At 33.3% G+C, this 276,388-nt stretch overlaps 3 protein-coding genes and 2 long non-coding RNA genes across 22 annotated transcripts; 3 read left to right on the top strand and 2 right to left on the bottom strand.

Moving 5' to 3' along the window:
- The first annotated feature begins 3,550 nt into the window (after nt 1-3,550).
- Nucleotides 3,551-15,262, top strand: LOC143233474 (uncharacterized). Its single transcript, XM_076469744.1, has 4 exons — nt 3,551-3,908; nt 9,856-10,108; nt 14,023-14,152; nt 14,823-15,262. Exons 1-4 carry the CDS (start codon nt 3,806-3,808, stop codon nt 14,964-14,966), a joined length of 630 nt encoding a protein of 209 aa, XP_076325859.1. The 5' UTR covers nt 3,551-3,805; the 3' UTR covers nt 14,967-15,262.
- Nucleotides 15,263-17,018: 1,756 nt separating this feature from the next.
- Nucleotides 17,019-151,588, bottom strand: LOC143233469 (cell adhesion molecule Dscam1-like). 9 transcript variants are annotated; one of them, XM_076469729.1, is made up of 26 exons: nt 151,445-151,588; nt 137,215-137,532; nt 106,375-106,536; nt 97,121-97,276; nt 81,358-81,651; nt 78,597-78,866; nt 74,414-74,821; nt 70,120-70,281; nt 68,933-69,217; nt 68,487-68,606; nt 67,086-67,259; nt 65,213-65,360; nt 62,835-62,983; nt 60,672-60,797; nt 56,757-56,927; nt 56,504-56,574; nt 49,416-49,644; nt 47,729-47,827; nt 46,976-47,164; nt 45,713-46,006; nt 44,856-45,020; nt 36,732-36,958; nt 35,554-35,629; nt 33,188-33,311; nt 32,575-32,699; nt 17,019-19,349 (listed from the first exon to the last, which is right to left on the bottom strand). In XM_076469729.1, exons 1-26 carry the CDS (start codon nt 151,506-151,508, stop codon nt 19,345-19,347), a joined length of 4,611 nt encoding a protein of 1,536 aa, XP_076325844.1. In that variant the 5' UTR covers nt 151,509-151,588; the 3' UTR covers nt 17,019-19,344. The 9 variants fall into 9 exon arrangements, 8 of the variants coding, with proteins under 8 accessions (XP_076325844.1, XP_076325842.1, XP_076325841.1 ...); XM_076469727.1 differs by lacking the exon at nt 17,019-19,349 and adding an exon at nt 24,605-27,641 and having other exon boundaries at nt 46,982-47,164; XM_076469726.1 differs by lacking the exon at nt 17,019-19,349 and adding an exon at nt 24,605-27,641.
- LOC143233476 (uncharacterized) lies at nt 46,982-56,905 on the top strand. Its single transcript, XR_013018186.1, has 3 exons — nt 46,982-47,087; nt 48,042-48,164; nt 56,775-56,905. It is a non-coding gene; the product is annotated as an uncharacterized LOC143233476 (long non-coding RNA).
- Nucleotides 151,589-198,303: 46,715 nt separating the features above from the next.
- LOC143233471 (sodium-dependent phosphate transporter 1-B-like) lies at nt 198,304-252,993 on the top strand. 10 transcript variants are annotated; one of them, XM_076469736.1, is made up of 14 exons: nt 198,304-198,357; nt 198,687-198,842; nt 211,947-212,181; nt 214,316-214,417; nt 229,221-229,361; nt 231,672-231,757; nt 232,184-232,280; nt 233,937-234,056; nt 242,542-242,693; nt 244,783-244,849; nt 250,826-250,899; nt 251,106-251,227; nt 251,724-251,909; nt 252,043-252,993. In XM_076469736.1, the coding sequence occupies exons 3-14, from the start codon at nt 211,986-211,988 to the stop codon at nt 252,284-252,286; spliced, it is 1,587 nt and encodes a 528-aa protein (XP_076325851.1). In that variant the 5' UTR covers nt 198,304-198,357; nt 198,687-198,842; nt 211,947-211,985; the 3' UTR covers nt 252,287-252,993. The 10 variants fall into 10 exon arrangements, with proteins under 10 accessions (XP_076325851.1, XP_076325853.1, XP_076325850.1 ...); XM_076469738.1 differs by lacking the exon at nt 198,304-198,357 and having other exon boundaries at nt 198,487-198,765; XM_076469735.1 differs by lacking the exon at nt 198,304-198,357 and having other exon boundaries at nt 198,495-198,842.
- On the bottom strand, nt 215,726-227,982 carry LOC143233475 (uncharacterized). The gene is made up of 2 exons (XR_013018185.1): nt 227,660-227,982; nt 215,726-217,048 (listed from the first exon to the last, which is right to left on the bottom strand). It is a non-coding gene; the product is annotated as an uncharacterized LOC143233475 (long non-coding RNA).
- Nucleotides 252,994-276,388: the final 23,395 nt, after the last annotated feature.

A 276,388-nucleotide genomic window follows, 5' to 3' on the forward strand; every position in this document is an offset into this window, starting at 1 on the left:
TTTCCCAATTGTTTATGCCTAAAGTAAAAGGAAAAGACCTATTTTTATCTTCAAACTTTGCATTTGTGACCTGGAAGCGTATAACGAAAACATGATGGATTACAGTCGCAAATCGCGAAAAACTACTTACTTCTAAACATTTTTGTTCATTTTTGTAGAACTTTAGTATAAATACATGTAAATCTTGATTCACATGTTGTTTTATTCAGACCTTATGTAAATGCAAATGTGCAATTTGCCCGTTTTTACATAGAAAATAGGTTAATTTCTAAATTTCATTAACCAGGTCACAAAAGCAAAGTTTGAAGAGAATAATGGCCATTTTCACTACTTTTACAACGTAAGCAATTAAGAAATAACACACACAATCCAGGAACTAAATTTGTGCTACATAGTGTTATTTGTTTGTTTCTTGTATCAAATACACACAATGAGCTATCCATGGTGTACCCATACTGCCTTCGATACCTAATTTTTAGAGTTACAAGACCCAGCAAAATTAACGCTGAGTCACTGGAGCTATATATAAAAGCACGACTATACTAAAGCTTTCATAAAATATGAAGTCAACGTTAAAGACGTGTATATATATACAGCGAAGATTTACGCAGTTCGTCGTCCATTCTTTGGCTACACGAAATGTTTTCAACCTTTATACAGCAATACCATGTAATGTATATTGCACCATGAATTTACCAACACGAGAGGATGAAGCAAGATAATTCGCGTGATTCATTAAACTTTGGCACAAGATGTGCGTGTGTAACAACGTGCCAAGTTTTCCGTTGCTTTATTCGCTTTTTTTTTTTTTAATAGAATATTTTTGGCCAAGAAGAGTTTTCGCTAGTGTATATTTTAAAGTTTCAGGTGGAACTTTATATGATTTGGTTCAATAACAACAATTATAGTACTGTATAAATATATTTGAGAATTTAGTTTAAAACAAAATATTTTATGGGTGATTTTAAGAGAGTAAAACATTCATAAATGCGAAATAAACAGAAAAATAATCTTAATTCATTATATTATATTTCTTTCTCCTGTTTTTGAATACCATTGGAAATATTCTTTAGTTTTTCCATCTATATTGTTAAACGAGAAAGTGAAAACCAAAACAATCTGTGGTTTTATTAAGAGTGAATATATTGGCTATTTGGTTGTTGTTTTAATTTCGCACAAAGCTACACGAGGGCTATCTGCGCTAACCGTCCCTAATTTAGCAGTGTAAGACGATAGGGAAGGCAGTTAGTCATCACCATCCACCGCCAACTCTTGAGCTACTCTTTTACCAAGGAATAGTGGGATTGACCGCACATTATACCACCTCCCTACGACTGAAAGAGCGAGTATGTTTGGTGTGACGGGGATTCGAAGCCATTAACCTCAGATTAGGAGTCGAGTTCCTTAACCACCTGGCTATGCCGAGTCTGTTTGAAGTGAGGTAATTATTATTTTAACGTGAAAGTTTTAAAGCCTATTTCTTTCCTAAAATATAGTTAAAGGTACTTGTTACCCCTGCTTCTTGTAAAAGCACTCAGTGATTTTAATCTCTGACTCGTTCTATTGCATGAGATGATTATAGGATTTGGTTGGTTCTCCGTATTGAATTATAAATGTATCTGAATCTATTCGACTATCCCTATTATATGACACAGCTTACAGGCTATAGTCAGGTCTTTTTATTACCAAATGGGGAAAAATCTCTTGTAACTGGTGTTTTGTCTGTACTCTTGTATAGCAAGGATGATGGTTTATATCTGTTTTTTTCTACTGAATCATAGAAATTAGTCTCCAATTTTCTTTTTAGTGGTAGAGATTACAGTCTCCAATTACTATTTTCTGTTGAATGGCGCAAAAGTCCCTAGTATTTTTTTTTTCTCTTTTTGATGGCTGCTATTATATTCCTAAATCGGTTCCATCTATTGAATGGATAAACATGAGAGTCCCTAAGCGATTCTTTTTTGTTAATTCGTTATGTCTACTATGATTCCTTCCTTCGCATTTCGGTTGTTAGATGGTTGTTTCAGTTATGTTCTATTATAATCCCTTTTTGGCCACCATACCAGCCTATGGATTATAGGGTCTATGGTTCGAGTTCTGTTTAAAAAGAAATCGCTCTTCATACTTCGAGACTGTGAGTGTGTTATAAAAGTGACGACTAAATACCACTATTCAATGAGAATAGCTCAAGAGTTGACAGTGAGCATTTTTAACTAGCAGACTTCTCTCGAGTCTATCAGTTCAAAATTAGGCACGGCTGACGCAGATAGCCCTTGTGTAGGTTTGCAAGAAAATCCCAAATAAACCAAACTCTATTTGGTTTTTGCTTGGGTATAGCGTAAACTACGATATAGAGATATAATATTTCTAAAACCAACAAACTAAGTCGAGAAATAATAGGTTTTAACCGCTACAATTACAAGGAACTAAATATAACGACAAAAGTATCTAATCGGATTATTAAAAAAAACAGGTTCTCATATAAGTATTTAGTTGTGTATTTTATTTGATATCATTGACTTCCTCTTAGTCGATACTTTGTGACTTGACAATTTAAACATATAAGTGTAATAGTAATAGGTAAGCTGTAACGAGATATAAACAGAATGTGTCTCATGTAATTGGTTGATGAATTGATTTCTCCAATAACCTTGCTACAACTATCAAAAACTTATGAATTTATAATTGAGCTTATATATTCTCAACTGCAGCTCCATTCTAGGTAGGTAGACAAACCAAAGGGGCGGTTTGTGTTCAAGACCTCTCTAGGTTGCTTCGTAAGATATGCAGTGTTATAGAACTCACTGGTTGAAAGCACTCGTATATTGTCCTTATATACATACATAACTGGTACAAAGAGCCATTGTATAGTTTTACACAAATATTCGTAGTACACAAGGAAGCTTAATATATATATGTATACAAGTAATATATTTTCGTTTCTTTTTAATGACAAGCTAAAAAAAAGGCTTAAAATTCAATATTTATTAACGTTGGCCCTTCATTTCATCTATTCTTAACATTTACTTAAGTTCTGGGCCTATTGTTGCAACTTTTTATTCTATTTACTTAAATCTTATTCGTTCCTCTTTTCCGAAGGTAGGTACAGGGTGGCCCGTAAGTCCCTACCCATCCATATGTTGTGTCTAAACCACGTTATAATACTAATGATGAGTTGAAGGCAGCTGTTACCACGGCATTTGCTATGTTGAGGAAAATGTCTCACAGAACATGGCGTCGCATAATATTATACAGCGAGAATGAGGGACAGCACACAGATACACTGGATACAAAAAAAAAAAAATATATATGGATGGGTAGGGACTTACGAGCCATCCTGTACAATGGTACTGAAAGATTAGTTGTTTTTAAGTTTTTCGGTTGTTTTTGTGTTTAAGTTCCTGAGGCTTGGCAATTTACAATATTCTCACAGTGACGTTATATATTGGCTAAGCCTTCCTGTCGTCATAAGATTAGATGCCAGAATAAACAACCAAGTGACGACTTATATTGTTGTATATCTTTTATGTTTACTGTCTTGAATTCACCAACATTTTTTTAACGTGAACACTAAACAGCAGCTTTCGATGTGCCAGTTTTATCTTTTTATATTTCACAACTGTTTTTGCGTAACTTATTAAACCATCTATAACGTAAAAGCTCGTAATATCATACTATCCACAATCCTGTTTATTGAGCCAATGATGTTTCTTGCAACATATGCTGTGCTGATGACGTAGTTTGGAAATGAACGTGTTGAGCATAATATAAATAAGAACGATATTCAAAGAAAGGCATTTCAGTTATGGCAGTAGATAACAAAACAACATCGAGTATACAGATTGAAAAACCATCATCAAATAAGAGACGATGGAGAAAACTTTGTGATAAACTGGCTTCATTTTTAGGTAAGAGGATTGTAGTATCTGAAAATACAAGTTTTATTTTATTACTAGAAATTCAAATAAATCATGTAATTTTCATCATAATTCTTATTTTTTGAAGCCATATAACGTACCGACTTAATAGTCCTTTAAGAGGTTTATTAAAAACACGTTGTTGTAAGGATCTTTTAGATGTTTGTTTTGAATTTCGCCCAAAGCTACTCAAGGGCTATCTGCGCTAACTGCCCCTAATTTAGTAGTGTAAGACTAGGGGCAAGGCAGCTAGTCATCACCACGCACTGCCAACTTTTGGGCTACTCTCTTACCAACGAATAGTGGGATTGACCGCACATTATAACGCCCCCACGGCTGAAAGGGCGAGCATGTTTGGTGCGACGGGGATTCGAACGCCTTAACCAACCTAGCCATGGCGGGCCTAAACAAGAAGTGTCAAGAGAGATATTCAGCTGAACACAAATCAGTTTAATAGGCATGTTAAAGTAATGTCATGCATATATATAAATTTAACAACAACAAATACACAGTCAAACACATAACTACTTTCAATTTCATTCACGTTTATATATTCCAAATATTTATATCAATCATTCGGTCTTTTACTTTTTTTCTTTCATGAAAACACAACAAGAAAAAGAAACTTTTTTTTTTCTAATAAGTTTTTTTTTTAATAATTTACATTCCGCAGACAGGGATGGATACAGAGGGGGGATGCATCCACTCACTAGCCATACCAAAATTGAGTAGGTTAATGGGAAATCAGAAATATAAAGTACTGATCATCTCAATTAGAAAATTTTTCCTGTATGTTTACTTGTAATATGTTACTTAGGAATATATGAAAGTTCATTGTCACATGCACTATGTTGTGTGATTCAGTATACTGCTGTACGATTACTCGTAACTTGATATTTTAGAATAAAATCAATAAATGAGAGTTCATTGTTATATATGTTTCTTTTCTTTGTTTCTAAATTAATTCCATGAAATAGCAGTAACAAGGAAAAGTTTAGTTGGGGTCGGGTTTATGTCATTGTTACTTAGTCGATCATCCCCCCCCCCCACCAAAATATCCTGTATCCACCACTGTCCGCAGACCCGAATATTACATCTGTTTTACATTACTGGCCAGCTCAAAATCTCGTGGGCGCCACGTTTGAATCTGTGTTGATGCCCAAATACAAAGAAGCGACAACAATCGCGACACTCGTACAAGGATACCACAGACAGGTGTAATAATGCTTTATTTCTCGGGTACGGAACCTCTTAGAGCAGTTCTAACGACATTAGAACTCATGTAAATCACGAGCCTTCTTCCCAACCATGCAATTGAAAAGTTGCCTGAATGTTAATGCATTTCTAGTTGTGTTTCCATAGTGTAACAGTTAAAAATAACTTGTTTACTGAATCATTTTGTTTCATGTTATCGAATGAATAAAGTACAAGGTCAGGGGTAGCAAGTTGTCGTTACAATTTAGCTGCTGTTACAGTCAGCTAATTCTTTCATAATTTCTTGTTGAAGGCGAAAGATTAATACGTCACATATTAATTATTACCATATCTATGTATTACTGCTGCCTTGAAAAACGTTTTGTTTTTCGTTTTTAGTTTTAGTTTTGTTTTTTTAATACATACTTGTTTAATTTTACCAGATATCCACGATAAAGATTTTTTTAATTATCTGGTAGAGATGGGTTATATGTGTATTAATTTTTTTTATTTAAAACACAAATCAAGTAATATTTCGATCTCTTTAGGTCATCATAAGCTCAATAATGACTTGTGGCCCGGCATGGCCAAGCGTGTTAAGGCGTGCGACTCGTAATCTGAGGGTCGCGGGTTCGCATCCCCGTCGCGCCAAACATGCTCGCCCTTTCAGCCGTGGTGGCGTGTTATAATGTGACGGTCAATCCTAATATTCGTTGGTAAAAGAGTAGCCCAAGAGTTGGCGGTGGGTGGTGATGACTAGCTGCCTTCCCTCTAGTCTTACACTGCTAAATTAGGGACGGCTAGCACAGATAGCCCTCGAGTAGCTTTGTGCGAATTTCAAAAACAAAACAAAACAAAAACAATAATGACTTCAAACGTTTTAGTAATCTCTATAAACACACTTCGTTGGGTGCATTTTATTACACATAGAACCAGGTTGACGTCACTGTTTCAGTTGGTTAATGATGCCAACCCTAGTTCAGAGACTAAACTACAAAATATAAGCTTCTATCTTCCTAAAGTAATGAACACGTTATATAAAAACGAATTTGAGGACAGGATGCTCAGAAGTTCCCACCTTGATTTTGTTTTAAGGATAGTGGCTTTAAAGTTTCGTGAGTGTCTATGCATGAAAGAACTTAGAATATGAAATTATTATCTCACTCTTAGCCTAATAGAAACTAGTAAATAGTGAAATTTTACAACTTATCTGCTTCTGCACATGTAACCGTGAAATTCATGGTTCTTGTATACACTAGCCTGGTCAGTTGATAACTCAAAGTATCAGTAAATGTTACGTCATATAAGAACTTTGTTTCCGGCGTCGCTTCTTTGAGATTGGTTATGACACCGTATCGCCAAAAATCGCACATGTAATTTACTTCGTGTAGAACGTTATAGTGTGAGAGTATTACATCGAACCTCTCAGAAATGCATACAGTACACGGGTGAATTTGAATTATTACTTTTTATGAATATTCTCTACATGTGTACAACTTACAAATACTAAAAATATAGTGAGAGATTAAGAAATTAAAATAGGAAAGTAGAGAAAAAAATGTGTGGTATTGGAATAACAGGATAAGCAAATTTTGAAAAACATAAGACACTGAAAATGAGAACTGAGACGGGAGAACAGGAAATACAACAACAGAAAAGAGACACTGTGATAACAGAGATAAAAGTGTTTAGAAGAAATACGTTAACAGAAAAGTGTAGGAAGACTGAGCAAAACACTTATGGAGAACAAAGAGTAGATAGCTATAAAAACAGAAATAATGAATAAATTAATAAAAATTGTAGAATAAAAAAATACAGAAACATAAAGGAAAGAACATAGATGGAAACCAGTGGTATATGGAGAAAGGTTATGATTTTATCGACGTCAAAACGACATATCTTTGTTATGTAAAATCTATTGTAACTTGCCAACATGATAGTAAACTATTGTTTTATTGAACTATTCTAATCTAGAATTCATTAGCATACAAACAAACGCGGTGTGAACACCAGAAATGTTTGTAGTTATTACCATTCATCTACCTGTATGTTATCATAGAACGTTCTTAAACATCATTTAATATAAGTTTAATAGATATTTCACCCATTACATCTTTCATAGGTAATGTGAATTTATTATATAAGTTTTTGTTTTTTGATAAAAAAATAATATTTTATGTAATATATTGAATGAATGTTTTCTTTGAAATCACTAAGTTCATGTTCTGTCAATGGATTACAATTCATCTGTTAGATAGATCTGTAGCAGCCATTGTTCAAGTGCTCATTATTTATATCTATATTTTTAGCTTCATTTCTATCTGCTTATCTATTTGTTTTGAAAGTTATTAATCCTTCTGTCTGTTTATCCATCTATCATTCTACGTGTTTAGCGAATGTATGGTCTTTATTTATTCCTTTATCTTTATACATTTGTATATAACTTTATTTAGTCTTTATTTTTATTAATCTAATGTTCTAACAGTCCAAAATAACACGCCGCTACAACCAGGGTTCAACAACAAAAAACAATTAATTAAAGTATAACAACACTTGTAATAAAATTTAGCACTTACCAAAAGAAATTACTAAAAACGTACCTGGCCAGAACGTGATACTAATGTTAATTATATATATTGTATTATTATATAATAATTATATATATATATTAGTTTGTTTGTTTGTTTTGAATTTCGCACAAAGCTACTCGAGGGCTATCTGTCCCTAATTCAGCATTGTAAGACTAGAGGGAAGGCAGCTAGTTATCACCACCCACCGCCAACTCTTGGGCTACTCCTTTACCAACGAATAGTGGGATTGACCGTCACATTATAACACGCCCCCACGGCTGAAAGGGCGAGCATATTTGGCGCGACGGGGATGTGAACCCGCGACCCTCAGATTACGAGTCGCACGCCATAACGCGCTTGGCCATGCCGGGCCAATACCATATATAATATATTTCGTACTCTTATATATATATATATATTATATAGTAAGTTAAAAGTGTTGTTGTTGGGCTAAGGCTTCCTCCATAGTAAGTGTTTATGCCTTGATGGCAGTGAACTCGAAAAATAAACGATCAGCATTCACTTCACTAGAGAAAGGAAGAAGTCAATGAACCCGATCCTCTCGGGTTTTTATACTGAAATCCCAACAAGGGAGAGAGTGAACTTCACTGGCTTTCAAAACAATATATATGTTTGGAACTGGTTAAACGTCGGCCCGGCAGGGCCAAGTGTGTTAAGGCAATCAATCAAGAAACAATCAAGAGTTGGTGGTGGGTGGTGATGACTAGCTGGTGATGGTTTTACACTGCTAAATTAGGAACGCCTAGCACAGATACCCCTCGTGTAGCTTTGCGCGAAATTCAAAAACAAACAAACAATAACTCACTAACTATCTCGTGATTTAGTTTGTGGAGCTAATGACAGAATATTTATTCAATGCTTACGTCACGAATACAGCTCATGTGATCATAGGCTTACGTAATATTTTGCTACATTAATAATATCTGTATGTCACCGTTAGTGAAGCAAGTGTCACCTTTTTATTACTTAAATGTGATCCGCTAGAAAATTAGTTTGCGTTTTAATGTAACTAAAATTTAATAGATAAACTAAACAATAGGAATAATAAATGCATAACAACAATAAAATAATTCATTATCTCACAATGTTTCGCGAACTTCATTTCTCTTCGTCTGATTATTATAATATTTATATTTAAAGCAACAGGCAGGGAACTTCATTTTAACAGTATGTAGTATATGTATTTCCGTATACATCTATGAAAAATATTTTGTGCCCACAAGCACACACACAGATCTAATCTCAGTATAGAATATGAGTTACTACCTTCATTGTTTTGGAATTTTGCACAAAGCTACTCGAGGGCTATCTGTGCTAGCCGTCCCTCATTTAGCAGTGTAACACCAGAGGGAAGACAGCTAATCATCTCCACCCACCGCCAACTCTCTGGCTACTCTTTTACTAACGAATAGTGAACTTGACCGTCACATTATAACGCCCTCACGACTGAAAGGGCGAGCATGTTTGGTGCGACGGGGATTCGAACCCGCGACCCTCAGATTACGAGTCGAAGCCTTAACTCACCTGGCCGTGCCGGGCGTACATATGTCAACAAGTTACGAAGTGAGAAGGTAATGATGACACTATCAGTGCTGTGTTTACTATTTAGTTATCAGTCTTTTGTACTTAACAGTACTTGAGTTTTAGTATATTTAAGAATATGTTAAGATTAGTTTATCTTGAAATGTTTATATATTTGTTAACAACACGAAAATGCATGTTTTTAGAGATATTCTAATAATATTCAAACATACCATTCTCTACTAAGGAGGTCACCAAATTCATCAAGTGTGAAACAGCTGTATTTCTGCAAATTAAAATTTTATATCTCTGCGATTTCTATTACGTAATACTAGCATTAATGCAGTAAATATTGTTTCCTCATCACTCGAGAGTAGAAAAACCGTTTTATATTATTAAAGTACGTATATGCACATGATATTCAGAAAACGCTAGTTAAATTCAACAGTCTTTTCTTTAATTTTAGAAAGAACACATTCGAAAAGCGCTTTCCTTTGGGGGCAGACGTCTTTTCATGACGCCTTGCCCAGTCGGTTCGTGAGATATTTACGCTAGTTAATCCACCTTTGAACGGATACTGACTGCACGTGTTTTAAGAATATTGCTTGATAAATCTCACTTTATATTTCCAGGTTTTCATATTCCTCAATCAAATTTGGACCCCATACTTCGGTCTAGAACAAAACATACGCTTTGTAAAAACAGCGACGTTTACACCGACAGCTTTCAAAACGCAGATATAATGCCAAGTTGGAGTCAACAAATGATGCTTTGGAATAGTGATCTTTGTCACAGTGTGGATGACCTGTTAATCATCCAGTCTCACTGCGATGACAGAATGCTAACAATAGAGGGACTTCGTTGTCATTACAGTTGTTGTTTCTCGTAAGTGTTTCACATAAACTTTTGAATATCTTTTTTTTTTTGTGATGATAAATAATTCTAGTGCAGCTACTTATGGTATTTAACATTTTACACGTAGTAAAGTTTCTTCTGATGAAGCTTTAACAGTTTGTGGCTGGAAACAGTCACATGACTCCAGATACTGTGATATTAGCATACTGATTCTGTATCGCACAATACGTATTGGTTTTTTATCTGAAAATAGAACCCTCTTTCCCACATTACGTGGTCGGGTCTGATAATATATATTTTTCGTTTGTTAGGATACAGAATAATTATAAAATGGAATAAAACCACAAAAGGTACTGAACTTTAGTATCTAAATTTTTAAAAGAGTCATAGAATTGTGATTCTATTCCCATATGTGTATTTTAAAATATTGTAATACAGATGGCGTTGTTGTTTTAGATTTTAATAAACGCAAAGCTACTCAAAGGCAGTTCATTGTGTTGTTATTCTTTTATTAAATGTTAAAAGATATCATTATGATTTAGTGTGCATAACACACTCGATATCATGTTTTATTATCTTTTGTCTCAAGGATTAAATAACTAAACAAATCGGTGTGACAAAAGAAATATACTCTTACTTTCACTTTTAAATATTAATGTACAGATGGTGCTTGTGGTTAGTAAACAGCTAGTTTTGTTTGTAATTAAGCACAAAGCTAAACTATGGGCTATCTGTTCTCTGCCCACCACGGGTATTGAAACCTGGATTATAGCGTTATAAGTCCGCAGACATATCGACGTGCCACTTGGGGTACAACAACTGGTTACTAATAGAAGAGTACTGTGTTACTTTTCTATAATAACAAAAAAGAACTCTGATATCTGTGGTTTAATTAGATTAAACATCGTTTTAATCTCTTTAGATGATCTCTGTAACATACTTATTATCATTTTTTTTCTTTTTGAGAAACAAACAAATTTGATTTCACAAGTAGTTTATGAAGACAGATAAGCAACTTATGACGGGCTTTCTGGCTTTGATTGCGAAGAAAAATAACGTAATCATAAACACGATAGAAACTTAACTGTTTTCTATTCCGTTGTGTTTCTCAATCGTTCCTTATGTTCCGAAACACTAATCCTGAAGAATTGTGTGTAAGTGATTAATAGCTGTTTGTTTGTGACATCAACGATATATTTGTACTGATTTTATTGTGGTTGACATTATAGGTTGATGGCCTACATATGATAATCTAACTGTTAATCACTGATTACTTCTTTCTGTAGTACCAACTATTGGTTGCTTTTATGCTTTTATATAAATACATGTGAATATTATGCTGTTATTGTTTGCTCTTTGCGGAAAGTATACAAATAATATCTGCGCTAGCCGTCCCTAATTTAGCAGTGAAAAACTAGAGAGAGAAGGCAGTTAGTCATCACCACCCAGTGCCAACTCTTGGGCTACTCGTTGATCATCGAATAATGAGATTGACCGTACATAATAACGCCCCACAGCTGAAAGAGCTATCATTTTTAGTGGGAAGAGGGATTCGTATCCGCGACCTTCAGAATGCAAGTAGAACGCCCTAACCATCTGGCCGTATTATAGCTATCATGTTTAATTAACTTTAGGTCTAATATCCTTAAGTACATTTCAACTTTTGAGGCCTAATGACGAGTTATATTATTCAAATACTGAGATTATTACACAATTGTTGTTCTCTACTTCATACATAGAGTAAAACAACTATAATTTTCAGATGTTAAAACGCATAAAGTGGCGTACAGTCTTATTAAGGTTATCTAAGTTAAATAATGGACTAATGCACGCTTTTGACTTATTAGTACAACTACAACGAACTCTTCGTTACCAATGCTTAGCAAAACAAAAACGCAACAGTCTTGAGTTTAAATCAGTTTCTCTCAATTGTATGTGTGCAAAGTGCATAGTTAGAAAAACATCAAACATCGTATAAGTATTATAAATAAATGTATTCATTACTCTCTAAATGAACTAAAATAGAAGAGTTGATGTCGTTCGGAAGTGCAAATATCGTAGTTACACTTTATTTGCCCCCCAGTGGCACAGTGGTATGTCTGCGGACTTACACACTAAAAACCGGGTTTCGATACTCGTGGTGGGCAGAGCACAGATAACTCATTGAGTAGCTTTGTGCTTAATTCTAAACAAACAAAATACACTTTATTTGGTTTGACGACTCAGACCCACCCGAAAATCTGTTATAACTGCTTATTAAAATTGCTCATTTTAAGTTCGGTAATATTTTTGTGGTTCCAGACGGTGTACATAAAACCATAGCTCAGGTAGTCTTAATGTTGTATGGTAAATTTGTGGAAATGAAGAGCTTCTTCCACGTGTTTTGAATTTCTTTCAATGGTATGAAAAAAGATGTTAACTTGCTGAAAATGATTTACAGATAATAAATAGCATGAGTGTGAAGAAAGTTATTCGCCAGTGCAGGTTCTATCACAAATAAATGCAATATGTATGACAATAGAAATGTGTAAGAACATCGAATTTTCATGACAGATCAGCATCTAGAAATACGATAATATTAGACAAAGTAACAACGCTTTAAGTCATATATTATCATATGTTAAGCCATTATTAAAAATAAATCAACTAGAAACTGTTAAGTAAGTGATAATACAACTTAAATCAAATTATTAGGACGGAAATATGTAAAAATATCTAAGAGTTATTCAATGAGTAAAACAACTACAATTTTATTGGCGTTAGCAATTACACATAGTTTGATACAATAAATTTATAATGCCAGTTTATATATCTGGGATTAAGTCGCTACAGATATATTAAAACTAATCTAAATTGAAATGCAAGCAGTAAAAACTATTATTTGTACTAATTTGTGATCAATGGAGTTTAGTAATAGAGATAATTATAAAATTCATCTTCGTGAAGCTTACTGAACCTACAAAAATAAAACACACAAGGAATATTATTTATATGACCATTACGTCATTTTAATGAATTATGCGTGTTTGATTGACCACTTTGTCGTTCTTTACACGACTGAAATTACATTTAGTGCCCCGCCCCCACCCCAGTGGCATAATGGTATGTCTGCGGACCAATACTTTTAAAATCAGGTTTCGATATCAGTGGTGGACAGAGCACAGATAGATTTTTGTGTAGCTTTGTCCATAATAAGAAAACAAACCATTTAGTGGCATTATTTGTCAGCGAACTGACTAACTTGTAAAAGTTCGAAATTAATATTTTTAGGTGGCCATGAGTTGTTTACACAGAGTAAATATTTTTGAGAATGAATAGTGAGAGAGAGAAAGAAAAAGTTATTTACAACTTTATGCAACTATTATGGAAAAAAAAAAAACAATTTCTGGTCACCCTTCCTAAATTTCACTTTTTTAGCCCCTTAGTGACAAAACGGTATGCCTGCGGACACACATCGCTAGAAACTGGGCTGCGATATGCGTGATGGGCAGAGCACAGATAGTCCGTTGTGTAGATTTGTGCTTACTTCCGAAGAATGCCTTCCAGTGGCTCAGCGGCATGTCTGCGGACTTACAACGCTAAAAACCGGGTTTTGATTCAAGTCGTGGGCAGAACACAGATAGCCTATTGTATAGCTTTGTGCTTAATTCAAAACAACAACAACTTCCGAAGGAAAAAATACAATTTTTTGTGATTTAGTGCACCACCTAACGATTCAAGATTTGATTTATTATATGAGATAAAAACCTTGAGATATATTTTTATTTGTTATGAATATTTCGTAAGAGAAAAACAAGTGCACTGACTAAAGGTATTATTTTTTATTAATAATATTCATACAAAACAAATAAATTGCACAGAAAAAAATTGTACATAAACCGTGGCAGTAACAAACTGTTCTTTTTTGAATAAAATTTAATATATATTGTGTTCTATGTGAGCAGGTGTGGGGTGAATTGGGCTGACAGTCACGTATCTTTAGATTGTTTTGAGTGTGGTGGGTACGCTATGCAACGTCCCTGTCTCGTGTGTGATGGCAAGTGCAAAAGTGTCTGGAGCAGAAATGTGACTGCAGTAAGTATATCAAGAGTTGTGTTTCTGGAAAATCCTGCCCTCTAGTTGTATTTATATAATAATTTATTTTCTATTATAAAATAATAGTATAGTTGATATTTTGAATTTTGTAGTAAGCGTTTTCCGTTATTCATAATGGTGTATAAAATATTTGAGTTACGAAAAAACGTTACTTATGTTCTGTTTATAATTTAAAATGTCAACACAAAACTCTCATTATGAAATAAGAAAAAATTCCACATATTCCAAGTTGGCTTAAAACTATTAAGCATTGTAAATATTAGACCAATCACAAAAAATAAATAATAATAAATTTCCCGTCAGAATTAGCCAATCTTGTATTCATGAACAGAAACGAAAATCTCTAAAACAATATGTTAACCTTAAATTTCGCATAACGAAAATATATGATATAAAATAATTCAGAGTATCACTATTTAACACTATTCAAAGCCTATTCCTCAGTAAACCTGTTTTACTATCGTGATATTATTTTTTTTAATCATGTATATATTCATATACCAGTCAATGGAGAAGTATAATCATGAGGATAAATCGTTTGACTTAAGTTAATTTAACAAGAAAGTTTATCATAGTTTGTGTATGTACATACATAAGGGTTAGACCCAATACTTATTCAATATTCTTACAGTTGGTTTTTCTGTTTCAGTCTCATGACAGTAGGCAGGCCAAGTGGGAAGGCCGTTGTTACAGATCATCTGGAAAGCTACAAGATCTCCGCAAAGGTTTTAAACAGGACGATAATTGCGAGTTCTTGACGAAAGATTGGAAAGAACTGAGGCAAAATTTATAATCAAAAATAAGAGTATAAAATACAACAACAAACAGGAACTTTTCACGTGTAAATATATCGCTTTCACGTTTGTGTACATATTACATGACATGTAACTCTTTTTGTACGTAATACGTCTACGGTGAAGGGCTATTGATGTTAGTTTAGGAAGAAACATCTTTATTAAAGAACATCTGATATACGTCTTTTGAAGATTTACAAAATATTACGTTATCTTCCGTGGGAAACCCATGGTACGAATCATGTATTTCAACCATTTTTATTTTCATTCATAATAAAATACGTAGAAAAATTTATTATGAAATGTTAATAAATACTGAATGAAAGCAGTTGGTTAACTGTAATTACCATGACAACTAGATAATGTTATCAAAGAACAGACAACGAAGCAAACAAAATTATTACTTGGTCAGAATTATTACAGGTAAAGTATTAATTGATGCCTAACTGCAGTGAAAAAAAACTTAACACGTTCTTGTTTCTTCTATGACACTGCGACACGATGCCTGGCTGTTTATTAATATACCGCTACCCCCTTCCCCAAGTGACACAGCGGTATGTCTGCGATTTTACAACGCTAAAATATGGATTTTGATATCCGTGGTAGTTTTGTGCTCAACTTAAAAACAAATAAAGAAATATACCTCAAATCAAAATACCAGATGTATACTCTAAAAAGTTTATTCGTTTACTCGGCCATGCGTAAAGTTATATCAGACAGCAACAACCAAAATGTTTATTGAAGTTATTTGGCCTTGGACACAAACGAAGGCCTTATAATGTTACATACTAATACGTAAGCCAAATAACACTGCTGTCTTTCCTGTTAAATATACTTGGGACCACAAATGTTCTAAACGGTGATATATAGCAGTAATCAAGACATTTATTTATATTTGTTTAGAATTAAGCACAAAACCACACCACGGGTATCGAAACCCGGTTTTTAGCCGTGTGAATCTGCAGACATACCGTTGCTTACGAAACTTATATAATTGTATCTAATGGTAAAGGCCCGGCATGGCTAGGTGGTTAAGGCACTTGACGCGTAATCCGACGGTCGCGTGTTCGAATCTCCGTCACACCAAACATGTTCGCCCTTTCAGCCGCGGGGCGTTATAATATGATGGTCAATCCCACTATTCATTAGTAAAAAAGTAGCTCAAAAGTTGGCAGTGGGTGGTGGTGGCTAGCTGCCTTCCCTCTAGTCTTACACTGCAAAATTAGGGACAGTTAGCGCAGATAGACCTTGTGTACTTTGCGCGAAATTCAAAACAAAACAAACTAATGATAAAAATATTATTTAGTAAGTTTCAATTAAAGCAACTGATAATGATATCTGGCTTCTAACAGTAAGAAAAGTGGTGATGAATAAGAACAAAACATTTATTTAGCCACAGGTAAAATATCGATGTCGCTGAATGATTACAACAAAACTACTTGTTATTATTTATTTCTCCTAACAAAGGCCTTTGAGTCCAGTGAATGACTACTTAGCTTAATTAAAAAAACAACAACTTGTTATGATTTATTAGCTGTACTATATAAAATACTTTGGAACTCTATGGAGCACACAACATCGATATTTGGACAGAGCCTAAAAACAAACACTAGTTTGTTTGTTTTGTTCTTTTACAAAAGAGTAACTTAATGTCTTCTAACTTTCATTTGAATTTGAAACATAGCAGTTACAGAAAGTTAACGAAAGTAGAGAAACATTATTCTACGCAGACTAATCACGTGTTTAATATATCTTAATATGTTAAGCGTGTGCTAAAAAACTCTGCACAAATAAAATATAAAGTCAAGTGGCTAAGTGGCAAGTCTGAGACATTGTCATGCTGTTTATTGTGTTTCTATATCCGCGTTGAACAGAGCACAGCTAGCCCATTGTGTATTGTTGAGTTTATCAGCAAACAAATAATATTTCTTAGATGAGTATCTGGAGAAATTTGCCGCAAGAAGAATTACGTTTCTATGGTAACACGAAGAAATGAAAGATCAACACAAAAGTATTCGCCCAAAATGCTTATCATTATTATTTTGTGATTAAAAAAACATACCATATTCTATGCAGGTATTTAACAGTTTTAAACTTCATTAAACACCAAAGAACTTAACATAATCGTATCGAAAATGAAATTCAGAAGTAACTATTCTATTAGTGTATTTCTTTTTTAAGTATAATGCTTGTTATATTCCACACTCACTACAAAAGTACTAATAACGGCTATTTTTTAGTACAAATAGCAGCTTATGGGATTTGTTAAAGAGCATTGCAGCAGCTCAGCAGTATGTCTGTGGACTTACATCGCTAAAGACCGGGTTTCGATACCCGTGGGAGGCAGAGCACAGATAACCCATCGAGTAGCTTTGTGCTTAATTCACAACAACAAATTTGTTAAAATTATATTTTCCATTAAAGATATTTTGTCAACTAATTCCGTTTTCAAAAAAACTAATGATTAACATGAAAAAAATGACTTGAAACCGTTCTCTAATTTATAATATTTATCAAATGTCATTTTTAGAACCTATAAAATAAAAAGGTGATACAATAAAAATATAAAACCTACGTGTCTGTTTGTTTGACCTTTATTTAAATTCTGGGCCAATCTCAATCAAAAGTTGTGGAATGTCATTGAGCATTTATTATCTTAGATTTAATTTAACTTTAATTAGATCCATAGATGGCGCCACATCCTGATGTAGATATTGCGTTAGTATTATGTATGAAGAAGACCAATGAAATAAATGGCCTCCACTATTTCGATAACACATAAACTTAGATGAGGTTTATGCGACAACAGCCACAATAAGGCTAATAAGAAGAGCCGTTTCATGAGTTTATATACAGATTCTATTTTGACTGGTGAGATAACAACTTCGGTCCATAACACAGTTCTGCAGCCAATGACTGTTAATTAATTAATAGCGTGAGACTATGAGGAAGGAACATTAATAGCTGGGTGTTGAATGCGGGTAATAGAATGTCACTATATTATCAGCTACGCTACGTATTATAATTTATCTTGTTTGTTTCTGTTTTGAATTTCACCCAAAGCTAATCGAGAGCTATCTGCGTTAGCCATCCATAATTTAACAGTGTAAGATTAGAGGGAAGACAGCTAGTCATCACTACACACCGCCAACTATTGGGCTACTCTTTTACCAACGAATAGTAGGATTAACGGTTACATTATAACGCCTCCACGGCTGAAAGGGCAAGCACGTTTGGTATGATGGGAATTCGAACCCGCGACTCAGATTACCAGTCGAACTCCTTAACGCGCTTGGTCATGCCGGGCCATAATTTATCTTGGACGAGTCTCCGATTTGTTATTCCACGTACGTTACGTATTACAGTTTCAAATAACGGAAATTTTAATTTTAGAAGTTAATTAAATATTAATATGTATCAGATTTATATTTACCAACAAGATTGATGTACACAATTTGCTTTCTTAACACAAATATATTTTTATTAAAACATACAATTTATAGTAACAGTTATAACAAATAATGGTTTACATACAAGAGTTTTTCAAACTTAAAAACTATCTTGTCTAGAACTGAATGTTTTATAGAGGGTCCAGGTCCACGGTAAGTTAATGATGAATACTGTAATAATATATTATGTTATAAACAAATCGTGTGAAAGTTACGAATTTTTAGTTATTTATCACAGCATCAATCCCTATGTTTTCTTAAGTTCATAACCCGTCCAAAGGACGGGTACCTCTGTTTGTATTTTGGACTCTTTAAAAGTCAGTTGTTAGGACATGAAATTAAAACAATATTCGTTTGAAAAACGTAGAGTGCCAAAAATTGAATATTAATACACACGTTTTAGTTTTGTTGTGTATTTTTTACATAATTTGATGTTTTATTTTTCTTACAGTTATTTGTGCTTCTTATGTAATTTAAGATTGTATATTCTACTGGTTTGCAACTTATTTAATAAATATTTTTAAACAACAAAATATTGTTCAGGAATGTACTGTGACAAAACTGTGGTAGAATCATGTATTGTGACGAAACTGTGGTATAATCATGTATTGTGACGAAACTGTGGTATAATCATGTATTGTGACGAAACTGTGGTATAATCATGTATTGTGACGAAATTGTGGTATACTCATGTACTGTGACGAAACTGTGGTATAATCATGTATTGTGACGAAACTGTGGTATAATCATGTATTGTGACGAAACTGTGGTATAATCATGTATTGTGACGAAACTGTGATATAATCATGTATTGTGACAAAACTGTGGTATAATCTACTGAAACTTGATTTACTTTAGAAAACAAGTTTATTTGGTATCTTCGATGTTCAAATTCCTGTCATTTAACATGTAGTTGGCGATAAGAGCATCAACCTGAAAGTAAAAATTCTTTGTTCACAAAAATATCAGCCGACCTCAACACCAGTTGGCATTAAGGTCGTAAAAAAAATAAACTGTAAAGTTCTAAATGCTCTTTTACTAATTTACGACAGCATACATTTTATACATTCGTTTTGTTCACAAACAAGCACGTTAGAGCTGTACTGTTGGATAAATAAAACGACTCTTAATTTCTGAGAAAAATACTAATTATATTATATGCAACATTTAAGAGTGCTTTTAAGTATATGAAAGTAGCTGAGTTTGTGGATTTTTTTAAACGTATATATTTACATGCTCTACATTTCACATACCTTAAACAAACTTATAAGAGACTGCTTTAGACTTCTGTTTAAGTTACGTTGTGAATCTGTGGTAACTGTGGTCCTATAACGTTCTTTCATCATGAAACAAATAGTTCCTGACAGAATTAAACCAAAAAAATATTTTCACATAAAATTCTCATCATTTAGAATTCGTACCCTTGTTATTACAACTGAATATCGGTTTACACTCAAAGAAAACACAATTGCTGTTGAATCGCTATACTTTCAACATATATGTAGTTAGTACCAGATAGCTTGATCCAGAACAGTTTTGCCATTCAGCTGGATCAAAGAAGTGATTTTCTCGAAACATCTTGAAATATTTTGCATCATAACATTTCACCTGTGGCTTGGAAAGCAAGGGCTGTAATTCCCTTCTATTTGGTGTTTTAACCACGCGACTTTCACAGTTTATGCAGTAAAACAAACAGTGATCGTTCTGTACCTGGTAGTTATCTCCTATAGTGATGAACATTTACATATGTAGTTTCGGCTTTTTCCTTCCCAGTAGCCTCAGACGGCATTTTTGTCGTGTGCGAACTCATCAATTTCAGTGTCAGTTTTCTAGTCCAGCTAGTGCACTAAATGTTTTCCTGTATCATAGACACAACGTATAAATGTTCTTCACAGGCTTCCTGTCAGCTGCAAGTAATATATCATTAGACGAACCTTCTACAGTATTAGTTAATGTCCAACTACATTCATGTTGTTTTCATGATACTGTCAGGTACCAAAGTTAAACCTAGTATTTACACTATTACATCCATTCCTTTATCATCTTGCCATAACACTTCTTATGACAAGTGACCTTTCCAAGTTGTTGGTAGGAAAGTAACTTGGATTGGCATATGCAAATCTTAACCACTTTAAATATTTTCGAGGATAGTGTTGGACATCTACTTTAGGGCAAAGACCATAATACACTATGCCACTAGAAGGCGGGCTTTTCCACCCATGTGAGTACGTTTAGCAAACAGCTTGTAGACCTTTGCTCTTCTCTGTGTGCTACTATAAGAAATGGTATGTTCTTTCTATCATACAAGTAATGACATTAGTATTTAACGTAAATTATAGTTTAAATTAGTAATTTTTCACCTTACAATATCTGTGTTTAGGAATCATGAGTGCACTTTTGGTATATACAGTTGCACATTCCGTTGTAAGACATCTTGCTTGATCATATCTTGAGACTGCAGATTTGATCATGAATCAAATCAGCAAAACATTCTTGATGGAGATCAAGCATCTTTGCATTGCATCCCTTCAGTGTAATCTCCATTAACTTCTTGCAAGTGGCAGACAAACGATACACAGGCAGAATGATATGATAAACTATCTTTCATATAAAAGCAGTCTCAAGTGTGCTTTCATTACGAAACTCCACTTACAGTGTCTAGATACTAAAGTTAAAGTGTTTAATCAACAGAAACCCGTCAATATATTCAGACGTTCATTGTCTTACAATAAAAAGGCTCGAGGTGTCTCATTTAGTCGTATAAAATGAACGCAGTATCCTGATATAGCTTCTTTCTTCCTGGCAATTACTATTGGCGATGATAAAGTAGTCTATAAAGTTTGTATAAATTTTCCTACAAAATATAGTGCACCTTAGTGCTCGCCGTGTCCCCAGTGCTCCAGGAAAGCTACTGTAGTGGACGATTTATTGCACGTGCACTGCTACGTTAATATTGTGACATGTCACTGTCGCATGAGCTAATTAGCCATGTGATTCTACAAATATAATAAATATAATCAACAAGCTACAGAGTTGCTGTTTCTGTTTGGATCTATATATCTGCACAGTCCTCAACCCAAAATCGCAGATATGTAGCCACGTTCATGCTTTTAACCACAGTCTAACAGATCTAAGCTGAATGCTACTGCTAGCCTTAGTGACTTATTGTATCTTTAAATATTCCTGCATGCAACTGAATAACCAATTATCCACAATAACAAAATAAAACTAGAACTTTACCTGTGTAGTAAACTATGGAACATCACCTTATTATAAGGAGGCACTGTTATTCTCTCCTCTATATACACTCTTGCAGTCCACTGCTCTTCGGCTCTGTTTGGCCAATATTACATCAGTTCTTCAGTGGTACAGGCAAAATTGATTGTAATCTTTTGCAGTACCTCCGTCTCAAGAACATCAGTGCCAAATTAGAGGTTATTAATGTCATTCTTTAAATGACATTTCATAAACACGGCTTGAGATTTACATTTATTTCTCGTTCATTGTCATTCACCAGAATTTAAGTATCTAATGACAAGAGTAGTGGTCTGACATAGTGAGCCTGATATTCTTCAAGAACTACCAGTGTTCTGGTTGCTCCTATATGAATCAGAAACTCAGTCTCTCGCTCCTATATCCTACCAAGCTCCACATAGCTTACTGAGTCATCAGTCAGTCTTTTTTACTTTGCTTTTCATTAGTATGAGCTGTACTGGTTCTCTGATACTTCATGAATCATCAGTTAGAACAAATAGCCTTACCACATTTGTTGCTTGCCGAAGTATGTCCAATTTTCTTGCTGAAAGCCCACATTGTATCACAAGTAAGACAGAGACCTCACTCCTCTTATGATATCATTGGTGGAGGTATCATCAACATTGGTCTGTAAAAGTACGAGATGACTGAAAGAGCCCTGCCTCACAGCACTAGGATGTGTGGCTTGACGGTTAATCCTTAGTATGATTTGAAACAGTGTGGTGGAGGTATCTGAACAAAATGACCTGTCTGAGGTGTAGAAACAGGTGGTGCTGCAGGATTCTTCCTGTCCTTCAAAACTGTTTAAAAGTGTCTTTGTCAAGATGAAGGTCTCCCTCACATCCACGTGGTGCTCATTATTTCACCTGGAAATTTCTCGATGAATTTATCTACAAATATGCCTTTGGGGTCCATTGAACTAACCAAAAGGTCAGCTTTAGTATACAGATCATCACTATAATGAACCAAACTCATAGTGACACGTCTGTTCTCAACCTTAACCTTGGCCATTTGATTGACTTGATTATTCATCCCAATTTAGCTATGACTGTCTTGTTTGAATCCTCTTTTGTACGTTGTCCAACTGCTTGTTAAAATCCACGGCTGGATTGTTTAAACTTAGGTTCAGGCATTGGTTTACCTGTTCTTGAGTTAAGTCATTCCAAGAATGTTTGAGAGTCTTCAGAATATACAAGGTCTGTTCAAAAATACGCGGACTGACGTTATAAAACAAAATGTACTTTATTTAGAAGTTACAGGTTCGGGACCCCTTCAAAGTACTCTCCTCCCCAACGCACACACTTATCCCAACGGTGTTTCCACTTGTTGAAACAGTCCTGGTACGCTTCTTTTGTAATGTCCTCCAGCTCCTTCGTCGCATTTGCCTTAATCTCGGGAATCGTCTCAAATCTTCTTCCTTTCAAGGGTCTTTGAGTTTGAGGAACAAGAAAAAATCCAAGGAGCAAGGTCAGGTGAGTAGGGGGTGGGTGGGGAAGAACAGTGATCGAGTGTTTGGCCAAAAACTCACGAGTTCTGAGGGCTGAATTTCGCAGCAACGCGGTGCATCTTCAATTTTTCGGTCAAAATCTCGTAACAAGATCCAACTGATATCCCACACTCTTCAGCAAGCTCCCTGACAGTCAGACGTCGATTTGCCCGCACCAAGGTGTTGATTTTGTCGACGTGTGGATCGTCAGTTGACGTGGAAGGACGTCCAGGACGCTCATCATCTGTCGATGGACTGTCGACCATCCTTAAAACGTTCATGCCACTTGAAACATACCGTACGCTTCATAGCAACATCACCGTAAGCCGTGTTAAGCATAGCAAAAGTTTCAGTCGCAGATTTTCCAAGTTTAACACAAAATTTCACGGCAAGTCGTTGCTCCTTCAGGTCATTCATTCTGAAATCCGCCAAACGAAAAAATCGCACTTCACTTAAAACTGCGTAGCTAATACACAAATGAAGATATATGCAATCGGGAAATGGCGTCGTAATCAGCTGATTTGTGCGAACCTAGCGACACCAAGCGGATTCCCCTGGAACCAACTGGAGCCGCGCAATTCAAGCAGTCCGCGTATTTTTTGAACAGCCCTCGTATTGCACAACTTCTTTTGTCACACTTTTGAAAGTTGTAGACTAAATCTGCTTGACTTCACACATATAGACCAATGGTCTTAGACAGAGCCTCCTATATACTAGTTTTAAATCTAACTTTTCCTCTTGAATGGAAAATATCGGATTTTCCCATTGCGTTACCCACGTGAGCGGTTATTGTCATTTAACATATAAAATGTCAGAACTTTAAGATACAATATAGCTTACTAATAAAGGATACTGTTGTCACTTACGTTATTTGCAAGGCACTGCAGTTTAAAGTGTGTATTTCCATAGGCAGAACAGGTATTGTTTCCAGGAAACATTAAAAGAGCAAAGACAATTAGATCATAAGGAACTTAATGGTTTTCTGGACCACGTGTAATGTAAAATCTTCTTTGACAAAGGATAAATGAAACATTTTAATAGTAACTACATTACAATAAGAATGTAAGAAATGCATATGTGTGCATATCATTTTATGCCAGGTTAACTATATCTCATCATTAACTATTATTATTCTATTTCTATGTTTCGCTTTCATCTTATTACTAACTTCTCTATGACAATATTGTAATTACTGACGAGAATGAAAACCTACAAGTAGCTAACAAATTCATTTTTTTTCAAATGCGAACAACTTATTATTATTTTTGTCTTGCCACATTTTTGAACTTGTTATGAAGTTAGAGGCATATCTTAAGAATGTATCGAAACGCATCTGAGGATTTAAACACAATGTATATATTATAAATGATTACTGTAAGTAGTAACTTATCTTTGAATCAAAATATAATAATCAACTAAGATTTTCTATGTTGTAACTCAGCTACCTTGATAAACTCTGGTATTGTCCAAAGACCTTTTCAGCATCAGCATGCAACAGACAATGTATGGTCGAAATGGAAATTTGAAAATGCTGTGATTTATACTGTTATTGTTTTCTGGATTTTCACACCTCATTTAGAAGAATAAATTTATATTATGAATGCTATATATTTTTCAAATCTTATATAAATATAGGTTCATAATAGTGAGCAAAATATAACTGAAATCAACATACAAATAATACACATAATAGGAAATGTTTATAGTGCTTAAAAATTTGTATTTTTTAACCTTTTTTTAAATTTAAATTTTGTTACTTATAATAATTGGAATTTTATCTATTATTTTACTAATATCTTAATTCGGTATATTCAGTATTAATAAACGCAGTGCCACCAGTAAGATGACATGTTATTTGTCTGTATACTTGCAAACTTACGATGCTAGAAACCTGATTTTGATACCCGTGATGGACAGTGCACAGATAGTCAGCCATTGTGAGCTTTGTGCTTAAATTCAAACAAAGAAATAAATTAGATATAGTAAGAATAACGTCACTGAAAATGTCTAAAATACTGCATATATTAAAAACAAATACAACATTAATGCTTCGCGGTTTTTCCATATTTACACCATTTTATCATTATATTTTGTTTGTTTATCTGATCAAAACTCTATGTATACGATGAACTAAACGGTGAGACCAGAGAATCAAATAACTAAGGCATAATGTTTAAATGAAGACCAAAGAGAATGCAACCAGTCGGCATCACCCGCCACCTACTGCTACACTTAACTCAACAGATGGACTGTCTGTGACTTTAATAACGCACCCACAATTAAAAGTGCACATCGTGTTTGGTAACACCTTATCTTCATCCTGTTATCTTCGGATCCACAGTGGATAGTTAGTCAACAAGCTGCGTTCGAATCTCGTCACAAATATTGAAACTGATTTGTGCTACAAAACGTTACTGTTGTTAGACGATAATTAATTAATGCACTTTTGTCCAAGAAAAACACATCCTTAACTGTATTTAAGTGCAGTTAATAGAATATTTGATGTTTTTAATTTGGATTTTTTTCTTATACTGTGGGTAACTTAGAGACTAGTTATTTTAAAGCTATAAATAAATTTCCTTAGTTATATTCTATTATTTGTTTCATGTTAGTCTCAATAACAGAATATATTAAAATGTTTAGCATGTCTATGTTTTTATTGTGATATTTGTATTGTATAGGTTATTTTTTACTGGTAAGTTGGATTATGGGTTTATAGCTAATTCAAACATCCCAAACTGGTCAAACATAGTGAAATATAATTAGCTGAAAATATCGTTAATAACATGAGCACATAACTAATGAAACAATGCATTCTAATCTTATAAGAACAAATATTTAACCATTTATATTCATCGACAGGTTGATTTTCAATTTTGGTTTGAAAAGTCAGTTTGCTCTGAAGTTCATTAATTAGAATTTTAGTGGTTGTCAGTAGTGATGTACCCACAGCAGTTAATACATAAAATTTAAAATTTTTGCCCGATATTTAATTTCAATATTTATATTACCTTCCTTTTAACAAACTGTATTAATTGTTCGTTTAAATCGTTCCAGGAAAGTATTTGTTTGTTTTGAATTTCGCGCACAGCTACATGAGGGCTATCTGCGCTAGCCGTCCCTAATTTTGCAGTGTAAGACTAGAGGGAAGGCAGCTAGTCACTACCACCCACCGCCAACTCTCGGGCTACTCTTTTACCAACGAATAGTGGGATTGACTATCACATTATAACGTCCCCACAGCTGAAAGGGCGAGCATGTTTGGTGAGATGGGAATTCGAACCCGCGACCCTCAGATTACGAGTCGACTGCCTTAACCCACCTGGCCATGCTGGGCACCAGGAAAGTAAATGGTGAAAGAGAGAATTTTTTTAATTACATTACCTTGAACAAAAAGTTGATATATTTTATTATCATGACATATAAAAGTAATATAAACATAATCTGAAAAACAGTGCTGGTGACAATAACGATACAATTTACAGAGTGAAGTTCCTGAGAAACAAACTATTTTAAATACAACAAATGCATAACAGCAATAATTTTTAAATAGTCCAGACTTGTATTAAAGAACATTATTATTCTAACTAGAACATTGTCTAGGATATTTTTAATATTGGCATTTGCAAAATTAATAAATTCAGAAATGAGTCACTGTATTTAAATTATATCTGTAATAAAGTTTGTGAATTTTACATTTAATAGTTTGAAAATACGATTGTGCATCTAATATATAGAAGCTACATCTGTATAAACATTTGGTCTTGAAATTATTTTATAATAAAAAATAATACATATTTGCAGTTGTAATTAAAATGAAAAAAATCACTAGAACTTTGTTTTTTGCGCAAAGCTACACAAGGGCTATCTGCGCTAGCCGTCCCTAATTTTGCAGTGTAAGACTAGAGGGAAGGCAGCTAGTCATTACCACCCATCGCCAACTATCGGGCTACTCTTTTACCAACGAATAGTGGGATTGACCATCACATTATAACGCTCCTTGGCTGAAAGGGCGAGCATGTTTGGTGTGACGGGGATTCGAACCCGCGACCCTCAGATTGGGAGTCGAACGCCTTAACCCACCTGGCCATACTGTAGCTTTTGAAGAAACAAATTTATTGTGATCTCCTATACATTTTAATTAATCTTTAACTAAGCATATTTTCAAGACTTAAAATATAAAACAAAAAGAGTCGGCTACAACAAACGCAAAAATGTAGAACATGTTATAAACGTATTACAAGTTTTGTAATGATTGTTGTACAGTCATAAAAAACTAAAAAAAAAAACAATATTTTTTTAAGTTACATAAAATGTGAAGTATCATAAGTTTAGTAATATTATCACAGAACATAAATAAACATTTATTAAATAAGCCTCAAATTTCAGATGGAACTAATGAGACAAAAATTACGTATGCTGTCACCTACAGAAGAGATCTTGCTGGTGTGGGGAGCTTTGAGAGTTGGCGTTTTGTTTCTTCACTATGGAAGAAGACAAAATTAACATAATTATAACTAGTTCAAAATACTAACAACTAAAAATATAATAACTTTATTAAGTTATGCATAGTCTTTAAGTTATAGTAAACATTACAAATAAAACTCGAATGTTGTTAGAACAAAAATTAATTAGAACAATCACTTGAGACGACACAGATAATTAAAACACTTGTTTAATCTATTCAAAATTTGTTTAGACTTGAATAACACTATGTAAAAAATTTTTTACTTTTTCTTGTTCCTGGGCAGAAAGTGTTATTTCCCAATTGCTTATGCCTAAAGTAAATGGAAAAGACATATTTTTCTCTTCAAACTTTGCTTTTGTGACGTGGGCGCGTATAACAAAACATGATGGGAGACTATATTTGGGAGCTGATTCGTGAAAGTGATTTACATTACAGTCGCAAATGTCGAAAAATTACTTACTTCTAAACATTTTTGTATAACTTTAGTATAAATATATGTAAATCTTGATTCATATGTTGTTTTATTCAAACCATATGTAAATGAAAATGTGCAAATTTTCCAATTTTTACATAGAAAATAAGTTAATTTCTAAATTTCATTATCCAGGTCACAAAAGCAAAGTTTGAAGAGAATAGTGATCATTCTCTGTACTTTTACAACATAATCAATTAAGAAATAACACATACTGTCCAGGAACAAATCTGTGTTACATAATGTAATCAGTCCTTTTTATTTTAAATATTCATAATCCGTGATGACGAGAAAACCCACTTGTAGTGAAAAATATATATGTAAAAACGGCTGGTATGGGTAGAGAAAGCACTATGCAGAGGAGCGAACAACGTTTAAACCTTCTTTGGTCATTGTCAGGTTTTTTTTTGTGAACCTGACGATGACTGAAGAAGGTCGAAACGTTGTTCTCTCCTCTACATAGTGCTTTCTCTATCCATACCAGCCGTTTTTACATACACATTTAAATACTCATAGTTCTAAAATACTGGTATACAATTTATTCATTGAGATCAAATATCTAAACAAGATTTCTTGGCTTAAAAAAGTGTAAAGCAATCAACTTATGCTTCAGGTGTCTTATCGTATTACTTAAGCATAAAATGTAGTAACACATCACCAGATAAAGTTCTCAAAATAAAACCACTAAACTTTATAACAAAAGAAAATTTTAAATTACTTTAAGGCCATAACAGACCTAGTTAAGTTGATGAGTTCTGGTGTTGAACAAAAGGCTTCCTGTACACCAATTTCTATTTAACGCAATACACGAACAGCAAATAACCACTTACTTCTTCAAGTCTGTTCCTACACATCCACACTTGAAGAAGAATACAAATTAAAACTACTCTTTATTTTTCAAGAAATGATCGATTTCTCTTTTAACCTATTATCAAGTGCTGGAGTTTACTACTGTCAATGGCTACTCTTTCCATTAGCCAATAAGTCAATCACCCGGTTAGAAAAAACAAAAGTTTCTTTGTTTAAAGTTATGCACAAAACTACACAACTGGCTATCTGTGCTCTGCCCAGCACGAATACCGAAACCATGCTCCTGGACTTGTCTGTCCGTAGGCGTACCGCTGTGTCAATGGGAGGCAAAACAAAGAAAAACTGTCTAAACTGAAGCTTCACCAGTATTTTGCCCCACTGTCTTCAGATTATAGCAGAAAGAATCAGATTAACAAATAATCTTGTAAACCTCAAAAAGATCATCTCTTACTAAATAAAGACCAAAGAGAATGCAACCAGTCGGCATCACCCGCCACCTACTGCTTCACTTAACTCAACAAAGAGACTGTCTGTGACTTTAATAACGCACCCAATTAGTTGTTTATAAAATGTCCACTTGTGTCTTTGACACAACTTAAAACTGGGTGGCTTACATACTCAGTAATTTATTGATAACATAGTAACAGTAACAGGTTCACCACTGGACTGAATGGTTCGTTCACAAACAAACTACCTCACTCACTTTTGGTTGTTTTTTTTAATAAAGTCTAGTTTTCTTTATACTCCGCAAAAATTAAATATATTGCGTTATTCATTATGACGAGAAACCCACTTGAAGTAAAAATGTATTCTCAAGACGGTTGGCAAGGGTATTAAAGTAAAGTAAAGTACAGAACAACGTTTCGACCTTCTTAGGTCATCTTTAAGTTAACCTCAGCCATCTTATAGAATTAAAAAAAAATCTACCAGGTATGTTATTAAAACATCACCAGAAAGACGTTTCTCATAGCCTATTTAGGAATTTCTAATTTTATTTTAAGCAAAATCCGTAATTTTCTATAGTTCTGTAAATTCTCCATCTTATCTATCGATTTTAAACCACATACATGTATGATATTTATCCTTGATTTTTTAATTCATGTCTTTAGTAAGCCACCTAGGTTTAACCTTCCTTATTACACTTTTTTCTTTTTAAGGACACACATATTTTGAATTAAAACCATCTTATAAAAAAATCGAAAACTTTTAATTCTTTATTCATGCTAATTAATGAAATACCTTATTTCGTGGCCTCAGATTTGGTTTTATTAAAATATGGAATTAAAGTTTAATTCATCTTTACTTCAACGTAATAAAAAAACAAACCAATTTATGCAATGATCACTCTTCCCCAATATGTTCCAACTTTAATTCTTATAATCACATCGTAATTAATGTAGCCTAGCATGGCCTGGTGGCTAAGGTGCTGGAATCACCATTTGAAGGTTGCGGATTTGAATCCCTGCCACTAAAAATGCTTGCACTTTCAGCTAAGGGGCATTATAATGTGACAGTGAATCCTATTGGATTGGTAACAAAAGTAGCCAGCAGGTGGTTATGGGATGTATTGAGTAGCTGCTTTCCCTCTAGGCATACACTGCTAAATTAGAGAAAACTAACGCAGATAGCCCTCGTGTAGCTTTGTCAGAAACTCAAAATAAATCAAAATTATTGCAACATCTCTAGTTGGCTTTCCCATCATTTGGTATAGGAAACCACACTGAATTACTTCAAGCTTCCCATTGGCTCAGTGGTATGTCTGCAGGCTCGTAGAGCTAAACACCGGGTTTCAATGTTGTGATGGGAATGGCACAGATATCACTTTTGTATACTTTTGTACTTAGCTATAAACAAACAATCACTTCAAGAACCTCAAAATACGCCTTTCACTAGGTGACTCATATAGTTCTTTTAAGATTTCATATTCATTTTAGAGTAATCAAACATATATAAAAAACTAATATAAGGAATAAAGAAAAAATAAATTCATTTCAGCAACAGGATAACAAATAACACCTCAGGGTAAACTTGTTTGTTGTAAATCACAAAGATACACAATAGGCTGTCAGTGCTCTGTCCACCAGGGGTATCGAAATCGGTTTCTAGCAGACATAACTGCTGTGCCACTAGGGGATCCAGACCACAAGATATATAGTAGAAAACTACAAATATATATATATATATATTACTTTGGAAGTTAGCTCCATAATTACGACCCACATAGTAGTGGTAATACATTGTCCACCAAACCTGATCACTAAAATTAGGGGTTCGATTCCCCTCGGCAGACTCAGCAAATAGCTTGATGTGGCTTTGCTATAAGAAAACACATACGCCTAATCACTCTTCTCTTATTTCGTGCTTTCAATATGGCGTATTATGTTAACCCTTTCTTCTTTTCATTGTTTAGTACTAACTTCAGTTGATTAGCTGCTTTGCAACTATCACTATAAAGTATACCTAGCATAATAGAACCGTTATTATAGTAGTTGTTTAGTTGGCAAGGAAAGGTATATTTATATCAGTGTTACTTAATGATATCTATACAATATTCTACTTCAATAAGAGACCATAACATAAATTACGTGTCTAACAAGATTTTCTTTCATATAACTATCTTAATTCACTGCAGCTTATATATTGAGAATATATTATAGTTATAGGAATAAATACATTTATTGTTATGCAAGTGTATTAAATTATAATTACGCATCTTACTGTTTTATGAATTTTTTGAAGTGTTGTTTTATGGTTGATGTTAGGATAATTTGCTATTACGCACTAGATACTGACTCATTTTTCGAGAAAGGCTGATTACTGCTTGTAAACATATCTGGAAGCTTTCTTTGTAGCGAAGAAATTCGTCAGAAACACAAGGCTGTAAACAAGAATCTGCTGTATGATATAGCTATTCAGCAAGTCAAATAGCCAGCTTACTTCACTTAATGTGCTACCGTGGAACAAATAATGGGTGCAAGGCAAACAGAACTGACCAACTGTCGTGATGCATAAGAACTCTCAGACAGTAAATCTTATTGTCCCTTGTTCTCTGCCAACACATCAATATCTATTAATATTTAATTGTAAAAGTTCAGTAATTTATGAATTTAAACATGATTGTAGTTTGAATTTTCGATCTGAACAGTACTCTATATACGCGCGAGCCATTGTTAGAGGCCCCCAAAATTCAAATACAGTTGTCTCTCATTTTGAACTAATAATCAGAGAAAATACAGCTATACAGTGGCACTCACTACTATAAAGGTTTTGGCCAGCTAGTTGAACTAAATAACAGGATTGGCTGTTACTTTTATAAAGTGTCAACAGTTGAAAGTTTCAAAACGTATTCAGCAGCATAAGGTATCTCGATATTCAGTGTGTTCGATTCGCAGCCCGAGATGCTAACCACTGCATCACGCCTGGTACGAACTAAAACAGCTCACTTGAGTCACAACAAACAAAAATATTTTATGTCAACTACAGAGTTTAAAGCAATAAGTAATTCCCCTGTACTTATGTGATTAAAAACTAAAATATTCTTTACACGAAACAATTCCCCATTTTGTTATTGGATTAAATCTTCTAAAATATGTGAAATATATTGTTTGAATACTATCTTTAGCTTCTTACTTTAAAGTCTAGAATGTTCTTACGATTGAACATTTACCTAATCCCTTGTTCACTGTTAAGTCTCTGTCACATTCCGTGTCCGAGGGTTCCAGAGAGTCATGAACAACCGAGGACGATACTACATGTACAGGACTATATATATAGTCATGGGTGTAATCACTCCTACAAAATAAATCCATTATTTATTCATATGGATCATATGGCATATCCGTAAACTATATTTAATAAAACACTTAAAATGTAATTGAAATAACAACTATTTTCACAGCTTTCAGTTCATAATTTATAAACCTTGAAAGTAATGTATTTAATAAATGATCCATCACATGGAAATTATCTTATTTCTGTGAAGTACTTTATTTTTAATAAATGTTATGTGTGTATCATACAAATTTATACAGTTAAAAATAAACATATTAAGAAATTTGCTGCCTCATAATAAATTATGCAAACTCATATGATACAAGATAATCTGATTTTGAAACGTAATTGTCTGTGACCTACCGGTGTGTCACGCGATCCATAACATATGTAGCACATATCAGCTAACATGTTAAGTACGTAGAATTTAAATACTAAAAGCTATAGTAATTTTAGGTACAAATAATTTGTATGAAATATGAATACTACTAACATAACTCTTCCATTACCTTACTTCATAACTTGACGTTGATCCTTCAAAAAAACTGTTGGGATATATACAGTGATCCTGGATTTTGGGTCTGATGGATTTTCGTGGTTGCTCATAGCCATCAAGATGATTGGTGATGCTTTCTATTGACCAGTACATAAAACAGTGCTAATGCACTTCAGTTTATTACAAAATAAGCGTTAAACTACGTATTAATTTCTATAATTAAGATATTTACAAGTGATGCAGCCAAAAAAACAAACAATAAAAGAACCATAATGCTGAAATATAAAAGTCATTGTTAAGTTATGTCTCTCAGTGGCTCAACTGTAAATCTGAATCCTTATAACATTAAAAACTGGGTTTTCGTATAGCATAGATAGCCAACTGTGTAGGTTTGTGTCTCGCGGAGGCAAACCAAATATAATAAGAAAAATAATTCGGGTTAAAATTACTAAATATATATAAACATAACGTACAGTTTTAAAATGGGCAAAAATAGAACAGCATCTTTCAAAATTAACATTCTTCAAATACGCATGTGTCTTATAACATCTTTATTAGATGGTACAACTGTTGTTAAGCTATCACAGCATTTGTATTCGGTTTTTTTTTATCTAAGTAGAAGCAGTGCAGAAAAAATGCTATTCTTTGCTTTATCATTTTATCATGTTCGACTTGTTTTAATGCAAGTTGGAGGATTTTGGAGGTGTAAATGTGTTTGAACAATATCTTCATGAGCACATACAAAACTTATAACAATCTTACATTCAAAGGTATTCTAGTATCTTGTTCAATGATCCATTCGTAGTTTTATGTTTTATTTATAATGTCGTTGATATTATGTCGAATTTTCAGCTTCTGGGTTTGAAATAGTCTTTTCTGCTTTATGTGTAATGGATTTACCTGTATACATTTATTTTAATATCAACGTTTGTTTCAGTTTAATGCATGTGATGTATAATGTTAAATTAAATTGTTCTAGTCCTACCCGTTATCTAAATTTGTAGAAGATTCTCGAGAGTAAGAATCGGCAATGTACGATGTTTGTAAAACGCTAGAGGCTGCCAGTGTTATTGCCAGTTGCATTTTCGAGAAACGTGCCTATAGATTATAAATCGACGCCCCATGAGACAGTAAGATTATTGCTGGTTTGCTACAGTCATTATACTATAAATTATTAACTGTTTAACTGGAAAACTAAAGATATTTGATTAGGAACGTTTATAGATTTCGAACATTACGAGATATTCAACTTCAGGAGAATTAACTCCAGACGTTAGTATTTCTTCGAAAGTATCGCATAACTTCAGCAGAACGAGCGAGTGAAGAACAGATTTAGCTACTATTCCAGTCTAGTGAAGTGTATCTGTGTATCAATATAAAAGTAAGTTGTGCCTCGTGGACCTCGATCGTTGATAAAATATTCAGTTCCAGACCAAATATAAGACTAAGTATTGTTTGTGGGTTTATATATTTTTGTATATAAATCATTATTTGTAATAACCTTTATTATAAATTGTATTGTTGTTTGTATATTAAAATACATTTGTGTTAAAAACGAAAACTGTGTGTGTCAATCTTATCGATAAATATTATAAAATTGATATACATTGACATTCAATAAACTTCTAAATTAAAATGTCCAGTTATTTGAAATAGTAATACATAATTTACAGCACATAATAAATCAGAGACTAGTCCGAAATAAATTATAATACGTAACACCTAGAATTGCATTTCGTTTTAAATTTTTCACAGTAATTCTTAATAAGTGTATTTTCATCTCTGAGCACCGAATATTTTCCGAACACAAAATGCAAAATTATTATACTCCTGTTAGAATACACAAGTTAATATGAAATGAACCTCAGACGTCTTTTTCAAAAGACTATAAAGTCTCGTACCAATGACCACAGATTTAAGTTTCTGCCTTTTTAAATACAGTGCCATAACAGTAAAAAAAAGTTTGGAAAAATTACAAATGTTTTTTTTTAAATCCTATTAGTTACTTAACGAAATTCATTAAACTCTCATTTAAAATCTTTAATGAACTGATAATGAAGATTGTGAGAAATAAGATGAATATGTATATTACAGTGACGTTCTGTAAGTTTTCTCGTTTCGTCACCTTAAGAGTTTAATTTTGCATTAGAACCTTTAACAAGCTTGCTTTTAGTTATCATTATCTGTATGTTAAATGTCCACAGTAGGGATATATACACTTTTGTAGCAGCTTTAATGTTCGCACCTGTTCCACCAACACAACAAACTAAAACTACAGTTAGATACAGACGAAACAAGTAATTCTTTCTCTCCTTTATAACGTGCAGATTTGGATAGTCTGAGCTATGTAGTTATAACGTCACAAGCTGAACGACTTACCACAATCTGAACTCACGCCACTTCCTTCTCTGGGTTCTGAGGTTTGGTCAAGTAAAGCTTTGCATCTAGTTCTTCTCTAAAATATACGTAAAAGTAGGTAAAATGCTGAAATATGCTGAAACGTTTGAGATTATCAAAATATACATTTCATGTGAATAGTTAGAGCAGCTGTTCTGAGTCATGCCGCCAAACGTGGATCGACCTCAGGAAATGGGGTCGGGGTACAGACAATAAAAGGAACCACAAGGTGCAGAAAACTTAGGGATGAGTGATATCATAAGTAGATAGATACCAGAGGGCATGTTATGATAGGCAGATAGTGTTACTAAGGTTTATAGACGGATGGCTTTATTAAGGTTCTATAGATGGACAATGTTACCTGAGTTCTGGAATACTGTTATTATAGTGGAATGTTGTTACTAGTGTTTCTATAAGCATTACTAGGTTATTATATACGTTTAGCAAAGATGGATAGTCTTGTATAGTGGGATAGAGATTTATACTTACGTTTATGTATTTATTACATAGGTTTTACAAAGGCACATGTGTTTCTGTAAGTGAATAGTCTCACAAGGCATAATACTTGCGTTTCCGTTTCCCTTCATAAGTAAAACATTAAACACATTTTACAAAGGCAGACAACATTATTAAAGTCAGTGTTTGTGTATATGTTTCACAAAGGTGGACTGTATTACTAAAGAAAGTACTTGTATAAATGGATGGCCCCTGGGACCGACCTCGTAACAATTTTGTGCTTGTCATAGTTTTCGTGTTGTGACTGTTCAATTGGTAAGCGCATGTTTACGACATTTGACAGATAATCAGTATCAGAATGCTCTCATACTCAGTTTTTATCAGTACGTCTTAACGTGTGTTAAGTAATCTTAACCAACTTATTGACATATAATAGTTCAACAAAATTTTCCTTGCTAGTCAACAAATGCAATGACATAGCTTTTGACACATAACAATATATTGATTTTATAACCTTAAATAAATCGCTGAGCAGTTTATCAGAAAATGGTATCACGTTACTTACATTATGTTTTCCATATAGGATTTCTGTGCGTTACATTGTTTAATAAACTCAATTATACAACAAAGAGAAGATTGTATTTTATCTTATCTTGAAAAAGTATACATTGCATGAAGCAATAAATAACAAATTAGAACTCTACCGGTTGTGGAACATCGTAGTTATTTTCATGCCCTCTGGTGGAAGATCGAACAAGACTACGAGATCCTGGGGCACCCTCTCGTGGCATTATTTCACGAGGAAAGACTGGAACGCGAGTTGTGGCGTATGGAGAAGGAAAGTAAGCTGACTCACTTGTATCACCGTACTGTTTTTCAAGATCTGCCATTGCAATTATATCACCCTTGGTGTCTTCTAAGCTCCGACGACCTTAATTGAAGTAGTGGAAAAAAACATGGTTGTAACAGTAAAAAATATATAAATGCAGAGGTTAAATATGTTATATTAAAACCATTTCGAGTCCTCACCACGTGCACTCGTGCTCTGTCTGATAACAGTACGTTTTAGTGACAGCCCTGCAGCATAATTTCCATTACAATAGAATATGTTGTAAGGTTGTCATAACAAAAGTACGTTTCTGTGTTTTCTTTTGGCAAAGCCACATCGGTAAAACCGATCGGAAACAAAACTCTGATTTTAGCATTGTAAATCTGTAGACTTACCGCAATACCGGCAGGGAACGTGTGACAACATAAATATTTGGAATTTCAGATTGTAGGCAATGATTAAAAAAGTTCATAGTCTGGAAATTTTACAGTGGATATAGCATAAGTAAAGAATAGTTATACATCAAGCATTTGTTTTAGATAACAATCTCTTTACTGTGTGTTCCTTAATGTGTCATTTTTATGAAATTACAAGATTTGAAAGAGTTGTTTAATCGTAAGAAATAAGCATTTTTACTGACACCAGAAAAGTAATCCAATTTTGATTATAGAGACTACAGTTTCTCATCATAAATTATGTATTAAAGTATCACAATTTACTATGTAACTGTAAACAGCCCCCCGCTAGTACAGTGGTATGTCTCCAAATTTACAACGCTAAAATCAGGGGTTCGATTCTCCTCGGTGGGCTCAGCAGATAGCCCGATGTGGTTTTGCTATAAGAAAAACACACACAAGTAACTGTAAATAATCTCAAATTTTTCCAGAATAACTTATTGTTGACAGTTGATTGATTGATTTAGTGTTTTATGGCACAAAGCAGCGAGGCTATCTGCGCCAGACATTCGGTAAAAATGTAAAAAAAAAAATAAATGTAGTAATAGACATAAATGGAAATGAAGGTAAAACAAAAAAGTATAAAACCAATGTTGACACCTAGTCTACAATGTTAAGATAGAAGGCAGAGTATAAGAAGTTGTAAGGTATTTACTCTAGCAAAAAGGTAATGATCATAACCCGCCAGGAAGACTAACAGGTAAGTTCAAGAACCACCGTCAATCACCTGAAGTTGTCCTTTCCAGTCCTGGTTACGGGTTATGTGTCATAGCAGCTATTATCAAAATGTAAAAGAATAAAAGTTTTAAAAGACACTCCGCAAAATCGTAATAATGAGTAGCCAAATGTCCAGTAAAAAGATAAAAGGCAAGTAAATGGAGTAAAATTTGTAAAAGTAATTGAAGATAAAAGCAAAACGGCAATTAAAACAAAAAATGGCGTAAAAAACCAATGTTGACATCTAGTCAACAAAGTTGTAAAGAACTACCTGTAGCAGAATGGTAATGATCATAACCCGCCAGGAAGACTAACAGGTAAGTATAAAAACCACCGTCAGTCACCTGAAGTTGGTCTTTCCAGTCCTGGTTCCGGGTTTATGAGTCAATATGGCTAGTACTAAAAAGTAGTAAAAGTGTGAAATGATATGCAGCAAAAGTATAATAACAACTCGCCAGGACGACTAACGAGTAGTTCAAACGGATAGTTCAAACAGTAGCGTTAGTCACCTGAAGTTGGCCTTTCCAGTCCTGGTGTCGAGTTATTTAATGTTCTGGCCATTGTCCAATGTCAAATTGAAGGAGAGAGATTAAAACTGTAAAAAAGGAACCACAATTAAAAAGGTGTAATGAATAAATATGCAACACTTAAATGAGATTAAAAGATTAATGGCCATTAAAAAATTAAAAACATTATCAAGGTGGACAGAGTCACCATCACCAATAACTCTGTCCAATGTTACAGACTGACCCTGGGAAAAAAATATGTATAAAAATATTGCCGTCGTTGAGAATTGTAACGATGGCCAGAAAGCAAAACGTGGCTGATAGTGATTTGAGTGTTACACAAACTACACATTGGTGCATCAGTTCCAGATAAAAGAAAATGATGAGTTAAAAAACTGTGACCAATGCGTAGCCTAGTGAGAACAACTTCCTCCTTCCGAACTTTACGGAAGCTAGATGGCCAAAGTCCAATTTTGGGTTCGATTTGAAAAAGTTTGTTGTCACGTTGCTCACTCCAAGTGGACTGCCAGCTGGCACGGAGCCGAGTTTTGAAGACAACACCATAGTCCATGTACGGAATAGGCATAGGAGTGATGGTGCTGAAGCAGACATATTTAGCTGCCATGTCTGCAAGCTCGTTCCCGCGAATACCAACATGGCCTGGTATCCAGAAAAACTGGATTGAAGTAGCTGCTAATGAGAAATGGGCCAGTCGGTTTCGAATATCAGCGAAAATAGTATGTGAGCTAACGTGTAGCGATTCCAAGGCAAGTATAGAACTAAGCGAATCAGTATAAATAGAACAGTTGGAGTACTGCTCAGCTGCAATATGATCCAGGGCAAGAGATATGGCATACAGTTCAGCAGTGAACACAGAAGCTGTAGAAGGGATTCTGCACGCAACTACTGACCCATAGCAAACCATAGCAGAGCCCACTGAATTACCTGATTTGGAACCATCTGAATAAATGGGAACTGAATGATTGTTTGAAAGATATTCATTGAATAAAAGACGGTACTTCCAATCTGGAGTATCTGCCTTTTTTTAGGTGACTGAAAAAAAGGTCACATTTGGGGACTGTAATAAGCCATGGTGGGATGGGCCAACCTGTGGAATCTGCAATGTTATCCAAGGACAGACCCAATTCATCCAATTGCGCCCGGATGCAAAGGCCAAACGGAACAATGACAGATCGTCTGTTCTGAAAAAGTACTGCCCACCGAGGAAGAAAAACACATTTCCAGGTGGGATGCTTTGGTAAGGAATGAAGTTTCGAAGTATATTGTAAAGATAGTTGCAAACGGCGAAGGTGTAGAGAAGGTTCATGAGATTCAATGTATATACTTTGAACTGGAGAGGTACGGAAAGCCCTAGTGCAGAGTCGAAGTCCTTGGTGATGAATGGGGTCCAGCATCTTTAAGGTCGAGGGTCTGGCAGAGCCATAGACCATTGATCCATAATCGAGTTTCGATCTAATAAGAGCACGATATACCTTTAACATTGAACAGCGATCTGCCCCCAACTGGTAGAAGAGAGAACACGGAGGATGTTCAGTGCTCTTGTGCATTTGACCCGAAGCTGCTTTAAGTGTGGTATAAAGGTCAGTTTACGATCAAAGATAAGCCCCAAGAACTTGGTCTCCGGGACCACTGGCAGCAAAACTTCACCGATATGAAGTTCAGGATCATGGTGAATACCCCGTCGACGGCAAAAGTGCATGCATACAGTTTTGGAGAGAGAGAAATTAAAGCCGTTCGCCAGAGTCCACTTCCGTACACAATTGAGGGCGGTTTGTAGTTGCCGCTCAATATATCTCATGTTTGACGACTGACATGAGATGTGAAAGTCGTCGACATACAGCCCATTCGCAACAGTGAGAGGGAGTTGTTCAGTGATGGCATTTATCTTTATACTGAAGAGTGTAACACTCAATACACAGCCTTGAGGGACTCCAAGTTCCTGTACAAAAGAATGGGAAAGTGTCGAACCCACACGAACTTGGAATCTCCTGTCCATTAAAATTTTTTTAATAAACATGGGTAGATGGCCACGTAACCCATATGTATGGAGATCTCGCGAAACGCCATACCTCCATGTTGTGTCGTAAGCCTTCTCTATGTCAAAGAATATTGATACAAGATGTTGGCGGTTGAGAAAGGCTTCTCTGATAGATGTTTCAAGACGAATTAGGTGGTCTGTGGTGGAGTGCTGTCAACGGAACCCACAATGGGTGGGCGAGAGGAGGTTGTTTGATTCAAGGAACTAAACAAAACGAGCATTAACCATCCTTTCTAATGTCTTACAGAGACAGCTCGTCAAAGCAATTGGACGGTAGTTTGAAGGAATCTTGGGATCTTTCCCTGGCTTAGAGAAAGGTAAAATAATAGCTTGGCGCCAGGCATCAGGAGAAACATTCTCCTGCCAGATCCGGTTGAAAACAATCAGAAGAACATCAAGAGAAGCAGGAGATAGATGGTGCAGCATGTCATAATGAATATCATCAGGTCCAACAGACGTACTGGCAGACCGATGAAGGGCCATTTTTTAGTTCCACCAGGGTAAAGGGACAATTATAGTCAAAGAAACAGTCAGTTCGAAAGGAAAGAGGTGATCGCTCTGCCCGAGTCTTGATGGCCAGGAAGGTGGAGGAACAAACAGAAGTGCTAGATACCCGGCAAAAGCTTTCACCTAGAGTGTTAGCGATGTTCCAAACATCAGTCACCTCCTGACCATCAGAGAGTAAGATCGAGAGGGGGAATAGAATTGTAGTGTCCACTAACCTTTCGAATCCTGTCCCATATGATCTTGGAACTGGTGGTAGAAGATATGCTGGTTGTGAACTTAATCCAAGATTCCTTCTAGCTTTGACGTCTTACCCACCTAGCATGTGCACGGGCCCGTTGGAAAGCAACCCGGTTTGAAAGTGTGGGATATCTACGAAAAGTATCCCAGGCCCGCTTTTGAGCCTTCCGTGCTAAGTGGCAAGCAGGATTCCACCACGGACGAGAATATCGTGGAAAACGTGTCGAGGTTTTAGAAATACACTGAGCAGCTGCATGTGTAATACAGTCAGTTACCGCTGCTACACAGTCGTCTATTGATGGCTGATTTACGATGACAGGATCAAGTTCTGCGAGAGCAGTGAAAGTGAACCAGTCTGCCTGATCCAGCTTCCGCCGGGGCACGCGGGTAGGGTGGCATCGACCACGGCCAGTCTCTCTCAAAAGGATCGAAAAATGATCACTGCCTAGTGGATTACTGTCAACCCTCCATGAAAAATGGGAGAATAATGAAGGGGAGCAAACTGAGAGATCAATAGCGGTAAAGGACTGACTGGGTGCATGAAAGTAAGTGGAAGAACCAGTATTGAAAAGAGAAAGATTGTGATCAGAGAGCATCCGCTCTACAGATCGGCCCCTCCCATCAATAATAGCACTTCCCCAGAGGGGATGATGTCCATTATAATCCCGTAGGATTAGAAATGGAGATGACAATTGTTCAACGAGAGCATCAAGATTTGATTGATCATATGTCTCTCCAGGGGACAGGTACAGAGAACAAACAGTGATGGTATGACCCAAGGAAACACGGATGGCTTCAGCCTCCAAGGGTGTGTTGAGTGACAAAGACAGGGTGGGCACGTGTTGATCAACCAACAGTGCCACCCCTCCATGTACTCGACCATCACACAACCTGTCATTTCTGTACAGAGAAAACTGCCGAATGGAGACAGTATCAGCATTTTGAGAAATGTTTCTTGTAAAGAAAGACAAACAGGATGGTAGGAAGCAATCAGCGTTTTGATATCATCCAGATTAGAACGTAAACCTCGACAGTTCCATTGTATCAAGGTGGCCATTTTTAAGACGGGTAGGTGAAGTGGCTGGAGAACCCTTCGGTTTACGACCACGTCTTTTTTCTTTACTGTCTTTAGTCGGAAGAGGTCTATCAACCTCCATGGATCCTGCTCTGGGTCGGGTGGGCAGGTTTTGTTATTGGAAGGGAATCCAGTGACTGAGGACGCGAACGAATAATTGTTTTGTCTCTTGTGGTGGGAGAAAAAGATGTATCAGAAGAAATGCCTGTATTTGAAACTGAAGGACGTGGATCTTGAGGTTTGTTGGAAGGTATGGGAGGAACAAAGATGGGTGTGGAAGTCGATTCATCAACCTTTTTAACCACGGAGGTCAAAAGGCTTTTCATTTGTTTTGAAAACGATTCTCTTGGAGGCACAGAGAGATCTGTCTGCACTCCCACTGTAGTTGTGGAATGAAGTGCAGCAGCATATGTCCGAGATGGAGTTGTGGACAGCAATTACCGAGCCTCAGGATAACTAATGATATGTGTCGTTTTCAAACGCTGCACCTCTTTTTTCCTCCAACCATTTTGGGCAAGAATGAAAGTAAGAGGGGTGAGAACCATTGCAGTTTACGCAATGTGGGTTCATGTCACAATCATAGGCATCGTGGTCCTTGCCTCCACAACAAGCACATGTCAGGGAACCACGACAAGATGTTTTTGAGTGGCCGAATCTCTGACATTGGAAACATCGAAGAGGGTTTGGTACGTATGGCCGAACCCTGCAAATGAGATAACCTGCCTTGATGGTGGCAGGTGCACGTGGTGAAGTAAATGTTAAAACGAGGGTATTTGTTGGCAGTGTAATTCCATCTTTGCGAGTGGAGATGCGCCTCACTGCAGAAACTCCTTGAGTGGAGAGACCAGCGAGAATCTCTGACTCGGGAACGTTCTTCAAATCCCTTTCAACAATAACTCCTCGTGAAGAATTCAAGGTAGCATGGGGCGTAACCTCAATAGGTATATCCCCAACTGCCTTTGAATTCAAGAGGAGTTCACTGTGTTGGGATGTGGATGTTTCAACCAATATGTCACCAGATCGAAGTTTCTTTACTGATTTTGGAGAGCCAGCAAGTCCCTCTAGTCCCTTTTGAATAAAAAAAGGGGACATTTGCCCTAAAGGTTTTTCCGAAAGAAAATGTAATATAAGAAAATGAGGTACGTGTGTTACTGATGTTGAAGATTGCTTGAGTATTCAAGACGTGGTCGCTTACCCATTGACTGTTTTTTTACAATTTTATTTAAATTTTTTAGAGAATCCATAGGAAAAAGAAAAAATTTCGGTACCCACTGACCCCACCCACCATGGAGCCCTACAAGGGGACGCACTACAAAGTCACGCAAGGACAATGCAGCAACGCCAGGGTTTCGTGAGCACTATACCCAAACACCAGCATCAGGCACAATGTCCACAACACCTGTTGAGAACTTCCAACACTGGTACTTGGTTGACTCTAGCCCAAGTGGACCAGCCGATTGATCCAAGGGGGGGGGCACCCAAAGGCCGCCCATCTACAGGAATTCGAGGCCAAAGTGGTGTGTTAGGGTTGGACCCCTCAACCACCAGGATCCTCTCCTCCCCTTCACAGGTCGCCACGCACGGCAAACACGTGGGTGGATGTTTAGATCCCAGAGAAGGTAACCAGATAGAACAAAACCTTCCCTGGGAGGTCCCCTCACCACGTACAGGAATCCACACCGAGGGGTATTGTTGACAGATTAAAGTTCTTCCAACTACAGTTAGCTATAAAAAGCTATTCAAATTTTTATGGATTATTTAGAAGTGTTATATTAAGGTATATAATGTGACCACTGCAAATGAAAATTGGATTACTTTAAATGCAGTTCGCTATATTTTTTGTTTGTTTGTGGGTGCCTTTGAACTTTTATGTTATAGCAAAGGAGTTTCTGCTGCCAGAATGGCTTTATTAAGCTCTTTGAATAGAATATTAACTACCACTACTAACACTATCTTATAAAAATTACACTGACAATCTTAACTATTATCGTACTAATTCAGCCTATGACTAGCAGGACCAAACTTGGCAAACATAATCGTGGTTGTCCGAGAGATGTCTTGATCTATATGGCTTATCCCATCGACCCCTACCATCACAGGCTTATAAATGGAGCCAAATGCTCAAGGAAGGTAACCAAAGCATGATAAGTGGCCTAATAGTTGGTTTACAGGGTCACTGAGCCAGAACCTGGTATTAGATTTTGTCTCACTGCTTCCGTCGAGATCTGGGGTATCATTATAAGGTTTGTGTGTATGACTGTGTCTTTAAGCAGATAAGCCATCACATGGTTTTGAGGGTAAAAGGGCCAAAATTAGACGATAGACTTGGAGAGACGCAGAAAATTTGCTTATCAATACTGATTAGCGCCCTTGCAACGAAGATAATCAAGAAAGGCTAAAACGCACAAGAACGATTTGAGAAATATAAGATATTAAAATATACCCTCGTAGACGTTGGAAGATGTTGAAGTTCGACGACGACAGACAACAAAGAAAACGGCTAGAGTTGTAGCGATTAGAACAACAGCAGCACAGCATACTGGAACAATTATATATAGGCTTCGGTACCTGCTCCTTGGACTAGAATCGCCTGGGGGAACCACAGTAGCTGTGAAAAGATATAAGAATGAAGAGTTTAGATCAAGTGAAATCTAGTTTAGAGCAGAAATTATATATTTAATACAATTTATACTATGGCAGATAACTTACAGATTTTGTAAATATACAAAGCACTAATATTTTCGAAAAAAAACTCTGTAGCCATTGTTTCATTCTTGTTTTGTGAACTGTAGTTTGATAGTTAAAGTATTAGATATTGGAAAAAAATAGTTTGATAGTTAACTTTAAAACTTTTAACAATTTTCGTTCTTTAAATACACGTTACAGGACGATTTTTTTTTCCTCCGGCGAAAGTAATAAGCATGCCTTTACAAGATGTGTTCGAACATAACAAAACGTTCGTTACGTTTGAAAGAAACCTGTCCAGTCGATAATATTGTGTCAAGTACGAACAGGATGAAAACTGTTTAGAGTTGCTTTGTGTTGGGTTCCGTGTTAGGACACAATCACAGTTTATTTACGCAAGTTCGTACTTACGGACACAAACGTAATCTATATAGGCAAGGTTGTATCTAAAGGCATAAACACAACTTCTTTATGCCAGGTTATAATTTAGAGCACACACACAATTAACAGAGTTCAAAAGACGAGTCAGTTCGGTATCATTACAGAAAAACTGAAGGATTCAAATGCAAACGAAATAAAATTATAGACAAATGATTTAAAAATGTTTTAGCTTACCACCAGATAGCGTCAGAGTCGCTACCCTATATTCCTTTTCTACAACGCTTACGCTATTAACGGCACTCATTAGAACAGAATACCACGTTCCAGGTTTCAGGTCAGTGATAGCCACTATCTGCTGCTCAGGATAGAGCTTTGTACCTATCACTGTCCATTCTCTTTGACCTTGAATCTTATATTGAAGCTGAAAGTATTGTATTGGGCAACCGCCGTCTCTCCAACTGTCCAAGTTAAACGTAATAGTTGTGGAATTAAAAGAGATGAGGTCGTACTGTGATGGCGCCACAGGAGCTATAAAAATTCGAAGGTGTATTACAAATTTATTTTGGTGTGGAGAGTAGAACTTATTTAAAATTTAAATTGAAAATCACAATGAAAAGCATGTTCCCATTAAACCTGAAGTTAAAACTATAAAATTGTAAATGATTAGTAGATGGTCATGGTTACAAACGACATACGCACACATACACAGCGTAATATCATACAAAGTTTTGAGTACACACGAACCTTATATCAATTCATTACCCACAAGTAAATTCTATTTTTGATTTAGGCGACACAGAAAAATTTTAAGAGAGTAGTTTTGTGACAGAAGAAGCAGAAAAGTATGCAATATTGTTATAATATAGATTCATTGCTTTCTGAAAGTTAAATCATCAGCTTTATTATAAATACAAATCGTTTTAATTTTCTCCTGCAAAATATTCAGTACTACCTATAAATGACCCACCTGTCTTTGTAACTTTTACTTACCACTTTTCTTAAAATAGAGCTTAAAAATTATTTTTTTTAATGATGGTTCGTATAACGATTATGATTAAACTTGAGGAAAAATGTCTAATCTAGTGAAGTGGGAAAAATCTCTATACTAAAAAACGTCATAAAATACAACGATTGACTGCAAATATTAACTTATTTTTTCTGCTTAGACGTTTACCATTTAGACTCAAGTCTTACTGCTTTATATAAATAACAATTCAAATATTTCTTACTACTAAAGGGTCAGCCAAGCTGAAATATTCTATCATTAAATAAAAATTTCTTGATAGTGGTTTGTAACAAAAAAGAAGAAAAATCAAAACTGTTCTATCGTAAATCTGTAATTTGAAATCAACAATAAGTTATAAGCACTGAAGTCAATATTTAACTTTACTGTTCATCATATTTATTACTATTAAAAACATTTATTTTTAATCATGAAAAACACAAGTTAGGGTAGCTATGAAACGTTCGTGCATAGTATTTTAATTGCTCCCCTACCTGTACCTTCGGTTGTAGTTGACACGGTATCACTAGGAGCTCCTTTCCCCATTGTGTTGAAAGCAGTTACATAAAACTGATAGGTTTTTCCACATTGTAAATCTGTTACCGAGTAAGTATTTTTATCCCCAGACACCTGACTTTCAAACCACGCAGTCTCACCTTGAGATCGGTAGTGGATCACATAACCTGTGAAGATTAGAAATAGGGTTAGGTAATGTTATTTATAAAGCTGGTATAGCAATTGTTGCATTGCCGACTAGGATAAAACTATGAGAGACGAAAAAGAATTATAACTTAAACATACGTGCAATTTGCTCTTTGCATGATAAAAATAGACAAGAGGATAAAATTTTAATTAAAAATGTTTATAACTTAAACATACGTGCAATTTGCTCTTTGCATGATAAAAATAGACAAAAGGATAAAATTTTAATTAAAAATGTTTAAAATACGTATAAATTACAGTGGAGTCTTAATGTATAGAAAATTATTTAGTAACTATATGCATAATAATAAACACTAGAAAGAAGCCAAATAGTTGAATATTAACATAAAAACATGTAGTAACTATTGTGACCGTTTATGGAATTTTTTTCCTCTCATTATATATATATATATAGAAAGTTGATTACAAATTTCAATGCATTTATGAATATCATTGATATTGCATTTAACACATTAAGTGACAGTGACAAATAGTAGGATTCTTAATATTTTGAGTATTAGTAATCAAACATATCGAGCACTGACCAGTCACAGGCTGGGTATCATGTCTTGCTCTTGTCCATTGAAGCTGAACCGACGATGACGTAGTTGACATTACAGTAGCAATTACAGCGTTTGGTGGGTCTAGGGTATTTTAATTACACTTTATAAACTATTTTTATTGAGAATTAAAACGCTAATAGTAAAAATGATAAATAAAAACAAAAACTAAATGAATAAATCATATAACTTAGGTTAACCTTCAACATCACGTGAGTTACTTATTTGAAGTTATTGTTATTTTAATAAATATGAAGTATATTATATTTCATTAACCACATATTACTGAATTATACAGATTTCAGGGAATTTCACCCCTCGTCAGTAATCCTGGACAAGGAAAAATCGAAAGAATAAGACTATGCTTCATATAGTGATAAAGTTTATTTTTCAAACCCTACATAAATACAGGTAAACTGAGGTGAGTGAAAGACAACTCGTTTGTCATACGTCTAAATCTAGTCACGTGACTTGACTGTTTAACATTTTGAAAGTTTAACAATTCACTGCAAAAAGTATAATCCATATTCACTTGAACACATCTTTTACCTTTAATTGAAACCTTTAGAAACTAACTGTATTTATTTTATTTAGAAGAAAAGCTAGAGTCAGACGAATGCCTTTATGATAAAATATTAACTAATTTTTTAAAGATACTGGGTTGTTTGTTTTGAATTTCTCGCAAAACTACTCGAGGGCTATCTGCGCTAATCGTTCATAATTTAGCAGTGTAAGACTAGAGGAAAGGCAGCTGGTTATCACCATCCACTGCCAACTCTTGGGTTACTCTTTTACTAACGAATAGTGGGATTGACCGTCACATTATAACACACCCATGACTGAAAGGGCGAGTATATTTGGTGCGACGGGGATTCGAACCTGCGATCCTCAGATTACGAGTCGAATGCCTTAACCCACCTGGCCATGCCGGGCTGTTCTTAAAAGGTACTAGTATTAACTTATATTAGTTTCAAAATTAATAGATATTCTAGTTTTACAATGCAACTCTTCAAACGTAATCTGTTATTTGGATTGTTCAATGTTACTTTAAGAGTGAAGTTTGAGTAAGCTATCTAAATCATTTTGCATTCTTTAGTTACATCTATAAAGATTTGAAGAGATACCAGCTGCATCAAATTTTGTCAAGATTGTTTTATGCAGCTGAAATTATTCCAGTGGTTACTTGTTGTATGTTTTTATACATTAGTTTTAACATAAGTGTGTGTTTTTCTTATAGCAAAGCCACATCAGGCTATCTGCTGAGCCCACCAAGGGGAATCGAACCCTTGATTTTAGTGTTGTAAATCCGTAGACTTACCGCTGTACTAGTGGGGAGGGTTTGCATAAGTAAAATAATTTTAAAAAATTACATTTGAATATTGACAGTAGAAAAAAAAGTTGGTTCAGAATGCCATCAACATATGTATTACCAGATAACAAATTAACACAAGTTACATAATGTAAACCGTATTAAACAAGTTGATTTAACATGTCCTCTATAATCAGTCCTGTTATGCTTAAGTACTAGCAACCATATATCAGTTTCTCTAGAAGCAGTACACAGCGTTTAGTATTCACTTACAATTGCAGCGTTATTTCAACTGATTCTTAAAATGCAAAATGCGTCAGCTAAAAGATGCTACAAAGTTGTGAGTTGTGTCGCTATACTTACCAAACTCAAACGTCTGTGCGAGGACCTCCTTACTCATAGGGCCAGCTCCTTTTGCATTAAAAGCCTGAACAACAACTTCATATGTTCTGCCTGGAAGTAGTCCATCCAATTCCTCTTTGTTATTCTCTTGCCCCACAGTCTTGTAGATGAAGGAGTCATCAGAGCCGTACAGACGATATCCGATATAATAGCCTTTGATTCTTTGCTGCTCATCTTCTAAAGCAGAATTCTGTTATAGAAAGTAGAGAAGTTGAAAAAACATAGAAGTGAGCTGCAGTTTCAATTATTTAATGCTTCTGCTTGCAGTGTTTCATTACACTGATGAACAAACAGATAAGTTTAAAGTACCCAGGAAATGTGCTACAGAAAATAGTTTCATACTTGGATAGTAAACTCAAGAAACAAACACAAATGAAGAAAGAAACAAAATCTCTATCCACATTCAAAGTGTGTCATCTGTTTACCAGCTTGGCCAGCCTCTTTGTTCTTTAATGACAATAATGGCTGCTAGGGTTGAGAGGAGTCTTTGATACTCAGGTCTGCATAGGGAAGTTGCTAGAATGGTGCCTATGATGGTGGGGTTGTCATATGAGAAAAAGTTAAGATCTCTGGAATTATTTTATTTAGAAAAATAGTTAGAAGGGATGTGTATGAGGTGTTTAATGTCTTTTTTTTCATATGTAATGGTGAGAATGATAGGAGTATGGGACACAAATATAAACTTTAGCAAGGTAAGAATAATCTTCAGCTGTGGCAATTTTATTTTTCTGACAGTGTGGATGCTCTTTGGAATATGTTGCCTTTGAATTCTGTAGAAGCAGTAAATTTAAGGAAGTTTAAGAGAAAGCATGATAACTATATGAATTATAAGGGTTGAATTTGAGGTTTTGTTCTTATTTAATAGTTTTAGTTTAGTTCAGAGGATGGACTAATATGTTATATGTTATACAGATGTAGATGACACATGGCAAATTAAACCACCATTCATGTACGCTTCTCTAGTGCACTAGAAATCTAGTCATTACTAAGATACAGTGAATGTTAAAAGATGAAAGGGTATAGCCTTTACGGAATATGTAACTGTAATGAAGGAGGACATGCCAAGGCTGTGGGTGGATTTCAGACAGGTGAACATGTTAATTTGTGTTGATGCCATTCTAACAGATAGGTGAATATTTGGACACATTAGAAGATTCCTGATGGTTCCATATTTTAAATTTAACATCTGATTATTGAAAAGTTGAACTGGATGACAAGAGTAGACACAGTATTGCATTCAATACTGGAGACAGTTTGTACAAGTTTTCATCATGCTATTTGGCTATTTAATGTGCCTGCCATTTTATAGAAGCTAATGGATCATAACACTAAAGGTACTGTATTGGAAAAGATCTTTAGCCTATGCCAGTATTTTTCTGTTTTTTTTTCATAATTTCATGCAAAGTTACTCAAGGCTATCTGCTCTAGACATCCCTCATTTAGCCATCACCACCCACTGCCAACTCTTGGGCTACTCTTTTACCAATGAATAGTGGGATTTACCATGACATTATAATGCCCCCATGGCTGACATGGTGAGAATATTTGGTGTGATGGGGATTTGAACCTACGACCCTCAGATTACGAGTTGACCGCCTTAACCCACCTGGCCATGCTGGACCTCTATGTCAGTGATGTCATACTTGAGACTGCTACTGAAAACCTGAGAATGGTACTACAGTGATACAAAAAGTAGGATTGAAGTTGAAATCAGGGAAATGCACACTTATTTTCACACAGATGGAATTTTTTTCAGTAATATGAGACTGGTCTCAACCTGTGAATAAAGAGAGTTCACAGTTTTCTTGGTTTTGCATCTTATTCCACCCATTTTGTGATTAACTTATTTCAGATTGACAAGCCATCATCTCCTCTCACTAAACCTGATGGACTGAATGCACATAATACAGGACAAAGGACAAAATAGTTGCAGTCTTTGTAGAATACTTCCAACACTTCCTGTATGATAGAAATATTACCATTCGGGTACATTATATATCATTTAAGTGACTTATAAACTTTAAGAATCTGGATCAGGTTGGATCACAACATTATTGGAATAGGTCTTTCTTGTACTACACTGTCTTGGCTAACATCATGAAAATGATGATGGAATGTTTTGCTACATAAAAGACACTTCCATTTCACTGAATATGCCATTTTTGGTAGTTTATAATAGAGGTCATGTCTGCTGAAACAATATCAAGTAATTTGTTGAGAGATTCCACTAGTGAATGAATACCACAAATAATACTTCAGGAACCCTGAGAAGAGTAGTTGATTGACACAGAACTATTGTGGGTGTACCATGTCATCAAGGAAGATGAAATATCAGTGTGAATATTTTTTGATGTGCACTACCTAGAAGAAAAACTGGCATGAGCAATGTAATTTATAACACAAAACTGTTGTTTCTGTTTTACAGAGAGTGACCATGGATATCACTGGTACTAAACTTAAACAAGGTAATCAATACAGGAATACTGCATTAAGAGGTCTGAGGCTTATCCAGTGTTTGATATTTCAGCACATCCTATCACTCACTTTGGTGTACCTGAAGAAATGCAGATTGATCAGTGAGCTAATTTCAATACCTTGATACTCCCTGTAAGTGTTGGGATGGTGAAGACATGTCCTTACCCCTATCAATCTGAGTCTTGTGGGTTAGCAATCAGTTGAAGAAAGTTTCAAGCAAATGCCAGCAAAACTACTGGAATGAGCACTTGCCGCACATCATGACTACATAGCATACAAATTGAACAGAGATCAAGTGGTCACTTACTGAATATGCCCATGTTTGGTTGGGAATTTCTACACTATGTAGAAGAGATATATATTCCAAATCCTATAATATGTGTTCCACAGTGTTTACAAGAATATGTGGAATGTTATGGTCTGTATTTGTTGATGTGCATCAGTGTGTACACCAACAGCTCAGACTCTGAGCATATGAAAGGAGAGATGTAATGAAAAGACAGTTTGGGAATTTACGTGCCAACAACATGTTCTTATACTGTATTCTTACAAAATGTGTCATTGACATATGGGTTACACCAGTCACATGGAATATGTTGACAAGCTAAATCCATATGTTACTGATGAAAATCTTAAGAATTATCTAGACTAGAAATAATAGATTGAGACTGCTAAGTCAGGGAGAGATGAAAGTATTGTTCTGTATTATCTTGACTCACCCAATAAGAAGGAAATGAAAGATTCTAAAACTGCTTCTCTAGCTGTAAAAAGTGAGTGCCATGAGAAGGTTGCTAGCAGAGAGGTACAAATATCTCTGATAGTTCAGTTGAGGTATTGGTGGTAACCTCCTGACAGTTACAGCTGGGATAAATCACCAGATGAGCAGCTGAGAAAGACAATGACTAAAGGCTGAAAAGAATGCCATTCTTTGCCTTTTAGGGTATTAAGTGGTATTTCACTGTAAATTGTATGCAACCATATGATTGTTACTTGATTATTACAAAGTGAGGTTGATTTGTGATTGTAAGATTAATAGCACCAAAAGTGTTTTGAGACTTTTATTTTCTATACATTTGAATGCAGTTTCACCAAATGATATCCACAGGATATGATAGTTGATCGATTATTGTACACTTAGAATGGATGGTGACAATTGATATAAAGCCTAGAACATAAACGGTTTGTACAAATAAATAGGAGTTTGAAACTCAGCTAAAGGAGTGTTGTAACCCTTATTTTCTAAGCTAATGAGTAATTTTCTATTTTGAAATTTTTTTCAAACATTTAATGAAAATCACTCATCCTGTGAAGGTGACCAATCGTAGAGTTTCTGCAAAGCAAACTGTGCAGTACTTACTAGGCTCTCCCATAATACATTTAAGAGTGCACGTATAATTTTTGTATGTTCAATGAGGGAGTTGTGATTTTATCAGCAGAGAATATAAATCAGGTTGTTATGAATTTGAGTCAAATACTGTTTGTTTTACTGGATTGTCTTGTATTTAATTTTCAATGATGAATCAATTCACTTGTGATAATACAATACTTTGATAGTTTGGATTCTAGTGTTGGTGGCCTTCTAGGGCAATATATGTGTTTATTGTGCACTGTTGTGTTTAGTATAGGTTGGTCTGAGTGTGTATTGAAATTTGCTGAAAACACTTAGTTTGGCTCATTTCTGCTTGTAATTGGTTATTTCTTGATGCCCAGAAATCGTGATGGATTTATTGGCTCATAGATGGCAGCACAATGGAAATATAGGTAGTGAAAGTTGCTTGTATATGTTACTATAGTAACAGTGTATAAGCCAGAGTAGCTGTGTAAGGCAATAAGTATATGTGCTGATGTGTGGTATTAGATATATATGGCAACATATGTACGATTAAATATATGTGTGTGTGTGTGGTATTTCACATATATATGGATGTTAAACAATGTCTCATTAGTGTTGTATAGCATGAATGAATAAATTACAATGTAAACACAACTGTCAAGTAATATTAGAATGGAAATATAGGATTTTATCTGTATGCTAGGGCTCTGAGATATGAAGTAAGTCATGATTACTAACGTTTAGAAAACTATTTGAAGACTCAGTGTATCTGGTGAGAAAACGTCTCAATTTTATACTGAAATATTTGACAGGCAGCAGATTTTTGTAGAAAGGAATAAAGCAACAGCTAGGCTCACACCACAATGCAGTTTCACCTGGTATTTTCTATACCATTATAGAATGATATTTTTATTATATCAAACTGAAATATTTGTTAGTAGAATAAATCATATGTAGCAAATTAAATTCACAAATAGTAGCTAATGTAAAATGCCAACTGTAAGCTTAGCATATTCATTGTTTTTTTGGCTGTGCTTTAATATTTTCAATTCTGGAAAATTTGAATATTTTGTAAACTCACTAATTAAAACATTAATCAAGATTTCTAACTGAACTTCTTACCAATCAGAGTTTGGTTGAAGTTAGATTTTAAATCCTGACTTTTTTCTACTTAAGATCAAGTCCTTGACCCTTCTGACCATCTCAATTTGACTTACTAATAGGTAAAAAATATCCACTTTCAATGAGAACATTTTTTTTAGCAACTTCAAAGATGGAGAACTACTCTTAAGCTCTAAAGACACCAGGGGTTAACCTAACCTTTATCTCACCAAATTCCATGTGTTAATATGTATTGCTGCATGATGCATGTAAATTGAGGCATCTGACAAAGACCACCAAGCGACTGTCTCCGAAGGTTGTTGAACCAAGGTGATCAGTCAGTTACCTTCAAGCAAATGCAGAACACCTGCACATAAATTTAGAAAAGTTAAAGAAATATACCTGACCAAAGATATATTGTAAACTAGTTATGGAATGGTGAAATAATACATGACTACTTCTGGCATTACTTATATTGTTTGCTATAGGGCTCACAGCATAGTATCTATTTGTATGTTGTGCTGTAGAACCTATGGTATATACTAACCCTTTCCTTTAAGTGATTATTGAATACATTGTGTAGATTATATGACAAAGTCATATCACTTCGAAAACATTTTAAGCAGGATAATGTGCTTTCACGGAAGTTTTGTAACAAGTTCTCCGATGACCATGTATGTTCATAATCAGCTATAAGTAATTAGAAAAAAGGGTTCACTGGGCTTTCACTTGTATAACAGACTTCCCTAAGTATCATCCTCAAAATATTCAAGCAACAAATGTAAGAAAAGCTACCAGTGCACTGCAAGTAAGTTTTGAATAAAGGATGCACATAAAGAGTACTAAATTAGGATAAAGTTGGTAACTGAGAGCAGTAGGCTTAAAAAAAACAAACTTTTACATGTGGTTTTTGAGTGATGCAGAAAAAGAAATGAATTTGGCTTCAAAAAATAGGAAGTTCTGCCCTTAAATCTTAAATATCCTGTTATAATGGTTGTGAAACTATGTAACAAATACTGGAAAAATATAACATTAACAAAAAAGATTTGTACAGGGAATATATTCTACTGCCACAGTGAAGAGATTAAAGATATTAATCACATAATAGAAACATACAGTGAAAATTTTAAAAATTAGATAAGGTGAATACCAAAAACATACTATTTGATTTTATTTTACAAAGTACTGTATTTCCTTAGGTATGATTACACTATTACTTAAGTTGTTTGATAAAATAATCTCAATGACATGAACAAGTAATCCAACCCAGTGCAAAATGTGTTCCGCAGCAAGATTTTTGTTTAAATCTATTATTGAAAACAGTTATAATCAGTTGCATGCTGGTCATGCTAATACTTTTAGATATCTTGTTGATGACATGACATGTATTAAGTAATTTCAATTAATGTCAACTTAGATGAGATTTTATTACTTCTGGTTTTCATTCTCTCTGTTTTGAAATGAGTGTATGTGTGTTTGTATTTCACTAGTAATGTAAAATAACTTTACACACCACCGGTGACAAGTTTATCCTTACTAATATGATATTATTAAGATACAGTTACCATCTTTTTACATGATCTAACAGATTTACATGACTGTAAATCATTAGATGCACATGCACAATAATTACATATAACACTTCTATTACTTAGTATTTGTTTGTACAAATTAGACCAAAATAGAAGACTCATTTCTAGATTTCTAGTTTGTCCAAGACACAAAATAGGTGCTATAACATTTTTAATTGTTTACTTTTGCACAGTTTTTGATCTTAGCTAATGTTATGACTAACTGCCTATTAGATAATCTATAAAAGATTCACTGACATTTTTTTAGTAGGTGCAGCACATCAAAGCACTGTGAATTGGAAGTGACAATTGTATGTTGATTTAGCAATAATGTTAGATATAATCTGCACTGAATACTTCTTGAGGTACTATAGAAATTAATAGGAGCATGAGCTACAGGTCAAAACAGGTGTCAATAAGTAACATACTTTTATGTAGAGCAATAAATGTTTTAATATATATATATAACTTGCAATGAAATGCCAATATTACAAGCAAAGATAAACTTTATTTTTAAAGGGCATGTTATAAGCAATTAATGATATTTGATGAATCATTATATTTATTACCTTCCATGACATCCGTAGACTATGGGAACTTGTTGCTACAGCTTCAACATTTCTTGGTGGATCTTTTGGTGCTGAAAAATGTCAATTTTTTTCAAACAACCCTGTTGTTAGTCAATTAAAATAAAGTTAATTTACATCGGCATATCATGCTGTTGTCACAATATTTATGCTTTTTCAATGTTATTATTAAGGCCTAAAATGGAAGTAATTAGAAATAAAGTGAGCGTTTTGTGGCTTAAATCATTTATTATACCCTCTTCCTCTGTTGTAGTGGATAAAACTTCACTTGGTTGACTCCTTCCAAGATCATTCTCAGCAAATAAAATGAAGTGATAGCGAGTCATTGGTTGCAAGTCCCGGATTGCAACTTCTTTTTGGTCTGACTCAAGAACTAGTTCTTCCATTTGATTCTCAATGCCATTCTCTAAGATTCAAAGAAAAAGACAATTATAAAAATGACTGTCTAAATATCTTTTATGTACTGATAATATATTAACAGTATAGTTTAGTATAGCATAGCCATATGATTTACATATCACTTTGTCATGTAAACTGCAATAAAAGTTTTCACAGTTAGAATATCAAACTAATTTAAACCTAACTCCAAGCACCATGTACACCCACACTCAATAATGATTTGGGTATTGAAGAAATCCTGTTGACCATTATGAAACCTAGACAAATCACTCAATGTTATGTTTAACAATACAAAATTGAGTTATGTAATGAAACAGATTCTTATTAAAACACATAAGTTGGTGGACCCTCTTTACAATAAAGTTGATAATATTATTTTATTTGTCTATTCTTGAGGTGGCAATAATGTAGAATCACAAGGTTCAGCAAAATTTTGGATCTTAAAGTATTTTATAATGCTAGCAATTTACAAAGGTTAAAATATAGCACAGACATTTAGAAGTTTATACATGGGCTTATGGTGCCAAGTATCACAGTGTTTGTCATAAATCTTGAAGTACACCTGTAATACATTGGTAGCTGTCAAAAATAATCTAGATGAACCATTCCTGTATGATATTATGTTCCTTGTAATTGTAGAGCACAAGGAAGAAAATGAAGTATATACTTAAGTGCTGTTTTTGGTAGGCTATAAAATAAATGTATACAGGAATTGAAGTAAAATAATGAGAAAGAAGTAACATCAAAACATTTAAATCTTGATTTCTTTTAATTATTATCGATCTACATATCCAACTCACAGTTGAAACATATTACTGAACTTTGATGAAACTTGAATTTTGTATAAAGTTCTCAAGGGAAGGCTTTGCAAGCAGTTCATAATTTAGACTAGAGAGAAGGCAGATAACCAACACCACTCATTACTAGCTATTACTTTTTACCAAGGAATAATGAGATTAACTGTCATATTATAATGTCTTCTCAACAGAATGGGAGAGCTTTTTTAGCAACGTGATTCGATCTCATGACTGATGAATTGTGAATCGAGGGCCATAATGCCCAACCATGCCAGGCCCATATTAATAGAGCTAAAAAGTGCATTATCTTTTGTTGGCTATGTATATTGTATGTTACAGCCCATGAAATCTGTGAGAGAATTACCAGTTATGTGGTAAAGAAACCATGGTATCTTGCATAAGTACAGAACTTAATTTATTACAATTTTACTTGATTTTTCTTTGTGATTAGTTTAGCAAATTTTCATTTTGTGAGAAAGACAGCTAACATTCTATTTCATGATCCAGTACAGGTGTTTGTTCTCTTGTCTATGCATGTACACACACAGTTTCTTTCATGTGTGAATGAATAAATATTGTTTTCACTGTATACCAAACATGTCCAATGTGCTTATTTCTTATGCAACTTAAAACTCAATTGAGTCATCAGATTCAGGTTACTCTAAAATAATTCTATTATTAAACAGAAATACCTGGTAATACCAGGATTAAAATATAATGGGGAATTTGCTGCTCCCATGAATCATTTTGAGTCGAAAGAAACAATCCATTATCTAATGTAAAGGTACGTGTACTACATGCAGCATTAAATACAACTTTTAATCAAAAGTGGTTCAATCAGTTTCTCAGAACAGCAGAACAGAAAGATAAACAACACTTCCTTTTACAAATATAAAACAGAGATACCATCCCATTTATGACTAAAAAACACATCCCTTATTAATTATTAACAAACAAGAAATGCATAAGTTTTTAGATACTTATAAAGTTATTTGCCTTATTTTACTTATTCATAAGGAAGAAACATATAACACTTTAATTAACTATGAATGGTTTATTTATTTATTAAGAAGCTTGTTATATTTGCAACAAGCTACAACCGAAGGGTAAACATGAGCTATCTGTGTTAATTTCCAATTTTGAACCAAGTAAGACTAAAGGAAAGACAGCTTGTAAGCAACATCTTTGGCACTTATTGTGCTTTTCTCGTTGAATAGTGGATTTAACCATTAATCTTATAATATACTTATGCCACAAAGTGCACAGAGTGATTTTGCAGCAACTAAGTTTTTATTTATGGCTTTTCAAATAAGAAGAGTAATACACATTGTGTGGTTGAAGTATTGTTATACACTCTCTTTAAGAAGAGAACAAATAAAAAATGTAGCAATAAAAAAATATTAAGCCTAATACTATTCTTTTATAATGTGTACAGTTTATTGTAATCATGTTTTTTTTTCCAGTTTAAGAAAGGCATTTACAATCTTTTTAAACAAAAATTGTTTTTGCAGAAACAAGATAAATTTTTTCTTCCTTTTCCCTTCACTTTTCTGTATTTTTTTTTTTTTTTTGAAGTGGCCCGTCATGATAGATTTAATGCAGGATTCAATGAATAAAATTTCTATTTTTTCTACAACTGAGGATTTTGTTGTTTTCAAAATTTCAGCTGTTATAAGTGGCTTATTGATAAACTGTAGTTAAGTAATATTTTAAAAAACGGCACTATTATCAGCATTTATAATGTGACGGTCAATCCCACTATTCGTTGGTAAAAGAGTAGCCCAAGAGTTGGCGGTGATGACTAGCTGCTTTCCCTATAGTCTTACACTGCTAAATTAGGGACGGCTAGCACAGATAGCCCTCGAGTAGCTTTGTGCGAAATTCAAAACAAACAAACAAATTCGCTACTCGATTAAACATCAGTTTAATTCAATAAAGTGAAACTAGATGTCTCTCCTCGGGGTCCCTGAAACTATCCTTTTTCAAGTGTAACTATCATAAAACCAAAATTAAGAGTAGCACATATTTTTATTTTTTACTTTTGAAGTTCATATGTCATGCTGTGTTGTAGCCTACAGAGTACATAATCCTTCTCGTGATTCATAGCATGCACACATTTTACTAATGACACAACAGTACAAAATGCAACGTTAAGCATCTTAAGTGATGTCATTTCAGCGCCTACTGACTGACAACACACCACTGAGTAAAACACCTGACACTTCCAACCTTCCAAGTAACCTTGGGCCCTCTTTCGGGAAATTAACTATAAATAAAAACCCGAGGAAGAGCATGTTTGAAACATCGTTAGATAAGATAAATTTGTTTCTATGTCAAAGTCATGTTTCAAATTTATTTTATTTTATTACATTAATTTCCCAACGTTACGTAGTTTCCAATTCTTCTAAAGTCTGTTTAAATTGGAAAGTAATTATAAAAGATAAAATAAAGTCACATTTTAGATGAAAGTTCAGAGAATGGAGTTAATCATTCTAGCAGTAGTTTTTAGAAAACTCCAAGCATAATTTAAGATTTTGAGTTAAATTTGGAAGTTTTACAAATTACGATGCTAATAATAAAACTCAAAACATTTCGATAAAAGTGTCTCCAGGATCATTCACAAAACATGTTTTGCAAGTTTTGGTGATTATAGTCGCAACTAATTTTGCTTATTACCATATCTATCTATCTATCTATCTATATATATATATAGAGAGAGAGAGAGACTCAACTTTAAAATGTAACAACATATGCGCGATAATGACTTGCTTTGTTCATATTGAACTTCAACGTCAATCACGAGAACTGAGTTTATCTGATAAAGAAGAATACAAATACGGATAGTAATTTGGCTTCTTCTCAGAAAAGACCTCGCATTATTTTTAATTATCTAAAATTCTGTGGACAAGAATAACTTGTGTGAAAGAGACAATATATTCACAGATAAGGCTCACCTTTTCTATAATGAACAATATATTTACGGATAGGCCTATTCCCATCAAAAGGCTCAGACCAAGCTAATGTAACACTTCTTGCTTCAGTTTTCTTCATTTGTATTTTCCGAGGTGAATCAGGAATTCCTAAAATTTCAATAATCATCCAATATAATAACATTTAAAACCAACCCTCCAATAATTAAGCTTAACTCGAGGTATGCTTGTATTATCTCATACAGTTGTTCCCAGCCTTTTTACATTGAGGTTCATCACTTAATTACTGATGCTTGCTCTAGGCCTGTTGCATAAACCTAGTAGTTTTACAAGAAAAGGCCCGGCATGGCCAAGCGTGTTAAAGGCGTTCGACTCGTAATCCGAGGGTCGCGGGTTCGAATCACGGTCGCGCCAAATATGCTTGTCTTTTCAGCCGTGGGGGCGTTATAATGTTACGGACAATTCCACTATTCGTTGGTAAAAAGAGTAGCCCAAGAGTTGGCGGTGGGTGGTGATGACTAGCTGCTTTTCCTCTAGTCTTACACTGCTAAATTAGGGACGGCTAGGGCAGATAGCCCTCGAGTAGCTTTGCGCGAAATTTAAAACAAACAAACAAATTTACAAGAAAAAGAGAAAGATCTTGGTTATGGGAAAAAAATATATTATTTACAATAACATGATAAAATAATATAAGGTTGTGAGGAACTTGTCCTTGTTTGACGTTTCAAAATTTTCTACACCGAAAATTGATTTATTACCACTTTTAACCAACTGGTGTCATCTTATTTCCTCCTTTCTATTAGACTACATTTAAAAATACATCACATTTCCTCGCAAATATTTATCATGTCACTTGTTAAAGAACTTATTCAAGAACCTGAGTATTTTCTGAAGCAGTTTGTTTGTTTGTTTTTTGAATTACGCGCAAAGCTACACGAGGGCTATCTGCCTTAGCCGTCCCTAATTTTGCAGTGTGAGATTCGAGGGAAGGCAGCTAGTCATAACCACCCACCTCCAACTCTTGGGCTACTCTTTTACCAATGAATAGTGAGATTGACCCTCACTTACAACGCCCCCACGGCTGAAAGGGGCGAGCATGTTTGTTGCGCCGGGAATTCGAACCCACGACTCTCAGATTACGAGTCGAATGCCTTAACTCACCTGACCATGCTGGGCCTCATTCTGACGCAGTATCTCGCGATCAACACAAAATATAAATACTTCCCTCTCTTTAATATGAATATTGATTACAAAAGTTAAATCTAACATGCAGATAAATTTACAGCTACTGAAAACATGGCATATTATACAAGCTCATCCATTTGTATTGTAATTAAAGTTATATTGATTCTGCCACTAAAATGTTGGTTTTAAAGATGCCACAAAATACTTATCTGTAAAAGCAATACAGGATACAGGTAAAACGTACGCAAGTTTTATAATTAGCACAGTTCTGTAAAGGAAAAATCTCAGTAACAAACAATTTTGGGCTGCAGTCACCCGGCTCAGCTGTAAATGTGTAGAATTATAAACATATGATCTAAATTATAAATAGGTTTATACTTGAGTATCGCACTTATTTCTCACTTTTATTTATTTAATATTTGATAAAGTATTTAAATACTTCCAATGAAATATATGTTTCCCCACAACACGAGTCCAGCCCTAACATGACACGAGTCAGTAGTTATCGCCACAACACGACATGAGGCAGTAGTTTTACAGCAAAAGAAAATAACAACAACCAAAACACAGTTCAATACATTGTTTAAGTAGATCGATGTTGTCAAAAAACTTGAGATTAGTTAAATTCCACTATTGCCTGTTTTTTCTTTTACAGTCACGTTCAATGTCTGCTGAAGTAACGTTATTCGGCTGAATATAACCTTAAAACAGAAAAGGCAGACGATGCATGCAACGCCTAAAATATTTTGTTCTTTTTCTTTCAAATATTTGAACTGTAAGTATACATATTTAAAAACAGTAGGTTCCTCTAGTTTTTCATATTTTTGTGTATCGTACATTTACGTTTTTAGATAAGGAATCTGTTAATTACATACTAGAGATAAAGGGGGTTCTAATTTGACTCTCTGTGTCACTCCAGTGCCACAGTGATTTGGTGTTCAAGTGCATCGAATACCAACTACCATGTAGCTTTGAACCAAGAGTTATTTCAGATGAAATTACCGAGGACTTGTAATTGAAGACTTCGGTCATCGCTGCCCCAGATATTCTTGGCTTCACACCTGTAGTTTCCAGAGTCAGCTCTGTTTGCTGAGAAGATAGTAAGCTCGGATTTTGTAATTTCCCCACTAGATGTTGTGTCCAGCACAAATCTAATATAGAAAATTATTAACTTGTTTTATGGAGCTCAATATTTCTTGCTATAATTTTTTTTTGTTTTTTTTTTACATTAGAGTGTTCATGCAATTAAAAAATAGACTTTAGATTAAAATTAAAGAGTATCTACTAGTTTATATTATCCATGTTACAAAAATAACAAGTAATTCAACCTTAATTTTGAGAAAATAACATCTGACTATATATTTTCGATACAATTTTTTACGTTATTATCATTTTTGTGATAAATCAATGTCAATAGTTGACGTTAATATCAGTTAATAAAAATTGTCGATTTTTAATTTTCCAGTCTTAAATTCTCAACATTCAAACTTACAGTAAAACCTGTCTAAGGCGGAATTGCACGGGACCAAGTAAAATTTCCGGCGTAGATAATGAACATGCATTTCCTCAATTATATATAATCTTTGAGCGGAACGTTATACTTGCTTGACTCAAGGAAAGTAAGACGTTTGTGAAGAAGGTTATTATACTGTTTATGCTATATTTATTAAAATAAGAACAAATATAGACATTCAAAATAAACATAAGTACACAAAATCTTAATCAAATTTGAATAAAATGTTCAATTTCAACTGTTTCTTTTCTTTTAATGGACTTTCTCATGCAGTTAAAAGAGAACGCCAATTCTACGGCATTTTCATGAAGTTCATTTTCCCCCTTCATTTTTGCATACAGTTTAATAGCGTTAATATAACTTAACACTTGCGATGAAGTAGGAATTTCTATTTCTTCACTATCTTTTTCATTTTGTTCATCTTCTAAATCTCTCACACTGTTACCATCCTGCGATTCTATTATAGATTTTAATTCAGTTTTATCAGTTTCTGTTAAAACATTCTTGTCAACGTTTACAAAACTTTTCACGTTCACAGAATCATCTGCATCAATCTTCTCAATTAGAGTTTGTATTTCACTAGAATCGTTATTACAAACAACCTTTCCAAATATCAACCATTATCAAGAGTAAATCCACAGTTTCGAAAGCACTTTATTACGCAATCATCTTTTACGCATTTGATTCTATGACTTAAAAATGCAACTGCATCTAACATGTTAGTTTTCATAGTCATTTCAGATGCTCTCTTAAAGTTGTCTATGTATGCAATAATATGATGAAGCATCAGTTTTCTGTATTTCATTTTTATACACTGTATAATTCCATTATCTGTTAGCTGTAGAACTGATGTTGTACGTGAAGGTAGAAAGACTAAACGAACATTTAAAAGTTGAACATTTGGGTGACAAGTTTCATTATAATGGAAAAGTAGAATATTCCTATTTTGTTGTTCCATCCTTTTGTTTAAGTTGTTTAAAAATTCCTCGAATATAGAACTTGTCATCCACACTTTATTATTCGCTTTTCATTCCACAGGAAGCTGATTCTTCCTTAAATTTTTGAAACAGCGCGGATTTTCACTTTTACCTATTACCCATGGTTTCTCTAGTTTTCCATCAGCAAATGCGACCAAAAGTACAGTCAATTGTTCTTTCGAATAGCGACCTCCGGAATGATGACGGCAGATAAAAAAAAAACAACAGAATATATTCAACCAATACTTATTGTAACAAAATGTCCGATAATTTATTAATATTTAAACAAAGTATTAACTAAACAAGAATTTATTCATATTTAAAGAAATTATTAATTAAATAAAAAATTAATATTTAATCAAAAACATTTTTCCTCCTTACTCAGGTTCTAATTCTACTTGTTGATAGATGAGGTAGGTGAAAGAAGTTCCCCGCTAGTACAGAGGTAAATCTACGGATTTACAACGCTAAAATCAGGCGTTCGATTCCTCTTGGTGGACTCAGCAGATAGCCCGAGGTGGCATTTGCTAAATGAAAACACACACACACACACTAAGTGAAAGATAGTTTTCCGTTCGCGTTACGCAGGTTCCGCTATATAGAGAGCCTTGTATAAGAGAAATCTAAAGATAATGCTACAAAATTTTGATATTTCCGGCTTGTACAGGTTTCCCCCTGTGCAGTTTCGGGCGTAGACAGGTTTTACTGTCTGTGTGTACAGTATCCCATGGCTAAGAGCTAAAACCATAACTTAAAATTTAAGTTATGGAATATATTTTTGACGCTTTTAACTTATATTTTTTTAAAGGATGCTCTAAAATTATGTAGAATAATTCTCTTACTTTGGTGCTTAAAATAAAGTTTTAATTTTTTGATAATTCACAACCTACCTTTGTTGACGTTCTATTTGGATTTGTTGGTGATTTTTAAACCAAGTAAATAATATTGGTCTATCACCATGAGAGTCGCAAGTAAGACTAACGTCGCTTCCTTCTTTCACTGCGAGTGATGAGAACTTAACGTGAAAGTTAGGTGGCGCTGCAAAGAAACAAATAACCAAAGATTGTTTGTCATTGAGCACAAAGCTACACAAATGGGCTATCTATACTGTGTCCATTGAAGGTTTTAAACTATATTTTTATCATAAATATTAAAAACACGGTATTACAAAAAATATCTTTAATACGGACTTTTCGGAATTTCCTCAAGTTCCATTATCATCGTTAATGTGCCCCCCCCCCCAAGTGGCTCAGCGGTATGTCTGCGGACTTACAACGTTACAAACCGGGTTTCGACACCCGTGGTGGGCAGAGCACTGATAGCCGATTGTGTAGCTTTGTGCTTAATTCAAAACAACAAAAATAACAATAATCGTTAATGTGTCATGAAAGTTAGTTCATAATATTCGAACTACAAAAAAAAAACAATAACAGTGAGCGAGTTTTTGTATTCAATCGAAAGTTTAGAAGGAATAAATTTAAATTGTAGTAATACAATGAAATGTACGACAAAATCTGCGGAATACACATGTTTGGTAAATAATATTGTTAAGAGAAACTACTACAAAGAAAGACTGAAATATATGTATAAACTTTATATCTTTAAAATAATAATATACATCAAATATAAATACTGAGAATCCGGAATTTATTACATTAATAACAACTAGGAACAAATGATGTTATTAGTGTTGAGTGGTTATTGAAAATGTAGAGTTTCCTTTGACAAAGAGTTTTAAGTTTGCGGTTCCGGAGTCGAGAATTTTCTTTTTTTTTCCAGAAACTTGGGGTAATTGTTATTCTAACTGTGCGACCGGATACAAGACTCGGGTGGATTAGTTAGCTTATATTCGCTTTTTGCTGAAATTTCTATGTGCGCCTGTAGGTGACGTGTAGTTTTATCAATATATAGGACTCATGAGCACATAAGAATGAGTGGAGTGTCTTTGGTTTTAAACTTATTGTATATTCTAAATGTTGACGTAAATACTAAACGCAGCTAAATTTGTTTCATTATCTTTTGAATTTGATATCTTAGTTTAAAACTTTGCTGATGAAAGTACTGATAAAAACTAGTGGATTATTTTTGTTTTGTTTTTTAATTTCGCCCTAAGCTACTCGAGGGCTATCTGCGGTAACCGTCCCTAATTTTGCAGTGTAAGAATGGAGGAAAGGCAGCCAGTCATCACCACCAACAGCCAACTCTTGGGCTACTCTTTTACCAACAAATAACGGGATTGACCGTTACTTTATAACGCCCCCACGGGTGAAAGGACGAGCATGTTTGGTGCGATGAGGATTCGAACCTTCGACCCTCGGAGTACGATTCGAACGCCTTAACCCACCTGGCCCTGTTGGGTCTTAGTGGATTATTGAGACAGTTTGTGTGACCTTTTAGTGGACTTTATTTGTTAAAACTCTTCGTGATAAACTGTAAGATATTAATTCTTTAAATTTCTGAGGGAAGATAGAAATAGTCAGAACAGATATTACACCCTATTTGAAGGAGTCTGGTATGAAACATGAGTATATAAGCCAGCGAATGTTTTATTATGGTAAATAGATGCGGGAACGATATTGTTTATTTTGTTTATATGTATGGCAAAAAAACGTAAGTTATTGTTTTCTTCCACCTCACATGTAAATTTTATATATGAATGTTGTGAGTTTAGATATTATAAAAACTTCTTGGTGCGATCAGTGCTGTGAAGGTGTTTAAAAGTGTCACCTACATACTGGTTTGTAATAAATGAGGCAAACTTACTGTGAACTTTAATTTCAAAGATTGCGCTTATTGAAGAACCCACACCATTGCTGGCCTCGCACATATATTTGCCTTGGTCCTCTTTCGCTACTTGATGAATGACTAAGGAACCGTTGACTAAAGTCTGGATTCTGGCGCCGCTAATAATAGTATTATATTGGACTGACAGCTGACCTAGTTTAAGAGACGTGTCGAAGAAACATGAAACACAAACATTTATAAAACGTGTTTTGTTAGAATTAGTATAGGCATTGCAACTTGAACCAGTCAATACAAATTAACAGTAAATACGTACAGATACCAACAATTATATTTCGAAGTCCAAGTCATCGACACTCAAGTTTATTGCACAGAGAAGTTTCCGAATAAAAGATGTTGTATTTATACCCAATATTAACCATAAAAAGTTATTTTTGGAGCAAAACAGACTCAATAATCGCTATTTAATATTCTTAACTATATAACGACATATATATGTGTAAAAACGGCTGGTATGAATTCAGAAAATTCTATGTAGAGGAACGAACAATATTTCGAACTTTGGTCATCGTCAGGTTCACAAAGAAAGAAAGAGGTAACTGACCGATAGCTGACCATATGTTTGAAGGGGGTTGTGTAATTGAGTGTAGGAATGTAGAGGTCGTGCTTAGATATTTGATTATATTTATTGATATAGGTATAAAGGTGTTCCTTTGTATTGGTTTATTTTGGGCTTAAGTTGTTGTATAAGTTTAACTGGTCCTACAAATGTTTAATTTGGTTAGCAATAAAAGTTTGGGATGACATTGTTATGGTTTTTATCATCAGCTCATTTCTTCTCCTTCAAATAATTCTTTTTCAGAAGAGAAGTTCACCAGTCTTCTGTCGAAACATTTAGAATTCCTCCAAAGTAAAACCACATCATTTTGCGTATAAGTCGTTATCTGTGAATTTACTGTTATGCTCGCACAGTATGATTCATTACACAAGTAGGGAAGTGTGTTTCCAATTATTATCCTGCTGAAATGTAAAAAGCCATAAATACTTTAATAGTTCCCTCCTTTTTTATAATACCACCAATATTTGACAATGACACCATTTCTGGAGAAGAAAAAATATATTTTAGAAATATGTCCATGAGAAGATTAAACGAACTGTCTGAACAAAATCCTACATTTAGAACTTAGCATTTAGAATTGCAAAAAACTTGATAATTTACAATTAACAAAATAATAAAACTGGACTGAGTTGAAAAGCTCATCAGGAGTAATTGGTGAAGGAAGGTTTGCCTTTCTTACATCTTTTTGCATTATGATTTCAGTTTTTTTTTACTTAGAAGGTAACCATAAAACACAAGAAAAATACTTTCTGAAAGCTCAAATTTATAATATTCAAACAGTATTTTCTTTGCCTGATACTAACCTGTTGATTTTTTCCATATCATACGAGGTTCCGGTTTTCCTTCTGCCTGACAATGCAAAATAACTGAGTTTCCGATGACAACAGATGTGTCTTTTGGTTCAATTTTCCAACGAGGGGGTGCTGTACAAAATTATTATTTTAATATATTTTGTAGAAATACTAAACTAAATATAAACAATACATAAAATACTCGAATTTCACATATGATAAACGTAGACCATTAGCACACTATTGCCTTTCTTATTAGTTAACAAATGATTGAAATAAATTTCAAATGTAGAGAAAATTATTTTCTTGTTATATTTTGTAATGACAGTGTCAAGAGTTTCCTTGCATTATGTACGGTTTTATTCTGGAAGAATTGATTTTTTTTTTCAATGTAACCTAAAAGTATAATTTCGTCTATTGGGAGAGATGAATCATTTGCTATGAAAACTGAAACATACAATTCACGATCAAGGACGCGGAGTGATTCACAGCTGTTGCTTCGTTTGATGCTACGCATGTGTACTTAGCGCTGTATTCTGGCTTTAGCTTTTCGAAGACTAAAGAAGACATAAACATATTCGTGTGTTCCACTGAAAGGTTTCCGTCAGCTTCAAGAGCTGCTCCATTCTTTAACCAAGTGAGTTCAATCGGCGGGTCACCTTCTTGAACAATGCACGTCACACTAGCTCGAATTCCCTCTCGTGGCGCATCAGGGAAGGAGAATGGTGTTATTACGGGTGGCACTGGGAAACAACGAAAAAAACAATAAAAATGAAATATAGAAATTAATACTTCGTTTCAATTAAGTTTCGAAGCCTTGTTTGCAAGTTAAAAATAACTAATAATTACATTTATAATTTACATTGATCACCTTACATTCTTAGGAAGCACATCATAAGAAAGGATATGAAAAGAGTAATACCGGAATATAATTTTAATGATTAGAATTACCCGATATTACTTCTGTGAGTTTCTTTTCCATTTCTGTTCATGTTCAAAATTCGATAATTATCTATTTTTTATACATTCTTGTCAAATGTTTGTCTCTAGTGTAATACTAAATGGTATTTTATTTCATATAAAGCTGAAAACATTTAACAAAATAGTTGCACTTGTATCTGCGACAAATACCTTGGTTCGCATACATACATAAAATAAGTTTTTGTACATAATAAAACAATTTTAATTTAATTCAGTGTAAGAAAAGAAGAAACTTTGTTAACACTTTGTGTATAATGGTATACAGTATTAGTGACTTTTTTAATAAAAGGTGTTGAATAAGAATAATATTAATGTTTCAAGTAAGAATAGACACTATGGTTGAAGAAAATATTAATTTATAACCAAGAATAATTGGTGTTTTAATTAACCAATGGTCAAATAAGATTACGAAACTTCATAAAATCCTAAATTATAGAAAAGTTCCAGTGTTAGTTAGACCAAAACCACCTAAGTTATCTGATACTGGGGTAAGAATTAAAATCCAGTAATTCAACCAATATTCGTAAAAAAAAAAGTTTAAAAACTTTAGGGATCTGGATCTACTGCGATTTTGGAATTTAAAATACATTTACATAAAATTTTGGTCAAATTTTTGACAGTTTTTATCCAGTCTTAAAGAAGAGGTCTAATTAACATTACACACCCAAAACTTTCAAATAAAATTCTTGTTTCGCTATTGTTCCATCTTTTCCTTCAGCTTTACATAAGTAATTCCCCTGATCTTCTAGTCGTCCTATGTTGCTGATCATCAGTGTTCCGTTAGGAAACAAACGGTGTCTCCTACCTAGCGGCAGTTCTCTGGTATCTAGGTAATAGCAGTTATTATATCAGCTTTGGTAATAAAGTAATGGCTTAGTTATTGAAGTTTTAAGCGCAAAATATGAAAATCCAGACGGCCAAAAATGTCACCACAGATATTCTGTTCTCTTTACAAGAGTTTAAAAAGCAACTTAATATCTGTGAAAACAGTGATCATTACGTTTGAACAAGATCTTATGAAAAATAAACTCCATAAAAATACTATAAATATCTTTGTATAGAAAGAAAAATATAAAAAAAATATGTTACAAACAAAAGTATAACTTCAAAAGTACACATTTTGGAAGACTTTCCTACAAGAGTGTAAATCTACAAACTCTATAGTAACCATAATGTTCTGTTTTATGGTTTTATGTATTTACAATTAATAGCTTCACGTGGTGAGGTTCCAATGTTCAATACGTTTCTTTTTTGTCCTGTCAAAACTATTATTTTGAAAACAAACACTGACTAGGTAATATACAAGTAGGTTAACCTAATGGAACAAAGGTTACCTGTTTTATTTACTGCTCAAAAAATTTGTGAATAAGAAAAAAGAACAAGTGCTTCAAATGTGCTTTCACATGTAAAGCTACAAAACACACCAGTGTTGAATAACTGAATCGTTTGTATTCATTATTCACCTTTACTTATTTTTCTATAGTGATTTCTTCAAAAACGTTGGTAGAAAGTATCGTAGATATCAATCAATACAGGATGTACATGTATACGTTTTCGAAGTTTAGACTCCAAAAAATGTTTTTCAATCCGATTACATACTTACACGTGGTACTGACAAAACTACCAGAAACTTTTCTTAACGATTATATATGTCCCAAACTCTATAGTTCTGAATGTTGAATGATATGAGCAGGAAAGTTATTGATTTGAAACCCAACATACAGTAAGAATTCTTATGCAATATTAACATAGTGTAATAACTCACAGGGTAGACTGTTTCATGGAAATGGTATTTCTACTCTGCATGCTTCAAAATGGATATCGAATCTGAAAACAGATATTCTGAGGTAAACTTCTGTATATAAATATACATGTTTTCTTTTCAGGTTTCAGTTCTTTCTCAAGCATCACGTCTGTGTAAATATGAAGAGGTCTATTTATGTTCTAGATGTGGTCTGAGAGTTACAAATATTGATTTCAACAATACAAGAAAAAAGGTAGACTACTTTCTAAACACCATACCGATCCTTAGGGTAAGAAAGTAGAAAAAATAACATTTAAATATACATGAAATTGTATAATTACATTGCAAAGTTTAGGGATTACTTGGAGTGTATCTTTCTTACATTTTTGTTCAATACATATGTGTATACTGGCCAAACCTTCCAGTGTTTTCGAAATATGGTATAAAAGAAGATATTTTCATCCACTTTTATATACAATGTCAGTAAGGGTGTATATTTATAAAAATACTTATATTTCTAGCATACTATTTAAAATGATTCATTTTTGCTACTCGTAAAGCTAAAACGCTAGCATTATTTGTTATGTTTTCAGTTATGTTTGTAGGGATGTGTTCATGATACTTGTCTTCTCACGCTTTTTAAAAGGTTGCGGGAATATGGTAACAGGAATAGTAAAGATTGGCCGCAAAATGAAAATGATAAGATTTAAGGTAAAACTTTACGTTAACTTTATTATATTTTGATAGAGATTTTTTGTATTAATGAAAAGAGTAAATAATACTAGTGTAACAGGAGTTTAACTTTTAAACTTTAGTGATATTGTATGAGCTGTGGGGCCCGGCATGGCCTGGTGGGTTAAGGCGTGCGACTCGTAATCTGAAGGTCGCGGGTTCGCATCCCCGTCGCGCCAAACATGCTCGCCCTTTCAACCGTGAGGGCGTTATAATGTGACGGTCAATCCCACTATTCGTTGGTAAAAGAGTAGCCCAAGAGATGGCTGTGGGTGGTGATGACTAGCTGCCTTCCCTCTAGTCTTACACTGCTAACTTATGGATGGCTAGCGCAGATAGCCCTCGAGTAGCTTTGCGCGAAATTCAAAAAACAAACAAACATTTTATGAGCACGTTGATCAAACTAGTAAATTAGATATTTCTAAGATTCAGGTAAAGCTGTCCATGATTTGGAACTGTTTATGAGGGCTTTTTACGTCTCTTTGAACCAAATATCGGGGACGATTGTCGTTCTTAAAACGTGACCGCACTTGGAAATGCGGAACGTGTTCAAAAATGTTAGTCTCGAATCTTGGACTATTCAATTTACAACACAATATATTAGCCATTACGCCACACCCAGCTCTAGTGCAATAATAAAAGTAAATATCATTAAGCTTTTTAAAATTCAATCAGTGCTTAAAAACTGATCCTTTAAAGTTAATTATTATTATAGTTATAATACCCACTATTCGTTGGTAAAAAGAGTAGTCCAAGAGTTGGCGGTGGGCAGTGATGACTAGCTACCTTCCCTTTAGTCTTACACTGCTAAATTAGGGACGGCTAGCTCAAATAGCCCTTGTGTAGCTTTGCGCGAAATTCCAAAAACAAACAATAGTTACAATACTATTGAATATCATTTCGCCTAAAATAATTTTTTTGTAAAAACGCATTTTCCGTAGATTACAGTATCGTGCATACAAAATAACATATAAACTTAATTTTTAAGGAGTGCTTTCTTATTAAGAAATAATCTCTAACAATAACAAAACAGAAGAGAATTGACATGATATGCAAATTTTCCTTTTGGATATAGATGGACTAATTATTAAAAATTCTAAGTATTTTGCAATACTGATTACTGATATATTTGTTTATATATTTGAAAGTAGCTATTACTTATAATTTGTTAAACGATATGCTATTTTCAATTATATTAAAAACAAATTTGGAGTTGGTTTATTTTTTAATTTTTATAATTTCGGTAAGGAAAAAAAAATCGAAAGATTTAGTGGTCGCAATGTGAAGGTATGCTAGGACTACACTCACTGCCATCATTGTGCTAATAACCTTTTGATAATAGACAAGATGTAACATCCGCCATTTTACATGAAGTGGAAGTATGCACTTCAAAGTGTAGGTGTAAATTAGTTCACAACATTTTAGCAAAATATGAATGCGGATTTATTCATTACATTAGTTTTGCTTAAGTCAAGATTAAAAAGTCTACACCATTCCCATTAAGATAATTGTTGTTTACAGTTTTGAATATTAAACATTCATTACATGTAAATATTCTGAATAAATTGGGCAGGGTGAGACATAGAGATTATCCTACTCTGGGTATGAAGCCGATGGTTTACGGTTCACAGTACATTGCCGTAAAAGCGAGCTAAGCACTTTAGGTGCAATACGAAAAAGATATCCAAATATCAATGTTTGATCAAACAAGAGTAGCTCAATAGTTGGCTATTTGCTATGAGTACTGTTGGTTCAATACTTCCCTTCAGTCTATCAGATAACAATTAAGAACAGCTATGCGCAGATGTATTTTATATATATTTATACAAATATTCGGAAGTAAATTGTTAGTTTACAAATGGAAAGAAAAAGAAAATTTAGACAAACAGTTTGATACTTTCTACATAATAAAAGTCGATACTTACTCTGCAGGCAGGGCTAGGTGCTTAGGGCGCTTGATACTATGAGGGTCCGGAGCTCGAATCATCATCACACCAAACATGCTCGTTCTTTCAGCCATGAAGACGTTATAATGTATGATCAATCCCACTATTCGTTGGCAAAAGAGTAGCCCCATAGTTGACGATGGGTGATGATGACTAAGCTGCCTTCCCTCTAGTCTTACACTGACAAATGAGGAACGAATAGCGCAAATAGCCCCCGTGTAGCTTTGCACGAAATTCGAAAACCAAACAAACAAACACTCCATACGTTTTCATATTACCTTCCATTCACCATAAAGTTTAATGATTTTGTTTCTATATTGTTCATATTGCAGCTATTGTTTTTCTTTAACTCTTTTTATCGAAATGCTCTCCTCAATTTTCCGATAACAGTTTATGGTTTCACATAATGTAGTTTTGTAATCTGTTCTCCGTGCTTGTGTTTTTATATAGGGATTTATGCTGATATTTAATGACTGTTTTTTAAAATAAAGTACAAATATTCTCGTTAATTAATAACGTAAACACAGGAAATTTACCTTTTTCCCACGTAATCTGTTTGATAGGGTACCCTCCAACAGGACAGTTGATCATTACAGTGTTTCCTCCAACCACGGTTTTATTCTTCATTTGACGAATCACAGGAGGGCCAAAAACACTGACTTGGGCTTGATGATTTTCAATACCATTATTATTAGTCGCTGTACACTGGTAAACACCGCCATCAATAGCTTCAATTCTAGTAAAGTTTACAAAGCTGATAACGGCTCCGTCTCTGCTAACGTAATCTCCAACCCTGATTCTGTTACTATCCTGAATTGGCTCGTGATAAGTAGACCATGTTACCTGGGGTAAAGGGTTTCCTACTGCTTTGCAGCTCAAAGAAACTTGGGATCCAGGATCTACAACCATACTGGAGAAATGTGATTTCAACCTAGGAGGTTGAGCTAAAAAAATCAAATACCTCTTTTTTAGTTTTACTGTTTGCAGGATTTTACGTAACATACAGTAACTGTGATTAGGTAATATACAGTAACTGTTATGCAATGTGAAGAGGGAAAATAACTTTATATGTTCCAATAAAGGTTAGATAAAATCACTGTACCTACATCTGTTACTTAAAGGTAAAACCGAAGCTTTAACTTAACTCTGTTAAATTGCATTCTTTGTACTAATAAATAATTACAATCAAAAACTAAATAAGACATAATATACGATTTCCAAAGCGACCACAGTCTTTTCTAGTACGCATAAACATTAAGGTATGCTAAATTGAAAGTCTAGATAGTTTTGAAAAATGTTGAAGATCAAGATAAAATATTGACTTATATCTGTGAGCAATTGGAAAGACAAATAACTTCGTACACAGCAAATATATTGGAACGAAGAAAAACACAGCGAACGAGAAAAATAAACATGTATACACAGAGCGAGCGTTAATAATGAAATATCTTGGTATTTAGATATCTTAATAACTTTCCTTAACGAAATTTAATGATACGTATCACAGCATGACATAAAAAACAAATAACATAGTTCGATGAAACAGACAAAATCTACCAAATCAATGTACTTGGAAAAACAATTTCAGCGCCTTTTAAAATAAATATTTTCATCTGAATTAAAATAAAATATTCTAAAGAATAAACCTCAAGTGTCATAACATCTTTCCATTTTACTATCTTCAGAAGTCTAATGACGTTCAATTGAAATCGAAGCATGTATTATTTTTGTTATTACTTATCCACAATTGTGGTTAGTATTTACTAACAACATGAAACTATTATCTGATAGATATAGGATAGAAAAATTGTAGCCTATCAGATTCAGGTTGGGTTTTTATTCGTGGTAGATGGAAACAGCTTGAAAGGCTGTTAGAGGTATGGGGCGAGTTCGGTCAGGTAAAGTCCTTTCAACCAACATTAATATTTATACATCATTACTAAACTTCTAAGTTCTCTGTAGGACTTGAGAAATGAGTTCATTTACAACGAATTACCTTAACAAGTACCAGTCAATTTTAAACAACTACAAGTAATGACAAAAGGAATTGAACTCTACTGTAAAGTGCGCTCTTGTACAGGTAAACCAATTACAATTGAACAATGTTCTTTACAGAATTTTAAGAACTTAGGACAAATAAAGAGATTCATGTTACTGATGTTACTCTTTTTAACCACAAGAGTGTTTTTAAATGACGTATCTTATGTGGATGAGTTTAAGGTTTCAGAAGATTCGCCTTAAAGAGTATTCGAATTTCGTAAAGTAAAATAAACTAAAATAACCTTCAATTAAGGAAATAAGACAAACAGAAGAAGCTGATAATTATTTAATAGATATGTGACATAAAAACAACTCAACACCAGGACTGGTTAGATCAGCGGGGTTATGACATGTTATCTATATAGAGTGTACGACAAACAACTCAACACCAGCACTGATTAGATCAGCGGGGTTATGACATGCTATCTATATAAAAGGTACGACAAACAACTCAACACCAGCACTTATTAGATCAGCGGGGTTATGACATGCTATCTATATAGAGGGTACGACAAACAACTCAACACCAGCACTGATTAAATCAGCGGGGTTATGACATGCTATCTATATAAAGGGTACGACAAACAACTCAACACCAGCACTGATTAGATCAGCGGGGTTATGACATGCTATCTATATAAAGGGTACGACAAACAACTCAACACCAGGACTGGTTAGATCAGCGGGGTTATGACATGTTATCTATATAAAGGGTACGACAAACAACTCAACACCAGCACTGATTAAATCAGCGGGGTTATGACATGCTATCTATATAAAGGGTACGACAAACAACTCAACACCAGCACTTATTAGATCAGCGGGGTTATGACATGCTATCTATATAAAGGGTACGACAAACAACTTATTTTATGTATAATTAAGAACAGGACATGAATTGATATTAAACTGTTTTGTAAGAATAAGGAGTCATTTCAAAAGTTCAGTTTTAATAACATACTTAAGTAAGTAAAAAAGTGTACAACTGTCACTAATTGGTTTTAAAATTACTAAAAGTCTGAAATAAAGAACAACTTATTCATTAAAATTATCCAATTTAAATTAGGTAAAATATAACCAGTAAAATATATCACAAATTTTATTTGTAAGAATAAGTATAACACGTGTTTTAAGAGCATAAGTTTGAAAGTGATAGAAAAAGTAAAGTGGCTGCAACCATTCTCAGCTCAATTCTGTTTTACAGTTTTGTGTATCTTTTTTTTTAGTTGGAAATAACCATTCTAATGCACACGGCTCAGTTTACTTATTTCATTTTGTGAAAACTGTATTAACTGGTCTTCATAAAAAGTAAATTTATAAGAGTAATTTCCGACTAGATATAGAAACTAGTATAGAATAATATATATGTATAAATGTTTTACATATTTCATTTATCGATAAATAATTATAAAGGAATTCAGGAAATGATTCAATTATTATTCACTAATGAAATTACTTAGTTTTTCTCACCAAGTAAGCAAGTATATAGAAAAACGTTAAGCTTGAAGTAGTTCCTCTGTTTCAGCTGGTAATCGATAATATATGTAACAAAACAAGTGTTGGTCGGTCAGTCATTCGATCTCGTTCGATTTCTCCGAATTTTTTGAGTTACACGAACTTAATTCATCTTTTTCTCCCATGATACTCCTATAATCGCCTGATTCCGTTTTAATTTAATTTAGTTGTTAACATAGGCGTAAATATCTCCTATGTTTCGGAACTCTTCCTGCTGCATGAAAGTTGTTCAAAAAGGGAGATCCTAGGAACATGTCTGTTTGTTTTTTGAATTTCGCGCAAAGCTACTCGAGAGCTATCTGTGCTAGCCGTCCCTAATTTAGCAGTGTAAGACTAGAGGGAAGGCAGCTACTCATCACCACCCACCGCCAACTCTTGGGCTACTCTTTTACCAACGAATAGTGGGATTGACCGTAACATTATAACGACCCCCACGGCTGAAAGGGCGAGCATGTTTGGTGCGACCGGGATTCGAAACCGCGACCCTCAGATTAGGAGTCGAACGCCTTAACACGTTTGGCCATGCCGGACCTCTTAGGAACATATCATGCCTGATATTGTGAACGTGACACTACATCATCTACGTCATTATGACGTCGAGTTAGGTAGAGTCCGGATAAGAAAGCCGGAAGATTCTCGTAAAAAATAAGTAAAAAATTGGTGCAAATCTATACTTTGAAATTATAATGAAAAAAACCTCTATTAAAACAGAGTGACTGTACCTGTTACATGTAGGAAAAAAGGACGACTTTTACTCAGGAGAAGGAAAAGACGTCTGTACAATCACATGGTCATCGTATGTTGTAATGTGTAGCACGTTAGCACTCTTTTGGCAAAGGAAATATTGGTCATGATAGGCTTTGGTTTCCTTAAGCTGGAAGGCCCTTTACTTTTTTTATGGTTGTTTAAGGGCAATAAAGCTGCAAAGGTATATTAAAGTATTCATGTTTGTTAGGCTTTGGTATTCCATCATTTCTTATGGGTTTTTACACTGATTTATAATACTACGAAACCTGCAGATGCAATGAATACTCTGAGGTGATAAAAGATACCTCTTTACTTGAAATATTTTATACGTCATCTAGTTGATAATCATAGAACAAAATACTACACTTTAAACAATAAAACAGTACAAAGAAAAGTCATAACATCTAATATACCCACCCGAAATGATAAGTCTTGCGGTACCTTGAACTGACTCTTCATTGTTTTTTACAATGCACTGGTACATACCACCGTCTTCCCGTCTCGTTGGATGGATGTATAGGCTCTCTGGACTCGGAAACATAATTCTTCCATCAGCCTTTAGAGGGCGTTTGTCTTTCCACCAGCTTACCGAGTGTATAGGGTATCCCTGTGCAGAGCAGTTTATCACAGCTGGATTCCCTGAATTGACTTTTTGATATATAGGATGTACAGCTACTTTGAGTGCCACTAGGGGATGAAGAATAATTTGTTAAATACATGTTATGGTAATCCTGAGAGCTTTTGTTTAATTGCTGGTTTCAGGCAGGGCTATTTGCGCCAGCCGTTCCTAATTTTGAATTGACAAACTAGAAAGTGGGAAACTAGTCAACAGTATCAAACGCCAACTCCTGAGCTATTGTTATCAGAACGAATAGTTAGATTTGACCATCATTGTTATTACGCACTCACAGCTCCAAGTTCCGGAAGGCGATTTTTTTTCAACGTTAATGGACTGTGAACCATGGAACTTCAAACCCACAATTCTAAATGTTGAACTAAGGATCACGTTTATAGTTTAGATGATCTTCATACAATAGAGGAGGGGAGAATCCCCTGATATTTACACATTTTGTTCACTTTTTCCTTAATTATTTAATGATATGAGAAATATCTTCAAGGCCAAGAGATTCCGTTATATTATGTACTAGGTGCTGGTATGTAATTACATATATGTATTACATTATGTACTAGATGCTGGTATGTAGTTACATATATGTATTATATTATGTACTAGGTGCTGGTATGTAATTACATATATGTATTACATTATGTACTAGATGCTGGTATGTAGTTACATATATGTATTATATTATGTACTAGATGCTGGTATGTAGTTACATATATGTATTATATTATGTACTAGATGCTGGTATGTAGTTACATATATGTATTATATTATGTACTAGGTGCTGGTATGTAGTTACATATATGTATTATATTATGTACTAGGTGCTGGTATGTAGTTACATATATGTATTATATTATGTACTAGGTGCTGGTATGTAGTTACATATATGTATTATATTATGTACTAGGTGCTGGTATGTAGTTACATATATGTATTATATTATGTACAAGGTGCTGGTATGTAGTTACCTATATGTATTATATTATGTACTAGGTTTTGGTATGTAGTTACATATATGTATTATATTATGTACTAGGTTTTGGTATGTAGTTACATATATGTATTATATTATGTACTAGGTTTTGGTATGTAGTTACATATATGTATTATATTACGTACTAGGTGCTGGTATGTAGTTACATATATGCATGTGTGTGTGTGTAATCATATGATAAGACAATGAGATTAAGCACTTGGAACTGTAAAGGCTGGACAAGAAGAGGGCTTCAACCTATCTATCTAGTACACGTTAATTACGAATAGCGATATCTTCAACCATTGGTACTAACCCTAACCTGTGTACATATTCATTTATATAAGAAGCGAGGATATAAAATAAATAACAGAAACTTGTTTCACAAACCTTTGCACCAAAAGTTAGAATTAATGAAAAATTTGTTTTTGAATTTCGCACAAAGCTACACGAGGACTATCTGCGCTAGCCGTCTCTAATTTAGCAGTGTAAGACAAGAGGGAAAGCAGCTACTCATCACCACGCACCGCTAACTCTTGGGCTACTCTTTTACCAACGAATAGTGGGATTGACCGTCACATTATAACGCCCCCACGGCTGAAAGGGCGAGCATGTTCGGTGCGACGTGGATTCGAACCCGCGACCCGCAGATTACGAGTGGAACGCCTTAACCCAGTTGACAGTGCTGGGCCGTTAAGGAAGAGAGTTGAAAATAATTTCAAATGATTAGTAATTTATACTAAGAAAATAAATCAATGAACAAGAAACCAATACAGAAAGTGAGCTCAGTTGTACGGCCACAAAGAAGCGACTCCATTAAGGGTAATGTGGTTTATAGTTTTCTTTTCTTCAAAGTGATAGAATTAAAATCTCATGTTTTATTTCAAATATTTGTAAAATGAAGATCATACACATGCATAACTCATGAACATATTAATAATTATGTGTTTCTATGACCTACAATACATAACTTATATATTGTAACATCGTATTTGATTAATAATTTATTGCTTTTCGAACAAATTATGTTTATGAAATTATGTACAAAAATATATTTGTCTAAATCAATAATAAATAACTAAAATCCTTCAGAAACGTACCAGAGCCTAAAAAAGTAAACAAACACGGACTATCTGTGCTCTGTCCACCACGGGTATCGAAACCTGGTTTTTGCGTTGTAAGTCCGCAGGCATACCGCTGAGTCACTGAATGGCTTTACCAATACTTATATAATTGTTTGAAAAGAAAAGAACAACAACACACGTCCCAAGAAGTTGTCAATATTCATCTTTGAATATAGAACAGTTAAGCTGCTACATGTTGTTGTGCAATTTGTTCACATTTTAATTTTGATGTTCATGGATATTAAAATTTACGATAATTAAGCTAGGAAGACAAAAACTTGGAAGCCTTATAGTTTTATTTATATAATTTATTGTCGCATGATATTAAAAATAAATTTTAAAACTATATAGAATTAATTAAAACTTTTAAAGGCGTTTCAAAATTTAATATTCCTTAACAATATACGTTATTTGTTGCAAATTTATAAAGTATTTTGTTTATCTTCAACATACCTATAACATCCAGTCTAATTTCGCCTCTTTCTTGACCAACGTCATTACTGACCATACAAAAATAAGTACCAGCATCTCTAATGGTCACTCGTTGAATAATCAGTGATCCATCAAGTTGGACGATGCGTTTATCACTGTAAACAACAGTCATTCGACCATCTTTCGAAAAGTACCATGCATAACGAGGTGTTGGGTAGCCTTGGGCCAGGCAAGATAGGTGGACAGTTGACTTCTCTTTTGTTTGAATATTTTTAAGAAAATGGACAAACCGTGGAGCTTGACTGGTTTCAGGCTCTGTGAATGAGAAGACAAATGTGTTTTCATATGTTGACATTAAAAGCTAGAGTATTTGTAACAGCAACTGTTATGGTTCAACAAAATTAAAATGCTATAATATTTGGAAGACGATTTTTAAAATTAAATAGCTGAGTTGCAAATCACACATGTAACCATATTTTATTTTTTGCTTTGTGTTTCTACATTTCCCAACTGAATATGTTTTTATCCATACGTGGGAGTCTCAACAATCACAACATAAAATCGACAGTAATCTCAGTTTAAACAGTGAACCAATCACTACAGGACAATTTATTGATATAGAACTAGTCAGACACACAGTGTTCTATTTAGGTCCTTTGTATAAAAATCAAAACAAACAACCTATATTGACAAAGAAATATATTTGTGGTGAATAGAAAGTATTACTATTAAACTGTGGAACCTTATTTTGAAAACTTTAGACAAACTAATTTTGTAATTCGATACAATAGAAAACCTTTTCTTCAGGAGCACAAAAGAAGGAAATTGTCAGGCTCCTTGAGTGAGACAGGAAAATAAAATCTTTTGTTGCATTAAAAACAGTTTTAATCTAAATCAAAGCATATCTTAGTGTCTCGTCCTCATTTCACTTTACTGGAACTCTCAGAGATATTATTACAATAAAACATTTTAACAGCGTGTGATGTAGACAAGAGTGTGTTTCTTAAAGTCTATTTTTTCGCTAATGTAGCTGCGAACAGTAGCGAAGCCAGCGTCACCTGCGATACATTATTTGTTTTGAATTTCGCGCAAAGCTACTTGAGAGCTATCTGTGCTAACCGTCCCTAATTTATTAGTGTAAGACTAGAGGGTAGGCAGCTAGTCATCACCACCCACCGCCAACTCTTGGGCTACTCTTTTACCAACGAATAGTCGGATGATCGTCACATTATAACGCCCCTACGGCTGAAAGTTCGAGCACGTTTGGTGCGACCGGGATTTGAACCCGCGACCCTCGGATTATGAGTCGGGCCATTATTTGTTAACATTATGTGCAGCATGTATAACAATTTTTCGATGATGTGAAATGAAACATCTTGAAGAAATGTCTTGCCTCTAGTGGCGTTACACACAGAAAGACTAAAGATGGAATGAGAAAGCAAAATCAAAACAATTTATGTTAGCAGAAGTAGCAGCTAGAATAAAATCTGAAAAGGCAGTTATATTAATGAAAACTGTGTACATAATAAAACATTAAGTGCTAATAATTTGAAAACACAACTGAAAGTGAAAAATTAATAATTATTTTCGCTTAGTGTTGCCAATACTGACTGAAAGAAAAGTAAGTTACCGTTTCAAAAGCGAATGTGAAATTCAATGTTTTTATGGGTAACAAATGTCTCATAACAAGAAGGCTGTCTTCTTGTTCGTTTGTTTGTCTTTATACAAAGTTCGTGAGAAAGGATGGAATCCATCAAAATTGATGGCCAACATGAAGATTATATTTTTCATCAGCTTTACTTGAATAAAATATGTATGATACTTCTTGAAAAAACGCAAGACAGGTGACAGTTGATAATTTAAAATAAATCAGCCTGAAGGTGCTCTTACTATTTAAAAAATAATCTACCAACTTTCCTGTCTTCCTATATATCTATCAACTGATTAATATTATAAGTTAAATCATTTTCTTTATCACGACCAACGTTCGCATTCGTTGTCTGTACATTATTTGTATATGTCACTATTTAATATCATCAGATATTCCAATGTAAACGATTCACATTTCAAATAAACTTACTCTGCATGTTTACAAGATTACTTATCCCTGGTTTATTCAATACACAATTTTACTGTGTTTTTCAGTCTTCTTCAGCTGTCTTTATTACACAAGGTACTTACCAAAGCATCAGGCAACTTTCACACAGGTAAATATAACCTAGTGGTCAAGATGATATCAGTATGGAGGAGGGAATATTATCTATTGATAAAATATTATAGATATAATAATTTTAACTTATGAACTCTAAATAATAAAATAGTTTTATAAATAATGCAGTAGCAATTTCAGACAAACTACAAATGTAGAAAAGTGACTGAGTCATGTGGCTGTATGACTTAATATCTAATCAAAGGTGATGTTTTGCACTCTCCTGCTTATGTTTATAATAGAAGGTTTGAAATACTGTAAGTCTTGCTCATTCTGGATACAAATAACAACTTTTAGGTGTTTATAGCTACGCTGAAGAGGTTCCTCAATGTGTTTAACAGTACATAGAAAATTCGAATACATTTGAACATGCAATATTTCGTATAAGTCTTTTATTATATAAACGTTTATATTTCGTGTATCAAAACATGCAAGTTCATACAAAAATCCACGTAGTTGTATACGGATATTGTATACTGTTCGAAAGAATTTTATATTATGTTTATGGTAGCCCTGTAATACATGTTATTTGCTGCAAGAAAACTTGGTTCTTTGTTACGCGTGCTAGGCACGAGAAAAGAATATTACCGTCATGTGTGCGGATCGGCACAGTGTTCTTGGATGAAATTTGAACAATTCTCGCGTGTTTTACTAGTATAAGCACGTGTATGGTACGTGTAATGTATATTGCTTCCAGTTGCAGGAAACTCATCAATTGTAGTAGACGAATCAGTGTTACTAGGGTCTTGTATTTTTACCAGGGAGAAAATATCGTGCACTGTGATCAAACTAGAGAATAATATAGTTGTTTTGTGTATCATCTCTTCAGCGTATGTTGTTTATACATAAATTTATATTTACATTAATCACATGTAAATCATACTAGATCGAAATAATAGCAGTAAGTACATACAGTTGTACAAGTGGGAATATGTAAATCTGCTACACGCAAACCAGGGAAATGATTGTTAATAAATAAAAGTTTGTAAACCAGAATAATTGAAGTGATATTAAATATTATTTTAACAGATGTTTCTTTGATGGTTGAAGAAAATTTACCTGCATGATGCTCACAAGTATACAAATCTCTGTAGACTTGTATCTCACTTATTAATTAACAGATAGATAGATATATAACATAGGCCTACATTTTAGCCTAAAGCATTTGAACCAAGTCGGTTCGGAGTCTTGTGACCTGTAACAGCTAAAAATATAGGAAATTTATTATTTATAGTATGTTTTTTGAAAAGTATATTAGCTGAACACTTAATGGAATTTATTTCAAGTTAAAACTTTGTTTTCAATTTTTTTTCTTACATTCTACAGTATTGTTAAAAATAATTACTAAAATTAAAAATACAGTGAAGCATACGACTTTTAGCTTGTATAAAGGTTTGACTTACTGACTTAACAAAAAGGTTTTTACATTTTCACAGCCGAAGTTCAAGCACTGCATCCTTGAGAAGTTGATTTATAAGTACAATATTTTAGTTATTTTAACAGCTACAATTCGTTGTGAGAAAGGTTTACATTTAACATTAGAACTGTCGAGATTGACAATAGTAACTATTCACAAGTGTTCACAAACTTGAAATTAGATATTTTTAAGTAAGTAAATGTTAATAGAAAAATGATAATCTAATGCTTGTTAAATAGTGATATCTGTATATTATGGTTATTATACCGTTCTAGCTTTTGCATTTTCTTATTTTAGAAAGCAAGCAAGTTTTAAAAATGTTAATATATCTAAACAGAAATTGCAAACAAGGTTTAATTACAAAATTATTTATTTCTTCCGAAACGTTTAGAGTTTTTATGACACACACGTGTTCTTTGTTTCCATATTTATTTCGAAACCACTTAATATGAAATCGCAGCCTTTAATAAACTAATTTACCAGGAGAGAAATATGTTCAATATCACTACTTTATCGGATCAAAAATACTTTAACCCCATATTCTGTTAATATAATATAAAATATCTGGATGAAAATAATTCACTATTAGCATGTTTTATGTTTATTATAATATTATATGTGTTGTATTTACCTACACCACTAAGACTAGAACATACAGTTCACGAACATAAGGTAAATTCAAACAGAAAGTTATCATGTGAATTACTTCTAGCCTGATGCATTACGCACTCGTGACGATAAATTATCTATTAATACTTTCAATTAATACTAGTAATACTTTGATATTTTATACATACGTTGTACACTTAGTTATGGGTTTATTTAAATTCCTTACTTTAACTGCGACAATAATTTTCAGTAAGTATGTTTTTTTTCCATGTATCTCTTCTGAGTTTAGCTATGTTTCAATTAATATTCCTTCTACAAAAAACAGTTACAATATTTGTAAAAAAAGCACGTCCTTTAGGCACAAAATATAATATGTTTTGTATAGGCAGCTTCATTTTCCTACTAACAAGATCACTGTGCTTTGATACAATTGAGTGTAGTAGTTTAAAACTTAATATTCATTTAAATTTGCGGAATACTGTGTTTCAGATTTATAAAAATAATACCACCACTTTCAAAAATATATATATAAATATATGTCAACAAAAAAGTCCTATTGTTGGTCTATAAAGATTACTTGCATAATGTTTTATATTCTATTCAAAATATTGAGTTAATTGCTATATATATATAGATTCAGAAATAATAATAATATATATATATATATATCCACGTCTATTTACATGTATGTTACGAAAAGTTTAAAGGCGTCCTACTAATCTTAAGTGTTCTGATCTTGCACCTTTGAGGTAAGCGAACCGGTTTGTTTTTATTACAGACTGAAGCTACATGTTCGGGAAAGCAGACAAAGTCATCTAGAGATATTTGTTTAGAGAATTTTAGAGCATTTAACAAAGACTTATTCACTAACCTAAATCAATATAAAGCAACTAACGTATTCTAATCTCTGGAGGAACAGTTCATTGAAGAGATTTAGTGTTGATTGGGTAAAGTTTGCTTGCTATGTTAGATACCGTGTAAATAGATGGATGAAATGATTTAAATAAATATTTATATCAAGATAAACAAACATATATACATATATACAAGATAGAAAATAATCCATACAAATAGACTGTAATGCATATTCTGCTAGCTATAGACACACACAGTGAGAGAGACACTCAAAATGAAGTTTAATAGATAAAACTGTGTTCCTATTTCTTCAAAAATATAAGTATAAATTAGTAAAAGTGTTACTAAGAGTTAATTCCAAGAATTATATTTTCTTTCAGTGGTCGCAGTTAACATACCATAAGTAAATAAGGTATAATAATCTTTTTATGCAGACATTATGAAATTTCCCAAATGATTCTATAAATTATCTTCTAATAAACAAGAACTAAATCACTGACAACTTTCAGTTGTAAAAGAGGTGAATTCAAACGAAAGTTTGCTCGATAATACACAATCTTGTAGTGTGTTTAAGGTAATAACTGAGATAATACACAATCTTGTAGTGTGTTTAAGGTAATGACTGAGATAATACACAATCTTGAAGTGTGTTTAACGTAATGACTGATATAATACACAATCTTGTAGTGTGTTTAAGGTAATGACTGAGATAATACACAATCTTGTAGTGTGTTTAAGGTAATGACTGATATAATACACAATCTTGTAGTGTGTTTAAGGTAATGACTGAGATAATACACAATCTTGTGGTGTGTTTAACGTAATAACTGAGATAATACACAATCTTGTAGTGTGTTTAAGGTAATTACTGAGATAATACACAATCTTGTAGTGTGTTTAAGGTAATGACTGATATCATACAGAATCTTGTAGTGTGTTTAACGTAATGACTGAGATAATACACAATCTTGTAGTGTGTTTAAGGTAATGACTGATATAATACACAATCTTGTAGTGTGTTTAACGTAATAACTGAGATAATACACAATCTTGTAGTGTGTTTAAGGTAATTACTGAGATAATACACAATCTTGTAGTGTGTTTAAGGTAATGACTGATATAATACAGAATCTTGTAGTGTGTTTAACGTAATGACTGAGATAATACACAATCTTGTAGTGTGTTTAAGGTAATGACTGAGATAATACACAATCTTGTAGTGTGTTTAAGGTAATGACTGATATAATACACAATCTTGTAGTGTGTTTAAGGTAATGACTGAGATAATACACAATCTTGTAGTGTGTTTAAGGTAATGACTGATATAATACAGAATCTTGTAGTGTGTTTAACGTAATGACTGAGATAATACACAATCTTGTAGTGTGTTTAAGGTAATGACTGAGATAATACACAATCTTGTAGTGTGTTTAAGGTAATGACTGATATAATACACAATCTTGTAGTGTGTTTAAGGTAATGACTGAGATAATACACAATCTTGTAGTGTGTTTAAGGTAATGACTGAGATAATACACAATCTTGTAGTGTGTTTAAGGTAATGACTGATATAATACACAATCTTGTAGTGTGTTTAACGTAATGATAGAGATAATGGGCAATAAATCTTTTATTAAATAAACAGACAATTTGTCATGTTAAGTGTGGGACAGATATCACTCCTACTAGTTCCATTATATTTTTAAGATCGAATATACGCCTTGAGGGAACATCCCTGGATTAAGATACATGGTTAAAACTTCAAGCAGCTTGATTGGGGGTTGGGGGTAAGTTTGAATGGTTTAACCTACTACAAGCAAACTTACTTATGTTTCCTTTCTTACCAAATGTTCACAGCTGAGTGAACTAGCTTCCCTATTGATCGGTTTTCTTATGCGTGCAGCAACCACAAGGTTTCGGAGAAAAAAACTGAAACCAATGGTCAAAATTGGACAACTTAGCAAAGGTCTCTTTAAAACACCATGGAACAGGGATATAAGAATGGCTAAAGTTAACTGAAAAATCTTTATGCACGTAATGAATAGAGTTTCGTACATATGCAATCCCACAATATGTGGACAAATTAAATCTAGTAATATTAAAAAAAATTTGCACATGCATTATTAAAAATGCTCCATTTTAAAGGAAAGTCTTACCCAGCAAGATTAAAATAGTGGGAGTATAAAACAACAAAGTTTGCAATTAGTATTTCATTAACCACATTCAAGACTTATAGATAAAACTTCAGTTAATAAAACATATATCATGTTCAGACTTCAGGTCTGATGCATTTTAGATTTATTGAAGTTGTGGAATTATTACTGGATAGGAATAATAGCACCAGTAGCTATAGAAGTCTGTAAATAACTAAGAGTTTGTAAAATTCAGTTAGTAAGAATAAACTGGGAGGTATAAGTGACAAAATTAAAATATTAAGCTAGGATGTATAATACGTTTGTTTTTTTTGTTGTTTTTTTTAATTTCGCGCAAAGCTACACAAGGGCTATCAGCGCTAGCCGTCCTTAATTTAGCAGTGTAAAACCAAGGGGAAGGCAGCTTGTCATCACAGCCTACCGCCAATTTTTGGGCTACTCTTTTACCAATAAATAGTAGGATTGACCGAACATTATAACTCCTACATGGCTAAAAGAGCGAGCATGTTTGGTGCGACAGGGATGTGTAAAACACAATTATTCATTGAATGTTACATATTATAATTTATCTCGGACGAGTTTCCAATTTATTATGCTACGTATTACAATCTGGATTTTGAAATTAATTAAACGTCAGTATGTATCAGATTTATGATATTTGTCAGTAAGATTGTTATACACAGCTTTTTTCTTAACACAAATATATTTTAATATACAAACAACAATACAATATATAATAACGGCCATTACAAATAGGTGTCATAAATAATGATATATATACAAGAGTTTTACAAAATTACAAACGATACCGAGTTTTCAGTTTTATCTTAAACAAAATATTTTATCGACAGTTCACGATGAGTGGATTAATTCTATGTTGAAACATAGGTACACTACACTTGACGGAGAACTAGCTAGCTTCTTCACACACGAGTGTTTTTCAATAACGAAAATATCTAATGTCCTCGTAGAAATATTAACATCCGAAGTTAATTAGTCGAAGTTAAACAGTTTGTAACGTTCGAAATCTATAAACGTTTCTAGCCAAACATCTGTAGTTTTCTGATTGATAAGCGGTTATCACAGTTACATCTTCCGAGGTTTATACTAATTGTATATTACCTACAATACAAAGCTGTCTCTTGGTGCGTCGATTCATAAACTTTTAGGGTGAGGTTCTCAAAAGTTCAGTTGGTAACAATATTGGAAGATATATATTGTTGATTCTTACACTCGAGAATCTTTTACAAATTTAGAAAATAGTTGAGATATTCGCAATACACATTTAACAATATAAGTTATATGTATTTCGAAATATATATTAAACTAAAACAAACACAGATATTAAAATAAATATAGATTAGCAAATCTGTTACATACAAATTTAACACTACGTGAGACAAAGTTAATTAATATAAGGTATTATTTTATGAAGCTTACCTAAAGTGATAAACCACAGGAAAATAACATAGTTCAATATGATGTATAAAGAGACAAAATTAATGCAAAAAACTGCATACTGGGCTAGCTTCATCTTATGAATAAGATAGGGCACTACAAAAAATAGTCGCTACTTGACAAGTTTCCAGAGTCAATCACTGAAAGGCCCGGCATGGTCAGGTGATTAAGGCACTCGACACTTCATTTCACATCAGCGAAAAATTGTCATACATGCTGCACATAATGTTAACAAATAATGTAACTCGGCATGGCCAAGCGTGTTAAGGCGTTCGACTCGTAATCTGAAGGTCGCGGGTTCGAATTCCGGTCGCATCAAACATGCTCGCCATTTCATCAGTGGGAGCGTTATAATGTGATGGTCAATCCCACTATTTGTTGGTAAAAGAGTACCCCAAGAGTTGGCGGTGAGTGGTGGTGACTAGCTGCCTTCCCTCTAGTCTTAAAGTGCTAAATTAGGGATGGCTAACGCAGATTGCTCTCGTGTTTTACCAAACCTGGGGTTTTATCATGACTCTTTGAAACACTAGAATGTTTTACCAAACCTGGAGTTTTATCATGACTCTTTGAAACACTAGAATGTTTTACCAAACCTGGGGTTTAATCATGACTCTTTGAAACACTAGAATGTTTTACCAAACCTGGGGTTTTATCATGACTCTTTGAAACACTAGAATGTTTTACCAAACCTGGGGTTTTATCATGACTCTTTGAAACACCAGAATGTTTTATCAAATCTGGGGTTTTATCATGACTCTTTGAAACACTAGAATGTTGATCAGATGTTACTTTTCATCATTTTAAAAGAGTGTTAGTTTTAGACTAATAGAAATAAGCAGTTAGAAACCGTAAAAATATTTTCTACTTCTTCTAAAAGCAAAACATTATATAGTAAACTAGCCAGGTAGGCACGAAACAAAATTACATTAGCAAATATGAATAGTTATTAGTGTATGTGTTTCTTATAGCAAAGCCACATCGGACTATCTGCTAATCCCATCAAGAGGAAGCGAACGCCTGGTTTTAGCGTTGTAAATCTGTAGACTTTCCGCTGTACTAGCGGGAGGCAGTTATTAGTGTTAATAATTGTTGTACGTATATTAATTTTTGTATGTATATTAGCGACGAGCTTAAAACTATTGACTTTAGGGCATAGTGGCACATTACAAGAGTACAATAAGATGAAATAGCATTGTTACGATGTTTCATCTGAAATCATTGTTTCATTTGACATCTAAAGTTCGAAGTCCACTTCGGATGGAATATTATTTTAAATTAGTTTTAAAATAATAATTAGAACAGAAAAAAGCGAAATGATATTAAACCGTTTAAAGTGTACAAAAACAAACAAAATAGAATAAAGGGGTCACTTTAGGTCCGTCATATAAACATGCGAAAAAAAATTCAGGTTATATGAAACGGTAAACTCTGCAATGATGTTATGTAAACGTAAGCAAGTTAAACAATAAAAATTTGAATTTCTTTGTATATTCATTTTGCAACTTACTTGTTCCAGTTACAGTAAAAATAAGACCAAGAATCCACAAGAGTTTTTATTGTTGTTTTGTTTAACTTATCCAATTTTATGTTATACCTATAAGGGATTTGGCTTTTCATATAACTTGGGTCTTTGTTTTGTATCACATCTTTATACGGCTGATTCGTTCATTCTTACTTGGTTGATGTTTTTAAAAAGTAAAATGTTTTATTCAGCTAATAGAACATAAGGCAATCCCTTCCTTGCGATGCATATACTATTCTCGACCTCTTGTGTACCAAACGCGTGCTGTGCCACATGAGCCAAAACCCGAGAAATATGTTCACATACGCAACACTATTAAGAGGAATGCTCTATATACACTGCTGGCCAAAAGCTTAAGGCCAATGAACATAAAGAAAAAATATGCATTTTGCGTTGTTAGACTCAACCACTTATTTAAGCAGAGCTTCGAAAGATGAAAATAAGAAAAGGGAAAATAAAAATTAAAACTGTTTTTAGCATTTAATAGGGAAACTGTGATCACTATGAAATTAGCCTAAATACTAGTTTGTCAAAAGTTTAAGACCATACCAAAAAGAAGTCCTAAACAGGGCAGGAAATGACCAACAAGAGGTCTCAGTAGTGAGTTGCGCGGCCGTCATTGCGAATAACTGCAAACATTTGCTTTGACATGGTCGATATAAGCGTTTGCAGAAGGCTGACTGGAATGTTATTCCAAGTGGTGTAGATGGCTTCACGAAGATCATGTACTGTTTGGAATTGACGTCTATTTCTATAGACTTTCCTTACCATCCACCCCCAAACATTTTCAATGGGGTTCAGTTCGGGCGAACACGCTGGATGGTACAAAAGAATCACGTTATTCGCCATGTAAAAGTCCTTTATTCTGCGGACATTATGGATTGCAGCGTTGTCTTGCTGAAAGATCCAGTCATTTCCACACAAGCGAGGGCCTTCAGTCAATAAGGATGCTCTCTCCAACATGCCAATGTAGCCAGCTGCTGTTTGACGTCCCTGTATAACCTGAAGCTCCATTGTTCCATGGAAGGAGAAAGCACCCAAGATCATGATGGAACGTCCTTCACTGTGTCGTGTAGAAAATGTCTTCGGTGGGATATCCTTATCGTGCCAGTAACGTTGGAAGCCATCTCGACCATCCAGGTTAATGTTTTTCTCATCAGAAAACAAAACCTCCTTCCACTTTTCTTCGTCCCATGTTTGGTGCTTCTTAGCAAAGTTTAACCGAGCTGTTTCGTGGTGTGGAAGGAGGCTTGGCCTTTGAAGACGTTTACAGAATTTAAAGTTTTTTTCTCGTAGATACCGTCTTATTGTTCTTGAGCCGCATTCTGCATCCGTAAGGGCCTTAATCTGGTTCGACGATCGGTTGGTGTCTTGCCGGACAACCCGTAGAATCGTTCTGCTCAACGCCGGCGAAATTTTCTTGGGCCGACCACATGAAATCCTCGTTCCGTATCCCTCGGGGTTTTTTAAGAAATTTGCAACAGCAGTTTTACTACGCCCAATCTCACTAACAATGGCACGCTGAGAGAGACCTTGCGTTTGCAGCTCAACAATTATGCCACATTCAAACTCTGTCAACTTTTTAGCCTTTGCCATGTTTTTACCCAATGTAGCATAGGAGATGTTAGTGGGAGATGTAGAGAACGCTAATGCTTGAACACAAATGACTAAATTTTGTTACGTGTTTACTGATTAACGCTTTGTTTCAGTATGGTCTTAAACTTTTTGACCAGCTAGTATTTAGACTAATTTCATAATGTACACATTTCCCCTATTAAATACTAAAATTTTTTTTTTTTTATTTTCCATTTTCTTATTTTTACTTTTCGAAACTCTACTCAAATAAGTGGTTGAGTCTAACAACGCAAAATGCATATTTTTTCTTTATGTTCATTGGCCTTAAGATTTTGTCCAGCAGTGTATGTGAGAAGGGTATATCGTTCAAATAGATATATTCTTTAAATAATACGGTCGTTGTATTATATAGTTCAAAATGAATGAAACAAAAATATACTAAATGAAGCATAAAGTTTTGTATTTAGATTTAAATTAAAGTGTAAACATGGAGGGACCATCTTTCTGGATAATCGCCATCTTTGACTAATATTTTGAGATTTTTTCTTGATCAAAGTCTTGATAAAGCAACGTTATAAGATAGTGGTAATTTAAAAGTGTACAAAGTGACTGCCGTCGATTGTCTCTATTTCATTTTTTTCCCTTCCATAAGGGTATCAATTTTTTTTACTCTCTCCTAAAGTATAAACAAAATGGCGGGCCACGACACTTGATATTCTTTTTCCCTGGTTGGTAAACTCATTCTTTACGTACGAAGCGTAATTTTACTTTAGGCGTAATTGTTGACTTTTCTGAGTCTGTTGGAACTCATATTGAGGTGTAACGGTACTGCGTTTTTCATTAGCCATGAAAAGCTTGATTGAATAGTTGAAATTAAACACAAACCTACACAATGGGCTCTCTGCACTCTACCTCTCACGGGTATCAAAATCTAGTTTCTAGCTGTGTAACTTTGTAGACATACCGCTGTACCACTGGGAAGCACCAGAGAAAGATAAAGAATTAACATATTTTCTTGTGTGTTTTTTATGTTACTGGAATAATGTTATTTAAAATTAATGTTACAGAATTCGTAGTTTTACAATCGTATAGAACAATGCTCTCGTGTAAATGTAAGTTATCATTGAATAATTAGCTTGTAGGTATATAGATTTTCCGTATGAGCTAGCATGCATATATCCATATTTTACAGAATTTATACTAAAATTACGTTTTTTCCATTCTTTATACATTATTTTAATTCACGCTTTATCTACTACTGACTTTCAAATTCGGTGACATTATAGCCAACGTAATAATGTTTTCTTTCTTAACATCCCAGATTTTCCATTATTTCAAAACAAAATTCAATTTTCTTTTATTTTTAAATTTTGTGATATTTTTAGCTAACAGTCTGTTTTTGCTTAGGTTTTGTCGAACGACTTAACAACTTAAATACTTAACCAGTATTTTTAAATAAATTTGTATATAAATGATTTCATACTGTCATAATAACGTGTAAATATTAAAATTTACGAGAAAAAATTTGAAATATAAAAATACTTAGTTTTTAAACACATGAATTGATTTAGAGAGCAATACTGGTATGTAATAAAAAGGAAGAAGATGCTATACACATTTAATATTCAGTAAACGATAAGAAGATTTTTTATAGGCTACTGAAAATACGAATATCCAATCAATGTAAGTACAAGGCACGTGACAACATGCACGTACTCGTTTGGTCACGTATTGCCAAGCATTGTATAAAACTTATTACGTTTTATTTTCTTTTTCATTCATCATACTACAAGTTAACATGTCATGAACGTTTTATATACTGGGTAATAAAGCAAACTGCTTTCAGATATTTCTACCAGAAAGTAATAAATAATTTAGAAATGTAGTGTATTGATTACCGTAAGGCTGGTGGCTCATGTTGAAAACAATATGGAGAATGCAGGTGAAATTATATTTATAATCAAAATAACTATAGCAGAATAAGATTAATACGAAGTGTAAACTTTGAAGACATTTTATTTACGTTTATTAAAAATTTATGATATTCGAACAATGGCTAAAGTTTGGTTTTCACACTCCAAAGCCAGAATTATCATCAAAGAATAAATTTGCACCACTAACGGTAGAACCTCTTCCTTACAATATAGAACAATGTCCTATTCATGTCTAATATAGTAGGGTTAGAACATTACTTTTCACACAAAGAACATGAGAAATAAACCGAATCTGCGGTTTATGTTAACCTACGCAAAAGTTTGTGCTCAACTAGACTAACTCCCGCCTGTCAGTTTCGTAGTGAAGGCTTATTAGAATTATTGTATTTTTTTTCACAAAAACACACACACCAGTATGCTATGTAATTGAACAAAAGACAAATACATTACGTTTATTAACACTGATGCAATGATTAGATTCAGTTCCACCATAAGAAAAGCATGTGGCACATGTATACATATATAACTTAGGTTTATATTGTTATATACCTAAATACCTCTAAGTAAGGCCCGACATGGTCAGGTGGTTTGGACACTTGACTTCTAATGCCCGTGACACCAAACATGCCTGCACTTTCAGCCGCGGGGGCGTTATAAGGCTATAGTCAATCCCTCTATTCGTTGGTAAAAGAAAAGCCCAATACTTGACGGTTGGTGGTGATAACTAGCTGCCTTCCCTCTAGTCTTACACTGTTAATTAGAGACGGCTAGCCAGATAGTTCTCGTGTAGCTTTGGGCGAAAATAAAAAAAACAACAAATAAACAATACTTCTAAGTGTTAATCTAAAGGTTATCAGTTTTAGTAAAATATGTTCTTCATTATATAATGTAATATAACATAATATAATGCAATATAATATGAATTGTTGAGTTATGTAACAAATTACAATATTCATATATGTATTTACTTTCCTGTTTAGACTAACGTGAGTGAGTGATTAATAAATAATCACTGAATTACCAAACAGACAAGAGTATTGTATAGTACGTTTTCCTATTGATTCGAATTGGAAAACGAGTTTAATGTAGTTGCGTGAATCTCACGAATGTTTAACGTGTTTCCTTTCATAAGGAAATGTAACTACCAACACAGCTGCTGGAGAAAGTGTTACTGCTCGATAATAGACTTCTTATTAATCATTGTGTGTGAGTTTTCTGTTAACTATTTAAAGCGTTTGATTTTTAGATGTTCCTAATAATTGGTACTTTAATAACCAGTTATTTGTTGATCCATGAACCTATGATTGGTTGGTCCCTGAACATTTTAATTTGTGCTTGATTGGTCCATGCACTTTATAAGTTGTAAATGGTTGGCCCTTGCACCTTATAACTTGTACTCGATTGACCCATGTCATTTATAACTTGTAAGTGATTTGAATCAGATATTTCAAGAGAAGGATGCTCTATGTTTAAAAACACATTTACGTCGAAATATAAGTTAAAAATTAGCAAATCCCTTGTTGTGTGTGTGTGTATATATATATATATATGTATTGTTTGTGGCATTACCTGCTGTACAGTATTGCTATAGTATCACATCAGTGTGTGTACTGTATATTATTTGTAGATATTAATTGTGAATTATTTTTTGTATTTGGGTCGCTTTGGTGTGTTTCTGTTAAACGATATTAATACGGGTTTGTTGCCAACTTACATGAAACATACACTGCATACCCTTTAACATCTAAAGTCTTCTGTAATGTGTGTTAAAAAAAAAGTCATTAATTTCAAGTTTCGTTACTGGTGTAAATTAAATGGCTTTGAGCAAATTTGGTTGGAAAGTATTTATTGGATTATTGATTTCTGGAAGAAAGAGAACAGCACTTTTAAGTTAGTTCAATGCACACACATAAATGCAGCTTGGTGCGTTGATTGAGAACAAGCTGAACAATTCAGCAGTGTAGCGCCAGGTCTATTCATTAATCATTGTACCAAATACAGGGAAACATCTTAAACCTAAACATACTATGTATATTCATACATCGCCTGTACCTCTTACAATCAATCTACCCGAGGTGGCGCTGCTAATGCTGCGATGTGTTAGACGGTCTGTCACGTGACACTTGTAGTTTTTATCAGAGTCCGATTTTTGAGCGTTTCGAATGTGGAGCTCACCGCTAGAAAAGAGCACGTACTTAGAATCCGGATCTGGAATAAAGAAATATATGTTTATAGAATTGTTCCAGTTCATTTTAATAACATATATTTCTATAAATAGATAAACTGGAAAAGTATAATGTTTATTGAAATACGTCATTTCGATAGTGTTTCCAAATTATCATCAGATTAAAAAATTAATAGAATTTTTTATAAACATAAAATAAAAGTTAATTTTGAAAGAAAAAACATTAAAATTGTAATCAATCTAAATTACTTGTTTCATGTCATTAAAAGTAAAGAACGGAATTTAATACATGAGTTTGTTTAACAGAAATACGAAACTGAGGTAAATACTTGATCAAACTTGTTAGGAATTCAAAAGTAGCATAGATGATCGGTTTAATTTGGTATAAATATAAAACTAATGTAAATAGTTGATTAAGTTTTATAAAAATACAAAATTGAGGCGAGTGCTTGGTTCAGTTTGTTGAAAGTACGAAACAAAATGTTGTTGATGTACAACGAAAGATTTCACAATCATGAGTTGTTCTTTGATACAATTATTGTTATTCTTGTAAAACAGTGGAAATGTTATGAATGTATCCTTTACCACTAAGTGATTTTTGTATTCGTCGAATTGAGGTGATATTTTTCAAGTGCATGAGAAATATGTTGCCTTTTGTAGCCCATGGTGACACTGCGCACTTGTTCATAAAACTGTCTTTAAAAACGAAATGTGTTAACAAACATATAAAAAGTTGCAGTGTTGCAATAGATAATAGATTTTCCCCTGTAAGTTGTCGTCTTCTATTGGTCGTTTTAGGATAATCTCTATATCTTTATCTGTTAGCATGACTGTATATAGAGATAGAACCTCAAGACTAATAAAGGTTTCCTTATGTTAAGAAAAGTGTATTTTATTTTTGAAAACAATTTCTCAGTAATACTGAATTTATGCACTGGAATACTTAAGTGTAGGTTAGAACGACTACCAAATACTTTAAAAGCTGATAAGTTGACGTGTCAACTCACTAGCGATCTGATTGGACAAACAAGTTAATGAATCTTTAGCAGATGGTAGACTGTAGTGCAATTCTAGTCATTGTTGTTGGAACTTATTTATTTGTTTGGAGTTTTTTCTTTCTTTTTTCTTGAATAATCTAGTTGGGTTTTAACAACTTTTTAGTTGAATTAGGATCCAGTTATTACAAGCATCCATATTTAAATGGCTCTTCATTCTATTTATGAAATCGCCCTTTTCCGTCATCAATGTGTAACTTACTTCCTCAGCTGGAAGCCTACTGTTGTGTATAACGATGTTATAAACATAGGTCATAATAATAATAATTAGCATCCATTTTTACTAAGCTCATGATAAGAGTGAAAATTTATTATGTACATTTGTAGTAACTTGTTTGAATTGCACATATATAAATACAGATGGTGGAATAAGATATATTAAAATGACTTTGAATGTGCAAATCAGTAAGTCACATAGCAACTACTGCCGATATATAGCCGTTTGACTAGGCGTGTTTTTAAACTAAAATTTGACCCTCTTTGGCGGTGCAAAAGTAATGTGATGCCAACAAAAATTGATTATATTTGAGAAGGGTACGTAACAGTTCTTTCAGATGCACTCGTATCATAACGATATGTTTCAGTTGTGAGATTTAGAAGTCTTAAGACAGGTATATCCCTCGCTATTAATGACTTTAAAAAACAAAGTAATGTAGATCAGTCTGGGGCCTCAGGAACATTCAAAAACCAACGTGCAATAAGTAATACCGCTTATGGTAAGTGCAATATCTTATAAAGATGAGAATCCCTGAAGGCAAAAGCCGAGTATTAATCCCGAGCAAGAATATTTAAAATAATCAAGAAAATTTCATCAATATAAATTACAAATGCCATGTATCCACTAATGACATCCATAATATATCTAAAGAAAGAAGATCAACTGTAGAAAAAATTATATTAACCTTATTTAGCCAGGGAAAAATATGAGCATTTGGTGATATTAGAGAAAGCATATACGTACCTTAGTGACTGTTACAAAACTTGTACCATTTTAAACTAGCAAGTTGACGAAAATTTAGATATATCTCAAAACTATTTTGAAAATATTCATTATTATTAGACGATTTCTGTTTAACTGGAATGTCCAAGCAGAGGGCTGTGAAAATGTCATTATATTACACTAGATAAATTATGGAAACCATGTATGGAGGGATGGTTTGCTTTGGACCTGGGAGCCTTACGAAGTATCTTTTTTGCAATGGAAACTGCCCATCTGGTCAAGATAAGTGGTCAGGGCCAAACGTGGTGACATGGTTTGTAACACATGGTGAGGCTCCAAAATTGTTTTTTATATAACATATTCAATCCTCTGTATAAAGATACTCACTCTTGATAGATCCAAATCATTGGTGATTGGAAATGTTTAATACATTTATTTTATCTGGTGTAAATTTTCTACTCATTGATAAGTGGAAATATCTCCATCTTTAACTACAACCATAAAACTTAGATCTAACAACTATCTATCCAATGAAAAGAATACTAGCATAACCAAGACCTGGTGCTGAATCCTTCTGTTGATGCAACGTGGAAAACTGTTTTCCGCTAATAAATTATTCCACTGTTGGAATTTATGCTATTGCAGTTGTGGTTAATTAAAAAAATAGTAGAGTGGCACTGTCATAAATGCTCAGGATAAATTATAAAAAAACTTCCAAAGATGTTTTAGTGTCGTTAGTAAATACGTTCATCAATCTTAGGCTTCACAAGACACTACCAGAATATGTTTCTATTCTATTTGTGGTAACTTCAATTAGTAAATTTCTTCAAGTAAGATTTTGGTGGATGTAAGAACAAAAGAAAATTTAAACTTGCTATTAAGGTCATACCAAGACAGTTCACAACATTCTTCACAGCATCTAGAGAATTATTATTGAGATGTCCGTTACACCCACCTACTCTTGAACAAAATCAAAAGTCCAAAAGTTAGAGCACCAGAAACCACAAACAGGTTTATCTTGCAAAATCTAACATAATAGATATCATCATACGTCATTTGTTCGTTCCTTTGTTTGGAAGTGAGCACAAAGCAACACAATGGACTATCTGTGCTCGAAGCCCAGTTTTTAGTGGTGTGAGTCCGCAGATATGCCGCTGTGCCCCTATAGTGGTCATAGGTCATAATAAGATGCATTGCTACGATGGGACTGAGAATTAAAACAGCATGCAATAAAATTCTTGGAAACTGATCAAGGTTGTTGTTGTTGTTTTGAATTAAGCACAAAGCTACATAATGGGCTATCTGTGCACTGCCCACCACGGGTATCAAAACCCGGTTTTTATCGTTGTAAGTCCGCAAACTTACTGCTGAGCCACTGGAGGGCAACCGATAAAGAAAAAAAAATAATATTAAGAATGTGAAAGAACAGTAGGAAAAAAAAACATAAGCCAATGAGCAGCGCCAATTACGTCATGCCGATTAATGATTAATGTTCCTGTTCAGTGATTCCATGTTTTAAAGAAGGTGATGACAATAACGACCTGAAGAAACTTAGACCTCGAGACTTTTAACCTTCATCACTGGAAAATCCTATTTAATACTCTAAAAGGAGAAATCCATTGATTATGCACAAGTGTGGAACACTATTTTATAAAAAACTGAGAGCTTATGCAGAATCGTATTTGAATAAATTTAGAAAATCTCAAAATCTCAAACAAGTCATACATTGGATTATGTATATAGCAGAGGAAGTTAATATGAATATTAAAATATTTAATTTAAAAACACAAACCCCTTGAGTGACACAGCGGACTTATAATGTTAGAAACCGGTTTTCGATACCCATGGTGGGCAGAGCACAAATAGCTCATTGTGTTGTTTTGTGTTTATCTTCAAACTAACAACCAAAAATGCAAAATAAGCAATAACGTATGATGATGACCTGAGGAGGTCAACAAGGTTTTAATTGATGTGTTTTAATAAACGTTTTGATACCTAATATCAGCCGTTTCTACAACATACATATTTACTTCAAATGGGTTAGCCGTAATCTTGAATACATTGGATTAGTGAAATGGCTTCGAATGATCTAGGAATAATATTTGTAAACAAAAAAACATGCAATTATGAGAAAAAATAAGAGATGTAATTTTAATAGTTTACATTAAAAACATCAGCAAAAATAAGACATGTTGATGCAGTGTGATAAAAATATTTGAAGCCACGTAAGGTATTCTAGAAGATTTATAAGTCTTCTTAATAGAGGAATAAAAGTAGGATGTATGTGATATTATACAATTAAAAAACAGGAATAAAATATTAATAGGAAACAAAGCACTAGTAGAAACACGAACTTCTTGGTAAAGGCAACAGACATCACTAACACCTCTAGACCTATTGCATTAATTTCATTTATAAAACATCTAAACGAGTTATTAGATACTAAATTAATGATGAAACTCTATTGAAAGGAGTTGTTTTTCTTCTAGCTATTAAGGCGTTATAAATGAATGCAACTAAATGATATATTATCAAACATTATTTAAATATGATGATAAATGAATATGAAGGCCACCATAAACTGGTATTCTTGTATCAGAAAAATAAATAGATGTATAGAGAATGGATGTTCTAGAAACAAAGTAGAATATGAGATCATACAGTTACTTCCATCATAAATTTGTCAAACACATGCTTTTCCTATCTTTGGAGTTCTACGGTCTAATGAAAAAACATGAACAGTAAACATATTGAAACTGATCAGCAGTATTTGAAATGTTGTTATTTATCAAAAACCAGACAAACAATCTAACAGAAATTAAATAAAACTCATCTCTACACAACTTATAACTGAGCCATTTAGTTCTGCTGCGAAGACATGTAAAAGTCTTTCCAATTGGTTGTAATTACTAATCATCCAAATGGATCCTAACTTTGCATAAATAATATTTCAACACAAAAATGGGTTGGTTTTAAGAGGCAATAATACATGTGTTTTTCTTTTGTTAAAATAAAATGAAATAACAACAATGTGTTAAAGGTTTCATAATTATCATATTATTCACTGAAAGTGAAAATAAATTTTTTAAAATCATTTTTGGTTAGATCTTAACTTGAAAAAATTGTGTATTGTCTTATTCTGTTATAAAGCAGTTTTATTATTGTATCTGCTACTCAAAAACTGTGTATGATGCAAGTAAATATCTTTAGTCACAAGGACAACGAGTGATGTATAACTTATCATAATTAAATGTGCTGTTGTATATGATATTTAGTAAAGATTTTTCTCACTAAAAATAAAGCTTAGTTTCATATATTTGAAGAAAGCCTTAACCGGAAATATTGACTATTAGGAATCAACATTACTGATATTGGAAGCTCAGTTAGAGACGGGTTTCCAGTCGGGGAACAAAAATATTAACAACAGAAATTGTCACTGAGGGCAACCATGAAAATAAGGCAAAGCATAAGAAATGGAAAATAAAACCAGTTACAGAAATGCATACAGTAATTTCGCGCGTGTTTTAAGTGTAGATTCTGTATGTTTTTCTTCTGAATAAACTTTATTATGTTATCATAAGCTGAAATGTTCAAAATATATCTTACAGAATCACTGAAACAACAGTATGTAAACCTATGCTGTCATTCTATCCAGGTATTGTATCTACTCCAAAGTTGATTATCTTATCCATTGCACCCGTCTCAAGTCTGTATCTCTATTCAACATCCTTATTATTTGAGTGATCAATAAATACATTTGAGAATCTTTGGCACGTACACTAATTTACCTTTCTAGTTTTCTAATGGTTATAATGAGCTGAGTTCATTACATTTAACACATCACTAATTGAAGATTGCGCATCTTGACAAAAGCTCTGCAATGTTATTTCCATTGTAAAATGATCTGTTTTTTAAATGTCATGATTAAAGTAATCCCCTGCTCTTTCTATAATATATTTAATATAAGGTTTCTCAACATCCGTTTCAACTGTCCGATCACACAGATATCCTTAAACGCTAAATGAATACCTGTTGCGTCCTCTAGCTGTTTAAGATACGAGAAGGTTGAACACGTGTCGTGGAAATAACTTCAGTATGCATAACTTATGTGTTTTTGTCATACAGAACTCCTTATTGATTATGTTATGTAATGTTACCTGGGATACGTGACCTATCTGTTTTTGGATTCTTATCTGTTACAGGATACCTCACTTTGTTTACCACAGATGGAGTACGACATGTTCCATATTCCTTTGTTTTATATGCATTCTGTACAAAGGAATTCTCCATCTTAGAAATCCTCTATCTGAACACATATTTATGAGGTAAGTGGAATAGTGAAGGGATATTACATACCCTTCTCGAAAGCAGTTAAATGTCTGTGACATCACACTACCTATGACTTGCCAGTCAATATCAAACCTAGTTTTAAGACATTCTTCTCCACCGTTAGTTTATATTGGATTTGATTGTTAGGTAACTTGTTCATCTGCATATTTAAAATAATTTTTCGATAACGTATTAAAACCTCTAGAGTTCTTCAGAGACAGATATATCATTTATCTCTTTAACTTCACAATTTAAAAATATCTCAATTAGTGTGGTAAACCAAATTACAAATGTACAATTTTTAACAAATATTGCAAAAAACAAACAAACAAACTTTTCTTTCCTTACAGTGAGGACTGCATGGCCAGGTGGTCAAGACACTCTACTCGTAATCTGAGAGTCATATACTCGCCCTTTTGACCAGTGGAGGCGTTATAATGTTACGATCAATCCCACTATTCGTTGATAAAAGAGTAGCCCAAGAGTTGGCAGTGGGTGGTGATGCCTAGTTGCCTTCCCACTAGTCTTACACTGCTAAACTAGGATGGCTAGCGCAGATAGCTCTCGGGTAACTTTGCGTGAAATTCAAACCAAACCAAAACCAATCCTTACAATTAGAGTTTTTAAAAGAATGATATGAAATGGGCCCTTTGGTTATATAAGAGTAGGTGGCAGAGAGGTATAAGTTTTTCTTCAGTTAACCAATAAAACAGGTGTGATGTGTTTTTCGTTTTAGTTGTTACTGACTGCCTTTCTTCAGCATGCATATGTAGGTGGGATTTAGATTCTTATGTGGTGTTTTAATTTCTTACATTTTCGATGAGCCTTAAGTCATTTTTTTGTGGAGTACAATGATTTTAGATATGTATTCTCAGTTACACACGATTTTAGCCTCTTGTAGGATATATTTCAGTGTTTGAGTATAAACCTATATTATGTGTTATCCTGACTTTATGTTTAAGACATATTGTATCCTGTCAAAGAAAGTTGTTGTTGATAATGTATGTTATAAATGGAAGCTTTCAATATGTCCTGATATACTAATTTTATCAATACTAATACAAATCTTTTATATTTTTTGATATATTATTTGTTATCATTTATTGGAGAAACGTTCTTAAAATGCATTCCAAAAACAAAGAATTTGCAATTAGATAATCAATTAGTTCAAGTGTTAAAAATACGTAACAAAATATTAAATCGTTTTTAATGTTTAAACATGCTGAAACTATTAATGTCTGAATTAATATACCTTTCTCTCCTTTTGTTACTTTATATTAATTTTAGCATAAAACAGTTTTTGTGAGAGTATTGAAATAAGTAAATATGTATGTTTTAATTTGCCAAATTATATAAATGACGCATCGAACTCGACTATTTAAATCTAAATTTAGTTCTGAATATTTATAGCTCCTCTGATAAACGAACTATAAAATAACAAACTAATTTGTTAAAACCAGTATTCTGTTTTTGTAATTAATCCATTTAAAGCTTAATTTTGATTTGATTTACAAAAATATTACATATTATAATAGCTTACCGAACGTAACTCTTTGAAACATGAACAATTAAAATACAATATAAGAAATATATATATATATATATATGATACATGTATTTGTTACATTGCGTTTATAAGGGTACGGAGCTAAGTGCTTACATTCACAAGGTCTCAACTCTTATCGCCTTTCACTATTTGCAGCCAATTGTGGGAAGGCAGTCACCTTTAAAACGTGTTTCAGAATTTGTACAAGGTAATCGTATATATATTGCATACTTTGAAGAGCGTAACTTGTACATTACTGCTGACAGGTAATTCTAGAAGGAAGTGCTTTTTGTTCAACAGCATATTTTATTTGAGCATCATTTTGAGGAACCATTAATGCAATTTCCGACAGTTAAAACACGTGAAAACATTTTCAGGACAAAAATTTAACCAGGATATTAACTGCCACTTATTCATGGGTATTGAGCTACGAAACTCAAAAATTCAGTTTATATCATAATTCCATAAGCAAAGATAATTAAAAATTTCAGAGCAATAAATACATTTTTGTTAAGATTTTACTCTGTTTTGATTTTAGAAAATTATGCAAGTTAATGCACTTATTTTCTTTCTTTGCGTCTAAAGCAAGGAAAATATTTAAAATGTTTAAGATGCTTAAATGCTACGCTACATTTACACATAAGCTCTTCAGGCTAAAACCTCTTTCTTGGACTACATATGTAAAAACACAATCCAAACATATAAGACATCCATTTAGAGACAAATATTAACTCTGAAAATTTCTTTTATGTAATTTTCGAAGAAAAAACATGGTTATAAAGGGGTAGCACTTAATTATTGACGAATATTTATATATCAAGTTTTATTATTTGTAACTGGAATTACAGCTTTAACGGATTATAACAAAATCCACTCAAACATTTGGAAATAGTTAAATCAGAAATAATTATTTTATCCACCATATCTACGTAATTTATTGTTATTTTTAAGCTTTTGCTTAAGGCATATATTTTATATGTAACTAAGTATGCCATTTTACTCGAAGTATACTTCTAGAAGACTACATGTCAGGGTACATGTAAGTGTGTTTGCAATGTAGAAAATGCTTGATTTGCTTTTCTTTAGTAAGGTTATTAATTTCTTCTTTTTGTTTCTGATAATACTTTGGGTTTTTTGATAAATTTTTTCTGTATATTATCACTTTTTTAACATTGGATTGGGAAACTTTACACTTTCTTTACTTGGAACAACCTATTAAAAAAATTAAATTGAACAATAAAATATACTCACCATAAGAACGCAATGGAAAGATCACCTGACCATCATCACGTGCCCAAGACGTAACTGTGACGTAATCTCTAAGATAATTTGGAATGTGGCACCTTAAAATTCCAGTATTTCCGCGTATAACATTTCCGTTGTAGACTTGAGCTTCGAACACCTGGTAGATGACTTCAAAATAAAAATACTTCGGTTAGAATAATTATCTTTTTTAATGGTATTTAAAAGCAATCCAAAGCAGACGAAAGCGATGAAGCTGGGATGTGGTGTGTAACAACATATAATTGTAGCAGTAAATTACCCAAGATGAAAGATGTTTTAAGTCAGGTAATTAAAATAATAAATGTTTATTATTTATGATACACAAAACAAAATGTATGATTACATAGATTCCCTGACATATTTTATAAAAATAAAATAAAGTGGTGATAAATTACTGAAATAATCTGAAATGAAATACCAGTTGCAATAATACAAATTCAGAACGTGATAGGAAGTTTATAATAGTGTGATTCTAAGTTATACCTATTACAAATGATGTAGCTAGTACAATACGTTGCATTTTCATCAAAACAAGATGAAATGAAACAATTAGGTGAAAAATATTGAAAACTTTACTATGGCTGGATATATGTTTAATTAATCAAGAAAAGAAAACACGAATGTGGCCAAATTGTTCTTAAGGGTACATTAACAAATGAAACATATAAGAACTTTAGGAAATATTGTGCTCATTGTAAGTAAAATTGTATTTTAATTTCCTTTGACCTTTCAGTGAAGATGTCAAGAATAAACACAAACATAAACACAAACAATTAAGGTTTTGCTAACAAAATATGGTAAAGAGTGAAAGCTGGAAAGCCATTAGTAACAGATCAATTCTTGAAGTTTGTAACATCTCAGAGTGCTAAGAAGAAAAATAACTCTTTAAAATGAAAAATAGGAAAAGCATAAGCGAGTCCTGAAACCATTGATATGTTAATAAGGCTAGAAATAAGTAAAGGTTTGTAATATAAAATAAATGACTGGTTAAAGCCTAATAAATTCATAAAATATGTTACACGATAACAGTTAATTAAAAATGGTCGCTTTTTGTAACCTGAAATAAGAAAAAAAAATGGAATAAATTAGATCTATCCTAATCTATAAAACAGGAAAATTAATCAGAGTATATTATTTCTATCTTAATATTCAAAATATATTCACTATGCCAAAATACTTTTGAAATTAAAATATCAGTTTTTTTATTATAATAAATCGGGAAATTAATAACCAAAATAGTTTGACACAATTACCAAACGGGGTTATCTGCTAATCATGCCATTAAAACGTCATTAGCAAAAGTAATCTGAACTAGTTTTTTTTTTCCAAAGAATGTATGTCTATTTGAATCATGTGGATGAACTAGTTATGACACATTTATTGATTTGAATTTCACCTTAGTCTTCCAAAATGTTTTCTCCCAAATTCTAATCAAGAGGATGTTGATATAAATTTTGATCTTCATGAAATAACATTTTCATTTTTACGTTTTCAGAATACAACTGTTTTGTTTAAAATTTAACTTCATAAAATTTATTTTCAAAACATCCTTTTTTCGAAAATCCTTTAACTAACAAATTTGTCATAGTGAATTCAAATGGAATTGTGCGAGTATCAACATTTCTATTGGTAAGTCTTATAACTATTCTAATCTAAAGTCAACATTTTTTTTATAAATATTCGTAAAAAGTCAACATTCCTTGAAAATACAGATGGGAAAACAGTTCACTTTGATAATGATACCGACAAAATACACAAACCTGAAAGTGAAAAACAAACGTTCTATTCAGGAATAATTTTCTTATTAATTACAACTTTAAGAACAGATTTATGTTTTGAAAGATACATAAACGATCTTATACACATCATAGTTGCGTTTAGTAAAGGTAAGCTTTTCATGAGAAATGCGTTTATAAAAATAGCCCTCCTAACTTAAACCTTAGTGAAAGTTATACGAGAGCAATTTCAAGCGCACATCTAGTTTCCCAAACAAATAATTACTAAGAAAATACTTTCCTTACATAGGAATAACTTGAGCATATTTAAACACTTTCGTTTTTTTTTTTGAATTTCGTGCAAAGCAACACGAGGGCTATCTGCGCTAGCTATTCCTAATTTAGCAGTGTAAGACTAGAGGGAAGGTAACTAGTCATCACCACCAACCGCCAATTCTTGGGCTACTCTTTTACCAACGAATTGACGGATTGACCTACACATTATAACGCCCCCACGACTGAAAGGGCGAGCATGTTTTGGGCGACCAGGATTCGAACCCGCGACCCTCGGATTATGAGTTGAACGCCTTAACACGCTTGGCCATGCCGGGGCCAACACTTTACTTTAAACTAGCAATACAAAGAAACACACATAGATAATTACATAATATATATATATATTTTTAAGTTGTTACTTCAATGTAAATAATAGTCACTCAAGTTAGACTATTTTTCACTCAAAAATTGTTTAACTGAAAATCAGAAATGAAGTTTTTTGTTTAGTTTGTTTTTCAACATAATTAAAAGTCTCATCATATTTTCCTACACGTTCCCAAGTAGTACAGCGGTATATCTGCGGACTTATACTGACAGAAAACGAGTTTTGATACCCATAGTAAGCAGAGCACAGACGGCTTTTTGTGTATTTCTGTGATTAAATACAAAACAAACATCTTCCTACACAAAGAACACAATTGTCAAGTTTCTTAAAAATTTCTTGATCGGAAGTTGAGATTTACTGATCGACATTCATTTTATCAAAGAGGTTGTTTTGACACAACACCCATCCCCCTACTACATCCATCCCACCTACAACACCCATCCCATCCACTACACCCATCCATCCACCCAACATTCACTGATGGTCTTCTAAGCTTGATTTTTCGAACTTCAAATATAAATAATAGGAAAGCACTAGGTTTCTGTACAAATATAAAAAATAGAAAAGCACTAGGTTTCTGTACAAATATAAAAAATAGAAAAGCACTAGGTTTCTGTACAAATATAAAAAGTAGAAAAGCACTAGGTTTCTGTACAAATATAAAAAATAGAAAAGCACTAGGTTTCTGTACAAATATAAAAAATAGAAAAGCACTAGGTTTCTGTACAAATATAAAAAATAGAAAAGCACTAGGTTTCTGTACAAATATAAATAATAGAAAAGCACTAGGTTTCTGTACAAATATAAATAATAGGAAAGCACTAGGTTTCTGTACAAATATAAAAAATAGAAAAGCACTAGGTTTCTGTACAAATATAAATAAAAGAAAAGCACTAGGTTTCTGTACAAATATAAAAAATAGAAAAGCACTAGGTTTCTGTACAAATATAAAAAATAGAAAAGCACTAGGTTTCTGTACAAATATAAATAATAGAAAAGCACTAGGTTTCTGTACAAATATAAATAATAGAAAAGCACTAAAAGCACTAGGTTTCTGTACAAATATAAAAAATAGTACAAATATAAAAAAAGCACTAGGTTTCTGTACAAATATAAAAATAGAAAAGCACTAGGTTTCTGTACAAATATAAATAATAGAAAAGCACTAGGTTTCTGTACAAATATAAAAAAAAATAGGTTTCTGTACAAAAAGCACTAAGGTTTCTGTACAAATATAAATAATAAAAGCACTAGGTTTCTGTACAAATATAAAAAATAGAAAAGCACTAGGTTTCTGTACAAATATAAAAAATAGAAAAGCACTAGGTTTCTGTACAAATATAAATAATAGAAAAGCACTAGGTTTCTGTACAAATATAAAAAATAGAAAAGCACTAGGTTTCTGTACAAATATAAAAAATAGAAAAGCACTAGGTTTCTGTACAAATATAAATAATAGAAAAGCACTAGGTTTCTGTACAAATAAATAATAGAAAAAAAATAAATAAAAGCACTAGGTTTCTGTACAAATATAAATAATAGGAAAGCACTAGGTTTCTGTACAAATATAAAAAATAGAAAAGCACTAGGTTTCTGTACAAATATAAATAAAAGAAAAGCACTAGGTTTCTGTACAAATATAAAAAATAGAAAAGCACTAAGTTTCTGTACAAATATAAATAATAGAAAAGCACTAGGTTTCTGTACAAATATAAAAATAGAAAAGCACTAGGTTTCTGTACAAATATAAATAATAGAAAAGCACTAGGTTTCTGTACAAATATAAATAATAGAAAAGCACTAGGTTTCTGTACAAATATAAAAAATAGAAAAGCACTAGGTTTCTGTAGAAATATAAAAAATAGAAAAGCACTAGGTTTCTGTACAAATATAAATAATAGAAAAGCACTAGGTTTCTGTACAAATATAAAAAATAGAAAAGCACTAGGTTTCTGTACAAATACAAAAAATAGAAAAGCACTAGGTTTCTGTACAAATATAAAAAATAGAAAAGCACTAGGTTTCTGTACAAATATAAAAAATAGAAAAGCACTAGGTTTCTGTACAAACATTATTACATTATGAATATGTACAGTTTATTCCTTGATGTTAAAACACACAAATAATTTAACAACATTAGAAACCAGAATCTTACTTTCATATATTACAGAAGTAGTTCAAGATTCTATTGTACAAACTAAGACAACTATGAATATAAAACTGAGTTTTTAGGAAATTTTCAAATTATTTAATTATCCAAGTATTCCACAGTGAGTTTTTCATTACTCTAAAACAAAAGAATCAAGAATTGTAGCTTACGTATTGACGAATCTAAATAATGCTATTATAACATCACTCAGGTCGTAAGAGATCTCCAGTCACCAGTAACGTTTGTTCGTATGCTCAGAAAGACCGTTTTTAATCCAAAGGGATTTTGCAATTATATTTTAAGTAATCTATGGAAAAAATCACCAAAAATAATTAAAAGTGAAAAATAATACAATGCTTGCCTATTTAAGCCTTTTTCAACATCATATTTCTCAATGAAAAGAAATGAAGAAGCTTTAGTTAGTCATTACCATCTTTCTAGAGATAGCTGGAAATGTATCACTATCTTGAATAAAATATGGATTATCTGAGCAAAGCTATGTTATTTCTGTTATAAAAATATAATATTCTAACATCCTCTTTGTATTTTAATATCAATGTTTGTTTAAGCTAAATTTATATCTGGAAATGTAAATAGCTTATACTGTTAACTGTGCATTGCAAATTTTTCGTCTATTCACTAAAATTGTAGAAGATTCTCGAGGGTAAGAATCAACAATATATGTTGTACAAAAGCATCAGCGTATCATCATTATTGTTATGCAAGCTGAAATTCTAGAAATTCATTTAACGCTTATAAAAGTTAACTAATCCAAAGCGTCAGGAGACAGTATATATAATTGGTTTGCTATTGTTGGTATGTTATAAACCTCAGAAGCTATAACTGTGATTAACGCTTATTGATTGGGAACTTGATATATTTGAAAAGGAGCATTTATAGATTTCGAACACTAAAAACCATTTGCCTCAAGCAGATTCGCACTGATCATTAGTATTTTTACACATACAATGTATAGCTTCACTCAAAGTGTGATAAGTGAAGGACGTAAAACACAGAGCTAGCTAACTCTCTGTAAAGTGAATTGCATCTACATCAACTCGAAATTAATTTGCTCCTAGCAAACTATCCATAAGGCATCAAGAAAGTTTCAGGCAAGAAAGAAGGCTCGATATTACTTATAAGTTTGTAAAACTTTTTTACATATATCATTATTTGCAATAACTGTCATTGTAAATTAGATTATTGTTTGTATATTAAAATATATTTGTGTTAAAATTATATTTATCTGTATGTATCAATCAATTATCATGAATTGGATACATATAGACATCTAAATCTAAATTAAATTAACTCAGTTTTAAGTTATTTGAAATTGTAATACGTAATCTAATAAATTGGAGGCTTGTCTTGTAACTGAATCAGAGATAAAATTCGATCTAAATTCAAATACGAATTCAATTTATATGTATCAGTGCCAACAAAATTTGATTATATCTGATTATCACGATTTTCTTGAATCACCCTCCCCTTAACAGCTAGAAAGATATAACACAAGTGAATTGCTCGAAATTGCCAAAGTTTAAGAATTAGAGGTTAAGAAATCAATGAGAAAAAATTAACTAAAAATCGTATTAATGAAATAATAGTCGATGATGATTTGTTGTCTGGAAAAGTATTATGAAATGTTCTAGTGTTCCACTAACCTATCAAGATTGAGTAATAAATATAAGTTAGAGATCCAGCTAAAACTCAAACAAATTGAGCTTGAACGAGCTATCGAAGCCAAGAAAGAACAATCTCGTATAGAAAAGGAGAAAGAATAGTTTTCTATCAATGCTGAAAGAGAAAATAAACGTCTCGAAGCCAAAAATGGAAATTAAGCTGAAGGCTGTGGAAATTAGGTTTAACTCGATCGATCAAAATGAAAAGTTTAAATTTAATCAATGTGTTAAACTACTGCCACTCAATGAAAATGAAGCCGACAAATATTTATTTTCAACATTTAAAGAAGGTTGTCCAACCCATGGAATGACCCACCGAAAAATGGTCACTATTATTACAGAGTGTTTTAACTGATAAAGCACAAGAAACTTGCGCTCCTCTCTCTCCAGAATATTATATGAATTATGATAAGATTAAAGCAGTTATACTTAAAGCATACGAATTAGTACCGAAGGCTTATCGCCAAACGTTTCGAGGTTATCACAAGCAAGATAATCAAATTTATATGGAGTTAGCCAACAAAAAGACGTTTATTTTGATCAATGGGGTAATTTTATGCATTTTGATAACATTTTCAACAAACTAAGACAATTATGTTTAATTGAAGAGTTTAAACGTCGTACACGTAACAACCTCGAAACTTACTTGGACGAAAAGAAACTTGAAACTTTCAGGAAGCAACTTCTCTTTCCTATGATTACACTTTAATACGTAAAACCAATTTTTGTAAAAAGAAATTCCCACCATTTCAATGAAAAAAACCTGTATATGTTCAATCCACTAAAGTTTAGGTTTCTTCGAAAACAATCTATCTTCTCTAGTTTGAAATTTTCCGACACTTCAGGTCTGCCTGCCATTTTTGTGAAAAATCTGGTAATGCTGTGCGCGATTGTTAGTATTTGACAATAGTGCATTGGTGTTCACATATGAATGTAGTTTCACCAAGTCACCCGTAGCTGTTGATTTGGCCACTGATACAAAGGTTGATGTAGTCAGGGAGAAAAATAGAACTGTTGTATTTGTTGGTTCTGTGTTGTTGACAAATGACATGACTGATCTACTTGATACTTGGACATCTCAATCATTGTTGTTAGAAGTTATATTGCCTATGGATTGAAGTTTTGACACTAGTGAGTCTATTATTACTTAGGGTATCGAGGGTGGCTTTGTTAATATTTATATTCATAACATTTTTTAGCATAATATATAGTTTTGGGGTCATTTGTGATCAGACTAAGAGTTACTGTGCCAAATTAAGTGTGTATCGTTATTGTTGGGAAACAACTTGGTTGAGAGAACATTTGTTGGTGTTTCATCTGAAGAAGATGTCATTGAGAAAAATCTCGATGTGTTTCCCTTTTGTGCTGTCACTCAGGCGAAGAAACTGTCATTGAGAAAAATCTCGATGTGTTTCCCTTTTGTGCTGTCACTCAGGCGAAGAAACTGTCATTGAGAAAAATATCGATGTGTTTCCCTTTTGTGCTGTCACTCAGGCGAAGAAACTGAGCTAAAAATTGATACTTATTCAGTTGGCGATGCTATAGATTTGTCTCAGGCACTTTTGGATCTGAGGGGGATCTTGTGGATAATGTTCCTACCTTGAAAAATATGATGTGGACTTACTGTCTTAATAACCAGAAGTATTGGAATGAAGCAGTTAATATATTATTATTTGCTGTTCGTGAGTTGGTTCAGAAGTCGTTAGGATTTAGCCAATTTGAGTTGGTATTTGGCTATTCAGTGCGTGGTCCTTTGAAGTCAATGAAGAAACAATGATTGGAAAATGACCCGAAAGAAGTGTACTTACTGGATTACGGTTCCGAATTTCGATCCAGAATGTTACACGCTTATGAACTGACTCTAGAAAATTTGAAGTTATCCCAAGCTAAAATGGAAAGTGTTTATGACCACACAAGCATAAATTCTGTCCTGATGACATTGTTCTAGTCTTGATATAAGGCATGGGACATTCATTCAAAGCTAGGTGTCATGGGCCCTGTGATGTTTTTCGGAAAGTTAATGATACAGGCTTTGTTGTAAAGACACATGATCATCGAAAGGCTAACTAGTTGTGTCATATCAATTTGCTAAAGCCCTATCACATCCCAGATGTATCCGAAAATATTTTAGCCGTTAAGAGTTCTTCTGATATTAATGACAGTTGTTTTGACTCAGATATCTGTAAATTTGAAAATGATGAACATGAAACTGAGTAATTCCAATATTCCATCCAAACTTGATTCAAAACTTAATCACTTGTCTCCTGAAGAAAAAAATGGACTTGCTAGTTTGTTGATTGAATATGAATGTGTATTTTTGGAAGTTCCTAATCAAATCAACATCACTATTCATGATGTAAATATAAGTGACGCTTCTCCTATGAAAAAACATCCCTATCTTGTGATTTTAATCAAGGTCGATAACATTCATAAAGAAATGTATGTTGGAAAAAGGCATTATAAAGTCCAATAAAAAGTGACTGGTCTTTACTTGATGTACTGGTTCCTAAATCTGGTGGTTTGGTTAGATTCTTTATTGACTTTCGCGAAGTAAATGTTTTGAGAAAGTTGTTGTTGTTGTTGAATAAAGTACAAAGCTACACAATGGACTATCTGTGCTCTGCCCACTATGGGTATCGAAATCCGGTTCCTAGCGTTGTAAGTCCGCAGACATACCGCTGAGCCACTGGAGGGCACTTTGAGAAAGACAGATTCCTATCCCATTTCAAGAATGAAGTATTATATTGATAAATTTGGACCATCTATAAGACATCAAGGAAGTTCACGATCAGTAAGAAGACTTGATATTATTTGTAAGTTTGTAAACGTTTTGTATCCACATCATATTTGTGATAATTATTGCTATTATGAGTTAGGTACATTTATTTAACTTCTAAATTATGATTTAACTCAGTTGTAAGCCATTTGAAGTTGTAATACGTAACATACTAAATTGAAGAGATCTAAAGCTTCATTTGTTTGTTTTTGGATTTAGCGCAAAGCTGCATTAGTGGTTTCTGCGTTAGCCGTCCATAATTAGCAGTTTAAAATTAGAGGGATGGCAGCTAGTCATCACTACTCACTGCCAACTCTTGGGCTATTTTTTTACAAACAAGTAGTGGGATTGACCGTCAAATTATAACTTTCGTGCGGCTGAAATAACGAAACTATTTGGTGTGACAGGGATTCGAACCTGCGATTCTCAAATTGCGAGTGGAGTGTCCTAACCATCTGGCCATGCTGGGCCGAGATCTGGGTCACATCTAGAGATTTGAACATAACCAAAATGTTCATCTTTCTGAGAAAACATTTTTGAAGGAAGAATGTAGTTTGGATGATTGAACAAATTTAATTGTATTCAAATTATATCGCCATATAATGATGTTTCGTAGTCTTAATACAAATAGCATTACAGAATTATTATTTCGCTTAATATGACATATTACCAACTCTTTCTGTTTATACGAGATTTATCAAATGATTGATCCGAAATACAATATCATTCCTAACCGTTCTAACCTCTCCCTATCCTAGCCAAAGACGGCTTCGACATTTCTGAATTTATTATTATACTATCTTACATATATTGTTAATCTAATTGTACCCATTTTTATGCAATAAAGCAACTTACAGCTCATGAATTTACGAAAATTTTCACATAAAATATAAATATAAAAGATGAAAAAATACCAAAGACCATCGTGGGTGTGAAACATTGAAATATTCTGAGAATTGTTTACTGAACAAAGCGAAAGAAACAAAATAAAACAATTTCAGGTGTGCTTCATTACAACCGACCAAAACATGCACATTTTAATATTGAAAATTTTAACTCCAATGACATTTCATAGATTTGTAATATTGTTTAAAGCATACCTGTCGTTTGTAACAATAACTATTGTTACAGAGTGAATGCCTTTTATAAGCTTGATTATAGTTATAGTTTTTCTATCACACTTTCAATATACACTGCTCGCCAAAATATTAAGTCCAATGAACATAAAGAAAAAAATATGCATTTTGCGTTGTTAGACTCAACCACTAATTTGAGTAGAGCTTTGAAAGATGAAAATAAGAAAAGGGAAAATAAAACTAAAAAACGTTTTTAACATTTAATAGCGAAAATGTGAAAATTATGAAATTAACCTAAATACTAGCTATTACTAATTTTTTGCATATTTTTTCTTTATGTTCATTGGCCTTAAGATTTTGGCCAGCAGTATATAATGTGGTATTTAAATTTTTAACAAATCTAATACTATTATTATGATACAATCTTTCAATTCTTGAAAGTTCCTACAACAAGTATAACTATAATTATATTTCGTCATCTTGTTTTTTCAAGCTCTATCTGCTAAGTATTATAATTTATCTCGAATGAGTCTGCATTTATTATATTACGTGCGCTACGTCTTCAAATTTAAAATAGCTGGAAATTTTAATTTAGAAGTTAATTGAATCTCAATATGTATTAAATTTATTATATTTGAAAATAACATTGTTATACGCTATTTTCTTGCTTAACAAAAATATATTTTAATGTACAGACAATGATACAATTTATAGTAATGGTTACTACAAACAGTTATCACAAATGATATATACAACAGTTTTCCAAACTTACAGACAATACTTAATCTTATGACCGGTAACGAACTGAATATTTTATCGACGTTCCAGGTCCGCGACGAGCAAATTAATTCTTATTTGATATTGTTATACCTCATTTGATCTCACGCTGATTTTTCCTGGCTGGCCTCACACCCATATAAGCTGACTTTTTACCGAGGCAGATATCTAATGTTCTTATACAAGTTAATTCACTGAAGTTGCACGGTTCGTAATGTTCGAAATATAAACGTTCCTGATCAAATTCTGTAGTTTCCAAATTTATAAGCGTTCATCACAATTAATGCTTCTGATGCTTATAGTATACTGACTATAGCTGACCAATAAGAATAATCTGTCTCTCGGTGGGTTGGTTTATTCTCGAACGTTTAACACTGTTCGAAAACACATAGACCACATTATGTTGGTTCTTGCTCTCGATAATTTTCTACAAGAACAGGCGGTACTTGCGCAATATACATTTGATAATATACGTCACTTGCGTAAAAAATATTGAAACAAACGTAGGCACCAAAATAAATGTGCAACAGTAAATTTGTTACATTACAAAATGAAAGTTCTATATATATATTGTTAACAAAAGCAAGAGGTATAATGGAAAATAATCTTCGGACCTTTAATTTAATCTGATCATCTTAGATCGACTTTTGCCACGACATTGGCTTGTATGTATGTATATGTTTTTGTTAGCTGAGCACCTTTTACTTCTTTTCGTTTTGTTAACTGTTCAAGAATAACAGCCGTTAGACATATGACCAGATTCGATTTGATTGGTTGGAAAGCACTAAAAACATAAAGTTTAAGATCCATACCTCCTGCCACTTTACTAAAAAGGTTTCTACTGTTCTATGTGGTCAGTGCAAGGGATATAAAAGCATTATAAAGAGACCGTACTTCAGCTATAGCCGATTTCAATAGTTCACGATCAACATTTATTCTTTAAACGTGCTCTTCCAGCCGTTCCATTAAAAAAATCTTGATAAGAGTCTCTTTCAGTTTCAAGTAATCATTGTATCAAACCCAAGGTAAAGTATTGCATATATAACTGTTTTTTTAGGGGTTTCTCGTTATTTCTGGTTAAGTAACAATCTTCATATTTCGTGCACCTATTGTATAACTACCATAAATTTTTCTGTAACTGACAACTAGTTTATAGGAGGTTAAAACTGCTTGTTTTGAAAACATTTTTTTTTCCGCCAGGGTTCTTACAAAATGAAAAACAAGAAACCTAAGAAACAGAACACACATATATTTTATATGATCATTGAATGAGTGAAAACATATTCCAAACAATTAATATTAACTTATACATGTGATGATATTAAAACATAACACATTAGTATATCGATAATAATAAGCGCTTGAGGTTCACAAAATCTTGTTTGTCGTTAAGCTAATTTTTCACCCCGTGACGTCAAGTACATGAAGCCTACAAAATGTTATTATCTTGCTGCCTTCACCATCAGTATTTACAAACTTGACGAGACAAAATAAAGTAAAATAGTTAGTAGTAAAAGTAAATTTTAAGGTTAAGTAAGATACCGCTATGATAAAAGTTTCATTTGAAAGCAATAAATTGATTTCCAGCTAAACAGCTTTGCGTTTTCTTATATATTTCATAAAATGCTTATATTGTAATGGTTATTTTACTAATTACAGTATTTCTAATTATTATTTTAAACCATGATAAGATGTGTATTAAATTTTACAAATGAAAAAGTAACATAGGCACATATCGTTAACAAACGGCTTAACATGTTATGCTACAAATAGGGGCGAGATTGTTTGTTTGTTTTTGAATTTCACGCAAAGCTACTCGAGGGCTATCTGCGCTAGCCGTCCCTAATTCAGCAGTGTAAGACTAGAGGGAAGTCAGCTAGTCATCATTACCCATTGCTAACTGTTGGGATACTTTTTTACCAAGGAATAGTGGGATTGACCGCACATTATAACGCTCCCACGGCTGAAAGGGCAAGCATGTTTGGTGCGACAGGGATTCGACCCCGCGACCCTCGGATTACGAGTCCAACGCCTTAACCCATCTGGCCATGCCGGGCAACAAGGGCATGAACTGTCTTCATTTGATATTTTGAGCCTTAAATACTGCTGGTTTGTTCGAAGGGTATCCTGGCTACGTGCGCATTAGTGTCACTTTCCCATGACTAGTCTTTAAATCTTTGCTACAGATCTCTACTTTGCGCTCTGTCATTCACGAAACTGAGGTGATAAAATTGAAATGGCCGTCAAACTGGAACCATTTGTTTGATTGCTGAGCAATTTAAACTTGATCTTTTTTTCGTCAACTGTCATCAACATTGGCTCAGCCAATTTCTCAGAAGAACGTATGACATCAGCTAAGCTGACAATCAACTTTGCTTTACATAAACGTAGACGTATGAAGGTGTAGGTGTTCATTTAAGTCAGTCGAAAACTAACACATATAAATATTTATATATTCTTGCGACTAGTTAATATGTCTCTGCTTTGATTAGATCACTACAAACGTACACGAAATATTTGGTAATATTATGTAAACCAAGAATTTCCTTTTAACATTTCATTGTATCACGTCTTTAAGATTTCAGTATGTAGTATTATGTAATGAAAAACAAACAATTCAAACGCATACGATCTAGATTTGTTCCAAGTCAATTTCTTTGGGATTTACTGCCTCAACTACTGTAACTAGTTATTATCGTCATTTTACTTGAAATAATATGTATATTTTAGAAAGTGTTTAATTATTTTCTTTCCATATGGGCGTATTTTCATAACAGTTTTTGACATTGAAGCTATTGGTATAAATAGTTTTTAGAGACTTTCGTCAATAAAACATGCAAATGATAATTCGTTTAGTTTTACAGTTCACCCTGGTTCCTAGGAATACAAAATTCATACTCTTAAAATGAACCCGATTATCAATTACTTTTTTTCAAACTAAGAATCAAGACTAATCATTAATTTGTTTAAAGATAAAAAATCGGGTTTTTAGCTTATTTTTTTCGTCGTTGTTGTGAAAAGGCATGCTTTTCTTTCAAATAAATATTAAAGCATGTTTATATATTTTTCATAAGGTGTCACAAATGCTTCCTTTGTAGCATAAAAGTTTGTTTTTCACAAAATATACAATTGCAGAGTCAAGGAATTATGTTAGATAATATCAAATTTATTTTCTGCAGTTATGATTCTAAAAAAGAGCGCTCTGATACGACATAAATTTATTGAGCGATCCATACAAAAATATCCGAAGTTAAATTTCAAATAATTTAAATTTACAATTAATTAAAGAAGTCTAGAGTCATTTGGTTTGACTTAACCATGTTTTTTAAGACGAAAATATCTAATATAAATACTAAGCTTGTTTGGTTTCAATTGTTAATTCTATCCAAGGAGGCCCGGCATGGCCAAGCGTGTTAAGGCGTTCAACTCATAATCCGCGGGTTCGAATACCGCTCGCATCAAACATGCTCGCCCTCCCAGCCGTGGAGGCGTTATAATGTGACGGTCAATCCCACTATTCGTTGGTAAAAGAGTAGCTCAAAAGTTGGTGGTGGGTGGTGATGACTAGCTGCCTTCCCTCTAGTCTTACACTGATAAATTAGGGATGACTAGCGCAGATAGCCCTCGAGTAGCTTTGCGCGAAATTAAAAAACAAACTATCCAAGGAAAATAATAACTTCAAATATTAAATCTAAGCTGCTTTATTTTAAAGTACTTTGTATGCATAGAAAAAAGTCTAATAAAAAAAAATTGATTTAATTCACATATACGTACATCAAATAAAATCTCGATTATATAAATTAGTAAATAAGTTAAAAACCTATATATTTAATAGTTCCATATAGAGATCTTCAAGTGAAATTAAAATTTTATCAAAGTATGTAACCGTGTGATATTTAAAACCAGAACGATAATTTATACTCTCTGTTAATTTGCATTTGATTTTTTGTCTTCAGTAAAGTGGATTTTGAATTATCTGTCGTCTGTATTGACACAAAAATGGACTGAGGATTTAGAATTTATGATGTTCAAATCAAAGATAAAAAATATATATTCCGTTAGTCAGCACTTGTTTACTTCCGTGGAGTTTCACATTTCAACAATTTCGTAAGCCTGCTGGCTAGGTTATTTTGTCATGTGTACAATCAATTTATCCCTGTTCTCCAGAGTATTCAGCAGAAAAATGACTCATTAAGATCACATCTGCTCCACGTTTAATCCCAAGGATCTTTTATTTTAAAGCATACTTATCATCTGCTGGTAATTGGATCTTGTGTTAGTCTCGAGAGTGATGGATTTCTAACCTCAGTGATTTCGATCGCTCTACAAACTCTTGTTAATACAATGCCAAATAATTATTTTCCACTTTTGCCTAGGATTTCTTTGAAAGACCAGCAGTTCAATATATCCTAATTATTTTCGTCTGAAGGGAGCTCAGGTTGGTGAACTTTAAGAATATATAACAGAAAATAGGCCGAGAATGTTTACCTAGATTCAAGAGCTCGTTTCTATAAAAAACAAAACAAAATTGACTCAAGTCTTAAATCGTTAATCAACTTTAGTTCCCATCGATTATTCGTGATCTCTCAAAGGGTTTAGAATTAAACTTATTGTATAAAAAAATTTTGGTTAATTATTATTTGCGTGGCTAATTATTTAACAGTTATCGATAAAGTGGTAGTTATTCTCAAGTATTGGATCTTCATAGGGCTTTTTCTTAAGTAATTAGCTAGTTCTATTAAAATTGTTGGTATGGAGGGGATTGTTATCACATTCTACGTTTTGCATATTAATACCAAATAAATGTAATAAAAAAGACTAGAAGTAATGTAGAGATTTAAACATAGAAATATTAGGCTGAATGTAACCTTTTTAGGAAATGGAATGATGTATCATGATTATTTTCGGCTCCAGGAAGCATTAGATCTAATATAATTATTAAATATAAATACAAATTTTAGGCACAACACAATTATCTTTAGGATAACGTAATGTCTATTTAACCCGCCGAGAATAATCGAACCCCCCGACTTTGGCATTATAAATATGAAGACTTATCGGTGCCCCCCCCGTAACGTTGTTTTTGTGGTTGAATGCGTGATTGTTCCTTGTGGGCTATATTTTGATGACAGTTTTTCTTGTTACTATGTGTGTTTGTGTGTGCTTTCTTACAGGAATGTTACATCGGAACCTATACAAAAGGCAGTGTGTGTCATGTTATAAGAGGAGTCATAAAAGCCAAAGAGCATTTATCCAGATATAATAATTTGATTACTGTTTTCCCATTACAGTTTTAGTGAGGGTGAAATGGTGCTGCGAAACCTTATAAGAGTTGTGAGTGTTAATATAATAAGCCTAAAGTAAAGACGTAGTGCAGAATAACCACGCCTAAAATAATGACGTAGTGCAGAATAACCACGCCTAAAGGTAAGAGCACAAAATTTATGTATCTTCCCTTACTGGCACAGTGGTGTGTCTGCGGACTAACACCACTAAAAGCCGGGTTTCGATACCCATGGTGGATAGTGCACAGACAGCCCAAAGGTACACAGCTTTGCGCTTACTTCTAAACAAAAATAAATTATAACGAACGCAAAAATATTGATTTAAATTTAAATCGTTTCTGAATTAAGCTATTTTTCTCTTATATCACCAACATTTTTACTAAAAAAACAAAATTCTTTAATCAAGGAAGACTATAAATTGAAATATTAACATTTTTCAATATTGTTGTTTATATATTTCATTTTATACTTTCAGTAAAGAGATTAAAACAAAGTTTTTGTTTGTTTGGGAATTTCGCACAAAGCTACTCGAGGGCTATCTGTGCTAGCCGTCCCTAATTTAGCAGTGTAAGACTAGAGGGAAGGCAGCTAGTCATCACCACCCACCGCCAACTCTTGGGCTACTCTTTACCAACGAATAGTGGGATTGACCGTCACATTATACACCCCCACGGCTGGGAGGGCGAGCATGTTTAGCGCGACGCGGGCGCGAACCCGCGACCCTCGGATTACGAGTCGCACGCCTTACGCGCTAGGCCATGCCGGGCCAAAACAAAGTTAGGTTATACTTTTGGTGCTAGGCAACATGACATAAAATGCTAAATTTTCTATGTAACTGATTTTTAACCAATAATTATTGTACGAATACGTCCGAATACATTCAATAAAAGATCTTTATCTTGATTGGCTCACAAGGAAATTTACCAACATTTAATTATCTCAATTACAAGTTTCTGCCTCTTTATAGGTAAATTTGATTTCCCCAAATTTATTTATTTTAATTAGCTCTGAAATGTGAAATTAGGATATGCTGTGGGGGTGGGGTGGCGAAGTACTTGTCACGTCACTTTTGGCGGGCTATACGCTAGTAGTATATAACCGCTAGTATTATAAAGTAAAGTATATATTTGATGTTCCGTATTTTAACAGATCTTATTTTCTGTTAAATACATTAATGAATATGTTAACATAGAACTTTGCTGTACACCTTTGTAGAGTACACTCTGCAGTATGTTATTGCTTTCTACGCTCTGTTCACCGCGTGGAGTCGAACCATGAATTTTAGTGTTATAAGTCTGTAAACTCACCGCTTGCCCACCGGTATACTGTGAAGTACATTTAATAGTAGGAGATTGGTGTTGTTTTTGTTGAACTGTTTCTGCAGAATCTGTGTTCATTGGAACGTAAAAGTTCTTCCAGCATTTTCACAATCGAAAATTTACCTGAAACTTATCCTATCACTGTCGAGTTTTAGTGAAAGATAAAAATAACAAGATAAGAGAGAAGGTAAACAAGGAATGTGACAAACGTGAGGTAAATCAACACTGATTCCTGTGTTAGCTGGGAATCAGTTAGCGGATATGTGAGAGTTATTTATAACACATTCAGAAACAATAATTTTAAATGCAGATAATGGAAAATTTCAACATTTTCACTAATTTTGTGAAATCCACATGAATCCGTTCAAAATACTGCAACTGATAGTGTGTGAGCACAATTAACTTAAAGCTAATGACGCAAGCCTACAGAAGTGATTTTAAAAAATTTGAACTTAGACAACGACAGTGCTTGATGTTTACCTTGTTATGAATACTTATCCCCAAGCACTTAAAACCATGAGGAATCATTTCAAATTGTATTCCACAATACCTCAAATAAATAATTGTTTAACCAGCGTTGTGTCTGGCTTTCAGTGTAGTTTAGAGGCTTATATCTTCTTTGTGGTAACATAGATGAGATATTTAAGTTAATACACAACCACAAGAAACGTATATCATTAATGATGTACACGTAGCGTTTAAATAGCTTTGAAAATTATTACCAAAAATGAACTTACTATGAATTTCTTGCTGTTTAATGTATCTATTTCATTATTTTGGAATTAGCACTCGAGTACAATATTTCCAGATGTCTAGATATATTTTATGTTAGCACAAGAAATGAAAATTTTCAGAACTGTTGTTTGATGTCCAATATATAATTACAGGAACCATAAATAAACATGCTGTTTGTTCTACTTTAGTTGAACTAGTTAAATATGAGTAAGTGTATCTTGAATACTAAAATGACTCAAGAAAACTTACGAAGTGTCTACTTCACACTGATGCACAGGTTTATGTAAGACTAACCTGGTTACCTTAAATGAGCCTAGTTCTGTGAAACATGATCGGAATTACGGTTGAGAACTCTGTTAATAATGAGGATATCTGCCCACTCTATTAATAAAAGCTATAAATAATAGCTTAACAAGTTTACATTCTAACTTCTGTTATGAACTTATTTGATATCTGTTTCAACTCTAGTTACAGATACCTTAATCGAAATTCATAACTATCTAAAACCTCAGTTTATATATTTTTTTACACACTACAGTGGAGCGCCATTAAGCCGCGGACCAGTAAACCGCGAAATCGCTTAAGCCGCTGTAGCAAGTCTTGTGAGCGAGGATTATCGCAGCTCACCGTTAATTTAAGAACGTGTAAAAACGCAGCTTACGAATTTAATCCTGGCTTTATAACTTCAAGGGGATATTTAAAAAGGATTTGCTTTAATTTGGGAAATAAATAACATATATTACAATAGAAATCGACCGTTAATCTACCTTATCCGCTCTCTATGTCAGCTTTATGGAGGCCGCCATTGTTACCGAATCACACCTCTTCATACATTAAAGTTAATCCGCGGTAAATCCGTGAAAAAAGTGATCAATAATTAAAGTATTATTTTTAATTCGATAATCCGATATAATGATCACGCAATGGCCCGGATGAGGCTCCTCGTCGGAGCTGTTGGCGACTTCGGCTTTTCAGTCACAAAGGTTTAAGCTGCGGACCACTTAAGCCGCGGTTAAGCAGGTTGACCCCCCAAATACCGCGGCTTAACGGCGCTCCACTGTATTATCTCTCCACGTAGACTAATTATTTCTTTATTTATTTGCTTTAATTTGTTTATTTTAAAATTTGCACACAAAATTACCCAAAGACTATCTGTTCCTAGCCGTCCCTAACTTTGAAGTGAGAGACCACAGAGAAGAGAAATAGCCAATAACACCCATTTTCAACTCTTGCGCTACTACTATCTGATCGAGTATTTGACCGTTATCTTAGAACTCATTACGGGATCAAAGTGCAGTATATTTCTTTTCGACAACAAATCGCGAACCATGAAATCTCGAATTCACGGTACGAGCACACTAGGCCATTCCTTGTCCTTCACTTTAATAGACTTTTGAGCTTTACAGAGTTCAGAAGTTATTCATAATGACCTATACACTGAATTGTGAACTTATAGGAAAATGAAATGTGTCCAATGATATAAATGAAATTTTGAACCGTTGGTATTTTAAATATCAGATGTAAACTAAGTTTCAGCATAAGAATCATGCAAAATTAAATTGTCCAGTACGTACATAGAATCAACTAAATTCGTTATAAATAAGGTAGTGTATCTAACTAATACATCCAAACAGAAAACTGATGAATATGTTTGACAAAGGACAAATATATAAATATAAATTGATTTTATATTTGGTTATAAAGTACACCAGTTTTAAGGGAATAAATGCTTTCGAGTGATGTCTGAAATCGTATATAATTTCTAATTTTCAGCGTAAAGCATATAGTTTTAATATTGCACTTTGAACCTTTGTCTCAATATAAAAGCAAAAACCAGAACCTCTTTCTTCTGTATTGAGTTAAAGATAAAAATGTGTATTTCTGAAACTGCACGAGTGTTTGTTTGTTTTGTTTCGTGATTCATCTAAATATTGATTTTTTGTAGTTCCTCCCCTCGTATTCCCCGGTGGTACAGCGGTAAGTCTATGGATTTACAACGCTAAGATCAGGGGTTTGAGTCCTCTCGGTGGATTCAGCAGATAGCCTGATGTGGCTTTCCAATACAAAAACACACACACTCCTTCCGCCGTACTATGTTTATGTCATAACGTACAACTAGTGAACTAAATAGATAGACCATTACTGATGTGACTTACGACGTCTTAACACTCCTACGAAAAGTGGGGCCTAATAGGCCCCAGAGCAACTTGAAAGGTTATTAATATTAGGCTAATAATTTTGTATTTAAATGAAATTGCCATTTAAATCCATTAATGAATGGATTAACGAGATTCCCACTGTCCCTATCTACTATCTAGCGAAACCACAGCCAGGGGAACGGGCTTGAAGAAATCAGGACTAGAAACGTCTTTTCGTAGGAGTGAAATAACAAGATAAGAGAGAAGGTAAACAAGGAATGTGACAAACGTGAGGTAAATCATATTTTTCTTTTCTTTCTGAATCAAGATTCTTAAATGTTATTTTTCATTGCACTAAACATAAACTCCACATATCCTTAAAGGTTTATGTCAAGAACAAAACAGTAAGCTTTCACGTTATTTAAAATTACGTTGCAAGTGTAAACATTCGTTACACTCGCCTCTTAATGTGACACAATATGTTTGGTTATTGCAAGACAACGGGGATACGCTTCACTAATCTTTTATAATACTTGTCGTAAGCTTTTTACACGTATTTTGATAACATAAGTCCAAGAAACGATAGCTAAGAGGAATTATTTTGTTTTTAAGTACAGTTTGTAAAAAGAAATTATTTATTATAGGGTTACTAGTAGAACGAATTTTTTTTTGTTGAATACACAAGGCTGTGTTGGTTTTATTGTTTTAAAATGTTTACATGTTCTACAGTAGTTTATGTACGCTGTATCTGAAAATGATAAACAATTTTCTCCATCACGTACAGTTTTCTCACAAAAAGTCATATGTACTTTTTACACAAGTGAATCATTTTCTTTGAAATCGAGTCACATTATGATATGCTTAAAATATTGTCAACGATTGGGTATAGATTTCTCTAGACTAATCGCGACGTGAAAGTCTTATCGATCGTTCTAGAACCAACAAGAAACACACAGCTAGTGTATAAACGGTAACAGGCCGCATGTGATTTCTTCTTAGTATTTGTTTGTGAATGCACTTTGACATTATCTTTTTATTTTCAATGTTTTATATTCGTTAAAACACCTCTCGTAAGGAGTCCTGTGATTATAATATCAAACTAGTGTGTGCATTAATCCTGAGGAAGCCGCAAAGGTGAAACGTTGGTTATAACAAAATATATATTTTTCATATATATCTTGAGTGTGAAAATAGTTTTACTAAACTTTTTATCAAACTTGTGGCAATATATAATTTTATATAGATAAAAACTACGGATGCAAAAATATCCACTTCTTGCTTTATATAGGTTTATTAAATGAGTGGCTGTTGGTCGTTTGTTTTGCTTTTGTCCTCAATAGGTCAATGCAGAAGTATCGAACTTATAATGATACTAAAGTCTCAGGTTAAATTAACTGCAGTTAACAGAGTACATATAACCCATTATGTTAACCTATTCCTGCAAAATTTATTAAGAAATCAACCTAAAGCCTAACCTGTCATTCAGTCTATCACATTTCATGGAGTTTTATCGATTTGGATGAATTCCGGTCCTTATCAGTAACCCTAAACAAAGTGCAGATCGAAAGAATAAGACTTCGTTTTATATAGTGGTGGAGTATATCATACACATGGGGTGTTTTGAGACTCTTTTACTCATAGTGATACTGTATTTATATAGGATTTTAAACGATATGCAGCACTGATGTTAGTCATTTAGTCTTGTGAACTATTTAGCCTCCAAGCCGTTTAAAATGCTCAAAACGCAGCTTAAACATACTATGTAAAAAATGTATCGTATAATTAAAAAACGAAATATTGTCCTGATATATAACGTTTCAAGAAACATGTCTGAGAATCCTTATCAAAGATGTAATTCAATATACAATAGATTCATCAAAGAATGATTTTTAACATTTTAACTCCAATGGCTTTTCTATGTATAAAAATTCTAATTCTTAGCCAAACTCATTTCTTCAGGGTAAAACGAATTACAGTTCACTCTCTGAATTAAAATAAGAGCATAATTAGAGCTAGCATACGGTACGTACATTAGCATAGAGACTGTATTACCCAAAACAAAGAAAGAGAATCGGAAGAATATGCAATTTTTTACTTATGTTTAAGAGTACTTACTCATTAGCAAGGTCATATATGGAACACATATGTAACAGTTTATTGTGTACTTGAATTATCTTGTAGATGTTAGAAGTGTAATTCAGAACACCAACCGGGTCATTACAGTCGTGTAAACGATATATTTCCTGAAAGTAAAATCAAGTTTGCTTCTAGGATTATCAGTGTGGTAAAATTTCTTTTTTTTGAGATTTTTGGTAAACCAGTAGATAAAATAAACTATCTAGTTTGATTCGTTTCTCATATGTGTGATAAAGATCAAGTGTATCAACCAGTAACACCCTTCTGGAATATGTATATCAACCAGTAACATCCTTCTGGAATATGTATATCAACCAGTAACATCCTTCTGGAATATGTTCTGAACTATAAAATCAATAGTATCAATTTCTAGTGTCATCTTTATATCTCCTGTTCGATAACGGAAGATGATTGAAAGTACAATATTAATTTGTGGAAGAAGTGTCGTACAGCTGTCTACCGAAGTAGTTCAGTTTATAAAATGTAAATATGTTCAGATCATATAGAAATAAAAGGTTAAAGTTTGTTCTGTATGAGCCATGATGCCTAAATCTTAACTGGTAGTTCATGTTCATATCTAACAGCAGACAAAGAGAAAATTCTTTAAATGTGCATTACTTATTTTACATATAAAATTTGTATAGTAATAAAAGAAGTAACAGAACTATATGTATATACATATAAAACTGATGTTAATACATAAGTAAGCGGTATAACATATCACCATTTTTTTAATTGGACACTCACTGTTCTCTTTATAGCTTCTAAAGAAGCTTGTTTGTTTGTTTTTGTTTGTTTTTTTTGAATTTCGTGCAAAGCTAGTCGAGGGCTATCTGCGCTAGCCGTTCCTAATTTAGCAGTGTAAGACTAGAGGGAAGGCAGTTAGTCGTCATCACCCACCGCTAACTCTTGGGCTACTCTTTTACCAACGAATAGTGGGATTGACCGTCACAATATAACGCCCCCACGGCTGAAAGTACAAGTATTTTTGTTAAGACCGTGATTCGAACCCGCGATTCTCGGATTACGAGTCGAACGCCTTAATACGCTTAGCCATGTCTGGCTACTCTTCAGAAGCGTTCCACTTACAAACCGTAAATACAGTACAAAAATTCAAATGCTTTAAATAATAAATTATAATTGAACCTATAATGTGTATTTCTAGAACAAACGTTTGATATAGAAAGTAATAAAGCTTATTGAATTTATTTTTTAAATAATCAGCCACCGTCGCAAGTGTCATTACTACTTCACAGTGTTGCTACAGGTAGGGCCCGGCATGGCCCTGCGTGTTAAGGCGTGCGACTCATAATCTGAGGGTCGCGGGTTCGCATCGCCGTCGCGCCAAACATGCTTGCCCTTTCAGCCGTGGGGGCGTTATAATGTGACGGTCAATCCCACTATTCGTTGGTAAAAGAGTAGCCGAAGAGTTGGCGGGGGGTGGTAATGACTAGCTGCCTTCCCTCCAGTCTTACACTACTAAATTAGGGACGGCTAGCACAGATAGCCCTCGAGTAGTTTTGTGCGAAATTCAAAAAAAAAAACAGACAGGTATATGCTATAGGTATTTTAGTCTACACGTTATATTTGCATGAATAAGCACATTTATTAATAAACTAAAAGTACTTTATACTTAAATATTAAATTCTCGTATCTTTTTTATTTTTTATTTAACAATAACTTTTAATTATTTTGAAACTTTTATTTAGACCGACATTCTTATTTTGATGGTAATATACTGATTTGTGAACTCCATCAAATGTAGCAGTACTCACGAAACGTTTGTGTGAATCGGAAGAATAATTCGTGTTATATGATGGACTAACCTTGTGCTACAATGGAGGAGGAACAGTTAAAAAACATGAACATTGATTTTAATACTCTAAAAAGGCACTTTGTTTATTTGATGTGTCTGACTTTCAAACTGATAAGAAGATAATTGTATGTTTTTATAGAGTCATAAAAGAGTTCGTATATATATATATATATAAATTATATGTAAAGTAAGATAATTGAAAGAGTGATAATATTTTATTTAAAATGAATTTGTATCTCTACAAAACTCGGATCAGAGGTGCAGCAGACAACTCATCACCTCTTCTCCCTTACATAAGAAACTTTAATAATTGTTTAATTTCAGGATTCGTTTTTTTTTCGAATTATATCAAAAGTTTCTTTTTTAGACTGAAGATGCTGTCACTAGAGAATAAACATAAAAATGATAAAGGCAAAATGGAAACAGAAGAAAAAAATGTTTTCTTTTGCTTTTCACTCGGTGAACATTGTCATTGAAATTGTTGCTTGATAAATGTTTAAATAAAGAAACTGCTACAACGATATAGATTCCTTACAGATCACTAATAACTCATACCCAGGTCTGCCGATAGGGGAAAGGATGAAACTGCCCAGGCACTCTGGTGAGAAAAAGAGAATGTTTTTTTATAACAAAGCCGTATCGGGTTTATCTGTAGATGTACCGCTGTACCAGCGGGGAACAAGAGAAAGAGGAGAAAGTGGACCCACTGAGGGTGTTTGTCCGAGGACCCGTGTTGGCTCTCGACTCTCCTGTTCATATCACTGTAAGTTATTGTTACACAAAACGTTTAGGTAGGATTATGGACGCTTCAGCCTATTTTTAAGACATTTTACTTCATTTAAATGCGTAGTTTAATTGTTAAAACCGAGATAGGCAAATATTTGTAAAACTGTCTTTAGGAGTGAGTGTGTGTTTTCATATAGCAAAGCCACATCGGGCTATCTGCTGGGTTCACCGAAGGGAATCGAACCCTTAATTTTAGCGTTGTAAATCCGTAGGCTTACCGCTGTACCAGCGGGGAATTTTTAAGTCTGAAATAATTTAGAAGAGTAATTTGAACGAGGATGTATACTGTTGAGAAGCAGAATATTTAATATTGTGAAAAGTAAATAATTCAGAAACAAAATATAAACATAAAATTGGCCAATGTTTCAGGACCAACTGTCATCACTTCCAGAATGAAACATCTTTTTTGTTATCATAAACTTGAGCGTATAATGATAGCATTCTAACCACTGCGTAATTGTCATATCTATTGTCGACGACGCATTTTGCTCGATCCAAAGCTCTTCAAGTCGACTCGGATACAACAAATATCGCAATTGTCGGAATACTATTCATAGAAGCGATTTGATAAAATAGCAGTTGTTATGATGTGAACAAATTTAAGAAGTCGGCAAAGAAGTACAATAATTGTACTTATCATAAGACATTCTTCTATTTCGAATTTTTGAAAATTCATAAGCGACTGGATTAAGAATGTAGCATTTAAAAATGTAACAAGTTTACTATCAAGGACTTATGACTTATTTGTAGAAACGATCATTTTTTGTTATTTACCTATATTATAAATTACATTTTTTATGTTATAGAATTTACGTTTGGAATCATTTTCTTAACTCCTGGTCAGCATTACAATATCTTCCATCTACAATTGAATCAAATCAAGAAGCGGGAATATACTAGATGGTAAACAGATGACATTGGCTTTAAGGTTCCTTTAAGAGGAAACGTAATACATTCATTTAGACTCAAATAATGAGACACTGCTTTATAAATCAACATAAATACCTTACTTGTTTTCTGAATAAAAAAAAAACACATTTAAGGTCCTTCTATGAGATAACTAATACAATAAATATTTTTTGCTGCGTTTTTTTCTAATTAATCTGTTGTAATACTTACTTTCATTTTTATTAATCTTATACGGATAGTTATTAACTTAAAATGTTTCATTGATATACATTGTGGATAAGTTTTTTTTTATTTATTTTACCTTTTAACAGTTTAACTAGGTGATTCCAAATGATCAATACTGTCTTGCAAACGCTACATCAGAAGATCAAAATATAACTAATAGTAAATATCAAGACTATTACGAGACCAATGCCATGACACTAAGATTAATAGTTGGTATAAAGTTATTTTATAAAATACATTTTTGTTTGTTTGTTTTTGAATTTCGCACAAAGCTACTCGAGGGCTATCTGTGCTAGCCGTCCCTAATTTAGCAATGTAAGACTAGAGGGAAGGCAGCTAGTCATTACCACCCACCGCCAACTCTTGGGCTACTCTTTTATCAACGAATAGTGGGATTGACCGTAACATTATAACGCCCCAACGGCTGAGAGGGCGTGCATGTTTGGCGCGACGGGGATGCGAACCCGCAACCCTCAGATTACGAGTCGCACGCCTTAACACGCAAAATATATTTTTATTTAATGTATTAAGCCTACAGAAATGGTGGAGGTAGGAACGACTTGATCATTATTGAGTCTTGTTAACTAGAATAAAATCATTTTTGTTGAAATTTTTGTAATGCAATTTATATTCCTACATGTATTTTTGTTCTTACAATTTTATTAACGGATAAAAAATAGTATTTATTATTCTTGTTGACGGTTTTTAAACTAATGTGATAAAACTAATATCACTTTTTAGCGTTGGAAATACGGAAACTTATCGCTAACCTACTGGAAAAAAACTAAATTAATATTGTTCAATACAAATATTACAACAATAGAAACTTAGCGTATTAAATCTTGTTTTCGTACACTTAATAAAAACTCGATTGTTTAACTCAACTTCATCTGTAAAAAACTAAACAGGCAAACAAAAACACGTATATAAAATATAACTACTGTCTTATCATCTTTATAACACAATGTATAAAGAGTTTTCCTTATATTTACTTGTTTTAATAATGCCAACTTAACATATTATACATTTCAAGCCTAACAACCAGCACAGTTTGTGTTACAGTATTTAGGACTTTTGACTTATTAAATTGATATATGATTATTCTAAAACTATGTTCATACTTACAATTTATTTTTGGCGACTATTTGAATACTTTTCTTTTTAAACAAGCAATAAACATATGTCAGATATACTTTGTGTTTAAATAACATTTTATATCTAAACCAGATGCATTTTTATTGTGAGACAATATTACTTACACGTAAGTCAATAAATGCACTTTAGCGAATAGTATAAATTTGTAATATATTACACTTTATTAACCAGCTTGACTCAAATCTACGCGTTGAACTCATTACTACTAATATATCGTATACACAATTGTCTTAATTCGTATTTTCCGTGTTGATTGAGACTTTAGCAACACTTGCGACTCCTAATAAGTAATACCTCCTGTATGAATACGATGTGTTTAGCTGAGCGTTAAATGATGATAAACCCAATTATTATGTTTGATAAAGTTGTTCTGTCTTGCTAATAAATTGTGGCTGCGTTTTGTTAGCTTCAATAAAAATCAGTACGTTTAGCAGAAGCTTGAATATGTGTGCTTTCAGGAGTTGCCACTTAATTAGGGCTTTCAAAAGTATAAATGATATCATATGTCAATTTTAAAAATTAGTGAAACCCTAAACTCACTTGTGATTTATCGTGGAACTTTCCATTGATCTAATAATGCAAAACAGGACCAAAGAATAAACTAAGACGTATGCTCAACTAACCGTTTAGAATGGTTTCGTTTATTATTATAATATAAAGAATATATTCCCTTAACTGTAATATTCATTCCTCTATTACAATGTGCATGTCAGCTTCTAATTTCTACTGATATCCTGTACATCATTTACAAGCAATGTTGATTTTGTAACCAATTTATTGAATTTGCTTCACAATACTGAAGAAACTGGATTTAAAACATAAAAGCATAGTCCGAAAAGCTCATTGATCAACCTTCTTAATAGCTGCTCTGTCATTCATTAATAGTTATAACTCACATCACTGGATATCATTAGTATTTTTAATTTAAATTTTCTCTATTGTTTGTTAACTAAATTGTAAGTGAACTATGACTGGAGCATTTCTGTTGAATAATGACGTGCTTCTATTGTTCTTCATTTACTTGAAATATTGTTTGTTTCTTTGTTTTTGAATTTCGCGCAAAGCTACACGGGGGCTGTCTGCGCTAGCCGTTCCTTATTTAACAGGGTAAGACTGGAAGGAAGACAGCTAGTCATCACCACCCACCGCCAATTCTTGAGCCACTCTTTTACCAACGAATAGTAGAATTGACAGTCACATTATAACGCCCCCACGGCTGAAAGGGCGAGCATGTTTGGTGCGACGGGGATTCGAGCCCACCTCAAATATTACAACCAAACGAAGCTTTTTTTAGTAACCCACCTAAGCAACTTTTGCTTCTGTTATAGTAATTTTAATTGGAAAAATAATTATTTCTACCAATAAATAAAATAATATATGCCTGAAAAAATATACAACTTCTTCCAGTAAAGATAAATTCAATGTAGTTAGGTTAATACGACCTATATCTGAAGCAGTTTATATATCTTGCAAGAACCGTGTTATGATACCGACAAGAAAATTTTCATGACAGTTTATTCTGAAGGTGGTGGGTGGCCGATAGTTGTCTGGCTACAGAGGAGTAAATTATTTCAAATATCCCCCACTAGTACAGTAATAAGTCTATGAATTTACTACCTTAAAATCAGGGGTTTGATTCCCCTCGGTGGACTCAGCAGATAGCTCAATATAGCTTTGTTATAAAACACACACACACAAACACAAATGTGCCAAGTCCCCCACTAGTACAGTAATAAGTCTATGAATTTACTACGTTAAAATCATGGGTTTGATTCCCCTCGGTGGACTCAGCAGATAGCTCAATATAGCTTTGTTATAAAACACACACACACAAACACAAATGTGCCAAAGTGAAAAATATGAATCATAGGAGTGACAGTCTTTCAACTTATAAAATTTTAATATTAATTTAAATTTTGACAAAAATGTTGCAGAAACATTTGATGTAACGATGTAAAGTACACTGAAATATAAGATTGTCATATACTTTTTAATTATTCATGAACATACATAGATAGATACATATGTATATACATTATTGCTTTCTATCCGTTTAACACGTTTGGTGTAAAATCAGAAAAACTTTTTTTTTGTACAAAATTTGATTTGTATGATATTCTTATTTTTAATTATTACCATTAGCGGAAAATGAATAGCTGTGAACATTTATTGTTAACTTTTCCACCTTTCTTATTTGGATTAGGTTGCGATCATGTAAAATGAAATTGTTTTGAAACGATAACACTACGTAACAAAATTTTTAGTTTTTATTGTTCCTGGGCAGAAAGTGTTATTTCCCAATTGCTTATGCCTAAAGTAAATGGAAAAAAAACAACCTATTTTTCTCTTCAAACTTTCCTTTTGTGACCTGGGAGCGTATAACGAAAACATGATGGGTGACTATATTTGGGAGCTGATACGTGAAAGTGATTTACATTACAGTCGCAAATCTCGAAACTAGTCACTTCTAAACATTTTTGTATATCTTTAGTATAAATACATGTAAATCTTGATTCATATGTTGTTTTATTCGGACCTTATGTGCAAATGAAAATGTGCAAATTTGCCCGTTTTTACATAGAAATTTTTTTTTAGAAAATATGTTAATTTCTAAATTTTATTATCCAGGTCAAAAATGCAAAGTTTAAAGGGAATAATGATCATTTTCTGTACTTTTATAACATAAACAATTAAGAAATAACACATACTATCCAGGAATAAAATTTGTGTTACATAGTGCAATACAGGTTTTACGAAAGCTATTTACGTCTAGGAATGTAAACTTTAGTTATGAAATAGCCATGTACGCACATGAGTTTATATTAAAAAAATAAAGATTTTAGGAAAACAGAATTTCATTTTTCAGCATATCTTTTCTTACTGCTAATGTTCAACTACTGTTTTTATTTATAAAGCGATTAATTATGAGATGATTTGATACAGTGTGTTGCTCAAATTAGGCACATTACAATAACATCCCTAAGATTATTCAGGTTTACTGATTTTTAAATTATTAAGCATTTCATTCGTTTCCTAATTTTATTGTGTACACCTAATTCGATATTTTTAAAGCAAATGTAAAGGATATGAAATTGTCAAACTCATGTAGAAATCATAGTTTTAAATACTTTAATATTCTGCTATTTAAACTTCTGAATAGAAGCTGAGTAGAGAACTTTTATCATAATATTAGTAATTAAAAGTATGAGTCATCTATAAAAACACAAGTACATGAATAAATAGCTTATTCTTAAAACCAGTTTTGATATAAGAATTTTCTATTTGATCTTCTTTCCAATAATATTTTTTAACATTTTAAAAACTATTTGTTGCTGTGATACTACGTATTTCTATATAGAAACACATTTCAACATGGAGGACAGTATTCATCAACACAGGACAGCGGGCATATCGCCAACAAAAACTTTAAACTAATGAATCTATAGAGCTTTAATTACTGTAATTACCTGCTCGCACGTGCACGTCTCTACTCCGAATCGTCCCAACTCTGTTTGAAGCAACACACCAATATAATGTGGAATGCACAGGTTGCTGATACTTGTCGACAGAAAATGACGAAAATATCAGAGACCCGTCAGAACGAACGTATCTTAAGCCAGGTATATCCTCCAGGCGATTCCCAAGTCCATCTGTCCAGTATAGAATTGGTATTGGATTTCCGGTTGCTGAACACGGAATGACTACTCCAGATGTGTTGTAAAATCTCACCTGACTATCTGGTTCCAAAATGAAAGATGGCCCTTCACTATCAGAAGTAGCCAAGCCTGTTACAAACATAAAACTTAGTTAGAAATGCAAAATAAGACACACCCATATGTATATAAACATAACTATCGTAACAGCATACGTATTCAAGGTATGATTTTTGATGGGCACTCTTTCCGACCTCATTTTAGTTTTATTGTCTTAACAGCATTATTCAACTAAAAAAACATTTTCTTTCAAGTAGTACAGAAAATAATTATTTCGTCAGTGGAACCACTTTGCGAATTAGAGTAGCATTCTTCAAGTGATTAAAAGAAAAGTTTCTCACGAGTATAATATAAGTTGTTGACAAATCTAAAATCATATTTTCTCTACCAAATAATTAAATATATTTTATATGATACCAAAGAAATGTTCTCTATCTTACTTCTGAAACATGCTATTGCAGTTTTGTCTTTTACATTTCAAGCAATCAAGACCTAAAACTGCTTTAATATACTTTCTTTAGATCAAAATCTAAATTTAAAGGAAATAGTGGTCTTTTTAAGTTTACTTGGACTTTAATACAAAGAGAAGCGTTTTCATATATTTAACGTGTGTGATTGCGTGTTTTGTTATAACAAAGTCACATAAGGCTATCGGTTGTGTCTACTGACAGGAATCGAACGCATGATTATATTGTTGTTAATCCGAAGAATCACCGCTGTCCCACTGTGGCAATATATTTAACGACACAAAATCTAAGTAGTTCTCTGGAAGAAGCAAATACAAGCATATAAATCCACATAAAAGGCAGTCATTCTTAATAAACATATTTTACATGCGTTCAACATTAACTTTAATTAAGCAAATACATTTTATGGATAGAGATGAAATGATGTTTTTATGTTATGGTTTAAACGTTTTGAGGGTAAGCCATCCATTCCAAAAAAAATTTAACTTTGCCATGAAAGTTGTTCCACAAATCAAACTAACCTATTTGTTCATCTCTACACATTGATCTAAGCGTATCATTCGATCCTGGTAACCTACTTAGTATCTCGTCCCCACAATCTATTTAGTTATTGTTATTTGATTTTAATTATTAATTTAGTAGATTGCTTGCGCTAACTTGAAGTTAATTAAATCATTGTTATAATTACATTTCGCCGACTAACCATAAAGTGTTGTGTTTTATAATTTTAACAACCTAAAATTAGGCTTAGATATACTGTAAAAATGTTTGATTTCGCACTTTTATGAGTTGTGAAGTATTGATACTGGAGTTTCACCAAAAGAGTGAGCTCACACCCTTAGTAAAAAAAAAAAGTGATTTCGCATGCAGAATAACACGCTGAAATAATAATTAATAATATTTTTAAGAGGCCATATTTTATATAAGTAAGGTAAAATGTAAGACTTAAAGAGTTAAGGTCTTATAACAATCATGTTTATAAAAGTGTAAAGTAATCATAAGACTATCTTAATGTTAGTGTTAACGATAAGTCTGTTTGGGAATGTGTTTTCAAATACTACTCATGTGACTTTCGATTCTATTTATATATTCACACGTTTACATAAACATTAGGAGTGTGGATTTTTATTTGTTTTCAATCTATACATTTAAAGGTGTGAATTATCACCTTGTCACCAACAAGAGGAGTCTTTGTTGGAATCTTTTGTTTCTTTATAGCACAAATCTGGGTACATGAAATGCTGAGAACGTATTTGATCTATAGAGAACTTGTTTTAGTTAAATATCGAAAATCAGAAAAAAATTCACAGTTTTTCATCGTTAATGAGGCTTAGATCCACCATTGAATATACTAGTAATATGGCTCTGATATCATGAACGAGCTAAGTTATTTTTTAATTGTTTTTATTTTTTAGTATATACTTGAGAAACAGAAATTACCTTCTATTCGCATACATGTTATGCAGATGGTGCGTAACAGTGAAAATGATACAAACAAGATTATGGTGTGCTTTGAAATATGTACAAAATACACTTATGTACGATGTATATACGATCACCATAAATCGACCAAATGACCACACCAATGACAACTACACTTTTAGATAAGATGATAATTACACTGTAAGTCACAAAAACTAGACCAATTTCATGGCCGTGTTTCTAGATTGAAAATTAAAGATAATATTTGATACGTTTACACAAATAAAGATCATTTCATTTACTTCTCACTTGGTCGTGCTTCAACTATGTCACTAAGATGTTACAGCGACTTTAACAAATGAATGAATACATATGTATTTTCTGGTTAAGAAGTCAGCCCACCGATTTGTTTGTTTGTTTTGAATTTCGCACAAAGCTACTCGAGGGCTATCTGTGCTAACCGTCCCTAATTTAGCAGTGTAAGACTAGAGGGAAAGCAGCTAGTCATCACCACCCACCGCCAACTCTTGGGCTACTCTTTACCAACGAATAGTGGGATTGACCATCACATTATAACGCCCCACGGCTGAAAGGGTGAACATGTTTGGTGCGACGGGAATTCGACCCCGCGACCTTTAGATTACGAGTCAAACGCCTTAACCCACATGGCCATGCTGGGCCTTTGAAGGTTGGATTAATAAATATTTCACGTACTAGCCGGTATGATAAGAACAAAACTTTAAGTCAGTACATTTCCGTTACCAGGAATCTCATAATACTACACTTCCAAGTTTGAAAAAACACATGAGTTAACACTGCTATTTGAAAACCCGTAAATTAATACTGCTAGTTTGAAAGAAAATGAAATGCCAATTTTATATACACATTAGTTAATATTACAGGTTTAACAAAAATGAAACCTCATTGTTGTCATAAGTCACAAAGTATGAGATCACACTGAACTGTTTCTGATAAAGAAATCTGCGGTACAGATTCTTATAAGTGAATAAATTAACAAATAATTCAACACTACCGTTTGTCAAAACAAATAAACAAACAGTACCATTTCTTGTAAACACGTAATACAGCAGTGCAGTTTTTGATATGCAAATAGGTCAACAGTACTGTTTATGATAAACAAATAAAGCAACAGTACCGTTTCTGATGAGGAAGCAAGTTAGCCATTAAGTGTTTCTAAAAACCTTATAAATTAGTTCTGTAGTACCTTATGGTGTACATGTAATCTAGCACAACTGTCTATGATTTAACATTTAACATTTAAGCTAATATTTTCACGTTAGACAAACAAATAAGTTAATGTTATACTTCTTCTACTAAACAATTAGGTTAATGGTGATTAATTATATAAAATGTAAGTTTGAAATACATTAGGTAATAAAAACTTACCAAGGTGAACTGAGAACTGATTTTCACAAATAGTGATTAATTCTTATTCACCAGACACACCAAAGTAACATTAAAACTGACAGACAATATAATCGTTTTATAACTCATTATTACTAAATATAATAAATAATGTAATAACGTGTAAGTTTTGATACATGAATGTAAAAAAAACAACTTAAGCATAAAAAATTAGCACTGTGTTTTACGAAAGCGTAAAAATAATAACTTATTTTAGATGTATAGTCCTTTAGTCACCAATAATAACCAAAAATACTTTAGTTTCGAGTAAAGAACTGCACATCTAAGCCAAAGAAACTGCTCTATGAGGCCTATTTTGTCTGTTTGCATCGCTTGTCCAAATAGCACCGACAAACAATAAATGAATTCGGAGAAACTAGTCTGTTGCAGAGGGAAAAACTAATCAAAAACTGAGTTAGGCCACTAAATAATTTTTTCTTCATTAAAGTTCACATTTTGGGATGAAAAATTAACAGTTATATGTAATAATGAAATAACACTGTCAAGTGTGATATTCAAATAAATCAGTATCACGCCGCTTGTATTAATTATATCAAAAGCTTCTATGGGAAGTAACTCCTAGTCTCAACTTGAGAATAAAATGTCATGGGCAGCTGTTCGTTCTTATTCAACAAGTCATACCTGACGTGACTGCTTGAACACTTTCAATTTACCTTCTTGTAGGAGATTCTAAAATAAAAATAATTTTACTGATAAGATAAGTAGTATTTTATATATTTTATGTTCTAATAAAAACTGATAAAATCTTACTTTCTAGCGAACCTAACTTATTATACAATTAATTCTTCACACATCTAAACTTAGAAAGTATCCAAAGTAAATTCTGTTATTTACGTAAAATGAATGGAAATGTACTTTTAAACTATTCACCATATTATATCTTATAACTATGTTTGAAAATATTTATTTTCAATGATAATTGTATTATTATTATTTACGTAAGTGTGTTTTCCGTTTATTATTCCTAACCATTCTTTTTTGTAAAAGACTTTAGCTTATTTGCTATAATATAGTTTCTAAAAATGGTTATTTTAAAATTCTTTTTTGTAATTTGGTCTCTTAACAAAAATTATAGATTTTAATAGAGTATGGCATTTTCATAAACTTTACAAAATGCTTTTCAAACAAATCTAATTCAAGGTTTATTTATATCAAAATGATTGCTCTTTATAATAAATATATACGAAACAAATAAATTTTATAATGAATCCAGACAAGAGTTTGTAGCATGTCTTTCCCAAAGTTATCTTTATTCAATTTTGTTGTTTTGTATTAAGCACAAAGTTACTCAATGGGCTATCTGTGCTCTGCCCACCACGGGTATCGAAACCAGGTTTTTAGCGTTGTAAGTCCGCAGACATACCGCTGAGCCACTGGAGGGCACCGTTATTCAATATTTGGACTGTTCTTCCTGATTAAAACGAATTAATATTTTTTGTAGTCTGAGCAACAATTTTTCTACAACTTAAAGATTTCTTACGCCATCAGAAATTTATGTACAGCTTCAAACTTCATCTATAAGTATTCTACTTAAAGCGGCAATTTTTGAATATTTTGCTGGAAATCCTTCCAATTCTTCTAGTTAAACACGAATTTCTATAAATAGGTTTTTGATTAGGTTCTGATTTTTCCAAAATTATAATGTAGTATGATATTTCTCTAGAACTATTTTTGTCGTAGTAAATATATTTATTCTATTATCTAATCCTTCAAATGAGCCAATAAACGCGATTAAACTTAATTTGAAAAATTAATTTAATTAATCATGTTCAGGAAACAGTGTCAATTTACCATTAAGTTTTCTCTTCCAGTCACATTTTTAACAAATGACATTTCACTTTTACAGTTTTTTTTAGTAGTTTACTGGAAATTATTTTTTGACAAAAGCTATTGTTCTCTGTTAAACTTTCCTCAACATCTTGTTACATTTACCTAATTATTACTTTGAAATACAGCTTTTTCTTATCTCTTAACCAAGAATAATTTCTTTGAGCTTACTTTAAGAATTTCTGCTCAACTTTGAGTGTTAGCCGATATTTGTTTGTTACAATATTTTGGATGATAAAGTCTATTAAAAATAGAAGAAATGGTTGGAATGAATTTTCAGTATGATAATTTGTACATCTTCAAATAAGTTAATTTAATTTTCACTTCAGTGGAGTAAATCATTTATGTCCTGGTTTTTATATCTTTAAACTCCTAGTATATATATATATATATATTCAACGGTTTTTGAAAGAGACTCCAAACTTGAACTCTTTCAAATACTTCACTATTCTTCAGAAGATGAATAAAGATTTTTTATAGATTGTTTAGCCAGAATATTTATGATGAAACTTTGTAGAATAAACGGCAAAATAGGACAATATTTTGAAAGTCTTCCGCCTTTCGTCTTCAAGACTTGATGGAGACACAAGTGTAGAGGATGATGTTTTGAAAGTCTTCTCCCTTTCGTCTTCAAGACTTGAAAAACGTCGTCATCTACACTTGTGTCTCCACAACAGGCAGTTGCCGTTTATTCTACAAAGTTTCATCAATAAAGGGTTCATGAATGTGCTGAAATGTATAGGTACGGAGGTCGCCATCATGTAACAGGATGTTCAAAATCAGTTGATTTTGAGGACAAGCCAGTCATAATACAGAGATGGTTTTGTCAGGTTCAGTTTATGTCAAATATGTATCTACAGTACATAAAAGACTTACGTGTAATAATTGTTATAAGAAATGTTATCCAGTCTTTATAAAGAAAATATTATAAATAAGAAATAAGATTAAAATGAAATAACGACAAACGTTGATGGTAAACAGAGAAAATAATAATGTGGCGCAATATATAAGGGCCTGGCATGGCCAAGCGTGTTAAGGCGTGTGACTCGTAATCTGAGGGTTGCGGGTTCGCATCCCCGTCGCGCCAAACATGCTCGCCCTTTCAGCCGTGGGGGCGTGTTATAATGTTACAGTCAATCCCACTATTCGTTGATAAAAGAGTAGCCCAAGAGTTGGCGGTGGGTAATGATGACTAGCCTTACCTCTATTCTTATACTGCTAAATTAGGGACGGCTAGCACAGATAGCCCTCGAGTAGCTTTTTGCGAAATTTAAAAAAAAAAAAGCAAAAAGCAAACCCAATATATAAAAATTAACATAAATATATAAAAATTAAAACACATGTAATATTAATAGCATAAAATAAGTTTAATTATGGATTTGGTTTTGAAAATATTTTTAGAGACATATGTAGATCAACAATCCCAGGGAGGAGATTGATGTCATTTGGCGTTACAATATTTTCTGTTATCCAGTAAGTTTTTTTTTTTAATTTCTGTTTCTGTTAGACGTAAAATTTGTCCATATATCCATCAGTTTGATGTCTTCAAGAGGATGTCCAGGCAGGTTAAAATGTTTTGCGACCGGAAGTTTTTTGTTTGTTTTGATTGTCGAGTTGTGGTTATTAAAATACTCCCTTATCGTTGTTTTGTGGATTGACCTACATATCGAAAAATGCATTTTAGGCATTGGGTTAGGTAAATAACATTTTTTATTTGTAGAGCAGGATATGAATTTAGTGATTTATGAAACTACTCTTCGTTTTCTTTGCCGGAAAATATGTCCGTTTCTTGCATGAACACACAGGTTTGAAATCGCTTGTTACTGCTAGGATGACTTCCACTTGGTGTCGGCTTAAAGTTGACTTTAATGTGAACAAAGTGTGAATTCAGAGTTTTATTTTTTCCTTAAAGAAACAGCAGGAATTTCTGTAAAAGTTGTTGGGTGATAATGTTTTGTTTATAACCCCTTTCCGTCATAGTCAATTTAAAAGAATTGATGTGACGGTTATAAATAACTCTTTCAGAGCTTTCGTTTTTTTAACTCTGGTGAAATGTGACATTGCGTTTGCTGTGTGAAGGGTGATTATGTAAGTATTATAGTTATCCGTTGGTTTTTAATACAAATCAGTATGTAGAGCCTCATTTTTTAGTGTTAGGTTTACATCTAAAAACTTAATTAGGTAGTGGTGTATTCTAGAGTACATCTAGTAGAACCATGGAAGGTGTTAGCATGTCTATAAAAGTAATGGATGTTTGTATCCAACTGAAAATAAATATCATCAATATAGTAACTCGATAATGTTGAAATAGTTTGGTGCCAATTTATTATTACATTCAGAATTATTTTCAGTTTCTTTTTAAAACCATTGCAACTTTTGTGGGTGTGCTGGGCCCGGCATGGTCAAGTGTGTTAAGGTGTTCGACTTCTAATCCAAGGGTCGTGGGTTCGAATCCTAGTCGCACCGAACATGCTCGCCCTTTCAGCCGTGGGGGCGTTATAAGTGACGGTCAATCCCACTATTAATTGGTAAAAAGAGTAGCCCAAGAGTTGGCGGTGATGACTAGCTGCTTTCCTTCTAGTCTTACACTGCTAAATTAGGGACGGCTAGCGCAGATAGCCCTCGTGTAGCCTTGCGCGAAATTAAAAAGCAACAACCAAACAAACAAAACTTCAAAGGCTAACCGAGTAAATTGGTTGCGTAGCATAAAATACAGAGTGAAACATTACTCCTTACAAGATAACAAATTTGATGCATAATCGTATTCACATTGTAGTAATAAAATAATATAATATAAGACAGTGTTTCTTCTGAAATAGTGGCGGATAAATTATCTTATTTCTTGGCGATATCACAGTTTTCTGTTTTTACCAGTGGCTCAGTTTTAATACTTGTTTAAAATATGAAATGATTAAAAATATATAATAATTTTAACAAACATTTTGAAACAAAAGTGCACAAATTATTCACGTTTATAAGAGGAACAACTGCAAAAACATGGCCGCTTTGAATGAACAAATAGTCACACAGGAGTTTGCAATTTAAGCATGCAATATAAAATGTATATAAAACTGTTGCATAACTGTACATATAACTGAAATCACAATACATTTTAACAGCTTTAAAGTTGTAATATAATATGGAAAAGAGAAAGTGCAATTAGCTATAAAGTAGTCTTTTGTTTATTTATGTATAAGAGCAATGCTAAACCATATTCTACCTGTACTCTGGCCACTGCTAACATTAAAACCTAAGTTTTAGCATTAGAAGGTCTCATATAAAGTAGAGAAAGTTTATATATTTATTAATAATCATTAATTAATTCGAGACATGGAAAAATCAGTATATAGCAAATGTAGTTGCTGTTTCAAAACAATTAAATAATTATAAGTATAATAATTATAAAATCAAGTAACTAAGCACTAGTCAATACGAAGTAAAGGCAAAAAGACCGATATTTGTATATTATATTAACCGCGACTGAATTTTTGTACTTGACACAATGGAATACCGAGATCAGCGTTATGGTAGTAGTAAAAACATATATTCAGTTCCACTGTACTTAATAACCTAATGAAGTGAAATAAATATAGCAACTGGTAATCCAATATGAAAATTAAAACATGTTGTTTAAATATGCAAATAACTTGTGTTCAGTGTTTGTAGCTCCCCGCTAGTACAGCGGTAAGTCTACGGATTTATAACGCTAAAAATCAGGGATTCGATTCCCCTCGGTGAGTTTAGTAGATAGCCTGATGTGGCTTTACTGTAAGAAAAACACACACACACACTGTTTGTAAGCGGGATAATCTAAGACAGGCTTCATTTTCATACAGCCGGTTTGTCCCACTAAATATCGGTATGGTTAATTTTAAAGTTTAAACTATTTTGGTTGATTTAGGGCAAAGTCACAGAGAGCTATCTGTGTTTCCACCGTGGGGAATCGAACCCTGTAGCTAAGCGTTATAAGTTCGTAAGCTTGCATTTGTATCAGTAGCAGACGTTAAAATTCTACTGTATTTCAAGTTTATTCACTTAACCAAACTTAAGATATAATGTTGAATTCCCCAAGATGGTGAAGCATCGGAAACAGTAAGTCCAACAATCATGGCTGCAATTTGTTTTCACTTAATTTCTTCTTTATAGATTTCAAAACAAAATATTCTAAAAAAAGAACGTTCAGATCTATCTTTTCTTTAACAAGTAACTTCTCACGAAGCATGTTGTTTAATATTGAAGTTCGTCAACTAATTTGGACTATGAAAACCGAAAAGTTTACCTTAAACGCTGTTGTTGTTAACGCTGTTAAATATTAAAGGTTGGCTCGTAACAACAAAGAGCCTTAACGTTTGTGATGAAAATCATACCCGACTCTTTCATTTTCATGTCCCTAGTCTCACACTCGTAAGACTGGTACACAAATTAATTCAGAAAGGGTATAACACCTCTACGTTTTATCACAAGTATTACACCTAATCAAACATACCTACGAATCCTAATTATTTACGTATTAAAAGCTATAAAATATTCCTTTCACTTAATTTCTAAGTTTAAGTTTAATAAATAATTTCAAATTGCCTCGATAAGGTTTAATCAAACTGTTTATTCTCACTGTTTGTCAGTTAAACTTACTTTGCATGTAATAATATAATACATTATTATAAGGACTATTTAATTATTAAACATTTTATCAATTAGTCGATTAAATACTTGACTTTTCCAGCAGAAAGATATTTCGACCTTGAGTTAAATGATCAAAAGAGAATTCTGAAAAAAATTGAAGAAACAATGCAGATCAAAATATACATACACGTCATCATAAATCCTATCTTCACTATATACCAAACACCAAGTAACCATCAACTTCCAGAAGACAATGAAAACGTTCCAATTTTTCAGCTTTTTTGAAAACTTATAAATAATTCACAGGTTTTGTAATCACGAAACAAAGTAAGAGTTTGTCATAAAAAGAAATAGCTATAATTTCATTATATTCATCTTGTCGTGTGTATGTACTTGGTTTTGTATTAAGTCAACATTAGGAATAGCAGTGAGTTGAGTAAATAATGGCACTATATCATGACAGTTACTTTTGATAATAATTATATACTTTACAGTTATTTTGTGGCAACTTTATTTATTTTTGATGAGAGATCAGAAAAATAACAAGAATTTGCCATTTACAAAAATAACTTATTTACATCTAGCTGATTAACTTATACTTATTTTATAAATACATGTAACGATTTGTTTAGTTTGGTGTCCGTACGTAAAAATTTCGTTCAGTAGGAGAAACATAAAGAAATAGAACTTAACCTTTTTAAAAATGTAATGGCTGACACTTGTCACAACTCTGGATTTTGCAGCGAGTGAATCAGTGCAGTCGCCAAAATATTTCCTCACTTTAAATTGTGAGTGCGTTATAACAGTGACAGTGAATTCCTTAACATGCATAACGAGTGGTAGGATATTACTGAGTGCTTGCCTTTTCTTTGGCTAGTAGTTCAAAATTAGGGTTTGTTTATTTTATCGAATGAATGCAGCCAGTCAACACTATATACCGGTAATTCTTGAACTACACTTTTACTGTAGAAAAGTTGGACTGATCGTAATATTATAACTTAACCAATACCCAATTCGAACTCGCACTCGTAGGTTGCGAATTGAAGGCCCTAACCACTAGGACATGCAAGTCGTCAAAATTAGGGATGGCATATTAGCAACCTTGCCATAAATACGAATACAAATGTTTAAATACAATACAAAAAGTACACCTTTTACATGAAATTTTGTCACATCTCATGTTCTATTGAACATTTTATTTATTAAGTTAAAAGTAATAGCGACCGAATTTAAAACTTTGTCTAAAGGAAATGTTAATGGGTCAAGAGAACACGTTAACAGGCAAAGAATGCAATGTTCACAGATATTGAATCAATGTTGACAGGGCCGGCATGGCCAGGTGGGTTAAGGCGTGTGGCTCGTAATCTAAGGGTCGCGGGTTCGCATCCCTGTCGCGCCAAACATGCTCGCCCTTTCAGCCGTGGGGGCGTTATAATGTTACGGTCAATCCCACTTCTTCTTCTTCTTCTTCATGTGTCAAATCTGCGGTAGACATCGACGACCATGGCATGCCAGACTTCTCTGTTGTCAATCCTCCTTATCAACTCGATGTTGCTCATTGAGTTCTTGGTGACATGGTTATTGAGGCTGTCGATATATTTAGTTCTTTGACACCCTCTGCTTTTCCTTCCTTCTATTTTTCCACATAGCATCTGTTTCTCTATCCCATTTTTCCTACAGATGTGTCCTGGAAATTCCATTTGTCTCTTTCTTATAGTTTTCATGAGGGACCTTTTGTATCCTGCCAGTTCCATGACTTCCACATTTGTTTTTCTTTCAGTCCATGATATTTTTTAACATTCTTCTAAGGAACCACATTTCAGCAGCTTCTAATCTCTTCTCTGTATCTTCGTTCAGTGTCCAGCTCTCACAGCCATATAAGAGAACAGACCATACATATGATTTCAAGGTGTTAATTTTAGTAACATTTGTTATGTTCCTGTTTGTGAATATGGACTTCATTTTATAGAAAGTATCCTTGGACATTGCAATTCTTTTCTTTATTTCTGTGTCACTCTTTGCATTTGATGTTATAGTATATCCAAGATATTTGAAGCTTTCGACTTGTTTTATTCTCACGTCCTTGCCGGTTATGCTACACGTGGGTGTAATTGATTGTTTTGAGATAACCATGCACTCTGTTTTCTTTGCATTTAACTGCAAGCCTTTTTCTTCACTCTCGTCTACTGTTGTTGTGAGGAGAGTCTGTAGATTTCGTTCGGAGTCCGCAATAACGACTGTATCATCAGCGTAGCGCAAGTTGTTGATATTGCATCCGCCTACTTTGACTCCCTCATGTTCATTGATGTTTCGTAGGATTATTTCGCTGTATAAGTTAAAAAGATCTGCTAAATTAGGAACGGCTAGCGCAAATAGCCCTCAAATAGCTTCGTGTGAAATTCAAAAAACAAACAAACAAACAATGTTGACAGGTGAAGGAGAAATTTTAATGACTATACAGGCAATGTTTAGAGTATATAAGCATTGTTTACAGTTAACTTTTATTTTGGTCATTTCATAATGAAATAGGTATTAGATATTTGAACTGATAGCTTTCTATTTGATATTTTAGCACGGTATAAAAATATCTTTTATAGATATTCATTCAGTTTTCATTGAGATACCATAACCAGTACATTTTAAAATAAATGTATCATACTGCGGCTTTTCAATACCAATTTATAGCACTAAAAGTAGCATAACGTATCATAATTTTTTCGGACGAGTGGCCGATTTATTACGTTACGTACGTTACGTTTTTTTTACTCAGTGGCGGCGCCAGGATATTTTTGTTGGAGGGGGGCTAAGGTAAACTGTGGAGGGGCTTCCCAAAATGCCATCAATATGAAATATAGATGGTAAATTATAATAATGTAAATACCAAGGTACATTTCAGAAAGGTGTGCTATTTTGAACTGCGTTTTCAATGCAGTTTTCATTGGAAACTCATACTCTGATTAATAATTCATTATTACAAATTAGAAATAATCTGTTTATGAAAATATGTGTATATGTAAAAGAGGAAGCTCACCTAAATTCCACCCAAGGTAATACATAATAATAAAGAAAATCAAGATTAGCTTAGATTGAACATTTAATATACCATTAAGAGTAAAGCTACAAATCAAAAGAAATATAACATAAAGATATAGTTTACATAGCAGAAACGAATTATCCCATGTGAAGTTAATACACTGAGGAAAAGTAAGGTCACTATCAGGCTAACTGTCTATCATCTTAATGAAGACGTTAAGTTCTACAGATCTATGTCTCTTTGATGTTAAATGTTAAGCAACAACGAGGATTGTGTTTTCCATATTTTATGAATATATGTAGGTAACAATATTGGGGGGGTGAAGCCCCCCTTGGCGCCGCCACTGGTTTCACTCTATGAAATAACCAGAAATTTGAATTTGAATATCGAAGTTAATTAAATGTTAATATGTATTAAATTTATGATATCTGCCATAAAGAGTTTCTTTTTTTAACACAAATATGTTTTACTATGCAAACAACAATACAATTTATAATAATCGACATTACAAATAGCTATTACATATTATGGTACATATACAACGGTTTTACAAACTTAGAGACAATACTGAGTTTTATATCTGATTCAGAAGTGAATATTTTATCGACCATCCAGGTCCATGAGCAAATTAATTCTGAGTTTATATTATTACATTTAGCTTAAATTAGCTAGCTTTTCCCGGCGGAGACGGCCTGGCATTGCTAGGTGGTTAAAGCACTTGACTCGTAATGCGAGGGTCGCGGGTTTGAATCTCTGTCGCACCAAACATGCTCGCCCTTTCAGCCGTGGGGGTGTTATAATGTGACGGTCAATCCCACTATTTGTTGGTAAAAGAGTAGCCCAAGAGTTGGCAGTGGGTGGTGATGACTAGCTGTCTTCCCTCTTGTCTTACACTGCTAAATTATGGACGGCTAGCGCATATAGCCCTCGAATAGCTTTGGCGAAATTGAAAACAAACCAAACGTTCCTGCAATTAACTGTTTGTTAGTTTTGAATTTCGCACAAAGTTACTCGAGGGCTATTTGCTCTTGTCGTCATAGAAAGCTGTAGCATAGTAAATGAGTAACCTGATAATAAAATATAATTAGTCTCAATTCCTGGAACTATTAAATTATTATGAATATGTTTAGTAATAATTTTATACAACTGAAAATACTTAGCCTACCTTGCACGTGTGTTAACATTATAAAAATCGAGTGAATGATCCAATACTGCCTTATGGTTCGCATGGCTATTGTTCCTGAACTTCGAAAGAACAAGTTCTACATGCAGCGCTCCCGCTACGAAAGTACCAGTAAGAGCTCGTGATGTGATCGTTATTCGTATCAAGCATTCTACTCTCTAACACGGAATGTCGCTGCTATTCGAACCAATCAGCAATCAGGTTGCATCAACAATTTTACATTAGAAAAGCTGGATATTCTACAGTATAGTTATAAAACAGGTAAATTTCAAAGTGACCGTTAAAATGCTTCTTCTTTGCATATAGGAACAAATAAAATTTTCCTTTTAAACTGTAAATAAATTCTGTATGAAAAACACGAAGATTATGACAACTACAAAAATCGTAGAGTACACCGCGTCAGTTGAAAAACAAACTCTAACATCATGAAAATTATAAGATTCGTAGGGTATACACTACTGGTTTAATAAAAACAACTCAAACACAGTGCCAATTGTAAGAATAGAAGAGTATATCGTATTTGTTGTATGTGATTAGAACAAAGTGAAGTCGTTAAAGTTGTTTCCTTTACATATAATTTAACAAAACAAAAACAAAACGCCCATAAAAGCAGCAAAACACAGAATCCGAAACCATAAGTTTGCATGTATCTCCTCATGGACCCAACAAACCATCATGCCAAATTCGGTGTAGATATGAGGTTAGTAGTAGCTAATTAAGTGATATTATTCTGAAACCTAATTCATGTTTATTGTAACCTCATCCAGTGTTATAATTCTAAATGACTGCTAATGAGCTTAACTATACTTGCAATTTTTAATTCTAACTTAAGGTTGCGACTGTCCAGTTGTTAAGATATTTACAGCAACTGTTGCTCTCCTTGAAACAGTGTGTGTATGCTGTTCTTAGGAGGTCTCATACTCATTGTAATTTTAACCTCAAACTTGAAGATGTTAGTTACACGACAGATCTGATTATTTCTGTTTGTCTCACTCTTCGTTTCGTTGTTTGTAGGGTTAAGAAATTGACGGTAATTTTGTTTTGAAAGTGAGAACCAACCTTTCAGACGGTCAGCTTTGAGAAAGCGTTGTAGGAAAAGGTGTAAACGAATGAACGTGGAAAAGCTATCAGCAATAGATCTTGTTAGAAATGCTTCTTTTAGAAGCTTTTGCGGATGTCTCGGTGTCTTAATGACATTAAGTAAGGCTACGTAGGTCGGGGCTAGTCTGGCAGTGAGCCAAGAACAGCATGTAATGAAATCATCCGCTAGCAGAGCACTACGTAGAAGAAAACTTGACAACTGGAACGTTGTCGTCTGAATAGTTATTGGAACATTAAAGTGCCGGGCTTGATTTGTTGTCTCAGAAAGCGTATCGGTTACATTGAGGATAAGAAGGTGCTGCATCATCGTTGCGAAACGCTATTTTATGTTCAAGGAGAAGGGTTTATTGCAATAAACAAGTTATTGTGGAGATTGGAAAGCCGACTTGTTGCAATTTCTATTTATTGCTTAAAAAAAAAATCCATACAAATGGGACTTATCTCTAAAACTGTAAGTGTAGCTAGTAAACCTATTTTCGCTACTGGTGCTGTATTTTCATAATTTTGTCTTTTTTACACAAGAGTTTTCATTTATGTTTAAGGGAATTTCTACTTACCCTATCATTGGAAAGTTTCACTTGCTTGTAACGTGAAAATTCGGTAATTTTAAATATAAGAAACACATCTATCAAAATAAAAATAAAATCACATTCATAAATATTAAAAAGAAAAAGTAAGTCACTTAAAACAAATAAAAAGGAACTTCAGAAGTCTTTTCATCGCTCTATAATCAATATAAATTAAATTAGATCAACTTTTTTTTGGTCAGTTTTTACACAATTTTTAACGAGTATAATTTACTTGATTTCAAAAAAACTGCTGGTTTGTGTTAAGCAGCTAAAAATGTTGTTTGAAAGTTTACAGTCTCTATTCTTTTCGTGTTGTTTTATGCCAAAATCTTCATCATAAATTTATCTATATTTTGTGAAAACGTTTAAAGTTTTTTCTATAAAATACGTCTACCTCAGATCATTTCATAGACAGAACAGAGTAGTACGTCTACCTCGGATCATTTCATAGACAGAACAGAGTAGAAGAAAACGTCACTAGTTTAGGTGTAAATAATAAGATAACACTATGTAACACAAGTTGTGTTCCTGGATAGTATGTGTTATTTCTTAATTGCTTATGTTGTAAAAATACCGAAAATGACCAAAAGTACAGAAAATGGCCATTATTCCTTTCAAACTTTGTTTTTGTGACCTGGATAATGAAATTTAGAAATTGGCCTATTTTCTATGTAAAAACCGGCAAATGTGCACATTTTCATTAACATAAGGTTTGAATAAACAACATATGAATCAAGATTTACATGTATTTATACTAAAGTTAAACAAAAATGTTTAGAGGTGAGTAGTTTTTCGAGATTTACGACTGTAACGTAATTCACTTTCACGTATCAGCTCCCAAATGTAGTCTCTCATCATGTTTTTGTCATACGCTCCCAGGTCACAAAAGTAAAGTTTCAAGAGAAAAATAGGTCTTTTTCATTTTCTTTAGGCATAAGTAATTGGAAAATAACACTTTCTGCCCAGGAACAAGAAAAAGTAAACATTTTGTTATATAGTGTTACCAATTTAATATTTAAAACTGTGGTGCAGTATACTACATTCTTTAACTGGAACTTACTAACAAATTTTGATAAAGAAATCACATACAGCATGTCTAGGAATTTTGTGGCATTTATTATGAAAAAAGACTGGGTATCTGACGTTAAGACATTATCTGAGACAAAGATAAGTGTTAACTACTGACTAAAAACACTTGTAAGCATCATTTAGGCAACTGGTGAATATAGTTAACATTAATTAGAATAATTATAATCATTACAGATATGTTGGTTAATTATGTAATATTGGGTAAGACGTATGTAGACATGAATAAGTGAAAAAACTTTAGTGTTTGCTTCGATTATGAACGTTGTGTAAAGGGTGGATACAATAGTTAAATATCTCATTTTAGTAGCGCATTTGTTGTATTCACTGAAATATAAAAGCATGTAAGATTAAGATGTATAATATTTTAGAAGTACGACAAAAGTTCTTATTTAATATGAAGATACATAAAGCAGCATATATAATAGGAATGGCAAGACACTCACCCAGGTTAAGAGCAGACAAAGCGATGTTACCTTACTTATTTTAATTCTAATTAGCTTCTGTTAAGACGTCAACATTCTGATTTAAAACTGTGTTCTTATCTTAGGTTTGGATGTTTTATTTAGTTTTATTCTGAATTGGCGGGTACACTATCTTATACACCTTGTAGGTGCAGAAATCGTCTCAAGCCTGGTCAATAGAACACTATTAGTCGGAATATTGTTGATTCTCCAAAGTCCGTGGCCTAACATGGCTTGGTGGTCAGGGTGCTTCACTTGAAATCTGAGGGTTGCAGGTTAAAATTCCCGTCTCACCAAATATGCTCGCCCTTTCAGCCTGGGGACGTTATAATGTTAGACTAATTCCAATATTTCTTGGTAAAAGAGTAGCCCAAAAGTTGGCGGTGGGTGGTAATAACCTTCCCTCTAGTTTTCCTATGCTATATTAGGGACGGCAGGCACAGATAGCTCTTGCGTACCTTTGCACAAAATTCAAAACAAAAGAAACTAAAGTCCATCGTATATCATATACGATCTTACTTTCATAACTGTTTTATTCAATAACGTAAATAACTCCAGAAGAAATGAAAAGTAACGTTTCAACTATAATGAAGAAAATCTCTTTAAGAGTTTATTACTCTTTGGTTTCTGAGAATGTTGAAGCTGATTGTCTTTTTTATGTGCAAATATATAAAATCCATGAACCAACTGGAGTTGCGTCTTGTTATAAGTCCCTACGCTTACCACTTATTTCTGTATTAATACTGAAATTATAGTGCTTAAGAGCTTAAAAAACTTTACATCTAATCTATATGTTAAATGCGTAAAAAGTTTAGAATGGTGCCTTTCCTTTCTGCAATTTTCTTTCAGATAATAAAGGCAAGTTTAACAATGGGAAGCATTGTTCTACAATAGACGGACCTAAAGCTTTTTATGTAAAGGAATATAAGTATTATGAATACAAAAAAAACACAGTAACGATCACGAAAGACATGCAATTAAACTAAACGAAACGTAAGGATTTATATAAGAAGCTTCTTGTTATGAGGACACTTGACCCCGGGAAGTCTTTTAAATGCTTCTAAAGCAAGCCAACTAGTATCAATAACAAGCTCAATTTTTCTTGATATTAGAGCTGAGATTAGATTCTGGAACAAGCCATCAGCCACAACTGACAAGTGGAAGGAGGAAAAGTTAGTTAGATAATTAGAGATTTGGATTCCAGTCCTTTTGTGTGTGTGTGTCTGTTGAATTGTAGGAAAGCGCATAACTCTTAACAAAAGATGATATAATACCTGTAAGGTTGGAAGTTGCATTTTAAACTTGACGAAATACCTTGACATGCTAATAACACTATATAACAAAATGTTTACTTTTTATTGTTCCTGGGCAGAAAGTGTTATTTCCCAATTGCTTATGCGTAAAGAAAATGGAAAAGACCTATTTTTCTCTTCAAACTTTGTTTTTGTGACCTGGGAGCGTATAACGAAAACATGATGGGAGACTGTATTTGGGAGCTGATACGTGAAAGTGATTTACATTACAGTCGAAAATCTTGAAAAACTACTCACTTCTAAACATATTTGTATAACTTTAGTATAAATACATGTAAATCTTGATTCATATGTTGTTTTATTCAGACCTTATATAAATGAAAATGTGCATATTTTCCCATTTTTACAAAGAAAATAGGTTAAGTTCTAAATTTCATTATCCAGGTCACAAAAGCAAAGTTTGAAGGGAATAATGGTCATTTTCGGTATTTTTACAACATAAGCAATTAAGAAATAACACATACTATCCAAGAACAAAATTAGTGTTACATAGTGTTATTTGGAAATTAACTACGTACTTAAAAGATAACAATGGCAACAAAAACAATGACAAATTGGATAAACGAATCAAAATCTAAATTATGGTTCACGTGATTAAATTATATTTGAAACTTTTTATCATCAAGATATTTAAATGAAACTATCGAAAAGGATATTTTTGTTTGTGTATCCATGCTCAGAAATTATTTAAATTTAAAACTGATATTTTTCACTTTCATTACAAATGTTATGCTTTTGGCTTTGCGATCCCACACTAAGTCTTTACTTTATATCAACATTCACTACACTTATATTTCTTACCCCCCCAGTGGCACTTATCCTGTTAGAAACAGGGTTTAGATACCCGTGGTGAGAAGAGTGCAGATAGCCATGTGCTTAATAAGAACCAGCAACAACTACACTTATGGGGTTACACGGCAACACTTCACAGCCCCCTTGCACCCCAGTTACTAAAAGTGAAATGGGCAGACAGTAATCAAACTATTCTATATCTGTACAAATATATTTTGGCTTTTATGAGTCCTATTTCGAGAGATGAAGAGAAATCAAGCGTGATGTGACGTGATACACTAGCTTTTGTATTGGTTAGATACATCTTATTCGTTTTGTCGCTCTGCCGAGAACGCTTTTGCACTTTGTTTCTTTTTATAATGATAAATAACACAAGTCGTCGCCTAGCAACAAAACTATTATGGGAAGTTACACAGTAGTTTTTAACTAGTACGGGATGTTATAGAGTACTTTAACTACCATGGGAAATTATAGGATAGTTTTAACTGTTATGGGATTTTGTAGAGCGGTTTTAAACTATCATGGAATGTTACAGCGTTTTAACCATTATGATATATATAAATAATAAAATTGGAAAAATATTTGTTGATTTCTTTGTTTAAATTCTCCATTAATTAAACTACGAATTTAGGTTCAGATATCAACACTCAATGCACTTACAAAGTTTCACAGAACGCCCCCTCAAGGCCTTCTTCCACCCCTGTCATTAAAACCGTAAGGGAGAGACAGTGATCTTATTATTGTATCTGGATAAATACATTTATAACTTTCATGGCTTCTCTTATTTCGAGAAATTCAACTGTGATATGACGTGACCTGATATACACTGGCTTTTGTATAAATTAGATTTCACACTTTCAACACATAGACTAACAACAACACTAGATTATACTTTTTTATTACTGTTGTTGCTGAGCAACATGGATAAAAGCCATTGTTGAAACGTAGTGCTTAATAAACGCACTGGCTTTTCTATGTAACAGAAGTTGTTAATTTAACTGAGTTTTGCCAATGATTATTCTGTGAATATGTGAAAAATTCATTTCGTGAATAGTCTAAATTTTGATTGGCTCACCAAGAAATTTACCGACACTTGACTGTTTCTATTACAGTTTTCTATCTCTTTGTTCTTCAAGCCTGATTTCATAAAAAAAAAATTATTTCGGTTAGCTATGAAATGTGAGGTTAGTATATACTATGGAGTGGGGTGGTAGTACTTCCGTCTTTTTAGATAGGCTATATGCTAGTTTAAGGCATAATTTAGACTGCATATAGGGTAAATTTGTTTGTTTTTTGAATTTCACGCAAAGCTATACGAAGGCTGTCTGCACTAGCCATCCATAATTTAGTAATGTAAGACTAGAGAGAAGGTAGCTAGTCATTACCACCCATCGCCAACTCTTGACGACTCTTTTGTCAACTAATAGTAGGTTTGACTGTCACATAATAACGTCCCCAAATCTGAAAAGGCGAGCATGTTTGTGTGACGGGGGATTCAAACCTGCGACCCTCAGATTGCCAGGCCTATAAACGGTAAGGTTATTGCATAAGTTGCACACTTCTCAATTACAGACTAGGTGGGATCAATCCAACTTGTAACCACGAAAGTATAAATGAGAGTAATTGTACCATGCTTTTTAATGATGTATGCATATCTTAAAAAAATTTGTAGGTCATTGGTAAACATTACAAGCTTTTATACACAAATCATCAAGTTTTTACGCTGAGTGTTAAGACTTTTTAAGATTTTATTGCAACATTTTTCTTTCAGAATGTTGAATATACAAAACAAGAAAGTTATTTTGATTTGAAGAATAAAAATACTTTTCTGCATCACAGCATTTTCAAATTTAACGAGCGAAAAGTTTATAACCACCAGATAATTACCAATGTTTTTTGTTTTTTTTTGTTATTTTCATTTGTTATTTTCACTCTTGAACAACTGTACGGGTTGGTTCGATTTGATCGTCCTCGTAACCATCATAAAAATTAAGAAATCAATATAAATTATGCTTTCTTTGTTATAGAATGTCCACATATTATAACACAAAACAACAATGTTTTTTAATCTAAATAGCCTATACTTCATAACATGATACATATATATTTCTTTTATATTTTTATTATACTGATTTTTCAGTCGTGCATGGCTAAAATTATATAATTTGCAATGACGCAGCGCACGAGCACTCATGTTATGGTGTCCAATAATATAAAACTGGCCTTTACAAAGTCACATGTCTTGGCTATGTTACAGTCACATTTCAGTTTTAATACGCATTACGTACCTATATACATTATTACTATTTTCATACGTTTTGAATTGTCAATTATTTTTATTAATACATAAAACAGTAAATTCTAGAAAACAATTATCTCTTCTAGTTACGAATATCAAACTCGTTTGCTGCTTGCTATAGATTGCTAAGCCTTATCAAATTTTGTACTTGAAGGATATGAAACGAAATAATTTTTAAGCTTTACATATCCCATTGTAAAATAAACCCAAATCATAAATTAGTATATCAGTGCTACAGAATTCTACCTTAATTTATTAAGGTATTACAACTAAGTTGTACTTGGGTGCAAAAAATATGAAATTCTGAGATGACTAAAGCATTTCTTTACTCTTCGAAATCTAGCACTAAAAGAACGAGTGTTTCGCCCGAATATTTTGAAAAATACCAAGAATGTGCTAGGGAAACACTTTGAGCTTTCGATTGGTTATTCACATGTCATAAGCAGAAGAAGGTGTACCTAATCAAGTTTTCCAAAATGAACAGTGATAGGCGGGGCCACTGTGTTTGATTCAATAAATGTAAGGTTTGTTTGTTTGTTTTGAATTTCGCACAAAGCTACTCGAAGGCTATCTGTGATAGTCGTCCCTAATTTACCAGTGTAAGACTAGAGGGAAGGCAGCTAGTCATCATCACCCACCGCCAACTCTTGGGCTACTCTTTTACCAACGAATAGTGGGATTGACTGTAACTTTATAATGCACCCACGGCTAAAAGGGCAAACATGTTTGGTGCGATGGGGAATAAATGTAAGGATATCTCAGCAAATAGAAGAGACAGGAGGTTCTTGTTTTGTATAATAACATTTAAATATCGGTAACATGACTTTTTAATTCGTAAGAAACAATAGACTTTGTATTTGGACATCATAAACTTCTAATTTGAACCAATGCTGCATTCAACATACCCACGCGATTTAAACTTCATAAAATCAATTTTGATTTTCATAATGGATTTTCCATTATTCATCGACGCTGAGTTCGAAAATAATATTCATTGTTTTCCATCACGTAAAGAGTTTTAGAAATTAGGAATAAGAAAACTCATACTTTGATCAAATTATTGTTTCGTTTATCACAATGAACATTATTTATTATTATGTTTATTAACAACAATTGCACAGAGACTGAATAAAAGAAATGAACATTGGTGTCAAATGAAGTTTTGTATCTTCATTCTTTTCGATATTTATGTGAAATCTACATCTTTCAGTCTCAGAACTACGTGTTGTGGTCTTTCTTTTACGTTTTGTGTCTGGAGCATCTAGTTTCAATGACCAGCAGTAATCAGCCATCATGCTGTTGTTTCACCTTCATAATACCTCGTCTTCATTTCCCTGATGTCTTATTGAAACTTTTCCCCTTGTTCTTTGTTGACGGTACAGAGATATTTAGGGAAATAGTCAGTATGTAACTATGAGAAATTAACTTTCAAGCTCATATTACAACCAAACTCTTTAAAGTTATTGAACGTGTTATCATCAATAATTTCGTAGTTGACTCCTTGTTGTTTCCTTAAAATCTGACAATAATATCTTTAATGGCAATCCACGTTTATTTTTCACTTTTGCTCATTGTCTTTTCTAACTGTTCATCCGAAGTCACTTTCCTAATCAGAAGCCCAACAGAAATTCCTTCTTTAAGTTTCTCTTTTGAAAAAGCTAGCAATTGCCCACATATATATATTTGAAACATTTGCCATCTTGGTTTAAGGGTTTTACAAACTGCTTCATCAAGCCCAGTTTTAGGTAAAGTTGAGGTAATAGAACTTTTTGTGCGTCAACGAAACTTTAAGTCAATATTTTTCAATCGTGATATAAGGCTGACTTTTTGTGGTCACTGCTTCTTTAACCAGAGCTGGTTTTGTGCTCTGCTGTCTCACTTCACGCACAAAACATGAAAACTTTGTATCACTGGATTCTTTACTTAACAACATACAAAGTATGTTTAATCTCCACAAAGTAACCAACCATGTCCTTTGTATTTGACCTTATTAAAAAGAAGCTTGAGGTTTTCTTATATTTCCTTCAAGTGAACCAAATAAGCAACAGAAACAGATACATATATGTTACCACCGTGAAGAGGGAACACCTTTTAGTTTTCTTTTCGAGGGATGGATGAACAATCGCCACTCACCTCGTTTATAGACTGCAGCTCCTCAAATTGGTATTTAATTCAGCATTATTGTTGCAATAAACCAGTGTTTTGTGAAAAGTATTGCGTCAGTTCTTCCTCACAATTTCTGTTCTAGTCAAATGATGTACCTGTAGAAAGTAAGTTATTAATCCTAAGACTGGACGTTTCTGGATCAAAACAGTCCCTATAATCATTTCTAGTGACATCAGATCCAGAATAAAACAAAACTGTATCAAAGGTCTCTGATGGAGCAGATACAGGTATACCAAATTTGTGAAGAGTAGATGAAGACTCGGATGAGGAAAATTGCTTTTTATTTTCGGGTATTATAGCCTTGCACGTTACACGAGCAAAAATATCAGTCATCTCCGTGGTTTCTAGACTTAAGTTAGAGCACTGAAATTCCAAAACACAAAGATATTTTTGTACCTTCCTTCCACTGTCTCAACTCAACTACACAAATGGTGCAAACTTCGCGCAGAGTCCATGATTTGTTTTGATTCACCTAATACGCTTTTTTGATAAATTATGTACTATTTTGACTTTGCTTTTTGGCAAAAAATTTACCATAAATAAAACAGAATATGTTCATGTCATTTACACAATCTCTTGTCTCCATAGCAACGAATAAATAATATTGAACAAAATATGTAATGTAATAGTGCTCGCACAAACAAATACTATCCAGAAATGACGCATCATACAGCAGGTCAACCGTTTATACAATGGCTGTGTTTTTCTCATTGGTTCTAGAACGATCGATAAGACTCTCACGTCGCGATTGGTCTAGAGAAATCTATAGCCAGTGATTGTCAATATTTTAAACGTTATACAATATGACCCGATTTCAGTAAAAGTGATTCACTTCTGTAAAAGTATAAATGACATTTTGTGAAACAATATGGACGTGATCGAGAATAATGGATTTCATTTTCAGATTCAGCGTACAGAAATTACTGTCGAATATATAAACGTTTAAAGATGAAAAAACCATCTCAGACCTAAATATATCTATTTAGTTTTTTAATATTAAGAAATTAACCAGTTTATAATAGTAACATTTAAATAACAATTTGATACTAAAATTATTCACGTACATTTATAACATGGCCTTTGATCCTTGATCATACGAAGACCTGTAGATATAGGATTATAAGACTACTTTTATAAAGCCGACCAGTCATTGTGGATTTCAGACATGTTGATAGTTTCTAAGATATTTTTTACTTGCATGAAATAGAATGTTTTTCGTTAAAGAGGCCAAAGAACAGACGTTCTGTCATTGTTCTAATACAACACTTTTTTTCCGTGATACGAATGTAACTTAAAATTCCATTTTTTGTTTACTTTAAAGTGCTGATACAAGCGATTCTATCACCTGCATTTTGAGCCATAATTCTGTTGCATTCAGTGTGAGACACTTTTCCAGAATGTTGTGGTGCACGTTGAGCAACCACAATATCGGAAAATAATAAAAAAAGTTGTTTGTAGTGCATACTGGAGGGATTTACACGTTCATAACAAGTATAGAAAAATAATAAGACCTTTATACTCAATATATATAAAAGTTTGTTTGTTTTTATTTTAACCAACGTTTCACCTTTGTCATTACATCAGCCTGGTTACTCATATTAATCCTGATAAAGCCTCAAAATTTAAAATTTAGTTAAAAAAGTTATTTTATATATATTTGGAATATAAAGGTAGTTTTTAAGTTTTTTATTACTTAGAACTTGTAAATGTTTTGTTAAAATGCACTAATAAGAAACTGTAGCTGTTTATTTGTTTGTTTGTTTTTTTGGAATTTCGCACAAAGCTACTCGAGGGCTATCTGTGTTAGCCGTCCCTAGTTTAGCAATGTAAGACAGTGGAAGGCAGCTAGTCATCACCACCTACCGCCAACTCTTGGGCTAATGTTTTACCAACGAATAGTGGGATTGACCGTCACATTATAACGCCTGCACGGCTGAAAGAGCGAGCATGTTTGGTGAGACCGGGATGTGAACTCACGACCCTCAGATTACGAGTCGCACGCTTTAACACGCTTGGCCATGCCGAGCCCTTTCTGTCGAGCCCACCGAGGGGAATCGAACCTCTGATTTTAGCGTTGTAAATCCGGAGACATACCGCTGTACTAGCGGGGGGCAAAACTGTAGCACTTTACAAGTTGTCACTGAATTGCAATCAGAAACAACTACTATTTGTTTAATTATCTTTTAGTCATTTATTTACTCTAACTCTTGGTTACCCTTTGTAAGAGATATATCTCCGAATTAACTCTTTTAACTGTTGTAGGATTCTGAAACGATGTGTGATAAAAAGCTTTCTCGCACACTTTGTGAACGTATAAATCTTTTTAATTATCTTATAATAGTTATTTAAAGTTTAACCTATTACTTTGTAGTTTAGTCTGTAAACAGTAGTCCAGAAAGTCAGTATTAATACACTAATTCCTTCAATGGTCCTTACATTAATTTTGACAATATGTTTTAAATTTAACCACCTGAAATAACTTATTGCATGCGTTATTGTTTATTTATGTATGACATGAAGGAAGTTAAGCTTAATTTAAGTTGAAATATGGAAATGTTTTGCTTCATATGAAACATGCTGAGTTAATGTGGATGATTATATTCAATATTTGATGCAGTTTTAACAGTGATAGAAAATAAGGGTTTATAAATTAATGATAATATAAGTTACTTTTTGTTTTGCGTAGTTTACACCAGAGCTGACGGAAAATGTTCATAATCCTGAAACAGTATATATAGATATATATATACACACATATGAATGTAAAAATGTATATACATTTTTAAAGAAACCCTAACAACATTAGCCGAACCTATTGTAGAAACTACAAATAAAATAATTCAAATGTACGACAACTGTTTTTGGATTTTGTAATAATGCGTCTTGATGTTAAAAGTATTTTAATAAATTATTTGTTGAGATATATCCTAAATACAAAAAACAGTTTTTTTGTTGTTTCGAAAGGAAGAGTATTTACATGAATTTAACATGTGTTACATTCATTTAATGTTTAAGCTTGTCTTCTTGTTTCATATGAGATTTATCTACAGTTATCCCTCATTTTGAACTCAAAGACAAGTAGCTAGTTAACAGTTCCCATTGCGAAGTTTCGGGCTACTCTTGCTTGACAATAGTGGGATATGACTGTCACTTTTATGGTGCACTGAATCCAAACGTTTGGAGTGCATTTTGAAGATAAATCATTGATATTTCATCATATTACATTGGAAAAAAAAGTATATTCATTATCTCAAAGAAAGATTTAAAATTTATTATGGCGTTCGTGTATTTTGAATGAAATTTGTAATAACTATCTTTCATTTTTTATAAAGTTTTGAATTTATAGAATGACACTTTACTATTCAACTTCAGATATAGTAGTGAGTAGTTATAGTTTTTTTAAAAGTGAGATTAAAATAAAATGGTTCATTAGAAACTTTCCTTGCCACTTTGACTTTTTGTAGCAGTAGCTCAAAACATGTAAAGTTAAATACATCAGTTTATGTGTCTCCAAGAATATATTAAATTCTACAGTTAGGGAGAACAGAAATTAATCACATTTAACTTGACTACTGTTATAATCTGAGTTTGTTTTCTATGGGTTTTACTGCAACCAGAAATAAGTGTGATAGCTTCAGTGATTGTGATAAAAATGAAATTATTTCAATTCCTATAAATTCTTCTTATAATCGAGTAAAACTGCGACCTGGAGATTGGCTATAATGGCGTTCTTGATAATTGTTGGCTTATTTAGTTCAGACGTTAATCAAATTACTGGCCTAGCTTGATAATATAGAAATGATATAAAAAAAAACAAGTTTGTTTGGTTTGAATTTCCCGCAAAGCAGCTCGAGGGCTATCTGTGCTAGCCGTCCATAATTTAGCAGTGTAAGGCAGCTAGTCATCACCACCCACCGCCAACTCTTGGGCTACTCTTTTACCAACGAATAATGGGATTGACCGTCACATATAACGCCCCCACGGCTGAAAGGGCGAGCATGTTTGGTGCGATCGGGATTCGAACCCGCGACCCTCGGTATACGAGTCGAACGTCTTAGCCCACCTGCCCATGCCGGGCCTGAAAAAACAACAAAGTAAAGCTTCAGACAAGCAACTGTAGTATTCATAAAGACCGGTGAATATTTATAATACCAAATAATAACACGTTATTCAGCATTAATTTTAATTCAGATACAAATGAGAAAGTTTTATTTATACATTACTTATGTTAATATTTTATTATGATGGCATGTACAAATCTGTGACTACTTCCTTCTCACACGTATCATGTAGTAAGTACAACTATTATTTCAGAACCGATCGCTCATTCTTACCTTTAAATACTGATCTTACTTGGTGATAAACTCTTCTATGATTTTAGTCATTGTTACCACAGTATCCTTCACACAAAATATTTAAACTTAAACATCACTTTATCTTTTAGTGATGATCAGTCTTGTGATACTAGACTACAAATAAAATAAATGCTGATGATTTTTGCAATTTTATAAATTATTAACAACAATATATTACATTGTTATTTAATTATTTTTTTTTACTATTTCCAGAGCGCAGATTTTCCAACTATGGGGAATCAGGCCTCGAATAATAACTATATAACTCCGTAAACTTGCTGATGAACTAATGAGAGACACCTACTTCTTACATTTATTTTATAAAATATATATTAATTAGTTATTAGATAGATGCGATTTTAATGTTCGGTTTAAGAATGTAATTAACATTTCCTAAGCTTTAAGGAGTCAGACAAAGCCTAATGATAGCGTGCGTGAGCTGTAAACCCGGCAATTCGTGATTGGTGACTCTTAAAGCATTAACACCCTTTAAACTTCCGGATAGCAATTTCACTGTAGGAATTATTTGATATTCAACTGTTCGATCAAGCAAGAGAAGCTAAAGAGTTGACGAAAGGTGTTTTTTAAATAGTCTGTCAGTTCAAAATTAATGACTCATATAATTACAAGGAACCATTCATATATATTATTTATATGATCTCTAATTTCGAATTTATATCTTATTCCCATCCTTTTCAAATATTTGTATTATGTGTGTGTATTGTGGTTGATATGAAACATATATTGTCATTAAACTGCTGTATTTCAAATTTTACACTTAAAATTTCTATTCATTTTTACTTTTAATCTTAATATTATATTTAGCTCCGAAACTACTCTGACGAAATATAAATGTCATTACATCTCATCAAATAGTGCATTAATAAAAGTTACGTTTCTCCCTTAAATGTGAGAGGACGCCCATAATAAATAACAAGTCATTTAATAGAAACGTTTTTTTAAATGTACGATGACGTAGAGATGGCAGAGGAAATAAGAATGGGGACAATGATACACGGATGATACAGCCATATAAAGATCGTAACGAGAGTCTGTAATAATCAATACAAGTTTTTAACTCACCTTGTTTTTCCTTGTACGTAAGTCTTAAGCTCTTAGTTAATGCCTACCCTGACAAGACCATGATATTTTGATGAACAAATTGCATACCAACACTCAGGAATATATAACTTTCAACTGCATTAATATTAAAGTCACCTATACCTTTAACAGCATAACTTTAAATTTCAATATGGAAAGTCATTTATAAGTAATCTGTATTTTTGTTTGCATTCTCTTTGTCTTTTCCATCCTTACATCATTTTATATTTACATTTGTGTTTTATTACTTGTTTTCTGAAGTTTTTCCTGTTTGACTGAAAATTAATGTATTCTGTGAACAGTTGTAATATAATTTAATATTAAATATGTTAACTTTTTTTAATGCATACATAATATATAGATTGGCTTCCTGAAGACACCAACTGTATAGTACTAATTCCTATTTCACCCTGTACTAAATTTTTTAAAGCAATACCAAATCTCTGTGGAAAAAAATAATTTTAAGGGCTAATGATAGCATCGTTTGCACTAGAATTATGATTATTTTATTATTACTAAATATTACGAATAAGCGATGGCGTTGTGTACTGTTAAGAAGCACATATAGTGGATTTAGTTTTATATTAACGTTAGTGATAAAGTAGTTGTATAGTTATGTCGATTCAAACAAGAAGAGAGATGAACAAATTGGTGGTTGATTACTTTTTTTCTTTATTACCTTACTAATTGTTTGTTTCTTGGCTTGGATTGGAAGAGAAGCAAATGAAAGTGAATAACGATCATCTTTTGAACTAGAACTCAGTCATTGCTGATTTTGTAACGTGCATACCTGTGTTGTGCCTATTGGGTATCTTGGTCGTCCCTGCGTACAGAGTCTACTGACTCTACCATATAGTTGGTTTTTGCTTTACGTGTTTAATTTGAATTATTGTAGTTGTTATTTCGTGTTTCAAATAAAAACTTTTATCCTTAAATATAAAATTTTATTCTGATCTAAGTGAGATCTATTTTCTTTATATACATTTAAAAAGATGTGCATGTGAGTGTTTTCTTATAGCAAGCCCACATTGGACTATCTCCTGTGTCCACCGAGGGGAATCGCATACCCTGAGTTTACCGTTGTAAATCCTTAGACTTACCACTGTCCCAACGAGGGACTGTTTTAAAAGTAATTATCTTATAAATTATTATTTACTTTGCTGTTACTATTTTTAACAAAGTTTGTATACTCTCTGTAATTTACTGAGATGCAAATACAAAACAAACATTTCATAATAACTATATTGTTGTTGTAATCGTGACAATGATGAACATCAAAATCGTATTTTAAACTGGAAAATATTAAATAAAACAAATATCAGTTAATTTAGGATTGTATTTAGTTGGCCAAACTGTTCTTAATCTTAAAAATAATATTTCAGGTAACTAAGCTCAGAATTTTAGTGTTAAATACTTTAGTGAAAAAAGGTTTACTTTTCAATGAGATTTTTATTCATTTGTAAAACTTTGTTTTATCATTTTATTTAAATATATTTTCAATTTATGTATAATGCTAACATACCTATGGAAAGAAATAAGTTAAATGAAACAATTTATTATAATTATTTATAGGGTAGTGCAATAAAAAATGTGATGACGTTTTACTCAATGTTATGTTTGATAATCCTACATAATACGCCCCCCAGTGGCACAGAGACATGTCTGTGGATTCGCACCGCTAAAAATCGGGTTTCAATATCTGTGATGGGCAGAGAACAGATAGTCCAATGTGTAACTTTGTGCTTAATTCTTAACAAACAAACCTACTTAATGCTTCTAATAAATATGAGATTTAAAATTTTCATCCTGGAACTATTAGAATGGTAAAAATAATGTTGGATCCTCATGCTTCAGCAATAAAGTTGCAACATATATGAAAATATATCTCAGACCTTTGAACCACAGTTCGGGACGCTATACGTTAACCCTTACTCTGATTCGATTGTTTTGAGAGTAGATGTCATACATTGCAAGAAACTTGATTAGTGGAAATCACAGCTTCCTCCGAATAAAGGTTGTAATGACTAGTGTAATGATTTACTTACATATTATTTAATCATTCTGTTATTTTATAAGCTTTAGGAATCTATGAGAAAATATTACCTCACATGTTTATACGAGACAAGCAAAACTGCTCAGCATAAGAGTAATTAATTTATTGATCTAATTTTAATGATGAATAAGTTTTATAACAAAACTATTATAAGTTTTGTTTTTGAATTTCACACAAAGCTATTCGAAGGCTATCTTCGCTAATCGTCCCTAATTTAGCAGTGTGGTAGCCCAAGAAGTAACTAAATGAATTTATCAATGATCGTATTGTGATAAAAGAAAAGAGAAGAAATAACTTGTCTTGTAAACTGAGTTTGATAGTAATTCAACCAGTCTGTGTGAACCTAAAAGTGTGTGTTTTCTTATAGCAAATCTACATCGCGCTATCTGTTGAGCCCACCGAGGGGAATGGACGTAAAAGAAAATTATTTAAAAATCTGTGTACAACTGTGATAACCCACTTATTGCTAATTATATTGTGATGACAAAAAAATATTTAGAGTTTTAGATACAACTGTAATAACGAATATTGTACTAGGTTTCTTTTGTACATACATTTGGCTTGTTTCAAATATATTATATTAAAACAAGTGGATTTTGTATGGTCCACTTATTGTTCGGTTTTATCGCCAACAATTCACAGACACCTACACCCAGTCGCTGTTTATAGAAAACCTTGACAGCTTCCATCGGTATTATTATTATTATCTTATGTTTTGTAGCAGGGCTCTGCATGGCCAGGTAGTTAGGACGCTTGACTCACAATGTGATGGTTGCGAGTTCTAATCCCCATACTACTTAACATACCCACCCTTTCAGCCATGTGGGTGTTATTATATGAAGGACAAACCCACGTTAAGAAAAGATTAGCTAAAGAATGGGCAGTAGGTGGTGATGACTAGCTGCCTTCCTTCTAGTCTTTCACTGCTAATTAGGGACGGCTAACACAGATAGCCTATTATACAGCTTTATGCTGTTTTAGTTACAGATACTTGCATCGGAAAACGTAATAAAAGTTACGCTGCTGGACTGTTATCACATTAGGCTATTTAAATCCGCTGTATGTAACGTTTAATTGAAATACCAAACAGAATTCTCTAAACTACATAAAACTATACATTTGGTTACGTTTTAGATGAAAAGCAGTTGGGGTAAAAGGTGAAGTACTTCAAATGATTTTGTAATATAAATAAATACCTGAATATTATTCGCTTTCTTGTACATAATTTACTGGAATGATTAACTTATTTATAGTATACATTGGATAAAAAGTACTATAGTAAATTGAATACGTTATATTAAAACGATTTTCATTTTGAAAAATAGCTAGTCACGTCATAATCACATTTACCATAAAGTGGTAATAGGATGTATCATAGCTACATTTCAACATTGGTTGGTAGTGAAATGCTAACGATAACTGATCTCTTGAGAAGGGCATACAACACTTCTTTCCGACACAAAATAATCACAAAAATGTGTTCATATGGGGGACTTAGTATTTTTAAGATATATATATATATATACTTTACAGTTAATAGATTTGGGTGTGTGTTTTTTATAGCAAAGCCACATTGGGCTATCTGCTGAGCCCACTGAGGGGAATCGAACCCTTAATTTTAGCGTTGTAAATCTGTAGACATACCGATGTACTAGCGGGGGCCTAATAGCAAAAATCCCCTAGAAATAATCTACAACAAGTGGTAAACTACACTTAATAATAAAACTGTGGCGTCTTTTAACAAGTGAGAATCCACGAACACATAAGACAGTAGCAAATGCTATTTATGTGTACTAGGAAATGTCTTGGAACATATTCAACAAGGATCTCCATTTGAAAAAAAAAAGAGAAAGTCACATGTCAAGTGCATATAGTTGCTTGCGTGATATATTTGTTCAAACGTCGCATGCCTCAAGTAACAGGAAAATCAAATGTATATTTTTGCTATTCCATACTTGTCAATTCGAGGAACAGAGCGTTAATTGATTTCTGTGTGATTGGACTGTTAAAAATTCGTTATTGTACTTAGGAGGGGTGTGCTTTGGACATGACAGCGTTACAGCAAGCTTTTTGCAATGGAAACTACGCTGCAGGGTTATTGTTAAAAAAAAACAGTTTTAACGATGTGGTGAGTCTCCAACATCGTTACAATATAACGTACTCAGTGTATGTGTAAATTATTGATTCTAGTTTTCGAAATAGAAAATTAAATAACAAACTGAAAATACCGCCATCAGCATTGTAACAATAATGCATCAAAATTATTCTATTAATTGATTCTGAGTATTATTTTTCTTTGATACAATCATTAGCGACTGGACAATTTTGTAAATCAAGAAAAAACTTTATTAGTTGGGCAACAAGTTGCTAAAATTGCATAATTCTGGCTCCTTTATTTTTGTTGTAATAAGCTTTCAAAACTGGAACAGAGCTTGGACACCCTGTATTATATAGTCTTGGTCACAATGTCAGCATATTTTATAACAAATGATATCATTATTATTAAGATAGAATACAAGTACACTTAGTGCTAGTAAATTGAGAAATGTCTGTTACATGAAAACCTACGTGCGCAATTTTGTTTTGTCTTTTATTTGTTTTTTTTCATTATGAGCAATTTATCAGAAAAGAAAGAAATTTTATCAGACACCTGTAGAGAGATATATATTTTAACATTTCACCTATCACAATAAAACCTTTCCAAAACATATATAATTACAAAAAATAACATTAAATTATTATAAATAGCGGTTGTAGCCTTATATAGATTAATATTAAACATTCACTATTTTTTTAGTATTCTTCGCACTCCAATAACCTCCTAAGGTGACGTGACATGCTGTCGATGAGGTTATTGATGCGATCCATCGTGATTTCATTCCTTCTTGTCATTAGAAGGCGCTGCAGCATCGCTACAGTAGCTGGTTCACGGCCGTAATTCTTGCAAAATAACCTTGTTCTATTCACTGTTCTTCTTAACACCCTGAAATGAATGTATTCGCGCTATTTCTATCCTAAGGTGTTCCAAGACTTCTTTCAATCTTGATGTGTTAATCTTATCAAAAAATGATCTTATCGTGCAGTGGTTTTTCAACGTCTACCAGTAGACTTTCCAGAAATAGAATTTGCCGTAGTTCGATAACGTTTCAGGATTCTGGACACAGTACATCAGATGTACTTTACTTTTCTGGCTTCAGGGTTCTGGACACAGTACACCAGATGTACTTTACTTTTCTGGCTTCAGGATTCTGGACACAGTACACCAGATGTACTTTACTTTTCTGGCTTCAGAATTCTGGACACAGTACACCAGATGTACCTTACATTTCTGGCTTCAGGATTCTGGACACAGTACACTAGATGTACCTTACTTTTCTGGCTTCAGGATTATGGACACAGTACACCAGATGTACTTTACTTTTCTGTCTTCAGGATTCTGGACACAGTACACCAGATGTACCTTACTTTTCTGTCTTCAGGATTCTGGACACAGTACACCAGATGTACCTTACTTTTCTGTCTTCAGGATTCTGGACACAGTACACCAGATGTACCTTACTTTTCTGGCTTCAGGATTCTGGACACAGTACATCAGATGTACTTTACTTTTCTGGCTTCAGGATTCTGGACACAGTACACCAGATGTACTTTACTTTTGTGGCTTCAGAATTCTGGACACAGTATACCAGATGTACCTTACTTTTCTGGCTTCAGGATTCTGGACACAGTACACCAGATGTACCTTACTTTTCTGGCTTCAGGATTCTGGACACAGTACATCAGATGTACTTTACTTTTCTGGCTTCAGGATTCTTGACACAGTACACCAGATGTACCTTACTTTTCTGGCAATGTCCATTTGCTTCATACCATTTCTGGACTGTCGAACAATTTGACACCCGATAACGTCTGGCACGTGACGAGGTATGATTCTACACCAAGTACAGAGAAACTGTCCGAATAAAGCGCAGATCTGTTTTGAAATAGATTATATAAAAAACACGAGTGTGCATATATGTTCATCACTCTGTGCGTTTTGACAACTAATTCTCAAAACTATTTATACAGAGAAGAACAACTCATACATGTTTATCCTATCAAACACCACATTTTCTATTATTAATCAGCATTTTCTCAATAGTTACACGGTGCACATAGATAAAAACTTGAATATAGAACAGAATGCAAATATTTTTACGAATATTGTAGATAATTAAATCATACAAATAAATAAAACATGAAAAAATAACGCAAAGCATCAAAACCAGTATCACTTAAAATGAGATTTTATTATTGGAATTTATGCTACAGAAATGCGTTCACCAAATATTGTATTTTACAATTATTATTTTATTTTATTATTGGAATTTATGCTACAGAAATGCGTTCATTAAATATTTATTTAAAGGCTCATTTCACTCTTACATACACTTATTACTCAAATACATATATCCTTCATAATATACGCTAAACCTTAAGATTGCGAAATGTTTTATCACCAGTTGTTGTAGTGTTATTGAGAATTAGCTTATGTATGACGTTTGCCCAATAAATACTTTAAATGCGTAACATGGCATAAGTAGAGTGTTTTCTGAAGAATAAATTTCAGTGAGATACCTAGCATTATAAGCAACTTGGTGTTGAAGGACTAAGAAATTAATAAAAGTTTCTTTTATTTTTAAATGTGCACTCGGTAGCCTTTCAAAAATCTCATATCTCTTATTCAGTTATAAAGTTAGAGTTAAAAGTACTTGATTACTGGATGGCGTAGTTTCAGTGACTGGCATTGAAGTGGTTATTCCAATTATTTGGTTGAAATTTGAGGAACAGGTTCATACAAATAGTAATTATAAGTGAAGCTCTAAGTTATTGTAACTATTAACATTTATTTTGGATGTCACTTATTTCATAAGGTGTGTGCCTACATCACAATGTGTCTAAAACAAAATATCTGTGTGCCTACATCACAATGTGTCTAAAACAAAATATCTGTGTGCCTACATAACAATGTGTCAAAAACAAAATATCTGTGTGCCTACGTAACAATGTGTCTAAAACAAAATATCTGTGTGCCTACATAACAATGTGTCAAAAACAAAATATATGTGTGCCTACATAACAATGTGTCAAAAACAAAATATCTGTGTGCCTACATAACAATGTGTCTAAAACAAAATATCTGTGTGCCTACATAACAATGTGTCAAAAACAAAATATCTGTGTGCCTGCATAACAATGTGTCTAAAACAAAATATCTGTGTGCCTACATAACAATGTGTCAAAAACAAAATATCTGTGTGCCTACGTAACAATGTGTCTAAAACAAAATATCTGTGTGCCTACATAACAATGTGTCTAAAACAAAATATCTGTGTGCCTACATAACAATGTGTCTAAAAACAAAATATATCTGTGCCTACATAACAATGTGTGTAAAAAACAAAATATCTGTGTGCCTACATAACAATGTGTCTAAAACAAAATATATGTGTGCCTACATAACAATGTGTCAAAAACAAAATATCTGTGTGCCTACATAACAATGTGTCAAAAACAAAATATATGTGTGCCTACATAACAATGTGTCAAAAACAAAATATCTGTGTGCCTACATAACAATGTGTCTAAAACAAAATATCTGTGTGCCTACATAACAATGTGTCGAAAACAAAATATCTGTGTGCCTACATAACAATGTGTCAAAAACAAAATATCTGTGTGCCTACATAACAATGTGTCTAAAACAAAACTTCTGAGTGCCTACGTAACAATGTGTCTAAAACAAAATATCTGTGTGCCTACATAACAATGTGTCTGAAACAAAATATCTGTGTGCCTACATAACAATGTGTGTCTAAAACAAAATATCTGTGTGCCTACATAACAATGTGTCTAAAAAACAAAATATCAGTTGTGCCTACATAACAATGTGTCTAAAACAAAATATCTGTGTGCCTACATAACAATGTGTCTAAAACAAAATATCTGTGTGCCTACATAACAATGTGTCTAAAACAAAATATCTGTGTGCCTACATAACAATGTGTGTCTAAAACAAAACTCTGAGTGCCTACGTAACAGTGTGTGTCTAAAACAAAATATCTGTGTGCCTACATAACAATGTGTCTAAAACAAAATATCTGTGTGCCTACATTACAATGTGTCAAAACAAAATATCTGTTGTGCCTACGTAACAATGTGTCTAAAACAAAATATCTGTGTGCCTACATAACAATGTGGTCAAAAACAAAATATATGTGTGCCTGCATAACAATGTGTCAAAAACAAAATATATGTGTGCCTACATAACAATGAGTCAAAAACAAAATATCTGTGTGCCTACATAACAATGTGTGTGTCAAAAAACAAAATATCTGTGTGCCTACATAACAATGTCAAAAACACAATATATCTGTGTGCCTACATAACAATGTGTCAAAAAAAACAAAATATCTGTGTGCCTACGTAACAATGTGTCTAAAACAAAATATCTGTGTGCCTACATAACAATGTGTGTCTAAAACAAAATATCTGTGTGCCTACATATCAATGTGTGTCAAAAAACAAAATATCTGTGTGCCTACACATATCAATGTGTCTAAAACAAAATATCTGTGTGCCTACATAACAATGTGTCTCTGAAACAAAATATCTGTGTGCCTACATAACAATGTGTCTGAAACAAAATATCTGTGTGCCTACACATATCAATGTGTCTAAAACAAAATATCTGTGTGCCTACATAACAATGTGTCTAAAACAAAATATCTGTGTGCCTACATAACAATGTGTGTCTAAAACAAAATATCCTGTGTGCCTACATAACAATGTTGTCTAAAAACAAAATATCTGTTGTGCCTACATAACAATGTGTCTAAAACAAAATATCTGTGTGCCTACATAACAATGTGTCTGAAACAAAATATCTGTGTGCCTACATAACAATGTGTGTCTAAAAAACAAAATATCTCAGGTGCCTACATAACAATGTGTGTCAAAAACAAAATATCTGTGTGCCTACGTAACAATGTGTCTAAAACAAAAAATATCTGTGTGCCTACATAACAATGTGTGTCAAAAAACAAAATATATGTGTGCCTACATAACAAATGTGTCAAAACAAAATATCTGTGTGCCTACATAACAATGTGTCTAAAACAAAATATCTGTGTGCCTACATAACAATGTGTCAAAAAACAAAATATCTGTGTGCCTGCATAACAAGTGTGTCTAAAACAAAATATCTGTGTGCCTACATAACAATGTGTCAAAAAACAAAATATCTGTGTGCCTACGTAACAATGTGTCTAAAACAAAATATCTGTGTGCCTACATAACAAGTGTGTCTAAAACAAAATATCTCAGTGTGCCTACATAACAATGTGTGTCTAAAACAAAATATCTGTGTGCCTACATAACAATGTGTCTGAAACAAAATATCTGTGTGCCTACATAACAATGTGATCTAAAACAAAATATCTGTGTGCCTACATAACAATGTGTCTAAAACAAAATATCTGTGTGCCTACATAACAATGTGTCTAAAACAAAATATCTGTGTGCCTACATAACAATGTGTCTAAAACAAAATATCTGTGTGCCTACATCACAATGTGTCTAAAACAAAATATCTGTGTGCCTACATAACAATGTGTGTCAAAAACAAAATATCCAGTATTGCCTACATAACAATGTGTCAAAAACAAAATATATGTGTGCCTACATAACAATGTGTCAAAAACAAAATATCTGTGTGCCTACATAACAATGTGTCTAAAACAAAATATCTGTGTGCCTACATAACAATGTGTCGAAAACAAAATATCTGTGTGCCTACATAACAATGTGTCAAAAACAAAATATCTGTGTGCCTACATAACAATGTGTCTAAAACAAAACCTCTGAGTGCCTACGTAACAATGTGTCTAAAACAAAATATCTGTGTGCCTACATAACAATGTGTCTGAAACAAAATATCTGTGTGCCTACATAACAATGTGTCTAAAACAAAATATCTGTGTGCCTACATAACAATGTGTCTAAAACAAAATATCTGTGTGCCTACATAACAATGTGTCTAAAACAAAATATCTGTGTGCCTACATAACAATGTGTCTAAAACAAAATATCTGTGTGCCTACATAACAATGTGTCTAAAACAAAATATCTGTGTGCCTACATAACAATGTGTGTCTAAAACACAAAACTCTGAGTGCCTACGTAACAATGTGTGTCTAAAACAAAATATCTGTGTGCCTACATAACAATGTGTCTAAAACAAAATATCTGTGTGCCTACATTACAATGTGTGTCAAAAAACAAAATATCTGTGTGCCTACGTAACAATGTGTCTAAAACAAAATATCTGTGTGCCTACATAACAATGTGTCAAAAACAAAATATATGTGTGCCTACATAACAATGTGTCAAAAACAAAATATATGTGTGCCTACATAACAATGAGTCAAAAACAAAATATCTGTGTGCCTACATAACAATGTGTCAAAAACAAAATATCTGTGTGCCTACATAACAATGTGTCAAAAACAAAATATCTGTGTGCCTACATAACAATGTGTCAAAAACAAAATATCTGTGTGCCTACGTAACAATGTGTCTAAAACAAAATATCTGTGTGCCTACATAACAATGTGTCTAAAACAAAATATCTGTGTGCCTACATATCAATGTGTCTAAAACAAAATATCTGTGTGCCTACATATCAATGTGTCTAAAACAAAATATCTGTGTGCCTACATAACAATGTGTCTGAAACAAAATATCTGTGTGCCTACATAACAATGTGTCTGAAACAAAATATCTGTGTGCCTACATATCAATGTGTCTAAAACAAAATATCTGTGTGCCTACATAACAATGTGTCTAAAACAAAATATCTGTGTGCCTACATAACAATGTGTCTAAAACAAAATATCTGTGTGCCTACATAACAATGTGTCTAAAACAAAATATCTGTGTGCCTACATAACAGTGTGTGTCTAAAACAAAATATCTGTGTGCCTACATAACAATGTGTCTGAAACAAAATATCTGTGTGCCTACATAACAATGTGTCTAAAACAAAATATCTGTGTGCCTACATAACAATGTGTCAAAAACAAAATATCTGTGTGCCTACATAACAATGTGTCTGAAACAAAATATCTGTGTGCCTACATAACAATGTGTCAAAAACAAAATATCTGTGTGCCTACATAACAATGTGTCTGAAACAAAATATCTGTGTGCCTACATAACAATGTGTCTGAAACAAAATATCTGTGTGCCTACATAACAATGTGTCTGAAACAAAATATCTGTGTGCCTACATAACAATGTGTCAAAAACAAAATATTTCAATTCCGAAACGTTGTTCACTTTAGTAGAATGACTACATTCAGTTCTTAATATTTTTAAAAATGGAAAGATGGCATTAAGAACGTGGTAAGATATTGATTTGTGTCACAACTGTGGAAGCATCGTGTAAATTACATTAACACATCGTCCATTAACACACAACAAGAAATTTATAAATATCTAAATGTGTGTGTGTGTTACTCCATATAAACTCTCATATTGTTAATTATACATTGTTTTGATTAGAGTAATAAAGCGGGCTACAAAATGTTATTACCATGAAGTCTTCACATTTCTTTAAGATAAAGAAATCTTATTTGCATCAAAATCATAAAGTGACAGTACCGATAGTTTAAGGTCGAATTTGCTCCCAAATTAGCAATAATACAGTTACTGAGAAAAAATTTTGAAAGGGGTAAGAAGTGTTTGAGATAAAAGTATTAAAACAAATAGACATTTCCACTGCATAACTGTATTAAAACAAATAGACATTTCCACTGCATAACTGTATTAAAACAAATAGACATTTCCACTGCATAACTGTATTAAAACAAATAGACATTTCCACTGCATAACTGTATTAAAACAAATAGACATTTCCACTGCATAACTGTATTAAAACAAATAGACATTTCCACTGCATAACTGTATTAAAACAAATAGACATTTCCACTGCATAACTGTATTAAAACAAATAGACATTTCCACTGCATAACTGTATTTGTCTTGTGATACGGTCAAGGTCTGCAATTCTATCGCCAATGTGGCTGTCCGAACAAAGATTTGGTACGAACATGGACTGTGAAGGGGTTTATTTGAGTGCGCATGGTACACATTCAAATACAATTAGTTTCAATCTCACCAAATTTATTAGTTTTTATGAATTAAGTAAATCATAATTACTTTATCGAAACTGATACGAAATCATTCCTAAAACTTAAAAGACGTAAATGTTTGTATATCAGTTCTAAATAATTATTTTTATTTAGTCAAATACTTCAAAAGGATTTTAATTATTTTCCGCTGTTATGAAAGGACATACATTTTTAACATTTCCAAGTAAGCGAATTCAAGAAGCTATGGACGCCTAAATAACATTTCTCCCAAAATAAAGACCGTTTTTTTAACACTAATATAATACTTATTGAATCTCTGATAGTTTATAATGTCTTATGAATTACTTGATCAAAACAGATTACAATGTGGAATATTATTAATATTAAAAAGGTCATAAAAAATGTATTGCATTTACACCGTAACACTGATTCACTTGTAAAGATAACGTAGTTTTTGTGTTATTACTTCAGAACTTGTTACAGCATCAGATTAGTTAATACAAGCAAATTGTGTGCATTCATTATGGAATTACAAAATATATTCATAAAGATAATTAACACACATTATAAAAATAGACTTAATTCAGCACAAATCTAGAGCTTAAGCTAAATCAAAACTTATATGGGAAATATTTAAGTCTAATTGCAATGCAGAAATAATATAGGATTATTTTTATTTATATTCTCAGTGATACATAAACAAGGTTTCAAACAAGTTTATTTCTGTGGGAGTTATACAACCACTCTACAGGCTGAAGAGAACGTTGATACTTCAAATAAAAATCAAAGAGAAAACAAATGTTCTTTACATTGTATGAAGGTCTCATGACTACTATGTAAACCTAGAAATTTCGAACGAATTGTGTCTTTTCTTGCCAACCAGTAGAAGAACTATTACACGTTTTCTCATTTTTATCGATTTGTTAATTCACTGACCAACGAAAGTTTGAAAATAAGTAAATTCCATTCGAGATCAAAAGTTTCTGGTGGATTTGCTTACGAAATCCACAAAACTTTGAAACTGGCTGTATGATTGTTAGCTAACTGGTAGTTAAAATAATCCAAAAAGACACTTTTCTTCTGTCTTTGAATATAGCTATCAATGTTTTAAAATGTATATAAAATGTAATTCGGATTTAGAATGTCTGGTACATTTGTAAAGAGCAGTTCAACTTTCCATGTAGCTCAAAAAACGACTTTAGTGCCATCAAGTGGTTAAACAACCATTGAGACCAGTATACTTTATTTAATACTACAAAAACTACTTGTTAAATTATTTATTTTTTATTTATAAAGCTTCTTTTCGCGTAATAATGTTTACTATATTTTTAAAGTGTAATTAAATGCATTCAGCTCCAAAATTTACGCTATATAAACTCGACAACGAATGATATAATTAAAATCAAGTTGTGTTTGCCCAAAGAAGAGAAAAAACAGCATCTTATCTTGGTTAAATGAACTCGGAAAGCACATATTTTGTTTCGTATTTGAATTCTATAACAAGCATAAAATCTTGATCAGATTACAAGGAATCATATACTTCTTTGAGGAAAGATGAAATCTGAATGTAATTGGGGCAAAGCCAGCGTCTTCGGTTGTTCAGATAATGAATAGATCTATAGCGTAATGCAACATTACTAAGGTTAAGAAGGTTTGGCATATTTTATTTTTCAAAGTAAGCTTACTAGCAGAAAAACATACTGGTGTACTCCATTTCTTTGTGCTTAGGAAGTATTTTACATTGTAGTTAAAAACATACGTGAGAAACAGATTGGTATACACGTACGTTCTTTGATTTTTATGAGATAAATATGCATAATTTATAACAATTAACTACATACTCCAGTGAAACAACTGATCAATGGAACCCTGGTTGTTTTGGGCTCAATATATAATTATAATGTCAGCTAATAACATATTAATGAATCTCACTAGCACATCCAAACGTTTTATTTTCACTTCTGTAGATATACATATCTCTGGTGCTAAAGAATCCACTCTAAACCGTCTAGTGGATAAACACTGACTCATAAACATCTGTTTCTTTAGAATAATCTCTATTGCTGATGATTAGTCTGAAAGCAGAATATACTTGACTGACCTCTAACTTCAGGTTCTGTATGAACTTCACTTGACTGACCTCTAGCTTCAGGTTCTGTATGAACTTCACTTGACCAACCTCTAACTTCAGGTTCTGTATGAACTTCATTTGACCGACCTCAAACTTCAGGTTCTGTAAGAACTTCACTTAACTGACCTCAAGCTTCAGGTTCTGTAAGAACTTCACTTAACTGACCTCAAGCTTCAGGTTCAGTATGAACTTCACTTGACCGACCTCAAGCTTCAGATTCTGTATGAACTTCACTTGACCGACCTCAAGCTTCAGGTTCTGTATGAACTTCACTTGACCGACCTTAAGTTTCAGGTTCTGTATGAACTTCACTTGACCGACCTCAAGCTTCAGGTTCTGTATGAACTTCACTTGACCGACCTCAAGCTTCAGGTTCTGTATGAACTTCACTTGACCGACCTCAAGCTTCAGATTCTGTATGAACTTCCCTTGACCGACCTCAAGCTTCAGGTTCTGTATGAACTTCACTTGACCGACCTCAAGCTTCAGGTTCTGTATGAACTTCACTTGACCGAACTCAAGCTTCAGGTTCTGTATGAACTTCACTTGACCGACCTTAAGTTTCAGGTTCTGTATGAACTTCACTTGACCGACCTCAAGCTTCAGATTCTGTATGAACTTCACTTGACCGACCTCAAGCTTCAGGTTCTGTATGAAATTCACTTGACCGACCTCAAGCTTCAGATTCTGTATGAACTTCACTTGACCGACCTCAAGCAGGTTCTGTATGAACTTCACTTGACCGACCTCAAGCTTCAGGTTCTGTATGAACTTCACTTGACCGACCTTAAGTTTCAGGTTCTGTATGAACTTCACTTGACCGACCTCAAGCTTCAGGTTCTATATGACCTTCACTTGACTGACCAGAAGCTTAAGATTCTATATGAACTTCACTTGACTGACCTCAAGCTTTGGGTTCTGTATGAAATTCACTTGACCGACCTCAAGCTTCCAGATTCTGTATGAACTTCACTTGACCGACCTCAAGCTTGGGTTCTGTATGAACTTCACTTGACCGACCTCAAGCTTCACGTTCTGTATGAACTTCACTTGACCGACCTCAAGCTTCAGGTTCTGTATGAACTTCACTTGACCGACCTCAAGCTTCAGGTTCTGTATGAACTTCACTTGACCGACGTCAAGCTTCAGATTCTGTATGAACTTCCCTTGACCGACCTCAAGCTTCAGGTTCTGTATGAACTTCACTTGACCGACCTCAAGCTTCAGGTTCTGTATGAACTTCACTTGACCGAACTCAAGCTTCAGGTTCTGTATGAACTTCACTTGACCGACCTTAAGTTTCAGGTTCTGTATGAACTTCACTTGACCGACCTCAAGCTTCAGATTCTGTATGAACTTCACTTGACCGACCTCAAGCTTCAGGTTCTGTATGAAATTCACTTGACCGACCTCAAGCTTCAGATTCTGTATGAACTTCACTTGACCGACCTCAAGCTTCAGGTTCTGTATGAACTTCACTTGACCGACCTCAAGCTTCAGGTTCTGTATGAACAAGCTCCTTTTCATTCAGTTTCTGTTGTTATTCCTGTCCAACTTACTTTATTATGATGTGTTTTATTTTAACATGTCATAATGGAGTATTTGGCTTGCTTTGAAAATCGCGCAAATCTACTTGAGAGCTATATGCGCTAAACATCCCTGATTTAGCAGTGGGAAGGCAGCTAGTCATAACCACCCACCGCCAACCCTTGGGCTACTCTTTTACCCACGAATAGTGGGATTGACCGTCACTTTATAACGCCCTCACAGCTGAAAGTGTGAGCATGTTTGGTGTGACGAGGATTCGCACCCGACACCCTCAGATTACGAGTCGCGTGCCATAACCACCTGGCCATGCCGGGCCCATACTGGAGTAGCTATCTCTTTTAGTTTTCTTGTTATTCTAATTAACTTTCTTAGTTCTAACACACCAAGACTGCACTACTTGACGACCCTGTCTTTCTCTCAAAATTCAAAACTTATATTAAAGTAGATATGCTTGAATAAGAATGGGATACATAATTTGATTTTTATTTAAACTCTACATAGGCTTAAAATTACTAATTCACCTCATTTTATGATTTATGGTATGTCTGAAAATAACTAAAATAGAGGTATAATCCTGACATTCTTGACAATGTTATGGTACATATGTTCTAACTCAGTTTGAAATACTTAAAAATTACACTTGAAATATACTAAAATAACCTATACATACATTTCCCAAGAATGCAAATATCACTGCACCTTTGGTTTGTTACTTGTTTTTCTGAACAATACTAGAAAGAAGAGTTGTTAACTTTTTTAATTAGACAAAATAATCTATATAAATAATACGCTTGTCTATCTAGAACATTTCTCTCATATTTCTCGATCAAACGTTACAAATGTCATATCATCAGCAAGGCTGTTTGTGCGAGGAATCCGGATTGCACATTGACTTTTTCATTTAGAATCATTTCATCCATTTTTGGTCTAGTCAAACCTTTCAAAGCAATGAGTATACATAATGTTGTTGTCATCAGGTGACAATTGGCTTCGATTTCAACTTCAGTTTTTATTATTTGCAAACTATTTACCCCCACCCCCCTAATCACTTAATTAGCGTGTAATTTCCTAAAGAAATTAATATTACAATAAATACATTTTTCAATTTATTTGGGTGTAAAATACATATGCGAAATTCGTTCAAAATAATATGCTTATTACTTTATGAATATTCAATCACACTTTTCTGCATATTCAGCTAAGTTTACCTTCATTATAACTTTACACTTACTTTATTTACAATAATTTATCTTCGGTTCGTTCCACAGACTGCTATACATACCTTTTAACTACTTCTTCTTTGGTACAGGTTTTATTTTTCGTTTTTGACAGTTTCTTCATTTCAACTCGTTAAACCGTATCATATACTCCACACTGATAATTGTTTAATACCTTGGACGCTACCACAAGTACCATTACTTTATTATTTACTTTACGCGTAATTTTACTAAATAATGTTCCGTACTTTCAGTTGTATTACATAAATTTACGTGTACGTGATGTGGTTTGTCTGAACGCGAAAACGTTTTTTCAAATGAACCAAGATTTATCGATCTGACACAAAATGCCTACAAACAACCAAACTAAAAAAGCGTAGCTTAAATGGGACGCGTGAAAACCATATAATAAGAAACATTTAAACAAATGGCATTAAAACTATCGCAAATGTTTTGTGGTTCGAGACTTGTTTCCTTATTAAATCTTTAGTACACAGTCCACAGAACCTTTTGCTTTATAAAAGAATCCACTAAATTAATTTCAAGACGATTTTCTAATCGAAAAACAGAGCAATAAAATTCTTACACAAGGCCAGAAAAATAATCAGTTATGTTAACTATTTTAAAACGATAATTCGGTAAATACTCGTGTATACAAATGTTGTATACAACAACTAGTTCAGGTAGTTTTTAATTATTCAAAATATTTTCCAGATGATGCCAAATAGAAAGTTTTTGGCTTGTGATTTAAAAGGTAAAATTTCAAACAAGATAAAGCTTGAAGCCTACGTTGTACAATTTGAATTGTTTTTGTTGCTACATCTAATCCCTCTGATCTTATTTCTGTCAGTCTTTCCGAAATATTAAATTTAAGTTAATGGTACAGATTTGTCTTCTTTTACTATTTATATTTCTAATTACAAAATATTTTAATGCTTGTCAAAAGAACAAAGAGCCATGAAAAATGTAGTAAAAACGATAATATTCTCATTTAATCTAATAAATGATATAATAATAATAATAATAATTAATAAATGATATAATAATAATAATAATTAATAAATGATATAATAATAATAATAATTAATAAATGATATAATAATAATAATAATTAATAAATGATATAATAATAATAATAATAATTAATAAATGATATAATAATAATAATAATTAATAAATGATATAATAATAATAATAATTAATAAATGATATAATAATAAATAAAGGATATAATAATAATAATAATTAATAAAGGATATAATAATAATAATAATTAATAAAGGATATAATAATAATAATAATTAATAAAAGATATAATAATAATAATTAATAAAGATATAATAACAAAGGATATAACACAGGAATATTTAATAAAGGTTAAAGATATTTTAAATGCATTTGTGCAGTTACATAACAATTTTGCTGATAATAGAGAAGTTGCAGTTTAATATATATTTAGAAATGCATGTAACTTATATTGTAATATGTGTATTACGAAAGTCCCGCCTATTATCTAAATTTAAAGAAGCTTTTTAGCGTAAAAATCAACAACACACACACATATATATGTATGTGTGTTTTACGAATACACTGGCGTATCTTCGAATATTGTTACCAACTGAACTTTCGAGAACCTCACCCTAAACGTTTATAAATCGACGCACCAAGAGATAGTTTTATATTGTTGAGTTGATACATTTAATATAAACTTTAGAAGTTATAACTGTGATAAACGCTTATCAATCAGAAAACTACAGATATTTGACCAAGAACATTTATAGATTTCGAACGTTACAAACTGTTCAACTTCAGCGAATTAACTTTGGACGTTAGTATTTCTACGAGGACATTATATATCTTCGTTGGTGAAATCCATTGTCGTGTGAAGAAGTTATACAGCTTCTCGTCAAGTGATGTGTGCCTGTGTATTAACGTATAATTAATTCGTAATGACAAGAAACTCACTAGAAGTAAAAATGTATTCACAAGACGGCTGGTATTGAAACTTTAATTAAAATAAAGTACAGAACAACGTTTCAGCCTTCTTAGGTCATTTTTAGGTTAACAAAAAGAGTTTGCAGCTGACCGTTGTCGGGCACGTGTCTTAGGGACCAGAGTATAGAGAGCGTTACAGTTAGATGTTACGGTGTTAGTTGAGGTATAAAAGTGTTTCTTTATCTTGTTTTAATTTCAGTTTTAGTTGTTGTATAAGTAGGGCTTCCTTGATTTTGCGTTTGTTTATATTTGTTTCCCTACTTAATATCTGGGTGTTTTCTATGGCTATATTGTGTTTATTTGTTTTGCTGTGTTCAAAAACGTGTGATGGTGTTTTCTTGTGTTCTATGAATCTGATTTCCATTTTTCTAATAGTTTCTCTAATATAGAAGTCGTGGCAGTTGTTGCATTGTATTTTATAAATAATGTTGGGTTTATCAGTGTAGCTTTAACATAGTTTTGTGCCTAATTTTTGAATAAATTGGTGTTTACTGAAATGTTGTGTTTCGTTTTAGAACACTGCAGATCAAATAAATACAATTTAACCAGATACTACTGAGTAGGATTTGTATGTTTGTTTTCGATTTTCACGCAAAGCTACACGAGGACTATCTGCGCTAGCCGTCCCTAATTTAGCAGTGTAAGATTAGAGGGAAGGCAGCTAGTCATCACCACCCACCGCCAACTCTTGAGCTACTCCTTTACCAACGAATAATAGGAATGATCGTCACATTGTAACCTCTCACGGCTGAAAGGGCGAGCGTATTTGGTGTGATGGTTTTTCGAACTCGCGACCCTCAGATTACTAGTCGAGCGCCTTACTTAACCATCTGGCCATGCCGGACCATACTAGGTAGGGAAACAAATATAAACAAACGCAAAACCAAAGAATCCCACCTTATACAGCAACTGAAACCAAATTGAAGGAACATCTTTACACCTATACTAACCAATAACCTAAAATCTAACTGCAACGCCCTCTATAATCCCGTACCCGTGAACACTCTTGTCCCTAAGACATGTGCCTGACAACGGTCAGTTGCAAACTATTTGTGTTAACCTGAAGATGACCTAAGAAGACCAAGACGTTGTTCTGTACTTTATTTTAATTAAAGGTTTAATACCAGCCGTCTTGACAATACATATATTCAGTTCGCTAATCGTGAAGCGTCGATAAAGAATTCAGTTTCCGATCAAATAGAAGCTTCAGTATTGTTTGTAAGTTTGTAAAACATTTGTATAGAAATAAGTCTGCGGATATACTGATGTGCCGTTATTTGTAATAAACATTATCAAATTGTATTATTGTTTGTATATTAAAATATATTTGTGTTAAAAAAGAAAACTGTGTGTATCAATCTTGTTGGGAGCCCAACCCCATTGGTACAGCAGTATATCCGCGGACTTACAACGCTAGAAACTGGGTTTTGATACCCGTGATGAGCAGAACACAGATAGCCCATTGTGTAGCTTTGTGATTAATTCTAAACAATCTATTTCCTTATTATTATTAAAAGCAATGGTTATAAGACTGTTAACGATCCTTTGTTTTACTAAGTTAAACATGTGGCTGACATCTTTAGAAATTTTTATCAGGATTTTAATTTTTTTTCAAGTACTTGAGCATAACAGAACAAAATTTACTGTTGAACATGAACTTCAATGTTTAGACACATTGATTCAATAACAGTGATAGTCACTACAAATGTGAAATGTTTGTTTGATTGTTCGTTGTTAAGTTCAAAGCTAGGTAATGTGCTATCTGTCATGTGCCCATCGCGAGTATCAAAATTTAGTCTTTAGTTTTGTAAATATGCAAATATATCGCTAAGCCAGTTGTAAGGGTAGTGAAATGTAAGTATACGATAAAATATCACTTGCCAATAATGAATAGGCAACTCGTAAACATACTGAAACCAGAGATCAACCAGTTGAATCCAGCTATAAAAATATTCCTGATTTTCTAACCACAATCGTCATGTTATAATTCTGGTGAACTTGAGTTCTTTAATCGTCAAAATCTATTTTATTCTGATATCCTGATATCTGTTGGAACTACATACGAGGGTAAATGTTTTTCATTTTTTTCTGTGAGCATTTTCATCAAATTCTTGTTCCAAATAAATGTTTCAATTATTACCAAAACTACGGTTCAGATATTTTTGTACGCTCTTCTAAACGACATGTGGTTGATCCCATATAATCTCGTTCACATCAATGTTTGTTTGTTTTTTGAATTTCGCACAAAGCTACTCGAGGGCTATCTGCGCCAGCCGTCCCTACCCTAATCTAGCAGTGTAAGACTAGAGGGAAGGCAGCTAATCATCACCACCCACCGCCAACTCTTGGGCTACTCTTTTACCAACGAATAGTGAGATTGACCGTAACATAATAACGCCCCCACGGCTGAAAGGGTGAGCATGTTTGGCGCGACCGGGATGCGAACCTGCGACCTTCAGATTACGAGTCGCACGCCTTAACACGCTTGGCCATGCCGGGCCCGTTCACATCAAATACAAACGTATAGATGATCAAGAAAAAAGAATTAAAGCTTGCAAGTTATGCCATTTTTCTAGTAAACACTTCTCAAAATAGATTTTAAAGTTATGCATGCTAAATGTATGGATAATTTGCTTTCAGAATATCTCTTAACTTGTTTACATCTACAATTGCACGTTGTTGTTAATTCGATTGCACAGAACTACACAATGAGCTATGTTCGCTTTGTCCTCAGTTAGGAATCAAACCTCATATTTTAGAGTTATATGTTCGGAGACATACCGCTGAATCATCGGGGAGCTCTTTAAATGACAGACTGAGATAAGATGACCATTAGAATACATCAAAACTCGCTTCATAATGGACGTGTATTTGGGAATAAATAAGAAAATAAACCAATATATTATACATTTTCTAGTCCCTTAAAAAATAATGAACATAAGTAGTATTATGATAAGTTCTGTAAATTACTTTTTATCAAATTATCCATGTACTTAATAGAAATGAAACTCTCGAAATTATTATACAATCCTTTATACGTTGGTTTACATATACCTTTATCAAAACGACTTCAAGAGTTATTGATATTGTAGTTTCTCAGTCCAAACAGTTAGGTATATATTGAAAAATAAAATTTAAAAAAATCTTGAAATCACAGTAGCCATAGACATAAATATTATTGTGCACAGCTTTCAAATCTGTACAGGAAATTGGTAACAGCTGTTTACTGATGCGTTTGTTGTCGATGTAGAGTAGATTATGTAAGATTAAACACAAGCGTCGTTTAAAACAACACATAGAGGAGCAACTGGTAATTCTCCAAACATCTGCATATACATACTTTAATCAGGAGTGTAATGGAGCTACTGACGTAAATAACTTTACTATCGTATATAGTATCAAAAACGGTTGAAACTCAAAAACTCAAACCTAAATTGAATTCGAACTCACCAGTAAAGGAAATTATTCTACAAAATTAATTCAACCATGTTTAATGTCTTCAGATTTAGCCTGCATGTCATTTAGCAATATATGTGAGAAGTCGCACATTCGCATCGACGTTATATGTTGATATGAGGTAAGTATATGTAGCTTCTTTCACTGAAACATATATTCAGAGCACTTTTGAGAGAAACACAATTCAGATTCCTTGGGTTTTGGGGTTCAGAAAGTGGCTCACGTATCAGTTAGTAATATATGCGAGTCCTTGCATTATGCAAGGCCAAAAGTATTTTCTGAAGACTGCCAGCTGTTACAGAGGTTGGCTACCATATAACATGATACATGTCATGATATACTCGTAACTGTCTGTACATGTGGTAACATTATACGTAGCAGTACTATACAGTACTGTGCAAAATTGTTAGGACAAGAAAATATTTTGTCATTCTTTCCATTTTATGAGGTTAATTCTTCTATGTCATAACAGAACGTAAATTTCAACACTACAGTAATGCTGCATTGATTCCTGTTGACAACTGAACAAGCCACAGTGAATACTTATTACTCTGTAGAATTCCTATATACTTGTACCAAAAACATCTCATAAGGATTCTGTTTGAATAAGCACACTGATCAGATTTAGGGCCTGAAATAACTGTCATGATAGGCATGCAGTAATTTAACTACATAGAAAGGAGCTAGCAAGGAGAGCATATGGTACCGACATATTCTAGAATAAATCAATTTAATACCACTCACATATTTACCTTGACAAAAACAATGTTTAACACTATATATTAAGTTCTGTTGTTATGCCACGGCCCAAAAGCCGTAGAGACCTGTCATTAGAGTAGAGAGTTTGTACAAATGATTTACGTGATGCTGGTTAGCTTCATCCCTGCTTCTCAGTACTATACATGTCCCCAGTGGTCCAGTGGTAGCTTTACAGGCTTAAAATGCTAAAATCCTGGATTGAATTCCCAAGGGCGAACAAAGCTCTGGCAGCCATTACATAGCTTTGAACTACAAACCAACTGACACAAACAAATGGTACTAAAGATATTAATAATATTTTACATAAAACGAACTATACTGAATTAGGTTTAAATGTAATGAAAACTCCATTAGTCAAGTTAAACGTAATTTCAACCGTCTACTTAATGAACGCAAATAGCACAAACGTGAAAAGAGATTAATTTTCTGCTCAACGCATTTTGAAACAGACCATTTGATACATTGACATGCAGTGATATTTTAAATGAACCTTATGTTCAATTAAAATTTAATATTAGAGAATTAACAGAAATTTTGTTTTGTAAATTAAGTAATACATTGTTAAATAAAGATGACACTATACAGCTGAAAATCATGTAGAGTATTTCTGTAATGTTGCTCAAATAAAGTATTTATTGTGCATTTAAACACTGTTCCCATTTTAATTTCATATTAGTTATTCAGGTGTAACGGATTCACTGTTATACATTTATTTTAGGCTTGTTTCAGTTTGATGTGTGTGATGTGTATTGTTGGATGTGTTTGCGCAAGTCCCGCCTGTTCTCTAGAGCAAGAATCACAATATATTTTTTACGAAAGCAGTAGCGATCCTTCGAACATTTTTGAACGTTCGAGAATCTCGCGTGATTGGTATATAAAATCGACGCGCTGAGAGAAGGAAGAAAACGTTATTAACGGTTAACTACAATCAGTACGATATAAGCCTCGTAAGCTATAATTGTGATTAACACTTATTAAATGGAAAATTACAGAACTTGACCAGCAACGTTTACAGGTTTTGAATATTACAAAGCGTTAAATTTCAGAGAATTAACTGTGGACGTTAGTAGTTCAAGGCTTATAGCATGAGAAAAATATTTTTACATATAAAGGGCAGCACTGAATTGAAATAAGTTTTTATTATAAACATAGATATCTATGTTTATCTGTGATAAGTAAGCTTGTAAACCATGTTAGACCAAACAAGAACACAGCTAGCTAGCATTCCCATCAAGTGAAGTATATCTATGTGAGGCCCGGCATGGCCAAGCGTGTTAAGGCGTGCGACTCGTAATCTGAGGGTCGCGGGTTCGCATCACGGTCGCGCCAAACATGCTCGCCCTCTCAGCTATGGGGGCGTTATAACGTGACGGTCAATCCCACTATTCGTTGGTAAAAGAGTAGCCCAAGAGTTGGAGGTGGGTGGTGATGACTAGCTACCTTCCCTCTAGTCTTACACTCCTAAAGTAGGGACGGCTAGCACAGATAGCCCTCGAGTAGCTTTGTGCGAAATTAAAAAACAAACAAAAAACAATATCTATGTGCCAACATAAAAATAATTTGCGCCTCGTGGACCTGGACTAAATAAAATGCAATTATCGTTTGTCAGTTTGAAAACTTTTTTTTTTTATAAATTATTATTTGAATTAATTGTTTTTAGAAATGTTAAGAAAGAAAATTGTGTATATCAATCTTGCTGACAAATATAAATTTGATACATATTAATAGTTAATTAACTCTCAAGTTAAAATTAAACGTCCCAGGTATTTTAATTGTCATACGTAACGTATCTAGCATAATAAACTGCAGGCTCATCTGAGATCAATTATAATACGTAACAACATATTACTTTGATTAAATTTTCAAAATACTTATCTGTTAGTGAAAATGTCAGTGGGACAAGCTCAGATAAAACCGAGATTGATACTGAGAATTATAATGATACTAAGGATTTTGCAACTGATCCTCAAAGAAAACCCTCCATGTGTTCGCTTACTTCATTATACTATGTAACAAAAATTTAACTTTTTCTTGTTCCTGGGCAGAAAGTGTTATTTCCAAATTGCTTATGTCTAAAGTAAATGGAAAATACCCATTTTTCTCTTTAAATTTTGCTTTTGTGACCTGGATAATGAAATTTTCAAATTCACCCATTTTCTAGAACATTCCAGGTAGATTCAGTACTGAATAGCTGATAGAGAATTTTCTCTAACCTACAAAGATTTTCAAGAACTTTCTAGAACGTTGTAGAACTTACGAGAATTTTCAAGAACCCTTTAGAACTTTCCATAGTAATATATATACAGGGGCTCACCACTCGCCACTTCAGTTTAGTTCTAGCTGCCTAAGTGAACACATAGACCTATCTGATTTTATCAGAGATAGCATCAAGAAGCTGCAAGCGTTCTCCAGATATATTCGGCTATGTATATGATCAATTTATTCAGACAAGAACAAAAAGTACTCTGTGACAGCATCTACCTTAAAGTATGATAAGTATGGCTTGGAGGTTATCGGAGACTTCAAAATGGTGGCATTTCTAATGGGTCTCCAAGGAGGCTTTACCAACTTTCCCTGTTTTCTTTGCCTTTGGGACAGCAGGGACACCGCAGCGCACTACAACAGGAAGCACTGGCCACAACGGACCAAGTTCTCTGTGGGGAGGCACAATGCCAAATGTGAGCCACTAGTGGACCTCCAGAAGATGTTGTTCCCACCATTGCACATAAAACTGGGTCTTATGATACAATTTGTCACAGATCTTGATAAGAAGTCTGCAGCCTTCAAGTACCTTTGAGACTTCTTCCCTAAGCTGTCTGAGGCAAAGGTCAAAGCTGGTGTCTTCTTTGGACCACAAATAAAGAAGATCCTGGAGTGCACAGAATTCCCCAAGAAGCTCAGTAGGGAGTAAAAATAAGCTTGGGGTAGCTTTGTCGCAGTGGTTTGGGGCTTCTTAGGCAATCACAAGGCCGAAAATTATGTGTTACTGGTTTAGGCTCTGGTGAAAAACTATGGCAAAATGGGCTTCAGGATGTCCCTGAAAGTGCATATCCTTGACGCTCATCTTGATAAATTCAAGGAGAACGTGTGAGCATACTCAGAGGAGCAATGCGAGCGCTTCTACCAAGATATATTGGTCTTTGAAGGCTGCAACCAAGGGCGTACAATGAAAGCATGATGGGAAACTATATTTTGGGACTGATACATGAAAGTGATTTACATTACAGTCCCAACTCTCGAACAACTAGTCACTCTTAAATATTTTTGTTCAGTTGTGTATAAATTTAGTATAAATACATGTAAATCTTGATTCATGTGTTGTCTTATTTAGACCTTATGCGAATGAAAATGTGCAACTTTGCCCGTATTTACATAGAAAATAGGTTAATTTCTAAATATCATTATCCAGGTCACAAAAGCAAACTTTGAAGGGAATAATGGCCATTTTCAGTACTTTTACAACGTAAGCAGTTAAAAAATAACACATACTATCCAGGAACAAAATTTGTCTTGCATAATATTATCGAGGTTACATTATATTTGGCATACATGAGAGGTGTTGGTGTTTCTCTTATAGCAAAGCCACATTGAGCTATCTCCTGAGTTCATTGAGGAAAATCGAACCAGTGATTTTAGCGTTTTAAATCCGTAGACTTACTGCTGTATCAGCGGGGAACGGCAAAAAAAGTCCAAGGAGAAGAGCAAGTTCATAATACCAAAGAGTGATTGCATGGTTACAAGTGTTGATAACAACAAAATGATTCTATCGGTAGAAAGTTTAATAACACCAAAGATAGATTGTATTGCTACAGAGGTAAATAAAAACAAAGTGATTTTATCGGTACAAAGGTTAACAACAACAAAGTGAGTGTATCGGTGCAAAGATTGATAACACCAAGGCGTGATTGTAACGCTAAAAACAACAAAGTGATTGCATTGGTACAAAGATTAATAAATAACAAAGTTATTGTATAGGTACAAAGGTTAATAAAAAATAAAGTAATTGCATTGGTACAAAGGTAAATAACACCAAAGAGTAATTATAACGCTACAACGTTTCAGAACACGAAAATCATTGTATCAGTACAAAGGTTAATAACACCAAAGAGTGATAGTATCGCCACAGAGGTTAATAACAACAAAATGTTTGTACTTTACAAAGGTTAGTAATACCAAAGTGATTGTATCGATATAAAGGCTAATACCAAAGAGTGATTGCATCGGTACAAAGTTTAATAACGCCAAAGAGTGATTATAACGCAACAACGGTTAAGAACACGAAAATCATTGTATCAGTACAAAGGTTAATAACACCAAAGAGTAAATGCATCGTTAAAAAGGTTAATAAGAACAAAGGGATAGTGTCGGTACAAAGGTTAATAACAACAAAGTGATCGTACTGTACAAAGGTTAATAACACCAAAGGGATTGTATCGCTATAAAGGCTAATACGAAAAAAGTGATTGCATCAGAACAAAGATTAATAATACCAAAGAGTGACAGAATCGCTACAAAGTTTCATAACACCAAAGAGTGACAGAATCGCTACAAAGTTTCATAACACCAAACAGTAACTGTATAGTTCTAAAGACTAATAACAACAAAGTGATTGTATAGGTAAAATGGTTAATAACACCAAAGATTGATTGCATCGATACAAAGATCAATAACAACAAAGTGATTGCATCAATAAAAAGGTTAATAAAACCAAAGAATGGTTGTATCGCTACAAAAAACAAACAAAAAACACAGTTGTATCGGAAAAGGCTAATAACCACAAAGTGATAGCATCGGTTAAAAGTTTAATAACACCATAGAGTGATTGCATCGATACAAGGGTCAAAAAAACAAAGTGACTGGGTTGGTACAAAGGTTAATAACAAAAAAGAGAGATTGTATCTATACAAAGGTTAATAACACCAAAGAGTAAATGCATCGGTGTAAAGGATAATAAGAACAAATTATTGTGTCGGAACAGTGGTTAATAACATCAAAGTGATTGTATCGGTACAAAGGTTAATAACATCAAACAGTAATTTTATCGCTACAAGGCTTAATAAAAAGAATGAGGTATTGTGTCAGTAGTACGATTAATAACGACAAAGTAATTGTATGGATACAAAGGTTAACACGAACATAGTAATTGTGTCAGTACAAAGGCAAATAAAAACATAGCGAATGTATCGGTACAATGTCTAATAACACCAGAGTGATAAGAATGATTGCATCGCTAGAAAGATTTATAACATGAAAGACTGATGGCATCGGTATACAAAAGCTAATAGCAACAAAACTAATAACAACAAAGTAATTGCATCAGTACAAAGGTTAATAACAAGAGGGTGATTGTATAGATAAAAAGGTTAATAACAAAGTGATTGTGTTCGTACAAAGGTTAATACCAACAAGGTAACTGTATAAGTATATATGCCAATAACAAGAAAGTGATTGTATCGGTAATATGGTTAATAAAAATGATGCGTAGTTGCATCGGTACAAAGGTCAATAACACCAGAGAATGATTGTATCGGTAAGGCTAATAACAACAAAGCGACTGCATCGGTACAAAGGTTTTAAACAATAAAGTGACTGTATTGGTAGGAAGGTTAATAAGAAGAAATCGACTGTATAGGTAAAAATGTTTATAAGAACAAAGTGATTGTATCGGTACAGAGGATAATAACACTAGAGAATGATTTTATCGCTCTAAAGGTTAATAACACCAAAAAGTAATTGCATCGGTATAAAGGTCAATAACAACTAAGTAATTGCACGCGTACAAAGGTTAATTGTTTATTTTTTTATTTTGAATTTTGCACAAAGCTACTCGAGGGCTATCTGTGCTAGACGTCCCTAATTTAGCAGTGTAAGACTAGAGGGAAGGCAGCTAGTCATCACCACCCACCGCCAACTCTTGGGCTACCCTTTCACCAACGAATAGTGCGAATGATTATCCCATTATAACTCTCCCATGGCTGAAAGGGCGAGCATGTTTGGTACGACCGGGATTCGAACCCATGACTCTCAGATTACAAGTCGAACGCTTTAACCCACCTGGCCACAAAGGTTAATAACACCAAAGAGTGATTGTATCGCTAGAAAGGTTAAAACAACAAAGTAATTATATCGGTAAAGGCTAAAAACAACAAAGTGATTGTATCGGTAGAAAGGTTAAAAACACCAAAGAGTAATTGTATCGCTGTAAGGACTAATAAAAACAAAATGATTGTATAGTTACAAATGTCAATAACACCAAATAGTGATTGCATCGCCTCAAAGGTTAATAACAACAACGTGATTTTTCTCCATATGAAGGTTAATACCGTAAAAGAGTGATTGCATGAGTACAAAAAGTATTTACAACAAAGTGATTCTATCGCTATGAAGGCTGATAAAACCAAAAAGTAATTTTAACAGTACAAAGGTTAATAATTTCAACGAGTGATTGCATCAGTACATAGGTTAATAACACAATTAGTGACTGTGTCGCTACAAAGGTTGATGAAACCAAAGGTATATTGTTTCGGTACAGAGGTTAATGACACCAAAGAGTGATTGCATCGGTACAAATGTTAATAACAAAAAAGTAATTGTGTGGGTACAAAGATTAATAACAACAAAGTGATTGTATCGGTACTATGGTTAATAACACCAAAGAGTGGTTACATCGGTACAAAGGTCAATAACAAAAAAGTGATGCATCGGTACAAAGGTTATTAACAACAAAGTGGTTTTATCGGTACAAAGGTTAATAACACCAAAGAGTGATTGCATCCGTACAAAGGTTAATATCATTAAAGTTTTGTATTGGTACGAAGGTTAATATTATAAAAGATTGATTGTATCAGTACAAAGATAAATAACACCAGATAGTGACTGTGTTTTTAGAAAAGCTGATATCTTCAAAGGGTAATTGCATCGGTACAGAGGTTAAATAACACCAAAGAGTGATTGCATCGGTACAAAGGTTAGTAACAACAAAAATTGTATCGGTAAAAGGTTAAAAACACAAAAGAGATATTGTATTGGTTTAAAAATTAATAACACCATAGAGTTATTGTATCGCTGTAAACAGTAACAACAACAAAGTGATTGCATTGGTATCAAGGTAAATAACTCTAAAGTTGATTGTATCGCTATAAGGGCAAAAACAAGAAAATGATTGTGTTGTTGCAAAGGTTAATAACAACAAAAGGTAATTTTATAGCTACAGAAACTAATAACAACAAAAAACCGTGGAAAAAATTATACGCACACACCTATACCTACAGCGAACAAACAATAATAAATTCCAAAATACAACAAACTACAAAACTTTATACTGTTGCATACCATATGTTTCCGAAATCAGCGAAAAAATAACCAACATTTGGAAAAAACAAAACACTACATTCCATTAAACACCAAATTTATTCAAAAACCAGGTACAAAACTAAAGTCCATTCTGTGTAAAAAGTACACTGACAAACACAACACCGACATAACTTATAAAATACAATGCAGCTCTGCCACGACTTCTATATTGGAGAAACAACCAGAAAAGTGGAAACTAGATTCAAAGAACACAAAGAACACTTTTACACGTTTTTGAACACTGCAAGTCAAATAAACACAACATAATCATAGAAAACACTCAGATATTGAGTAGGGAAACAAATATAAACAAACGGAAAATCAAAGAAGCCCTACTTATACAACAAAATTAAACCAATATAAAGGAACATCTTTATACCTATACTAAATAATAACCTAACATCCACCTATAACGCCCCCTACAATCCGGTACCCGTTTATACTCTCGTTCCTAAAACATATGTCCGTCAACGGTCACATTCAAACACTCTCTCTTTCTTAATCTGAAGATGACCTAGGAAGGTCGACACATTGTTCTCTCCTTAACAATAAAAGTGTTAATACACATACCAGCCATTCTGAGATAAGTGTACTAAATAGTTAAGAATTTGGTAACTTATGATAATGTAATAACTAGTTAAGGATTTGGTAACTTATTATGATAATGTAATAAATAGTTAAGGATTTTTGATTTTTTTTTTGTTATCTTTCTTCTATTTGTTCTTTGCAAATTGCTACTCACCCAGAGGTACAGCGACATATCTGCGGACTTATAACACTATAAACTCGGTTTCAAACTCACGGGAGGCACAGCACATATTGCCTGCTGTGCAGCTTATATTTATCTGCGTATAAAGAGAATTTTGGCGTGTTATTCCTAGAAATTGTTTCGCGGATATTTTAACCTTATCAGTTGGCTATAAGCGTTTGTGACTACCGCAAAAGTAACTGTCATATTGTTACCTTATAAATGTTTTTCTTCTTACTAATTTAAAGAGGATTGTATCGTACTGTAGTAAAATTAATTGGTGATTGTCTTTTGTATTTTTATGTTATAATTTCAACATATGTGTGTCGCTGTCGTAGTACTTTAAAGGAAATCAGTACGTGGAGTGACTGGAAAATAATCTTTACAACAAATGTTCACATTCATATATTCAAATATACTACTCAAAGTATTTGGTAGTTTAATTTTAGCTTAGTCTAACCATATTCTTTGTAGTGTACTTTTATATGGTACTTTATTAGTGTAATTTTCTTCTTTATCAAACAGAAGTGTAAAGATGAGTGATGTCACGAAAATGTAGATGGTCGGAGGAAACAGGCTGATATTCGGGAGGTTCCGGTTAAAAGTATGGCAACATTCTATTTGGATAATAGCTCTAGGCTGACGCTAGTGCTAAAGAAAAATACTGCTTCGCTGGTTGAGGTTATTACCGATTCAATATTTACTTTTTTCATTGAACTTAGTTAGCTATACAGTAAATTTTAGATTAAAAATATGTAAATATATATTATAATATCTTATTCTTAAATATTGAGGAAGAAATTAGTTATTTAGAAGTCATTATTGTTATTATATAACAAAACACGTAAGTGATTTGAATTAAATTAGCAAGTTGTGATTGTTTAATTGTGTTAAGTTATAACTTAGAGACCTCCGAAAAGTTGTATTAATAATAAACAAGTACGTCTGACATTACCTCAAATTTAAATGTTGCAACATTTCAGCATCTTTTTATGTTATTCATTACTGTGTCAGTATTTGGTTAATTAATTTTAACAAGAATTTTTACCGACTCGTCAATCAATAACTGACATTCACTTCAAGAACTACTTATTGAAATATAAAACTGTCACTTCATCTGTCTACTTGTCGTTAATGTTAGTGTACATATACATTTAAAGAGTTTGATATGTACCTGAACTTCTACGATCCAGTTGAATAGTTATTTCTAAAGTTAGGCCTGTGGGTGAACGTTTGTCACTGTAATCGTAAATTTGAAATTAAAGAAATACAACGTTTGTTTTATCGGTAAGTGGACTGGAAATTCCGAATAAGAAAAAATAATTTGTTCACGACAGAAACCATTAAAGCGTGTTTAGTAACATTAGTATTTGTTGGTGGGCCCATCTAGCGAATAAACAAATCGCAATATTCAAAATATATCTTATCAAGCCATGTGCAGGGCTAGATTCCAAAAGTTTGACAGTTCAGTTCTCAGTCTAAATAAGCCTCGAACATGTGATGAAATAAGCCTCACAGATAAACATTACCAGTTTACAATACATACACAATGGAATAAAGCATGTTATCTTAAAAATATATTTAATTCTCAGTGTAAAACGTGACATCAACTTACATAAATCTCATATCAATGCCAGTCATTATTTATCAAGTATAAGCCACAAGAATATCTTTAGTCAACTTGTATCACAAGAACAGTCATAGTATATCAAGTATAAACACAAGAATACAGCTATAGGAAACTATATATGACTAGAACAGTCGTTGTATGTTAAATATAAACACAAGAATGCACACCCAAATGTTCAATATTATTGGATTGTGGGATACTGATGTATATTGTAAGTGTTTTTTAAATGTCGAATCCTAAAGCAATTATTTCTTTGTTATTTTTAATCAGCTCAGAAGTTCTGAAATAGAATAAAACCTAAAAATTACCACTCTAGTTTCAGACTTTTTCAAATGTGTTTGAAACATAAAGTGTAGTAAATGCTGTTTTCCAGTAAATTATCGATACGGAACGAGAAGTTGTTTTGAATTAAGCACAAAGCTCCACAATGGGCCATCTGTGCTCTGCCCACCGAAAGCCGGTTTTAGTGTTGTAAGTCCGCAGACATACCGCTGAGTCACTAGGGGGAGGCACGAACGAGAAGTAACGGTACATTTTATACTTATTATGAACAGAGATGCCACGTGTAGTGTAATGTTAATCAAGTGTGTAATTGTGTGTTTTATTATAACAAAGCCAGATCTGTCTATCTACTGTCTCCAGCGAGGGGAATCGAACCCCTGAATTAGTGTTATAAATCCGCAGACTTACCGCTGTACCAGCGGGGAACAATGCTATTCGAAGTCTATTTCTTCTGTAGTTTAAGATATATATGTATTGTGAGCTTTTTTATGTCTCTACTAAATTCTCGAGAATTGTGAGCGAAAGTAATAATTGTTTAGGGGAAATTAGCAATTGGTCCCCAGTTCACAAACCTGTGCACGTTGGGTGATGCCTGTTAGCACGTGCCAAGAGCATGGTTAAGATGGAGAGGCTGGATGATGTCACAGTGAAATTGTAGAGAATTCTCTGTTTTTTAGAGAATCGCTTTAGTGATTGTAAGTAGCGAATAGCACAGTCGTTTTCATGCTGCGAGTTAAGGTTTGCTATAGACAAGCATGCTGGTTCAGTGAAATGTGGAAGCAGTAAGTTTTTATTATCACGCGCTTCGCTGTAAAACGTAAGGGCTTCACTCTTGCTTTGTTTCTTCGACTTGGTATCTGTTCAAAAGGGTTAGTATTATTAGGTAATAAGTTATATTAAGTATTTAATCAAAAAACATAGTCTATGGTGATATCAGTAAGTCATATAATATAGTTTGGATTATAAATAAATGAAAATTGCTTTTAAAGAATGATTATATGTGTGATTTCACAGTAATATGTAATGCAGAAAGGTTATGAGAGTGAAACTATCATTTGGAGAAATGTGCCAAAGATTCATAGCGCGACAAACCAATTCAGTGCCAGCAAAAAATGTCGTCACAACAACGTGTTTGTAACGTGCTGATGTGCTGATGAACGGATAGTATGAAATTTTAAATATTGACGTCAACAGAATATTATCTTTCGTTTTTAGGTTGACAGTTGACCACATTACCCGACTACACAAGTTTTACGTCCTATTCGGTGACGTGTTGTTTAATTCATCTCGTGAGATATGGAAATTTAGGAAATAATTTTTAGTTAAATTTTGAAAGTCATTTTATATCCACGTTTGTTTGAGATTTTTATTTAAAAATCCCTGAAAACATTATTGACATATTTTCTAGTTGTTTTAAGCAAGCAACAGTGTTTGAATATAGTAACTGCAGTTGTGCGATTATTACAACTGGTGCTATAAAAGACGTTTTGATTTCTTATGATGTGATTAAATGTGATCATCTAGGAAATGCAGTCCCCATAAAAGTGAGTGCTAAGTTAAACAAATAGCAAACTTTATTATAAGGGTTTTTATCAGGTTGATTCATGATGAAAGAAAAGTGAAGACAGGTGTGAACTGTCTTAAATATTTTAAAATTGGTAATTGTGTAAGTATTTGTGATAGAGAATTGGTTAATGGTAGTAGATCTTTGAAATAAATAAGTTATTCATTGATGTTTTCTCTGGTACATATAGTGTATGCTAAACGAACGTCATGATTCCGGTAGATTATATTATTCAAAACCAAGAGTGTGTAATTTCTTTTGCATGTTTTTTATCCGAATTTTAGTAGTGGAGCATTGAGTGGGTCGTATTATCATTTGAAATATTTAATGTATATTTAGTTTTATTTTTAACTATAAATTGTATTTTTATGTGATATTCGTTTTAATAAGGTAAAATTACCATCTAAATATCTAAGTCAAGATGGAGACTTGTAATAGGAAGTGTTAATGTAATGTTGCTCCATCTAGTGTAAGATTTCCTCATACTTCCAAACGACGTAAGAAAAGACGTACTAAGTAAGGCTAATGAGAGTGTGTAATGAACATATCTGGCAGTAGTTTGACAAAGTGCTTTATTAAGCTTTATCGATGTTGTAAACTCATTCCAGTAGTAAGTCATTATTACCTTTTGACAGATGGTTTGGAGGAACAGTTTATGAACCCAAAGTTACACATAACGATGTTACTATCTAAAATAATAAGTTTTTGCATAACATGTTGTTGTTTGGGTGTTTAAAGTTATTGGAAAACATGACTTGGCGTAAGGTTTACGGTTTTCTCATGGCATTGTTATAGACCATGCAGTTAAAGAAACATCATGGTACGTTTCTTTACCAATTCCTCAGGTGACAACGTTTTAAGTTCTGGAGCTGACATAGTGACAGCAGTAACTACAGATTTCAAACCTTGGTCTGTTTGTTATATTGTTACTATCGTAAAAACACATCCAAAATGACGAGAAACAAATAACGGAAACATATAAAATAAATGCAGTTTCCTGAATTCACTACATATAACTAAACATACATGTTACATATTGTTCCTGAATCCACTACATATAAATAAACATACATGTTACATATTGTTCCTGAATCCACTACATATAACTAAACAAACGTGCTACATATATTTCCTGAATTCACTAAATATAACTGAACAAACATGTTGCATATTGTTTCTGAATCCACTACATATAACTAAACAAACATGCTACATATTGCTCCTGAATCCACTACATATAATAAAACAAACGTTCCCCATATTGTTCCTGAATCCACTACATATAACAAAACAAACATGTTGCATATTGTTTCTGAATCCACTACATATAACTAAACAAACATGCTACATATTGCTCCTGAATCCACTACATATAATAAAACAAACGTTCCCCATATTGTTCCTGAATCCACCACAATAACAAAACAAACATGCTACATATTATTTCTGAATCTACTACATATAACAAACAAATATGCTACATATTGTTTGTGAATCCATTACATATAACTACATATTGTTCCTGAATCCACTACATATAACAAAACAAACATGTTACATATTGCTCCTGAATCTACTACATATAACTACATATTGTTCCCGAATCCATTACATATAACAAAATAAGCGTTCCCCATATTGTTCCTTAATCCACTACATATAACAAAATGAACATGCTACATATTGCTTATGAATCCACTACATATAACTACATATTGTTCCTGGATTCATTACATATAAGAAAACAAACGTTCCCCATATTGTTCCTGAATCCACTACATATAAGTAAACAAACGCTATATATTGCTCATGAATACACTACATATAACGACATTTTGTTCCTGAATCCATTACACGTGACTAAACAAATGTGTTACATATTGCTCCTGAATCCATTAAATATAACTAAACAAACATGCTACATATTGTTTTTGAATACACAACATATAACTAAACAAACATGTTATATATTGTTCGTGAATCCATTACATAAAACGAACGTGCTACATATTGTTCCTGAATCCACTAGATATAACTAAACAAACGTGTCACATGTTCCTGAATCCCTACATATCAATAAACAAACATTCTACATATCGTTCCTGAATCCACAACACGTAACTGAACAAACATGATGCGTATTGTTCCTGATTCCACAACACGTAACTGAACAAACATGATACGTATTGTTCCTGATTCCACAACACATAACAAAACAAACACGCTGAATATTGCTCCTGAATCCATACATATAACTGAATAAAGATGGTACATATTGCTCCTGAATCCAGTACATACAACAAAGCAAACATGCTACCTGTTACTCCTGAATCCACCACGTATTACTAAACAAAGTTGGTATATAGTTCTCCAGAATACAGTACACATAACTGAACAAATATGATGCATACTAATGGATACTATGCCTAAACAATCTATAAAATAATGGTACATACTGGTTGGTATCTTTGTATAAAAGACTAAAACGTGGGATGACCACGTGATTACATATACACCTGTTCATCTGTTTGTCCTATTGCTACGGACAAACAGTATCGTAGTCTATTTTAACCTAGGATTTGTTGTAATAGTTCATGATAATAGATTTGTGCTAATGTTGGATTTACTTCTCTCGTACCAAGTTGCCATTTCGGATCCTACCTAGTATACTGACGTCATAATGATGTTGAAGATGTGGTGTCAATCACATAACGTCATGTCTGATGTAGTCCTTGGAGCAACCTTTTTGACAGGCTTTTATATAACATAAAAACTGCTAAAATTTAGAAGCTGTTTAAATTAACATTAGTGATTAGATTCAAGTAAAATGAGAATGAGTAATCCAATGAGTTGGACTTATTGTAACTAAATTTTGAAAATCTAGTGTGACCTAATGACACTTGGCTTTTATATATATACTGATTTACAATAGATGATTTTTATTTTATTGCTGGTGTTAAAAGACAACGAATTTCTAGTTTTTTAGTCTTTTTAATGTATTTAGATGACTAAATCCCCCAGTGGCTTAACGGTTAGCTTGAAGGCTTATAACGCTAAAAGCCAGGTTGTAACACCAGCTGTGAGCGTGACATACATAGCTCACAGTATGTCTTTTCTCTTAACAACAAGCACATACAAGTTCATACTTAGGTTTTTAAAGAATGTACTTTTCGTAATTTATTTTGAAAGGAAGTGTTAATCTTTAGGGGCTGTCAAACATACAGGTTCTTCTATTATCCAGGGGTTATCAAATGTACAAGGTAGTTGTAATCTTCAGGGGTTATCAAACATACAAAGTAGTTGTAATCTCCAGGAGTCTGTGAAACGTACAAGGAAGTTGTAATCTTCATTGGTTTGTTAATCATACAATGTAGTTCTAATCTTCAAGAGTTATCAAATGTACAAGGTAGTCGTAATTTTCAGAGGTTGTCAAACATACCAGGTAGTTATAATTTTCAGGGTCTGTGAAAGCGTAGAAGGAAGTTGCAATATTCATTGGTCTGTAAAGCATACAAGGTAACTGTAATATTACAGGGGTCTGTCAAACATACCAAGCAATTGTAATCTTCAGGAGTTGTCAAACATATAAGGTAGTTATAATCTTCAGGCAGTTGCCAAACATACAAGGTAGTTGTACTATTCAGGGGTTCGTGAAACGCATGTGGCAGTTGTAATTCATTGGTTTGTAAATCATACAACGTAGTTGTAATCTTCAAGAGTTGTCAAACGTACCAGGTTGTTATAATCTTCATTAGTTTGTAAATCATACAAGGTGATTATAATCTTACTGGTGTTGTCAATCGTACTTGGTAGGTGTAGTCTTTAGGGGTTTTCAAACATACAAAGTAGTTATAATCTTCAGGTGTCTGTCAAACATACAAGGTGGTTGTAATCTTCAAGAGTTGTCAAACATACAAAGTAGTTGTAATCTTCAGAGGTTGTCAGACGTCTGTACAAGGTGATTGTAATCTCTAGGGGTCTGTGAAACGTACAAGGAAGTTGTAATCTTCATTGGTTTGTAAATACAAGGTAATGTAATCATACACGGGTTGTCAAACGTACCAGGTAAGTGTAACCTTCAGGGTTTTCAAACATAGAAGGTAGTTGTAATTTTTAGGAGTTGTTAAATATACAATATATTTCTAATCTTCAAGGGTCAGTCAAACATTCAAGGTAGGTGTAATCTTCAATGTTTGTGAAACACACAAGGGAGTTGTAATTCTCATGGGTTTTCAAACACTCAAGGCAGTTATAATATTCAGTAAGCACAAATAACTCACTGAATGGTTTTGTGCTTACTAACAAACAAACAGCTGAAGTTTACAAACTGGTGATAGACATTTTTTATGTGTTACAACTTTTACAGCAAATATTGAGAAATAATTTTATTTAAATTCGAAATTGTATTCCAGTTACGTATTTGACGTACATTTTTAATCTCTATAAATAATATGTTGCTTTTTTCTGTGAAGAACGTTTGTCTAAGTGTCTTTATCAAACGCTACAAACCCTGTGTTGTTTGAAAGGCCTTTGTGTGAGGAGTCCGAATTCTGTCCTGGATTTTCCTTTCAAACTCATGCAGATAGCCCAGTTGCTTTACGCTTGTAAACGATTATAGACGAAACTATCTATGTGTAATGTATCGAGTTTGCTACAGGATGGCACTATGTTATTGTATTCACATGACGACTGGTTTCGAGTTTAACTTTAGTTTTTATTTGAAAAGAATTTCACAGCAACGTACACATAACCCATTTGTAATTTCTTTAAAGAAATAAATATTGTCTTAAACACAATTACTGTGGAAGTTCTCGATATTATGTTGGTCTAAAATACGCATGAGCAGTTCGTTCACAACTGTTTATTTACTTGTATTTCAAGGCGGCTGGTATGGGTATCAAAACTTTTATTAAAGTAAAGTAGTGAACAACATAAAAAAGTCGAAACATTTTACGCTGCTTTCTTAGTAAAAGTGTTAATTCCCATACCTGCTATCCTGAGAAACATTTTTACTTCGAGTGGGTTTCTCGTCATCACGTATTTATTTGCTTATCACTTTGTGAATACGCATTCAGATATTTCCATGTATCAGCTAAGTTTGTTTTCATCACAAATGTGCATTTACTTTAGTTTGCAATAACTTAGCTCTGGATCGTTCCAAAGACCGATATAACCACCTAGTAGCCTTTTTTCTTTACAGAGGAACTGAGTTATTATATTACAGGACATTCTTCATCTGAGTGACAGTCGACATAAGAACTGAGATATTATTTTACTTGACATTATTCGTCTGAGTGAGAGTCGACAAAGAAAGTGAGTTATTGTTTCACAGGGCATTCTTCATCTGATGGAAAGTCGACAGAAGAATTGAATTATTATTTTACAGGACATTCTACAACTGAGTGAGAGTCGAGAGAGCGAACTGAGTTATTGTTTTACAGGACATTTTCGAAGTGGGTGATAGTCGACTGAATAACCGGGCTATTATTTTACAGTAAATTTTTCATTTGAGTGAGAGTTGACAAGGGAACTGAGGTATATTTTACAGCACATTCTTCGTCTGACTGAAAGTCGACAGAAGAATTGAGTTATTATTTTACAGTACATTGTTCAACTGAGTGAGAGTAAACAGAGGGCGTGAATTATTATTTTACAGTACATTTTACGACTGAGTGAGAGTCGACAGAGAAACTGACTTATTTTACAGGAGTTTCTTCATCTGAATGAGGGTTGACAAGGGAACTGAGGTATAATTTTACAGGACTTTCTTCATCTGACTAAGAGTTGACAGGAGAACCTAGGTATAATTAACAGAACATTCTTAAACTGAGTGAGAGTCGACAGAAGAAATGAGTTATTATTTTACAGGACATTCTTCATCTGATTGAGAGTCGATAGAAGAACTGAGGTTTTATTTTACAGAATATTCTTCAACTGAGTGAGAGTCAACACAGGGAGCACATTATTATTTTACAGGACATTCTTCAACTGAGTGAGAATCGACAGAGGAACTGAGTTATTTTTTACACGGGATTTGTCATCCGAGTGAGAGTCGACAGAAGAACTGAGTTATTATTTTACAGCACATTCTTCAACTGAGTGAGAGCCAACAGAAGAACTGGGTTTTTATTTTACAGCACATTCTTCAACTGAGTGAGAGCCAACAGAGAAACCAAGTTATTATTTTTCAGGGCATCCTTGATATGAGTTTGAATTGATAGGAGAAGTGAGTTATTATTTTACAGGACATTCTACATCTCATTGAAAGTCGACAGAAGAATTGTGTTATTTCACATGACATTCTAGAACTGAATAGGAATTGACAGATAGAGTGAGTTATTGTTTAACAGGACATTCTTGAAGTGAGTTAGAGTCAACTGAATAACTGAGTTATTATTTTACAGTTCATTCTTCATTTGAGTGAGAGTCGACAGAGGAACTCAGTTATTATTTTACAGGACAATCTTCAATTGAGTGGGAGTCGTCAGAAGAGCTTAGTTATTATTTTACAGGACATTCTTCATCTGAGTGAGAGTCTACAGACCAACTGAATTATTATATTTACAGCACATTCTTCATCTTTGTGAGAGTCTACATAGGAACTGAGTTTTAATTTTACAGGACATTCTTCATCTGAGTGGGAGTGGATGGAAGAACTGAGTCATTTTTTAAAGAGCATTCTACATCTGATTGAAAGTCTACAGAAGAATTGAGTTATATTTTACAGGACATATTTCAGCTGAATCAGAGTCAACAGAAGAACTGAGTTTTTATTTTACTTGACATTATTCATCTGAATGAGAGTTGACAGAGGAACTGAGTTATTATTTTATAGGACATTTTTGAAGTGAGTGAGAGATGACAGAAGAACAGTGTTATTATTTTACAGTACATTCTTCATCTCAGTAACAGTGAAAGAGGAACTGAGTTATTATTTACAGAATCTTCTACATCTGAGTGAGAATTGATAAGGGAACTGAGGTATAATTCACAAACATTCTTCAACTGAGTGAGAGTCGACAGAAGAATTGAGTTATTATTTTACAGGACATTCTTTAACTAAGTTAATGTTGACAGAGGGGGTGAGTTATTATTTTACATTACATTCTTCAACTGATTGAGAGTTGCCAGAAGGTTTGAGTTATTATTTTACAGAACATTCTTCATCTGAGAGAAAGTCGACAGAGGAACAGAGTTATTATTTTACATTACATTCTTCATCTTAGTGACAGTGAAAGAGGAATTGAATTACTATTTTACAGGGCATTCTTCATATGAGTGAGAGTCAACAGGGGAACTGAGTTTTTATATTAGAGGATGTTATTCAACTGAGTGAGAGTCGCCAGAAGGTTTGAGTTATTATTTTACAGAACATTCTTCATCTGAGAGAGAGTCGACAGAGGAACTGAGTTATTATATTACAGGACATTCTTCATCTGAGAGAGAGTCGACAGAGGAACTGAGTTATTATATTACAGGACATTCTTCAACTGAGTGAAAGTCAATAGAGTAACTGAGTTATTATTTTACAGGACATTCTTTAATTTTGTGAGAGTTGACAAAAGAACTGAGTTATTTTTTCACAGATCATTCTGCTTCTGAGTTGGAGTTGACACAAGATCTGAGTTATTATTTTATCGGACATTCTTCATCTGAGTGAGAATCCACAGAGTTACTCAGGTATAATTTTACAGGACATTCTTAATCTGAGTGACAGTTGACACGAGAACTGGGTTATAATGTACAGAACATTCTTCAACTTATTTAAAGTCGACATAAGAATTGAGTTATTATTTTACAGAACTTTCTTCATCTGAGTGAGAGTCAATTATGGAACAGAGTTATTATTTTATATTACATTTTTCATATGAGTGGGAGTTCATAGGAGAACTGAGTTATTATATTACAGGTCATTCTTCATCTGAGTGAGAGTCGACAGAGGAACATACTTATTATTTTACAGGACTTTCTTCAACTGATTGAAAGTTGACAGAAGAACTGAGCTATTATTTTTCAGGGCATTCTTGATTTGAGTTTGAGTTGATAGGAGAACTGAGTTATTATTTCACAGGACATTATACATCTCATTGCAAGCACAAGAATTGTAATATTTTGCATGACATTCTAGAACTGAGTAGGAATTGACAGAGAGAGTGAGTTATTGTTTTACAGGACATTTTTGAAGTGAGTGAAAGTAGAGTGAATAACTGAGTTATTATTTTAGAGGACATTTTTTATCTGAGTGAGAGTTGACAGAGAAAATGACTTATTATTTTACACGACATTCTTCATCTGAGTGAGAGTCGACAGACTAACTGAGTTATTATATTTACAGCACATTCTTCACCTTTGTGAGAGTCTACAGAGGAACTGAGTTTTAATTTTACAGGACTATCTTGGAGTGGATGGAAGAACTGAGTTATTTTTTTAATGGAGCATTCTTCAACTGAGTGAGAGTTGACAGAGGGAGTGAGTTATTAATTTACATTACATTCTTCATCTGAGTGAGAGTCAACAGATTAACTGAGTTATTATTTTATAGGACATTCTTCAAGTGAGTGAGAGTTGACAGAGGAATTGAGTTATTATTTTAGAGGACATTTTTTATCTGAGTGAGAGTTGACAGAGAAAATGACTTATTATTTTACAGGAGTTTCTTCATCTGAATGAGATTTGACAAGGGAACTGAGGTATAATTTTACAGGAGTTTCTTCATCTGACTGAGAGTTTACAGGAGAACTGAGTTATAATTTACAGAACATTCTTCAATTCTTCAACTGAGTGAGAGTCGACAGAAAAACCGAGTTATTATTTTACAGGATATTTTTCATTGAGTGAGAGCCATTAGAAGAAGTAACTTATTATATTACAAAACATTCTTCATCTGAGTGAGAGTCGACAGAGGAACTGAGTTATTATTTTACAGTACATTCTACATGTGACTGAAAATCAAAAGAATAATTGAGTTATTATTTTACAGGACATTCCTTAACTGCATGAGAGGTGACAGAGGGAGCGAGTTGTTATTTTACTTTACATTCTTCAATTGAGTGAGAGTCAACAGAAGAACTGAGTTATTATTTAATAGGACATTCTTGAAGTGAGTGAGAGTTGACAGAAGAACAGAGTTATTATTTTACAGTACATTCTTCATCTTAGTGACAGTGAAAGAGGAACTGAATTACTATTTTACAGGGCATTTTTCATATGAGTGAGAGTCAACAGGGGAACTGCGTTTTTATATTAGAGGATGTTATTCAACTGAGTGAGAGTTGCCAGAAGGTTTGAGTTATTATTTTACAGAACATTCTTCATCTGAGAGAGAGTCGACAGAGGAACTGAGTTATTATTTTACAGGATATTCTTTAATTCCGTGAGAGTCGACAAAAGAACTGAGTTATTTTTTCGCAGTCATTCTGCTTCTGAGTTGGAGTTGACACAAGATCTGAGTTATTATTTTACAGAACATTCTACTTTTGAGTGAGATTTTGAGAAAAGATCTGAGTTATTATATTACAGGACATTTTTTTTATCTGAGTGAGAGTCGATTAGGGATCTTAGTTATTATTTTACAGGACATTCTTCATCTGAGTGAGAATCGAGAAAAGAAGTGAGTTATTATTTTAGAGAACATACTTAATCTGAGTGAGAATCGACTGAAAAACTGACTAATTATTTTACAGGGCATTTTTGAACTGAGTGAGAGTCAACAGAAGAACTGAGTTATTGTTTTACAGAACATTCTTCTGAGTGAGAGTCGTTAGAAGAACTGAGTTATTATATTACAGGACATTCTTTATCGGAGTGAGAATTTACTGAAATACTGAGTAATTTTTTTACAGACGATTCTTTAACTGAGTGAGAGTCAACATGGGAACTGAGTTGTTGTTTTAGAGGACGCTATTCAACTGAGTGAGAGTTGCCAGAAGGTTTGAGTTATTATTTTACAGAACATTCTCTATCTGAGTGAGAATCGAGAAATGAAGTGAGTTATTATTTTACAGGTCATTTTTCATCTGACTGAGAGTTGACAGGAGAACTGAGTTATTATTTTACATTATATTCTTCATCTGAGTGATAGTCAACAGAGGAATTGGATTTTTATTTTACAGGACCTTCTTCAACTGAGTGAGTTGACAGAAGAATTGAATTATTATTATACAGAACATTCTTTAACTGATTGATAGTTGACAGAGGAACTAAATTTTTATTTTACAGGACATTTGTCTACCAGTTGAGAGATAAGAAAACATTAAAATTATTTTCATTTTGTTATTATTATCATAGAAGAAATAAATTTTATTTACAGGAACCAGCTCTTCATCTAGTTACCTAAGATACAGCCAATATGCTAGAGCCACAGGCTCCAGAGGTAGTGTGGATCGTTGTGGTAGCCTTTCTTATCTCCTTTCTTCTTGCTTTTGGAGTGGGAGCCAATGATGTTGCTAACTCTTTTGGAACATCGGTGGGTGCCAAGGTCCTAACATTACGTCAAGCTTGCTTTCTGGCTGCTATTTTTGAGATGCTTGGGGCTATTCTTATTGGTAAGTTTGATAATGTGTTAAGTCAAATGTTTGTTGGAAAGCAGTGAATACTAATCTTGTATCAAAAGTGTATTCTGTTCCTATGTATTGAAAGATTCAATTTAATTATCCCACTTTTAGGGGTGGCATCACTGAACCATAGTTGTTAACAGCCTCCCTTTCCTTCTCTGAACATCATGTGGCAGTGTTGTTCTGCTTTGACCTTTGCTTCTTTCCCTTTTCACTTTTTGTATCAAATTTTTGGACATTACCTATGGGATAACCTGATATGAGTAAATAACCTGTGTTTTTTTTCCTTCGTTCTCTGTACTTTAACTTAACGTGTTTAAATAACCTGTGTTTGGTTTTTCTTCCTTTTCTGTAATTTAACTCAAACATGTTTAAACAACCTTTATTTGGTTTTGCTTTGTGACAGTTAAATTACTTTTGAAAGAGATGGAATTTTATAAATTTATGAAATCTCACAAACTTACTTTAATAGAAAGTATTGTGATTATGGCATCAGTCAAATTACCTTTCACTTTTGTTTTAAGAACAATAACCAAGTCATGGTGTTCATGTGCTGTGCTTTACTGAATACTGACTCCTGTCTGTGACATGATGTGTCAGTATTTTTTTACAATCTTCCAATCTTCTTGGATATTACCTGACAAATATTTTAAGTACTGTGTTTAGAGACTCCGTCTTTTGCTGTATAGGTTCTGGTTTATTCAGGGAGCCTTTATTTCAGTTGTGCTGTAAATAGGTACTCTATCTTCTTCTTGATAGATCCTGCAGTTTTCTGGATGTTTTTATCATTTTAAGTGGTATTGATAGTAACCCTATTTTTGATCCTATCTTCTCTAGAGTAGGCTCTGGCAACTGACTTGAGTGGTAATCCCCTATTTTATGATCCTATCTTCTCTAGAGCAGGCTTTGGCAACTGATGTGAGTTGTAACTTTATTTTATTATCTCTCTTAAGGACTGTGAATAAGTAACTTGTATTCATGGTTCTTATGCTGAAACAGTTTTGTCACTTAAGAGAGTCTACCTTTAATAAGTGAAAGGTCATTCTATAGAGATATTTTAAATTATTAACAGACTTCATATTGATAGCATTACTTTATTTCTGGCCACTTTGAAATCTATAATACACTTAGTTATTTAGTCATCTTACAGCCATTAATTTAATTCTTTTCCATTATAAGTTCCATTCAGAACATCAGTAGTTCTTTATGTATTGAAATTTGCTTTGTAAAAAGTATGATGTGTCCTAGTTTATTACGGATGGTTGCCAAAATAAATTACCCCTTGGATATTTGTGATGTCTGTTCTTCATGAAGTGTATACAGCTTAGCAGCTCAGGTGAGCAGCAAATTAGTGTAACTTAGCAGCTCAGTTGAGCAGGAAATTGGTGTAGGTTAGCAGCTCAGGTGAGCAAGAAATTAGTGTAACTTAGCAACTCAGATGAACAGGAAATTGGTGTAACTTAGCAGCTCAGGTGAACAGGAAATTGGTGTAACTTAGCAGCTTAGATGAGCAGACAATTAATGTAATTTAACAGCTCAGATGAGCAGGAAATTGGGATATTTTAGCAGCTCAGTTGAGCAGGAAATTGATGTAGGTTAGCTGCTCAGGTGAGCAAGAAAGTAGTGCAACTTTACAGCTCAGGTGAGCAGGAAATTGGTGTAGGTTAGCAGCTCAGGTGAGCAGGAAATTAGTGTAACTTAGCAACTCAGATGAACAAGAAATTGGTGTAACTTAGCAGGTCAGTTGAGCAGGAATATGGTGTAGGTTAGCAGCTCAGGTGTGCAAGAAATTAGTGTAACTTAGCAGCTCATGTGAGCAGGAAATTGGTGTAGGTTAGCAGCTCAGGTGAACAGGAAATTGGTGTAACTTAGCAGCTTAGATGAGCAGAAAATTAATGTAATTTAACAGCTCAGATGAGCAGGAAATTGGGATATTTTAGCAGCTCAGGTGAGAAAGAAATTAGTATAACTTAGCAACTTAGGTGAGCAATAAATTAGCGTAACTTAGCAGCTCAGGTGAGCAGGAAATTAGTGTAACTTAGCAGCTCAGGTGAGCAGGAAATTAATGTATTTTAACAGCTTAGGTTTAATCTTTAATAAAATGTACTGTATATTGTTTGTTCAGGTTATAAAGTTTCAGACACAGTGAGAAAAGGAATTTTTCCAGTAGAAATGTATGAAGGAGCAGAACGAGAGCTCTTATTAGGAAATTTGGCTGCTTTGATAGGTAAGTCCACGAGAAAATATTCTTAAACTGATCAAATAAAGATAATTAATCTGGTTTGTCAGTTATTAACATTAACTTGATTCATCAGGTATTATAGTATAGGATACAATATGCTGTTGACAGGTAGTTTGTGTGACATTATATCAGACTAACTTTGTGTGCTTGACTATAAGCTGACTTAATGAGGTCATTTACCTTTTATCTTTCAATTTAAGTACTATGGTTTTTTTATTTTATATCCAATAAAGATAATTTTAAGTTACTGACATTGAAATGTTACAGAGATTTGTGTTCTGTTGTTTGACAATTTTAATATTCAAAGCATCAAAAGAGAAGGATTTAACTTTAAATGTAAGAGATTCTGTGGATATAAAAGTAGCACTAGCAGGAGAAGATATGAAAAGCTACACTACAGAATATTTAAAACTAAAAGGATAGAATATTTTGCACCAATATTACAAATTTCTCTTTACATCAAGGGAAAATGGAAAGTACAATCTGTGATGTAGAGGCCTAATGTATTCTTTGGTTGATCATGCCCTCTGATGTGGACTGCAATTACACCTATTCAGGGCTCATCAGCAAATAAAAAAATACAGTTTGGCCTATTATATTGTTGATATGTAAATAATATTGATGGATTGTTTAAACCTTTTAAACTCAACATAGGGTGACCTAAATTAATTTAAGTGTATAATAATATTGTGATATTGTGCTAAATTATTATTTGATACTATATGATGGATCAGTTGTTTCATGATGTTATTAAAGATTTCTTTTCATAAAAAATAAAATTAAAAATATTATCTATGACACAAAGGACTAATATATTCTAGCACTTTTTGGTTTATCTGTAAATTAACCCCAGAAGTTCATTCCTCTTATAGAGCATCTTTTTAATTTTGTCTTTTTCAAATGACAAATTTGTTTTAGATAGTTTTGGCAAAGCTAAACCTTATTTAGAAATATATCTTTCCCAACCTCTAGTTATATAATGATTCTAACTAATTTACTCTTTCACAAAACCATTTTTAACTGAAAACACCACAGAGGATATACAAAGGTGAATATATTGCTGCCCTGACTATAGCTTATTATTGCAAGTGTTTTGCTCTTTTCGAACTTATGTATTATTGAATATGAAGAAATTACTCATACTTAAGGAATAACCTGAGTTGACGGGTGTAGGAGAAGTACTCAGGACGAGAGGCTGACTGTTTGTTCAATGGTTTATTTACACTTATTGTACCATACAAGTAATGTTGGCAGTATCTTGGCAAGGAGAAACGGTCATGACCAGAAGTCTCTGTGAATGAGGTAATGTTGGCAGTATCTTGGCAAGGAGAAACGGTCATGACCAGAAGTCTCTGTGAATGAGGTAATGTTGGCAGTATCTTGGCAAGGGGAAACATTGGTCATGATTGCAAGTCTCTGTGAATGAGGTAATGTCAGCAGTATCTCAGCAAGGAGAAGTGTTGGCCGTAACCACAAGTCTCTGTAAATGAGGTAGTGTTGGCAGTATCTCAGCAAGGAGAAATGTTTGTCATAACCAGAAGTTTCTGTGAATGAGATAAATCTAATGTTCTAATGTGTAGAAAAATAAAAAGTAGAATGCTTCCTGAATCACTGTGGGCTTGGAATGGTTGGTCTCAAGAACAGTAGTTACCTATAGGCTTGGAGTGGTTGGTCTCAAGAACAGTAGTTGATGGTGGGCCTGGAATGGTTGGTCTCAAGAACAGTAGTTGACTGTAGGCTTGGAATGGTTGGTCTCAAGAACAGTAGTTTACTGTGGGCTTGGAATGGTTGGTTTCAAGAACAGTAGTTGACTGTGAGCTTTGACTCCAGCTATCATAAAGTTAGCCAAACTGGGCAGACTTGATCTTGATGAAATTCAAGCAATCCATCAGGTTCACTTCAAGGCGGGATGTATCATCACAAGTATGATCTGTGGCATTTGTACAGTTAGGAATACCCTGGGATATCATCAGTAGATTGACATTTTGATGGGAAAGTTTGTCAAGGAATCCCTATTTTTGTCACAATAAGGTATCAAGTGGTAACTTCAAACCAGTTGCAAGAAAGGAAGAAGGCTGCAATGGCAACTTCTATAGCTATGGTCTGGGTGAGCCATTCCATCAAGGTACTTCAACTACATTGAGTTTGGGCCATGTAGTGTAACTAGCCACCCATACATATCAGCACTTTAATGTGACTACACTGGTTTTCTGTTGACAAACAGTGACACTCTGTTCCTACTAAGATTTTTATGCCACCTACTATTGTAGTGATGCTTACACTGAGATATTGTTCTAGAAGAGAGGAACAAAATGTATCATTTGGGTGTAACGTGGTGAATTAGTTTCAATTGAGCTGTTTGTAATTTTTGTTAAACAACAAGCTATTTAATAATAGCATGAGAACCAACAGCACCCATTTTGTGATGAGAAGCACTGTGGGTAAGGTTATAAGTTTCGATCAACAGGTCAAGTACAACCAATAGTAACCAGAAAATACTTTTAAAACTAACATAAAAAAGAAGTTAGGCTTGACAACCAACTTAGGGAGACAGGTGGCAGTGAAAGGTTTGGTGGTCATTGTAGCTCTTCTGGTTGGTTGAAGCATGTTGTATATCTGTAAGGGTAGAGTAAATATAGCTAACTAAGACTAGCATTAACACTGGGATGACATCAGCTACACAATATCTGAAAACAATTACATCTAATTTCATGTTGGAATTAACGTACAGTTAAAGTATGTAACTATCTTGGTAGTATTCAACAATAAAACTCTTTATTAATGTACAGTTAAAGTTGTAACAGTCCTGGTAGTATTAAACAATAAAACTGTTTATTGACGTACAGTTAAAGTCTGTAACAATCTTTACAGTATTAAACAGTAAAACTGTTTATTAAGTTACAATTAAAGTTAGTAACTATCTTGGTAGTATTAAACAATAAAACTGTTTTTTAACTGAGAGTTAATACCTGTTACAATCTTGGTAGTATTAAGTAATAAAACTGTTTATTAACTTACAGTTGTAAAGTCTGTAACAATATTCATAGAATTAAACAATAAAACTGTGTATTAACTTACAGTTATAAAGTATGTAATTATCTTGGTAGTATTAAATAATAAAACTGTTTACTAACTTAAATTTAAAGCCTGTAACTCTCTTGCTGGAATTAAACAATAAAACTGTTTATTAACATACAATTAAAGTTGTAACAGTCTTCGTAGTATTAAACAATAAAATTGGTTATTAACTTCCAGTTAGAGCATGCAACTATTCTGGTAGTATTAACTAATAAAACTGTTTATTAACTTACAATTAAAGGCTGTAACTCTCTTGCTAGTATTAAACAATAAAACTATTTATCAACGTGCAGGTAAAGTCTTTAACAATCTTGGTAGTATTAAAGAATAAACTGTTTATTAACATGTAGTTAAAATGTGCAACTATTTTGATAGTATTAAACAAAAAACTTTATTAACTTACAGTTAAATTCTGTAACTATCTTGATAGTATTAAACAATAAAACTGTTTATTAATTTACACTTAAAATATGGAACTATCTTGGTAGTATTAAATAATATAACTTTATTAGCTTACAGTTAAAGTCTTTAAGAATCTTGATAGTATTAAACAACAAAACTCTTTATTAAAGTACAGTTAAAGTGTGACTATTTTGATAGTATTAAATCGTAAAACTGTTTATTAACTTACAGTTTAAGTATGTAACTATTTTGGTAGTGTTAAATGATAAAACTGTTTATTAATTTACAGTTATAAAGTCTGTAACAATATTCATAGTATTAAATAATAAAACTGTTTATTAACGCACAGTTAAAGTCTGTAACAATATTCATAGTATTAAATAATAAAACTGTTTATTAACGCACAGTTAAAGTCTGTAACTATCTTGGTAGTATTAAACAATAAAACTTTTTATTAACTTACAGTAAAAGTATGTTACTATCTTGATAGTATTAAACAATAAAACTGTTTTTTAACTGACAGTTAATATCTGTTACAATCTTGGTAGTATTAAGTAATAAAACTGTTTATTAACGTACATTTAAAGTTGTAACAGTTTTCGTAGTATTAAACAATAAAACTGTTTATTAGCGTACAGTTAAAGTCTATAACAATCTTGAAAGTATTAAACAATAAAACATTTTATTAACTTACAGCTAAAGTCTATAACAATCTTGATAGTATTAAAGAATAAAACTGTTTATTAGAGTTATAAAGTCTATAACAACATTGATAGTATTAAATAATAAAATTGTTTATCATTCTACAGTTAAAGTGTGTAATTATTTTGATAGTAGTCAGCAATAAAACTGTTTATTAACTTAAAGTTAAAGTCTCTGACTATCTTGGTATTATTAAACAATAAAACTGTTTATTAAATTACAGTAAAAAGCCTGTAACAATATTGATAGTATTAAATAATAAAACTGTTTTTTAACGTACACTTAAAGTCTATAACAATATTGGTAGTATTAAACAATAAAACTGTTTATTAACGTACACTTATACACTATAACAATCTTGATAGTATTAAATAATAAAACTTTACGTACAATTAAAGTGTGTAACTATTTTGATAGTATCAAATAATGAAACGTTTTATTAACGTACAGTTAAAGTTAGTAACTATCTTTGTAGTATTAACTTACAGTTATAAAGTCTGTAACAATAGTGACAGTACTAAATAATAAAACTTTATTAATCTACAGTGAAAGTCTGTAAATATCTTTATAGTATTAAACTGTTTATTAATGTACAGTGAAAGTCTGTAAATATCTTTATAGTATTAAACTGTTTATTAATGTACAGTGAAAGTCTGTAAATATCTTTATAGTATTAAACTGTTTATTAATGTACAGTGAAAGTCTGTAAATATCTTTATAGTATTAAACTGTTTATTAATGTACAGTGAAAGTCTGTAAATATCTTTATAGTATTAAACAATAAAATTCTTTATTAACGTACAATTAAAGTGAGTTATTATCTTGATACACTTAAACAATAAAACTGTTCATTGACGTACAGTTAAAGTCTGTGACAATTTTGGTAGTATTAAACAATAAAACTGTTAGTGAAAACCAACATTTGTTAAGCTACTGGTAACTCTTCTCTTGACTTCCCTTTATGTTAGTAGGGTACAAGTATTTCTGTTTGTTAGTCTGGTGACTTCACATGCAGCTAACGCCAATTTTAGAACTACGCTGGAAAGTTATGTAATCTATTTTTATCACTTTTTTTTATCTTTTTCGTTGCGACCTACATTGAAACAGATCCAGTAGTGAATATCACAGCTGCATAATATGGAGTTACAAAGTCTACTACATTTAGATGCGGTTTGTGGAAAAATTATGATACATATTTGAAACATAGGTATATTAAACTTGTGAAATTTTTCAAATGGGATGCGAAAGAATTTAGCAATGTATTTCACAGCGTTTTAAGTGTTAGTTAGGGTTAGATCACGTAATGCAGAATGAACGGAGGTTAGTATTCTTGCTATAAACATTAGTTCTAGTAGTGGTCATACAGTCTGGTTCATGTAACTGTAGTGGAGAGTGAACAGACCTTGTTATCCTGGCTATAAACAGTAGGTATAGTGGTAGTCATACAGTCTGGTTCATGTAATTATAGTGGAGAGTGAACAGACATTGGTATTCTTGCTATAAACAATAGATACGGTATTGGTCTTACAGTCCGGTTCATGTAGCTGTAGTAGAGAGCGAACAGACTTTGTTATCCTTGTTATAAACAGAAGGTACGGTTGTGGTCAGACAGTCTGGTTCATGTAACTGTAGTGGAGAGTGAACAGAGTTTAACATCTTTGCTATAAACAGTAGTTTTTATTACAGAAACATCCAGATCTGATCTAAATGTAGTTCCACTTCTCAGTTTGAACTGTAATAATAGTAAGTGATCGAGCTCAGATTTTCATTTGGAATTAAAATAAATAGAAAAATGGCGAGAGATAATAAACAGAAAAGAAGAGACACTTGGTTCTTCAAGTCTGTTCTAGAAAATAATGAACTTTAAACACCTCACTTTGTTGCTTATAAGAAACCCTTTTCTTCCTGTAGCATCCTCTGAATCCGTTCCATTTAATCCATATTAGTTGACGCGGATAGCCCTCGTGTAGCTTTGCGCGAAATTCAAAACAAACAAACGACGTTAGTCCCTTCTGAACACTTGCCAATGAACCCATGTTAGTCCTCTGAAGACATTTTAGTGGGTTAATATTAGTCCCCGTTTTAACACTTTCCAGTAAGTCCATATCGTTTGCATACTTTTTCATTTAAGGAGGTCGAAACTGCACATTTTATTTTCAAATGTGGGTTAATTGGTAATGTGTATAAAGCCGTCATAATGTTCATTTATTTGTAGTAATTATGTGTATAAGTACTCTCTAAAGTTGTATTAGCAACACAGCACTGTCATGATGGCTTGAGATCCTTTCCTACAATCACGCTATTAAATGTCTTTCAAACTATAGTAAACTTGTGATCCCAATTATAATAATTCAAATGTATTACCTTGTTTATAGTATATTTGTCCAACTTACCACTTGATCCAAGTCATTTTCTATATATCTCTATACAGCTAGAAATGCCCAAGTTTAAGTAAACTTTTCTAACTTAGTAATGTCTGTATGAACGTCATTAATGTAACTGAAGAAGACAAAGATACATCACAATAAGTCTCTCTCACTGGTTCCATAATTAACAATTTATTGTCAGTGGCGGCGCCAAGGGGGGACTTGGGGTAGCTTGAGCCCCTCCCAAAACGAACCAAGCCCCCTCAGCCCCCCAATATTGTTATCTACATATATTCATAAAATATGGAAAACACAAACGTCGTTGTTGCTTAACAATAAACATCAAAGAGACATAGATCTGTAGAACTCAACGTCTTCATTAAGACGGAAGTATGTGTCATGCATCCCATAACAACGTACTGAATGCACTGAAACTCATGCGTTGTATTGCCGCTCCCTCTGTAATGCCATTCTATCTTGAGCTTTGACGAAGATTAGACTATGTCTTTATGTTATATTTCTTTTGATTTGTAACTTTACTCTTAATGGTATATTAAATGTTCAATCTAAGTTAATATTGATTTTCTTTATTATTATGTATTACCTTGGGTGGAATTTAGGTAAGCTTTCTCTTTTACATATACGCATTTTTTCATAAACAGATTATTTCTAATTTGTAATAATGAATTATTAATCAGAGTATGAATTTGCATTGAAAACGTAGTTCAAAATAGAACACCTTTCTGAAATGTACCTTGGTATTTACATTATTATAATTTACCATCTATACTTCATATTGATGGCATTTTGTGAAGCCCCTCTACATTTTACCTCAGCCCCAACGAAAATATCCTGGCGCCGCCACTGTTTCATGTATCTAACCACCTTACATACTAGTTACAGTGTTTCTTTAACTCTACAGATGTGGTTTTTCTTTCATGTGGTACTTTGTAATAAACACTAAAAACACTTAATTTCTTTCGTTCATTTACATAAGATCATCCCAGAAACAGAAAGTCGACAGATAAGTAAGGAAAAATCTGTTTAGTGAATCTATTTGATAAACTTCGCTGAACTATTTGTAAATCTTCTTTTATCAAATTAAAAATATTTTCACGCTACAGAAGTAAAAATTATCTGACCTGTGATCTTCAGGCGCTCTTACAACCCCTTTTAAAAGTAGGAATAGCATTAGCAACTCTCCAGTTCGTTGTCCTTGTCGAGTCGTGATACCTTATCTATTTTTAATGTCTTTCCTTCGGTTCTGTATTTCAGTTTATGAATGTATCGTAAATTTCACAAAAAATAAATCTTTGTCCAGTCTTTATGTTGCCCTAACTAGTTTATCAATTTGTATTTTCCAGTTTTAAAATCCACCATAGAAATTTAGTTTTTAGTTTCAAGGGTAACTATGGGCGATTAAAACACAAAGCATCAATTTAAACTACCTTAACAAAATTTCGAAATTAAATATTAAATTTGACTTTATATCCTAGCGGAGTCTGGGTGCCGCTAATATGACTTATCCCATCTCATTAACTTGAAGTTCACCTAAGAAGGTCGAAACGTTGATCTCTGTTTTATTTTAATAAAAGTTTTAATATCCATACCAGTCGTCTTGACATAGTTATCCTATCTGTTGTACAGAGAAATACACACACTTGATTGGTTTAACGAGTTCATAGAGGAGTGAAGTCTCTATAGTTTCGTGACGGGACTGGGGGATGCATGACTGAATTTCGCCAACAGGATGGGCGTTTATGAGGTGTGGATAGTGTTGTTCTCTTTGTTTTACATGCATGGTATTAGAAACACTGTTTGATTGTCAGTTAATTCAGGACACAGGTTTACTTTACTGTTGGCACTTCCTAAGGTGTTAAAGTGACACGTGTGTCACGGACCTGTAAACAATAGCACGACCGATTATATGCTACGTTTTATGTTTAGTACATTCATAATATTCAATTAGAAATTGTATCACTTTTTTGCCAAATTTTTATCACCATTTTCTTTATTTGCGTAAAACTTCTTCCAAGAATTCCCCAAAAGGAAGGATAAAAATGTTGACGATAGAGTTCACAGAAAAATGGACTTATGTTGACAACCCCTCGTTGCGTCCATGTGATCACGTGCCGTGCTATGTGTTTCAGAGAATATATGCAGTCATTGTGAATATCTAGTACGGTATAAATATTCGACAAAATGTTGATCAATAACAGATACGTAATAATATTCTTTTCTAGTTCATTAAATCTGATAAGTTTGCACATTAATTATATTAACGTAAATTTTTATCTCAAGCGATCATTTCAGCCTTACACCCATCACAAAACTGGCACAGATATGTTGACGATACAATTGCTGGATTCACATCTACAGAATCACACTTGTTTTTTCAAACACGTTAACTCCATACACCCCAACATTAAGTTCACGTGTGAACACGAAAGAAAACTAACAAAATAGGATTTCTCAACTTCAATATCACTAGAACCGATACACAATTCAAAAACAGAAAAAAAAACAAATCAACCATACTAGACTACAAAACAAAAACTCAACACATTAAGAAACCAAATAAATACAGCCACAAAACTTTGCTCACCCGATAAAATTAACGATGAAATCAACAAAATAAAACAACGCTTCATCTAAATCAACAAATTTCCTCCAAAAACTATGAAATAAATTATATGCACACACCTAGATCAACAACAAATTACAAAACCTTATACTGCTGCATACCATATGTTCCAGACATCAGCGAAAAAATAACCAACATTTGGAAAAAAATAGAACACAACATTCCATTACACACCAAATTTATTCAAAAACCAGGTACAAAACAAAAGTCCATACTATGTAAAAACTACACTTACAGATACAACACCAACATTATTTATAAAGTACAATACAACAACTGCTACGACTTTTGTATTGGAGAAACAAACAAAAATGGAAACTAGATTCAAAGACAAAAACACCAACAGACGTTTTTGAACACTGCAAATCAAATAAACACAACGTAACCATAGAGAACACCCAGATACTAAGTAAGAAAAAAATATAAACAAACGCAAAATCAAAATAGCCCTACATATACGGGCCCGGCATGGCTACGCGTGTTAACTCGTGCGACTCGTAATCTGAGGGTCGCGGGTTCACATCCCCGTCGCGCCAAACATGCTCGCCCTTTCAGCCGTGGGGGCGTTGTAACGTGACGGTCAATCTCACTATTCGTTGGTATAAGAGTAGCCCAAGAGTTGGCGGTGGGTGGTAATGACTAGCTGCCTTCCCTATAGTCTTACACTACTAAATTAGGGACGGCTAGCACAGATAGCCCTCGAGTAGCTTTGTGCGAAATTAAAAAAACAACAACCTACATATACAACAACTAAAACCAATATAAAGAAACACCTTTATACTAATTAATAACCGTTCATCTAACTGCATTACCCCTACAATCCCAGACCTGATTACACTCTGATGTCGAGAAAACCCACTTGTAGAGAAAAATATATATGTAAATACGGACCAATACAAAGGAACACCTTTATACCTATATTAAAAATAATATAATAATAATAAAATAAATAATATAAAATTATATATTCAAACATCTAAGCACGCCCTCTACATTCCGACACTCAGTTACACAACCCCTTTCAAACATGTGGTCAGTTACCTCTTTCTTTGTGAACCTGACGATGACCGAAGAAAGTCGAAACGTTGTTCGCTCTTCTACGTAAAATATTTTCTCAACCCAAACGAGCCGTTTTAGCATAAATATTTTTCTGATTACACTCGTTCCTAAAACGTGCCCGGCAGCAGTCAGTTGCAAACTCTTTGTTAACCTGAATATGACCAAAGAAGGTCGAAACGTTGTTCTCTGCTTATATTAATAAAAGTGTTAATACTCATAGCAACCTTTCTGATAAACATTTTTATTTCAAGTGGATTTCTCGTTATCTCATTTACGTAATCATACACAAAGTTTGCGAATGTTGAAGTGGGAAGTCGTAATGCTGTACAAAGAAAGTTTAATGGATTTTAGTTTTGTAATATTTGACTTGGTTACATTTATCTTCGAGGACAGAAACATTCCATAACTGATCTGATGATAAAATAATAGCATGTTGTCGATGGAGGTACCTCCGATGTTGCTAATTGTATTGTTGCACCTCTTATTACACCATTCTTTTGTAAGGTTTAAGGTGGGTTGAAGTAATGACGTGTCTAGTGCACACTCCCACCACATGAGTTGCACTACTTATTGTACACCCTTGTGCAAATTAATTGAAACAAATGGTCATTTTACAATATTTTCAGCATGGCGGCCGGTGTAGGCTCGCTGGACCCGCTGATTTCCTTTAACAGTCATTTTTTTCACATAGACGGCGTCATTAGCTGTGTTTTGCAGTACTGTCGATCTATTTTTGGGATATATGACGAAATTTTAAGGAATATTACGTCATTAGAAATTGCGTTAGAAGGGCAAGGAGACCAGTCAAAAAACAACTTCTTACCAACTCAATGAAGAAAAAACGGTATCAATGTGGTTTGAAATACAAGAACTGGATTCAAGAACAATGGAGGAAGGTGTTATTCAGTGACGAGACTCATTTCTTCGTACAGGGTCAAAGAAGTCTCCATGTTCACAGATCTCCAGGTGAGAAACTTCGAGAATCTCACATCAATCAGTTCGTAAAACATCTCTTGAAGAAGATGTTTTGGAGCTTTCTTAGCTACTATGGCATTGGAGGCTTACATATCGTAGAAGGTATGAATGCGAGGACCACAGTATATCGAAGTTTTGCAGAAAAGAGTCGTTACAGAATTGAAAAAGAGATTTCCAGATGGATCTGGCATTTTCCAGAAAGATCTGGCTCCATGCCACACATCGAAACTTGTGAAGAATTTTATGACTACAACGCGAATGAAGGTGCTGGACTGACCTGGAAACTCTCCGGACTTAAATCCTATTGAAAATGTTTGGACAATTTGTAAAGAAAGACTTCGGGAAAAAGACTGTACTACGAAAGATAAGCTAATTAAGGCCATAATTGAGGTGTGGTACCAGGATCCAAATATTAGTAAAGATTGCAGTTAACTCGTGGACTCAATATCAAAGAGGATTAATGATCTTCCGAAAAATAAAGGCGGTCATATGATGTATTAATTTGTGAGTAATTTTTGGATTCTCAGAAATAAAATGCAAAAAATTGAAAAAATCGTAGTTTTCCATCTTGTTTCAATTAATTTGCATAAGGGTGTACTATTATTTTGTTAGGTTTAGGCTAAATTGAATATTGAAGCCAATGACATGACGTGTCTGTTCACTCAGTGACTATATAAATTTGTAAAATGCGCTACTTATTCTTCTTCTATTAGGCTTAAGATGTTTCATAGTTGAAGCCAGTGGCATGTCTTGTGCATTATATCTGATAACCACACCTTCATCATATTGAAATGTCAGTAAGTGACATGGTGCTGAAAAGAACAGGATTAGAAATGCTTTCCCTTGAGAAACTCCAATAGAAGAACTCTCAGAATATATTTGTTCTGACCTTCCTGGCATCCAGAAAGCTGGAGGGCCAGAGGATAATGTCCTGCAGCAGTCCAGTCTCGGACAACTGAAATCTCAGACCGCTGTACGTTAGTGTGTTATATTTTTCTCCAATCTCAAACAGTTGAAATCTTAGACTGCTGTATGTTAGTGTGTTATATTTGTCATTAAAGTTATGTATTATTTTCAATAAGTATTAAAGTGTGGTCCACTGTTTCTCTTGATCATTTGAATCCAGTTTAAACTTCGATGAATTTATTCGTAACTTCTTGAAAAATGAGAAAACAATACACGTTTTCATGTGTTATATATAATGTAAGAAGACAATACAGGTTTTCATGTGTTGTATATAATCGAAGAAGACAATACCAGTTTTCATGTGTGGTGTATAACCGGAAAGAAGGTCAACTTTCTGTAGCTTCTCTCCATATTTGTCATGAATTATAAATACTGAAATCCTCTAAACAGAACTGAGGAAATAGTTTATGATGTTTCACTGGGCTCTGCCTCACATGAATGTTGAACGCATACGCATTGAACTTTTGCATATTTGTGCTGAATTCAAGAAATATAAGTCTTAGCTGAGATAACTTTAATTTAATAATGAAACATACGTTCGCATTGTTACCAGAGAGTGACCCGTCACTTCGGTCACTAATGCTAGAGCTAGTGACACAAAATGGGTTTTCAAAGATATTTAAGAACAAACACACGTGTATATAGAGGTTTTGCGTGAACCTATTAGTGTCACGTGACCACAACGAGGTTTGTAAACATACCGCCATATTCAGTACTATTCACATGTAAATGGATGCCGCTGTCTTTAATCACTTGTGGCACACCTGACAGGTGCTGAAAAGGCCAGGTATGAGGAAAACGTGAAGGAACTGGGTGTAGGAGACCCGTATATGCTCCCGCCACGTGTATCTCGGAAATATCTGTAAATTTGGTTGAATATGATCGTCATCACTGCATATGACGGCAGACCTGTACAGTATTTGACCTTCTCGTCGTCATTTGCAAAAGTAGCATCTTCGAAACAGTTCTGCTATACATATATCATGCGTGTAAGTTTCAATTTATTCAGCCTGGCTATAGATGAATTATACATACCTGACACAAAATGTTTACTACAAAGTCTGGTGTGCTCTGTGGGTGTCCAGTTTTTTCCTGTTGATAGCTGCAATCCATCGTCTTCTTCGGTCGGGATCTTTAGGAAATCTGTAGTATGACACATTTTCCACCTGTCCATGTCGATTTGAACAGTTAAATGCACAACACGAGTGTACCATCGTGCACTTTTGACTATGAATCACCCTTGTGTTGGAATATAAACACGCCGAGCGTGCCACCCATCATGGCGGTCAGCAGTAACTAGGTCAAGAGTGACGTCACACGCAAAACCTCTATGTATAAATTGGGGATCTGGGAACATGGGCGGTAATTCGCCAGCCGCCAGGGATCTCCATCTTCGAGCCAAGGTCTGGCTCACTTCACTTTCGCTGCTTTCGTCCAGTTCTCCCGTCCTTCCTCTCACTCACAAATATTTTTGAAATGTTAAAAATAAAGTAAAAATTCCATGGATATTTTAAAACATTTCTCACGTAAGGGGACGAAGAGGAACTACAAAGTTCCTGAACACCCCAGTTGGAGAGAGAACTCTTCTGATTTCTCTCTCTCTAAACTGAACCCCTGCCACGTTAGTTTAGTTTACATGGGCGGTTGCTAGAATGCTGTTCTCAAGTCTCTTGTTAGCGTGGGTGCCGAAAGTTACAATTGTAAGTACATTTCTTCACAACAGTTTAAAGTAACAGTTTCTACATTAGTGATGTAGAGAACTATATATGCAAAAACGGCTCGTTTGGGTTGGGAAAATATTTTACGTAGAAGAGCGAACAACGTTTCGACCTTCTTTGATGTGAACGTCGAAACGTTGTTGCTCTTCTACGTAAAATATTTTCCCAACCCAAACGAGCCGTTTTTGCATATATAGTTCTCTACATTATTTCCTGTTTTTCTTATGTGGATATTATCTGGTTATACAATCCTAATATTTTTCTGATACTCATGTTAGAAATAAAAACACCTATCAAGTATATCAGTAATGTTTTATTGTAAAGAAACTGGCCATTGTGGTCCACAGTCTGTCAAGAGACGTTGAAAATAATTGACAAATTTTATCATTCCATCGATGCATGATCGTTATTCAGTTACGAACACTGATCTTAAAAAACATACTGTAAAAATTAGTTAACTCTGTGGTAGAACTCAGAATTTCAAACTCAATTTGCCAGTTCCATCCATGGTATTATAACGTGGGGAATAGGTGCTTCTGAAGGTCACTTGTGTTGAGTTTTTTTTTTAATCTTAGAAATGTTAAAAATAGGTTGGAAGCTATTAATTGTAAGATAATGATTTCAACGTTTTGTGTCATCATCAGATGAAAGTAATGTTCAGATAATTATCTTATTTTGAAATAATGATTAACTGTAAAATAGTACTATAATAATTTATGTAGCTATTTTGTTTTGTTTTGTTTTAAATTTAAAAACAAAACAACATTCAAATGTCATAACAAACAGTTGTGCAGGGTAAGAAAGAATGTATGAATTTCAGGTGAATGAAAGAGTGGAAAACAGATGTTTTGAGGTTTTGTTTATTTTTCCTGTTTCAGGCAGTGCATCATGGAATATCTTAGCCACCTTCTTGCGTCTTCCCATCTCAGGAACACATAGCATTGTAGGAGCTGTTGTAGGATTTTCTCTTGTTGCCAGGGGAAGCAGCGGAATTCAGTGGAATAAACTAGGCTTCATTGGTAAATAACTTATATGTGAAGAAACAGTTGAGGTTAGGTTTTAGGTTGTAAGTCATGTTATGTTGTAATTCTGGTTTTAGGTTATAACATGTATTACAGTTTTTAAATTTTAGTAGTAATAAAGAATTTGTAGATGAAAAATATCTTTTAAATTTCACAGTTTTGTCATAAAACTGTTAATTGTTGATTTTAAAAATAAAAACTTGCTGAAAGTTATCAGGTAATACAGGACCTTAGGGCTGGAATTTTGTTAACTTTACTTTTACTTACAGCTTGATGTATTTAAGTAAAAGTTTTAGTTTAACATATATAATTTCAGCATTCCTTTGTAAAATTTTTTCTTTCTGATGTATAGTTTGTGTATATTCACATGTCTTTATACTGTTTCATCCAATGAACTTAACAGTTTAGTTTTGTTCACATTTCAGTGACCTGAAATGTAGCTGCTAATGTTCTGCATATTTTGTTGATGTATAGTTAACTTCATTTTGTTAACATACTATGACTATCTTTCTATCAAACATTCCCACTTAGCCAGGACAGTCCCAGCTTTGTAACTGTTCTCCCAATGTTAGAAAGTATTTGCAAAAATTGAAGTTATTTCTTGAATTCACTTTTTGTCCTAGTCTCTGGTTTGAACTTAAGGAACTGTTTTCCCAGTGCAAGAATGTTGATTATGTTTCTATTAGCTTCCTTGTGTGTGTGTAGCACAACCTATCTCCCCTCTTCACCAGTGTAAGCATATTTGGTTGTATTGGCAGAGAAGCAGACACGTCCACATGACAAAAGCAAAAAGAATCATAGCATCTGAATGAAGGAAGAATTTCCCAGTACAGGGTTTGTTTATATGAAGTTAGGCACAAAGCTACACGTGTTGTGTCTGCTCTGCCCATAATGGGAATTGAAACTGATTTCTAGCATTATAAGTCTGCAAATATAATGCTGTGCTACTAGGGAGCTCCAGTATGTTTACATTAGTGAATCATTTTCACTGAATTTGTCTCACATATTTATGTTTAAAACATTGACAACCACTTGCTACAGATTTTTCTAGACCAATGCAATGTAAATATGTCTTATCGATTGTTCTAGAATTTACAAGAAATGCACCACTAGTATATAAATGGTTAGCAGGTCTCATCAGTTGTCATTTATAGATAGTTTTGTTTGTGTGCACTTTGACATTACTTTTTTCTGTTCAGTATTATTTGTTAGTGACTATGGCAACAGTTGTTTATGTAAATGACCCAAACATATTCTGTTATATTTGTGGTAAGTTTATTATAAAAAAGCAAAGGCAAACATTACATAATTTACTTAAAAGAGAAAAAAAAGCATATTTCATGTATTTTTGAGTGAAACTTGGGGACCTAAACAAATCATGGGCTCTTCACGAAGTTTCCACCATTTTTTTCAAACAGTTGTTACAAAGCACTAATGATAAGAAAGAGTCTGCATTTTGGAATTACAATACCTTGGTGTGAGCCTAGAAACCATGAAGATGGCTGCTATTTTTGCTCGTGTAATGTGCAAGCCTACAATACTTGGAATAAAAAGAAGTTTCTTATCCCAGTCTTCAATCTGCTATAAGACCTGTTGTCATGGGCCAGATGTGCCTGTACCTACTTCACTAAAAACTTTTGAAACAGTTCCATCTGACTCTAAATCTGATGTTAATAGAAATGATGACAAGACTGTTTACAACCTGAAATGTCTGGTGAACAATGACTGTTCACATAAAGTAAACTTAATATGGCAAGAGATTTGACCCTTCCAAAGGATTTTTTAGAGATTCTGGGATAAACAAAATAATAATTTGATCTAAGTGAGTTTTTTTTTTCTTCTAGATTTCTAAATATCCTTACGTGATAATAAAAATTGATATTATTTTTGAAATCTTCATAGCTGAATTATGGAAAATCTATTATCAGAACCAAAACAACTTTTATGATCTTTCAATTCACAGGCCTGTGTAATCTGTATCTTTGATTAAGTGGATACATAATCTGATTATTGATTCGGTAGTTAGATTGTGTTTGTGATTGAGTGGATAGAACAAAATGTTAAGTTTTGATATCCTAGATCCAGGCTTTCTGCAAAAAAGCATTTCAAATGCTATAATTAAAATCTTCTGAAGTAGTATTTACTCACATGATATAAATTTAGTAGCTAAATAGATTTAAAAGAAAGCTATGATAGCATGCTTGTGATTGGTAGTAGTGGGTGAAATTTTCAGTTAACTGCAGATTATATACATACTGTGTTGTAAATGTTTCTATGTTTATATAAAATTATATTTTCATTCTTTAGTTGCTTCCTGGTTTATTTCTCCTGTATTATCTGGTACAGTTTCTGTCCTCATATTTATTATCATTCGCCATTTAATACTTAAAAAGGTAAGCTCAGAACTTTCAGTATCACACTAATAATTTTAGGTACTGTTAAATAGAATGAATAATATGTAATGCTTCTGATTAATATATAATCAAACAATTGATGATTGGTATATCCATCTAAGGTTTTTATAACTTAGTATTTTTGATACTTTGCTTACAGAGAAAGATGTATGTTAATTGATGATTGGTATATCCATCTGATGTTGTTATAACTTAGTGTTGTTGATACTTTACTTATGGAGAAAGATGTATGTTAACTGATGATTTGTATGTCCATCTAAGGTTGTTATAATTTAGTGTTGCTGCTACTTTACTTAAAGAGGAAGATGCGTTGTGTTAATGGAAACTTATTTTATGTGTGTGTTTTATATCATAAATATTTCAGAAATGAATTAATGTTTATATAATCTGTTTCTATCTTGATAGGAAAACCAACTAGAAGTGGGCCTTACATTTTTACCCTTTATTTATGCATTTACAGTGTTTGTGAATGTATTTTCTGTGGTGCACGATGGACCAAGTGGTTAGTTTTTACTTTAGTTTACAGTTTTTATATTTGTTAAACTTAAGATTGACTGAGATAATTATCGTGTTTATTAAGTTGTGTGTAATTCTTTAATGCAAACATAGAATACTGGTTTCTTTACTAGATGATTATTTGAAGATATTTTTAGATTTATAATGATTCTACTGAAACTGTAATTCACAAACAGCTCATTTTTAATGGTTGTCATAATTCCTGAAACTGTAATCCACAAACATTTACTTTTTAATGGTTGTCATAAGTTCTGAAACTGTACTTCTCAAATAGTTCATTGTTACTGGTTAAATAGTTCGTTTTTAACAGTTATTAGAAATGTCACATGTTGTTACAAATGTAATATCTTTAGAACTCAAACAATTCCTTTCTAGATCTTGTAAGATTCAGTACACTTTCTCATTTTTTAAATAAAAAATAACCTTCTCTTAATATAGCAGCTCTACACTAGTGAAACATTTTCATCATGTTTTTGTTTATTCTACTAAACATTAATGCTTTATAATTACTGTGATTGTTCAAGCTAAATTGTATTTACTTCTGTTTGTATATCTAAACTTCAGAAAATCTTAGTTAAGATTCACAACCTCAGTATTAGCAATAATAACATTGTGATAAAAAATGCTAAACATGTCTCAGTTAATGTACATTAATCCAAGATTAAATGAAATTGATTAAAACATATTTTGTTTTAAATGCAATTTGCCATTCCATGGAAAGTTAGTGTTTCATAGTATTTTAGCCTGACCAAGTAAAAAATCTTTAAAAACTTTACAACTATTTTTTGGGGAGAATACAATTCAAAATTGTTATAAAAAATCAATGCATATGGTTAAATAATAATTAGATATAGTAATTTTAGTAAATAAAAGTAAGATGCTCAAAGATTTAACTTATATTTTAATGTAAATTTTAACACAATCTCAAAATAGGCTTAATATTTGTAACAGTACCTTAGACTTGTATCTATGTATTCAGCTCACAGGTAAATTGTAAAACAGGGTAAATTCATTGTTCTATAAAATAGTTAAAATCAAAAAACAAGCTTATTGGTCAATGGAAGAAGGGAGTTGTTTGGAATGGATGGTTGACATTTAAATAGGGTAGGGGATGTCTTGTTTTCTAAGGCTATTAGGGAAGTTTGAACTAGCACTAGATGATAATGAGGGTCAAGAAAAACTAAATACAAAGAGAATAAGAGGAAATGTTTAGCACGAGTGTAGAAGTAGTTATAGTAGAATAGACTTACTTGTAATGCTATAAATGTTGAAACCGTAACTGTTATACTTGTTTATCTAAAGGGTGACTAAAATCCTGAAAATATTAGTTATACCTGTTTATCTGAAGGGTGACTCTAAAATCCTGAAAATATTACTGTTATACCTGTTTCTGTGAGAAGTGACTTAAATCATGAAATCATAAGGTTCTATCCTTTTTTATATGATACTTAGCACATCATAAAAAAAATAACATTTTCTGTTGGGAACTTGGAAGTGAAGATTGTGCAGTTATATTTTTATATAATTTCATATTGTTATAATACACTTATTGTATGTTTATAACAAATTATTTTTGTATAAACATTTTATCTTTTTGTAATGTAATAATTTAAAAATTCATGTAACATTTTTTTTCTTTCAGTACTAAAACTTGATAAAATATACTGGTGGGGTGCCTTGATAACTGGGTTAAGTATATCAGTTATCACTGGGATTGTAGTATGGTGCTTTGTTGTGCCCCGCCTGAGGAAAACTATTCTTGGTAAGTTGAATCCAGTAAGTCACATTTACAGGGTTTATCACTTGATTGTACTGCAGTGGTGTGCCAAACTATAGAAGGACTATTCTTGATAAATTGGATTCATTAAGACATGTTTAACACTAACTCAAATGTATTATTTAATTTTGGATTATTTCCTACAAGTTTATTTGAATTACAATTAATTATTGTAGAGACTTCTTTATTTCAAGTGCATCAAAACTGTGAGATGTAAAGGTTAATAAAAGCTATTAATTTGAATATACCTAGGGTTAAAATATCATAGTATGTCTGAAATGCTGTGTATAGTTATCTTTGTCACTTAGCTTTTCTTTTAATATCCAGCTCAAACATAAACTTTACATGTTGAAACAGAATTAATATTGTGTAACTGTATGTTCAGTCTACAGTTTACTATGGGCAGATGATAGCCCTTATTCATCTTTTACCTTTTGGGTGAACATATTGTTCTACAGTTGTTTTTATTGATGTAGCTTTCACAAAAACTTATCTCTTAAAGTAATAAATTTGTGTATTTCTCACTTTGTAATTGTTTTACTTTTTAATGCACTGCTATTTGTATGTGGTTATTAACTTTTACATTTGTTTCTGCTTCTATCACCTGGTTCTGGATAATTCAGACATTAAATGCTTATCATCATTTCTCAAATACGCAAATTCATCTGAAGAGAAAACATTTACACGTGCCACACGCCTAATAAAGTTATCCTAATATCCCATATAGGCTTAAGTTTAGAAACATAAATAAATAGTGCCATAAATGAAAATAGTGCCATCACATTTCCAATACACAATATTATAATCCAGAATTAAATCTGGAAATTTGGAATAGATGCTCTTGTAAACTAGAATAAACTCTGGAAATTTGGTATGTATTGTGGAGTTAGGAAGAACAACATTTGAAACATGGAATGATGGTGTGATAAAACGGTAAACGTCTTGAAATTTGGAATGTATTGTGGAGTTAGGAAGAACAACATTTGAAACATGGAATGATGGTGTGATAAAGCAGTAAAGCATCTTGAAATTTGGAATGTATTGTGGAGTTAGGAAGAACAACATTTGAAATGTGGAATGATGGTGTGATAAAACAGTAAACCATCTTGAAATTTTGAATGTACTGATATAATGTAAACAGGTTATAATTGCATGATGTAGGTAGGTCACTGGATACGCCTCATTTGTAGTGTTGTATTCAGCCTTGGAATCCTTACTTTAGGAAGGGCATTGAATTGTTGGAAAGGGTTATAAGAATGGTCCCTGGGATAAAGGGGTTATCATATAAAGAAAGACTAATATCTCTGAAATGATTTTCTCTTTAGAAGGAATAGTTAGGTCAGATTAATTGAAGTGTTTATTGTAAAGGGAATTGATAGATCATCTTTTTTCATGCTCAACAGTAATAATAGTAGGACTAAAGGACATCTTTAACAAACACAGTTTAATCTTCTCACAGTGCAATTGACCTTTGGATATTGTGGAAGCAGTAAGTTTAAGTGAATCTAAGAGAAAGCTAATATCTGTATGATTGATAAGGACTGGTTTTAATATAGGCTTAAAAAATTATTTATTAATAGTTTTTGTTTAGCTTAGAGGATAAAACAGCGAAGATGAACCGATAGATCCTTCTTTTCCCAAAACAATATGTTAAGTGTGATCAAGAAAGTATATATTATATCAAGATCAGTTAATGAACAGAATGTTGTGTACTATCTTCCCTAGTAATAAACAAGAAAGTATATACTATACCAAGATCAGTTAATGAACAGAAAGTATTGTATGGTCTTCACTAGTAACTCAATTTGTCCCCTGTGTGGATTCATGTACATGGTGAAGGAACCTTCTAGGGAATATTCTGTTCTTTCAGTTTTCCTCCTCTGGGATCTAAATATCTACCTGCATGTTTGCCATGCACGGTGACCTGTAAAGGGGAGGAGAGGATCCTGGTGGGTGAGGGTCCTGTCCTAGCACACCACCTTGGCCTTGAATTCCTGTAGACAGGCAGTTTTGAGGTGGCTCCCTCTTAGGTCAGTTGGCCAATCCACTTGGGCTAGGGTCAACCAAGTACCAGTGTTGGATGTTCTCAACAGGTGTTGTGGACATTGTATCTGGCATTACTACAGTCTCCTTGTTTGACATTTTGGTGTGTTGCCTCACAGGGCTCCATGGTGGGTGGGGTCAGTGGTTGCCAAAATATTCCTTTTTTAATTATGGATCCTCCAAATAAAATCTTGAACAGTGAAAAAAACAGTTCATAGGTAAACGACCACGCCTTGAAGATTCTGAGCAACAATCTTCAACATCTGTAACATCTGTTGTATCTCATTTTTTTAGCCTACATTTTCTTTCAGACAACCTTTAGAGCAAATATCTCCCTTTTCATTCAGAAGGGACTAGAAAGACTTGGTGGCTCTCCAAGCTCTGCAAAGAAGCTTTGATCTGGTGACATGTTGGTGGAAACATCCACATCTCAATGCAGTTAACTACTCTTGCATTCAAAGGCGATTGGGGATATACCTATTGAGGTTGCACCTCATGCTACTTTGAATTCATCACGAGGAGTTATTGTTGAGAGGGAGTTGAAGAACATCCCTGAGTCAGAGATTTTCACTGGTTTCTCCACACAAGGAGTTTTTGCAGTTAGGTATATCTCCACTCACAAAGATGGAATTACGTTGCTGACCAGTATCCTCATTCTGACATTTACATCACTATGTCCACCTGCCACCATCAAGGTAGGTTATCTTAATTGTAGGGTACAGCTATACATTCCAAACCCTCTCTGATGTTTCCAGTGTCAATAGTTTGATCACTCAAAGGCATTATGTCTTGGTTCCTTGGCATGTACTTATTGAGGTGGCAAGGACCACGATGCCTATGAGTGTGAAATGGATCCTCATTGTGTCAACTGCAATGGCTTTTGCCTGCCCTAAGTTTGTTCTTGCCATAAGTGGTTAGAAGAAAACGAGGTGCAGTGTTTGAAAACGATTCAAAAGTTGGTGTCCACCACTTTATCCCGGACGTATGCTGCTGCACTTCGTTCCACTACTACAGTGGAAGTGTAGATGGATTTCACTGTGCCTCCAAAATAATCCTTCGCAAAACAAATGAAAAGTCTTTTCACCTCCATGGTTAAAGAAGTTGATGAATCAACTTCAACATCCATCTCTGTCCCTTACATACATTCCAACAAATCCCAAGATCCACTTCCTTTGGTTCCAGGTACAGGCATTTCCTCAGATACATCTTCTCCAACCCCAAGATGCAAAATGATCATTCCTTCATGTCCTAAGTCACTGGAATCCTCTTCCAACATCAAAGACCTGCCCAATTTACCTAGGGCAGGATTCATGGAGGTTAATTGACCTCCCTCGATTAAAGACAGTAAAGAAAAAAGATGTGGATGTAAACAGAAGGGTTCTCCACCCAATTCACATACACATAAATAAAAATGGCCACCTTCATACAATAGAACTATTGAGGTTTATGTTCTAATCTGGATGATATCAAAACACTAATTGGTTCCTACCATCCTCTATGTCTTTCCTTACAGGAAACATTTCTGAAACCTGCCGATACAGTCAACTTTTGGCGGTTTTCTTTGTACAGAAGTGAGAGGCTGTGTGATGGAGGAAAAGCACTGTTGGTTGATCAGCACGTGCCCACCCTGTTTTGCCACATCCTTGGAGGCTGTAGCCATCCATGTTTCCTTGGGTCATACCAAAACTGTTTGTTCTCTCTACCTGTTGCCTGGAGAGACTCATGATCAATCAGACCTTGATGCTCTCATTGAACAGTCGCCATCTCCCTTTTTAATCCTGGGGAACTTTAATGGACATCATCCCCTCTGGGGAATTGCTGATATTGATAGGAGGGGTCGCACTCTAGAGCGTATGCTCTCTGATCACAACCTTTTTCTTTTCAATACTGGTTCTTCCACTTATTTTCATGCTCCTAGTCAGTCCTTTACTACTATTGATATGTCAATTTTCTCCCCTTTACTATTCTCCCATTTTTCATGGAGGGTTGACAATGTGCCCTGGTAGAAGCTGGATCATGCAAACTGGCCCTCTTTCACTGCTCTTGCAGAACTTGATTCTGCATTTATCTGTAAGCCATCAATAGACGACTGTGTGCCATCAGTAACTGACTGTATTATACAAGCAGCTGCTCAATGTATTCCTAAAACCTCAACATGTTTGACATGAAATTCTTGTCTGTGGTGGAATACTGCCTGCCACATGGCATGGAAGGCTCAAAAATGGACCTGGGATATTTTCTGTAGATGTCCAGCACTTTCAAACTGCATCACTTTCCAGCAGGCCTGTGCATACTCTCAGTGGGTAAGACGTCAAAGCCACAAGGAGTTTTGGATCAAGTTTACAATCAGCATATCTTATACCACCAGTTCCAAAGCCATATGGGACAAGATTCGAAAGGTCAGTAGGCAATGTAATTTTGTCCCCCTTTCAATCTTGCTCTCTGATGGCCAGGAAGTTGCTGATACCCAGAGCATCATTGATACTCTAGGTGAAAGCTTTTGCCGGGTATCTAGCACTTCTGCTTCTTCCTCCACCTTCTTAGCCATCAACACCCATACAGAGAGATCACCTCTTTCCTTTCGAGCTGATTGTCTCTATGACTATAATCATCCTTTTACACTGGTGAAACTCAAACTGGCCCTTCATTGGTCTAGCAGTACATCGGTTGGGCCTGATGATGTACACTATGAAATGCTGTGCAATCTATCTCCTGCTTCTCTTGCTATTCTTCTGATTTTTTTTAACTGGATCTGGCAGGAGAATGTTTTTCCTGGTGCCAGGCTATTGTCCTAGCTTTCTCTAAGCCTGGGAAGAATCCCAAGATTCCTTCAAACTACCATCCAATTGCTTTGACAAGCTGTCTCGGTAAAACCTTAGAGAGGATGGTTAAAGCTCGTTGTGTTTGGTTCCTTGAATCAAACAATCTTCTCTCACCCTCCTAGTATGGGTTCCGATGACAGTGCTCTACTGTGGACCATCTGATTTGACATGAAACGTCAATCAAAGAAGCCTTTCTCAAACAACATCTTGTATCAATATTCTTTGGCATTGAGAAGGCTTATGATACAACATTGAGGTATGGCATTTTGCTAGACCTCAATATATATGGGTTACAAGGCCATTTGCCCATTTTTATTAAAATAATTTTAATGGACAGGAGATACCAAGTTCATGTGGGTTCGACACTTTCCTGTTCTTTTCTACAGGAACTTGGAGTCCCACAAGGCTGTGTTTTGAGGGTCACACTTTTCAGTATAAAGCTTAATGCCATTACTGAACAACTTCCTCTCACTGTTGCAAACAGGCTCAATGTCGATGACTTTCACATCTTATGTGGACCATAGCAAAGGGCTTTAACTTCTCTCTCTCTTAAATCGTTTGCATGCACTGTTGTTGTCAACAGGGTATTCACCCTGATCCTGAACTCCATATCAGTGAAGTTGTGCTGCCTATGGTCTCTGAGACAAAGTTCTTGGGGCTTATCTTTGACCATAAGCTGACCTTTATACCACACATCAAGAAGCTACAGGTCAAATGTACAAGAGTGTTCTTGTGTCTTCTCTTCCACCACTTGGGAAGCTGATTGATGTTCTGTACTAAAGATATATTGTGCTCTTTTTGATCAAACTTGATTATGGAGCACTGGTTTATGGCTATACCTGAACCTTGGCCTTAAAGATGCTGGACCCCATTCATCAGCAAGGACTTTGGCTCTGCACTTGGGCTTTCCACACTTCCCCAATTTAGAGCTTATACAAGGAGTCTTGTGAACCTTCTTTGCACCTCTGCTCTGTCTTTACTCAATGCTTCGAAACTTCATTCCTTATCAAAGCATCCCACCTGGAGTTGTGTTTTTTTTCTTTCTAGGTGGGCCATACATTTTCAGAACAGATGATCTTCCATTGCTCCTTTTGGCCTTTGTATCCAGGTGCAGTTGGATGAATTGGGTCTGTCCTTGGATAACATTGCTGTATCTGCTGGTCAGCCCACCCCACCATTGCTTCTTACAGTCCTCAAATGTGACCTATTTTTAAGTCATCTGAGAAAAGCAGACACTCCCAATTGAAAATTCTGTTATTTGCTGAGCATCTTTCAAACCATCCTTCCATTACTATTTATATAGATGGTTCAAAATCAAGTGACTGTATGGGCATTTCCATAGTTTGTTGTGGTTCAGTGGTTACATGTAGAATCCCCTCTACAGTTTCTCTGTTTGCTGCTGAACTGTATGCCATTTATCTTGCCCTGGATAACATAGAAGCTAAGCAGTACTCAAACTGCACTATTTATACTGACTCACTTAGTTCTCTGCTAGCTCTGGAATTGCTTCATGTTAGTTCACACCCTGTTCTCACTAATATTCAAAATTGGCTCTTTAAATTCAACTTCTATCCAGTTTTTCTGGATACCAGGCCACATTGGTATGCGAGGGAACGAGCTCACCAACACTGCAGCTAAATCTATCTGCTCTGGCACTATCACAGCTGTACCTGTTCCATACATGGACTATGGTCTTGTACTCAATGCTCGGCTCTATGCCAGTTGGCAGTCATCTTGGAGTGAGCAACGTGAGAACAACTTTTCCAAATAAAACCCTATATTGGACTTTGCCTGTCTTGCTTTTGTAAAATCGGAAAGAGGAAGTTCTAACTAGGCTACGATTGGTTACAGTTTTTAAGTCATTGTTTTCTTTTATTTGGAATTGATGCATCAATGTGTAATCTGTATAACACTCAGGTTACAATAAGCTACATTTTACTTTCTTGTCGTCGTTACGACTCTCAATGACGGCACTATTTTAAACATGTTCTATCGCAAGGTTTGTCCATAACATTTGACAGTGTTATTGGTGATGGTGACACTGTCAACCTTGGATATGTTTTTAGTATTTTAAAGGTATTAATCTTTTTAATGCCATTTAAGTTTTTTAAGTTATACATTAGAACTTTTTGGATGTGATTCCCTTTTAAGAATCACAGTCCACCTAGATTTGAAATTAGAAAATGGTCATAACATCAAAATACTCAAAACCAGGACTGGAAAGGCCAACTTCAAGTGACTAACGCTGCTGTTTGAACTACCTGTTAGTCATCCTGGTGAGTTATTATTAAAATTTTGCTACAAATCTTTTAAAACTTTTATTACTTTACTTTTTGAAAATGGCCATAACATCAAATAATTCGGAACCAGAACTGGAAAGGCCAACTTCAGGTGACTGATGGTGGTTTTTGAACTTACCTGTTAGTCTTCCTGGCGAGTTATGATAATTACAATTATGCTACAGAAAGTCCTTTACAACTTGTATTACTGTAGTTTTTCTCTTATTGCTGTAGACTAGATGTAAACATAGGTTTTATACTATTTATGTTTTTTTTAAAAACTTTATTTTTTTTTCCTTAATATCCTTTTATAAAGTTTACAAAAGTTACCTTAAATTTAACTTTTACCGGGTGATTGGTGCAGATATCCTAGCTACTTTGTGCCATAAAACACCAAATCAACCAACTAACCAACTCAATTTGTGTGGTTATTTACCCTCTTTGTTAATTATAATAATCGCCCATTTTTCCTTAAGTAAACCATTCAGGCTTTTTTCTGATAGCTCACCTTTAGTACACCTTCCATTTCTCACATTAAGTTCTATTTTTAGTTGAGATGTTTATGATACAGTAATGATACTTTAGTACATGTTTCTTGGACCTGTTTTTAGTCCAGATGAGTATGATATAGTAATGATACTTTAATATATGTTTCTTAGATCTGTTTTTAGTCCAGATGAGTATGATACAGTAATGATACTTTAGTACATGTTTCTTGGACATGTTTTTAGTTGAGATGTGTGTGATACAATAATGATACCTTAGTACATGTTTCTTGGACCTGTTTTAGTCCAGATGAGTAGGATATAATAATGATTCTTTAGTACATGTTTTTTGGACCTGTTTTTAGTTCAGGTGAGTATGATACAGTAATGATACTTTAGTACGTGTTTCTTGGACCTGTTTATAGTTGAGATGTGTGTGATAGAGTAATGATACTTTAGTACATGTTTCTTGGACCTGTTTTTAGTCGAGATGTGTATGATACAGTAATGATACTTTAGTACATGTTTCTTGGACATGTTTCTAGTCGAGATGTGTGTGATAGAGTAATGATACTTTAGTACATGTTTCTTGGACCTGTTTTTAGTCAAGATGTGTATGATGCAGTAATAATACTTTAGTACATGTTTCTTGGACCTGTTTTTAGTCAAAATGTGTATGATACAGAAATGATACTTTAGTACATTTCTTGGACCTGTTTTTAGTCGAGATGTGTATGATACAATAAGGATACTTGGCTAAGAAAGTGAAATAAGATGAACTTGCATGTGTAATAGTTATGTAAACAACGTTTATTTTGTAAGTTTTGTTCTGATATCTCAGACAGCTTGGAAACAAACACTAGCAGTATATCACTGAAGGTTATAAGGGAGACTGGATTGCAGATTTCAGAAGACAGTCAGTCTATAATGAATGGAAGCAGTGTTATGATGAATCATCCATCCAGTCAAAACTTGATACAAGAAGAAGAAAAGGTTTTTAAATTTGTCTTCTCATACGAGTTTGGTTTTTGTATAAATTTAGATGAGAAACAAAATCTAAAATAGGTTGGTGACTCTCCTACATTATTAGCTATATGATGATCGCAGTGCTAATGACTCTGAATAACAATCTAACATTGACCAGATGCCCTTGTTGTGCTTTGGCTTTTAGTTGTTTATTTCAACTCATCATTTAAAATCTGATGTAACAACTGTTTAGATGAAGTTCTAATATATGTTGTACACATTTTGTTTATTAGATCAGTAACTTGTACTCTAAATATTTCACCTGAATTACTTGAAATCAAGTTTTATATTAAAATAATTTAGTAAATATAATTATGTTTGAAAGATTACACTGGTAGTGACATAGATGAAGGAATGGTCAGTAGGTTGTTAAAATTTGTTTGCTAAGGATGATATTACTGCCTTACAAAAGGTTTTGGTTAATTGAGCAAATAAATGGTTTTAATTGTAAGATAATGCATGTGGGTTATTAGAGTTTGAATTGAATGTAAATGGAAATGACCGTAAAATTGTTATGGAAGAAAAGGATCTTGTTTCACCATTATTTTAAGACAATCAAACAATCTTCTGTTGCTTGTTACAGAACAAGTAGGATTTTAGCTACAGAAGTATTGAATAAAGTCCAGAGAGGTTGCAATGTCATTTTTTAGGTTACATGTGAAGTACTGAGTTCAGTATTTGGCTTCTTATGTCAAAAAGGGCATTGAACTTTGGAATGATTTCAGAATATAGCTACAAGGATGTTACCTGGTGTGAAAAGTTTTCATATAAATACAGTTAAGATCTCTGAACTTGTTTTCTCTACAAAAAGTAAGAGGTGGAGAATGTCTAATTGAGGGCTTTAACACATTTGATCCCAAGGTCAAACTTATGGAACTTTTTTGAGCCAACTTTATTATTTATGTGAAACAGTAATTTTTTGGGTTCTGTTAACTAAACAAAATGAGTGACATGGATCTCTTTGAAAGTTCATTTACCTCCAGAACCACGTTACTTGCATCATTTTTGTTTTAACAAGAAGAATTATTTATTTTGTATTAATAACCCAGTTGAGAAATGATAAAAACAAAAAAATGTTTGACAAGGATTTACAATTCAGATATTTGTTTTGTAACATATATATATATATATACACACACAAAATCACTTTTTATTTTGTGATATAATACATATATATACAAGTTAGTGTTTTTATGCCTAAATAATATTTGCAACCATAACAAAAGCTTGAGAAGAAGCCTTACAAACCAGACTCAAGTAGTTCCTTACAATGTTGCGTGACATGGATTGAACAGCATATTGTGTGTCACTCAGGTACAAGTGATTTGGTAAATTACTGTAAAACCATGTCATTCATATATAAGTGATGTGGGAGCAAAAGTATTAAAATGGTAAAGGGAACTGATGGTGTTTGTGTGCCATCTTTGATATTTAATGGTTAAAATGGTAAGACAAGATATAAAAATTTGTCAGCTCAAGAGTCATCTTCATCTAATACAGCTTTATTTTACTAACAGGATGGTTAGTCTTTGGAATGGGTTGTCTTCAGATGAGATAGATGCAATTAGGTTAGGGTAGATTAAGAAAATGCCTTAAGTTTTTAAGTGCTGAGTTTAATTTAGTGAATATTGTGGCCTAGATGTGCCACAATATTTCTTTTAGTCATTTAAAGTAAAAAATGTTATAAAGAGTTCTGTTGTTTGTGGTAAATACAACTTTACATTAAGGAGAAAACAAAACTAGAGTTACCTTTATTTAATTTATTTGGGTCATTATAATTAACAATTTAGTTAACTCTAATTATCAATGAGCAAAGTTATGAATGTGTGCTCTGAGGCTTTTATCATTATTACAGTTTCGTAAGTCTTAAACCATTTGTCAGATATTTAATGAAGAAATTGTTAGTGTTTTATTATCTTGTATAACTGTACATAGTTGTTCATGGATTTTTAAGTCACCATCTCATTTTCTAGACATGTTTTACCACTAACGGTAACAGTTTGTAAATCAGTCTTTTATTATGTGAGCTTTAAATAACTTTATAATAATTTTTAAGGACAAAAACAATGATTTGAAACATGCTGATGGAGTTAATGGCATTGCTGAAATCATGAACAAAAAAGGTAAGACTTTCTGTATTTTTAACATAAATAAATAGATGAATTAATAGCCACTTTTAACAGTTTCTGTATCTTTATCCTCAACTGACTGTTTTATACTTTTACCTCATGCACCATACGGGAATACTTTTTAACAAATGTTTAGAAAAGAAAATATATAACTTCTTGTTACCCTGTAAATATAATATAATAAGATTTTCAAGACTTACAAAACACAGTAAACACAGAGTTAACTAAACATCAGCTAAATATTACTGTTCATAAACAGTTGTTTACAGATGTACACTAACAAGAAGTTTAATATTCCTACTTTTAGTTTTCTACATCAGTAGATGCTTTAGTAAAGTTCTTATTTCTGTTAGCTTTCTTCCTGTTTTAATTATATTTTTCCTTTAGTTAGTTACTCTGTATACAAACCTATGGATCAAGTGAACATATTAATATATTTATAAATGAGTCATTTCCTCCCTGGAAGTTCCTTCTAGTAAAAATGGTTGGATTTAAAAAGGCTGAGGTGGCTTATACTATTAGAGAAAGTTTTACTAGTCAAAGGAACAAAAACATGCTTCATATTTATTGAGGATGGAATGGTTTGTACTGTCACAAAGTTTTACTAGTCAAAGGAACAAGAACATGTTTCATATTTATTAAGGATGGAATGGTTTGTACTGTCACAAAGTTTTACTAGTCAAAGGAACAAGAACGTGTTTCATATTTATTAAGGATGGAATGGTTTATACTGTCACAAAGTTTTACTAGTCAAAGGAACAAGAACGTGTTTCATATTTATTAAGGAGGAAGTGGTTTATACTGTCACAAAGTTTTACTAGTCAAAGGAACAAGAACATGTTTCATATTTATTAAGGATGGAATGGTTTATACTGTCACAGAAATTTTTACTGGACCAAGGAATAAGACTGTACTTCTAATTGATTCACATGAACAAGACCATACTTGTAATTGATTTTAAATGTTCTTTAAATTCTAGATTAATGATTATTAGCTAAAATCTATAGACAGTATTTTCATCTTTTTATTTATTAAACAGCTTGTGTAGTCGCTTCCCATGTGGTACTTACTTCTACTCACAATATTACCTATTTTTGTTTTGTGCTGCCCTCTATATGTGGGCTTTTTTTAAATGCATGCCATAAGCCTTGCACTCCTCTCTTATTGAAATGAGTTTATTCCAACATGTCTTTTATGCAAGTCATTATGTGTCGTCCATGAATCAATAGTAGAATAACATGCTCATGTGACTCCCTCTACACTTTTCTACTGAACCTTCATTGTCATCCATCAATCAATAGTAGAATAACATGCTCATGTGACTCCCTCTACACTTTTCTACTGAACCTTCACTTCTCATTTTGTAGCATTTGAGTTTGAATGTGGCTTTTTTTATTTATTTGTTCTTGCATATTTGATTTTGTTTTCCTTATGAAATTATTCATTCTTAACTTCATTTGATTTTTTTAACCAAATTATCTTTTTGTATTTATTGGTTAATTCACATTGTTTAATTTCTCTGCTCGAGTTTTGTGAAACTTTTTGTTGCAATACATTCTAAAGTTCTTATAACTTCAGGTGTTACAAGAGTAACTAGCGTTTTTATCTGTTTTTGTGCATTGGGAGGTGAAAAGTTACAGGGTTTAATCTTTCAACCAGACTTTACTATGGCTTCTAGTAAAACTGCTGAGACTTTGCTAGTTCACGAGGACTGTGTTCAACTTTTTATGTCTCTATAGTTTGTCATTCATTCCATGTCCAACGTGGGGATTCTCCTAGGCCTATTTTGTTGTTTTTGGATCTTAAGTTTGAATTGTTTTATTCCAGTCAACTGTTTCTGTTTCTTCTTGTCCTCCATTTTAAATGAACTACTTTTCTTCCTTTGGTTTCCTTTCCCTACTGTTCAGGTTGTTGCTCTTCTGTTAATTTCACATTTCTGTGAGAAAATTAGCCTGTTGCTTACCAAAAGGACTTCTGATCAGTTCACCTTTCTTATCATCAAAAAACATGTAGCATTTGTTTTTAGTTTGTTTTACCTCTTTTGGGGTTGGATCCCAAATAAACTATTAGTCTTTAACATATCTTTCTGTAATATGTTTCTTCCTTACATGATATCTCATAGGATCTCCACAGATATCCTGAGTTTTTGCTGACACCCTTCACTTTCCTCCACTTTAGCCTATACTTTGTCCTTCATTCTGGCTTTACATGCATTATTTCTTTGTTTGGACTTACTAGCTAGAGATTCAGTTTTGACTTTGGTCATTTTACCCTCCATATATATATGATTCTGTGGCTTCATGTATTTGCTCCAGTCTCTGACAATATCGAGCCATGAGTGATATCAGCCTGATAGCAATCTACCTTTACAACTTTTTTGGCCAGTTTGTCTCTGTTGGAATTTCATATGCCACCTATTCCTCACAACCCTTCCGGTTTTGGGTACTTCTTTACATCAGTTTTCTTGATGGAATACTGCTCTTTGCCAATGGTACTAGTCACTCCCAAGTCCAGTAGGAGCTCAACTGTTGGTGTTTCTTTGTTAATGATCAATGGATGATAAGGGTTTTTGGAAGGTTTTATTATCATTTTATTCCCCTTTCTATTTCCTTTGCTCCTTCATGAGATTCTATAATATTTCTGTGTTTGTCAGAGGAGGTTGAGAATTTTCCTTGCATTGAGTAATTGAACTGTTTCATCATTCCCTGGGTTTTGTTCTTACAACAACTTGAGATTGACATCCAATCATTCATTTCTCACAACAAATGCTTCATCACACTCCCTAGTTCACTGTGGAATCATTTTTCATCTGGTGGTCAGTGCTAATAATGAATGATCTCCAGTTCCTATCTTCACATCCTGTTAGCACTTCAGTTTCAATCTTCTCTTTGGTTTGTCCATCTCGAAGTGGTTTACATATTTTGGGCACTCCCTTCTTACTTGTCTTAGCTCTATAGGTATTTTGTTACATGATATGAGCTTTTGTTCATCATTTTCAGGTTATAGGTTTGTGATTCCATGGTATTCTTTACTGCTTGTCAGGTTCTCCTCATTGTACTTCATTGGCCAGTATAGCCATGGATTTTGAGGCTCCAATGTCTACTCTTACCACCTGTCCCTCTTCCTCTGTTTCCCTTCCAAGTAAATTATGATCTACCACTCTATATCCCAGTCTCTCCATCCAGAGTCTTCACACATGATTTTTGTCTGATCTTCAGTGAGAAGATCCAGCTTCAACTGCAGTGACACCTCCCTGTTAGTTCTTTCCATTCGTCCATGGAAGCATACCAGCATGTGTGGAAGGTCTTCTGCTATTGGTCATTTGGCAAGAGAGTTCTTGCCAAGTAGCTTCCTGTGGCTTGGGTTAGCAGAATTTCTCACCTTTGCCTTTGACCATGGGTCTTTAGTCTCCTTGTTTTTAGGTGGCCTTCTCGCATACCCTTTCTTTTTTCAATTACTGTGGAGTTTTTATTTCCACAATTCTCATTCTGCTCATACATATCTTCCAGATTCAGAGGCCTCCTCCCCTTTTGGATTGGGTCATGACTGTAGTCCTCTGTGCTCAGACTTTACCTCCATTTTAACAACTTTCCTTGTTCTCCACTCTTGAGATATATTTCCCTCTTCTCTTGACCTGTGGATGTTGCTAATTTTATTTGTTTGCTGATGATGTTCCTCCATACTCTCCAATACATTCTCACCCTCTTTCTTTGAGTGGAGTATTGAAGTCGTTAAAAGCCTCTAGGTTGGTTGCCCATGGAGGCATCTTCCTGAATGGGTTCCACAAGAAAGTTGGCTATAACTATTCAGTTTAGAGTAGGGCTGTGGTGTTCTGTTGGTGTAGATGCAGCATGGCCTCTACTGGAGTTGATCTGTTCCCTCACTGGTGTACATGACCTTGCAAAGCTACTTACACAATCACAGGGATTGATTCATCATCTCACTTGATGGCATGGTTTCCTTATAACATTTACGATACTGTGGAGTTGATCTGTTACCTTACTGGTTGACATGACTTTCTGTTACACATTCCATGCCAACTGGAGTTGATTCATTGCAAATGCAGTTCGCCACTTTCAGTTTGTAGCTTTCATCCTACCTTTGCATTGACATTGGTTCCTAGCATTCAGGTGTTGGATTCAAGTGAACTGAGCATAAGTCCTTGCCCAAATTGAAACCATCTTCTCAATATTGGATGGCAAGTCCTGGACTGCAATAGGGTATTGATCCCTGTATAGTGTCCAGTGATCAGAGGGAATTTTAATCCTCAGTTACTGGGTTGGAGGTGAAGAAAGTATGATCTTCATCATATTCTCCCATGGATCTCGGTACCCCATAGAGGAGGTTTGAGATGTAGTTGACTTGCTGAGTATGGTCCAATGCATCCTAGCCACTCTACACATCAAGATTTCTACCCTTGTGTTTTATGACTTATACACAAGAGTAAAGAGTATACTTGGCTCATAAATGGTGTGGTTCCCTTCCTGTGATCTCTGGATCTCTTTCTGTTATGGTCAGGAGTATTCTTCAGACATTTTTGGGGAAGGTTTTGTTATTCCTTCACACTATCCCTCCTTCTCAGTGTGGGATTCAATATAATCTTGTGAGAGAAGGTGAGTACTGTAGTGGAAGTTATAATTTTTCTCCACTGAAAATGTATTTTTAATAAGTACTTAACCCCTCTTAACATATGACTCTCTTAAGGTAGCCAAATGCCTCGTCATCTAATTAGTGACGCGCATGAATGGATTAACGAGTGTCCCACTGTCCCTATCTACTAGCGAAACCACAGCCAAGGGAACGGGCTTGGAGAAATCAGGATGTGATGAATGTGACTCCCTTCACACTCTTCTGCCAAACTTCAAAGTGGAAGTTCGATAGAGGAATGTAATTGGAGTCACATTCAGTATGCGAGCATGCTAAACTACTATTGGTTGATGGATGATTTGCATGAGAGATGCATTGGAATGTACTCATTGTGGCTTGCATATAGGAAACGTTTATATGCAGAAGACAGCACTAAATGAGAATGAATAATCTTGTGAAAGGAAACACATTTTCAGTATAGGAAAATAATAATTTTCCAGCCAAACACAAGATAAAATTTGTAAATTTTTCTCTTTAAAAATTCATATTGAAAACTGAATTAATAATAATGGGTAGTACTTACCAGAACAGTCTTCTGTTTTGTTCATTTTGTGTTGTGTGTAACTTATGACATAACAAAAAACAGATTTGTGCACTTTCCTACATAACCAATGTGTTCAGTCAATTGTCTGCTTAATATTTACAATATAATTTAGTGTTCAAATCAACAGCATATAGGTCAGGTAAGATGTTGGGTGATATACTATGTTGTTAAAATTTAGAGGTTAAATATTCAATTTTCATTCTTTCTTAAGAAAGGAGTCAATTATGATCTAGTCTTTTGTGGTTCATGTAGATTGTGACCATTATATAAAAGACTATCAGGAGATAAGTTTTGTTACAATGTACACTGGTCTTTTTGTAGTAAAATTTTCGATGTAGTTATGTTGTTGTTATTGTTTTTTTCAGTAGGAACACTTTATTTATATTTCCCAAAGTATTTTTAAGTTAAATTCATAACTGAGGTTGGCAAACACATGTTAAATCTGATTCACAGTATATGCCCTCTGCTGAACAGGTCCTACTTGTTCAGACACCTCTCTTCCTAGGACACATTTCACACTTCAGTTTTATTTTTAGAATAATAATTATTACCAATGATGCATACATTTATAATTTATCTAATGTTATAATAACTTGTTTATCACATTAAGTATTGAACAAATGTTTAACTTTGTTGATGAAGTCATGAACTTTTTATATTTTTTTACTTTACCACCAAACTTGTGTAGTTTTTATTTTTATATGGGACTATTTATTAGTTTAGTCTCTAAATACCTTGTTTTCTATATTCACACATATTTTTTACATTAACTGACTTAGATTGTCATTCACTGAGTTACCAGTACCAAACTGCAGATGAACAATATATTAATGGAACAGAAGAACAGGAAATGGTAAGTTTTTACATATGTTTTTAGGTATATGTTTCAGTTTGTTATTGGTGTGAATAAGAGTTTATTATATAGTTAATATATAAAAAACAACATAGAAACAAATTTATTAAAACTCTTGAGAATGAAGAATATTCAAAATGCTACAAAGAGATATATTTCATAAAAATATAATTTTAAATAATGTTTGTGTTATTATTTCTTTCTAGAAATCAAATAATTCAGTAGAATCTGTTGAGGACGACAAGCCAGAAACTCGACGTCTCTTTTCTTTCCTGCAGATTTTAACTGCTGTTTTTGGAGCTTTTGCACATGGAGGAAATGATGTCAGGTCTCGTTGGCTCATTCTCATTTTAAGATACTGATTCTCATTTTTCCATTTTGTGTATATTTTTATTAGAGGAAAGCCACATTTGGCTAGCTGCTGTATCCACTAAGGGGGATTGAACCTTTGATTTTAGCATTGTAAATCCATAGACTTACCGCTTTACCAGTGGGGGACGTTTTCAATATTCACGTGTTGACTCTGTTTCTAATTTTTAAGTTGTAGTCAATCCTGCTAGTTTTATAACAGTAGGGTAAGCTGTAGTCAATCCTGCTATTTTTTTTAACACTGGGGTAAGTTGTAGTCAAACATGCTTCTTTTATAACAGTGGGGTAAGGTTTTCCAATTTTGGATAAGTTTAACAAGTACAGAACACAAAAATAACAGTAGACACTACTAGTATGGTGAACAAAATAAATTGTATTTTTCAAAATGTGTCTTTGATGTGTTCACAGATTTTATAAATGAACTATCAGTACTTATGCTTTGTTACTTTTATCAGCAATGCTATTGGACCACTAGTAGCTGTGTGGCTAATATTTCTAGCAGGAGATGTCCAGCAAAAAGAACAAACTCCTATTTACCTTCTTGTGTATGGAGGAGTTGGAATCAGTGTGGGGTTATGGATCTGGGGACAAAGAGTAATGAAAACTGTGGGAGAAGACCTTGTGAAGATTACTCCATCAAGGTGAATATGTTTGCAAGTTAAGCCTTCTTTTGTTATATAGAACAGGAAATACAAGCTTTTATGTTATGATAATTTATTTAGTGGTTTTACTGTTGAAAAGATTTATTTAATTATGTATTCTAATTTTCCTTAGTGGGTTCACCATTGAAATTGGAGCAGCAACAACTGTCCTCTTGGCATCCAAAACTGGCTTCCCTATCAGCACTACTCACTGTAAGGTGGGCTCAGTTGTATGTGTAGGCTGGGCACGGATGCGGAAAGGAGTGGACTGGAAGTTGTTTCGTACCATCATTCTCGCTTGGGTGCTTACGTTACCTGTAACTGCTGGACTTTCTGCTATGTGCATGGCTATTTTCTATGGTCTTAAGATTATGTGAAGTTTCTCGTATAGTTTATTAAAGTTATGTGATAGAAGAAGGTAAGAAAACAAAGTGAGAGTTCAGATGTTTGTGTCGGAATGATAATTTATTATACACAAAGTTTCTCTACAAAGATCCCACAAATGGAGATACTTAGTTTGTATAATGTACTACCAGATAAGTTTCTTTAAATGTTTTGTGAAACTGAAGTCATTAAATGTTTGTAAACACAAAATTAAAAGTTTAAAAAAATCTTCCAGTATGTTACATACTACTAAAACAAGTCACGGTATGTATTACACATCCTCGAGAAATTTCCTACTTTTAGAGTTTAATCCAACGAGGCGAAAATAACTGAGCTTTTCAATTCTAAAATAGCAAAGTAGTTTTGCAAAGCAATTATTTCTTATTGAACACTTTATTTGTTTTAATTGGTGGAACGTGTGTCACTTGCTTATACTGAAAACAAAAGTTAACTAATTTCAAAAGAAAAGAAACACTTTCAAAAATTAAAACAGTATTTTTGAATAAAACATCTGAACAAGCCAACAGTTATGACTATAAGAATACCATGAGCCTAAGGAAGGTATGTGAATGTTATTAAATCTGGCTTGAAACTGAAGTGTTAATTTAATAACTGTGTTGGGATTGAAAATTAAATTTGAATTTTAAAACAAATGTGAGTTGCATTGTAGGAGAAAGTAAAATAAATAAACATATTGAAAGTAGGGTTTGATTACTTTATTACCATGATAAAGACAAGTATTTTTACCATATTTTAAATAAATTATTATGTAAAGGTTAAATGTTGTACATCTGCTTACATAAATATATAGTTAAATACATGTTGTATCACATACAAACAAGGTTCGTTACTTTGTTGGACTTAGCCTTTCTGCTTATTGTACTTATTTTATAAGAATTTTAGTTCCACCACAAAAACAAAGCCAGCTATCAACACTTTTTCTCATTACTTTATCCATATCAACCCGAAACACTCGTGTTTACTACAGTATCCATATCAACCCGAAACACTCGTGTTTACTACAGTATCCATATCAACTCGAAACACTCATGTTTACTACCATATCCATATCAACCCGAAACACTCATGTTTACTACCATATCCATATCAACCCGAAACACTCGTGTTTACTACAGTATCCATATCAACCCAAACACTCATGTTTACTACCATATGTTTACTACAGTATCCATATCAACCCAAAACACTTGTGTTTACTACCGTATCCATATCAACCCAAAACACTTGTGTTTACTACCGTATCCATTTCAAGACAAAACATTCATGTTTACTACAATAGCCACATCAGTGTTTTGCACCTTACCTTAAAAAAACACATTAACCTCTTTATAAAGGATTACTATAATGTTGCCTGCTATGGAGAGGCTGTCATATGAGAAGAGACTGAGACGTTTCAAGTTATTTTATCTTGAAAAAAAAAAAAAAGGGTTGAGGGGAGGAATCTGACTGAGGTATTTAAGATTGTAAAGGGAAGTGATAATGTTGATGTACCATCTTTTTTACATATTTAATATTGAGAGTAGTAGGACTATGGGGCACAAATGTTGATGATTGAAGTAATCTTTAGCAAAGACAGTTTTATTTTTCTAACAGGATGGTTGAACTCTAGAAATGGTTGCCTTCAGGTGTTGTGGAGGTAGTAAGTTTGAGTTAGTTTAAGAGAAATCTTGATAGGTATAGGAATGATTAGGGCTGACATTAAGATTGTTTTATTTATTTATAATAATTAACAACGATGGGACAGCCAAGATAAACCAATAGGTCTCCTGTTGTGCCTAAAATAATTCATCATAATAGAAATAAAACTTTCAAATAACTGGAATACAACTGTTATCACTTGTAAAAAAACAAATTCATGGCTAAGTTGATAGAAACAATACAGCATAAACATCAGTGTTGTTGATTTCAATAAATAAAATAATTACGTTAAAAACCTAATTTTAAAACTCTCAGTATTGCAAAAAATTAAACCACTTCAAGATCAATAAAAATATTGAACAACAAGCAGCAATAATTCATTTTATTTATATATATACATAAATAATTAGTTCTACCTATGTATTATAACTCCTACTTGTGTACACGTATGTAAATATCAACCTATATATATAATATATATGTTTACCTATACATATAATATGTGTGTGTGTCAAATTTTTTTTAAATTTCGCTGTTTTTTTTATGTTATCCCACCTCCTAAAGAGTTTAAAATTCACACGAGTGGATCTTACAAAATATATTCGTTAAAAGTGCACACATTTTACCAGAAACTAGGTTACAAACGTTAAAATAACATAACGTTTTAGGACTTACTGGTTCATTTCAGCTGTTCAACACTCTAAACTAAATTAACTTAAAATAAAGCCCCCCGCTAGCACAGTGATATATCTACGGATTTACAACGCTAAAATTAGGGGTTCGATTCTCCTTGGTGTGCTCAGCAGATAGCTCGATGTGGCTTTGCTATAAGAAAATACACACACACTCAAAATAAAACCAAACTTAGATCCAGCCCTTATCTTTCATATCCAGCTTTTTCATAAACTAGTTTAAATTTACTGCCTCTACAATATCTTGGCAATCATGGGTTCGATTCCCTTGGTTGACTTACCAGATAGCCCGATATGGCTTTGCTATAAGAAAAACACACATAATATCTTGGCATCTTGAATTTATAATTGTTGTATTGTTTTTAAGTAATCTTAATTAACGTAGAATTATAAAACCTTTATCTAATTATTCACGGACCAAACTTTAAACATAAACACTAACATTCTAAGCAGCACACGTACATGATTTAAGTAGCCTTATCGCTACGGATAATTCATTTTAGAGATAAATACATTCGTTGAATATTTATGTTTTTAGTAACAAAGGTGAATAAAACTCATCGATATTACAATGTCCAATTTATTTGTTTCAATCAAACATACATACCTCAGTCAGTCAGAAATATAAATTTTCCAGTTGGTTTGGCGCAATTATTCTTAACTCTTGCGTACTTTTTATTTGATGAAAACAATATATAAATATATTTTCTTATAACTTTTACAGTGAGTAAGGTTTTTTTTTAAATACAAAAGGTTGTAACCTCTAATTAAATAAGCCCAAAATTTTTAAACTGTATAGAAGTTGTTCCTGATATAACTTCAATATTTAGGTATCACTCCATGCATGGACAAATATATATACATGTGTGTGTGTGGATTTTTTATTTATTTCATAATTCTACTCTACTTTGCTCCCCCCCCCCCGGTAGCCCCCCAGTGGCTCAGCGGTATGTCTTCGGACTTACAACGCTAAAAACCGGGTTTCGATACCCGTGGTGGGCAGAGCACAGACAGCCCATTGTGTAGCTTTGTGCTAATTCAAAACAACAAACTCCCCCGGGAAATACTTTGCTCCTCCATGTAAAAAATTATGTGGCCACCCATGACGGTATATGATAGAAAAGTACGCACATCTTTTAAAACGTTAACTTATAATTTTGTGGTAATGAATCCTTTCGTTGGATGGCTTATTTTTTAATTATTTGTTAAGGATAATGTGACGATAACAGTTTATTTCTTCCTTAATGGTAGCTACAGGAGACTATAACTTGTATACAGTTTTAAGTCCTGTTTCAAAATAGATTTTCCACTTTCAAGAATAATTTACTCGCTAATGGCATTACGACTGACTACTAATAAATTTGCTTGTACAGTATCACAGCTAATCGATAAATAAACTGAACAAACTTCGTAACTAACAATGATATCAATGCTTAACTTTTACTGACGCTTTACTAACTGAAAATTGTATCTCAGATGACCTAGGAAGGTCGAAACGTTGTTTTCTCCTTATCAATAAAAGTGTTAATACCCATACCAGCCGTTCTGAGATACATTTTTATTTCAAGTGGGTTTCTCGTTGTCAGGAATAACGTAAAATTGATTTAACACTTTACTGGTTCTTACGTATTTTGCAACGTCTCTTAATCTTCAACATTCTAGGTCTTCTGAAGCCTGTTTTATAAAATTACTAAATGTAGCCCTATTATCACGTCAGCAGCTTCCTCTAGAAAACAACTAAATAAAAAGGTTGAAAATATAACTTATAAAATTACATTTTCCTGGATTCCAAAATCTTGGTTACTTCTACTATACAAACAAAACAGTAATCTGAATAGCATGGTTCTCGGAAGAGAAAAACACCCCAAAACTAGATAAATAGGTACTTTAGCGTCACTACCTGACCTGTCACTGGGGGACTCTTTTCAAGATAGAAGGTCAAGTCAATCCACTAAGAATTCCCTCCTTAATGATCCCCTGGAAGTAGTCTCGACAGGAATACTTGGTTTTTAAGTAGATTGACTTTTTGTTGATAAATTCTTTCTGGAGTTACCAGTTGACTATTTGCTCGCTGATGTGATTACAAGAGCGGCCATGACGGGTGACATTTGGTTTAGACCCTCTGTCTTTCTAAATTCTGTAAACTACACCTTTGATTATTTTTAGTACAACATATGTCAGTTTTCAACGCTTGTTTAACTTTGGGATTCATACCTACTTGCGAAGGGGATTGTACAATCATACCATAAAACCTCATTGAAATCCTATTTTATCAGCATTACAATCATAGCAACTTTCAAGTCTATAATTAGCTGATTTAAGTCTTTTTCCGGTAAAGTCATGAGAGAAATCAATAGTGTTCTTCAGTCATCCTGCACATTTTGTGTTGGACTCTGCCGAACGACTGTTGGATGAAGATACAAAAGTTCCATTTGTCGGTCTATTCCCCCATATCAGTGATAATGATATGTTGTTAGCAGTTGAAGACTTAGTTTGATGATGCTCATCTACATAAGTGGTTAAACAGTGTTTGGTTGCGTCTCTTCATCATTCCAACTGATGAAAGGTTGTTGACCTGTTTTTCTTCTGTTTATTATTCCAAAGATCTTACATATTTCTGTACTAAAATTGAGCTAAAGTTTACTGATGTGAGTGAAGTTCTACAGGCAGCCCAAATCTTCATGGAAATTCATTGACGAGTTTCTTTTTTAGACTTTCTGGTTTATGAAAAGCATATCTGTCTGACCATCTCTTTCTGTACAACTAACCAGAGGCATCATTAGGTGTTTACAAGATTTGGGGCTCGGTCGTATAGGCACAGAAATTTTCGGCGTTTCAGTATGATTCGATCAGTGGTTTCTATTCTGATTTTTCAAGACACAAATTGGGTATTCGGGTCTGATGAAGAAGAAAGGGCCTAACGTTGGTTGAAATAAAGTGTTTGTTTTAATATTATTTGGAGAATAAAAGGTTTTTTATCTTTCTGTAACTGAATCGAAATATTGAAAATATAGCTTATAACTCCATCTTTCTTACTAATACTTATCATTGCTATTTTTAAATGCCAATCCTTTACAATTTTACATCATACGAATAATGGCAAATATATCAATGTTTTTTTCATGTTATTACCTAATGAAGTATATTACAATCAAACCACATCGAAAGTATATGCAGACTCAATATTATATGCAAAACTTTAGCCTGTATATAGTTACTGTTATAACATTCAGTTTGTAAGCCTGAACATTGTTTATGGATTTCAGCAAAGTTAATTAGAATATTCATTACTTTACACACGACTTTATGCTGTTCACTTTATAACTAAATAAGACTCGTAGATTAACAACAATTTACAAGCCTATACGATTTCATTGATTGCTGTTAGTTTTATAAAAGATTCATTAACTTCTAAAATCTACTTATTTGCAATGATATTTACTCTACTGTTGTTTGTAATTAAGCACAAAGCTACACTATGGGCTATCTGTTGTAAATCTGCAGATATACCGCTGTGTCACTGTGGCCATTTTGATCTGCATCTTTAACACTATTTTGAGCAATAAGTTTATTCACTTCTATTCATTTGTTTAGTAAACTTTTTTGTTATCCTTTTTTATCATGTTTGTAAAACCGTTTTATTGATTGAAGATTTGAATTAGGATCTTTTAAATTGTGATTTTTATTTTTGACTGCACTTCGCCTAACAGTTCAAACTTATATCGTTTGCACACTAGTGCGTTGATAATGTTACAATTGCAGTTATTACATATCTTGTTTTTAGAATCCAATGTTTTATAACACATACTCCTGTTTCGTTATAGGTTTGGTATGGCTAGGTGGTTAGGTCGCTTGGTTCGCAATATGAGGATTGCGGGTTCTAATCCCCGTCACACCAAACATGGACGCCCTTTCAGCCGTGGGGGTATTATAATGCTACGGTCAATCCCACTATTCTTTGGTAAAAGAGTAACCTAATAGTTGGCAGTGGGTAGTGATGGTTAGCTGTCTTTCTTTAGACTTTCATTGCTACATTAGGGACGACTATCGCAGATAGCCCTTGTGTAGCTTTGCGCAAAACTCCACACAAACAAACATACTTTCATTATATGTGTGCCTATGTATATTTGTTTTATGAATGTAAATATGTATCTCCCACTTTCTATATACAAATATATATATGTACTCTACAGTGCCATCATTCAAATACTACGACGTTGTTCAGTTACTTACTCTTCTCGAAGTGGAGGTGTGACTCTAATACAGACATTTCACAGACTCTTTAAAAGCGATCTAGATCACTGAACTTGCGTACGCGCTTGGCAGTGATACTGTCAAAAGCAAAAGCGTTTTAATCTTAAAAGTTATAATTAACGTAATTTAAATTAAAGCGTAATTTTGTTTTACTAGGTTTCATTTTAACTTGTTGTGTTTTCTTTCATTTGTTTTTTTTTACCATATAAATTGAGAATCTTCAGTTTGGGACAGTCAGTATTAATACTATTGAAATTTGAATCAAAATGGTCAGTGAATGTGATAAGTCTAGCTGGTAATGATATAAACTTTGTATATGACTATACTATAGGCCCGGCATGGTCAAGCGTGTTAAGGCGTGCGACTCGTAATCTGAGGATCGCGGGTTCGCATCCCCGTCGTGCCAAACATGCTCGCCCATTCAGCCGTGGGGACGTTATAAAGTGACGGTCAATCCCACTATTCGTTGGTAAAAGAGTAGCCCTAGAGTTGGCGGTGGGCGGTGATGACTAGCTGCCTTCCTTCTAGTCTTACACTGCTAAATTAGGGACGGCTAGCACAGATAGCCCTCGAGTAGCTTTGTGCGAAATTCAAAAACAAACAAACAATACTATTATATCGATATTGTTGTGTTTCTTTAATGTTAACAACTAAGTACTTCTATATTGCTTTTGGTCTTGTAATATTAAGATAAATTTTAGTAACACTGATACTAAAGTTGGATAAAAATCTTAACAAAATTTAGGCCAAAGAAAACAAGGAGCTATTTAGGTTATTTGGAACGAAGTTGACAGTCACCCATGGCTGTAAAGTGTAATATTGTTACTGGTACTAGACTATGCTAAAACGATGACTTTAAAATAAGTTAGGACTCAATTTATGTTTAAGACTAAAGTAGAAGAGAAAATTGAAAGCTTTGTTAATTTATGTGTTCTAAATAAAAAATAATTAAATATGGAAATATCACTGACGATGTTTGTATACTATCAATTCTATTAGGTTTCCAGGTATAGTAGCGGTAGCGATAAATATGTTGTATTGAAATAAGATGATGTTTGATATTACTTCTACTTTCAGTATAACACTAATTTACATTATATTATTACAAATACATCAGTCTTGTCATTGCCAGTAACGTTGGAAGCCATCTGGACCATTCAGGTTAATTTTTTTCTCATCAGAGAAGAAAACCTTCGTCCACTTTTCTACGTCCCATGTTTGGTGCTTCTCAGAAAAGTTTAACCAAGCTGTTTCGTGGTGTAGAAGGAGGCGTGGCCTTTGAAGACATTTACGGTTTTTAAAGCCTTTCTCTCGTAGATGCCGTCTTATTGTTCTTGAGCTGCATTCTGTGTCCGTAATGGCCTTAATCTAGTTCGACGATCGGCTCGTGTCTTGCCGTACAACCCGTCGAAGCCTCCTGCTCAACGCCGGCGAAATTTTCTTGGGTCGACCACTTGAAGTTCTTTGAGGGTCTTTTAAGAAATTTGCAAAAGCAGTTTTACTACGCCCAATCTCCTTACTTTTGCAGCTCGACAATTCTGTCACGTTCAAACTCTGTCAACTATTTAGCCTTTGCCATGTTTTTATCCAATGTAACATAGGAGATGTTGAGAACGCTAATGCTTGAACACAAATGACGAAATTTCGTTACGTGTTTACCGGTTAACGCTTTGTTTCAGTATGGTCTTAAAGTTTTGACAATCTATTATTTAGGCAAATTTAATAATATTCACATTTTCTCTATTAAATGCTAAAAAAGTGTCTTATTTTTATTTTCCCTTTTCTTATTTTCATCTTTCGAAGTTCTACTCAAATAAGTGGTTGAATCTAACAACGCAAAATGCATATTTTTCTTTCATGTTCTTTGGCATTAAAATTTTGGACAGCAGTGTATGTGGTAGATACGCTTAACTACTAAGTTAAGAGAGACGTTGGGGTTAATAGTTTCTATTATTACTGAGCTATTTTCATGTAGGTTTTAATTATCAGTGTATGATTGGATTTGCCTCTTGCCATGTATTTATGACCCATCTTTTCATATGTTAACTGGTATAAAACCCATAAAAATGATGGAAAATCACCAGAAACCAAAACTAATCCATATAAAACTGGAAACACACAAGAAATATATAAAGTTTCCTGAATCATATTTATATAACTAAACAAACATGCTACATATTACTCCTGAATCCACAACGAATAACAAAACAAATATGCTAATATTGCTTCTGAATCCATTACATAAAAATAAATTGAACTAATCAGTGATTCTGATTCCACTACATATAACTAAAAAAACATGCTACATATTACTTCTGATTCCACTACATAATTAAAGAAACATGTTGCATATTGCTTCGTAATACATTACATATAACTAAACAAGCAGGCTACTTACTACTCCTGAAGCCACTACATATAAATAAAGAAATATGCTACATATTGCGACTGAATTGATTGCATATAACTCAGTAAACATGCTTCATATTTGTCCTCAATCCATTATACAAAACTAAACAAACACACCACATTTTCCTCCTGTAACCATTACATATAACTAAACAAACATACTATACATTGCTTCAAAATTCATTACATACAACTAAACAAACATGTTACATATTGCTCCTGAATCCATTATGTAACTAAACAATCATCCTACATATTACTTCTGAAGTCACTACGTGTAACTGAACAAACATGCTAGATATTGCTCCTGAATCCATTACATATCACAAAACAAGCATGCTACATATTGCTCCTGAATCCATTACACATAAGAAAAAAAACATGCTACAGCTGAGTCTACTACATATAACTAAACAAACGTGCTATATATGGCTCCTGAATCCATTACACATAGCTTAAGAAACATGCTACTGCTGAGTGGACTAAATATAGCTAAAGAAAAATGCTACGTATTGTTCGTGAATCCACTATATATAACAAAACAAATATGTTACCTATTGCTTTTCAATGCATAACATGTATCTAAAAAACATGTTACATATTGCATCTAAATCCACTATATGTAATGAAACAAACATGTTGCATATTGCTCATGAATCCATTACACATAACACAACAAACATGTTACATAATGCTCCTGAATTCATTACATATAACTAAACAAATATGCTAAATAATGCTCCTGAATACATTACTTGTACCTAAATAAACACATTATATATTGCTCCTCAATCCATTACATGTAATTAAACAATCATGCTGCTTACTATAGCGAAAGCTACTAGATGCAACTAAACAAACATGCTACATATTGCTCCTCAATCCATTATATGTAATTAAACAATCATGCTACTTACTACAGCTAAAGCTACTAGATGTAACTGAACAAACATGCTGCATATTGCCCCTGAATCCATTACATACACAAAATACGGGCTACATATTACTCCTAAATCCACTATATATAACTAAACAAACATGCTACACATTGCTCCTGAAACCAATACATTTAACAAAACAAACAGGGTACTGCTTAATCCACCACACATAACTAAACAAAATTGCTACATATTGCTCCTAAATTCTTTACTTATAACTTAACGAACATGCTTAATATTGCTCCTGAATCTACTACGTATAACAAAAAAACATGCAACATATTGCTCTTGAATCCACCACATATAACTAAACGAACATACTATATATTGCTCTTTAATCCATTGCATGTAACTAAACAAACATGCTACACATAGGTTCTGAATGCACTTCTCATAATAAAAGAAACATGCTACTCCTGAATCAATTACATATAACTAAACGAACATGGTACATATTACTCCTCCACCCATTAGATGTAACTAAACAAAAATGCTGCATACTACTCCTTAAGCAAGCAACTGAACAAACATCGTACAAATTTCTCCTGAATCCACTACACATAATTGAAGAAACATCTTATATATTGCTCCTGAATCGACTATATGTAACTAAACAAACAGGCTACATATTGCTCCTTAATCCATTACACATAACAAAAGAAACATGCTACTGCTGAATCCACTACATATAACTAAACAAACATGCTTTATATTGCTAATTAATACATCACATGAAACTAAACAAATATGCTACATATAGGTTATGAATGCACTAGTCATAACAAAAGAAATTACTACTCCTGAATCCAGTACATATAACTAAAGAAACATGCTACATATTGCTCCTGATTCCACTACATATAACAAAGAAATATGTAGTGAATCCTTTACTCATGACTAAACAAACATGTTACATATTTCTTGTGAAAGCATTACATGTAACCTAACCATCATACTACACACTAGTCCTTAACCCAGTACGTGTAAGAAAACAAATGTGCTACATGTTGCTCTTGAATACATTATATATCTTTAAACAAACACGTCACATATTGCTTCTGAATCCTCTACATGTAAGGAAACAATCATGTTACATATAGCTAAACATATAACTATTACATGTAAATAAACAATCAGTCTTCATATTGGTCCTTAAACCATTACTCGTAACAAAAGAAACATGCTACTGCTGAATCTATTACTTATAACTAAACAATCATGCTACATATTGCAGCTCAGTCCACTACCTATAAATAAACAAACATGCTACATACTACTTCTGTAGCCACTACATGTAAGTGAACCAACATGCTACATATTCCTCTGGAATTCATTACAAATAATTAACAAACATGCTACATACTACTCCTGGATCGACTACATGTAACTAAACAAACATGCTACATATTGCTCCTCAATCCAATACATATTATTAAACAAACATTCTACATATTGCTCCTGAATCCTTTACATATAATGTAACGAACATGTTCCGTATTGTTTCTTAATCTACCACATGTAACAAAACAAACATGCTGCATATTGCTCTTTAATCCATTACATGCTACATATAGGTTCTGAATGCGCTACTCATAACAAAAGAAACATGCTACTCTTGAATCCACTACATATAATAACTTGAACATACTGCTCCTGAACACATTACATGTATCTAAACAAACATGTTACATATCGCTCCTGAATCCACCACATGTAACTAAACAAACAGGCTACATATTTCTCTTTAATCAATTACACATAACAAAAGAATCGCGCTACTGCTGAATACACTACACATCACAAAACAAACATGCTACATATTGCTCCTGAATCCTTTAAAAATAACTATACAAACACATTACATACTCCTTCTAAATACTTTTCACATAAAACAAATATTCTACTAATAAATCCACAACATATAACTAAAGAAACATGTTACATATTGCCCATAAATCCACTACACATCACAAAATAATCATGCTACATACTGCTCTTGAAACCACTACATAGAACTAAAAACATGCTACATAGTACTCCTGAATCTACTATATATAACTAAACAAACATGCTACATATTGCTCCTGAATCCAATACATATAATTAAACAAACATTCTACACATTGCTCCTGAATCCTTTACATATAACTTAACGAACATGCTTCACATTGTTTCTGAATCCACTACATGTAACAAAACACACATGCTGCATATTGCTCTTTAATTCATTACATGCTACATATAGGTCCTGAATGCGCTACTCATAACAAAAGAAACATGCTACTCCTGAATCCACTACATATAATAACTTGAACATGCTACTCCTGAATCCACTACATATAATAACTTGAACATGCTACATAGTGCTCCTGAACACATTACATGTATCTAAACAAACATGTTACATATTGCTCCTGAATCCACTACGTGTAAGAAAATAATACATGTTGCATAGTTCTTCTAAATCCACTACATATAACTAAACAAACATGCTACATATCGCTTCTCAATCCACACCATATAACTAAACAAATATGATATATATTGCTACTGAATCCATTATATGTAACTAAACAAACATGCTACATATCGCTTCTCAATCCACACCATATAACTAAACAAATATGATATATATTGCTACTGAATCCATTATATGTAACTAAACAAACATGCTACATACTACTCCTATACCCACAACATGTAACTGAACAAACATGCTACCTATTGCTCCTGAATCCCTTATAAATAACTAAACAAACACTCTACATTGTGCTCTTTAATCCACTACTTATAACAAAACAAACATCCTAGATATTGCTCTTGAATCCACTACATGTAACTGAAGAAAGAGGGTATATATTGCTCCTAAATCCGATACAAATAACTAAACAAAGAAGCTACATATTGCTGCTGAATCCATATGTTATAACAAGTCAAACATGCTACTGCTAAATCCATGAAATATAACTAAACAAACGTGTTACATGTTGCTCCTGAATCCAGTACATGCAACTAAACATTTTACATATTGCTCCGAAATTCACTACATAAAGCTAAACAAACATGGTACCTATTGCTACTCAATCCTCGACATATAACTGAAAAACATGCTATATATTGCTCCTGAATCCACTGGTATTAATTAAAGAAGGATGCTACTTATTGCCTTTGAAGCCAACTACATGTAACTGAACTAATGGACTACCATTATAAAAAGAGTTTTAAAATATTCTTCGAGAAACACCGTTATAAACGGTGTTCTGAAATAGTCATAAAAACACCACTAGAAATGGTGTTCTCAAATATTGTTATAGAAACACCACTAGAAACAGTGTTCTGAAACATCGTATCATAAAAACAATGATAAACAGTTCACAGTTAGTGTTACAGCGACACCATAATAAAAAGCGTTCCAAAATATTGTTAGTGAAACACCATTATAAACGGTATACATGTAAAAATGACTGGTATGAGTAGAGAAAGCTCTGTGTAGAGGAGCGAACAATGTTTCGACCTTTTTCGGTCATCGTCAGGTTCAGAAGGAAAGATATATAGCTGACCACATGTTTAAAGGTGGTTGTGTAATTGAGTGTAGGAATGTTATTGATATTGGATATTGGATTTTAGTTATCAATATAGAAATAAAGGTGTTCCTTTGTATTGATTTATTTTGAGTTGTTGTTTCAGTAAGTCATCTTTAAGTTTGCGTTTGTTTATGTTTATTTATTTAGCATTTGAGTGGTTTCTATGGTTATGTTGTGTTTATTTGATTTGCAGTGTTCGAAAACGTGTGAAGGTGACTTTTTTGTTCTTTTTTCAACAACCACAACTGTATACAAACAAATGGCCTGAGCATGGGCAATCCAGTATCATTAGTTCTAGCCAATATTTGTATGACTCAAGTTGAAACACAAGCAATTAACACGGCATTACATCATCACTATACTGGTACAGATATGTAGACGACACGATTGCGGGATTCACATCTACAGAACACACACTAAATTTTTTCAATCACATTAACTCTATACATCCCAACATTAACTTCACATGTGAACAGGAAGAAAGCAATCAAATATCATTTCTTAACCTCAAAATTACAAGAACCGACACACAATTCAAAACATAAATCCACCGAAAAATCACCCATACTGGACTATACATTCCTTGGGACTCAGCACATGAAACAAAACAAAATCTCAACATACTAAGAAACCAAATAAACACAGCCATAAAACTATGCTCACCAGATAAAATTGACGACGAATTAGACAAAATAAAACAATACTTCATCAACATCAATAAGTTTCCATCACAAACCGTAGAAAACATTATACACACACACACACCTAGACAAAAGGCAAAATCAACTAACAAAAGTAAATATATCCCACGATTTAAAAAATCACGAAACCATATACTGCTGCATACCATATATTCCCGACATCAGCAGAAAAATAACCAAAATTTGGCAAAAACTAGTAACAAAATATGGCATTCCAGTTAATATCAAATTTATTCAAAAACCAGGCACAAAACTAAGGTCTATACTGTGTAAAAACTACACTGACAAACACCACACCAAAATTATTTATAAAATACAATGTGATAACTGCCACGACTTCTATATTGGAGAAACAAGTAGAAAAATGGAAACCAGATTCAAAGAACACAAAAAGTCACCTTCACACATTTTTGAACACTGCAAATAAAAAATACACAACATAACCATAGAAAACACCCAAATACTAAATAAAGGAACAAACATAAACAAACGCAAAATTAAAGAAATCTTGATCATACAACTCAAGCCCAAAATAAACCAATATAAAAGAACACCTTTATACCTATATTAATAAATATAATCCAATATTTAAGCACGCCCTCTACATTCCTACACTCAATTACACAACAGCCTTCTGACATGTGGTCAGCTATCGGTGAGTTACCTCTTTCTTTTTTTATGAACCTGACGAGGACCGAAGAAGGTCGAAACGTTGTTCGCTCCTCTACATAGTGCTTTCTCCAGTCATACCAGTCGTTTTTACATATATATTTTCCTCAACAAGTGGGTTTTCTCCTCATTACGGATAATTATAAACGGTGTTCTGAAATATTGTTATACAAACACGATTATAAACACTATTCTGAAATAATGTCATAAAACACCATTATAAACGGTGTTCAAAAATATTGTTATTGAAACACGATTATAAACGATGTTCTGATATATTGTTATAGAAACACCATTATAAACAGTATTGTGAAATATTGTCATAAAAAATCCATTATAAACAACGTCCTGAAATATTGTTATAGGAACCGATCTATAAACAGGGTTCTCAAATGTTGTAGTATAAACACCATTATAAACGATGATCTGGAACAATGTTATAGAAACATAATTACAAAAACTGTTCTCAAATATTGTTACAGAAACACAGATATAAACAGTGCCAGAAATTTAGTTATAGAAAGACAGCTATAAGCAGTGTTCTGAAATGTTGCTATTGAAACACCATTATAAAAGCTATTCTGAAATATTGTCATAAAAACTCCATTATAAACAGTGTTCTGAAATATTGTATTAGATAAACCATTATAAACAGTGTACAACTATTGTTATAGAGACACCATTATAATAAGTGTTCCAAAATATTGTTATTCAAACACCATTATAAACGTTGTTCTGAAATATTGTTATAAAACACAATTATAAACGGTGTTCTTAAATATTGCTATATTCCCAGAACTATAAACAGTGTCCTAAATGTTGTTATAGAAACACAACTATAAAGAGTGTCCTGAAATATTGTCATAGAAACACAACTATAAAGAGTGTCCTGAAATATTGTCATAAAAACGCATCTATGAACAGTGTCTTAAAATGTTGTTATAGAAACACAACTATAAATATTATCCTGAAATATATTTATAGAAACCAACTATAAAACGTTTCCTGTGATATTGTTATAGAAACACAACTATAAACCGTATCATGAAATGTTATAAAAACACAACTCAACCCAGTGTTCTGATTTGTTGTTATAAAAACAAAACTATGAAGAGTGTCCTGAAATGTTATTATAGAAACACAACTAGAAACTGTGTTCTGAAATGTTGTAATAGAAACACAATTTTTAACAGTGTTCTGAAATATTGGTATACAAACAGCATTCTTAACAGTGTTCTGAAATAGTATACAAACAGCATTATAAACCGTGTCCTGAAATAGTATTATAGAAACACATTTATAAACGTTATTCTGAAATATTGATCTAGAAACACAACTATAAATATTATCCTGAAAAATTGTTAGAGAAACAAAACTATAAACGGTGTCCTAAAACATTGTCTTAAAAAAACTGTTATAAACAGTGTTCTGAAACATTGTTACAGAAACACGGTTATAAACAGTGTCATGAAATGAGGTTATATAAACAATATTTTAAACGTTGCTCTGAAATATTGTTATAGAAACACCATTAGAACAATAATCTGAAATATTGTCATAAAACACCATTATAAAAGGTGTTCTGAAATATTGATATAGAAACACAACTATAAACAGTGTTTTAAAATCTTTTCATAGCAACAGTGCTAGAAATAGTGTTCTGAAATATTTTTCTACAAACACGATTATAAACACTGTTCTGAAATATTGTCATAAAAACACCATTATAAACGGTGTTTTAAGATATTGTTATAGAAACACGATTATAACACTATTCTAAAATATTGTAAAAAATACCATTACAACCTGTGTTGTGATATATTGTTATAGAAAGACTACTATAAACAGTGTTTTAAAATATTGTCATAGACACAACAATGAAAACAGCGTTCTGAAATATTGTATTAGAAAAAAAATATAAACATTTTTCAGCTATTGTTATAGAGACACCAATATAAAAAGCGTTCAAAAATATTGTTATTGAAACACCATTATGAACGGTGTTCTGAAATATTATTATACAAACACGATTATAAACATTGTTCTGAAATATTGTCATAAAAACACCACCAGAAAGAATGTTCTGAAATATTGTTATATTAACACGATAATAAAAACTATTCTGAAATATTGTGATAAAAGCACCATTATAAACAATGTTCTAAAATATTGTTATAGAAACACTATTTTGAAACATTGTCATAAAAACACCGTTATAATCTGTGTTGTGAAATATTGTTATAGAAACACAATTATAAACAGTGTTTTAAAATATTGTCATAGAAATACCACTAGAAACACTGTTCTGAAATATTGTCACAAAAACACCATTATAAATAGTATTCTGGAATATTATTATAAAAACATAATAAACAATGTTTTGAAATATTGACTAAAAAAGTACCTCCAGAAACTGTGTGATAGAATATTGTTATAAAAACAACTATAAACAGTTCTGAAAAATTGAGTAAAGAAGCTAAACTATAAAGAGTGTTCTGAAGTATTAATTATAAAAAGTACCACTAGAAACAGTATTCTAAAATAATGATTGTAGAAACACAACTAAAACTGTGTTTTGAAATATTGATTATAGAAAGATAAATATAAACAATGTTCTGAAACGCAGATTAAAGAAACACAACCAAAAACAATGTTCTGAAATACTGATAATATAAGCACAATTGTAAACAGTATTGTGAAATTTTGATTATAGAAACACAACTAAAACTTTGTTCTGAAATATTGTTAATAGAAACACCACTATAAACAGTATTGTGAAACATTATTTATGGAAAGACAACTATAAACAGTATTGTGAAATATTGTTTATGGAAACACAACTATAAACAGTGTTCTGAAGTATTTATTAAAGAAACACAATTATAAACGAGCTTTGAAACAAGAAACGTTGAAATATTAGTACAAAAAAACGAACAAGAAACGTTGAAATATTACTACAAAAAAAAAAACGAACAAGAAACGTTGAAATATTAGTACAAAAAAACGAACAAGAAACGTTGAAATATTAGTACAAAAAAAATGAACAAGAAACGTTGAAATATTAGTACAAAAAAACGAACAAGAAGCGTTGAAATATTAGTACAAAAAAAACGAACAAGAAACGTTGAAATATTAGTACAAAAAAAACGAACAAGAAACGTTGAAATATTTGCTATAGAAACATAAATGTGTTCAAATCACTGAAGTAAAGTTCATAAAGGATTATATACAGACCACGATGATGAAATTCCTCCTTTGATATACGTTGTTGTCCTCTTCATAAAACTTAGTTATTTTCGGCTAGTGCTGACCCTACCATTATGACTGGAATGTTTTCCGTGGGTAAAGAAAAGTTCAAATTGCTAGAAATAGTCTACCAAAATGTCAAGCGACTCTTGAATGACAAGTATTTCCGTGGGCGCACAGAGAATGATACCTCTCAAAACCAAAGTGCAAGGACACCGTAACTGGATGAAATGTTAGCACACCTGTATATCTACGGTTACTTTAAATACCTGTTAAAACTTGGAAGTTTATTTAACTTGTTTTAGTTTTGTAGTTGATAACTAACATGTTGTAGCATCTTACAAGCAGATTCATTAAAATACAGACAGCCCTGTAATTACGTTATCTGCAATGATATGTGTCAAGTATAGTATACTTTATTAAGAGTGTTTTATTATGGTTCAGGACACTGGATATACTCGTAAGTAAGAATAAACTATTGTCGCTTAAGCGCTATAAAATCTCTTCACGATACATAGCTATACAAGTAAGTAAAAATGAAATATTGCCACTGTAGAAGTCTAAAATAGATTAGAACATATGGATATACAAGTAAGTAAATATGACCTATTGCAACTTTAGAGGTATGAAACTGTTTAGTATATATGATTATGCAAGTAAGCAACAATGAACTATTGCCATTTTAGAGGTCTAAAATTGTTCAGAATATATATAGATATACAATTAAGTAACAATGGACTATTGCCATTTTACTCTTCTAACACTGTTCAGGATACATGGATATACAAGTAAATAACAATAAGCTACGAGCACTTTAGTGGCCTAAAACTGAATAGGATATAAGGATATAGAAGTAAGTAACAATGAACTATTCCCACTTTAGCGGTCTAAAATTGGTTCGGATATATAGATATAAAAGCAAGTAATAATTAACTACTGCTACTTTAGTGGTATAAATTGTTCAGGATATATGGATATACATGTGTATAACAATGAACTATTGTCACTTTGTACGTCTAAAACTGTCCAGAATACAAGAACATACAAAGAAATAAGAATGATCTATTGCCACTTTATTGATCTGAAACAGCTCAGGATGCATGGATATACATGTAAGTACCAATAGAAATATTCCCACTTTAGAGGTCCAATGCTGTTCAGGATGTATGGATAGACAAGTAAGTAACAATGAACAATTGCCTCTTTAGAAGTATAAAATTGTTCAGGATATATGGATATGAAAGTAAGAAAAGATAAACTATTGCTACTTTAGCGGGTTAAAATTGTTTAGGATATGATGAGATACAGGTAAGTAACAACCATCTATTGCCACTTTAGTGGTGTAAAATTATTCAGGATATATAGTAAATAACAATTAAGAGGTCTAAACCTTTTAAGGATACATGGATATAGAAGTAAGTAACAATGACCTATTGCAATTGTAGAGGTCTATAATTGTTCAGAATATAGGAATATACAAGTAAGTAACAATCAACTATTGCCACTTTATGGTCTAAAGCTTTCCAGTATATATGGTTATAGAAGTAAGTAACAATGAACTTTTTTCACTTCAATAGTCTAAAACTGTTTAGGATATATGTTTAGAATGTGACGTGTACGTAATAGGAAATCTGTGTCCTTCAATATAATTGTCCGGCATGGCTAGGTGGTTAAGAAATTCGACTCCTGTTCCGTGGGGGCGATATAATGTGACGATCAATCCCACTATTCGTTGGTAAAAGAGTAGCCCAACAGTTGGCGATGGGTGGTGATGACTAGCAATCTTCCCTCTAGTCTTACACTACTAAATTTGGGACTGCTTGCGCAAATAGCCCTCGAGTAGCTTTGCCCGAAATTGAAAACAAACTAAACCAAACCTTCGATATAAACAACATTAATTTTCATGCATTTTTGAAACTTTGTCAGTTCTTTGTAAAAGGTAAAGCAGCAGCGTCACAAAGTTTGTCACAAACATTATATAATAAGTGAAATTGAAGATAATATATGACATCTTTACGAGATAAAACGTATACGTCCTGTAAGTTGAGATAGGTTTAATACCTCATTTGTTTATAAATAACTAATGAGGCAGGCGATAGTCTAGAGGTACGTCCGTGACGTAGAAAAGCTGTTTAAAATCTAATAATCACACCCAGCTCAGAGACGCATATAAGGTTGAGAAGCGTGTTGCGTGTTTCAGTATGATAACTCTTATTTATAAACTCTAATGCTAGATTTTGTACTCTATCACTTCTTTAGGGTGATGAAGAAATAACTAAACGTACTGCGATAGCTGTTGTAATAACGTTATAATAAAATCACTGTTGTAAGGAAACTTGCGGATCATTGTAAAGGTGTATTAAAAGTACACCATTACTTTAATGTATCTAACAATGACTTCCACTAAAACCGAGGTTCCTGTTAAATATGATGTTAAACATATGTTAAATATAAAATGATTTCAACAGTTGATGACGCATATTGTCATGTCACGTGCCCAATATGTTTGACCGTAAAAAGTTCAATACTCATCACCACATCATATCTTAACATTAGTCTTCTTGACACATTTCTAAAACTATTACAATTAATTATAATTTTATATCGAAAACTGTTCAACAACGTTTCGTTAAGTGTTGTTCAATATTACTAATGGAACAATTAACAAGCAGTTCAGTAATTAACTATGTAGAATTGTTAAGTATTACACCAACCTACTGGTGTGAAACTATTAATATATTATTAGAGTGTTGAATGAATCAATAAACCATTCACTGAGTTAATAATCAGCTAAACTTCCTTTAAGTAAAAATCAAGTTAAAACCGTGTTATCAACTTAGTTGTTATCGAACACAATATACATGATTCGTCAGAGCGGCGACACCTAAGGAATAATAACGAAAGTGTAGAAACAGTTCACATTGTAACCACTGAGATGTTTTTATATTCATGTTGTAACCTGAACTATATGTTGTTTCTACTTTATGTTCATGTTGTAATCTAAATTATTACCAGCTGTGTTGTTTTTACTTTATGTTCATATTGTAACCTGAACTATATGTTGTTCCTACTTTATGTTCATGTTGTAATCTGAATTATTACCAGCTGTGTTGTTTTTACTTTATGTTCATATTGTAACCTGAACTATATGTTGTTCCTACTTTATGTTCATGTTGTAATCTGAATTATTACCAGCTGTGTTGTTTTTACTTTATGTTCATATTGTAACCTGAACTATATGTTGTTCCTACGTTATGTTCATATTGTAACCTGAACTATATGTTGTATCTACTTTATGTTCATATTGTAACCTGAACTATATGTTGTTCCTACTTTATGTTCATATTGTAACCTGAATTATATGTTGTTCCTACTTTATGTTCATGTTGTAATCTAAATTATTACCAGCTGTGTTATTTTTACTTTATGTTCATATTGTAACCTGAATTATATGTTGTTCCTACTTTATGTTCATGTTGTAATCTGAATTATTACCAGCTGTGTTATTTTTACTTTATGTTCATATTGTAACCTGAACTATATGTTGTTCCTACTTTATGTTCATATTGTAACCTGAACTATATGTTGTTCCTACTTTATGTTCATATTGTAACCTGAACTATATGTTGTTCCTACTTTATGTTCACGTTGTAATCTGAACTATATATTGTTCCTACTTTATGTTCATGTTGTAATCTGAACTATTACCAGCTGTGTTGTTTTTACTTTATGTTCATATTGTAATCTGAACTATAACCAGCTGTGTTGTTCCAACTTTATGTTCATGTTGTAACGTGAACTATTTACCAGTTGTATTGTTTTTACTTTATGTTCATGTTGTAATCTGAACTATTACCAGCTTGTTGTTCTTACTTTATGTTTATGTTGTAATCTGAACTATTACCAGCTTGTTGTTCCTACTTTATGTTCATGTTATAACCTGAACTATTACCGACTGTGTTCGTTTTACTTTATGTTCATGTTGTAATCTGAACTACTACCAACTGTGTTGTTCCTACTTTATGTTCATGTTGTAACCTGAACCATTACCGACTGTCTTGTTTTTACTTGATGTTCATGTTGTAATCTGAACTCTTACCGGCTGTGTTGTTCTTACTTTATGTTCTTGCTATTAGCAAGTTAGGAATCGATAGATATAACAAGGAAACACTGGTGTAATGTCACGTGAACGTAGCGCAGAGATGCCCAAGGGAGCTATCGAACGAATCATCGGTTAGAAGGTCAAGTAGCACCTGAGAAATATTGGCATCTCTGCTAGAACGCGAGATTTCGCTTTGGTTTTCATCGACGAAAAATCAATTGTAGCGGAGGTTTAGGAGACCGATCGAAGAAGGGCAGCATTAGAAATACTGAGTTTCATGATTCGATAAAGTTCTTATCATGTTGTCATGGAAACATCAGAAAGAAAGTGGTGGTTATGGTAACTATGTGAGATAGATAAGGGGTAATACTTAGATAAGTTACGTTCTAACACTAATTTCGTGTGCTTTAAGGAAAATAAAGTTTGAACAATGATACGCATTTTAGGTTCTAAAGCAGTGTATTTCTTTAGGAAAAGTAAGTCTTTCTTTTATCGTATCATTTTTATGTTACTTCAACAAAACAAAGTTCGACAAACAACGTATGATTTAATTTCTAACACATTCTCTTTTCTACTGGAAAAAAGTTGATTTCGATAAACAGATATAGTTTAGTAGGATATCTTCTGACATTGGTCATCTTTGAACTGAGTAAACATTCGGGCTGCATTATACACTTTGTGGGTTGTGTTAGTAACAACCTGACATTTGGGTTGTAAATTTGTTTATCATACACAACCTGAATGTTAGGTTGTTACTTACCCAGTATCTGATAGATGTGTTAAAAACGTAACATTCAGGTTGTAAACGTTTGTAACATATACACCTGATGTTGGGTGAGTAACAACCAAACATTCAGGTTGTAAAAGTTTGTAACATACATACCAGTATCTGTCCACAGATAATAATCGTGACATAATAGCATCATTTTATATCATTCATAGAGAACTGACCATTAGTTAACAGTTCAATACTACTGTATGTCCAATACTGCTGCATGTAGAATTATGGCTGATGTAATAAATCATAAATATTTAAATATCCACACTATAAAACAATGCACAACTTTTATATCCACACTATAAAACAATGCACAACTTTTATATCCACACTATAAAACAATGCACAATTTTTCAGAGAAGTGAAATCTCAGTGTTATACATCGAAGTTGGAAACCTCTCACAGGAAAGAGCTTTATAATAGTAACTCCTAAATCACATCCCAGGTGTATAGAAAGATTTAGTACGGAAACTCCTAAATCACACCCTAAGTGAATTAGGTGCAAATTGAATATTGTTGTTACGAAACAGAACTACCCGACTAAAAGCATCTGTGACAAAACTGGACAGCTTCCTAAGATGGGTTTCATTGGACTGAAACTATAAGTTGAAGCTGACTAAGACGGAGGATCACAGATTTCCGGTCACATCTGAGAGTCAGTTGTTGCTTTTTTGTTTATAAAAATGACAGTTAGACTGAAATCAGATACATTTCACTGGGCCACATCTCTTTCATATCATCCAGGGTAAATGCAATCTGCTTTTGTAGTTTTCATCTCTTTCATATCATCCAGAGTAAATCCAATCTGCTTTTGTAAATTTTTTTAAAGCGTGGTCAATGAAGGGGAGATGGGAAATGTTTACAACGAAAACTATGATACTGTGTATAATCATAGTAGACTGATACAGGAAAGTATATCAGAAACAGCACGAGAACACGAGCGTCAATTGTATCAGCACGAGCTCTAATACGTGTCGTTAGTTTATAACCTTGTATTTAATATTGATGTTAAACATTGTTATTTAAACCTTATACTGGATTACAAATGTGGTCTACAAAGTGT

This window comes from Tachypleus tridentatus, chromosome 12 (genome assembly GCF_004210375.1).
Source record: "Tachypleus tridentatus isolate NWPU-2018 chromosome 12, ASM421037v1, whole genome shotgun sequence".
Taxonomy (NCBI): Eukaryota; Metazoa; Arthropoda; class Merostomata; order Xiphosura; family Limulidae; genus Tachypleus; species Tachypleus tridentatus.

What these genes read in the sequence shown, in the direction of transcription:
- LOC143233474 (XM_076469744.1), top strand. Translation starts at nt 3,806, where the DNA reads ATGGCAGTAGATAACAAAACAACATCGAGTATACAGATTGAAAAACCA. An exon ending in TAAACTGGCTTCATTTTTAG is followed by an intron (nt 3,909 to 9,855) that starts GTAAGAGGATTG and finishes TTATATTTCCAG; the next exon opens with GTTTTCATATTCCTCAATCA. An exon ending in GGAGCAGAAATGTGACTGCA is followed by an intron (nt 14,153 to 14,822) that starts GTAAGTATATCA and finishes TTTCTGTTTCAG; the next exon opens with TCTCATGACAGTAGGCAGGC.
- LOC143233471 (XM_076469736.1), top strand. Translation starts at nt 211,986, where the DNA reads ATGCTAGAGCCACAGGCTCCAGAGGTAGTGTGGATCGTTGTGGTAGCC. An exon ending in AAATTTGGCTGCTTTGATAG is followed by an intron (nt 214,418 to 229,220) that starts GTAAGTCCACGA and finishes TTCCTGTTTCAG; the next exon opens with GCAGTGCATCATGGAATATC. An exon ending in CCTGAGGAAAACTATTCTTG is followed by an intron (nt 234,057 to 242,541) that starts GTAAGTTGAATC and finishes CTGATATCTCAG; the next exon opens with ACAGCTTGGAAACAAACACT.
- LOC143233469 (XM_076469726.1), bottom strand. Translation starts at nt 151,508, where the DNA reads ATGCGAACCATAAGGCAGTATTGGATCATTCACTCGATTTTTATAATG. An exon ending in AACTACAACCGAAGGTACAG is followed by an intron (nt 46,007 to 46,975) that starts GTAGGGGAGCAA and finishes GAATTTTTATAG; the next exon opens with CTCCTGTGGCGCCATCACAG. An exon ending in TGGCGTGAGTTCAGATTGTG is followed by an intron (nt 33,312 to 35,553) that starts GTAAGTCGTTCA and finishes ACTGGTCAATAG; the next exon opens with AAAGCATCACCAATCATCTT.